The following is a 246,815-nucleotide window of genomic DNA, read 5'->3' as shown; positions in this document are numbered from 1 at the left end:
TTCTTTTAATTTTTCTTATCTTCCTTCTTGAATAGAGGCCTTACCTGGGCCATTATTAGTTTTTTAAGTTTTTCTGAAAAAACACCACTACTCAATGAAGATAAGTTAGGGGCTTAGTCAATACTGTTATACATCATTTTAGTGTGTAATAAGGAACATTGTTTATGTGTGAAGAAAATTTTGGTTTTAATTCCTTGAAAATGTTCAGTATTTCTATTTCATCTCTTTGATACAAAGAGACTGTTCTTTCATTTAAATAGATTATTTGCTTCTCTATGTTTGCAGAAGTTCTTTTTTGCTTTTTTCCTATCAAATTATTTGCTATTTTTCTGAAATATTCATTCAATACATCAGCTACTCTCTGTGGGTCTGTAATTTTGTCTCCATTTTCAACCAGATTAATGTTAAATGTTTTTCTAGTGCTTTCCCGGTTCCTCTCCTGACGATGACCACATTGCTTTCATTCTATTTGCAGTTTTTTCCATTCAGTTGTCATTTGTTAGTTTCTTTGACCTTCTGGTAACTTTATTTAAGATCTGATGGTATGATTTAAAATAAGCATCAAATTCTGGAGATGTTGTGGTTCGCTTGGCTATGGAATAGAGAAATCATTTTTTATTCAGTGACTCTTTTAAATCTTGATTGATCCAACTACTTTTTATATTTTTTTCTTCATGATTTTCCTTTTTCTGAGTGGGAAGCATAGCTCAAAACAATACTGGAAGGGCTTAAGAATTTATCATATTCTTGGAGTTCTTGGAGGTATGTACCATCCATCTATGCAACCAATTGAATGCAGTTTGTTTGTTGCCATACACATTTTGCTTCATTTATTTGGGAAGCATTGTCAGTGGCCTGTAATACATGTTTCCTCTTTTACATACAATAAACATGTTATGTAGTAGATATAATATGCTGCCACATTACATTTTGTCATGTCTTTCTCTTGTTTTTTATCATATGTTTTGTTTGTGTCCCTGCAGTTATTGTGCATTTGCCAGTTATTACTTTCTTAAACATGAAAAAGATAAGGCTTTATATACATGCTTGAGAGAATGCCATTTGTGACTTTTTTGGTAATTACTAGCAGTTTGTTTTGAACTATTTACTCAAGTTGATAAGAGTTCCTGATAAACTGTTGATAATTCTCAGGGTAATAACCCAATGATTCCATGAAATTTTGGACAAAGAGCCAGATGTTGGTAACTTGCTGCCACTAAGTTACCAACACATGACAGTTCATCCAAAATTTCGTGCAGAATCCCCATGACAAGAAAGTTTAAGATCTCACAACACTTAATACTTCTGACTTGACTTACCTTTCAGGATTTATAACCAACAGGGAGCAAAGTCTTCACCTATATCACTTTTTTTTCCCACACCCATTGTGTGTTTTGACATTCAAACTGTTGTCTTTCATCCACAGTCAGGGGTTGCAATGATGAGTTCTCCTCTGTGCAGTATACAAAGTGATGTCAAACAACTATTTTGGTAATCAAGATAATCACTATGAAGATTTTTGTAGTCTGTGCCAGCTCAAGTGGTATTTATTTCAATGGAGGTCGTGAAGAAGTTGAAGATGACAAAGACTCCAAGGTCCAACAGAAACCCCATCAGGTCACATACTGAACTGTTAGCTGAGTTAGACACTCTTTTATCTATAACCTGTCATAGAGCCCTCAAACAAAAACAATGCCCCATAGTTAGAAAAAAGCACAGAACACAACCATTTAGAAGAAAAATAGTAGAAGTGATCCACAGAATTACCATCAGGTACCCTTAACATTGATTTGTAGCAGAATTTTTGGACATATTCTGAGCTGAAACATAATAAAGCATCTTGAACAAAAGGATCTCCTCCATGCCAACCAGCATGGATTCTGAAAACATAGATCATGTGAAACCCAACTTATACTGTCTCACATGGCATACTGAACACTTTGGATCAAGCACTCGGGTAGTTGCAGTATTTCTTAATTTCCAAAAAGCATTAAGCATCTGACTCCTTACTACATCTACACTTATTGTCGAAAGTGTGATCATATGGGATATCTACTGAAATTTGTGAGTGGATTAATGATTTTTTGGTAGTGAGGAGGCAACATGTTATCTTGGATTAAGAGACATTGTCAGATATAAAAGTGACTTTGGTTGTGCCTTAGGGAATTGTGTTGTGACCTTTGCTGTCCATATTGTCTGTTAATAATCTTGTGGACAATATTAATTATAACCTCAGACTTTTTGCATATGACACAGTTATCTATATTGAAGTACTCTCTGAAAGAAGCTGCATAAATGTTCAGTCAGATCTTAATAAGACTTCAAAATTGAAAACTTGCTCTCAGTGTTCAGAAATGTAAAATTGTACATGTCACAAAATGAAAAGAAAACTTAGTATCTTACTACTATAAATCAATGAGTCACAGTTGGAATTGGACAACTCATACAAGTACCTGGGTGTAACACTTTGTAGGGATGTGAAATGGAATGATCAAATAGATTTAGTCATGGGTAAAGCATGTGGCAGACTTCAGCTTATTGGTACAATACTAGGGAAATGCAATTAGTTTACAAGGGAGATTGCTTACAACAAATCACTCATACGACCCGTTCTAGAATATTGCGCAAGTAAGTGGGATGCATACCAAATAGAACTAACAAGGGATGTTGAATGTGTACAGAGAAAGGCAACACGAATGGTCGCAGGTTTATTTGACCTGTGGGAGTGTCTCATAGAGATATTGAAGAAACTGAAATGGTAGACTGTTGAAAATAAATTATCCTGAGAAAATCTTCTTACAAAGTTTCAACAGCCAGCTTTAAATATGACTGTAGGAATATACCCTAGCCCATTCAAAATCACCCAAAATCTTATTCAGGCAGTATTTCACTAGATTTCATTATTCACAGTATAGCTTATCAACTGCTGATAACAGTACTATATTTACATAATATGAAAACGTTTTATTTCAAGAAATACACATATTTTGCAATACCTGTAATTCATGTGCATGTCAAAATTCAACCCACTACAAACTGTTGGTTTTAAGATTGACATAGCTTGTTCAATGGCCTTCATTTTCCACTTCCAAACAAACATTTTACTTTCTCCATAAACTTGTTATTTCAAAAGTTGTTCATATGAAACACATTGTGCTCTGGAATGTTCTTATCTTAATATTTAATTCTTTCCAAAATCCAGTGTTAGTTTTGTATGCCTCATTTTTATGTTTCCAAAACTGTATACGTTCATAAAAATAAAATGTTAGCTTGTTAATTATTAAAATTAGAAATTTTCACTTTTGAGAAAATTCTTGTCACTTTGGAAGTCCTTGTGCACATTAAAACTTCTGCTTCATAAGATAGTACTGTACCTATCATTTTGTCATTTTCTAATTATACATTAAATGAATTTACTTCACTGCCTATTGTATTTTTGTATCTTTCATAATTTTAAATATTTTATGTTAATATCTAAAATGTAGCATTCCTGTAATTCTGTAATATGTGCATCTGTAAATTGGTATCATACAAAAACAGCAGGCAGTCACTCTCTGGTGATGATCTTGTGAGGTAACATATCACTCACCATTGTTGCTGAGAATTGTTATCAGACAGCAGTCAAAATTTATACTTCCTTAATGAGTGTGCACAGTATTATCAAGTCTGCATTCAGAAAGCACAATGTGCTGTTCTAAGTCAGTCATTGCTGCTTGTGAACTTTGTGAAACCCCTCCTAGTTTGTGTAGCATACCAATCAGTGTTATGATATTGACATTAATACAGTTCAAGAAAGCTGAGAATAATGTGGCATTAATAAATATGTACAAAAAGTAATGTAATATGTTTAATAACAATATTTGTTCTGAAGTGTTGAATCTAACGTTAGGGTGTTGAACCACACATTACAACATGTAAAATGTAAAAGTCAACATTTAAAAGTAAATATGAATGAAAAATAAATTCTACAGTGTTGTTGATATTTATTCAAATAGCTATTCACCACATGCTATAATCACAGGAGAAAAATTAAAGATGAATATCCAGGAAACTTACAAGAAACACAAAAACAGTTTGGTACAGCTTCAAAGTGTGGCCAAATGCAAAGGTTATGCTTTCTGCCTTCATCAATTTTAGGGTCAGCTGAAATGTAGAACACTAATCATCTGCTGTGACTCATGACTAATGTGTCACGTAATGTTTCATCATGAGTGGCATATTTAAATCTGATCATGTTAGAAAGAGGGAATTTATTAGTATGTTGTGACAGTCTCTAGTGTTGAATGTTGATGTTTTGAAGTTGTTAATGAGAGATGTTAGTCAGTCATCAAACTAGAGGACTGTTATATGTCAGCCTTTTTATGTTTGGTAGTCATTGGATATAAATTTGGTTTTGGAATTGTAATTGTTAGTTCATAATAGTTGGACATTTAATTTTTAATTTTTGTTTGTCATTTATTATAGATACGATGAGGAAATTTACCAACAGGTCATCACATGCTGCAGTGGGTGACAATATGGCCATTGCTGTGAAGTTTTTGTAGTTGTATGGGATGCTGGCTGAATATATCAAGTCTCTCATGTGTGGCAAATTTATGTGATTAACCAAAGTTGCTGTGTCTCAGACCAGGGAAGAGCATATGTGGTAGAGTTGTCATGATAATGTTTGGTGATCTATTTGGAAGAATTCCTGTTATGAGAAGTCTTGGCTGAGTATTCATGATATTGTGTTGTTAAGGTGCTATTGTTGCTATTGCTTGTCAATTAGGTATTGTGTTCTTGTTACAGGAATTAGCACTCATACAGCATTGGATTGGTTTTCTTATTTTATGGAGGTTCTCTCCAGGTTTATTAAGTATACATGATGGTTGGGGTGGGATGGGGTGGGGGTGGGGGGTTGGAACCTGATGAAGTGGCATTTGGGAAGGTGAGGTATGGGAGGGGTAGTGGCATTGTGGGAACCTGGGTGTGGGGGACTATTGTTTCAGGGGCTGGATGTTCTGAGGTTCATTGTAGGGTGGTGGGTTGACTGATGAAATATATATTGGTTGGGTTAATTGAGGAATATTCTAAGGAGAGGTCTATGATTGTTTCAGATTCATTTTCAGCTTATAGGGATTTAGAGCTATGAAGTTTCAGCATTTAGTAGTGAATAAAGTATGTAATCTAAAAATTATAAGGTGGGGACTTGCACAAATACAGCATATTAGTATAGGGGATGGTTAAATCTGTGGTAGGGAGGGGGAAGAAGCACTCTCCCACTTTGCTGAGTGTTCACTTTTTCTATTTACATTTATTGAGATTGGCACTACCAATTCGGTGGATTTCATTTGCTGATTTTTGTGTAAGTTTTGGTATGCATTTAATATTATGAATGTTGCTTATTAGCTTGTACCTTTCCAACACTCCCTAATTCCTGTGGTTGTCCTGTTAGTTCCATGTTCTTTGAATTATTCTGATTATATTTAGTATAAACTTTTTGCATCTTGTGTGTGTGATGTCACGGTTGCCATATTGTAAAAGGGCAAAATGGTGGCTGATGGCTGGTACTGGATATTTTGGTATTTCCCAATTTTAACAGCATAGTGTACCATGTATTCTTGCCACAAGGTCAAACAGTCAATAAGGAGTACTACTTACTAGTTCAATGTCATTTGCATAGAGCAATTGGAAAAAAATGACCAGTTTTGTGGCAAAACAATTCATGCCTTTTGCACTACAATAATACACCTGATCACACTTCATTGCTTGTTCATAAGTTTTTGGGCAACAGCAATATTTTAATGATGCCCCAACCTCCATATTTGCCAGATATGGCCCCATGTAACCTTTTTTTTGTTCCCAAAAATAAAGAAATCCTTAAAAGGCTGTGATTTTACAAGCACGGTTGAGATAAAAAACACATTGCAGAGTGAAAAGCTATCTCCAACATCAAGTTCCAGAACAGTGTAAGAAAATGAAAAAAGTGCTGGCATAAGCATATAATATCTAATGTGATTATTGTGAAGGAGATAGCATTGATATAGATGAAAAAATACAAGAACAAAAATTCCCATTATCTTTAACATACATTGTATTGCCATTTAATTATTTCTGTATTGAAATATGATACTCTAATGTTGTCTTTTTATTGTGGTCACTTAAGGTTTTTGTGATTTGAGAGATTGGAGGTTACAAAAAATACAGGAGATTTTCCAGGGATTTTTCAGAAAGGAAATGAGCATGATGGATATTTTTTCATTTATATTTTATTTGCATGAATATGACTGTGTAGGAATAAAGTCTTAATCTAAATATTATACATTAATCTGTAAAAAATACATGACAAATTCTCAACGTTTGTTAAAGCATCAGGCTACTCCTTTTGCCTGCATATGAGATCATGTTTACTAATATTCTACTTTTGTAATATTTCAATCACATGTTTTTGTATTCAGTGTTATAACTTTCACTGACATGGGACTGTGATTTCATAATAAAACAATACTGAAGAAACATTAAATAATAATAGATCTCATTCTTATTTGGTTCTGTAAAACTGACTCATGCACACAGTTTCTGAAGATATTTCAGTCATTAGTTTAATTTATCATCTGCAGCAGTTCTTTCCCATGTCTAAGGAAAACCATAGCATTGCCTCCTCTAAATTAGTTATCCAACATACAGTGTGGACTTCCCACTGACGATGAGGAGGTTATTCAATTTCATGAGTAATTACACAGACTTCAGTTTGAGTAAGCTTTCATAAAATTGAATGCTGCAGCTTTCTTTAGAGAAACTATACATATACAAAACTGAAAATTACATATTTAAGACATAAAACAGTTTTTTCAGATTTTTTTCAGTACAGCTGCATTAAAATCATAATCAGACCCACTTTGATTGATTCAGATACAGTTAACAATAAGACAAAATTACAGTTCCTAAAACTATATTTACAATATAACACAAGAACTAACTCATTAAGGTATATATGAACTAAATACAGTTTTTTTCTGGTACTGCATAACTTTACGAGTCATGTAATTGCCCAAGTGGTTCTCAACAAGCTGGTTTATGAAGTATATGCAGTTCTATGTTACAAATAAATTTCTGTAATTCATGACATCCAATAATGGAGATCCATGAAGGTATGATTTCTCTTTGAAAAAAGAAAAATCACTGCTATAGGACTTCGGGATCTCTAGACTCTAATCGTTTTACAACCACCAACATCAGAGGTGTCTTACCCTATCTGTCTTGTTCCAATGTATAAGAATTATCACACTTAAATAATCGAGTTGCTTGTTATGGTAGCTGTAATGTCCACTTTTGCTTCTGATTCAAATGCTGGTTATTGCATGTATTTTCCTCTTAAACACAAGCTGTACAACTGGAATACAAATAAAGTATCACAATCCTTTGAGTCAATTTGACCAGTTGCATTCTTTCTGAATGTGACATTAATTATACATGTTTTATAAAGTCTACCATAATTTTAATAATATATTGCTTGCTTTATCCACCCATTAATCAATACCAGTAGCAGAAGCAATCAGAATATTGCTGTATTTGGCATTGTCTCAAACTTTTATGAAACATCTTATTTGGCTCTTATTATTTGTGGTGTATATTTATTTTCATCCATATTTACACCTGTCTTTGTTAATTTTCAGTTTAACTATTTCCAGTGCCTGGACTAAAAAAAAATACAGTATGTCTTTTGCAAATAATCACATCAAACTTGTACATCAGTGCCTGATAGGATATTGCACAACACTATGGCTCTCTTGAATAATTTCTGGTATACTGTGATGTGATTCACATTTCAAATTTTGTCAAAGTGCCAGGTATGGAGAAATTGCAGTATCTGCAGAGGAGATGCTGAAAACTTGTGCTATGTGAAGTACCAAAGAATTTAATTACACATTAATTCAAATTTGGTTGATAGATTATGCGATTCTGAAATTTTTGTGTCTTTGGTTTTGGAGACTTTTTTTAAACATTTCAGACAGTTAAGATTTATAAGGAATCAAGTAAACTATGGACCTTATAAAGTAAACCATGTTGTTAGCACATATAATTTGTCTAGTCCTTTCATTGTCTTCTGGAAGTTATTTGAACAAAAGATCTACAGTTTTATTATAAGCATTAACTAACTAAGGAAATTTTTGCATGATACTGGTCATATGGTCAAACACTGTGGTTACATTCAGGCCCCTCATGCCATGTCAGCAACAGATCAATAAGGTTACACAAAACTTTGTGTGACCCTATCAGCATGCCATGGGGGCTACTACCTGAGATCCCTTCTCACCTCTCTCACCATTACTCTTCTTTCTGAGCTGTCTGTATGCACTTAAATGTCTTGAAATACATATCTTGCAACACACAACTACTCAAAAGAGCTCTGTAACACATATACTGTTACCACTTCATAATAGCATGAAGATAAATATTCTAATACAACATTAACTATAAACAATACATTTGCATAATATATAGAAATTATGTACAGCAATACATACATGGGTTAATTATGTTACTCTATGAGTCATTCTATAAATACATTTACAATACTCCTGTACTGTGTGATAATTTTAGTTCAAACACCATAAATACATTATTCCCATGAACTGTTAATGGGAGACACAGATGACTGCAAATATCTATAAAACTGAACAGAATGGGGTGTTGGATCTGAAGTGAAGAGTGACCTACAGTCTATAAGAATGGGCTAAATTTCACATCACAGGCAGCAGGCTGCATGAGCCTAAACTTTCTACAATGAAGTCATCGTCCTCATAAGTACCTGTTTGCTGTGGTGTCGCTATCTAGTACAGTGTTGGCAACAGCAGCTGAAACAAACAAAGAAAAGTATTTTTTTATTCCCCTTGTAACCTGTTATCGCAAGATATCATGCTTGCTACCAATTCTTTTCTTTACTGTTCTGTGCTAACTTACAACTTAAATTACACTTATTTATAATGCCAAAGTGTAATGTTCATACAATTTATTCTCTATGATTGGAGCCCATATTTTTTTAAAAAATATTTAATTATAAAATAATTTTTTGAAAGTACAGGGGTTGAAATATATAGGTCCTGATGAAAGTGCTTCACATGGTGACTGGTTCTTGATGGATAGTGCTCACCTTAAATGCTGAGTCGTATACAACTGGTGACAGAGATGCAAAGCTTGTTATTCTCATTGTTTGTTTCAAAGAATTTGTTTAGAGTTACTTACATATTAGCTGATGAACAACAATTGGAGAATCACATATTTTATTATGGATACTGATGTCTTTTTCTACCTTGTGCCAATACAGTGAGTCATGGAAATGCTGCTGAAGTGATACTATCTAATTGCAAAATTTTGTTCTTTATATTCATCCTTTTGTTGAAAATGTCATTATCAAATTATGGGCATGATCATAAGAAGAACTTTTAAGATGGTATGGAAGTTTTATATTGAAAGAAACTCTCAGTAATATAGTTATGTTCATTTATCAGTTGCTTCTTATGCTAGCCAATGTATTACATATTGTGTGCCACATCATTCTTAATAACTTATTTTGTCATAGCAACAGCTATCTAATGATTAATGGTATGTTATCAAATTTATGTGAATTTCGATTTATTTGTTTCTTATTGTGTATTTACTAATCATATGATTGGGGGCAGGAGAGTAATAAATATGTCTAATATAATTTCAATTATGCAAAACTAGTGTCATTGAGAGGCAGCAATTTTTAATACAGCCCCCCCCCCCCAGCTGATAGTATTAAAATCATAGAAGTTAGTTAATTGCTGAAGCATTTGCAGCAAAATGCCAGAGTCTGATGTGCTCCTGAAAAGCAGCGAATGTCACATAACACTAGTTACAGAAAGATGTGTGAAACCTGAAACTGATAGCAGTGAGATTTTTGGGGATAACTGAAGTGTATATCAAAATGATAAGCTAATGCCAAATGGAGGTGTTGTATTTGTCAAAGTACACAAGAAATTCAAATCTACCAAGGTAGAAAGAAGCAGAAGCTGTGTAATGAGACAGGAACTGAAGTTGAGGGTAGAAACACAAAAGCTGAAATGCTTAACTCCATTTTCAAATGTTCATTTACAAAGGAAAACCCAGAAGAACTGCTCCAATTTAATCCTCATACCTCTAAAAAATAAGTGAAATAAGTGTTGGTGCCAGTGGTGTTCACAAACAGCTGAAATCATTACAGTTGAACAAGGCTCTAAGGTCCAATGGAATCCCAAACAGGTTATATACTGAATTTTCAGCTGAGTGAGACACTCTTCCAACTATAACCTGTCTTAGATCCCCAAACAAAAACAGTGTCCAGTAGTTGAAAAAAAAACCACAGGCTACATTCGTTTACAAGAAAAGTAGCTGAAGTGATCCACAAAACTACCACCAGTTATCCTTGACATCAGTTTGTTGCAGAATCTTAGGACATATTCAGAGCTCGAACATAATAAGGTACCTCGAACAATCTGACCTTCTCCATTTTCTGAAAACATTGATCATGTGAAACCCAATGTACACTTTTCTCACATAACATGCTGAAAACTTTGCATCAAGGCAGTCAGGCAGATGTAGCATTTCTTGATTTCCAGAAATCATAAAGCATATGACTCAGTACCACATCTACACTTATTGTCAAAAGTATGAACATATGGGGTACTAAGAAATATTTGTGACTGAGGACTTTTTGGTAGAGAGCAGGCAGCATGTTATCTTGGATTAAGAATCTTTGTCAGATGTAGACGTAACTTGGGTGTGCCCCGAGAATTGTATTGGGACCCTTGCTGTTCATGTTGTATATTAATGACCTTGCAGGCAATATTAATAGTAATTTCCACCTTTTTGCAGATGATGCAGTTATCTTTAATGAAGTATTGTCTGAAAAAAGTTGTGTAAAAATTCAATTAGATCTTGATAAGATTTCAAAGTGGTGCCAATATTGGAAACTTGCTTTAAATGTTCAGAAATATAAAACTGCACATTTCCCAAAATGAAAAAAATGTAATATCCTATGACTATAATATCAATGAGTGACAACTGGAATTGACCAACTCGTACAAATACTTGGATGTAGCACTTTGCAGGGATATGAAATGGAATGACCATGTTGGCTCAACTGTGGGTAAAGCAGGTAGTAGCTTTGATTTATTGGTAGAATACGGAGGAAATGCAATCAGTCTACAAGGGAGATTGCTTACAAATCACTTGTGCAACCCAGTCTAGAATATTCTTCAAGTGTATGGGATCCTACCAAATAGGTATAACGGGGGATATTTAATGTATACAGTGAAGTGCAGGACGAATGGTCACAGGTTTGTCTGACTTGTGGGAAAGAGTCACAGAGATGCTGAAGAATCTGAACTAGTGGACTCTTGAAGATAGTTATAAATGATCCCAAGAAAGCTGAGCTACAAGGTTTCAATATATGACACTAGGAATATACTGCAACCCTCTATGTACTGCTTCCATAGTCACCATGAGAACAAGAATAGTTACAGCATGCACATAGGCATTTAGACAGTCATTCTTCCCATGCTCCATGTGTGATTTGATTGGGAAGAAACCCTAATAAGTGGTACAATGTGACACACACTGTCTTGTATTTCACAGTGGTTTGGGTTTGCAGAGTATAGATGTTGCCGTAGATATAGAGAAACTGCAATCTATATAAATTACCAGTCTGTCCTTCATGAACTCTTCCACTGAGTAGATGTTCCAGATTTACAAGACTGATGTAATCCCAGAAGTTAGTGCCACACTTCCTCTAGAGAGTGGATGAACACAATCCATTTGAGTGCCTCTGTTTGAACAATGTGGCACTGTGATCAGTGGTAGTTTTGTCCTTAAAATTTATTACATATCTCACCTTTGTTTGTAAATAACTTAATTACAAACCACTGCATGTGTCACGTCATTATACTTTTCTGTTGAATAGCTCTGTAATGCTTCTACTGAGAGAGGTGCCCCAGTGGGCAGTGGAGAACAATGGTTTAAACTGCTTCTCCACCACCATTATTTCACTAAATCATTTAAGACACATGGTGAAATGATTCATACGTAATTGACACAGCCAATTTGCTTCTCCATCTGTTTCTCTGAGTTTGTGCTCTACGTCTAATGGTTGCTGGACACTGTAGAGCACAAAGTTCTTACAGCGTAGGTTTCATGGCCATTGTGTATGCCCTTGCTGATACATGGTTTCTGGTACTTAGGCTACCATGTTAAGTATAACTTTCAGTGTAAAATTTCATCTTCTGTTACATGAGATATTATCAGAGGCTATCCTGATAAGTTTTTAACTCTCTACTTTTAAGTGCTTTGAAAAACTGTAACTCAGAACAGTGTTAGAAACAATGGTTCAATCTGCTCATCTATAACATTCAAGTCACTCAGTTACTGAGGATGAGACACCTGTGCACACCTTCATGCAATGAATGAGACAGAAAACAATGCAATTTGACCCTACAAGTGAAAAAAGACAAACTCAGTTTCATTTATTGGAATGATTGTGACCAGTATGCTATGGGATGCAAGAGAAAATAATCTTATCAGTTTCCTAGTAAATGATATAACAAGAACTTAAGTCTCCATGACCAAATGTATGATGAAATAAATAGAGTAGGTCTGTATTATAAAAGAAATAAACCAACCCACGTCAGAACAATGCATCATCTCACAGAAGTGTTTTGGCAAAGAGAAAACTGGTGAATTTGAAATATTATTTGTTGGAACATCCATCCTTTTCACAAAATTTGATACTGTCTGACTTTCACCTATCTAAAGAAATTTATGGTCGTGCTTTGAGTACATTATGATGGGTATTTTGCAGACTTTTCAGAATCACACTTCAGAGATGGAGTCATACAGTTAATCAGGGAAACTTTTTACCAGTCAGGATATCTTAGTACCGCTTAACCACTATTGTTTTAAATGGCTGCTGCCCTGCCTAATTGCATTATTTCTTCCATGATTTCTAGCTAATATTTCATTTGTCTTTCCAACTTCCTGCCACCTCTGAGGTTTGTGATTATCCTTTAATTGCATTGTCTATGAAGAGAGTTTCTGATGACAGTGATTTGAGTTGAACAATGCCAGGTTGATACAAATATCTTGATATTTCAGTACTGAATTAATGCTGTTTGTTTTTACTTCTTACTAACACATTATTTCCTTCTGGAATGATCTAAATTTAGCTAGAGCGTTGGATACAGGAAAAATTCTTTGTTTTTAAAGACTGCTCTAATGTCTACCTGAATGACACTGTAGCTTTGTACCAGCTTTAAAATTGGAGCTTTAGTCTAATAGGGCATAGTTAATATACATTTTCACTTTGCCAAGTACTCAGTAACTATAGATGTAAAATGTTCCACTGTCTGCTGCAATGTGTAATTTATTTTGTGTCCAGTATAAAAAAAAATGGTAAAAAGTGGTGCCAAGGTGCCCCAACTGACTGTAGTTACTGGGAAAATGTTAGACAAAGTGCACTGTACTAAAAGGAAGTGTTGTTGTTGTTGTTGTGGTCTTCAGACAAAGGGCTGCAGCTCTCCATGCTAGTCTAACTTGTGTAAGCCTCTTTATATCTGCATAATTGCTGCAACCTGCATCCATTTGTAGCATACTTCCATGAGACTGATGATCCCTTGATGTCTCAGGATGTTCACTATCAACCAATTCCTTCTTTGGTCAAGCTACATTTAACACATGATACTTTCCAATTGCTAGCCAGAGTGCCTGCCTACGTGTGTGGGTAGCCTGACTGCTACCACTCTCGACAGGTTTGGGAGCACATTCAGAGGCTGACTACACCTGCTGGCAACAACAAAACTGATGTGGTTCATGATCCCAGAGGTGGAATCACCAAATCACAGAAAGTAGAGTAAGGTACAGCAGATAGGGAAAGAACCTCAACTAAGAAAGGCAAAATAACAGAAAGGCTGACTTCCTGATCATGGGCAGAAACAGTGGAAAGAGACAGTGTTCTCATAATGGTTTTCATAATCATAGTGCTTAGTATACTGAATGAATCACCTTAAACTTAAACCACAAATATTCTGGTAATGGAAAGTGCTATTGATGTGTGGTTTTCAAAGAATGGATTGGTAATCAGGGGTTCATATTGTTAGCCAATAAACAGATTGTAATAATACTTAGAAAGTGTATTTTTGTGTAAATAATACTTAGAAAGTATATTTTTTGTGTAAACATACACTGACACCAACAAACTGAACGTAGTCTAAATTAGAATGTCTGTGGTGTTTGTTGGAGGATTCTAGTGTGAGTCATTTATGAGATATCATATTTTGAAAAGTTTCAACACCAACACTTCTTTGTGCCATTCAGCTTGCGTAGTTGCTAGGTACTATGTTGTTTGCTTACAGTGTGCTTGAGTGTTCCTTGGTGCATTGAGACCTGCTAGTCAGTTAATGTGTGCAGTAGGTCGTGAGTAGACAATGGGATTTACCAGTGAAGAAAAAGCCAACATGCTCTTGGCATGGTAGGTGGAGAATGTAGGAAGAATGCAGTCCATTTTTGTATGGTGTGTGTGGCAAGACAGACCAACAGATGTCAACTATCTCAGCAGTTATTTATCAACCTCTTCAACCAGTTACATGAAAATGATACTATAACACCTAGACAACATAACAGAAGGAAACAGAAGAGGGGGGGGGGGTGGGGGGGGGGGAATAAAATGTTCTTGTTGCTGTTGCTTGCAATTGATCTGCACATAAGCTCCCACACAATCGCACAAGGATGTGACATGAGTCTGGCAAGTGTCCTAGACATTCTCCATTGACATAAGATCCATCCCTGGTGGGGGAGACAATGCTTCACTGTTTGAATCACCTCCTTATCATCCTCAAAATGTATTCCATGAATGGCATCCTTTAATGCATGTGTCTTCATGAATGACATTATCAGCTTGCTGCAACATGTCATGTGAGGGCTGTGGATGGTCTCCCCAAATGCTGCAGATCATGGAGCTTTGCCGAATCACCTTCTGATGACCTCACCCTTTGTGCCCAGGGACTAACTGTACTTCTGTCGATAGCAGATGCTCCACAGACTTCGCACAAGCGTTTCTGAATATTCCCCACAGTTTCTTCCCTGTAGTGAGAAATTCAAACTATGATCTTCCATAAATGACTTGCACTAGAATTCTGCAACAAAGACCACTGACATTCTCATTTACCCTAGTTTTAGTTTGTTGGTGTCAATAGGCATTGTTTCATTAAAATGTGTATGTTTACACAAAAAAATACATTCTCGAAGTATTTTTACAATCTCTTGATTGGCTGATGACACGAGCCCTTGACTACCAATCCATTAAGTGAAAACTGCACACCAGTAACACTTTCCATTTCTGCAATAGCTGTTTATTGTGTTTTCACTGTATGACGACCAGTTTCATATCCTCAAAGTATATCCTTAGGTCATATCTGCATATAGAATGAAACAACATAATAAGTAAAAGCAGTAATAGTCAACATAACCTATCGAAAAAACTAGACAGTAAAGCGATGTATGCAAAAAACTAAGACTTCTTGTGCCATGATTTCCAAGATGCAAGTTTGCATAAAAACATGTCACTCCTTGGGAAAACCGTGGAAGAAATGGCAGATGGGCATCTGATCTGAACGATGCATGATCAGTAATAAATCTCTAAATCACTGTCAAAAGATGAGCCTGGACAGCAAATGACAATCCACGTATGATAGGACGTAACCTATGACCACAAAACATTATAGATTGAAGGTAATGTAAATTAAAACACAGCTCACAGTGTCAGGAGAGTATAAAAGAGGAGAAACTACCTTTGTCAAAATCTGCTGGGGAAACAAAAAAGTAAAAGATAAACAATCCTTGGGAGTCATCAACAGACTAAAATATATTGGGAGGTATCAAATAGAACTGCATGTTACAGCATTAGCTACACACTGAATATCGTGAAGCCAAGCGTGCACCACCCCATCATGGGTTGAAGATTGTAATGTCTAACAGTAGGAACCAAATTAAAAGGTCATGCAGACTGGACCCTGGAAATCACAGTAAACATGGATTGTCATGTGCTGTCTGGGCTTGTCATTTGACAGCATTTTGGAGATGTACTAATGATCATGCATGGTTTGCGTCGGATGCCCATCTGCTGTTTCATCCAAGATTTTACCAAGGAGTGATATGCTTTTACGTACACTTACCCTTTGGAAGTCGTGTCACATAAAGTAATAGTTTTGAGAGTACATAGCTTTACTGACTACTTTGTTCCATAGTTTTTATTGTTTATTACCATTTTACTTATGTAGTTTCAGGGTAACCTGCAGGGTATGAAACCAATCATGATATAGTGAAAATACAATAAACAGCTACTGCGGATTTGGACTTTTACTCAGTTTAATATAGACTATTTTACCATCTCTGATTTTAAATTGTTTGATTGATGTACAAGTTTTTTAGCTGTTGTTGTCCAACCTATAATGTTATTCGTGCCTTCCATTTCCACAATATTTGCACTGCAAGTTTTAGGTGGTTCACCCTGTATACTCAAAGCAGTGAGTGTACGCTTTGATTTTATGTTGTGAAAATTATGATGTCAAATTTGTGAGAGTTTGTAGCTATTGCATGACGTATGGCACAGTGATATTAGCAGTGACACATAAAAAATAAACTCGTTTGTAGGAAATTTAGTTTGAAGATTTCAGTAGTCGTTAAGTTTTCTGATAAGATAAAAAATTTAAAAAAAAATTAAAAAAATCATGGTTGCTATGTGCACTTTAAGTATTTATCTAAACCTTTGCAGAGAATACAATCATTTTAAACTATACTTATGTGTAATTCTTATTAATGATCAAAACAATTTGCAGGTATCACATTGCTCTGTTAGCTCCTATGAACCTGGTTTTAACTTGTAGCTTTTTGTACTTGTTAAGCAGTGAAGTATGTATATAAAAATAAATCACGTTTCTGAATGTAATTATATAGTACAAGTACCCGTCTGTGCATCATATGACCATAACTGCGATTTCATTTATAATAATTATCTAAAGTCAAAAATTTTAGAGGTTTTAACTGTCAACTACCAATGAAATTGATATACTCGGCAGAATGAAACTTTGAAACTTTCTAACCTATAATTATTTCAGTAAGATTTTTTATGATGGTGTAAAAGCTATAAGTGTTCTAACATGTGATTTTCCTAACTGACAAAAATACAGTTTCAAACAATTCTTGTTATTTTTCTGGCTACCATTGTGTTGTGAAAATAATTTGGTATCTTGATACCTTTACAACATTAAAATAGTAATGAATCATGAAAGAGGGCATCCAGGATTTCCAGAATGAGTGTCTAATGTAGTGAAATACCTGTTTGTTCTAAAATAAAAAAATAAAAAACAAAGAAAATCACGAATGTGACAGTAGCATTGATTAATTTTGTCAATGTGTCATGTGACAACAACAAGTAAATATAGTGAGAGTTGTTCAAAATTTATATTTATATAAAAGATATAGAAATTTTGTCAAATTTAAATAAGAAAAGACAGCATCACAATAAATATGTAAAACAAGAATGTTTGAAATACAAAAATTAGGTTTTTGGCCTGAGCAACCAGAGAAAGCAATCATGTATGTGTGAGGTCTGCTTGCTTGTGTGAAAGTGTATGTGCTTTTCTTTTCTAATGAAGGCTCTGGCCAAAAGCTTAACACACAACAGTCCTTTCATTGTGCATGTCAAAGGCTTTGAATGCTTGGTATATTTTTTTGATTTAACTAAGGCATTTGAATGTGTTGATCACAAAATATTGCTCCAGAAGTTGGACCATTATGGAATATGGGGAGTAGCTCAAAATTGGTTCACCTCTTACTTTAGCAACAGGCAGTAAAAGGTCATTATTCACAATGTTGATAACGGCTGTGATATGGAGTCTGAGTGGGGTACCGTCAAGTGAGGGGTACCCCAGGGATCAGTGTTGGGCCCACTGCTGTTCCTTATTTATATAAATGATATGCCCTCTAGTATTACGGGTAACTCTAAAATATTTCGTTTTGCTGATGACACTTGCTTGGTAGTAAAGGATGTTGTGTGCAACATTGGCTCGGTTTCAAATAGTGCAGTACATGACCTAAGTCCATGACTTGTAGAAAATAAACTAATGCTAAATCACAGTAAGACTCAGTTTTTACAGTTTCTAACACACAATTCAACAAAACCTGACATTTTAATTTCACAGAATGGGCATATGATTAGTGAATATGAACAGTTCAAATTTCTAGGTGTTCAGATAGATAGTAAGCTGTCGTGGAAAGCCCACATTCAGGATCTTGTTCAAAGACTTAATACAGCCATTTTTACTATTTGAACAATATCAGAAGTGAGTGATCATTTGACATGAAAATTAGTCTACTTTGCTTATTTTCATTCGCTTATGTCATATGGTATTATACTTTGGGGTAACTCTTCCCATTCTAAAAGGATATTTTTGGCTCAGAAACAGGCGGTTTGGGCAATAAGTGATGTAAGTTCACAAACCTCTTGTCAACCCCTGTTCACAAGTCTAGGTATTTTGACATTGGCCTCTCAATATATACAGGGTGTCCCAGGTATCTTGTCCACCCAAAATATCTCTGGAACAATAAAAGCTATTGGAAAATGACTTTCACCGGTATCAATGTAGGGCTGGGGCCCATGAATGTACATATTTGGAAACATTCTAAAATGAAAGCATATGAGTTTTTTAACACAAACTTATGTTTTTTTAAATGGACCTCCTATATTTTTTCTTCGGCAATCAATAGCATGACAAAGCACATACACAATGGCGTTGATTGCATCGCAATATTCCCATTACATCCCGAGATATTAAGACGCGAAGTTGACGCTTGAAACACCCGACATGCGCTGCTAGCGCACGTCCTGAGGCTCAGGCGTGAACCCCACGCTGCCCTTAATCGCGATGTGATTGACATGCGTAAGCACACTTCCATACTTATCAAGAGGTCCGAAACGAATAATACGCATGTCAATCACATCGCGATTACGGGCAGTGCTTTTTTCCTTCGCCAATACAGACTTTACTTCAAATGTTTCCTCTGCTTCATAACTCACACTTTAAGGTGTTTAGTAGAGCAACCTAAAGAGGTCTTTTTGAAAAATCAATACATTTCCAATAGAAAAGCATTTAAGGTTTGTGTTCACCATTAAATGTGTGCCTAGTTTATTCAAAATATCTTTGAAATCAATGAAATCGTTGTATGACAATTCAAAGTCATCATAAAATTGTGGCTTTTTCTTAACACTTCTAATGACCTGAACACATTGAAGTGCAATATATACTAGGCCTCACTTATTTGCTCTCCTTATCTCTTTTTCAATCATCAAATGTGTTCTATCACCTTCATTCTGTGTCTTCCCTTTTGTGAAGTATTTATGGGTAATTTACTTAGTTTTCTGGAATTTGTGAAAGATGTACATGTACATGACAATTGTATATCTATTTTTGTTGTTGTTGAGGGCAGCAATTGTCTTCCTTGTTTCGTTTTGTAGTCAAATATTGTCAGATTGTAAGTAGACAGTTTACCTTCTCCATAAAAATTGATGTGTCCTTCATAGGTATAGGAAACCACATAAAAAAAGAAACTGAATTCAGAGCTGAATATTTTTGAAGACATAAAGAGAGTACCATTAGGCTTGCCATTCTTTTTGTGATCCTCTATGCAGTCTCTGTATAAACTCACAATAGTTCTTCCTCCTTCTATAATCTTGTGGATGCTGGTAGGTAATGACTCTCAGTGCAAGGGATTGATTTAATGTGTGTATGCATGTTATTTGTAATGTTGTTACCAACTGAGGCATGATAACCTTGTTTGCCCCAAAGATCCTCTAGTACAACTTCACCTTTAATTCATTCAGATCTAGTTGACACTGTTCATCTGATAATATCCAAAGTAGACAAAAAATATTAACCGACTCTCAACCATTGTCCATCCTTTACAGAATGGAACACATGCTTCATATCCTTCTTGGGATATCTATATTCTAGCTTTATTTCAGTGGTATGATGTACAATATGTTCCCATTGCTTAGACAAATCCCCTATCTTCTAGTAGTTTGAAAAAATCACTCTCCTGTCATCTTCAGTGAACTTTGAGGTACAAGTTTGAGAACAGTTTTGACATGGTAGCTTAGTACTCCTAAATGCTATGTATTTTAAAGAAGTTACAAAGGGCTTGTGCTTTTCTGTGCTTCCATTTGGTAGTATGTGATTTTCTTCTTTCCTTTGGAGTTTATTTTATTTTTGGTAGCCTGGTTTTCTTCATTGCTAGTACTAGAATGAGAGAGAAGTTGATTGCAATCTAAGTGATTGTTCTTTTTCACTTGTTGATCCTCAGAAGTAAATGACTTCATGCTTTTGGTATTCTCATTGACATTTTCATAGGAGCTCAGCCTTTTTTCTGCTGTGTGTCCACTTGTTGTCAATGTGACCTTTAGATAACCATATACTTCTTCTGATGTCAAAGTAGTGTTACATTCAAAGTCAAACTCAGGATTTTCTATGCTGACATCACTGTTAAGAAGGTGTTCGTAGTTATCATTTTTTGGTTGGAACCACATTCTTCTGTGAGCATTTGACTGGAGGAGGAGATGGCGAAAACTCTCTTCTAAAAGGAATCAAGTCCTGCTCACTTTAAGACTGCAAGTATTGAGCACATTCATAGCCACACAGCACCCAAACATTCCCACTATTAATCTGCTCCTTAAAATTAAAGCAAGTGTGCTTACTACAAATTTCCTTCATGGTTTCATCTAGTTCTTTCATCTTAAGCAATCATTCTGGCTCTGGATTATCCTCAGTGTTTTGTGCCTTGGTGGTTAAAACATTCTGGAAAAATCAAGAAACATGCAAGGCAATACTGACTCTGCAGCTTATCTCAGCAGATAGGTTGGAGAAAGGAAAACCTATGTTTATAGCATTTGTAGATATAGATGAAGCTTTTGACAATACTGATTGGAATACACCATTTTAAATCCTGAATGTAGCAAGGATAAAATACAGGGAGCAAAATATTATCTACTACATGTGCAGAAACCAGTCTGTAGTCATAAGAGCCAAAGGACCCCATACGGACACAATAATTGAGGAGGAAATGAGGCAGGGTCAGGTGCAGCTACAGGTTCAGTTCTTGAACAGAAGGGTAGGGCATTATCACAATGTGAAATGTGATTTGTTCGTCTCATTAAATACAATTTTCAAATCATTTCATTTGATGAGTAGGAGACGTGACAATATTTACAACAAGAACCAAGCTACATATTAAATATATTACTCCTTTTATTTAAATTTAAATTTTTAACTCCTTATAATATTCTGGTGGTTGGGCGTAGAGTTTTAAACACTACATCAGAAGTTTAAATTCTCTCTGTGGTGAGTGCTGCAGGTGTGGTGAAAATGGAAATTGTCAAGTCTGTGTTGATTTTTTTTTATAAGAATAGCAGATCCTCATAAACGTGTTGTTGTTGTTATGGTCTTCAGTCCAAAGACTGGGTTTGATGCAGCTTTCCATACTACTCTATACTGTGCAAGCCTCTTCATCTCTAACTACTACAACTTGCATCCTTTTGAATCTACTCACTGTATTCATGTTTGTCTCCCTCCCTTGTCTCAATACTAAATTTGTGATCTCTTGATGTCTCAGAATGTGTCCTATCAACTGGTCCCTTCCTATAGCCAAGTTGTGGCACAAATTTCTTTTCTCCCCAGTTCTGTTCAGTACCTCCTCATTAGTTATGTGATCTACCCATCTAATCTTCAGCAGTCTTCTGTAATATTACTTTTCAAAAGTTTCTATTCTCTTCCTACCTAAACATCTTATTGTTCCTGTTTTGCTACCCACATGGCTTCAATCCATATAAATACTTCCAGAAAAGCATTCCTAACACTTAAATCTACATTTGATGTTAACGGAACAGAGAGGAAACCTTTATGTCTTCTCCCTGTACGTTAATTCCTACTCCAAATTCTTCTTTGGGGTCATTCACTGCTTGCTCATTGTACAGTTTGAAAAACATAGGGATGGACTGCAACTCTGTTTCACTCCCTTCTCAGTCACTGCTTCCCATTCATGTTCCTTGGGTTTCTGTACAAGATGTAAAGAGCCTTTCATTCCCTCTATTTTATCCCTGCTGCTGTCAGAATTTCAAAGAGAGTGTTCCAGACAACATTGTGAAAAGCTTTCTCTAAGTCTATAAATGCTATACATATAGGTTTGCCTTTCCTTAATCTATCTTCTAAGATAAGTCGTAGAGCCAGTATTGCCTCGCGTGTTTCTACATTTCTCCGAAATCCAAACTTATCTTCCCGGAGGTCAGGCTCTACCAGTTTCACAATTCTTCTGTAAAGAATTAGTGTTAGTATTTTGCAATCTTGTCTTATTAACTGATAGTTCAGTAATATTCACATCTTTCAACACCTGCTTTCTTTGTAATTGGAATTATTGCATTCTTGTTGAAGTCTGTGGGTATGTTGCTTGTTGTGTCTAGACAAGACAGCCTAGACACAATGAGAGGAAGCCGAAAGGCACGCGCTATGCTCACGCAGATGGGCGTGAGGTCTGAAGCAGGATACGTAATGAATGCTATAAAGAAAAGTACGTAGCTTCGGGAATACTTAACTTTAATCCATCCTTTTGGTACATCTGGAGATTGTGGCGATACAAGAGAGACTCTTTAGATACATGCAATGTTACTAATGGCGCCTTGCTAGGTCGTAGCCATTGACTTAGCTGAAGGCTATTCTAACTATCTGCTCTGCAAATGAGCGAGGCTTCGTCAGTGTGCATCGCTAGCTACGTCGTCCGTACAACTGGGCGAGTGCTAGTCCGTATCTCGAGACCTGCCTTGTGGTGGTGCTCGGTCTGCAATCACACAGTGGCGACACGCGGGTCCGACATGTACTAATGGACCGCGGCCGATTTAAAACTACCACCTAGCAAGTGTGGTGTCTGGTGGTGACACCACATTGCTTGTCTTGTACATCTTGCTCATCAAATGGAAAAGTTTTTGTCATGGCTGGCTCTCTGAAGGCTCAGTAGATCTGACAGGATATTGTCTACTCCCAGGGCCTTGTTTCAGCTGAGGTCTTTCAGTGATGTGTCAAGTTCTTCGCACAATATCATATCTCATCTTCATCTGTGCCCAATTCCATTTCTATACTACTCCATTCAAGTTCATCTCGCTCCTATAGAACGCCTTCCACCTTTCAGCTTTCCCTTCTTTGCTTAAGACTTGATATTTGTACAGCTGTTCTCCTCTCCAAAGGCCTTGCTTGTAACTTTGTGTGATATGAACAGCAACTTGTCCATTTGCTGAAGTTAACAGTAAACAAATGGAAACATAAGAAAAATGCACACCAACCATTTAGTCAACAATCTTCAGTTGGTGGTTTGTGTGAGTTGAATGTACACTAAAGAAGAAAAAATAGAAGTGCTACTCATCTATGGAGAACGTGTGTCAGCAGAACAGCAATTGCAGTTATCTTTTCTTGTTTATAATATCGGTAGATGTAGCATAGTACTGTAGTAACTTTTTAAACAATATCTTGTCTACAGTAAAGGCAATAATGATGATGCAGCTTTTAATCGGTGATTGACTTTACTATACACAACATATCATGTAAAAGTAGAGTACAACATGTACCAATATTGTAAATAATTCCATTCAAGTTCACCTCGCTCCTATAGAACACCTTCCACCTTTCAGCTTTCCCTTCTTTGCTTAAGACTTGATATTCGTACAGCTGTTCTCCTCTCCAAAGGCCTTGCTTGTAACTTTGTGTGATATGAACAGCAATAAGTCTTTTTTAAAAAGCAGCCTAATTTTTTTTTATTTTGTCATCCACTTCCTCTTCTCAAGACCAATTCAAATACATATTACAGTGAACAATTCATCTAAACATGCCATTCTTAAAAACATAGCACAAACCTGAGTTTGAGACTCCTGTACTAGCACACAGTGGATGTACCTAGGAAAACAACTTGTCCACTTGCTGAAGTTAACAGTAAACAAATGGAAACGTAAGGAAAATGCACACCAGCCATTTAGTCAACAATCTTCAGTTGGTGGTTTGTGTGAGTTGAATGTACACCAAAGAAGAAAAAATAGAAGTGCTACTCATCTATGGAGAACATGTGTCAGCAGAACAGCAATTGCAGTTATGTTTTCTTGTTTATAATATCGGTAGATGTAGCATAGTACTGTAGTAACTTTTTAAACAATATCTTGTCTATAGTAAAGGCAATAATGGTGATGCAGCTTTTAATCAGTGATTGACTTTACTATACACAACATATCATGTAAAAGTAGAGTACAACATGTACCAATATTGTAAATAAAAAAAAAACATTATTGCAGTTACTGTTCTGCTACCTTATGTTCTCCATAGATGAGTAGCATTGCTACCTTTTCTTCATTGGTGTACTTTGTACTTTAGCTATTAGATTGTTTTACAACATGTACAGTGTGAGTCCGTGATGATGTTACATACTTTCATGATGGTGGAGAAGGATAAATGTATCAATTTGAGGTAAATGACCCTATCCAAAATCATTTGAGTCAAAAGGTATAAGTAAAAACCTACACAAGTTTCACCTTAGCCTCACACAGTGCTCAAACCATGGGCCTTAACTTTGGAACCCTGATCATGATGTGCAGTTTCCGCTGAATACTCTACAGTGCACTTTGATAATTTCTCCGGTTGATGGATTAGTAATGGTGAATTTAAGTTGATGTCAGGGAGGGAGGGGGAGAGAGAGATAGAGAGAGAGAGACTAAAAACAATAAAAAAAGTCAATACTCAATAACCATTTAAATTATCATAAAAATATAATTTGAATGGTTACTGAGTCTTTTTTGTTGTTATTCACAATGTCACTGAGCCATGGTTGCCCTTTCCAGACAGCTGTTCATAGAAACTGAAAAAACCTAAGCCTATGGTTCAGTAATAATAAGTTTCATTTACCTGCACATGTTTCACAAGCTGCTGCATTTACAACAGTTGTTCAAAATGGGGTCCTCCAGCATCAATGCAGTCTTGGCATCATGACACAAAATTCTGTCATACCAATTCTAATATCCCCAATGTCATTTGAACAATGTTGCAGACAGTGAGAACTCTTGCCAGGAGATGCTCTTCAGTCTCAACAGGCTTTCCACAAGCCCCACAAGAAGAAATTAGGTTGGGTGAGATCAGGTGAATATGCTGGCCACAAAACAGGACTTCCTCTGTCTATCCACTTTTCACAGATTGTCTGGTCCACATTTTCTTGAATCCTCAGTCCAAAATGAGGTGTGTCTCTATCATGTTGGAATCGATCTATTGATGGATAATAGACTATGTTCCCAGAACCAAGGTATCATACCTCTGATAAACACTGTGTACACTGGAGCATTTCAGTGGTGAGGAAGAAGAAAAGGGCCTACTATGTAGTTACTGCCTATGCCTTTCACTACATTGATAGATAATCTGTGTTGATGGGTCTTCACAACTGTAGTGCGGGGATTCTCATCGCCCAAAACATCATTGCTGCAACTATTTGGCATTTCGTCTCTTGCGATACAGGCTTCATCCATGAATAGTACCTATGCAGGAAAGTGGGGAATGACCGTAAGGCTTTGCAAGAACTATTTACTGAACACAACATGAGGTCCAAAGTCAGCAGGAGTTAAAGCATGCACTTTCTATGGATGGTAGGGGTGTAGCTGCGTCTTCTGTAATGGTCACCACACAGTACTCCATGAAACATTCATTTCACCTACGTGTGATCAATTACTGACTGCAGATGTCTCATCCACTGGAGCGAACACTGCATCTCCTAAGTCGAGAATCTATGTAGTTCATTGTCTCCCTCTGTTGTTGTACTGAGGTACTAACTGCTCTGCTCACTTAATCATTAGAACAGTTTTGGAAACATGGTATGAGCCAGATGTCTTCTACACAGATATTTAATCCTGCAGAACCTTTCCACTTCTCTGGTGCTTCCATATGCTTGCCTGCAAGTTCCATTACCAGGTACAACCCCATTTGGTTAGGGCTGATCGACATTAGTACTTCACTACCCTACATAACCTGCAGTACAGACATTGCACACCAGGACTGCACATGTCACTACACAATACACCATCTGCATTGGATTAGTTGAGTCATTTTCCAAAGCTCTATGCCTTAGCACTTGTTGGTATTGCCTACCATACAGTCTTGGCAACAACAGTACTAGTACATGTACTCCAATGTCAGAAGTATAAAAAAGATTTTCGCATATAAATTTCAACTCGGTCCCTTACCTCAAATTGATACATTTTGGCCATATTATCCAACTCTCCACCTTCCACATTGTTTCGTGTGTGTACACGTCATGCTTCCCCACGAACACACACACGATGTTTGGACTTAAAGTTGTCGAATGTTTCTTTCGTTTATTTTTATTGGGCTGGTGCATAACTTCGTTGTGTTTTTCCATAAGTTTAAAAAAAACACAATAGATACATACAACAGGGACTTTGGTCATCAATAATATTTCCTTCTTCACTGTTTACAACAGTCTGTCAATCCTGGGGTAAATTTAGATTCCACGTCTGAAGAAATCATGTCGTTTTGAGGTGAAGAACTTGTTGAGCCATGTTCGAAGCGCATTTTCACCCAGAAAGGAAGTTCCTTGAGTGTTGTTCGACAGAGAGCGGAAAAGTTGAAAATCTGAGGGTGCAAGATCAGGTGAATAAGGTGGGTGTGAAATGACTTCCCAATTTAACTCCTGTATAGCGTTTTTTGTCTTTCTAGCAAAATGTGGGAGGGCATTATCGAGGAGTAGCAGTGCTTCATACAATCTTCCTTGTCGTTGTTCTTGGACTGTGTCTACAAGGCCCGTTGACAATAAATGTCAGCAGTGATGGTTAAACCTTGGGGAAGAAATTCGTAATACACCATACCGTCGCTGTCCCACCAAATTCGCAACATTATCTTTTTTGGATGAAGGTCTTTGCAAGTGAAACTGCTTTGTTTAGAGTCAACCATTTCTTTCTTTTGCTTACGTTAGCACAAAGACATCATTTCTCGTCACCAATAACGATACAGAGTATGAATGGTTGGTGTTGTTCACGAACCAGTCGATAACCAGCAAGCGGAGATGCTCATTTAGGCATCCGCAGATTTTTGTGATTTGGTACTCGTACACCCGATTTCTGAACCTCCCTCATTGCATACAAATGGTGGAATGATCACAGTTCATCACATTTGCCAGTTCTCCAGTTACAATGACTTGGATCAATGCATTTAAATGATCTTCATAAAATCCCAAAGGTCTTCCTGAGTGAGGATAGTCACTAATATCAAAACGACCTTCCTTTGTCATGCTCTGTCCAATGGTATTATCCCCATACATGGCCCACATGTTTCAGGCTCCCTCTGCAGCTGTCACCCCTCTGTTGAACTCAAAAAGAAGAATATGTCGAGTAGCCGAGTGGTTCTAGGCGCTACAGTCTGAATCCTGCCTTGGGCATGGATGTGTGTGATGTCCTTAGGTTAGTTAGGTTTAAGTAGTTCTAAGCTCTAGGGGACTGATGACCTCAGAAGTTAAGTCCTATAGTGCTCAGAGCCATTTGAACCGGTTTTTTTTAAGAATATGTCGGAAATGTTCCGATTTCTCCGCTTGGCACTCCATGTTCCAGCGTCAACAGCTCCACTCACTACCTCTAAATGACAAAACGACAATATGTACAATACAGTAACAGTACAGTAAGAGTGAACTGAACCCACAGCATCCGGAATACCAACATGAAAACCATAAACGCTTCGGATTTATGCACTAAGCTAATATTTAATATTTTAGAAAGCCAGAAAAGGAAATGAATGAATACTTCAGAACATCTATAACTTAATGTTTTTCGCGTACGACTGTGAAGTCGTTCGCTCACGCAGTGGCAGAAGTATCACATAGGACAGTGCTAGGGCACGGCTGGCGGGGCTCACCTCCGCTGGCTGCCTTGCAGTGCCCTGCGAACTGGGTCTCAATGACGAAGCCCGTGGCGCAGGCGTCCTTGAGCATGTGGCACCAGGTCTCGTACGTGTGGTTGTTGGTGCCACAGATGGGGCCGAAGGGCGCGGCGTCGGCGTGTCCGTGAGCCCTGCGGTGGCCGCCTCCCGCGCCCGCCGCCGCCGCCGCCCCCGCTGCCCCCGCGCCTGCCCGGCCGGAACCTCGGGGGCGGGGGCGGGAGCGCGCTCGGGGGCAGCGGTAGCTGCACGTCACACAGCGGGGGGCGCCAGTGTCCGGCTCCGTGAGGCACGTCTGCCGGTCCCCGCAGCGCACGCTGCTGCAGCTAGCGCCCTCTGTAACAGCACACCAGCCGCTTGGGACGCCCGCCTCCACAGCATGCACAGCCAGAACAAAACACATGGGGCGGCTACAGGGACTGCACAGAGCTATAGGAACACCGTACAAAAAAATTAGTCACCCAGGAGACATCACGCTACTACCCACAGCCTCGATAATGGTCTTACGGTTCCTCCAGTATGCCATATTTTTGATGATTACATCATGTAGTGCCACCAAACTATGGGGATGTTCATTGTTTCGTTTCATTCGCTGTTCCAATCCTAGACATCGTCAGTGGGAGTAAGATCGATTGAGACCTGAGTTTCTCCTGGCGTATACAACTTTCAAATAACTTCCGGGAATTCAGCCAGGTAACACTTTCAGCGACCGCCGATATTTCGGCGGGAGAACACCCCGCCATTTTCAAGGCAAACTGCAACGGACAGGCGGCGTACATGCAAATTTAAAACCTCGGTTCTCGGACTGAAGCAGGAAAGATAACACACAGACTGAACACTAGTGCCACCAAAGATGACCAATGTCAGAGCTATCGATAGTAAGACTTGGATTCCCAGGTGAGGTAGCATTGACTCTGTCCCTCTGTTTTTTGACAAGAGAGAGAGCCGGATTCCAAACAGAGTTTAAACAGAAACCTCCATCCCTGTTAACGAGGTTGCTCGCTAATTTAATCTCAACTGCCTCCCTAATAACACTGTCCCAATAGCTGGACGTGCATGATATTATCTCGGTGTTATTATATAACATGGGGTGGCCAGTATCCAAGCAATGTTCGGCAATAGCAGATCTGCTTGGCTGCTGTAATCGTGTGTGCCGTTTATTCTCAGTACATCGGTCCTCCACGGTCCTGATAGTTTGACCAATATATGCCATGCCGCAGTTACAAGGAGTACGATATACACCCGCCTCGCGTAGTCCAAGATCATCCTTAATGGAATTCAAAAGTGCTCTAATTTTAGATGGAGGTCGGAAAACACATTTCACATCGTATTTCCGTAAAAAACGACCGATCTTGTTGGACGTGTTTCCTACTTACTTACTTACTCATTGGTCATACCGGACTGGAGAGTCCATTACCGCAGCAATGTATTTTCGCCATCTGTCCCTGTCTTGGGCTATTTCCTTCCATTCACCTTCAATACCTAGGCTCCTCAAATCGGCCTTCACATTGTCCTCCCATCTACGCCTCGGTCTCCTCACAGGACGTTTTCCCTCTAGGTGCCCTACCAGTACTCTGCACGCTGCCCTGCCCTCATCCATTCGAGCTACGTGACCCGCCCATCGCAGCCTACGTGATTTAATAATACTGATTATGTCAGGGCTTGAATAGAGTTCGTGAACCTCTTCATTATGCAGTTTTCGCCACTCTCCGCTAATGTCATCCTAATTTTCCTCAAAATTTTGTTTTCAAATACTCTAAACGGCTTTTTATTTTGCACAGTGAGGGACCAAGTCTCACACCCACACAGCATAACTGGTAGAATAATAGTTTTGTATATTCTAATGTTTAAATTTCTAGACAATATCCGTGATGAAAGTAATCTATTTAGTGAGAAGTAGCACGCATTTCCCTCCCGTAATCTCTTCCTCAGTTCGGATTCAATCTCATTTCTCGAAGTGATGTCCACTCGTAGATGCTTAAATGTGTTCACTTTTTCAAACTGCATGTCTCCAACTCTTAACATTTCCTCATCTACTGCTGCTGGAATTCTAGTAGTAACCAGGTATTTAGTTTTGTCTTCACTTATCCTTAGACCTACATCTTCACTAGCCTTGATTAACGCATTCGCATTTGCTGTTACAGATTCTTTCCTATCGCTAATGATGTTTAGATCATCCGCATACCCTAATATCTTAATATTTCCATTTAATTCTACACCCTCTGAATTATCTGCTGCCATTCGTACAATATATTCTAGGACTAAATTAAAAAGTAGCGGAGACAGGGCATCTCCCTGCTTAAGTCCGTTCTTTATTACAAATTCTTCTGACTCCAATTTCCCCACGCGTACTCTACCTTTTGTGTTTTTCAAACTCACTTCTATAAGTCTAACATACTTCTTTGGTATTCCAAGTTTCAAAAGAATTCTGTACAATTTTGATTGCAATACTGAATCATATGCTTTTGTAAAATCTATGAAAAGATTATGAACTGTTTTATTGTATTCCCATTTCTTTTCCAAAATTTGACGCAGGGTGAATATTTGGTCTATTTATGTACAGCATAAATATTAAGATCTGTTCCTCCGAAAGCCGGCTTGGTAATCCCCCACAATTTCATCTGCATATGGTGTAAGCCTGCTTAGCCGAATATTCGAGCAAATTTTGGAAAATACTGGTAATAGCGATATGCCTCTATAATTACTACAATCCATTTTGTCACCTTTCTTAAAAATTGGGTTCAGAATCGACTCCTGCCACTCTTCAGGTATCATCTCTGAGTTCCATACTTTCGTAAGGCAAAAAGGTGTGAACATCATATCTGGAACTCAGCTGATTTTTTACGTCGTTTGGAGGGACTGCAGTTGAATGACTGATATTTTAGTGAGTTTCGATGTGGTCTCTCTCTTCACTCGTGTTCCTCTGTCTGATTCGTTGCTGTTAACTGACGCCAGGTTTGGTGCTGAATTAACTAATCTCTTTCGGCACGTGTTGTCATCCACTTACTTTTTATTTAATGACCAGTATTACGAGCAGACAGATGGAGTTGCGATGGGTAGTCCGTTGTCTCCTATGATCGCAAATTTGTTTATGGAAGGCTTCGAGGAACGTGCATTGGAGTCGGCGCCTTTGAAACCCGCCTGTTTCTTTAGATACGTTGATGATACCTTTGTTGTTTGGCCTCATGGTAGGGAGAAATTGAATGTCTTTCTAGAACATCTGAACTCGATCCACCCGAACATTCGTTTTACGATGGAGGTGGAAGAGGATGGTTGCCTTCCCTTTCTTGACGTGTAGGTTAGGAGGAAGGATGATGGATCATTGGGACATGCAGACTACAGGTAACGTACTCACACCAACTTGTACTTACAGGCTAATAGTTGTCACCATCCGGCTCAGCGTGAAGGGGTACTTCGTACCTTGGTACACAGGACACATGTCGTTTCTGACGCTGAGACTTTGCCAGCTGAGCTGTCCCATCTTGAAGTTACATTTTGTCAAAATGGTTATAGTGATAGACAGATTGAAAGTGCGTTGCGCTATCGACCAACTGTACATCGGGTGGTTGATGATAATTCTGAGTCAACACCTAAGTCTACTGCCTTCTTGCCTTACGTAGGAAACGCGTCCAACAAGATCGGTCGTTTTTTACGGAAATACGATGTGAAATGTGTTTTCCGACCTTCATCTAAAATTAGAGCACTTTTGAGTTCCGTTAAGGATGATCTTGGACTGCGTAAAGCGGGTGTATATCGTATTCCTTGTAGCTGCGGCATGGCATATATTGGTCAAACTATCAGGACCATGGAGGACCGATGTACAGCATAAACGGCACACACGATTACAGCAGCCAAGTAGATCTGCTATTGCCGAACATTGCTTGGATACTGGTCACCCCATGTGACATAATAACACCGAGATATTGGCATGTACGTCCAGCTATTGGGACAGTGTTATTAGGGAGGCAGTTGAGATTAAATTAGCGGGCAACCTCGTTAACAGGGATGGAGGTTTCTGTTTAAACTCTATTTGGAATCCGGCTCTCTCCCTTGTCAAAAAAACAGAGGGACAGAGTCATTGCTACCTCACCTACGAATTCATAGTCTCACTATCGATAGCTCTGAATTTGGTCATCTTTGGTGGCACCAGTGTTCAGTGTGTGTGTTATCTTTCCTGCTTCAGTCCGAGAACCGAGGTTTTAAATTTGCATGTACGCCGCCTGTCCGTTGCAGTTTGCCTTGAAAATGGCGGGGTGTTCTCCCGCTGAAAGTGTTACCTGGCTGAATTCCCGGAAGTTATTTGTAAGATCGATTGATTTAACAGGCCAGTTGAGGTGCACTAGGACACCTGAGGGTTTGCTCAACCAGGAACATATGCTTGCTGGCCTCGACCACGCTTTTCATCATCTTGGAAGACGGTAGTGTTCACAACAAATTCATCGTGAAGATTTAGGGGCAACACTTTTTCATCGAGAATGTTGAATAAACATTCTGCTTCATGGTTCAGTGGTTCACGAACGATGCGTCGGATAATGTTGTGAAAACTGCACAGTGTTTCAACGAGACCGATGCTCGTCATCTACAGGTGCTTGCTGACGTGTTGCTGCAGTGGCTCGTCGTCAATAAATGCGCTGGCTCGCTAGAAGAGCGCAGTCACTGCAGGATGTAGCTATAACGTCATCGTAAACGAATCACAAAGGACGATGACAGCAGGGGGGCACAGCACGTCATCGTCCTCTATGATTTGTTTACGATGATGTTATAGCCCCATCCCTTGGTAACTGCGCTTTTCTAGCAAGCCAGCGCGTATAATGATGAGCCACTGCAGCTACACGTCAGCAAGCGCCCGAAGATGATGAGCAGCTGTCTCGTTGAAATACTGTGCAGTTTCCACAATATTATGCGATGCGACGCCCATGAACCACTGAAGCAGTTACTACGCCATACCCAACCATGGTATGAAAAACACTCGCAAGGACAAAACCATCTCCAGCCTGAACTACAGCCTCCACGTACTGCTGGTTAAACGTATTTGGCCGTAGTGAATTCGACGCCTTGCATCGTTTGAAAAATTCGCGACTTGTCGAACCACAGTACAGACTACAGTCAGCTAATGGCCGAATTTTCTGTGTTGATTCGGCCAGCGAAGGGGTGCAGTTTTATCTGCCGCCGTGGGCAAAGGTCTTTTGTGAGGCATGTGACTAAATGTCCATTATATGTCACTTCACAATGTTTGCTCAAAAAGTGGTTGTCCTTTGCTAGGTATGTGACTAAATGTCCATTACACGTCACTTCACAATGTTCGCTCAAAGAGTGGTTCAGATGGACCTACATTCACGTAAAGTAGCAATTCCTGTCGTGTGTGAAACTGACTGTCATTGACAACGCTGACGCTCGTCTGCAGTCCCTGTTGGTTATTATCTTTTTATGACCACTGCACTTACACCGCATTGTACTGTTACGAATGGTACATCACTCCGTCCAGACGAGTTGGACAGTCCGTGTTGGTACATCAACAAATCGGGCGACTTCATTCATCGTGTGGTAATGGTACGACCAAACACGAAAGCTCCTTTCTACCATCGTCTCGCATCTCCACATCGACCCACCTAACTTTGCTAATTCCATACAAGCGACTGGCATATATAACGGGCAGTCGCTGCAGTGTATAAACACCGACATGTAGGCGAGGGCTAGCGTGGCATTCGTGTCTTTCGACATACGTGTGATAAATGTGGAAACGTGAACTATGGGGATGTTATTGCCAAATGCGTCCAAACAGGGCCAATGTGCTGTTATTATTTTCTTGAATGCCGAAGGAAAAATATTGATAGACATTCATCAAAGAATGAAGCTTCTATAAGGGGCAGTATGTGTATCGAAAAGCACCGTTGTGGAATGGTATACCAAGTTCGGTGCTGGTCGCATTTCGACACCGGACACTGCGACCTGTGAGGCCAGCCTCATCAATTACAGACAACAATGAGGGGGCAGTTGATGATGCGATTAGGGTGGACTGGCGCACAACCATTTGTGCACTAGCAAAGGATCACGACACCTGCTTCGGTAGCGTGCAACACATCATCTGGTAAGAGTTAAGCACTGTAAGGTCTGCAGCCAGTGGATACCCCGAGGGTTGAACGCCGAATGAAAAGTAAACCGGATGGCTTTCTGCCTGAAGCACATGAGTTGTTTCAATGCTGAAGGCAATACGTTCCCTGGGCGCATTGTTGCAGGCGATAAAAGCTGGTGCCACCACTGGGAGCCGGAGTCGACCATGCAGTAGCGTCATCCATCGTCCATTCGTTCCAAGAAGCTCAAGACCAAGCCATCTGGTGCAAACGTGATGTTCTTTGATTACTGGGGCCTATTGCTTATTGATTTCAATGAACCTGGCGTCTCCATCGTTGGGGAATGGTGCTGTAGAATGCGAGCAATTAAGGTTAACGTCAGAGAAAATTGCAACAAGAGGTACTGGTGCTTTGTGATAACTCACGTCCCCATATCGCAAATGTCGTAATGCAGAACTTACACCAACTCAAGTGGGAGAGACTTAAGCATCATCCCTGTGGTCCTGATCTCTCCGCATGCACTTGTCACGCTTTCGGTCCCTTAAAAAGGGTTTGAAGGGTCGATAATTCCTGTCGGACGAGGGTGTATAGCACTCAGCTTCGGACTTCTTCGTGCTGCAGGACACGGTGTTTTACCAAACGGGTATCTTCAAACTGATGCGTCGGTAGTATGACGGCCTCAATGGTTATGACGATTCACTGCCATGACAAGCAGCAGTGTAGGGTCATATGACCAGGTACCAGTCATACACCATCTACAGTGCTCCAAAGTGAATACTGTGCTCTGTTAAGAGGTGACTAATAATTTTTTTCTGGTGGGGTTATCATAACGCACAAAATGGCTTCTATTGTTCTCAAAGGTATTGCATGCGCAGAAGTAACTGTCGCGACATGCAGCAAGACTTAGTTTGCTTATGTGTCCTACGCAAGTTGTGAAATATATTTGTACAAGATGTTAAACGTAAACTTGTACAATCGCTCTTTATGCCGAACGTCCGTTATCTCCGTGTAATACAGCTTGAAACAAGTAGTGAAATCTCGTGACTATTAGAACCAACCAAGAATTCTTGCGTGCAGTAGATCTGCAACACATAGTTGGCGTTGTCAGTGCTTCGTACACCCATTTAGAATGCTTGTTGCCAACCAAGTTAAGTTACCGTGTAACGTATCTTTCACGACAGCACTCGTCTGCTCGTCCTCTGGCTATTACGAATGTCAGGGACGGCTTCTAGAGTATGAGGGAAAGGGGGTTGTCCAGCCAGGAGATGATGCCAGGGTCTTTCCGTAATTCTAATAGGGTTGTGGTCAGGCATAATACGCTGATTTCAAGGGAGAACGAGTTTCTCTAGAAAGCAAATGTTTTCCAGCACCTATTGAAAATAAACTTTGAAGAGACCTGTCAGGAAGTAGACCTTTTTCTAAGAGTGAGCAGGAAATGACCATTGAGAAAGCATGAATTCTTTTCTTGAAGCTGTTTGGCTGAAATAATAAATTTTAAAAATACTTTCGTGGCGCGGTTTGAAGCTAGCGAAATGGAAAGGAAAGCAGCTGTCACTCCTTTTGGGGTGGTGGAAGTAAGCGTGCACCCTGTGGGGCGGAGGTGGTCTGTGATGTAGGAGGGCGTACTGAAAAGTAATTCCTCCAAAGTTTGCCTGAGATAACTCTTAAAGCTTTTTAAGTAAAACAAACTTTCTACAGCTTTATTCGTCATGTCCACGCATTTGGAATCCTCTGCCGCTAGAAGGCTGCAAATTATAGCGTGTAACATGGCGTTGCATAACGTAACTATGTCGGTCCCTGAGAAACAGCGTGCTGTGGTCGAGTTTCGAATTCGAAGAGTTCATCCACATGCGGAGCATCTTCCGCTTCAGCATGACAATGCTAGACCACCTAACAGCACTGCGACATCCATAACAATGCTACGCTTCGGGTTCAGTGTAATTGATCATCCTCCATACAGTGCCGACTTGGCCCCATCCGATTTTCGTCTATTTACAGAACTTAAAGAATACATTCGAGGGCTTAACTTCGATAGTGGCGAAGTGGTGCAAGCAGAGGTAAGGTTGTGGCTCCGTCAGCAAAATCAAACATTCTACTCTGATGGTATCTACAAACTGGTCTCTCGTTAGGAGTAATGTGTAATGTGTTCGCCGCCAGGGTGACTAAGCTGGGAAATAAATATGTAGACACGAGTATAAGGAAGTAGAATGTTAATAAAGTTCATTTTATTTAAAAAGCGTAAAGAGTTTTCACGTAAAAAATTCGGAGGCATTACTTTTCAACACGCCCTCGTATTTTCGAAGTCGGGAGTAGGCGATCATTCGCCAACTACCAAGTATTTCTTCCATCAGGGAAAACAGAAAGAATACGGAACTACATTCCCATGTGATGGAGTGAATTTCGGATCTTTTTGGTTTTATAGGTCAGTGTTGTCGTTTCGTGACGGTGCAAACGCTCAGTGGATAGAGACCTCGAATTTAGTTCTGGAACCGAATAGCTAGCTAGGCGATGGTGTTTAGTGAACGAAATAGACTTGAAGCCAATAAATTATATTTGTTTACATGGAGGCCTGAAGTGTAATGTTTTGGTGTGACTTTCTTTACCTACTGACTCTGAGCCGGCCGGGGTGGCCGAGCGGTTAAAGGCGCTACAGTCTGGAACCGCACGACCGCTACGGTCGCAGGTTCGAATCCTGCCTCGGGCATGGCTGTGTGTGATGTCCTTAGGTTAGTTAGGTTTAAGTAGTTCTAAGTTCTAGGGGACTTATGACCACAGCAGTTGAGTCCCATAGTGCTCAGAGCCATTTGAACCATTTTTGAACTGACTCTGACCTGTTTTCGTTTTATCTTTGCTGAAGATTATCAGCGAGGGTTGCCAGAACCAGCTGGAGGCGGTCTATGTATTGTTGGCAGTGCTTGTTTTCCATTCTAGTCGTCGGATCGCGGAATGTTCTGAAAGTACTTGGATTGCTATAGGCCAGTTACTGTTGGCATGCGAGTAGTGAGAATTTTAATCCCATCTCGCTGGTCAGAGCGGGGCTGGCGACCCTTTGTCAGACTCGCTTAACAGTGTAGCAATGCTGAATATTAATCCGGGTCCGCGGTCTGGTCACACGTGTCCTGACCGTGCCCGTGCCCAGACACGTCCGAGTATCGGCCGTGACCCGGAGGACGAAATGTACCATCAGAATACACTACTGGCCATTAAAATTGCTACACCACCAAGATGACCTGCTACAGACGCGAAATTTAACCGACAGGAAGAAGATGCTGTGATATGCAAATGATTAGCTTTCCAGAGCATTCACACAAGGTTGGCGCCGGTGGCGACAACCACAACGTGCTGACATGAGGAAAGTTTCCAACCGATTTCTCATACACAAACAGTAGTTGACCGGCGTTGCCTGGTGAAACGTTGTTGTGATGCTTCGTGTAAGGAGGAGAAATGCGTACCATAACGTTTCCGACTTTGATAAAGGTCGGATTGTAGCCTATCGCGATTGCGGTTTATCGTATCGCGACATTGCTGCTCGCGTTGGTCGAGATCCAATGACTGTAAGCAGAATATGGAATCGGTGGGTTCAGGAGGGTAATGCGGAACGCCGTGCTGGATCCCAACGGCCTCGTATCACTAGCAGTCGAGATGACAGTCATCCGCATGGCTGTAACGGACCGTGCAGCCACGTCTCGATCCCTGAGTCAACAGATGGGGACATTTGCAAGACAACAACCATCTGCACGAACAGTTCGACGACGTTTGTAGCGGCATGGACTACCAGCTTGGAGAGCATGGCTGCGGTTACCCTTGACGCTGCATCACAAAAAATGGTTCAAGTGGCGCTGAGCACTATGGGACTTAACTACTGAGGTCATCAGTCCCCTAGAACTTAGAACTACTTAAACCTAACTAACCTAAGGACATCACACACATCCATGCCCGAGGCAGGATTCGAACCTGCGACCGTAGCGGTCACGCTGTTCCAAACTGAAGCGCTTAGAACCGCACGGCCACACCGGCCGGCGCTGCATCACAGACAGGAGCGCCTGTGATGGTGTACTCAGCGTCGAACCTGGGTGCACGAATGGCAAAACGTAATTTTTTCGGATGAATCCAGGTTCTGTTTACAGCATCATGATGGTCGCATCCGTGTTTGGCGACATCGCGGTGAATGCACATTGGAAGCGTGTATTCGTCATCGCCATACTGGCGTATCACTCGGCGTGATGGTATGCGGCGCCATTGGTTACACGTGTCGGTCACATCTTGTTCGCATTGACGGCACTTTGATCGGTGGACGTTACATTTCAGATGTGTTACGACCCGTGGCTCTACCCTTCATTCGATCCCTGCGAAACCCTACATTTCAGCAGAATAATGCACTACCGCATGTTGCAGGTCCTGTACGGGCCTTTTTGGATACAGAAAATGTTCGATTGCTGCCCTGGCCAGCACATTCTCCACATCTCTCACCAACTGAAAACGTCTGGTCAATGGTGGCCGAGCAACTGGCTCGTCACAATACGCCAGTCACTACTCATGATGAACTGTGGTATCGTGTTGAAGCTGCATGGGCAGCTGTACCTGTACACGCCATCCAAGTTTTGTTTGACTCAATGCCCAGGCGTATCAAGGCCGTTATTATGGCCAGAGGTGGTTGTTCTGGGTACTGATTTCTCACGATCTATTCACGAAAATTGCGTGAAAATGTAATCACCTGTCAGTTCTAGTATAATATATTTGTCCAATGAATACCCGTTTATCATCTGCATTTCTTCTTGGTGTAGCGGTTTTAATGGCCAGTAGTGTAAATGTAGCCCTCTAGACATGACCGGTGTGTGCTCGAAGAATGTCAATGTGCCGAGAGAGTGCCGGGCGGTAATTGTTCTGTCTAATTTTTCACGTGACGGACGACGCGACGGTAGAATTGTTTCGATGCTGTACAACTATGCATGACTGTTTTGTGTACAAAATATGGATGTGGAAAACTTAAAAGAGAATATGTTCGTAATTTTTTTTGTGCTTTAGGACCAGACAAATGAAAAATACTGGATTTCCGAGTAGAAAGATAGAGTCTGGGAGAAAACCACAATAGATTTTCAAGCCAAAGGTAAGATAAAAATTATACAAATTTTAATACAGAAAGATATTTATTTCCTTTCTATTTTGCAGATGGATAGAAGGTTCTGCTTTATTTCATTACTATATCGCCAAACGACGTGTTCTTATCATTTCGCACTCCCTTGTGAAGAATTCGGGAAGTTTTTTAATTGATCTCGTACAGAAAATGTAGCATCTGCTGATCTGCCACGAATTCGAGGTAGGTTTCGAACATTTCGGATCCTTCAGCAGTTACCTTTTGATCCATTCTCTGTTCGCCATCCTGTAACCTTCCATTTTTCGAATAAAGTTGTACAATATACATGCCGCCGTTGTAACCATTGTAAGGTTTTTAGGACCTCCGTGAAAGATTCTTGCAAATATTCGAAATTATTGTTGCAAGATCCCGAATGCGTTGCGGATATCCTTCTTACCCGACTCAAACGAAACAAAAGTTGACAGAAGACGTGCTGCATCGTCTTAAAACATTCATAAAATTTTGTCTTTTCGTCCACGAGATGAAGAAATAATATTAGAAATTCTCCCTGTATTGGTTTTGTTTTCCGAGCACTGCATGTCTTCTTTTTTGCCTTTGTTCTTTTTCTTCTTCCTCTAAAGCAAGTGCTATAAGTCCCAATTCACTATTACGAAAATTAGCGAACGTGTTTAAAACTTTCACAAACGAAAAACACAGACCACCACTTTCGAGTCACAGAAGCGCGGACGAGTTTCGGTTACGTGTGGTTACTAGAGGAATTACCCGGAGCATGGGCGTCGCTCGTCCGACGCAGTGTGCTGACACGGCCACGACAGGTGCGACCGCACCTTGCAAGGACCGTTTCAAGGTGACTGCCGTCCTCTGCGTCTACTTCATCGGTACTGTGTGTGCATGCAGCCAAGTGCCTCGCATCACAAGTGTATGTCATTTCATCACAAAGTCTTACTGTCTGATCGTAAGTGTGTGGACACGCTTATGTAATGCCACCACAAACGGACCCGCCGACATGAAAGGAGGCGGGGAGTATTGTGTTGTCAGTAGAAAAGCAGAAACAGCAGAATGGGTCGGTTGGGAAAGCTCAGTGACTTCGAACCTGTACTGGTCACTGGATGTCACCTGGGAAACGAATCCACCAAAGTCACTTTATCCTGCTAAACACGCCCCTAGTCGATTTTTGGTGACGTGATTATGAATTGGAAACTCGAAGCTAAACCTAGGCCAAACAGGCCGACAGAAAGTGTCGAGGATTGGGGATGGTGGTTGTGAAACATAGCATGAAATCAGTGAGTTTCAAAGTGCTTCAAGCAGACTGTCTAGTGCAATGATCGTGCATAGGGAGTTAAAAAGAATGTGGTACAACAGTCGAGGAGCTCTTCACAAGCCACATGTTTCCGTAGGCAATACTAATCGACGCTTGAGGTGGGGTAAAGAGTGATGCCACTGGACAGTGGTTCACTGGGGTGACCTACTTTGAGGTGACGTCATCGCCACCATCTTGGATAACGGTACTTTGGGGCCATGTCCTTGTCTGGGGTGACCTACTTTGGGGCGACGTCCTGGTCTGGGGTGACCTACTTTGGGATGACGTCATCACCGCCATCTTGGATAACGGTACTTTGGGGCGACGTCCTTGTCCTGGGTGGCCTACTTTGGGGCGATGTCCTGGTCTGGAGTCACGTCCTGGGCTGGGGTGACCTACTTTGGGGCAATGTCCTGGTCTGGGGTGACCTACTTTGGGGTGATGTCATCGCCGCCATCTTGGATAACGGTACTTTGGGGCGACGTCCTTGTCTGGGGTGACCTACTTTGGGGCGACGTCCTGGTCTGGGGTGACCTACTTTGGGGCGACGTCCTGGTCTGGGGAGACCTACTTTGGGGCGATGTCCTGGTGTGGTGTGACCTACTTTGGGGTGACGTCATCGCCGCCATCTTGGATAATGGTACTTTGGAGCGACATCCTTGTCTGGGGTGACCTACTTTGGGGTGGCGTCCTGGTCTGGGGTGACCTACTTTGGGGCGATGTCCTTGTCTGGGGTACCTGCTTTGGGGCGACGTCCTGGTGGGGGGTGACCTACTTTTGGACGACGTTCTGGTCTGGGGTGACCTACTTTGGGGCGATGTCCTCATTGGGGCGATGACCCCCTTGTGCCCCTACTTAAGCCATCATAAAAGCGAAAGTTTGACACATCCCATATCAATGTCCACTAACAGGTGTCTGGACATTTTTGACCAGATTGTATATCAAGTATTCTAGCTGTGCCCGTCCACAAAACAAAAACATTCACAGACATATTTTCCACTGCTGCTGTCCCCTTATGGAGCAAGTTACTCAGTAGGGCTACTCTGTGCGCAATTTGGTGTCCTGTTGCATTCGAGAAAAAACTGAATTACTTCCGTTTGTTGGTCTCACAACTTTACGCTAAGAAATTAACAAGTATGGTCGTTTCTCTCTTTGGTTACGGTTAGTCACACTCAACATATAGTCTAAACTTCCCAATTACTATTATCTATTGATTTGCTTCTTTTTTCGAGCGAGATGGCATAGTGGTTAAGTCTCTGGATTAATATTCGATTCGGAAGGCGCAGGTATCAAATCGACGTCTGTCCGTCCACATTCATGATTCTGGTCACTTCCCTAAAGATCACTTTGAAGCAGTCGCTGAGATGGTTAAAGTCACGACCTTTTACTTGCAGCATCGTTCCCAAACCTGAGTTTGTGTACTGTCTTTAAAAATTTAGTGCTCGATGGGACATTAAACGAAAACCTCCTGCTTCCTTTTGTGGTTTTTCCTGCATTTGTGAAATCCAGTAAACTTAACTCGTAACGAAGCTAGCGGAGAAGAGCGAAGTCGCTATCGTTTACTGCAGAGAGAAGTTAAATGGAACAGAATGTCAAACTTCGTTGCCGCTGTATTACCGCATCCTCTTATTTTGAATTACTATTCACTGAAGACAGAACGCTGTATTCAATTTGAACTGCTATGCAGAAAATCTACGGAATAACTAGGTGTGTTAAAATCTGGATTACATTCTTCCATTGTGTAACGGCCTTAAAAACATCCTTTTTTAATGCATTCTCTTTGTATGCCTTCTTTTCTTCATCTAATTGCTACGAGGCAGCACTCCATTTTTCCTCTGAAATCTCTGTGATTTACTAATTTCCTTTGTCAATGTGTAATTTCTTCGTCGATCTTCCATTGTATTATGCAAGACTTGAAAAGCTATAAAACATTTGTAATCCAGACGTTTGAAGGTATCCTCTGACAGAAAATAGTACAAACATAAATTTTCACATTAAAAGAAATATACTCCTTACGAGAGCAGCAGCAAGTTAAGTACTACATACAAAGGTCTGCAAAGATATCATCTGAAATGGAACAAAAAGAAAAGAAAGCGCTTTATGCTGGCTGCATAACATTAAGCTCATTTTTCCAGAGACGATTAAACATTCCATACAAGAATTTATTAGAGAAGGAAGGGAAGTAAAGAATGATTGTGCACAGCTAATCACAACTACTTTGCTCTTGAAATAAAAATCGACAAACAGAGGCTATGGAGTTCAACGCATACCAACTGCAAAACACAGAATATACGAATGCAGCATATTAGCTCATGCAAAGCCGTCGCCGTAAATGTGCAAGAAACCAGGTGCTCACCCAGAACCAAGAGACTTGAACCTCAAAGAAGGACAAAGAGTGAGCAGCCCTTAACGCTCTTTGCTGGTTGAAAGGCAGCTCATACAGATATCTGGATCTTTGAAATTTGATGACAGCAATGAGGTTTCCAGCAGGTGTAATAAGATTCCATGCTGCGCTGTACCCATAAGAAACTGACTTTATGGCCAGTTAACGGCTAATTGAAGAAAAGAATCATCTGAATTCTTGTTAAATATCCTATTCTGCATAAAAATACTCATATTCGGTGAAGTGTTGGTGTCAAATGAGCGAGGTTGCGCTTGCAGGAGGAGCGAAATTCAAATCCGCATCCGTCCATGCAGACTTAGGTCTCCCTTGGTTCCCTTCGTGTGTTAAAACGAAGGCTGGAATGGTTTGTCAAATAGGATCTTGTGTTTCGTTTCTAGTTGCCTTCTCTATGTTTTTTAGGGAGGAATGACTGGAATTTATGTATAAATCATATCGTTATTTTCGTTGTGAAGTCGGCTGCATTTTCAGTATGATAAAAGCACGAACAATAATTGATAAAAGCGGAAAGTAACACAAATATTGCTTTTGGAGATGGAGGCTTCGAGAAATTAATGTATTAATAGGCAATCAAAATTATCAGCCGCGAAAAGGAAATTATAAATTGACTGAAAGAAGATATCAATTTCCGGGTATATTCTCCGAAAACGGCAGGTTTTAGTTATACCAGTGAGAGTAATTACACCAACATGTGAGTAAGATTCGAAATTAAGAAGAAAGAGCGTTTACTTATTTGAAACTACAACTATTGCAAAGGTTTTCGCAGACAATACCACACAGAATTAGCCCTTTAGGCACTGAACAGTAATCCCCGATTCCTTAAAGACTCAAACTTCTAATTACTTCACAAATGAGTTATTGTGTTAAATATTCGTCTTTAAGCGCGTAAGCGAGAAGAAGTTTGGAAAAATTTTGAAATTATGTTAAAAGTTTGTTGGAATTCGCTAAGTGCTGTCATTATGATGAGTGGAGTTTGGGTAGTATGCGCTCCGTTCTAGGCAAAAGCTGGATTTCTTACGTATCTCAGTGTTTATGACGTCATATCTCCTGAAGTACGTGTCGTACAACGATATAATTTTGCACGCACTTTCAGTGGTACATGTGGATACTGTCTGCAAAATATGTTACGAGTAGAGTTAACTGTAAAGAACTAATACATGGAAACGCCATTTTACAATAAAGAAGTAATACATGGAAACGCTATGCCTAATGCTGAAGTCTGCAAGAACAGCGAAAACATAGTAAGCTATAAATTTCTTTCCTTTCATTATTTTGTGGGTGGTGTCAGCGAGTAACAGTTTCAGAATGGTGTGAAATTATATATTAAGTGTATTGGAAGGCGCTAATTGCTGTCATCCTCAAATGCTGGAGAAATAGAGTTCTACTATTTTAGCGCGGCCTCAAGACATCTACACTGTTTCTAATTGGAATTCTTTTCTTATTGTGTTAAACCTGTAACTTAAGATTACACCTCCTAATCAGTAGATTGTGACAGTATTCAAAAATTTTAAATTCGGTCAATAATCATACGAAATATTGAAAATAAAATATTTATTGGCCCTGGAAGTCATTAGATAGAAAACTTTCTACTGTGACTGGTTACTTTGTCCCAGGTTATTCGCTGAGCAATATATTAGGTTGGTGCATAAGTTCTTAGAGTTTCTGTTTTTCATATTGGTATTCCGGTTACTACGGGTTTATTTATCGATTGTCATTTTTTATTTGCAGTTCACTGTTGCTATTTGAGTTTACACATTGTCATTTTGTCATTTGGAGACAAGTGAGTGGAGCTGTGGGCACTAGAAAAGGAAGTTTCAAGTGGAGGAATCAGAACTTTCAGGCATAGTCTCCTGTTTGAATTAAGTGTAGGGGTGGCAGCTGCGGAGCAGCTAGAAACATTTGCACCATGTATGGGGATAATGTTATTGGACAGAGCACGGAAAGAAAATGATTTTCTCATTGTAAGGAGGATTTTCGCATTAGTGACTCTCCGCGGTCAGGAAGGCCTTAGGGGGTTTGATGATGATCGTTTAAAATCACGAATCCGTACAGATCCACGTAGATTACTCGGTAACTAACAAATGTGACGAATTGTGATTATTCCACCATCGTGCGACATTTGGATGCAGAGGGAAATGTTCAAATATTGAGTGTGGGGGAGCTGCGTGCTCTAAGCCAAAATTACACGAGAAATGGTGTCTTTATGTTGACATGAAGAAAACAAAGGATTTTTTGGGCCAAAACAAAACATCAACTCCCCGTTCAGAGATCTGCACACATCCACAAAAGATAATGTTATGCATCTGGTGGAAATGTGACGTCGTGGCGTGTTACTATCAACAACTGAGACACCTTGCAGAAGCAAACCAAGAACAACAACCAAGAAGACTGCATGTAGTGATACTACGCCACGATAACGCCCGCCCGCATTCTGATAACCTGGCAGAAAATACTATACATGAGTTGGTTTAAGAAATAGTACTGCACACCCCTTATTCACCTGATCTTATGCCCTCAGCTTTTCGCCTTTGCGGCTCTTTATCGAACACAACCTTTAAGGAATTTCCTTTCCGGATGAAAATGCGCTCCGAACAGACTCGACGAGTTCTTCGCCTCGAAACCACGTGATTTCTACAGTCACAGAGTCGAAAAGTTACCCTACGGTTGGCAGTAGTAGTGAAGGAGAGTATATTATTGATGACTAAAGTCTTTGTTATGTTTATCTGTTGTGTTTATTTAAGTTATGAAAAAACGCTACGAAATTATGCACCAACCTAATAGATATTTCAGGCGCATTATGTGCTACATATACTTTAATGTTAGCTAAAATACAACACATGTCAAGTCAACATGTGATGATCACATTAACTGATGCAATGTTGCAACATGCCTATATCTATTCTTCTCTGCACTACTGTATCTCCCAGATAAATACAATTCGTACACATACACAGTTTTTGAATTCTGGAACCATTTTCTTTCCTCGCTGTATAACACAACCTACTCACCAGACTACCAAACAGGAGTTCTCAGTTCATGACTTGCTTTTCATGCCTTCTCGTTAAACTGTTTCTCAGAACTTACTTAAATACAAATAATCTCCCAGAACTGGTTATCTCCAGTAGGAGTTCTTTATATATTTTTTTCACGCATGACGCATTGTTGTTTAAAAAGCTTTACTAATATCGTTAGTAATTTTTAATGTTATCGATAAAAATCTGGTTTCAGAGTGACACTAAACTTGTTAAATCTTATATTTGATGATGTTTATATAACAACTGTCATAATATATCTGTTATCGATTCAGTTAGTTTGTTACTGCCTATCTAATAATTCTCACCATATTTTTTCTGGGAGATTTCGCAGTATAATGACTGCAATCAAGAGCTAGGGATAGAATACATAATTTCTGCATATCAGTGTACCAGAAAATTTTGCTAGCATTATTTGCGTGTTTCAGTCATAATTAGCGAATGGCGTTGTCAGAACATACAACGTTAATCAGCCACAGTATTTAGTAGAAACTGATCTGCAACTATAGTCGTGAAAATGTTCGTAGCAAAATTATGTCATCGTGCTAAACTTTCAAATTAAGAATTAAGTTCATGTGACTATCATGCAACCAAAGAGAGCACAGAAAGTTTAAGGAGGTCGCAGCAGTTTGTCGCTAAAATTTGCGTAATGGTTACCTGAAAATCGAGGTTTATACTTCAGAGATAGAGCAAACTGTCAAAAATGAAAGGAGTCATTCTTTACTGTCAGGACACGTAACGCTGCCTACATGGTTATAAAGAGTCAAATTCTAGAGCTGTTTTCCGGTTCCTCTGTTTACCTCACAGCATAGAAAAAGTCTTTCAGACCGTAGGGCTTAGATGTTTATGTTTACTTCAGTATTGGGAGATCGTTATTCCATTGAAGAAGTGAAAACTTTGGAGCATGTGTGTGTGTGTGTGTGTGTGTGTGTGTGTGATACGTAAATCGGAGTAAAAGTCATTGTCGTATAAACAAACTGTATGTAATTTTCACTTTTTCATTTCCCAACCAAAACTGGCAGGACGAGTGTTGTAGAGGTGTGCTGTTTCCAGCTGAGCTCAGGGTTCTGAGATGAGAGCATCTGCAGTCCTACATGGGAATAGTTGTAATCGAGAGTGTGCGCCAGCAGAGCGTTTCGGGCTGTCACTTTCAGTAGGAAGAGGAAAGGAAGCGGACGCCACACAGAACAAAACAGAAGAACGGCTGCTAACCTGAGATGTGCCTCGTTCGATTCTCGTCTGCTTCGACCGTCGGCCCGTGGCTTCCTGGTGCCGAAAAGGAGGAATTAAAATTATACAGGTTCGCATGGTCACAGGTACGAATGCAAAGCTCTCATACATGCGCACAATACAGATACATATTATATTGCTCGTTGCCCTTTCTCCTACCCTCCCTGCTTCTCAATCTCTCTCTCTCTCTCTCTCTCTCTCACTCGCAAACATATGTACAGATTCACATCCCCAGACATACTGACACGTACATATATTTTATGTATGTTTGCAGCTACGCTTCGTTAAGTGCCAGTGTATATACAGTATATATCAAAGCAATGTAGCGGCAGGTAGCAGGAAAGTTAATACTTGACTCAACAGTTGATTATAGTGTTTCCAGCGGCATCGGTCAGTTCAGTGTAGGAGTTCCTGACACAGGGTTTCGGGCAGTTCAGTATTGTTGTCGGAAAGTCAGGTATCGGTCTCTACACTGTTTTTGTGACGTGCGGTATCGGTTTTTTTATGCTTTTCGTGAGGCGAAGTGTCGTATATTTCTTATATCAGTGTAATTTTGTTAGTTCAAGTCAGTTTTGTAATAATGTGGGTCTATTTGTGTTAAGAACTTCGTAAACTGTAACGTTTACCATTATTATACTGAAGTTGAAAAAGTATTTTATATATTAGTTTTGTTTTCCTGCCTATTCTAGCAAATGTATGCTTGTCAGAACTTTGCGTGAAAACTCATAGTGAGCGGACGTATTCTGGCGAAGGGTCACTCTACAATGTGCACTTAGGTGACAAAGGTCATGGGATAGCGATATGCACATATGCAGATAGCGGTGGTACCACATACGTAAGGTATAAGAGGGCAGTGCATCGGCAGTGCTGTCGTTTGTACTCATTCGATCGACGTGAAAAGATTGCCGATGTGATTATGGCAGTACGAAGGGAATAAACAGACTTTGAACACGGAATGCTAGTTGGAAGTAGCCACATGGGATGGTTCCATTTCGGATATCGATACTGGATTCAGTATTCCAAGATCCACTGTGTCAAGAGTGTGTCGAGAATACCAAATTTCAGGCATTTCCACTCACCACGAATAACGCAATGGCTGACGGATTTCACTTAACGACCGAGAGCAGCGGCGTTTGCGTAGAGTTGTCAGTGCTTACAGACAAGAAACACTACCTGAAATAATCACAGAAATCAATATGGGACGTACGACGAACGTATCCGTTACGACAGTGCGGCGAAATTTGGCGTTAGTGGGCTATGGTAGCAGACGACCGATGTGAGTGCCTTTGCTAACAACGTGACATTGCCTGCAGCACCTCTCGTGGGCTCGTGACCATATTGGTTGGAACCTAGACGACTGGAAGACCGTGGACTGCTCAGATGAGTCCCAATTTCAGTTGGCAAAACTGATGGTGGGGTTCGAGTGTGGCGAAGACCCCACGAAGTCATGGACTCAGGTTGTCAACAAGGCAACTGTGCAAGCTGTTGGCTCCATTATGGTGTGGGCTTTGTTTGGATGCAATGGACTGGGTCCTCTGGTCCAACTTAACCGATCATTGACTGGAAATGGTTATGTTCGGCTACTTGAAGACCATTTGCAGACATTCATGGATTTCATGTTCGCAAACAACGATGCACTATGTCGCCGGGCCACAATTGTTCATGATTGGTTTGGAGAACTTTCTGGACTATTCGAGTGAATGATTCGGCCACCTAGATCGTTCGGCATGAATACAATCGAACATTTATGGGACATAATCGAGAGCTCAGTTGGTGCACAAAAATCGTGCACCGGCAACGCCTCTGCACCTGTGGGCGGCTATGGAGGCATCATAGCTCAATATTTCTGCAGGGCACTTCCAACAACTTGTTGAATCCATGACACGTCAACCTGCTGCACTAAGCCGGGCAAAAGTAGGTCCAGCACTATGTTAGGAGGTATTCCACGACTCTTGTCACTTCGATGTATATGATGATCGGTTTTCATAAACAAAACAATAAAAGAGTCATTTGTGATAACGATGTTAATGAAAATTATTTTTTGAAATACCAATGACCATATAACGAATCTTTAAATTATCTGTCAAGGATCTGGAAGCGAATTATAGTGGCATTTAAACAATCGACATCGTGCTGGATAACTACAAAGGATGATTAATTTTTGTGCTGAGCAAATAGAAGTTGAGTGCTAGGAAACAGGACAACTCTGGAAATTGTTGAGTGAGGGCAGTTACGCCTTAGGATGCGTCCAGAATAAGCAGATTCAGCTGTTGACAAACAGCCGAGGAGCTCGCTTGATACGACCACAAGTTCGACTGTTGTTCATTTCCTTTGCCGTACAATCTAGTTCCTACTACACTAGTGTCAAAAATGGTTCAAATGGCTCTGAGCACTATGGGACTTAACTTCTAAGGTCGTCAGTCCCATAGAACTTAGAACTACTTAAACCTAACTAACCTAAGGACATCACACACATCCATGCCCGAGGCAGGATTCGAACCTGCGACCGTAGCGGTCACGCGGTTCCAGAGTGTAGCGCCTAGAACCGCTCGGCCACCCATGCCGGCACACTAGTGTCGAGAAGTTGCGCACAGTCAGGAAAAGAAACACATGGGAAGAGCAAAAATGGATAAACGTGGTGAATTGCTGTCAAGGTTTTCCCACAAATCAGGGTTGTCCGTACGAAAAGAACATTCCCTGCTACAAACAGGCACATGGTTGAATAATTTCCGAAAGTGAATTTGACACATAATATGTGAAGTTTGTTTGCATTCTCTTTTCAAATAAGGTTGGCACTTTGGTGAAGTTTTTAACGTAACGACACAAAGCCGCCATTGGACACTTTTGTGCAAGGTTGAATTCTCGAATGTAGCACAGAAAAATCAGGCACTGGCTGCTTCCTCAGTACTGTTGAATGTACCAAAAATGTAATTTGAAGGCCTTTACAAACGTTCCGAGACACAGGAAGTGTTTGGATCAATACAAAGTAACCAGTACAGAGCAATCACCACAACATGACTGATACGCGTTTCACTGTATGATGAAGTCAGTGATGCCTGCAAAAACTTATAACTGTCTCGGAAGTTCTGATTTCTCCACAACCTGTTTTAGGTGTTGGGAAAAGCTGATCTGCACGGTACGGGTTCGGCAAAAAAGACGCATTCGAAAGATTGTGAACATAGTTCTCTAGAATTGAAATTGAATTATCGTAATTTGTAACCTAGCGAAGGGTAAAAGAATAAGTGGCGAATATTACAAAAGTCCTCCGAACCAACAGAACGACAAAAGGGGTACAACAGACAGATTGATACAGAGACAAAAACTCCATCAGGACAATGTACATACGTATCTCAGAGCTTTGTTAGCTGTGGGAAAACAGAGAGACGTGAAATATAAATTATTTTAAAATGCTCTTCATTCATGAGATTTGGTACAGTCTGACTTCTGACTATTCACACGTCTAAAGCCGGCCGGTGTGGCCGAGCGGTTCTAGGTGCTTCAGTTTGGAACCGCGCGACCGCTATGGTCGCAGATTCGAATCCTGCCTCGGGCATGGATGTGTGTGATGTCCTTAGGTTAGTTTTAAGTAGTTCTAAGTTCTAGGGGGACTGATAACCTCAGATGTTAAGTCCCATAGTGCTCAGAGTCAGCCACACGTCTAATCCGAATTTTGGGTGGAAACAGTTTTCAGTTCAGTGAAGAGTTTATAACAGTCGTAGATACGGATTTACAGATCTTCCAGCGTCGCGCTTCAGAGATAGAATCTAGTCATTGGAGAATCGTTGGACATAGTACGCTGACCTAAAAAGGGGTCGCATCAAAAAATTTGTGCTTCTTTTAGTTAAAAGATACAGCCCTTCACTGCCAGACCGAAATATTTTGACCTGATTCTAATAAATTGAAGACATTGATACCTAAATATGCCAGTGGCGATGGCAATTTCTGCGATGAGACCTTCTTTCGATTCAACGATATTCTCCCAAACAACTAAATGAAGAAATTGACGCCATATGGGTTCGGTGTCGAGGCTAGCTTGGTCGATCCATTGGCCGTGGAACACAGCTGTCAGAGGCAGTTCCCCTCACAAGCTGCTGAGGCAAAACCCTGCCCCTCTCTCCCCCCCTCCAGCTTCTCAAGAATATTTCACTTAACATCGAAAGATATATCTATAAGAGTTTGGCTGCACAATTTGAGGGAATATGTGATATGTCCTTCCATTAAGGCAGGCAAAGTGATTTTGTCGTCCATTTGCTCCCTCATGGACGAACAAGTGTATGAACAGACATGCTGTCTTGAACAGCTTAAGTCAGTAGCCATGTGTTTCTATTACAGTTATGTATGTCTTGCAGTAATCTATCTCCTGTATAAATTTAGATGAATAGTCTGCAACACACTACATAGAGAGTGACTCTCCTAAGAGTCGTCAGACGCATTTACTCTGATATTTCGGCAAATATTGTTAATTTTGTTTTTGAAACTTGAAGCTGGATGCTGCTCATCAACGTTTTTCATGCGACGCCCAGCGACGATGGAAAGCATAAGTTTGTGTCCCGTTACAAGCAAAATTATTTTTAAAGCGGAATTTTGCGTATCCATTCGATTAAGTGGCCCAAAATTAGTCTAGTGCGGTATTCGTTTTACCGATATGTACTCGTATTAACAGGGACAGTAAAACATAGGGAACAACGAGTACTCCAGCAACGACGTCACTGTCGTGGCCCGCTCTCACTGCTACCGCCATGCTGAAGCGTGCTGCTCAGTCGCTGTTGGAACACTGGTTATTCTTCATATTTTACTGTTTCTGTTAACACATATCGGTAAAACGAATATCGCATTCGACTAATATGGTAGGGCTCAGTCGAATGGGCACGTAAAATATCGATTTAAAAAACATTATGTTTCACACGGGAAACAAACCAATACATTCCGTCGACCCTGGGGTCCCATGAAAGTCATGACGAGCAGAATTTGTTTGGGCTGACACCAGCTACACGCTGTAAAAACGAAATTGCAAATAACTGCCGAAATGGTTCAAATGGCTCTGAGCACTATGGGACTTAACATCTATGGTCATCAGTCCCCTAGAACTTAGAACTACTTAAACCTAACGAACCTAAGGACATCACACAACACCCAGTCATCACGAGGCAGAGAAAATCCCTGACCCCGCCGGAAATCGAACTCGGGCGCGGGAAGCGAGAACGCTACCGCACGACCACGAGCTGCGGACTAACTGCCGAAATACCAGAGAAAATGCGCCTGGCTACCCACGGGAGAGACAAGCAGTAAAGAAATAGGAATATACAGGATATCTCAAAACTTTAGGGTCAAAATTATGCAGATGGCAAAGGAAGCTATAATGACTACTATGATATAAGAAACTATTGGTCGGGAATGAATATATATGTTCTTCTTGCTGTGCCTAATAGACTGATAGACGCACTGACATGGTGCGGTTAGAATCCCCGGCTGTTTAAAAAGAGATTTACATTGAGCTCAGTTACTATTTTAGTTATTATTCGAACAGCCCTTTTCTGTTGTACTGGCACTTCAAACAACAGAAAAAGGCTGCTCGAATAATAACTAAAATAGTAACTGAGCTCAATGTAAATCTCTTTTTAAACAGCCGGGGATTCTAACCGCACCATGTCAGTGCGTCTATCAATCTATTAGGCACAGCAAGAAGGACATAGCAACTGTTTCACAAACAGGAGCATTCATGACTAGGGAGCAAGAGCCAGACTAAACTTACATTTACCAAGACTGAACAAACAAAACACACAAAACAGCATTTTCTACAACGAAATAAATTGTATGATTAAGAGCTGGCCGCTGTAGCCGAGCGGTTCTAGGCGCTTCAGTCCGGAACCGCGCTGTTGCTACGGTCTGGGTTCGAATCCTGCCTCGGGCATGGATGTATGTGATGTCCTTAGGTTAGTTAGGTTTAAGTAGTTCTAAGTCCAGGGGACTGATGACCTCAGGTGTTAAGTCCCACAGTGCTTAGAGCCATTTTAACCATTTGGAAGATTAAGAACCAAAAAAAAAGCAAAGATTTAAATCTATAGTTAAAGCATACCTCTTAAATAACTCATGCTACAAAATCAAGGATTATTTACGAAACTTAGAACAAGAAGTGGCAAATACGACAGTTATTCCGAAAGTCATAACAACTATGGTATATCTTGTGATAAAGCGACAGCATGAAAATTTCACGATGTGAACTGAATTGGTGCGGCAGTGTGTATATGAATGCCAACTTAAAATAGGGTTCCAGTAAAGGAGATCACGGTAAAGGTTGAAATGAAGCACATGCATTGGAACTCTGTGTAAATTTATTGTCAAAGAGTAAAAATGGAACAAAAATGAACAATAATACTATTGTGCTTCAAGATAGTCCTCCAGTGCATACAGACGGCGTTGCCAACAATGGGGAGTGCACTGAATGCCATTGGCATTGCCATCAATGTGTGCCACCTATCGCCAAAATGCCCCGAGGACATTCACTCTACTGAAAAAGTGCCTCCCATGCAATGGTTTTCTCAGTTGTGGAATGAGATCGAAATCGCATGAACTGAGGTCTGGTGAATAGAGTGGCTGGGGGAAGGTCCATCTTTAAAACGGCCGACCACACACTGAACCTTTCAGGCGCTGGTGCCGAGCCATACTCGCATGCGGCCGCAATGTCTCGGTTGATTTTGGTAATGTTTGCCAAGGGCTTTCGAATGTATTTACTGCGATTACGATTATGCCACATGTTCGCACGATATACTGTAGTCGTCATGAATTATGGGATGACTGTCATATTAAAATTATTTAGTAATAAATAACACTCATTATCCAGTAAACTGCCATATTTTAATGAATATTACGGTAAAATCCTACGGCCAGGATCTCTTTCCATTTTCTTGAGCTTAAAATCTCATTCATTACGAAAGGGTGCTTCCTCATTTTTTTTCAGCAGGCCAAAGATACAACATGAAGAAATGAAAAGAATGGCTGAAGTATCTTGTAAAATTTCTGACACAATTTTGCAAATGCCTTATAGTAACTACCAAAGCTTGTGCAAGTCTTTTAAAAAAATGGGACCTTAGCATCAAAGATAAATGGCCCTTGTTTTGAAAGGTCGCCCACTGGCGAAATGTAAGAGATGATACGCTATCAACTAGGTGGTATACCTCGAATGACTGTGTCTCAGTTCATGCACTACAACGGCGCATAAAATATTGCCATCCGCAAGTATCCCTGTTGTCTGTTTTACATTGAGACAGGCAGGTAAGACCTTAAGAACCAATCCGTCTTCAGTTTGGTTTCAAACATCAACGACTTCAAGTAGCACCTTAGGGGAAAAATCATTAGGGAGAGATCTGGCGATCTCGCTGCCCAATGGGGCAGGATGTTCCCTTTCAATTTATGTATATGTATATGTATTTATATCAGGTAGATGTCTCGAATGAACATCCGGCAACGTTCATCAGTCAAATAGAGTTGTACCAAATAAGATCGGAATAGTTCACGTAACGTAATTTTAAACCAGAAGTTGCAGAGAATCGTTTTTGGAGATCTGAGAGAGGCTGGTTTATTAATGTTTATTACTTCAGACACGGCTGTTTCGGTAGTTGGAAACAGCATCACAGTTAAAAGAGAACTTATCTATAAACTATACGTGCTATAGGAAGTTCGGCACCGCATTACAACACTGGATAATTCATTGACAAAAGTGTACACCTGGTTGAGAATCATTTGACCCAATTGCTTTCACATGTTTTGTATGACAGGGCTGTTTTTGCCGCTCCACCAACACTCTTCACACCACATTCTTCGAATTTCACTGTGAAGCTGAAGGTGCCTTCATGAATTGTATCCTACACGATATAGATCTCCATCTGCTCAAATTCTCTCTTTGTAGAGAGTCTCGATCAGAACTCTGTCGTCTGAACGACGTGGTTCCTCCTAAGTTTTCATCCCTGATGATAAATTTCTTCCAATTATGGTGTTGCGTAACTTTTCCCTACACATTAGTTTGGACCTTCGGTCACCATCCTGCAGTACCATCCAGTAAACGCTTGTCCGTTAGTTCCTGCAACGAGTAATTCTCCGTCTTTGACCAACTAATCGTGAACTGTGAACAGTAGTACACTTCATCGTATCCATATCAAACAACTGTATATCGTTTTTCAAGGGAGCGTCACGAGCGTTAATGCACCGAAAACTTGTTTGTTACATAAACTGTAACTTTGCACATTCAGGAGCTCGTATGATTCTTTACCTCAAAATACTCATCTTAGGGTCGTGTAGCGTCTGTATCATTTTCACTCTAATGGTTCGCGACAACGTGCTCAAACAGTAGAGGCGAGCGACGAAGAGGGACAAAAAGATGGTTATAATACACTTTGATTATGAAATATACACTGATAGAAAATAAAAGTTTTACACTATGAACACCTTGGCATAATCTTACGAAAAACTGATACGCAGCACTTTCGTATCTGTGGGAAATGTTTACTAAAATTTCATCGTCAAAAAAAATGCTGTCCTACAGATGAAGAATGCTGTAAGCACAGCATGGCTGTTGGTTGTGTCTAACTCTTCTGGAAGTTTCCAGGTAGAGACCACAACACAGCGTACCCCAAAGGACGTACACTTGCAGCTTATCGCCATCTTTATCATTTTCAGGGTCTATATCCGAGAGTCTATATCTACAGCTACATGAATACTCTGCAATTCACGCTTAAGTGCCTGGTAGAGGATTCTTCGAACCACCTTCGGACTATTTCTCTACCGTTCCACTCACCAACAGCGCTTGGGAAAATTGAACACTTAAATCTTTCTGTACGAGCTCTGATTTCTGTTATTTTATCGCGATGATCTACGTAAGCTGGTTAGCGACTGTAAAATATTTTCACATACGGAGGAGAAAGATGGTGATTGAAATTTCGTGAAGGGATCTCGCCGCAACGAAAAACGACTTTGGTTCAAATGGTTCAAATGGTTCTGAGCACTATGGGACTTAACATCTGAGGTCATCAGTCCCCTAGAACTTAGAACTACTTAAACCTAACTAACCTAAGGACATCACACACATCCATACCCGAGGCAGGATTCGAACTTGCGACCGTAGCGGTCGCGCGGTTCCAGACTGAAGCGCCTAGAACCGTTCGACCACACCGGCCGGTCGAAAAACGCCTTTGTTTTAATGATTTCCACCCCAATTCACTCATCACATCCGTGAAACCCTCTGCCCTATTTCGCGATAGTACAAAACGAGCTGCGCTTCTTCGCACTCCTCCGTCAATTCTACCTCGCAAGGATCACGTCCCATACAGCAGTACTCAAGAGGACGAACAAGCATAGTGTAGGCAATCTTTATAATAGAGCTGTTGCATCTTCTAAATGTTCCGCCAATAAAATACAGTCTTCGCTTTGCCTTCCCCACAATATTATCTATGTGATCGCTCCAGTTTAAGTTCTTCGTAATTGTAATTCCTAGATATTTAGTTGAAATGACAGCCTTTATTCGTGCGATTCATCATGTAACCAAAATTTAACGGATTTCTTTTTATACTCACATGGATTATCTGACACTTTTCGTTATTCAGAAACATGTGCCACGTCTTGCACCTCACAGATATTTTGTCTAAATCATTTTGCAATTGGTTTTGATCTTCCGACGACTTTATTATACGTTAAATGACAGCATCATCTGCAGACAATCAAAGAGGGCTGCTCAGAGTGTCTCCTAAATAGTGTGTGTAGACTGAGAACAACAGAGGGAGTATAACACTTCTGTGGGGAACGCCAGATATCATACTACTACGTACTGTTACCTATCTGACAAGGAATCACGAATCCAGTCGCACAACTGAAGTGATACTGGATAAGGATGCAATTTGATTAGAAGTGTCTTGCGAGGAACGGTGTCAAAAGCCTTCTGAAAATCTAGAGATATGGAATCAATTTGAGAGCCCCCGTCGATAGCACACATTACTTCATGCGAATAAAGAGCTAGTTGTGTTTCACAAGAACGATACTTTCTGAACCCGTGCTATGTGACAACAGACCGTTTTCTCCAAGGTAAATCGTAATCTTCGAAGACAATAAATGTTCCAAAATTCTACTGCAAATGGACGCCAGCGATATGGGTCTGTAATGCATCGGATTACTCCTAATTCCTTCCTTCAGTCTTAGCGCTACCTCTGCAACTTTACAGTCTTTTACTACCGATCTTCTTTCGAGCGAGCGGTTGTATATGATTGCTAATACGGAGCTATTGTACCAGGATACTCCGAAAGCAACCTAATTGGTCTACTATTTGAACGGAAGAGTTGCCTTTATTAAGAGATTTAAACTGCTTCGCTACACCGAGGATATCTACTCATAAGTTGCTCATGTTGGCAGCCGGTTCTTGATTCGAATTCTGGAATATTTATTTCGTCCTCTTTGGTGACGAACTTTTGGAAAACTAAGTTTAATAACTCCGCTCTAGTGACGCTGTCGCCGACAATATTACCATTACTATCGCACAGTAAGAGTACTGATTGTGTCTTCTTGCTGGTGTCTTAATCATTGGCATGAGTGACATAGAAGCAACATACCGAATGATGGCACATAAAGTTGTCTCTAATACAATCATTGTAGAGCAAATGACGAGGTGCTCTCAGGATAATAGCGTGGCAAGGAGAGCAGGCAAGAGTCCTTCCAGAAGGGCTACACCGCCAGAAGATCGTAGAACTGATCATTTGGCTATGACGAATAGACAGATGACAACAGCTGAAATCCGAGAACAGTCTGCAAACATAGTGATAGCACAAACAGCCGACAACAGGACTACTGGAAGCTGGGTTGAGACCCTCATTTGCTACATTCGTCGTTTATTGCAAACACCATACGATAGACAACGATTACTTGCGTGGTTTGGAGGCAAAGTCAACTGGGGCATTGAGAGGCACTCTGTTGTGTTCAGTGACGAGTTTTAGTTCTGTAAGTGGCAGTCAGATCGACGCTGACGTGTCCGTAGATGACCTGGAAACAGGTCTGAATAAACAGTGATCCTAGAGACCCATACCTCTCCATTTCCTGGAATCATATTGCGGGGAGTTATTGGACGTGACAACATGACTGATTTGGTAATTGTTAAATGGAGGCTGAATGGTCGCCAGCGTGTGGCAAGAATGTTAAACCCTGTTGTTACATCTCTCATGAGTATGATCTCACTTGCCATATTCCAGGAGGATAATGCAAGATCCCCACTGCAATTCACACAATAAACGCCTTGAGGAATGAACATATCCATGTTTGGCCTTTCCAGTCCCATGATTTGTCACACAAAGAGATGTCTGCGATGCGATGGGAAGACGGCTACCATTGTTCATGAACTAGCAGCAATTGTTTCAGGCATGGAAAGAAATCAAATGAAACTATACGGTTCCAGAGGTCTCAAACAGCTTTTTTGTATATATACAGACTGCAGCGACGAATGAAAATTTGTACCAAGTTCAGGGTTCGAATGTGGTCTCCTGTTCACTAGGTAGATGCGCTAGCCACTATGCCACCCTGCACAGTGACTTAGCACAGTTGATCAAATCCCGGCCTTGGCACAAATTTTCATTCGTCGCTTCAGTCTATATACATACATCGTACATCGTTGAGACGTGAAAAGGTCTCTGGTACCATACAGTTTCGTTTGATTAAAGCACCTATGTCTGGGTACCAGGCAGGATCTCCCGTTTCTTTCGATGCTGAGGTACTATTCCAGTACAATTGGAGAGCTTCTGCAATGTTGTTCGAGTTAGGGGGAACACTGTGGGCTGAGGCGTGCCGGCCGCGGTGGCCAAGCGGTTCTAGGCGATTCAGTCTGGAACCGCGCGACTGCTACGGTCGCAGGTTCGAATCCTGCCTCGGGCATGGATATGTGTGATGTCCTTAGGTTAGTTAGGTTTAAGTAGTTCTAAGTTCCAGGGGACTGATGACCTCAGCAGTGAAGTCCCATAGTGCTCAGAGTCATTTGAACCATTTTTTGGCTGAGGCGTGATTGGGAATTTGAATTGTGGAGGGAAGCGTTCTAGGGTAGTCTGTGCAGTTGCGCTAAGCCCCCGCGCCAGGGTGGCGTAGTGGTTAGCGCATCTACCTCGTGAGCAGGAGAACCAAGTTCGAATCCCGGCGTTAGTGCAAATTTTCATTCGTCGCTTTAGTCTGCACATATATATAGCAAGAAATGCTTCAGTATGACATTCGGATGGTATTTGCTTCCACTGCACGATGAATGCAGAAGTATATTCGTGCCTGTAGCGGTCATACCTCATGTTGATATTGATGATGGACGTCAGTTCCGAATCGACTGAAGAGTTTAACATTGAATATCCGTTACGTCATGAACGTATGCACAAAGTGATTAGTATTGGACCGATATTTCATGATGTGTCACTTTCCTTTCTTCTTAGCCCGCATCTCGTGGTCGTGCGGTAGCGTTCTCGCTTCCCACGCCCGGGTTCCCGGGTTCGATTCCCGGCGGGGTCAGGGATTTTTTCTGCCTCGTGATGGCTGGGTGTTGTGTGCTGTCCTTAGGTTAGTTAGGTTTAAGTAGTTCTAAGTTCTAGGGGACTGATGACCATAGCTGTTAAGTCCCATAGTGCTCAGAGCCATTTGAACCATTTTTTGAACCTTTCTTCTTAACAGGTGGTGGCGTAAAGTTTCTCATCATCAGTCTTTGCGTCAATGTCCGGGCTATATTCCAAAACATCTCCGCAGTGTCTCGCGAACTGAGGGGATGTGTCACTGTCAATGGTGATTCGTTCGTCGGGTAGTGATGTTAATCTCAGCGGACCCCTTAGCGCTTTTCGAAAGGAGTTGGCTATGAGCCGGCACTGCTTCCCTTCATCCACAACATAAACGCAACACTGCACTGCAAAAGCACTTATCCCAGTCATCCACACGACACAGATACACACTGGACACTTCGTAGCAGGTCGGAGGAAGGTAACGGCAAACAACCTCCAGTAGGACCTTGCCACGAGCAGCCATACAGAATTACTGCACCTGCTCGCTCTACGCTCATTCCCTGAGTATGGGACTATTTATATATCTGGTTAACATGACAAAAAAAGGGTCAGGGGTATTTGTGAAATTGCTTTCCTCGTAGATACACTCCTGCATGTATTTTATTTTTATTATCTGACTCGGTCGCTAGCAACAGATGTATGAGTGTGAAAAAAACGCTGCCGTTTTATTACTCAGGGGATTTAGCTTACAGGAAGCTTCTGGCGGGCAGCCTTTGCTAACGGCCTAATGGACGCGAAAAGACAGAGAGGAGTGGGCAGGAGAAGGGAAACAGTAAAAAGGAAAGCGACCGGACAGGCCTCTCGGTACATCAGTTTATTACGTTTTACGTGCAGTTAAAAGCGGTCGTCAATGTCGTCGTGATGTGTCCTCCTCAGATGTTTGTCGCTTTAATTTACGGAACAGAGGGGGAGGAGGATTAGCGGGGGGTGGGGGAGGGGGTGCAAGAAGACTTTCTGCAGTGGTAATCTACAAGTTAAGCTAAAGCTCGGGGCAATTTCGGAAAGGTTGTATTTTGTCGGTAAGCCATAATATCGCCGTAGCACGGGGACTTAGGTAGTTAAATGGACTACATTAACAGCGTCTCTACATTTCTCCCTTGCCATTCGAGATACGTGAGCCAGCGGATTGTGTTCAATCAAACTTTACGAGAGACAAGTGAAAGCTTACTGCCGGGGCAGAGAGAACTTGCCCCTTTGCAGTGCAGCGACCCTCGAGGGAGGGGAAGGGTGGAGCGTTCTCGGTGGCCTTTCGCTACCTGTGATGCAATATTGGTCAAAAGTCTCTGGACAAGCCTCATCTGAGATGTATAAGTGGATGCACCATTTGTCAGCATCACTGACGTGCTTTCCATCAACATGAGTGGACAGAGGGGACTAATTCATCTCGAACAGGATATGTTTGAAGTGCCGCACAAGTTCAGACATTCTATCAGCAAGAGTCCCAGAACCATTGTTAAAGAAGCTAATGTGAAGTAACAACGTCAAGGAAGTACTAAACTAATAACACAGGACTGCAATGAAAAAAAATTGTTTCAAATTTTTATAGTGATTCTTATAGTATTTGTTGTGCTGAATACATCTACATCTACATGGATACTCTGCAAATCACATTTAAGTACCTGGCAGAGGGTTCATCGAACCACCTTCACAATTCTCTATTATTCCAATCTCGTATAGCACGCGGAAAGAATGAACACCTGTATCTTTCCGTACGAGCTCTGATTTCCCATATTTTATCTTGGTGATCGTTCCTCCCTATGTAGGTCGGCGCCAAGAAAATATTTTCGCATTCGGAGGAGAAAGTTGGTGATTGGAATTTCGTGAGAAGATCCTGTCGCAACTAAAAACGCCTTTCTTTTAATGATGTCCAGCCCAAATCCTGTATCATTTCAGTGACACTCTCTCCCATATTTCGCGATAATACAAAACGTGCTACCTTTGTTTGAACTTTTTCGATGTACTCCGCCAGTCCTATCTGGTAAGAATCCCACACCGCGCGGCAATATTCTAAAAGAGGACGGGCAAGCGTAGTGTAGGCAGTCTCCTTAGTAGGTATGTTACATTTTCTAAGTGTCCTGCCAATAAAACGCAATCTTTGGTTAGCCTTCCCCATAACATTTTCTATGTGTTTCTTCCAATTTAAGTTGTTTGTAATTGTAATACCTAGGTATTTAATTGTATTTACGGCTTTTAGATTAGACTGATTTATCGTGTAAACGAAGTTTAAAGAGTTCAAAAATGTTCAAATGTGTGTGAAATCTTATGGGACTTAACTGATAAGGTCATTAGTCCCTAAGCTTACACACTACTTAACCTAAATTATCCTAAGGACAAACACACACACACCCATGCCCGAGGGAGGACTCGAACCTCCGCCGGGACCAGCCGCACAGTCCATGACTGCAGCGCCCCAGACCGCTCGGCTAATCCCGCGCGGCGAAGTTTAAAGAGTTCCTTTTAGCACTCATATGGATGACCTCAAACTTTTCGTTATTTAAGGTCAACTGTCACTTTTCGCACCATTCCGATATTTCTTCTAAATCGTTTTGCAGTTTGTTTGGATCTTCTGATGACTTTATTAGTCGATCAACGATAGCGTCATCTGCAAACAACTGAAGACGGCTACTCATATTGTATCCCAAATCGTTTATATAGATAAGAAACAGCAAAGGGCCTATAACACTACCTTGGGGAATGCCAGAAATCACTTATGTTTTACTCGATTGCTTTCCGTCAATCACTATGAACTGTGACCTCTCTGACAGGAAATCACAAATCCAGTCACATCACTGAGACGATATTCCATAAGCACGCAATTTCACTACGAGTCGCTTGTGTGGTACAGTGTCAAAAGCCTTCCGGATATCCAAAAATACGGAATCGATCTGAAATCCCTTGTCAATAGCACTCAACACTTCATGTGCATGAAGAGCTAGTTGTGTTTCACAGGAACGATGTTGTCTGAACCCATGTTGGCTGTGTGTCAATAGACCGTTTTCTTCGAGGTAATTCATAATGTTCGAATACAATATACGTTCCAAAATCCTGCTGCAAATCGACGTTAACGATATGGCCTGTAATTTAGTGGATTGCTCCTACTACCTTTCTTGAATATTGGTTTGACTTGTGCAACTTTCCAGTCTTTGGGTACGGATGTTTCGTCGAGAAATAACAGGTGAAAAAATTCCATTACCCTTTGTTTACCCACAAATCACAGATTGGATTTTTACTTTTAAGATGTTTTTAATATACGTACAAACCAAAACCTTTAGGTGAAATCTAAATAATAATCTTAAAATATTACGAGTTTAGCCTAATAAATTAGCTTGCAATTGTAATCAGTCCAAATTTAAGTTGCAATCATGAGACAGCCTCTCTTTTCTTAAAAAATTGTATGGTAAAACTGGTAGAATCCGATTCATACTAGATTTGCTGCCAGTATGGTGTCTGTGTCAGTACCTCTTCCACTCTTCCTTCTTCCCCCTCCACCCACTGTCTGCTCTCCACTGCAAGGTCAAGCTACTGTCAGTGTGGATGTAGTCACTCTGCTGACCACATTCCCATTATTTCTTCGCTGAAGTGAAATTTAGTTTTATGTTTATAATGAATTTTAGAGGTTGTGTGAACTCTACTGATTATTTCTGCCATATTTGTGGGTGTTATATTGTTGAAAAGCAACAGAGAAACATAAATGATTTTGTTAAACAGGTATATTTTGCCTACTTTGGTATGAAACCGGGCGATCAAGACAAATCATGTGCTCCTTACAAAGTGTGTTCTGTGTGTGTAGAAGAACTGAGACAATTGTTTCCAGGTAAGAAGATATAATTTCGTTTCGTAATGTCTATGATTTTAAGAGAACCGAAAAATCACAGTAAAGACTGTTTTTTTGGTCTTGCTGTGTGCAACATTTTCATTTCAAAAATAAAAAGAATATTTGTATCCAAACATTGTTTCAGCTATGCGCCTTGTTCCTCATGGGCTCCATTTACCTGTACCTTTTGTGCAGCTACAACTGAAAACAGTTTAGATGATGTTGATCAGTTGTCCCAAGGCAGTGATGGCGATGACAATGTGATAGTTATGAGTCCCTCAACAATGAGCCAAAACTCTTCACACAGTAGGAACTAAATTATTTACTTAGAGAATAACGCCTTCCAAAGGATTCAGCTGAGGTTTCAGGATTGAGGTTGAAACAAAAGGGTTTGTTGGCTCCTGGAACATCCTTTTCTTGGTAAAGAAGTAGAGAAAAAGAGTTTGTGCCTTTTTTCTCTCGAGTGGGTGACCCCATTTTTTGTACTAATGTTCCTCAGTTGGTGGAGATATTCAGTATCAAATACGAACCTGATGAATGCAGAATTTTCAGTAAGTCCTCCAAAACAAGTCTAAAAACTGTTCTTCTGCACAACAGCGACCAATATCCATCTGTACTAGTAGGACATTCAGTTCATTTGAAAGAATGTTATGAGAACCTTAAATTGGTCCTTAACAAGCTTAAGAACTCTGATTATAAGTGGACCATTTGTCCTCGCAAATGGTCCACTTATGAGCAGAGAATTCTCCATGCTACTAGGCCAACAGAGTGGCTACAAAATGTTCCCCTGCTTCCTCTGTGAATGAGATAGCTGTGATCATGAACAACATTATGTTAAAACAGAATGGTCAGTAAGAAAAAGTTTGGTTCCTGGAGTTAAGAACGTTGAGAAGGAGAGTCTATTGGATTCTAAAAATGTTTTACTTCCACCACTTCACATCAAGTTGGGACTGATGAAACAATTTGTTAAGCATTTCCTAAGAAGTAGAGTGTTTTAGATATCTTTGTGAGCAATTCCCTGACCTCTCTGAGGCAAAACTTAAAGAAGGGGTATTTGTTGGGCCTGACATAAGAAAGCTTATGAAGGATGAAAACTTCATGTTGAAAAGGGGAGATCGGGAAAGGAAACCATGGAAGTCTTTTAAAGAAGTGGTAACCGGATTTCTAGGAAATACGAGGTTTCTTTGAAAAGTTCTCGGAATCACCACGAGAGGTCTGCGATAGAGAAACAAGATGTTCACGCGATATTCATTGGACTGTTGCCTGTAAACACTTGCCATGTCAGTGCTCATGGAAGAGAGCAATGGCGGCGACGTGGTTCTCTTGTTGTTCCCGGGTAGTAATTTGCGAAAATGGAAAAAATCGAGACTCGAGCAGTGATTAAGTACTTCGTAAAGAAAGGTATGAAAGCAAAGGAATTCGTGCCGATTTCCAGACTACACTGGGTTATTCTGCTCCTTCATATACATCTGTTTTCCAGTGGACAAATGAATTTAAATTTGGTCGGGAGAGCTTAGATGATGATCAGTGCAGTGGTCAACGAAAATGTTCACTACTCCCGAAATCATTGCAAAAGCGCACAAAATGGTCATGGAGGATTGCCGATTGAAAGTGCGTGAAATTGCTCACGCTTGCCAGATGTCATTTCAAAGGGTATATCACACTTTAACTGAAGAATAATAAATGAAAAAATTATCTGCAAGATGGGTGCCGCGACTCTTGACGCGCGCTCGCACACATGTGCCGTCGCCGTGGCAAAATTACACGAACTAAGGTATGAATTGTTGCCACACCCGCCTTATTCATCTGATATGACTCCGACAGACTTCTATCTCTTCCCAAAACTGAAAATTTTTTTTGGTGGACGAAAATTAATTTCAAACGAAAAATTGATAGCCAGAGATGATAACTATTTTGCAGGACTGGAGGAGACTCATTTTCGAGATGGGATCAAGGCACTGGAACATCGTTGGACCACGTGCATTAATCTACAAGGAGATTAAACTGAAAAATAAAAAAAAAAGTTTCAATGATGTAAGTACTTTTTTTCTATTCCGTTCGAGAACTTTTCAAATCACCCTCGTAGAAAAGACCCAAATGAAAGATAAATGTTAGCGATCTGGTAACTAACTAGAAATTGTTGGGCTGCGACATGAGCGTTAAATTTCATTTCCTTCATTCTCATCTGAACTATTTTCCGGAAAATCTTGGAGCTATCAATGATGAACAAGGAGAACGATTCTATGAAGACATAAAAGAAATGGAACGAAGATATCAAGGGCGTTGTCACGTGAACATGATGGCTGACTACCGTTGGATGTTAAAAAGAGAAAATCCTCAACTCTATAGCGGGAAAAGTACAAAAAGAAGTTTGGAAGAAACAAGGAAACGTTACTACAAAGACAAGTAATAGTGTTTTAGTAAAGCCTTATCAACTAATCTTGTATCAAAATGGTTCAAATGGCTCTGAGCACTATGGGACTTAACATCTGAGGTCATCAGTCCACTAGAACGTTTTTTTTTTTGGGTCATCAGTCTACTGACTGGTTTGATGCGGCCCGCCACGAATTCCTTTCCTGTGCTAACCTCTTCATCTCAGTGTAGCACTTGCAACCTACGTCCTCAATTATTTGCTTGACGTATTCCAATCTCTGTCTTCCTCTTCAGTTTTTGCCCTCTACAGCTCCCTCTAGTACCATGGAAGTCATTCCCTCACGTCTTAGCAGATGTCCTATCATCCTGTCCCTTCTCCTTATCAGTGTTTTCCACATATTCCTTTCCTCTCCGATTCTGCTTAGAACCTCCTCATTCCTTACTTTATCAGTCCACCTAATTTTCAACATTCGTCTATAGCACCACATCTCAAATGCTTCGATTCTCTTCTGTTCCGGTTTTCCCACAGTCCATGTTTCACTACCATACAATGCTGTACTCCAGACGTACATCCTCAGAAATTTCTTCCTCAAATTAAGGCCGGTATTTGATATTAGTAGACTTCTCTTGGCCAGAAATGCCTTTTTTGCCATAGCGAGTCTGCTTTTGATGTCCTCCTTGCTCCGTCCGTCATTGGTTATTTTACTGCCTAGGTAGCAGAATTCCTTAACTTCATTGACTTCGTGACCATCAATCCTGATGTTAAGTTTCTCGCTGTTCTCATTTCTACTAGAACTTAGAACTACTTAAACCTGACTAACCTAAGAACATCACACACATCCATGCCCGAGGCAGGATTCGAACCTGCGACCATAGCCGTCGCGCAGTTCCAGACGGAAGCGCCTAGAACCACTCGGCCACTTCATTCAGACAATCTTGTATTGTGTTGTTTGTTAACCGGGGGCCTAGAAACGACGGAGAGGCTCCGTTCCCGCCGCAGCCGCAGTGGTCCACAACCCCATGACGACGAACGCAGTCCACGTCACTCCTCGGCCGCCCCACACCGAACCACGCTTTCAGGGATATTGTGCGGTTCGGCCCCCAGATGGTGGTGTACGCGTACGTGGAGTTAACTGAGGCGGAATAAGGGAACCAGCCCACATTCGCCGAGGCATATGGAAAACCGCCTAAAAACCATCCACAGGCTGGGCGGCTCACTGGACCTCGACACAAGTCCGCTGGGAGGATTCGTGCCGGGGACCAGGCTCTCCTTCCCAATCTGGAATCTAACCGGGCGGAATATCAACTAATCTTACTCAATGTTTATGATTAACCTGCGTTTAATGTGGTTTAATAACATTGTATATAAATAACACTAATATAAAAAATGGCCTTTTCAGGAATTGTGGTAAAAGTTTTACCTCTGTTTGTAGACAAACCTTACACTATAGAAATCAGCGCCAAAAACTACATTAAAATCAGCTATCAAAACTAAAAAAAAAAATTCAGTTTTTTTTTTCTTTTTTTTTTCGGACGTGTGTACTTATTCTGATTGGTCTAAGAAACTGTCTAATAAGGACCTCCAAACACTGAAGCATGCAGTACGATCCAGTTTAGACCATATCTGCATCTATATCTATATTGCACAAGCCTACCAATCTTACGGTGTGGGGCAGAAAGTATTTTGCATTCCACTCCCATTCATCTCCCTTCCCCTTCTGCTCTGGATCTCATCCCACTCACGAACAGTGCTCGGGAAAAGAAGGACAGTTAGCAAACCGCCGTATGAAGCTTACTCTTTCTAATTCTAGTTTCATAACTTTTTATAGTTATGTATGTAGGAGGAAGCAGTAAGTTGGTTAACTTTTCTAGGAAAGCGCGCTCCCTGTACTTAAACAATAGAACACACTGTGCACAGTCTTGCAAAATCTGCTGATGGATTTGTATGAGCATCTTCATAGTAGTTACTGATGCGAGTCACTGTGGGCCCAAAACATTTAACAGAAGGATTGTTGTTGTTGTGGTCTTCAGTCATGAGACTGGTTTGATGCAGCTTTCCATGCTACTCTATCCTGTGCAAGCTGCTTCATCTTCCAGTACATACTGCAGGCTACATCCTTTTGAATCTGCTTAGTGTATTCGTCTCTTGGTCTCCCTCTACGATTTTTACCCTCCACGCTGCCCTCCAATACTAAATTGGTGATCCCTTAATGCCTCAGAACATGTCCTACCAACCGATTCCTTCTTCTAGTCAAGTTGTGCCACAAACTCCTCCCCAATTCTATTCAATACTTCCTCATTAGTTATGTGATCTACCCATCTAATCTTCAGCATTCTTCTGTAGCACCACATTTCGAAAGCTTCTATTCTCTTCTTGTCCGAACTATTTATCGTCCATGTTTCACTTCCATACATGGCTACACTCCATACAAATACTCTAAGAAACGACTTCCTGACACTTAAATCTATACTCGATATTAACAAATTTCTCTTCTCCAGAAATGCTTTCCTTGCCATTGCCAGTCTACATTTTATATCCTCTCTACTTCGACCATCATCAGTTGTTTTGCTCCCCAAATAGCAAAACTCCTTTACTAATTTAAGTGTCTTATTCCCTAATCTAATTCCCACAGCATCACCCGAGTTAACTCGACTACATTCCATTATCCTCGTTTTGCTTTTGTTGATGTTCATCTTATATCCTCCTTTCAAGATACTGTCCATTCCGTTCAACTGCTCTTCCATGTCCTTTGCTGTCTCTGACAGAATTACAATGTCATCGGCGAACCTTAAAGTTTTTATTTCTTCTCCACGGATTTTAATACCTACTCCGAATATTTCTTTTGTTTCTTTTACTGCTTGCTCAATATACAGATTGAATAACATCGGGGATAAGCTACAACCCTGTGTCACTCCCTTCCCAACCACTGCTTCCCTTTCATGTCCCTCCACTCTTATAACTGCCATCTGGTTTCTGGACAAATTGTAAATAGCCTTTCGCTCCCTGTATTTTACCCCTGCCGCCTTCAGAATTTCAAAGAGCGTATTCCAGTCAACATTGTCAAAAGCTTTCTCTAAATCTACAAATGCTAGAAACGTAGGTTTGACTTTTCTTAATCTAGCTTTTAAGATAAGTCGTACGGTCAGTATTGCCTCACTTGTTCCAATATTTCTACGGAATCCAAAATGATCTTCCCCGAAGTCGGCTTCTACCAGTTTTCCCATTCGTCTGTAAAGAATTCGCGTTAGCATTTTGCAGCCGTGACTTTTTAAACTGATAGTTCGGTAATTTTCACATGTTTCAGAAGGATATCTGAATGTAAATAAAACTATCTCGCTCCATAACATAGACAACGTCCAGCTATAGTCAAAAACAGTATTTATAAATGGCAAGCTTGTGGTTTCCATAATGTTAGCACATGAACATTAAAATTTTGATTGGTAAGTCCTTGCTCGTGGCCAACTGTGACACATAACCAGTGATTTTGTATGTCTCAATAGTAAATTCGGACAGGTGATATAGCTGTCTTTTTTGGCCAAAACATGGTACATAATGTTACCTGTTAACAGATACTGTGTTGAATTGGAGTAAGGTTCCAATATACTTTGCAGCAGTATGTTTCACAGAACGGTTAGCTGAGGTGGCGCGTCTGGTATTGAACAGCAGGAGAAGCGGGTAGTCTGACGAGTAATGAGGCTTCTATTCGACTATTTTCTGCGCTAGTCGACGGTAGCACAGTGCTCTAGGCGCGGTCGATGAGCATGAAGGGGAAAAAAGAAGCCGACAGGCAGGGACTGAATGCCTCCTATATAAGACTCCTCCACCTCCGAGATCCAGGTCTGCAAAACGACGTCTGTACGGCGTAACGGTGCTGTCTGCCGATACACCGAGTCTCGCTGCTGGGAGAGTATATCCTCAGGGAGACGTGCATTCGTGTATTGAAGCAGGTAACCGCAACCAATCTGACGTAGAGCTTCCCCGTTTTCTATCGTTTCCAGATAGATTCCACCTTCTCGTTGCTTGAAGCTACAATTTCCAATACAGGGGTCCAGAGAAAATGTATTCTCTGTTGTTAGGGCACATCTGATTCATAGGTTTCTTGGCGATGGGTATCTTGCTAGTTTCTGTAGTCCTCCTACACAGGGTCAGATGCAATGTTTGCAAAATTGAGACCACGCAACAAGATAAATGTTAATGGAATGGCTGTTGTAATATCGCAGAGACACTTTTGAACACAGCTTAAGAAACACCGGCCGGCCGGTGTGGCCGAGCGGTTCTAGGCGCTTCAGTATGGGACCGCGCGACCGCTACGGTCGCCGGTTCGAATCCTGCCTCGGGCATGGATGTGTGTGATGTCCTTAGGTTAGTTAGGTTTAAGTAGTTCTAAGTTCTAGGGTAATGATGACCTCAGATGTTAAGTCCCATAGTGCTCAGAGCCATTTGAACCATTTTAAGAAACGCCTACCACGTCGGAACTGTACATTGCAGCCACTAAAACGAAACGAAATTTTGCTTGTTGTTTGTATGTTGAAAAGTAGGAAGTATACACGATTAAATATGCAGGTGACTTGGAGGTATGCCGGCCGGAGTGGCCGAGCGGTTCTAGGCGCTTCAGTCTGGAACCGCGCGACTGCTACGTTCGCAGGTTCGAATCCTGCCTCGGGCATGGATGTGTGTGATGTCTTTAGGTTAGTTAGGTTTAAGTAGTTCTAAGTTCTAGGGGACTGATGACCTCAGATGTTAAGTCCCGTAGTGCTCAGAGCCATTTGAACCATTTTGATTTGGAGGTATACAGGATGCGAAATTTATTGCACACAGTTGCCACCTTCGATAGCGACAAAGGCTCTATCTCTCGGATTACTGTTCCCGCCGAAGCAACCAGTCCTTGGAAACAACGCTAACATACATGGCTCGTGCCTCGCCCGAATCGCCCTCAAAATGTTACTTTCTTCTACACACTTTGCCATCTGGAACTGCCCGTTCTGTACTTCGATTTCCGGCCAAGTCCTGTGTGTACCATAAATTTGGACGGAGTCGGTGATGACGAGTAGTGGCGGTCCCCTTGTGACCGGATGAGGATCCCCGGAGTCGCTTCTCAGAATGAACAGTCAAGCTCTTCCAGCGCAAGTCTACATACTAACTGGTGGCCGCTGGAGAAGGTCTTTGGAAGGCCAACGTCTAGGTAAGCATAACGCACAGGTTTTCTGGAGCAGATCTCAAACCAACGTTCTTTCAAGAAAACGACAGTAACGCTGCACGGAAGAACTCTTTAGCAATCTGAATAAGATGGATCATTATTCCACTGGAATATCGCCCCAAGGCACTGCTGAAGAAGTGGTAGTAATAACTACTGCTAAGAGGAGGGCACTGTCTAAGAAGGAACAGTAATACCTGTTGCTATGATCGCTCCTAATCTCGATCCAAAAGTTTCCGTTCGAAAACTGTAGAGTGCAGAATCGGTATGCCAATCAGGCAAAATTGCCGGGAGTACCTACACACCACGTTGAAGATGTCCGTTTGGCAGAACACGATGTCCTGCTGCACCTCGTTCGACTGGTATCGTCGACCTTTCAGTGCCTTTTTAAGGCAGAGCAAGCGTGATTATCCGTTGGGAAGAGGTCAGGACTGTAGGGCGGGCGGCTGAGTGTCTCCCACTTGAGTTGGGGTAGCATTTGCCACGTGAGGGCGTGCGTCATCATGAAGCAGCAGCACCCCTTGTTGCACCATTCCACAACGGGGCTTTTCGACAGACATTATGTTCTTCGGAAACCAAAAACCAATAACAGCACGTTGGTCCTGTTTGGACGCATTTGGTAATAACGCCGCCATAGTTCCCGTCTTCTAGAGGCACACACATCGGAAAGACACGAATACCGCGCTCACCCCTTGCCTACATGTTGGTCCTTAAGTAGCCACATCGGAGTCACGGTACATTGCATATACGCTACAGCAACGCCCTCAAACGGAAACTTTTTTATCGCTCTTCCACCTTTGTGCTACGTGTTGCGTAATAAGCTGATTCCCTATACTAATTATGAAGATGTAAGGTGATGAAATAACAAGTTTTTCTTGGGTAATTCTATATAACCATCTGCTGTTGGGAACTACAGTATGCTGGACATATGCACAGAAAGATGCATAGGAACCTAAGCATTGTGAGCCAATATGGCCGACTTCATGGCATTCCTCTCTTGGAGAGCGCACATGGCAGTGGTTAAAGGAATAAGGAGCCTCCGGATACAGTTTAGGTTGCTTTATGTCACGGCGTAGTTTCTCTGAGAGGTCACCCCTTCGCTAGAAGAAATGGGACCGCCCATTTACCAGAGCAGGGGAAGACTTAGCGCGCAAGTTTTTTATATTTTTTAAACACTCTGCTAGCAGTTGCAGAAGGTATGACAAAATACCTGAACGTTCACAATCGTGGGCTGATGAACACTTAGAATCTAGAAATTAGTGGTAATTTTGAGTAACTGTGTTCTGCAGGAGGGTTATTTTGTAATCATTTGGTTAATCTGCTTATATTAGCTCTGAATATAACTGTTCGATTTGTAACCTGTGTGTATGGGCGCCATCAGTTGTTTTAGTGAGAAGGCACTACGACGGAACACTCGACATGAGTTTCTGAGCTGAAACGACTGACAGTCGAGCATGTTCTGGGGCTTATGCTACCAAGGACTCCAGAGAAGCTTCGCTATTACCGTTTTCTTTTGCCACGATGTATTCAGCCGAGGGCCACTCAAGCGTCGTCGAAGAAATCCATATAGTGGAGTTGAAGATGGATGTGCACTACAAAAACCTGCCGCACTTCTTAGATAAGTCTCCAATGCGCTAGCACTTCTCGTGTGTCTTGACGATATTAACAAAAGGCTAATGGCTACATGGTCGCGATTAGTAACTTTTTCCTGTAAGTGCTCAGGTCTGTAGCGAGATTTTTCGATTCGTGAGTTACAATGAGTTGTAGGTAAGAAAATATTGTTTTTTGGTGTGTGTTAATGTGTAAGACCCGCGTAGCAGAGCACGGGATACCATCAGTAGTACTAATTTATCAATTGTTCAGAAAGGCGAGAAATCTATCCTAAAATAGTGGTAATAGAAGCGTGTCTCGGTAGGTACATGCTCGAGAGTATTGAGGTCGGTTTTACCCTTACTATGGCCAGGCAGAAGTGTATTTGGGGAAGAGCTATCTCGTGCATGTATAGTTTTATGGGCCAAAGGCCTTGTCGCAGTGCTAACACCGGTTCCCGTCATAGCGCCGAAGTTAAGCGCTGCCGGGCTTGGCTAGCACTTTGGTGGCTGACAGTCCGGTCTGCCGAGAGCAGCTGGCAAGCGAGATGCACTCAGCCCTTGTGGGGCAAATTGAGAAGCTACTTGAGTGAGAAGTAGCGGCTCCAGTCTCATAAACTGAGGTACGGCCGTGAGAGTGGTGTGCTGACCACAAGCCCCTCCATATCCGCATCCAGTGACGCCTGTAGACTGCGATGACATGGCGTTCGGTCAGTACCGTTAGGGTCTTCAGAGACCTATTCCAACGGAGATTATTTCTGCTTCAAACTACACTACTGGCCATTAAAATTGCTACACCAAGAAGAAATGCAGATGATAAACGGGTATTCATTGGACAAATATATTATACTAGAACTGGCATGTGATTACATTTTCACGCAATTTGGGTGCGTAGATCCTGAGAAACCAGTACCCAGAACAACCACCTCTGGCCGTAGTAACGGCCTTGATACGACTGAGCATTGAGTCAAACAGAGCTTGGATGGCGTGTGCAGGTACAGCTGCCCATACAGCTTCAACACGATATCACAGTTCATCAAGAGTAGTGACTGGTGTATTGTGACGGGCCAGTTGCTCAGCCACCATTGACCAGACGTTTCCAATTGCTGAGAGATGTAGAGAATGTGCTGGCCAGGGCAACAGTCGAACATTTTCTGTATCCATGCAGTCGTGCATTATCCTGCTGAAATGTAGCGCCTCGCAGGGATCGAATGAAGGGTAGAGCCACGGGTCGTAATAAATCTGAAATGTAGCTTCCACTGTTCAAAGTGCCGTCAATACGAACAAGAGGTGACCGAGACGTGTAACCAATGGCACCCCATACCATCACGCCAGGTGATACGCCAGTATGGCGATGACGAATACACACTTTCAATGTGCTTTCACCGCGATGTCGCCAAACACGTATCCGACAATCATGATGCTGTAAACAAAACCTGGATTCATCCGAAAAAATGACGTTTTGCCATTCACGCACCCAGGTTCACCGTCGAGTACACCATCGCAGGCGCTCCTGTCTGTGATGCAGCGTCAAGGGTAACCGCAGCCACGGTCTCCGAGCTGATAGTCCATGCTGCTGCAAAAGTCGTCGAACTGTTCGTGCAGATGGTTGTTGTCTTGCTAACGTCCCCATCAGTTGACTCAGGGATCGAGACGTGGCTGCACGGTCCGTTACAGCCATGCGGATAAGATGCCTGTCATCTCGACTGTTGGTGATACGAGGCCGTTGGGATCCAGCGCGGCGTTCCGTATTACTCTCCTGAACCCACAAATTCCATATTCTGCTAACAGTCATTGGATCTCGACCAACGCGAGCAGCAATGTCGCGATACGATAAACCGCAATCGCGATAGGCTACAATCCGACCGTTATCAAAGTCGGAAACGTGGTGGTACGCATTTCTCCTCCTTACACGAGGCATCACAACAACGTTTCACCAGGCAACGCCGGTCAACTGCTGTTTGTGGAAACTTTCATCATGTCAGCACGTTGTAGGTGTCACCACCGGCGCTAACCTTGTGAGAATGCTCTGGAGAGCTAATCATTTGCATATCACAACATCATCTTCCTGTCGGTTAAATTTCGCGTCTGTAGCACGTCGTCTTCGTGGTGTAGCAATTTTAATGGCCAGTAGTGTAAATTCAGTTTCTTTTCAAATGGTATTTCTGATTTAATTGGTCGAAGGCAATATACCATTTCTCTATGGAACCACTCGTTACCCCTTAATCGTGTGTTTAATCAGCGGAGCTCGTTTAATGCGCATTTTGCTGTGACCCACAAGTAGGTAAGTGTTGCAGAGCGCCAACAATATTGAGGCCATTAGCAAAAATGTGAGCGGAGGTGTCTTCCTCAATCGGTCCTAATTAAAAAGCCAGTAGTACGCCACGCCGCAAGTTCGTAGAAGTAAGTCACTGGTAGAGCAGCTGTCAACAGTTTCGGTCATCCTACGAGCACTGACCCACAGACACAGCAGTATCGCTGTGAGACTTGCGTGGGACACGTGGCGGTGCTCACTCTACTAGGAGCGGTGTGGCACAAAGCGAGTGCTCTCCTCTGTCCTCAGCTGTCCACCGTTGCTATGCGGTGATCATTTACTGAAGGGCTGTTCCGTAGCAGCTTTCCAACAGAGCTATCGCGCGATCAAACCTTTTCTATTGTTCGCACTGCGTCCTACGTTTGTCGCCGCTGGGACATAGCATGGCAGGAGAAACACTGTATCAGTCCGGACAATCGACTTTCACTGCTTGTAGTTTTCCCAATGCCCCATTAATCGTACTCTAGAGTGGATAGCTGAGCCAGTGTCGACGCACAGTAACTCTAAGCATGAGGGTGTGTGCGCAGCTATTCGGAGATAATAGCGTCACAGGTAAACGCTGTTGCGCGCAGCAAGGATCAGCTCAGGCCTTTCCACTGTTTAAAGTTTTCTTTAATGGCAGCGTATTTATTTAAAAAAAACTGAATAGCTGTTAATTTATTCACTTGCCGTCTCTTAGGGTTTTATGCAGGGCATCCAGAAGCAAAATAAAAGCAAATATTTCTTACAAGAGCAATCGGATTTTTGTAACTTTGTATATTTATGGTACGTGAAATTCACAACTCAAATATTAATTCCCCAAAACAGGTCGATGCAACTCAAAAAAATTCACGAGAAAATCGACTTTGAAATTTTTCAACCGTCTTTTATATGCCAAAGCAAGGTCAATTTTTCTCGAAATATCGTATGGCTATGTGGTGGATAATTGTCTGCCACATAGGAGCTTTCTGTTCGATTCCTGACTGATGCAAATTTTTGAACAAAGGTACATGTTCTACAGGCAATTCCGTGAAGTTTAAATTACATAATGACGGAAAAAAGCAGACTGGTAAAGGCTCGTTCGAGTCTTGTTTCGTTCATTATCTTTTTTGTTTTTCCCGTTGAGTTCGACTCCCTATGTCATTTAAATATAAAACTCGTCTACTGTATCCCAATTAACAGACATCTAATTGCTATTTTTACGAAAATGCACATATTTTTATTCCTAATCATATAATGCACACAAAACTCCAATTCTCGTTGCGAATGTAAATTCTTCTTTACTGATCGTCTATAAAAGAGTATTTAAATTAAAAGAAAAAATTTACAAATGTATTTCTTTTCGTCCTTATGAATTTTACGCTTCATGGGAATGTTCATGCAACGTGCATCTTTATTTAAAATTTTACCAGTGCTTGGACTCGAACTGGGCCACACCCATGATTGGTAAACGTTCTACCACACACCAACACAACCTGTCGACAAAAATCGACTTTACTTAGCATCTTACACACAGTCCAAAACATGCAACTCGATTTTCTCGAGAATTTTTGAAGTTGCATCGAATTGCTTTTGATGATTAATATCTGAGTTCTTAGTTTCACGTACCATAAATACAAAAAGATACAAAAGTCTGATTGCCATGTAGTAATCTTGTTAGCTCAGAAGCGAACGCATTATATCGTTTAAAGCCAGTATTGTACTGTACTGTATGTATCTTTGCAATTACTGCTCTGCTAACCTGCATTCTTCGTAGATGAATAGCATTTTTGTCTTCGCTCTGTTGATTTACAAAGTACTCACACAAACCTTTAACTGAAGATGCTTGAACGAATAAGTGGTGCTCACTTTGCCTGTGTTTACAGTTTTTCCTGTCAGCTCCAGCAAGTGGACGTATTACGTACCCTAGCTACCTGCGCCGTGCGGTAGTGCTTAAGAGTCAAACTCAGTTTTGTGTAACATTTCTAATAACGTCATGTTTACATCAGTGGGTACGGTGCGGCATGTTTTTCAGTAGGTTCAAAAAAATGGTTCAAATGGCTCTGAGCACTATGGGACTTAACTTCTGAGGTCATTAGTCCCCTAGATCTTAGAACTACTTAAACCTAACTAACCTAAGGACATCACACACACCCATGCCCGAGGCAGGATTCGAACCTGCGACCGTAGGGGTCACGCAGTTCCAGACTGTAGCGCCTAGAACCGCTCGGCCACCCCGGCCGGCTTTTCAGTAGGTCTCGAGGAGAGGAACTGGATTACCGAATAAAAAAATATAGGGTTCTGTTTAAAAGAAGACATACTGGTGTTCATATCTTCGTAAACTTACAAGAAAGCCAATCATGCTCCCAACATGATAGCTGGTAGCTAAGCAATATTTACTTCATCCATTTCTTATTTTCCTTCTGAGCAAAAAGTTATTTGAGGTGGTCAAGATAAACCACTTACAACAGCGCCAAAAGAGACTGGGACTGGTTCCAGTTATACGGCAGGGCAAGGAATGTGGCACAACCTTGCATTAGGAACTGTCCCAGCTTTCGCCTCTAATCATCTGTAAAAGCAGAGAATACTTAAATGAAGATGCTCTGACTTGGATTTGAACTGAGGTCGTAACACTAATTTCGTGTTTCATCATTGCATCATCTCTAAAAACAATCGACAGTACGTAGACAGTTTTTAATGTTTTAGTTTCTTTCTCGTACTTCACTGGACAGAATGATAGAGAATAATTTATATACAAGTTCCTATTTCTATCGCTCATATTTCGGCATGATATTTTCGACTACATCGTACAGGCAACATAATATTCGCTTTTCATTGAAAGTTTTCGCTTTTCGCAAAAAAAAGAAAAAAAACTCGAGTGGACGATGGAATAGGTGGGGGGGGGGGGGGGGGGGAGGGGAGGGGAACTGAGGTTTAAACTCAGATTATGTACGTCTGTATGTTCGGAAGTCAATCATGAGTTGTGGAGAAACCGGAAAAGAAAAGAATCGAGGCGTTTTAGATGTGGTGCTACAGAAGGATGTTGAAAAGTAGGGGGACTGATGAAATAAGAAATGAGAAGATTCTTCGCAGATTTGGTGAGGAGAGGAACATGCGAAAAACATTGACAAGAAGAAGGGACAGAATGGTGGGACATGTGTTAAGACATCGAGAAATAGCTTTCATGCTACTTGGGGGAACTGTACTGTAGGGAAAGACAGAGATTGTAATACACCCAGCAAATAATAGAGTACGTAGGTTGCAAATGCTGCTCTCGGATGAAGCGGTTGGTACGGCGGAGGAATTCGTAGTGGTCCGCATCAATAGCTGGAGTTGTTGTTGTTCTGGTCTTCAATCCCGAGATTGGTTTGATGCAGCTCTCCACGCTACTCTATCCAGTGCAAGCTGCTTCATCTCCCAGTACCTACTGCAACCTACATCCTTCTGAATCCGCTTAGTGTATTCATCTCTTGGTCTCCCTCTACAATTTTTACCCTCCACGATGCCCTCCAGTACTAAATTGGTGATCCTTTGATGCCTCAGAACATGTCCTACCAACCGATCCCTTCTTCTAGTCAAGTTGTGCCACAAACTTCTCTTCTTCCCAATCCTATTCAACACCTCCTCATTATTTATGTGATCTACCCATCTAATCTTTAGCATTCTTCTGTAGCACCACATAGCTGGAGTAATGATAAAAAAAGAAGGTTCCACTTCGCTGCTAGTCACTATATTCTACATTACCCTGGTAACCTGAAACTCAGACGAATGTTGCATGTTTCCTCACAGAACGACTCCAGTTAAATTTTTGCAAGTTCATTTCACAAAGCAATTGCGCTACAGGAGAAAAATTGTACCTAAACAAAAAGAACAACATTTAGTGACAAGATAGCTCCCTAACTGGTAACCCACTTCCATTTATATATTCGCAGTTGGAAAACCTTCCCCGGGTCCCCGGGTTCGATTCCCGGCGGGGGCAGGGATTTTCTCTGCCTCGTGATGACTGGGTGTTGTGTGGTGTCCTTAGGTTAGTTAGGTTTCAGTAGTTCTAAGTTCTAGGGGACTGATGACCATAGATGTTAAGTCCCATAGTGCTCAGAGCCATTTGAACCATTTTGAAAACCCTCTGAAAACAGACGAAATATTATACAAGTACTTCATATGTCATCAGATTGATGTTCACTGCGTTCGGAAACATCTTTCGCACTGTGTGGTTTACTCACGTTTACAACATTACTTCTAGTAATAAGTTTTATTTTAAACCGAAACTCTAACGCAGAAAATTTCTCTTATAGATCTCACATTGTCAGATACATTTGTTCGTAGAGAAATTTCGCAGAATAACTAGAAATCAACGATCCCAGTTAAGCAAATGAGTTATTTAGTTATGGTGGCCTTCACACGTGACGTGTACGTGGCGTGGGCTGCGCAAGAATCCACGCATCTTGCGTTGGCGCAACAGTGGCAGATCGCTATCAGGGAGTTGAGAAGACCTGCGGTCTGGTACGTAGCAACGTTATATGATGACAACACTGATCACCACTGTGCCGCCACAACGCTGTTTTGCAGCACATATTTAACACTATGGCAGATACTCAGAAGCCTTCGACAATGGAAGGTGGAACAAGGTGTGTGAGTTACTGTGACGAATGGGGAACTGTCGATGTTAGTAGCTGTCGATGTGGACTTTCTTCTTTACAAAAACTATTTGTACATAGTTATTACTGCAAAAAACTTTTATGTACTATGGTGGGCTCAAAAGAGCAAATTACTTTTGTTCAAATTATGGTGTAACTTTCCTGCCGCGAATTGTGTAAAATAAAGGACAGCCGTAGGTTTCACCATGAGTTTTAACAATTATTTGGCGGCTGAATATCCCCACATGCAAACATACACAACCATCGTTATTTGACGCTACAGAGATATCGTTTAATTTAGATGGATTCAAGGTAAACGTATCACTGATAGTTACGACGACAGATTTCACAGTGTACGCTGGTAACAAGGAAAGAATGAAATGACACCGATTTCATTTATTACACTCCAGATAGATTTTTAATTCTATTGGCTGCAGAACTATATAAAAGATGGAAAAAGAAATATCGACTTAGTTATAATTACGAGAACACATGACAATGTATAGGGTAGCGTACAACGAGGGAATACCTACAACAGGTCGTGCCTCCCTCCCCCCCCCCCCCCCCCCTTCTGCCCCCCCCCCCCACTCCACCATCCCTCTCCAACAGCTACAGTTCCGTCCCTATCGTGGTCGCCATCTGCGAGAAGTGAAATTCTGAACCTTTCTTCCTAAATTACCCTGACGTGATTCAGAAGAAAACAAGCCGATGTTAAAGTTCAAAATACCCCATCGAAATTAAGAATACATCATTCACCGCTGTACACTGTGGGAACAATCGATCATTCAAAAGGCAAGAATCTTAGTTATATCTTTGACACTGGTGTCAATTTTAGCTAATAATCTGGTTCTGCATGTAATAAGGATTCCTACGCGCACAAATTCTTGATATGCCTTGAGGGTAATAGATGGATATGTCCCGTATTTTTTAAAGTGTGTATACGCAAATTCTTTGCAGATTCACGCACGAATTTTAAGCGTAAGTTGTGTGCTCCGTAAAAGAAACTCATCTGTAATTTGAGACGAGACAGAAGATGTCAAGAAAGGGTAATTAGAATGATTCTGTATTTCCGCGGCGAGTGTTACTGCATGGGCGACCTATTGGTAGGAAGAATTTACTGCCGGGTCGTCGACCACTGAAAGTAGCCCCCAGCTTCCGAAGGTATCAACTAGAGCCGGGCTGAGACGTCTAGACTCATCGATCGCCGTCCACACTGATGGCTGGATGAATGCGGCTGCAACGGAACTAAGAATTTTAAGTCGCTCTCGGACAAGGAAAACGTCCGAAATGTTGCCGGCTGATGCTAATGAGCACACTACAGGCAGTCATAAATAAAATTATGCACATATCTGAGCACGTGGAGCTGTACTGTCCTCGGGCGAAAAGTCCCGTAGTAATTGCCATGCAGTGCGGATAACGGTTGCTGAATGGCTTAAGCAATCAGAACAGATGTTCCGATTCGCAGGATGAAAACGGTCACTGTAATAAATCAGCGCAATAATTTTGGTAATCAATCCCCAAGTTTCGTTACGCAGCGTACAAGAAGCTTTCTACCTCAAGTGTAAAGAAACTGATTTTGTAAATATTGGAAGATTGAATTATTCCTCGGTGTTGATGAAAATAGGGAAGTAGTTACACCAGTGCAGCGTAGTGGACAGCGACGCTAGACCTATTTTACAGTAGAAATATTAGGTTTTCAGAGCTGTGTGTGAATTCCGAGCGGTGCGGAAAGAACATACTTGTTTATGCCTTGAACATGTCGGCTTTTCTACCGTACTTACAAAAGAGCGTTTGCGGTTAGTGTTACTCTTCTGTTTTCGTCAACGAAATCTGCTGCTGAAAGTCATCGTCTGTGGAAGCGTATGGAGCACATGCTCTGTCGGAAAGAACATCCAGAGATTGAGTTGGACGATTCCAGGACAGCGTGTTTGAGGTACGTGAGTAAATGCGTCCTGGTCGGTGTGGCCTACCGTGAACTGTTGCAACTTCGTCAGACGGCTTATGACGGACGCTAAGAAGCACAATCACACAATTTTAATCGCGGGTTTCAAGAGAAATTCCCGAAATATGCTCAAGGAGATGACAAAGTCATTCTGCTTCATGCCAATTCCAAGTCACATGTTGAAAACCGAGTGAAGAAAACCTTAAGGGACTTACAGCGGATGTTTCACCCCACCCGCCGTATTCACCAGACATCGTGCCTTCTCATTTCCATTTGTTTCGTTTCATACAGCATGGCCTTTCTGAAAAACACATCGTGGCCGTGCGGTTAAAGGCGCTGCAGTCTGGAACCGCAAGACCGCTACGGTCGCAGGTTCGAATCCTGCCTCGGGCATGGATGTTTGTGATGTCCTTAGGTTAGTTAGGTTTAACTAGTTCTAAGTTCTAGGGGACTAATGACCTCAGCAGTTGAGTCCCATAGTGCTCAGAGCCATTTTTTGAAAAACACATCCTTTAACGCTCTCGGAAACTGGCTCTATTAGCAGATCACCTCAAAAGAACCTGATTATTTTGTATCGCGGAATCCATTTGCCATCCGAAAAGTGGGAAAAGGTTGTAGCTGCCGAAGGAAACTGCTTTCAACAAGTCGTCCATACCACTGTTCTAAATTAAACATGTGTTTTCTGTCCAACAAAAGGCGCGAATTGATATAAATACCCAGTGACTCCAGATTAATTCTGCCCTAATTTCTCATTCACTCCGTCTGTAACAACCTGTCGGAATCATCGTTTTCCAATGTGTCACACGTCTTCTACTGCTCATCGACTTTCTTTCGACATACAAAAAAGGATGAATTTACATGCGAGGGACACAACGTGCGCACGTTGTCGATGGGTGTAGAATACACTAACGGCTTTAAATATCCTCTCAGTCAGAAACCTGACTAATTAACGTCAGCTAAATGGGGAAGCCTTGCTATTGGATCGCGGCGACCATTCTACCTCTCATCAAACGCGCCTGTTTGGTGATATAGTTCGTGTTTGCCTGTTGCATCACTGTGCATAAACCATATCGGATGTTTCCAGGAAAGGTTACTTCATTCCGTGCATTGTAACACGCTTTTCCCAAACATGGCATGGTCTTCACACTGCCGGCGAGACACTGTTACCCAATCGGGTCCCATTCTTGTACGGCGGTTGTCCTGAAGGCAAGCATTGTGCGATGGGAGTTCAGCGACCAGAAGTTCAGCGCACCACAATTTTCTACTGAACCCTAGCATATGCAGTCGGGCTAACATCAGCAAATACTTAAGGATCTTCCATTCGGCTGGTTCCTGCCTCCTGCACACAGGGTGGACGCGATATGCCAGAACATTATCGTTTCGAGAGGTGACCCCGTCATTGAGAACTATAGACAGGAGGATCCTGTCTATAGTCTGTACAGTTCTCAAATTGCCGCCATTCCCTCGATAGCGATGAGCGGAGATTGACACCCGACCTTCTTCTGCTTCTTCTTCTTATCTTATCGTTCGAGTCATTAGTCTTCTGACTAGTCTGATGCAGCCCACTATGAATTCCTCTCCTGGCTAACCTCTTCGTCTCAGAGGGCACTTGCAGCCTGCGTCCTCAGTTGTTAGTTAGACGCATTCCAATCTCTGTCTTCCCCTACAGTTTTTACCCACTTAACTTCCCTTAAGCTCCCCTTAGTATCTAGGTGATTACTCCGTGATGTCTTTACACGTATCCTATCATCCTGTCCCTTCCTCTTCTCAGTGTTCTCCATGTTTCCCTTCCCTCGTCGATTCTGTGGAGAACCTCCTCATTCTTAATCTTATCAATCCACCTAATTCTCAACATTCTTCTGTAGCACCACATTTCAAACGCTTCGATTCTCTTTCGTTCTAGATTTTACTCTGTCCATGATTCACTACCATATAATATTGTGCTGCAAAAGTACATTGTCAGAAATTTCTTTGTGAAGTTAAGGCCTATGTTTGATACAAATAGATTTCTATGGCCAAAAATGCCCTCTTTGCTTATGCTAGTCTGCATTCTATGTCCTCCTTACTTCATCAGTCATGAGTTAATTTGCTTCCAAGCTAGCATAATTCCTTAACTTTGTCTACTTCGTGATCACCATTTTGTAGTTAAGTTTCTCACGATTCTCACTTGTGCTACTTCTCATTACTGTCGTGTTTCTTAGGCTTACTCTCTCACTCCATATTTTGTACTTATTAGACTGTTCATTCCATTCAACAGATCCGATAATACTTTCGCTTTCACTGAGAATAGCAATATCATCAGCGAATCTTATCACTGATATACTTTCACTTCGAGTTTTAATCCCACTCTTGAACCTTTCATTTCCTTCTTCGATGTATAGTACTTATTTTCCTTCTTTCCCTATACGTTACCCCTATTTTTCACAAAATATAGAACATCTTGAACTATTTTACATTGTCTAACGGTTTTTCTGGGTCGACAAGTACCTTCAGTAAAGCCAAACTGAGCGTCATCCAATCGATTCTCAATTTTCTTTCGCAATCATCTTGCTTCTTTTATTGCAATTCGGTAATGATCCTTGCAGTCTCTGGACAACGAGTAAGGTCCCGCTTCATCAAGTCCCGTGAAGGTTCATAGTTATTCTTTCAAAACTGCTTCACAGAGGAAGATTGCACTATAATTCCTCCTTTAAATGGTCGCAACAACGACAAAATTACAGAAAAGCAACTGAAATCGTTAAACGAAGGGTATCTTGAACAGCGAAGCGGTCCTAATGATTAAAAAAACAGCAAAGGTCACTCCTGTTTTCAAGAAAAGTCGTTGAACAGACGCACATAACTGTAAGCCCATATCTCCGACATCACTCTGTTGTAGAATTTTGGAGTATGTTGCTTATTATGACATTTATGAAGACCGTGAATCTCCTCTGTAAGAAGCAACATGGGTTCCGAAAACAACGATCCTGTGAAACCCAGCTCGCTCAGGTCATCCTCGAGAGACAGGAAGCTTTGGTAGACACTGCGTCCCTTGACTTCCGAAAGGCAATCAGCACAGTTTCACGATGCTACCTAACGAACAAAATACGAGCGTCGGAATATCAGAACAACTGTGTGATTTGATTGAAGAGTTTCTAGCAAACAGAACATAGTTTGTCTTTTTGAACCGAGAGATGTCTTAGATGTAAAAATTCACTACTGGCCATTAAAACTGCTACACCAAGAAGAAATGCAAATGATAAACGGGTATTCATTGGACAAATATATTATACTAGAACTGACATATGATTACATTTCCACGCAAGACCCTGAGAAATCAGTACCCAGAACAACCACCTCTGACTGTAATAACGGCCTTCATACGCCTGGGCATTGAGTCGGACAGAGCTTGGATGGCGTGTACAGGTACAGTTGCCCATGCAGCTTCAACACGATACCACAGTTCATCAAGAGTAGTGACTGGCGTATTGCGACGAGCCAGTTGCTCGGTCAGCATTAATCAGACGATTTCGATTGGTGAGAGATCTGGAGAATGTGCTGGCCAGGGCAGCAGTCGAACATTTTCTGTGTCCAGAAAGGCCCGTACAGGACCTGCAACATGCGGTCGTGCATTATCTTGCTGAAATGTAGGGTTTCGCAGGGATCGAATGAAGGGTAGAGCCACAGGTCGTAACACATCTGAAATGTAACGTCCACTGTTCAAAGTGCCGTCAATGCGAACAAGAGGTGACCGAGATGTGTAACCAATGGCACCTTATACCATCACGCCGGGTGATACACCAGCATGGTGATGACGAATACACGCTTCCAATGTGCGTTCACCGCGATGTCGCCAAACACGGATGCGACCATCATGATGCTGTAAACAGAACCTGGTTTCATCCGAAAAAATGACGTTTTGCTACCCATGCACTCAGGTTCGTCATTGAGTACACCATCGCAGGCGCTCCTGTCTGTGATGCAGCGTCAAGGGTAACCGCAGTCACGGTCTCGGAGCTGATAGTCCATGCTGCTGCAAACGTCGTCGAACTGTTCGTGCAGATGGTTGTTGTCTTGCAAACGTTCCCATCTGCTGACTCAGGGATCGAGACGTGGCTGCACGATCCGTTACAGCCATGCGGATAAGATGCCTGTCATCTCGACTGCTAGTGAAATGAGGCCGTTGGGATCCAGCACGGCGTTCCGTATTACCCTCCTGAACCCACAGATTCCATATTCTGTTAACAGTCATTGGATCTCGACCAACGCGAGCAGCATTGTCGCGATACGATAAAACCGCAATCGCGATAGGCTACAATCCGACCTTTCTCAAAGTCGGAAACGTGATGGTACGTGTTGTGGTTCGCAGGAGAGCCAACACCGTGTTACTAGAGGAAGCCGAAAGGCACGCGTTTTAGCTCACGCAGGCTGGCGTGAGGTATGGAACAGGACAAGGAAATTAGAATTTAGAAAAAACGGACGTAGCTGGTGGAATACTTAACTTTAATCCATTAATGGTGAACGTCGCTCTTGACGGTACATGATTCAGTATCAATAGTAACTGGTAATGGCGCCTTGCTAGGTCGCAGCAAATGACGTAGCTGAAGGCAATGCTAACTATCGTCTCGGCAAATGAGAGCGTATTTTGTCAGTGAACCATCGCTAGCAAAGTCGGTTGTACAACTGGGCGAGTGCTAGGAAGTCTCTTTAGACCTGCCGTGTGGCGGCGCTCGGTCTCCAATCACTGATAGTGGCGATGCGCGGGTCCGACGTATACTAACGGACCGCGGCCGATTTAGAGGCTACCACCTAGCAAGTGTGGTGTCTGGCGGTGACACCACAGTACGCATTCCTCCTTCTTACACGAGGCATCACAACAACGTTTCACCAGGCAACGCCGGTCAACTGCTATTTGTGTGTAAGAAATCGGTTGGAAACTTTCCTCATGTCAGCATGTTGTAGGTGTCGCCACCGGCACCAACCTTGTGTGAATGCTCTGAAAAGCTAATCATTTGCATATAACAGCATCTTCTTCCTGTCGGTTAAATTTCTCGTCTGTAGCAAGTCATCTTCATGGTGTAGCAATTTTAATGGCCAGTAGTGTAATTTAGGGCGTGCCCCAGCGGAAAGTTACTGGACTATTACTTTTCACAATATAACGTCGGAAATTCCATGAGGCTTTTAGCCGCTGGTGCTGTTGTATGCAGAGAAGTCGCAACGCTAGAAAATTGCAGCGAAATGCAGGAAGCCTGCAGATGATCGACACGTGGCGCAGGGAGTGGCAGCTGACACTCATTAGAAACGAATGTAACGTATTGAGGACACGTAGACAGAAAGACGCATTACAGTGTGATTACAAAACTGCAGAACGATCACTGGAAACATATAGCCTACTCCATAAAATATCTAGGAATGTGCGTACGGAGCGATTTTAAGTGGAATGAACACATAAATTTAATCGTGAGTAAGGCAGATGCAAGACTCATATTCACTGGAAGAGACCTCAGAAAATATAGTCCACAAATGATGGATGTAGCTTACAAAACACTTGTTCGAATTGCTCCTCATTATGGGATCTGTATCAGATACCACTGATAGAGGAAACAGAGAAGAAAGATACAAAGAAGAGCAGCACGTTACTTTATAGGTTCATTTAGTAAGCGTGAAAGTGTCACACACAGCCAATCCTAGTGGCAGACGCTGCAGGAGAGGCGTTCTACATCACGTTACGATATAGTGTTAAAGTTCCGAAGGAGCACATTCCTATATGAATCAACGAATATATTGCTTCCTCCTGCGTATATCTCATGAAAAGACAATGAAAATTAAACTAGGGAGTGCGAGCCCGCACGAACACTTACCAACAATCCTTCTTCCCGGCTGACATAGGAAAAGGGGGGCAGTGACACAGTAGACAAAGTACTCTGCGCCACACGTCGTACGGTCCCATGCGGAGTACATATCTAGATGAAGATGTAAATTCGTGAGAGATCAAGCATCTTGCTGGTCAGAGTAGTTGTTTCCGCATGTGGGCTTGCATAAACGCTAGGAAAGAGACTGAATAAATCAGCAGCTGGTAGTCGTCGGTTATAGAGTCATAAAAAAAAAAAAAAAAAAAAAAATGTAGCCACTGCGGTCCCAAGTTCAAACAAAATTGTGCACTATTTTGTTGTTAACTGTCAGGCCGGAAGTGTAAAGAAGGCTGACTGCATAGGTTCGCCGAAAGGGATCCTGGGGACTGTGCACGTGGACGGGAAGAAACTAGCATAGCCTTGAGGCGACCAAAAGAGCGGAGAGAAATGAAGGTCAGTGTGGCGGCGTTCCATTAATCACACCACATCGCAGTCACGGTGACTGGCAGATAATTGAGCTCACGCATACCACCGCCCACCTGACCTCGAAACGCCCGCCGGCTTGGACGGCTAGCATCCTAGCAGCCGCGAGCGTCTTTTCGCGGATACGGCCGCCGTGCAGGATCCACGTGCGCCGATCGGCAATTGCGAAGCAACAGTGAGATTTCCACGGCGGTCGATTACGCTGTGAGCGTGTATCCTCAAGTAGCTACTGGTAGGCGATGCCTACTTACAGTTTTTGTCCATCTAGAACAGCTCTATTGGAACTCTCTTATCACAATTTCCTGCAGCCATTCCGAGAATCCAAGAGATTCTCGAAAGCGGAAGCAACTAACCGCTGACTGATGTACACTGATGTAACAGAAGTCATGGGGCAGCGATGTGCACGTATACAGATGCTGTAGTAGCGCGTACACAACCTATAAAAGGGCAGCGCATTGGTGGAGCTGTCATTTGTAAACAGATTATTCTTGTGGAAAGGTTTCTGACGTGATTATGGAGCACCATCTCCATCAGCAAGACAATGCCAATCCACTCACGAGCGCTGAGATATCTACAACAATCCGAAACCTTGGATTCACTGTCATCGATCATCCTCCGTACAGTCCCGATTTGGCCCCATCTGATTTTCATCTGTTTTCAGAACTTAATGAAAACCTTCGACAACTTCATTTTCGTAGTGATGAAACGGTGGAAGCAGAGGTGAGGTTGTGGCACCGTCAACCAATTCAAACATGCTACAGTGACAGTACCAACAAAATGCTCTTTCGATGGGAGAAATCGCTTCGTCGCCGGGGTGACTACGATGAGAAATAATTATATAGATATGAAGAATATACAAGTAGAATGTAATACTGAATGTATTATTTAAAAAGCTTCAAGAATTTGAATGATTTACTTTTCAGCACGCTCTCGTATTTTGAGATGTGATGAAGCACAATTTTCGTAATATTTTACTTCATAACAACATAGGACCGAAATGGCAACACTAGATTTTATGAAAATAATTTTTACAGTCAAATACGACTACGAAGTCGATTAAAAAATTTTACACAACTGGAAATCCAGCCATGAGGAGTTAATGAGATGAGCGTAACTATAAGGCCCTCTTCGCTGACATCAGTCGGTTGCAGAATTACGAAACCCATGTCACGCTCAAGTGTTACGATCTTTTCAGAGAACGAAAAATCTCCTCTGTGGTAATTAACAAGGACTGCATGGTTGGCTTATCTTGGCAAAACCTAAAGAACGAAACGGATGGAAAACTTAAAAATAAAATCCATCTACTGGCTTTTCAGCAGCGTTTTTTCTTCGCCATTGCTCATTTCTAAGCACAGCTTCATCATCAGGACTTCGTCTGTTATCGGAGGACCTTCGCAGACACGGGTTTCTGGCCGTTGACATTGCAGTGAAAGTCATCTGGTAACAACTGGAGCACTGATGACGAAGCTAAACTGCGAAATGTGCAATGGCGAAGTAGAAATGGTTCAAATGGCTCTGAGAACTATGGGACTTAACTACTGATGTCATCAGTCCCCTACTTAAACCTAACTAACCTAAGGACATCACACACTTCCATGCCTGAGGCAGGATTCGAACCTGCGACCGTAGAGGTCGCGCGGTTCCAGACTGTAGCGCCTAGAACCGCTCGGCCACTCCGGCCGGCCGCGAAGTAGAAACACTCTTTAAAAGACTGTAGAGAGGTTCTATTATAATGTTTGCGAGCAAAAATTTTTCAAATAGCCATCTTATAAAACTCAGCACGCAGTGAGAGATACAGGTCGATGCCGTGACTCTTGGCTTCGTGAAGCTTTGGTAGAGTTCTTCTCTATCGCGTTGTGAACAAAATGAGAACTCACTTCGCCGTGCATTGTATAGTGGTTCGTGGATTTGTAAGGTGACCAGAGGACTTGGCGGTAGATAAAATTCATCATGTCAGTCTGATCAGGGACTAATCACCAGGTACAAATGTGACTTCAGACGTACCTAACGGGTGTGTCGTAGGCCGTCACTGTTGACGACGTGTTTATGATCTCGTTGATAACATCGGAAGCTCTGTGAGGCATTTCGTCGATGACAGTATTGTACACAGGATATTCGACACAAAGGAATTGTAGACCTTTGTCGTGAATCGGTACTAATTGAAATCAACGGGGAAAGTTGAAAATTTGTGCCGGCCTGGGATCAGAAACCGAGCCCCCTGCTTATTAGGCAGATGTTATGACCACTGCGCCATCAGGACACAGTGGTGATCGCAATTGCACGAACTATCCAAGCACGCCTCCCGTCACACTCAAATTCTCAACTTACCCACACATTACTGAAATAGTGCCCCTTGCCGATTATCCTTGCAGCATTTAACCGATTCCCGTAAGAATTCAAGCCTGTTGTGCGTCTGCACTGAAGAGATCACTGGCCGTCTCGCCTTAATTAGCACATATATAGACAGTGAAAGTGCAAAGAAACTGGTATAGGCATGTGTATTCAAATACAGAGATATGTAAATAGGCAGAATATGGCGCTGCGGCCGGCAACGCCTGTATCTGACAACAAGTGTCTGGCGCAGTTGTTAGTTGGTTACTGCTGCTGCAATGGCAGGTTATCAAGATCTGAGCTAGGTGTTATAGTCGGCGCACGAGCGATGGGACCCAGCATCTCCGAGATAGCGATGAAGTGGAGATTTTCCCTTACGGCGTTTTCACGAGTGTACCGCGAATATCAGGAATCCGGTAAAACATCAGATCTTCGACATCGCTGCGGCCGGAGAAAGATCTTGCAAGAACGGTACCAACGAAGACTGAAGAGAACCATTCGACGTGACAGAAGTGCAACCCTTCCTGAAATTGCTACAGATTTCAATGCTGGGCCATCAACAAGTGTCAGCGTGCGAACCATTCAACGAAGCATCATCGATATGGGTTTTCGGAGCCGAACGCCCAATAGTGTACCCATGATGACTGCACGACACAAACTTTACGCCTCGTCTGGGCCCATCAACACCGACATTGGACTTTTGATGACTGGAAACATGTTGCCTGGTCGGACGAGTCTCGTTTCAAATTGTATCGAGCGAATGGACGTGTACGGGTATGGAGACAACCTCATGTATCCATGGACCCTGCATGTCAGCAGGGGACTGTTCAAGCTGGAGGAGACTCTTTAATGGTGTGGGGCGTATGCAGTTGCAGTTATATGGGCCCCAGATACGCCTAAATAGGACTCTGACAGGTGACACGTACGTAAGCATCCTGTCTGATCACCTGCATCCATTCATGTTCACTGTGCATTCCGACGGAGTTAGGAAATCCTGCAGGATTATGCGACATCCCACACGTCCATAATTGCTACAGAGTGGCTCCAGGATTAATCTTCTGAGTTTAAACACTTCCGCTGGCCACCAAACTCCCCAGAAACGAACATTATTGAACATATCTGGGAAGCCTTGCAACGTGCTGTTCAGAAGAGATTTCCATCACCTCGTACTCTTACGGATTTATGGACAGTCCTGCAGGATTCATGGTGTGAATTCCCTCCAGTACTACTTCAGACATTAGTCGAATCCACGTCACGTAGTGTTGCGGCATATCTACGTGCCCGCTGAGGCCCTACACGATATGAGGCAGGTATACCAGTTTCTGTGGCTCTTCAGTGCAAAGAAAAGGCTCCATTATTGATCCAGCATCCATTATGAATTAAAACACAAAGGAATTGAAGAAAATTTTGCAGAACTGCTTCGAATCCGGCTCTCCCGCTTACTGTGTGGATAAGTTGAGAATATGAGCCTGATAGAACGGGAGCTACGGTAGTCCGTGCAGTTGCAATGATCAATGCGTGGTTTAGTGATCAGAGAGACTGCCTAGTAAGCAGGAGACCAGGGTTCGAATCGTGGTCCGGCACATATTTTTAACTTTCCGCAGTGATTTCAATCAACGGACAATGTCGGAAAGAACAGACACCACATACATACAGTATATTCGCAATATCTATAAATTTTAAGGAATTCCCGGAAGATCTGAAGAGAATCGACTCTGAGTGCAGGGACTGCTGGTTGACCCTCAACACGAAGAAATGTACTGCACTGCGCATAAATCGTAGGAAAGACGCATTATTGTTCTATTACGCGATTGACGATAAATCACTGGAGACACTGAGAGACGTAAAATGTCAATGTGTACACGACCTCAGAATCTAGCGAGAAACAACCACGGCTACTTACCATAAAATATCTGGGAGTATCCATCCCGTGACCTAAAACGTAATGGCCCGAATGACCATACAAAGGAAAAGCAGATGCTAGACTGAGATTCATAAAGAGAACGTTAAGGGCGTGTAATTCACTCACGAAAGATGTATGTTTTAAAACACTTTTTCGCTCCTTATACTTAAGGACGGGGCTCTTAAGAAATAGTACTAACAGAACCGATTGAGAAGATCCGATGAAGAGCGGCACATTTCAACGCAGGATCATTTAGCAGGCGAGAGAACGTTACCGAGATGTTCAACAAACTCAAGTGACCGGTGCCACAAGAGAGACGTTGTTTCACAGAGAGGATTAAGGTTGAAATTCCGAGATTGTATGTTACAAGTAGAGTCTCGGGCAGCATATTACTTCAGCACATATTCCCGAAATGATCACGAGGAAAAAGAGAACTTAGATCTCATACGGAAGCTTAGCGACAGCCTTTCTTCCCAAGCGGCATTTGCGAATGGAACACAGAAATGGCAAAGTGACAGTACTGACGGAAGGACCCTAAGTCACAAGCCGTAAAGTGGCTTGCGAAGTATAGATGTAAACATTGATAACGTCGCACATTGTGTGATGCTCTTCGCGGATCATGCTGTATACAGACAAATTGCAACGACAGAAAATTGTACTGAAATGCCAAAACACCTACAAGGGTCGACCCCTGACGCAGAGACTGGTAGTTGAACCTCAACATAAACAAATGCAGCATATTGCTCATAAATAAGAGGACGGAACCAGTATTGTATGATTAAAAGACTGCAGCACAGTTACCAGAAGCAGTCATTTAATTACCTCGGTGTTCACGTATGGACGTGTGGACAGAACTAATCGCAGGAAAGGTAGATGTCAAATTGAGATTGGCTGTAAGTATCCTCAGCAAGCACCACTCTTCCGACAGATACTTAAGTAGCACAGCCTCGGATCCGTACAAGATACAATTGATACAGAAAACAGAGAAGATCCTAAGAAGAGCGGTACGTCCCGACGTAGCTTCGTTTATTAAGCACGAAAACATCAAAGAGGCGCCCGTCCAGAAGCTGGCGCTACAAGAGAGGCATTTTACAATTCAGGATGCAGTTTACAATTCAGATTCCGAGAGCGTCGATTCCATAATATATTGCTCTCTTCTACGTTTATAAGATGCAATCAAATGAAAAGGAGACAGATGGAAAAAAGTGAACTGTTCATTATTTAAAAAGTAATCGCCACATTTGTCCCACTGTGAGGCAGGGTAGACAATGCGTTCATGGAAAAAATGTTTGTGGATGCCAACGGAATCATGACTGCACCCAGGCGAGACTCTCTTCGTCCTAAGCAAATCGAGGCCCACGAAACGTCCTTAGTAACATCCTTGGTAACAGGCACGCGGGCTTTTTTGTGCCAGATTGTTTCGAGTTTGTTACAGGAGTTCTGTTGGGAAGCACTTATACATACCCCTTACAGTTCCGACCTCTCCCCATGAGATTTACATATTTTTGGAGCACTGAAGAAAGATTCGTGGCCGTTGGTTTGCTTCGGAAGAAGAGATGCACGCCTGAGTACAATTAACAGCAAATTGTTTCTCACGCAGACGCTGACCGTCACGTCTCACGTAAGATAAATGTATTAACAGTTATGGCGATTACCTTTGAAATAACAAAGAATTAACTTACTACTTTTCCATCTTTCCCGTTTTCATTTGACTGTGCCTTCCATTTCGCGGGAAAACTAAGAGGATGAATTAAGAGACAGGCATGTCCACACGAAAGCTTATCAAAAATTAATCTTCCCGCCCTTCATCCCCACTGGAACAGGAAAGGGAGGAAGTGTAAATGGTACAAAAACTTCTCTCCGCCAAACTCCCTAAGATGGCTTGCAAAGGACAGAGGTAGGCGTGCGTAATATAGATATTGGCTACAGTTACTTGAGAAAGGAAGTCCAAAAATTCCTTCAGCTGTTCCATACCAATTGAAGTCACTTATTGATGATTAGTTTCCTTTGAACTAGGAACTTTCGTTGTGTTTACTGCTACAATTTACTCGCTGTTCCAGTCAGCTCGAGAATTTTTTGTGGGATTAATATCGGACGATTTAGCGGCCACTGGAGACCTGTACCTGGGTGGTGATCAAACCAGGAGCATAAACGTGCTACCCTGCGAGCACTGGTGTTGTCACCTTGGAAGAGGGAGGGTCCACGTCATACTCACCGTGAAAATGTAGACGTAAGGGGAGCACTTGGTCACGGCGATTACTGAAAACCCTGGTTGATGTTCTCTGTAACCTAAGTGAGTAAGCTCAAGTCGTGCTACAAACAAAACCTGCAGGATGTCTTTCCATTAATGATTTCAATCAACGGACAATGTCGGAAAGAACAGACACCACATACATACAGTATATTCGCAATATCTATAAATTTTAAGGAATTCCCGGAAGATCTGAAGAGAATCGACTCTGAGTGCAGGGACTGCTGGTTGACCCTCAACACGAAGAAATGTACTGCACTGCGCATAAATCGTAGGAAAGACGCATTATTGTTCTATTACGCGATTGACGATAAATCACTGGAGACACTGAGAGACGTAAAATGTCAATGTGTACACGACCTCAGAATCTAGCGAGAAACAACCACGGCTACTTACCATAAAATATCTGGGAGTATCCATCCCGTGACCTAAAACGTAATGGCCCGAATGACCATACAAAGGAAAAGCAGATGCTAGACTGAGATTCATAAAGAGAACGTTAAGGGCGTGTAATTCACTCACGAAAGATGTATGTTTTAAAACACTTTTTCGCTCCTTATACTTAAGGACGGGGCTCTTAAGAAATAGTACTAACAGAACCGATTGAGAAGATCCGATGAAGAGCGGCACATTTCAACGCAGGATCATTTAGCAGGCGAGAGAACGTTACCGAGATGTTCAACAAACTCAAGTGACCGGTGCCACAAGAGAGACGTTGTTTCACAGAGAGGATTAAGGTTGAAATTCCGAGATTGTATGTTACAAGTAGAGTCTCGGGCAGCATATTACTTCAGCACATATTCCCGAAATGATCACGAGGAAAAAGAGAACTTAGATCTCATACGGAAGCTTAGCGACAGCCTTTCTTCCCAAGCGGCATTTGCGAATGGAACACAGAAATGGCAAAGTGACAGTACTGACGGAAGGACCCTAAGTCACAAGCCGTAAAGTGGCTTGCGAAGTATAGATGTAAACATTGATAACGTCGCACATTGTGTGATGCTCTTCGCGGATCATGCTGTATACAGACAAATTGCAACGACAGAAAATTGTACTGAAATGCCAAAACACCTACAAGGGTCGACCCCTGACGCAGAGACTGGTAGTTGAACCTCAAAATAAACAAATGCAGCATATTGCTCATAAATAAGAGGACGGAACCAGTATTGTATGATTAAAAGACTGCAGCACAGTTACCAGAAGCAGTCATTTAATTACCTCGGTGTTCACGTATGGACGTGTGGACAGAACTAATCGCAGGAAAGGTAGATGTCAAATTGAGATTGGCTGTAAGTATCCTCAGCAAGCACCACTCTTCCGACAGATACTTAAGTAGCACAGCCTCGGATCCGTACAAGATACAATTGATACAGAAAACAGAGAAGATCCTAAGAAGAGCGGTACGTCCCGACGTAGCTTCGTTTATTAAGCACGAAAACATCAAAGAGGCGCCCGTCCAGAAGCTGGCGCTACAAGAGAGGCATTTTACAATTCAGGATGCAGTTTACAATTCAGATTCCGAGAGCGTCGATTCCATAATATATTGCTCTCTTCTACGTTTATAAGATGCAATCAAATGAAAAGGAGACAGATGGAAAAAAGTGAACTGTTCATTATTTAAAAAGTAATCGCCACATTTGTCCCACTGTGAGGCAGGGTAGACAATGCGTTCATGGAAAAAATGTTTGTGGATGCCAACGGAATCATGACTGCACCCAGGCGAGACTCTCTTCGTCCTAAGCAAATCGAGGCCCACGAAACGTCCTTAGTAACATCCTTGGTAACAGGCACGCGGGCTTTTTTGTGCCAGATTGTTTCGAGTTTGTTACAGGAGTTCTGTTGGGAAGCACTTATACATACCCCTTACAGTTCCGACCTCTCCCCATGAGATTTACATATTTTTGGAGCACTGAAGAAAGATTCGTGGCCGTTGGTTTGCTTCGGAAGAAGAGATGCACGCCTGAGTACAATTAACAGCAAATTGTTTCTCACGCAGACGCTGACCGTCACGTCTCACGTAAGATAAATGTATTAACAGTTATGGCGATTACCTTTGAAATAACAAAGAATTAACTTACTACTTTTCCATCTTTCCCGTTTTCATTTGACTGTGCCTTCCATTTCGCGGGAAAACTAAGAGGATGAATTAAGAGACAGGCATGTCCACACGAAAGCTTATCAAAAATTAATCTTCCCGCCCTTCATCCCCACTGGAACAGGAAAGGGAGGAAGTGTAAATGGTACAAAAACTTCTCTCCGCCAAACTCCCTAAGATGGCTTGCAAAGGACAGAGGTAGGCGTGCGTAATATAGATATTGGCTACAGTTACTTGAGAAAGGAAGTCCAAAAATTCCTTCAGCTGTTCCATACCAGTTGAAGTCACTTATTGATGATTAGTTTCCTTTGAACTAGGAACTTTCGTTGTGTTTACTGCTACAATTTACTCGCTGTTCCAGTCAGCTCGAGAATTTTTTGTGGGATTAATATCGGACGATTTAGCGGCCACTGGAGACCTGTACCTGGGTGGTGATCAAACCAGGAGCATAAACGTGCTACCCTGCGAGCACTGGTGTTGTCACCTTGGAAGAGGGAGGGTCCACGTCATACTCACCGTGAAAATGTAGACGTAAGGGGAGCACTTGGTCACGGCGATTACTGAAAACCCTGGTTGATGTTCTCTGTAACCTAAGTGAGTAAGCTCAAGTCGTGCTACAAACAAAACCTGCAGGATGTCTTTCCATTAAAAGTTTTCATCTCTCTTCAAAGGCGCTTGGATGAAGTTTAAAATATACACTGCTGGCCACCGTAAATGCAATACCAAGAAAGACAAGAGGTAGCACAACAAAATTTATTTTGTAGATAACATGTTGACCAAGTATCAAATGATTACGTTTACAGACGTCTGTGACATGTGGTTCCTGCCAGAATCAGTAGCCAGAGTAGCCGCCATTGTTGGAGATCACCGCTGCCACACGTCTCGGCATTGAGTCAAAGAGACGTTGGATGTGTTCCTGGGGTACAGCAGCCCAAGCAGCTTCCACACGTTGCCAAAGATCATCTGGTGTGGCAGCTGGGGATGTAATCTGGGTCACTCGTTGAGCAACCATGGACCGCATGTTTTCTATCGGCGAAAGATCCGGAGAGCGAGCCGGACAGGGAAGCACTTCAATCTGGTTATTGACGAAGAACCTTTGGACAATGCGTGCCACGTGTGGTCGCGCATTATCCTGTTGAAATATGGCTGTGGCCGAGCCCTGAAGGTAAGGAAGGACAACTGGCTCCAGCACCTCGGATATGTAGCGCCGGCTATTTACAGTACCGGCAATGCGTACTAGAGGCGTGCGAGAGTAATATCCAATACCGCCCCATACTATAATACATAATACCCGGTGCAAGACCAGTGTGGCGGTGCATAATGCAGCTGTCCAGCATCCTCTCTCCACTGTGTCTCCACACTCGAATCCGACCATCGTGGTGCTGCAGACAGAAACGTGCCTCGTCGGTAAAGACAACGTCTTCCATTCTGCCGTCCACATCCGTCTGTCATCACACCATTGGCGACGGAGACGTCTGTGGTTCTGCGTCAATGGTAGACGAAGCAATGGACGTCTTGCGGACAGACCACTCTGCTGTAAACGGCGTCGAATGGTACGCGCAGACACTGGATGATGCGTTACAGACGCAATGTGCTGTGCTATGGTTCGGGATGTCACTGAGCGATCCGTCACTGCCATGCGCACAATTTGCCTATCAGCACATGCAGTGGTGCACCGAGGTGAATGCGACCGACCACGTCGGTCCGTCGTACCCTCCTGCATCCAACGGTCACATATCCGCATTACAGTTGTTTGGTTTCGTCCAACACGACTAGCGATTTCTCTGTATGATAATCCACAATCTCGGTAAGCCACTATCCTACCTCTATCGAACTCGGATACTTGATCAAACGATGTTCGCTGTTGTCTACGAGGCATAACTGATCGTCTTGTGAAACAACCACAAGGTAAACACACGTGCTGAACGTACACTCGTCGAAATCGCCAAGCCTTAAATGGCGCCATGAGGTGGCGCCACAGGCACGCATGATGTGCGTCTGCGCTGAAATTCTAATCAGTTGCATATCTCATCGCTGCAAACCCATGGTGTAAATTTCACTTGATTCGGATGCTTCTTTCAGGGTGTTGCATTTACGGTGGCCAGCAGTGTATATCTGTTGTTTTGAAGACTTACGAACCTCAGTAGCTTGTCTGACAGTAACGTTAGTGGATTGACCACATATCAGGATTTGTGTTTCTTTGTTTTTCAACACTTTTCGATAGCCTTTTTCGATACGTTCGGTGGTTCTGTGAGCAATAGCGTAGAAGGTTAACTATGCATAACCAAAAATAGTAGTAAAATTGTGTAAGACTGTTTGCTACTTCGACAGCAATAGTAATATATAGTTATAGCTCTCCATAAATAAATTTAAAAACAACACGAAAAATTCTTAACTGATACACTATTGGCCATTAAAATTACTACACCACGAAGATGACGTGCTACAGACGCGAAATTTAATCGACAGGAAGAAGATGCTGTGATATGCAAATGATTAGCTCTCCAGAGCATTCGCACAAGGTTGGCGCCGGTGGCGACACCTACAACGTGCTGACATGATGAAAGTTTCCAACCGATTTCTCATACACAAAGAGCAGTTGACCGGCGCTGCCTGGTGAAACGTTGTTGTGATGCCTCGTGTAAGGAGTGTAAAGAGGAGAATTGCGTACCATCACGTTTACGACTTTGGTAAAGGTCGGATTGTAGCCTATTGCAATTGCAGTTTATCGTATCGCGACATTGCTACTCGCGTTGGTCGAGATCCAATGACTGTTAACAGAATATGGAATCGGTGGGTTCAGGAAGGTGATACGGAACGCCGTGGTGGATCCCAACGGCCTCGTATCACTAGCAGTCGACATGACAGGACTCATATCCCCATGGCTGTAACGGATCGTGCAGCCACGTCTCGATCCCTGAGTCAACAGATGGGGATGTTTACAAGACAACCATCATCTGCACGAACAGTTTGACGACGTTCGCAGCAGCATGGACTATCAGCTCGGAGACCATGGCTGTGGTTACCCTTGACGCTGCATCACAGACAGGAGCGCCTGCGATGGTGTACTCAACGACGCACCTGGGTGCACGAATGGCAAAACATTTTTTCTGTTTACAGCATCATGATGGTCGCATCCGTGTTTGGCGACATCGTGGTGAACGCACATTGGAAGCGTGTATTCGTCATCGCCATACTGGCGTATCACCCGGCGTGATGGTATGGGGTGACATTGGTTACACGTCTCGGTCACCTCTTGTTCGCATTGACGGCCCTTTGAACAGTGGACGTTACAAAAAAAGGCTCTGAGCACTATGGGACTTAACTTCTGAAGTCATCAGTCCCCTAGAACTTAGAACTACTTAAACCTAACCAACCGAAGGACATCACACACATCCTTGCCCGAGGCAGGATTCGAACCTGCGACCGGAGCGCCTAGAACCGCTCGGCAGTATACGTTTCATTTCAGATGTGTTACGACCCGTGGCTCTACCCTTCATTCGATCCCTGCGAAACCCTACATTTCAGCAGGATAATGCATGATGCAGGTCCTGTACGGGCCTTTCTGGATACAGAAAATGTTTGACTGCTGTCCTAGCCAGCACGTTCTCCAGATCTCTCACCAATTGAAAACGTCTGGTGAATGGTGTCTGAGCAACTGGCTCGTCACAATACGCCAGTTACTACTCTTGATGAGCTGTGGTATCGTGTTGAAGCTGCATGGGCAGCTTTACCTGTACACGCCATCAAAGCTCTGTTTGACCCAATGCCCAGGCCTATCAAGGCCATTACTACGACCAGAGGTGGTTGTTCTGGGTACTGATTTCTCAGGATCTATGCACCCAAATTGCGTGAAAATGTAATCACATGTCAGTTCTAGTATAATATGTTTGTCCAATGAATACCCGTTTATCATCTGCATTTCTTCTTGGTGTAGCAATTTTAATGGCCAGTAGTGTATGTCTACAGGTGTCGATGGGTCTCGTCAGGATAAGTAAATATGTGGGCATGTCTTTCAGGAATGAAAGAAGAATATAAACTTACGAGGGCGTGCTGACAAGTAATGCCTCCGAATTTTTGTGTGAAAAACCCTTGAAGCCCTTTACACAAAACAATCGTTATTAACATTCTGCATCTTTATTCTACACGTCTACATATCTGCAGTCTCTGCCACTAGAGGACTCGGAACTGTAGCATGTAACATGGCGATGTTAACAACTGCTACATGTCGGTGCGCGAGAAACAGCGTGCTGTAATTTAGTTTCGAATTCAAAGAGCTCGTCCACACATGGAGCACTCTCTCCTTCAGCCATACAGTGTCACAGCACATACGTGCACTTCGATACCTGCAACAATCCGGCACTTTGGTGTTTATTCTCATAGGTCATCTTCCATACGGTCCCTACTTGGCCTCATCGATTTTCATCTGCGTTCAGAACGTAAGAATACATTCGAGGAGTTCAGTTGTTAGTGACGAAGCAGTGCAAGCAGAGGTGAGCTTGTAGCCCTGTCAATCAAATCAGACATCTTACAGTGACAGTACTAAAATACTGGTAGATGTTTTGTAGAGACAGTTCCAATGTACTGGTCTCTCGTTGGGAGAAATGGGTTCGTCTCCAGTGTGATATTCCTGTGTATTGAAAATACGGAATACCATTAGGCGCGCCGGGTGCAGAATGATAGACCACTAGCCAATCAAGGCGGTCATGGAAGAAGTCGTTTTGTAAGAACGAAGTCCTAAACAGTCAGAAGAGACGAGAAAGTGCACGTCATGTCTAGATGGGAGCCGGGATCAGGGAGGGGGTCTTAATTTGGAAAGACGCTCTGGCTGCATCCTGTAGCCAACACGTGACTTCTTTCCTCCACTCCTTATTGGCTGTTCAAAACATTGGGAATACTGGCTCGCTGTTCAGCGCATTTTACAGAACCAACGTACTCTGCTGAGGTGACAATACTACTCGGTATGTAGGCTAGATTAGTTTGTTCTTGAATACAAAAAACAAAAAAATTCAGCGGGAAAGAATTTGAAGTTAACAACAAAAATTCATGTTATTCTGTAGGTTGGCTAGTCAACCTGCACATGTACCTTACACGGAACAGTCTGGGAAATTACACAGTCTGTAAATATTTCTTTTCCATTCACGTAACGCATCAATACGAAGCCACTCTGACGCGGGTTCAAACAATTGATCTCAAACATCACTATACCGCCATAACTGTCGTAAAACGTTAGGATTTACACTATGTGATCAAAAGTATCCGGACACCCGCTGAAAATGACTTAAAAGTTCGTGGCGCCCTCCATCGGTAATGCTGGAATTCAGTATGGTACTGGCCCACACTTAGCCTTGATGACAGTTTCCACTTTCACAGGCATACATTCAATCAGGTGCTGGAAGGATTTTTGGGGAATGGCAGCCCACTGAGGAGAGGTATCGACGTCGGGCGGTAAGGTCCGGCACGAAGTCGGCGTTTCAAAACATCCTAAAGGTGTTCTGTGGGATTAAGGTCAGGACTCTGTACAGGCCAGTCCATGACAGGGATGTTATTGTCGTGTAACCACTCCGCCACAGGCCGTGCATAATGAACGGGTGCTCGATCGTGTTGAATGATGCAGTTGCCATACCCGAATTGCTCTGCAACAGTGGGAAACAAGAAAGTGCTTAAAACATCAATGTAGGCCTGTTCTACGATAGTGCCACGCTAAACAAAAAGGGGTGCAAGCCCCCTCCATGAAAAACACGACCATATCATAACACCGGGCATTCGCCATACCTGCACCCTGCCATCGGATCGCCACATTGTGTATCGTGATTCGTCACTCCACACATCGTTTTTCCACTGTTCAATCGTCGAATGTTTACGCTCCTTACACCAAGCGAGGCGTCGTTTGGTATTTACCGGCATGATTTGTGGCTTATGAGCAGCCGCTCGACCATGAAATCCAAGTTTTCTCATCTCCCGCTTAACTGTTATAGTACTTGCGGTGGACCCTCACGCAGTTTGGAATTCCTGTGTGATGGTCTGGATAGATGTCTGCCTATTACACATTACGACCCTCTTCAACTGTCGGCGGTCCCTGTCAGTCAACAGACGAGGTCGGTCTGTACGCTTTTGTGCTGTACGTGTCCCTTCACGTTTCCAATTCACTACCACATCGGAAACAGTGGAACTAGGGATGTTTAGAAGTGTGGAAATCTCGCCTACAGCCGTATGACACAAATGACACCCAATCACCTGACCACACTCGAAGTCCGTGAATTCCACGGAGCGCTCCACGCTGCTCTGTCACGATGTCTAATGATAACTGAGGACTCTGATATGGAGTACCTGGCAGTAGGTGGCAGCACAATACACCTAATATGAAAGACGTATGTTTTTGGGGCTGTTCGGATACTTTTGATCACTTAGTGTATTTTGATTCCAAACTGTCCTTTCAAAGTTAGCCGGTTTACAGTTAAATCTACACTTTTGTTTTAGTTGTTACGGAAAACAAAGCTTAGAATTGCTAACTGGTTTGCTGTGATACATGTATTGGGAAAAATAAATTTCAAATGTTAAAATAGCTCCTACACTGCAGGGAACCGGTAAAAGATGCATGCACATTTCTATCCAGCTTCTAATACACACCGCGAAGCTAAACGCGGGAAAGCACATTAGTGTGTTGATTTGACTCAGTAACACTGACATTTCCCATTGAAAAACTTATACCTTAATTATTCCAACTAAGCTGTGAATCCATGTTCAAGTGTGAATGTCATTGTACTGTAGACAGAAAAACTGCGAACCTGTCACAAAAGTTCCTCTTCATTAACCTCGGATTCGTTAGGATTGCATCTAACACTAAATGGCAAAGTTTTAGGTGCCGACAAATGACCACCAACAGCTACCGAATTAGCTATAAGCTACGCCTATAGGTTATCACTATTTCAGCATTGTTATTAGTTTTCCATTGGTTTTCATCACAAAAGGAACAACAAGTTAGAAAAAAAGGATTCTGGGCACTCGTTCAGTGGAATAAATGTGTTTCACAGTAATGTAGATGAACAAGTGCTCAAAGCACTTAAGGTACGAATTTCAGAGCCTATGTTTGTCACACATTTTTTTCTTGTTTTGGTCCATACCTTCGCCTTTGAAAGTTGTCTACCCTACAATCCTAGCAAAATCAGTACCAGTACGTTTACCGTTCCCCATTATCGCTGAAATTCTGTAACATCAACACGGAACCAGCCTGTCCGAGTATATTGCATTCCGGTGTGCCAGCTACCAAAACACTTACACAGACTAGGTTACCGATGTAGCGAAACACAGTAACTTTCCCATACCCTTCCTTGTTATATGTTTCAGCCTCAGGTCGCAAAAAAGGTATCATTACAGATTTCGAGTTATTATCATGTGGTTATCTGTAAACAGACTGGTGAAAAAAAATTCTGATGACAACTTCGTAACAAGTCGGACCAGATGCTGATACCCAGTGTTTGACCTCAGGCTGAAATATACGGGGATGCTGACGAAACTCCTGCGGCAGACGCCCCCTCCCCCCCCCCCCCCCCCCCCCCCCGAGGACCTCTTGAGGACCTCTTGCTCCGGGATATTCTTCTTACTGTCACACGCCGTTACGTCTGCTCCTCTTTAATACTAGACTGCGATGGCTCGTGGGACGGAGTCGCCCGTGTTTACTGACTGCGTTAAATGCACTCCTTCTTCAGACGCTCTATCTGCCAGCGTACAGCTGCACGAATCCGCAAGTCGGTGATTCACTTTGTGGCGAGAGCGGAAATCCTGACCAGAGATATTCTGTGCACTGCATTCCTAGCGTACGTTGGTGCCTCTTTCTTTTCACAGTATGTTTTTCCTCGTCTACCGCGTGTCAGCGCGGGACGAGACCACTGGCCGGCGCCGTGTTACAGGGGATCTGTCAATAACAGTGGCTTGTTGCACACAGCATTAAATAACGACCCGCGGGCGGAGGAGGGCGGGGGCAGGTCGTCTGTTAAAGACGTTATCTCCCATCCAGATTTATCTCTGTTTTCGCCTCTCGTGGCGCGCTCCTCTAAATATATGCGGTAGGCGGTGCACGATTTATATCTGCTGCCCACAATCGGGGAATAAATCACCCACTGTTGTCGCTAGCGTCCTTTCCTTATCAGCATATGAACGACTCCGGTGGACCGCTGCAGAGAAAACGATCTTCCCTTTGTCTTACTTATCTGTTTTTTCTCTGTTGAATCACCGAGCAGAATTCTTCGTGGGAGATGGATTCCGCTAGTCTGCTTGCCAGTCTTGCGCCCTTACATTCACAGTAATGAAGATCCAATTGTCCCCGTCTCTCTGTATAGCATGCACCGGGCGGAATGAAGGAAGCAGTGGTTCAGTCGGTCGTCGTAAGATCGTGTGTATAACTTGAGTACTCTCAAGCAGCAAATAATCAAACCATCTCTCAGTTTTTCTTTGGTCATTGACATAACTCACTTGGGGCGTTACTACACTAAGGTGTAAAGATCAACGTGCAACGTGATTCCATACTAATCTGTCAGTTTACCATGTGACTGGTTATGAAAGCCGGTTCTTGTGTTGGGGAAAGGCAGAGCACTACCAGTACGCTCAATAGTCATCGGATAGCGATATGCACTTACACAGATGGCCGTAGTATTACGCACACAAAATATAAAAGGGCAGTTCATTGGCGGAGCTGTCATTTGTACTCAGGTGATTCATGTGAAAAGGTTTCCGACTTGATTATGACCGCATGACGGAAATTAACATACTTTTAACACGAATGGTAGTTGGAGCTAGATGCATGGGAGATACCATTTCGTAAACCGTTACGGAATGCCATATTCCGAGATTTACAGTGTCAGAAGTGTGGCGAGAATATCATCCGGTGGTCTTAACGACCGAGAGCAGCGAGGATTGCGTAGAGTTGTCAGTGCTGATAGATAAGCAACACTGGGTGAAATAACTGCAAAAATCAATGTGGGACGTACGACTAACCTATCTATTACAACAGTGCGGCGAAATTTGGCGTCAACTGTCTTTGATAACAGACGACCGACGCGAGTGCCTTTACTAACATCCGACGTTGCCTGCAGTGTCTCTCCTAGGCTCGTGACCATATCGGTTGGACCCTAGACGACTGGAAAATCGTAACCTGGTCAGATAGGTCCCGATTTTAGTTGGTAAGATCCGATCGTAGTGACGCAGACCTCACAAAGCAGCAAGGCGCTGTGCAAGCTGGTGGTGGCTCAATAATGGTACGGGCTGTGTTTATGTGGAATGGACTGCGTCCTCTGGTCCAACTGAACCGATCATTGACTGGAAACGATTATTTTCGGCTACTTGGAGACCATTCGCAGCCATTCATGGACTTCATGTTCCGAAACAACGATGCACCATGTCACTGGGTCACGATTGTTCGCGATTGGTTTGGAGAACGTTCTGGACAATTCGAGCGATTGACTTAGCCACCCCGATCGTCTGACATGAATCGAGAGGTAATTTCGTGCACAAAATCATACATCGCCAACACTTCGCGATTAAGGACGGTTATAGAGGCAGCATGCCTAAATATTTCTGAAAAGGACTTCCAACGACTTGTGTCCATGCCACGTCTAGTTGCTGCACTACGCTGGTCAAAAGGAGGTCCGACAGGATATTAAAAGGTATCCCATGACTTTTGTCATCTCAATGTACGTCTGCGCCTAGTAATGAACTGTGATGTTCAAGTCGACCTTTAGATAACTTTCCAATGTTACGAATGCGATACATGTTTTGTTCCACGAACAGCGCAAATCTCCTGGCAGTTCTCGCGCTTACTAAACGAACACGTGACAAAAGGCTCCGTTCTTCTTCTTTAGAGATTGTCTACTAATCATAATAAGTAATAGTCCCAAGCTAACGATCAGTACTCGAGAATGTCGAACGTCGGTTTTGTAAGCTACCCATTTAGTGTATGTCGTATCCTTGGAATTCTTCCAGTTTCTCTCAGTACGGCCTCTGCGTTTCCTACAGCTTGTATTAGGGGAGAGTTATCTGTATCGGAACGACTTCAGATTTGTTTCACCATTATGAAACTCATACTTTTTGTACTGTCCGACATTCAGTATGATCAGCGTGGACTACGTACTCCTTAGAAATGTTAGCTATAGATTCTGTGTGTTGAGGAACAGTTGAAGATAACACTAATTTTATGTATCTAGGTAAGAGAAATATTTTTACAAAGCGAGTGGCAACATAATGTTTAAAATGAAGTAGCGAATTCTGTAACGTGTTTTTATCCTAAGTCATTAATTAAATAATAATTTTGTGTTACAGTATGGTAACAAATAGGCATTACTCAAAATAGAGTACAAATGAACTGCTTTTAGCTGTAACAGCTTATCTAAATATAGATCACGGATCAGCAGTACTAAGGCACCCCCCGTGACGAGCATTACAAGGGGGCGGGGGGCTGAGGGGGGTGCTTTATGTCCACCCAAAAAAAGGAAAAAACAAAACTCGTTAGTTTTCTTAACTCGTACGCAACACAGTATTTACAGAGGTACTGACGTGGTAAACAGGGAACAGAAAGTGAAAATATTTGTTACCACATTATTTGCTATATCCGTGCATTATCAGTAACATAAGCTACCAAGCTTAGACTGGTTTATGACCACTACAAAAACAAAAAAAAGGAAATTTTGGTAACTGTTGTTGACTTTTACTCAGAGCATACTGTTTAAAGAGAGATTAATAAGCAAGTAAGGTATTAAACTTGACAATGTTGAATGTGACAATCATTGTAGAGTGCAACATCTAGGGGAGTTGCCGAAATCGTGCCAGCTCCAAATTTGTACAAATGGTATAAAATTTGTATCTCTTCCACTATCCGACATTCAATACAGTCAGCGTGATCTACGTGCTCCTTAGGAACATACTCTAAGCTTTGAGTTCTGTTTTTTGAGGAACTGATCGCCTGAAGACAACTTTCATTTTGCTGTTGTTTTCGTCTAACTTGTTGCGTACTTAGCGAAGAGATTTATGCGATAACATAATGTTTTATTTATATGTGAATGCACAAGAAACAACCTTAGTTTACAGACAGTCATGAATCTTAATTCATTGGGGGTACGTTCGTACGAAGCTGACAAACTGGAAATGGAAACGTTGCCTATAATGTACCCCTGTAAGTTTCCAATATTGTTTTTGTGCAATTTAAGACACTTGCCCGTATAATGACCTTTAAAAACATGCATTTGGTATAATTAATGCATCATAACGTCTGGAAGAGACGCGTTGAATTTTCTACTGCCTTGTTTATCCCAATTTAATAAATAAATAATTACTTTCTAATGCAGTGTGGCAACAGGAAGGTATTACGAGAAGTGGAACACGGATGAAATTCATTTAGCTATAACAGTATATCTAACTGGGTTCATGGATTGAATTAATGTGGACGTATATGTAACATTCGTAAGGCATCAATTAAGGGGAACAGTGAAAATAATAACAAAAATGTAAACAGGGATACAAAAACTTTTGGCCGTAATAAAGGGAGGTAATGATAGTGGCACGTAATGTGCCCTCCGCCACACACCGTTGGGTGGCTTGTGGAGTATAAATGTAGATGTAGATGTACGAGGGCAGTTCAATAGGTAATGCAACACATTTTTTTTCTCGGCCAATTTTGGTTGAAAAAACCGGAAATTTCTTGTGGAATATTTTCAAACATTCCCGCTTCGTCTCGTGTAGTTTCATTGCCTTCCGACAGGTGGCAGCGCTGTACGGAGCTGTTAAAATGGCGTCTGTAACGGATGTGCGTTGCAAACAATGGGCAGTGATCGAGTTTCTTTTGGCGGAAAACCAGGGCATCTCAGATATTCATAGGCGCTTGCAGAGTGTCTACGGTGATCTGGCAGTGGACAAAAGCACGGTGAGTCGTTGGGCAAAGCGTGTGTCATCATCGCCGCAAGGTCAAGCAAGACTGTCTGATCTCCCGCGTGCGGGCCGGCCGTGCACAGCTGTGACTCCTGCAATGGCGGAGCGTGCGAACACACTCGTTCGAGATGATCGACGGATCACCATCAAACAACTCAGTGCTCAACTTGACATCTCTGTTGGTAGTGCTGTCATAATTGTTCACCAGTTGGGATATTCAAAGGTTTGTTCCCGCTGGGTCCCTCGTTGTCTAACTGAACACCATAAAGAGCAAAGGAGAACCATCTGTGCGGAATTGCTTGCTCGTCATGTGGCTGAGGGTGACAATTTCTTGTCAAAGATTCTTACAGGCGATGAAACATGGGTTCATCACTTCGAACCTGAAACAAAACCGCAATCAATGGAGTGGCGCTACACCCACTCCCCTACCAAGAATAAGTTTAAAGCCATACCCTCAGCCGGTAAAGTCATGGTTACAGTCTTCTGGGACGCTGAAGGGGTTATTCTGTTCGATGTCCTTCCCCATGGTCAAACGATCAACTCTGAAGTGTATTGTGCTACTCTTCAGAAATTGAACAAACGACTTCAGCGTGTTCGTAGGCACAAAAATCTGAACGAACTTCTCCTTCTTCATGACAACACAAGACCTCACACAAGTCTTCGCACCCGAGAGGAGCTCACAAATCTGCAGTGGACTGTTCTTCCTCATGCACCCTACAGCCCCGATCTCGCACCGTCGGATTTCCATATGTTTGGCCCAATGAAGGACGCAATCCGTGGGAGGCACTACGCGGATGATGAAGAAGTTATTGATGCAGTACGACGTTGGCTCCGACATCGACCAGTGGAATGGTACCGTGCAGGCATACAGGCCCTCATTTCAAGGTGGCGTAAGGCCGTAGCATTGAATGGAGTTTACGTTGAAAAATAGTGTTGTGTAGCTAAAAGATTGGGGAATAACCTGGTGTATTTCAATGCTGAATAAAACAACCCCTGTTTCAGAAAAAAAATGTGTTGCATTACTTATTGAACTGCCCTCGTAGAACGTGTTCTTCAACGCAGCTGAAAACGAATTGGAAGAGCATATTCTTACAAGTGAAAGGATGAGATAGGTTTAAGCATGTCGGTCGTAATAAAACTTCGATATTGCAGAACGAAACGGACAGCAGAAGCAGCCATCGCAGGCAAAAAGTAGGTCGAAGGTGTCCATCCAACAAATATCACCCAACCGAGGGAAATTATGAAAGCTACAAGCAAACTTTTTTTTTTTAAAAAAAAAAGAAAGAGCTGACCGACGCAAGGGAAAAGAAATCCAGAGCTACAGCCCAGCCTGTGGAAATGAAGTGTTTTGGACAACTCATTAGTAAAACAGAGGAATGGTAGTGCGTATTGTACGAGGGAGAAATGATCAGATGCACGAAATGTAAAACGTGGATTCGTGCAAAGTTTGCACAGGTGGGGAAAGCAGTGAGAAAGTTATAGTTGCAATGCCTACAGATAGTGATTTAAGGACTAAAATAAGAAACATTCCCTTAAACGTAGACTAGTAAAGATCTTTAAGCTCAGGGATATCGTCTAAAAGGGTGGTAAATTTATTCACCCACTGGTAAAAATTAGGGAACCAGGTTTCTGACTTGTATTACTTGCAGACATTTAGGAAATTAAATGTCGTGTGTTTCTCAAAATTTCCATTGTTTCAATTAGAAACCAAGAACAACAGCCTCCAGTTGAAGATGGCATTGTTAAAATAGTCTTAAAATAACCAACTGTTTAGGTCAAAATAAATAAAATCTGAAATGTGGTACAATTTAGGCAACCACTCGTACTGTTTCCACTGATCTGTCGTCAATCGAACAGTTATGGATGTCTTCGATTGTTTATACGCAATTAGTTACATTAATTTACATTCAGAATTAAATTCCAGCCCCTCCACCAATGATCGATCTTCCTCAGATCTTCCTGCACTTAGCTGCAGTCCTCTGGCGTTGCAACTTTCATACAGACTACAGCAGCTTCTGCCGAGTACCTCAAAGGGTTACTGATGTTATCCACTAGATGATCTATGTATACGGTCCAGCCACATGACCAGGCCTATGTTCGATGTCAGCTTGTACTAATCACTCACAGATGACAGCGGGCAGCACGAGCAGTGGAGGATATACAGCATATTCGGAAATTCCCTTTTCAAACTTTTACGAGTTGTAGAGGGGAGTGAGTACATAATATTGTGAATGGGAACGTGCGCCCGGAAACGCCGTTTCCATGCTACCGCCTTTTGAACGCATGTTTGCTACGTAGGTATGCAACACGGTAGTCACCGTGGGCCAGTGCTTACGTCGGACTGGCTGATGCCGTTTGACATCTACTCTACCTCTCTGAACTGCTTCGAGCCTCATTCACGTGTCTGTTAGTATTAACGCAACATGGGTGAGTACGCATTTGCAGAATATACCGACATGATTGTTCTGTACGGCGATCGTTATACAGAACGTATGACTACATCCCATACGCTTTTCTCAACGATTACTCATTGGCTTCGAGAAAGGGTACTTTCAACGTCAGCAGGCGCGACTTTGGTGCTCTAAGGAGACGCAGCACACCCGGACTGGAAAACGCCGTATTGCATCACGTTGATGACAACCCGACAATGAGTAAACGAGCAATTCCTTTGGCTGTTAATGATCGGAATTGTAAAATAAGTGATGTACTGGATCACGCCTGATCAGTTACTTGTAAAAGTGGTCGCATTGTCAACATGTTTTCAAATGGTTGTAGCGCAGAAGCCGTACGTTTGCAGGCATGAGTTCCAGTTCAAAATATTATCTACTCATTCCACTCTACAAGTCCTGGAAGGCTGTAACGGGAATTTCCGAACACTCTGTAGAGTGCGTATCGGGGGGGAGGAGGGGGGGGGGGGCACCCCGGCTGGAGTGGCCGTGCGGTTCTAGGTGCTACAGTCTGGAGCCGAGCGACCGCTACGGTCGCAGGTTCGAATCCTGCCTCGGGCATGGATGTGTGTGATGTCCTTAGGTTAGTTAGGTTTAATTAGTTCTAAGTTCTAGGCGACTGATGACCTCAGAAGTTAAGTCGCATAGTGCTCAGAGCCATTTGGGGGGGGGGGGGAGGAAAACAATACAGTCGTCGACTCGTTGACGTAACGCAGAAACGGAGAGATTTATCCGACATTCAAAAGGGCGTGATCATTGGTTTTCGGGCTAGGGGTGAATGCACCTCTGAAACTGCGACGTTTGTAAACGGTTCGCATGCTGCCTTGTTAAAATATACCGTGCTGGACAAAGTGGCGCTGTCCAGAAGTGACGCGGAGGCAACTAGGATGCAGCAAGCGCCATACATGACAGGTGTTAACGACGGCTGCGGAGATGTGTATGGGCAGGGCAAAGTGGCGCTGTCAAGAACTGACGCGGAGGCAACTAGAATGCAGCAAGCGCCATAGATGACAGGTGTTAACGACGGCTGTGGAGATGTGTACGGGCGAATACACGTGTAACTGTTGGGCAAATGATCGTCCAGATGAACCAAAGGCCTACCAACAGTGTCTCCTGGATGATCGTTCAGCGAATGTTGCTGCATTTGGCCCTCCGCAGCAGATGCCTGGTTCATGCTGACTGCTGTTCATCGGTGACAAAGGCTGGAGTGTGAAAGCTCATACTGCAACTGGAAGTCCTCTGATTAGCTGCAGGTGACTGTTTCAGGTGATAGAGGGATAGATGGCCGTTGGCGTGTACAACGTAAAACATCTGAAATCAAACGCCTTGCTGTAATTGTCGGAAGGGTACAGCCCCGAAGTGGGAGCTTTGTGGTCTGGGGAAAGTTTTGTGAAATTCCTGTTATATTGTGATTCTGAAATACTAGTACGCGTCTACCCTTCGGGATGTAATGGTACTTGAACTACGTAACCATTACAGCACCTTAACTAAACCTCTCGATACCAGCAATGGCCGGAGTGGCCGTGCGGTTCTAGGCGCTTTAGTCCGGAAACGTGTGACCGCTACGGTCGTAGGTTCGAATCCTGTCTCGGGCATGGATGTGTGTGATGTCCTTAAGTTAGTTAGATTTAATTAGTTCTAGGGGACCTCAGCAGTTGAGTCTTATAGTGCTCCGAGCCATTTGAACCATACCAGCATTATTCTACTGTGTTTCTGTAAAGTAGTTGACATATTTCTGAGACAACATTCAGATTTGATTTCATTAATGTAGAGGTACTTTGATGCATCGATATGTTTGTATTGCAATGATATTATTCTTATGTGTATTCTTTCTTTTGTCACTATGATCTTTGTCGTACTTGTAACTCTGATTTTAGTTAGTTAGAGTGTCGGATCTTGAGAAGGTCAAGTCTTGGACGTCATGTTGGAAAGACGCATAACGTAGTCAGCTTATAAAATGTGAACTTTAACAGTGAGGAAGATGTTTTCAATTATGTTTTGTATTGTGAAGTGATGTTTTGTGTGTTACGCGATATTGCAAAAAAAAGCAATAAAAAGGAAGTGTAACTTAAATTCGGAGTGTTGATTATTTTTTACATCACCATTGTGCTAACTTTCAAAGGTTTATCTTCAAGAATGGTTTGTGAAACACATCTATAAAACTTTTGAATATAGCAGAATAAAACCTAGGCCTCTTTGCATCCGAGCTTGGAATCATCATCACCTAGATTTTCGACGAATGAGCCATGATTATACAAGACCATCGTGGGAAACACGAAAAGATGAGTGCCTAGTTTATTAATTATTACATGAAATGACTTTATTAACTATGCTCTAATGACACCTGCCACATAATAACTTTGTTGTTGCCTGAAAATGCAGTATTTAGCAGCGTGAGCAACACCACAATCATTATTAAATTTTGACCTTTGTTGTGGTAGGGTTGTTAGAGGGACCATGTCCAACCCCACATGCAGTTTGTTTTTCGTCGCCACAATGGCATCTACCAGCAGGAAAATGCAACATGTCACACAGCTCGTAGTGTACGTGCTTTGTTCGAAGAGCATCGGGATGAGTTTACAGTACTCGCCTGGCTACCAAACTCTCTTGATTTAAACCAATCGAGAATTTATGGAACCAAATCGATCGGGCTGCTTGCACCTGGGATTACGGACGGAGAAACCTAACCCACCTGCCCACCGCACTGGATGCAGCATGTCTCCGCATCCCTATTGGTACCTTCCAGAACCTCACTGACTCTCTTCCTGCACGTCTTGCAGCGACCTCCGTTGCAAAAGGTGGTTATTCAGGCTTTAGGTAGGTGGTCATATTAATGTGACTGGACAGCGTATTAGCAAGCAGTAACGGCCCTAAAACACAGTCTACAAGTACTCCAGAAGTTGCCTTTACGACGGCCGATTTCGTCTCTTTAAGGTGGGTAGGACGTCAAACTGGCCGACTTGGAGTAGGAGAGGCACCACAGGACATTTTAATTTCCACTGTCTATACTTCATCTTCATAAAACGTTGTCAGCATGACCAGGAAGGGTTCAGGATTCACGCTCATAGCAGTGAAAGTTCAATAATATAACAAAATAAATTTTCTTTTACCTGTGAAATGTCATCATTTTTTCACTTACTATTGGCTGCATTCGTTGCTACAGGTACACTTTTCTTCATAAGTAAAGGAGATTCTTCGATGAATTTTGCACAGCATACAAACCATACTTACAGGTGTATGAAACTCTAGAATTTTCCAAATAAAATAAAAACTGTGCTAAAATTTGAGATAATTAACCATAAAATTTGAGTTTTTTCTAAACATGAAGTTTAAAATGTAACAGCTCATTAATTTTTTTCATTAATTAAATATATTCTAGAGTTTCATTCACCTGTAAGTATGGTTTGTATGCTGTGCAAAATTCATCGAAGAATCTCTCTTACTTGTGAAGAAATGTGTAGCTATAGCAACAAATGCAGCCAATAGTAAGTGAAAAAAATGATGAAATTTTACACGTAAAAAAAATTTATTTTTTTATACTTTTGAACTTACATTGCTATGAGTTTGAATCCTAAATCCTTCCTGGTCGTGTTGACAAAGTTTTATGAATTTATTTGTAAAAGTATAGACAGTGGAAATTAAAATGTCGTGTGGTGCCTCTGCTGCTCCAAGTCGGCCCGTTTGACGTCCTACCCCCCTTAAGAATAAAGTATCGAGGTCTGTCTGCTAAAAATTCTTGACTCCAGTCATGACTTCAGATCTGATTCGATACCCCGTAAGCTCGAATTTTGTTCACTAAACAACGAGGCTGTAGCGATGTTAGCGCAATTTCTCCTGGATCTGACCGATTTTTTAACCGGTGCTTAATTTGGTTGCATTTCCGGTGCTTGCAGCCCCTACGAGTGCGAGAACACGGCGCACGGGCGCGCGGAGCGGGTTGCGGCGTCAGCAGGCGCCGGGGGCGGACGGCGGGCAGAAGCATATGGAGAGGCAGATGCAGGTTGTGCAAGCGCCGCCGACGCCCGCGGCTGCAGCGTGACCGGCGCTCTCCTTGAGCGGTCTAGACGGCCGCTAGACGCGTGGGACCGAGCGCTCCCCTAGAGCCGGTTCCATAATTGCGGCTAGCGTACTCCGTCAGCCGCCTGATTGCCCCTCTTGAATGTATATGAACCTGGACAAAATTCTGCCGTGCGGAGGCAGTAAACGCCACGCTTCTTAATTGATTCTCAGCTACTGGGACGAGTTGCAGGGCAGCCTCCAGCTCCGTTAACCTAGGCGCACTGTTATGAAAGAAAGATTCTTTCAGTCGCTTTTATTTACATCCCTTTTATTTACATCCTCTGTATTTGAAGACTAGTCGCAGTTACAATACAAAGCATCCGCTATTTTATCCACAGTCGCATGATCATGGGCATACATTGCTTCTAAGGTAACTTACGGTAGGGACAACACACACACCCATACCCGAGGGAGGATTCGAACCTCTGACGGCCGCGCGAACCATGACAAGACACCCGAGACCGCACGGCTACCCCGCGCGGCTGTTCAAGGAACAACAGGTGCATAGATGAATAAATCTCTTAGGAATGAAATGGAAAATGGAAATGCCGTGTGGCTAAGGTCTCCCGTCGGGTAGACCGTTCGCCTGGTGCAACTCTTTCAGGTTGACGCCACTTCGGCGACTTGCGTGTCGATGGGGATGAAATGATGATGATTAGGTCAACACAACAACCCAGCTGGGAGTCGAACCCGAGCCGTTATGTATGACATTCCGACGCGCTGACCACTCAGCTACCAAAGGGCGGATAGGAATGAAATAAACAGGTAGTCCAGGAAAGCCCAAGGTGAAATAGCTGCAGCAAATGTGTGAAGAAAATGAAATTAAAAAAAAAAGTCTGAAGGACTGATTCAGCATATAGAAACGTTAAAGCAACATTCGGTGAAATGAAAAGTGAGGGTGACAACATGAAGAGAGCATTGGGAAATCCACTGTTACACACAGACAGAGGAGAGAGCTGATAAGTGGAAAGAATGCACTGGAGGGATATATGAGAGGGCGAAATTGTTTGAGGACGTGATAGAAGAAGAAATGGAGTTGATATGGTAAAGATAAGAGGATCCAGTGTTTGTCAGAATCTGAAAGAGCTATGGAAGACTTAAAATCAAATAAGGCAGAACGGTCAGATAACATTCCATCGGATTTTCTAAAACTGAAGAAAGTGGCAACGAAATGACTATACAAGTTCGTGTGAATATGCGACAGGCGACACAGCGTTGGACTTCTGGAGAAATTTCATCCCCGCAGTGCCGAAGACAGCGAGAGCAGATAAGTAGGAGAACTATAGCACAGTCAGCTAAACAGCTCATGCATTAAAGCTGCTGACAAGGACAATATACAGAATAATGGAAAAGAAAACTGCGGATATCTTAGATGAAGATCAGTATGGCCTTAGGAAAAATATGTCCTAATGCTGTGTTTGCTAGTGGAAGCAAAAATGAAGAAAAATCAAAATATGTTCATGAGTTTTGTCGACTGGAAATAATGGAAAATTGGGCAGGATGTTCAAAATTCTCAGAAAAATAGGAGTGAGCTATAGAAAAGGCGGGTAATACACAATATGCATAAGAACAAAGAGGGGACAATAAGGCTGGAAGACCAAGAACGAAGTGCTCGATTTAAGAAGGGTGTAAAATAAGGATGCAATCTTTCGCACCTACTGTTCAATCTATGCATCGAAGAAGCAATTACGGAAATAGAAGGAAGTTTCAAGAGTGCGGCTGAAATTCAATGTGGAAGGATATCAATGATAAGATTCACTGATGACATTGCTATCCTCACTGAAGGTGAAGAAGAATTACAGACTCTGTTGAATGGATTGAACAGTCTAATGACTATAGAATATGAAATGAAAGTAAATCGAAGAAAGACAAAAGCAATTAGAAGTAGCAGACATGATAACAGCGAGAAACTTAACATTAGGACTGATGATCACGAACTAGACGAAGTTAAGGGGCTCTGCTAACTTGGAAGCAAAGTAACCCGTGGCGGGCAAAGCAAAGAGGGTATAAAATGGAGACCAATGTAGGCAAGGACAACGTTCCTGGCCAAAAGAAGACTATCAGTATCAAACATAGGCCTTAATTTGAGGAAGAGATTTCTGAGAATGTACATTTGAAGCATAGCAATGTATGGAGTGAATTATGGACTCTGCGAAAACAGAAGAGACTCGAAGCGTTTGAGAAATGGTGCTACAGACGAATTTTGAAAATTAGATGGACCGATAAAGTAAACAATGAGGAGCTTCTCCGCCGAACAACCGTAGAAAGGGACATATGTAGAAGACAATCAGAAGGGACAGTATGATAGGACATGAGTTAATACTTCAGGGAATAATTTCCGTGATACTGGAGGGAGCTGTAGAGGGTGAGAACTGTAGAGAAAGACAGAGATTGGAGTACATCCAGCAAATAGGCCTAACTGAGGACGTTGGGTTCAAGATCTTCTCTGAGATGAGGAGGTTGGGACAGGAGATAAATTCGTGGCGGGCAGCATCAAACCAGTCAGTAGAATAATGACTTTTAAAATAAACTTGCAGAAATTGTAGTATAAACGTATGAACGCTGTATTTAAGTTCGTGCCAAGATCCAAAGATTCCATTGTCACTGACACCAGCTAGAGCCTGACTGCTGGTTACTAAAAATTAAAATGTTTAGGTAGAACCGAGTGAATCATCGCCGTGGCGTAGGGCTTCCATAAAATTTTTGTTTCAGAGTTCGAGCAAATGAAGACTAGACGTTTCTGGTCGCTGTGGACTGTAATATTATCTGGCAGTTGGTTGAAAGAGATGGTTTTATGAAGATTTTCTCGAATCTCCCGCACTTTCCGTTTCCAACGTTATGACTTGCGCCATAAGACGTTTTCAATAACCTAACAGTGATTAGAAGAGGTATCAATTATTCCTTGAAAGTTAGCAGTCGCATTCCCTCTTGACATCGGTTTGCTTTGCGAATGTCTCATGGCCATCTCCACTCATAATGTGTGTGTGTGTGTGTGTGTGTGTGTGTGTGTGTGTGTGTGTGTGTGTGTGTGCGATGCATATAATAAGTGTTCATATTTACGCATTGAAAGAAAATTCTCGGATTTGTCTTTTCGTTGGGTATGAGCTATAGCGCAGAAATTGTAGTCCATCAGGAAGTACAAACTGGTGCGTTTTTACTATCCTTTAACGGGCACAACGCACTTGATTTGCGATTCTTGTGTCTCTGCAGCCATGGACTGCTTCTTAGTTATCCTAGTGCATGGTACGAGACGCAGCCGTTTTGTTCCCATTTATCTTCATCCGTCCTTACTTCAACCGCAAGACAACCAGACTGGAGGCGGCAAGGTCTTACTCGCGCCGGCACCTCTCGTAGAACTAACTGACTGTTAAGGATGCAAACGACATCCATTATCGATGGTGGTTTGTGGATAAAATATTCACTGACGTTTTTCTTTTCATTGCGTCTTAAGGCAGTATTGTTCTGCATACAGTTAAGGTGCACATCTTTTGGGAAAAGGGAAACCGTCGCAGCTTAAGTGGCACAAGGCCATTGCCTGTTTTCGACACTTTTTTTTTTTTTTTTTTTTTTTTTTTTTTTTTTTTTTTTTTAAGGGTTGCTACAAATCTTGTGAGCTATTCACTGTGTATTAGGTTTGTTTATAAATGACTACATGTCGAAAAGAGAAGACGCCAGCGTCTTACCGCCATTGCGAGTGTGCATTTATCTGGTGCAACATTTTGTAACTGACATGCACAAGGCTATTTTCCAGAGCCTAAATGACTTGCTTACATGGCATGGCTGGTCGACGTTCAGTGTATGCTGAGTAGTGCTGTGTATGAAACTGCACTCATAACTAGAAGATCTATGATGCGAGTACCCTCTGATCGTCCTCAGATAAGTTTTAATCATTTTCAGTAATCACCCTAAATAAATTCTACCGTAATTTGTTGCATAATGTCACACGAATCCTTCTAACTTGTGACGTTACCAATAATTCGCAGTCTTAAGTGATATGAAAGTTGATGAGGCGCTAAATAAAATTGACTTACAGTTGATTTTAAATGACATTGGTGTTGAGTTCCTATGCCTTTCAAAATTTGAAGCGATTCTTCGATATTTTTATTGGGCACTTGGCGCAAAATATATTTACAAATGATGCAAATAATGCGGTAATAACTAATTTTGCCATTTGAACTCATTATGTACTGCTGGGTAAGTAATTAAGTAAATAAATACTTACGGCATGTCAAACTGAATAGCTCATCGAGATACATTAAGTGTGTTGTTTAAACCGATTTTAATCCCTCATAATTACTCCCCAAAATATATGTGGCACACCATCGATTGGCCCCTGATATTTAAGCAACATTAGGCCAACATCCCAGCAAAAAAAAAAAAAAAAAAAAAAAAAAAACTTGGCTTAAAGTTGAATTTCCTGCAGAAGCTAGCAGGAAACGATGCAGGTATCCTGTACAGGGCACTGGCTAATATTGCGCTCTTAAGCAGGGAAAAAGTTACGTGCAACAAAGATTGACATCCAGTTGAATGAAGTGATGAGAACCAATAGCGGCATCTTCAGGTGTTACCAATGTTAGCAAAAACCTTGTAAGATGTCATGGTCTCCTGACCTTCATTGCTTGCATATTCCGCCCTCACAACCATATTCCGCACATCAAGACGCTTCATTCGAACCCAAACTCGATAAGATAAAGTCAATGTTGTATGAATTCATATAAACGATACGCAGATAACAAGTTCGCACCAGGGTTGAGATACTCGAGGCTGGCGTACACACACACACATTCAAGACACAACGGTCACAAGAGCTTTTAATTCGGGACAGGTGGACCGCACGCCAAGAGGCCAGTCCCTTCAGAGGACGATTCAGCCTATCTACGTCAGATGGCGATCGCCCGTGGAGCGGACAGTGTTTGCCCGAGTGAAAGGCGAGAAAGACCCCGTGTTCAGCTTAAAAGCAAATTCCGCTACATTGTGTGGGAGCGCCCAGCCTACACATTCTTTACAAACATAGCACACCGTTTTAGAGGTTTTCACAGGGAGACAGCAAACGCCAAACGCCGATGCTACAGATTTCCGGATTGGTCGCTATAAACGAAACGTCATTCTCCCGTTTTAGAAGAGCAGTGCTGATTGGCAGACGATGTTCCTGATGCCTTGAGCTGAAGGAGTAATGGAAGAGACTGAAAGATATACCACTTCACGTCTGGCGTGGAGAGGGGCTGTTCCGTTGTCGCTCTTGGAGCGAGAACATGTAACGAGAGCTTGTGCGCTCGTATATGTACTCAAAGAGTGAGGAACAAGTCTCTCCTCAGTACTTCACTGGGATAGCATCTCTGTCGAGAGCGAATCGGAGTGCGACTCTATATTGAGTCCTTGCGATTAATCGTTGTTCACTGTGTTGGCCGCCACACGTATTGTGTGGTATCAACGGACAGAGTTATAGGTAAACGCCTGCGAGCGAATTTTTGAGTGGCATCGCGGTGGACTGGTTATCTGACCAGTGTACCATGCCAATAGAGTAGGGGCGAATAGGAGTCCTTGACTTCATCAAGGAGTAGGGAGAGTTTAATTGGCAAAGGTCAATCCAGATAGAACGAGAGTTATCTTATTTGTCAGCAGCGAGTGGCGCAGACAGCAGTCATGGCAGCTTACGGTATTGGGCGCTACAGATCTTGCGAGCCCTATATTTCCTCCACAACAATATACTTCACTGCATTTCACATGCGACCGCCTCGACCGTACCTAGCAACATTCGAACGGATAATTATTCAAGTTGAGTAGGCGTGGCTCTCATCCATTCTTCCAAGTCAATAACAATCTTTACTTTGTATAGAAATTTCATTAGCGAATCCTATCCTTAAGAGGTAACTTCACATTCCGAAAAGAACCCGGAAATAACTTGTTCAGTTCATAACTAAAAGTGCCATTGTGATTTCTCAGAATTTTTGCAAAATAAATAATAGTTTTCGTTAGTTTCATGTGTTTCTTACACTAACTAGCACCACTCCAGTACCCAAGTATCCCACTAGTTGCGTAAGAAATTTTGTGAATTTTTGTGTCATTTCCTTAAAGCGGACGACTCCAGAAGATATTTATTGCTAAAAGTTTTTCAGGCATTTCTCTTTAGAACGTTAGGAGCGTCTGTCTCACTTCTGTAGTAGTGTGGGGATAGAAATTGCATCTTGCAGGAGCCACAGAGTAAAGGGTACATCTCAGATTAATCCGTTGCGCAGAATGACAGAATAGCACCCACACGCTCACAACCGCTTCTGAAGCTGTAAAAATGAAAACTGTCAAGAGACGAATGTTAGAGAAGAAAATATCCCATGCATAAAACACTGCAATACCTGTCAATATTCCACCTAAAATGTCTAACAACATTTGGCTGATTTAAACATCAATATTAGTATAATCAACAACAGATAGAATACAGAAAAAATATACGTTTGTTTGTGCCCACCTGATTTAGGAATCAACTGAGTAACTTAAATCTTTTATGCTTCCGTGTAGTATGTGATAGAGTCTCAACTCGATCCATACTCGTCTGCATTAAAGGAATCAATGGGGCTAAACATTGATCCACATTGTCCATGACTTTCACTCCATGCGATGAAGTGATTCAAATGATGTATGTGAAGGTAATATAAAAGCTATGACACAAGTATCAAGTTTATATAGTATTTTTTCATTATTATGTGACAGATTTGCAATATTATTCATAACACATTCTTGTATACTGAACCATCTCCAGTATCTATATCTCCGCTAACTATAAAACTGTAAAATCGTCATGTCTGTTTGGACACGCTGATCGCCAGAACTATTACATGACTTCTCAAGAGGCTCTCACAGGTAATTTGAGCGTAGCTTGTGACAACGTATTTCATAAAAACCTGAACATGGAAAAAAATATCGTAATTTAAAGTTTCATCTAAAATCGTCTGCTCGGCTTAGTAGTTCCTGTAGTTTATCATCATGGTTTAGTGTACCAAAGAGGCAATGGATAAACTGTTAGTTTTTTAATTCAGTGACAGAAGTATTTTTGGAAGTTTACGTCAGGTAGAGAATTAAGCGCCGCTATCTTATCTTTAAGAATATAAACTAACAGCGAATCTATTAGGCTAGATTTAGGAACTTACTGATTTCACTTTGCTTCTTACGATAGTTTTTATTTAGTTTGTTTTGCGATTTGGGTACCTACCATTACATTTTCATTTCGTTTTGATTAGAAGTGAAAATGCATAGGAAACGGTCGAGTCTTTCTGCATAAACAGAACGGCTAAGTAACTGAGGACTATGAGGTATTAAAAATCCAATGACAATGGCGAGGCGAGACTTGCTGCGGCTCGAGAACATCAAGCTTTAACTCGCTCTTTGGAAACTCCTTCCGTAAGCGAGGTGCAAAGTAACTCTGATCAAGAGCATCATGCATTATCTCGCTCCTCAGAACCCGTCACTAATAGAGACTTGAAGGTACTTCTCTCCAACGTTACATCATACAAGTGGACATTTTGACGGGCAGTCGCGCGAGATTTTATATCCCGAATCCCGTTTATTTCTAATAGTTTCCCCATTTCGCTTTAAGCGTATACAATTCCCTGTGAGCTTATGTTATGCGATGACCATAAACAAAGCACAAGGTTAGACGCTAAGTGCTGTGGGCGTAGACATTAATGGCAGCTGCTTTTCGCACAACCACCTCTATGTGGTCCTCTCTTCTGTTGGTGATGCAAACAAGTTCTTCGTTCATGTCCCCAATCATACTGCTTCAAACGTTGTGTACAAAGAAGGTTTAATAAGCGAAAAATAAATTCCACGTGAACGAAATCTCGCATACAGCTATAAGTAAATACCTGGGCAACACCAGTTTTCTCAGCTAGTACGACAATAATAATAAAAATGAAAGTAACAATAATAAAATTAATAATAAAATATTTCGTCTTAAGATGGGCACTTACGTTGGTGTGGTGACGTTATGGATTTGCACCCAATTTGTCTGAGTTCAACAGGAAAGAAATTAGACCACCCTATGTTGAACAAAAATTGGCCATTATTACAAGTAAAGTGATTTACTGTAACGGAATTTCCTTCCACAAAGTGCTGAGGCCATAGTTTTCTTATGTATGTAAGAGGTTCTCTGTGAAAGTGTTGTGATAGTGAGAGTAATCTGCTACGAACGGCTGCTATTTGTAAGTAAAGAACTGGTTTTTCATGATAAACGTCTCATAGTTATTGCTGCATACTGCGGTAACCGACGCTGGGATAATATGAAGTCCATTACGTTTTTTGTGTCTGGAGCGCGTCCGGAAGCTACCTAGTTTGATTTTTTCACTCGTGTTTCCATCTCTAAAACAGCTCCAGTACGAGACGGAAATCTCCTCAGCGTATACGTAATGAATGTAATTACACTTTTGAACAAACATTTTATCCTTCTCGCATCAGAGGGGTCGAAGCTAAGAAGCATTTCGGCAGGCGTGTAGTATTGCTCAAATTATAGCAATAACACTTCATTAAAATTTCATTGGCCGTAAATAATTTACCGAGTAGGTAGCAGATTAGATTCAAATTGCTGGCTGCTCGATCGTTTCCACGGTAATAGGGGTCACACACTTTCCAGTACGCGTCTTCCCGGACGCGTGAATCTCTGAAGCGAACCTTCTTCTGCGTCCTAAGTAGATATGACCTGCTCAGAACAGAGACCCTTCGTATCCCCTCGCGGCGAGGAACACTAATGCCTAAACACGTAACACATGTCGCGTAGACCTTGCAGTGTCCCAGAAATATGACGAGTGCATTTGTATCTACCCGTATTTCGGACTGCTGATAAAGTAATTTTTTATGTTATCGTATTAAACATGTAATACAATTTTACTACGCGAATCTGATACTTGATTCGTAGTTTAATACCTCATATACCGTCGTACGAGCGATGCTGTGGGACATAGGTGGAAACAGTTTCGCTGTGTAGGTCGCTGGAGGTCGTGGGAGGAAGGACATCCGGTGCGAGTACATCGCGAGGTGAGGCCGCAGATCTCTTCATCTACATCTACGTCCCGCAAACCGCCTTGTGGTATATGGCGGAAGATCCTTTGAAAATAATTTTAATTATATGGCACAATAGCATTTAATCCGCCTCCGCAGATGGGTGGTCAGCGCAGGTGAAGGATCGGGTTCGATTCCCAGTACTGCCAAGGATGTTTCCTTGCTGGGAGGAATGTTATAGGGGTGCAATCAGCCTCGTGATACTACTGACCGACTAGTAGCGGCTCCAAGGACGGGAAAATGTGCAAAACGGCCGGCAGTGGCTCAAATGGCTCTGAGCACTATGGGACTTAGCTTCTGAGGTCATCAGTCCCCTAGAACTGAGAACTACTTAAACCTAACTAACCTAAGGACAGCATCACACACATCCATGCCCGAGGCAGGATTCGAACCTGCGACCGTAACGGTCGCGCGGTTCCAGACTGTAGCGCCTAGAACCGCTCGGCCACTACGGCCGGCCGCCGTGAGTGTATGTCCTTCCATACCGCATCCACACGACGCCGCAAAGCAGAGGATGACACGGTGACCGGGGCTTTACTGCGTGGATGAATAGCTCCTTTTATACAGTAACATTTATTTTTAACGAGATGATTAGTTTCACCCATTAGCATAAACCCCTGTATTATAATGTACCTTGTAATATGTAAGAAGTATGTGTGGAGTAATGGATGGCCGGCTGGTGTGGCCGAGCGGTTCTAGGCCCTTCAGTCTGGAACCGCGCGACCGCTACGGTCGCAGGTTCGAATCCTGCCTCGGGCATGGATACGTGTGATGTCCTTAGGTTAGTTAGCTGTAAGTAGTTCTAAGTTCTAGGGGACTGATGACCTCAGATATTAAGTCCCATAGTGCTCAGAGCCATTTGAACCATGTTTTTTTGACTAATTGATTCTAGAAATTTATCTTGCGTTTGGTACTTCCGTGTTACTTGAATCTTTTGTAAACAGTGTTAAATTTCTAGGTGTTACCATCTCCTTCTGAACAAGGTAATTTTTAAACCATCGAATCCTAGGTAAATTTATAATTATCGAAACCTAGGTCAAGTGTTCTAATAAACCTGTCTTACGCAACTGGCTGACTGATTATTTCATCCTCTCTGAGTCTTCTGTGAAGGCATGCTCTCGGCACTTTAACAGTAGATCACCCCGTGATGCGCGGCCGTCTCTTGCAGCATATGCCACTGAAGTTGGGTTAGTAACCTCGTGACACTTTCGCGCTTTCTAAATGCAACTGTGACGAAACGCGCTGCACTTCTTTGGATCTTCTCTGTTTCCTCTACCAATCCCATCTGATAAAGGTCACGAACTGACGAGCAACCTCAAATATCTGTCGAGGGAGGGTTCTATAAGTCACGTCCTTTGACGGGACTGTACACCTGAGGATTTTTTCCAATAAATCTCATTTTGCCATCTGCCTATCTTATTGCTGGTCGTGTGAGGATTTTTCATTTTAAATCGCTCAGTACGTATACTTCTAGATGTTTAATGAATGTGAATGCGTCCAGTGATTGTTTGGCAATAGTATAATCATGTAATAACGGGCCTGTCCGCTTATTTAGAATAAGTCGCATCAGTTCAGGTCGAGGGTCAGCTTCCATAGCCTACGCCAAATGTCTGCACCCGCAGGTCTTAACGCACTTCACTAAATTTCTAGCGCTGCGAATTTTGTATGAACAACATCTCCTTGGAGCTCCGGACTTTATCGGAAAGCACATTTTCTATGATCAGTGACGAAGTCTGCTACGACGTTTGTATGTCAAAAAACTCTCAGAAGACGAAGTCGAGTTCCAGAAACCGTTTCTAGCTCTTGTCTTGACATGTTAAGCCAAAACCGATTTTGCTTTCCGTTCAAATATCGGTTTTCCGAACATTATATTTTTTTACACTAACGGTCTCTCTAAAACCGCAGTCCTAATTTTACTGGTACAATAAAGTGAGATTATCATTACTTCCATAATTTAATAAAGAGACAGCGTGAATTCCTTCTGCGAGGGCGTGCTGAAAAGAAATGACTCCGAATTTTTTATGCGGAAACTCTTAAAGCTATTTAAACACAAGATTAACATTCTTCCGCTAGAGGGATCTAAATTGTATCGTGTCACATGGCCGTGTGTAAAGTAACAATGTCGGCGCGTGAGAAACAGCATGCTGTAATCGAGTTTCGAATACGAAGAGTTTGGTCACACACGGAGCACCCTCTCTTTCAGCATAATGCGGGATCACGTATGAGCGCCGCGGCATCTGCAACAGTCCGACGCCTTGGGTTCACTTTCGTCTGTCGTCCTCCACGAAGCCCTGGCTTCGCTCCATCCCATTTTTATCTGTTTCGAATACTTAAAGAACATCTTTGAGGGCTTCACTCTGACAGTGATGAAGTGGTGCAGGCAGAGATGAGGTTGTGGCTCCGTCAACAAAATCAAACATTTTACAGTGTCGGTATCAACGAACTGGTTTCTCGTTGGAAGAAATGTATTCGTCGCTAGGGTGACTATGTTGAGAAATAAATATGGAGACTTGAAGAATAAAGATGTAGAATGTAAGTAACGCTCGTAATATTTTTTTTAAATTTTGAGTTTTTACATAAAAAAGTCAGAGGCATCGCTTTTCAGCAAGCTCTCGTTGATGTCAGTTAACTTCTAATGAGGAGGAAAAGGAGATTGTACAAAAAGAGATGTTTAAACTATCCACACCAATTAAGGGACTATAAACCGTTTCGTCATATCCATCTAAACCATGTATATTTTGGAAAAGAAGAATGAAGTGATCAATTTGCAGACTTGGATTGACTAGAAAACTTTCAGTTGACTAACAATGCAGCCCTATTCCTCGCGCAAAATTAGCAAATGGTTTGCCAGTCGGTTCGCTATTTCTAATTTGTTAAATATGTCATCATTTATACCTCTCAGTCTATCTAAGAAAGATAAAACGTGAGCCTGTCCAATTAAATAAAGGCAAAAAAACAACAATTATATAAGTAGTTATTATCGGAAATAAACATATCAAAAACTTTTTTTGCATCGCCTTGGTTCCTAGAGTTCCGGAACCTCTACAGAAAATTGGAATAGAGATCAACACAAACATCATTTCCGGCATTTTTATTGCTCATGAAAACCACACATTGCATGTTGCACCACCACACAGCCAGACCTTGAGAGGTGGTGATCCAGATGGCTGTACACAACGGTACCTCTAATATCCAGTAGCAGTCCTCTTGCACTGATGCATGCCTGCATTCGTCGTGGCATGCTATCCACAAGTTCATCAAGGCACTGTTGGTCCAGGTTGTCCCACTCCTCAAAGGCGATTCGGCGTAGATCCCTCAGACAGGTTGGTGGGTCACGTCGTCCGTAAACAGCCCTATTCAATCTATCCTAGGCATGTTCGATAGGGGTCTGGAGAACATGCTGGCTACTCTAGTCGAGCGATGTTGTTATTGTGGAGGAAATCATTCACAAGATGTGCACGAATGGGGGGCGAATTTTCGTCCATGAAGACGAATGCCTCGCCAATACGCTGCCGATATGGTGGCAGTATCGGTCGGAGGATGGCATTCGCGTATCGTACAGCCATTACGGAGCCTTCCATGGTCACCAGCGGCGTACGTCGGCCTCACATATTGCCACCCCATAACAGCAAGGAACCTCCACCTTTCTGCACTCGCTGGACAGTGTGTGTAAGGCGTTCAGCCTGACCGGGTTGCCTCCAAACACGTCTCCGACGATTGTGTTGTTGAAGGCATATGCGACATTCATCGGTGAAGAGAACATGATGCCAATCCTGAGCGGTCCATTCGGCATGTTGTTGGGTCCATCCATACAGCGCAGCATGGTGTCGTCGTTGCAAAGACGGACCTCGCCATAGACGCCGGGAGTGAAGTTGCGCATCATGCAGCCTATTGCGCACAGTTTGAGTCCTGAGGCTGCACGAAAAGAATTATTCAACATGGTGGCGTTGCTGTCAGGTTTCCTCCGAGCCATAATCCGTAGGTAGCGGTCATCCACTGCAGTAGTAGCCCTTGGGCGGCCTGAGCGAGGCATGTCATCGATAGTTGCTGTCTCTCTGAATCTCCTCCATGTCCGAACAACATCGTTTTGGTTCACTCCGAGACGCCTGGACACTTTCCTTATTGAGAGCCCTTCCTGGCACAAAGTAACAATACGGAGACTGTCGGGCCACGGTACTGACCGTCTAGGCATGGCTGTACTACAGACATAACGAGCCGTGTACCTCCTTCCTGGTGGAATGACTGGAACTGATCGGCTGTCGGACACCCTGCGTCTAATAGGCGCTGCTCATGCATGGGCAGGTTTAGTGACATCTCTGAACAGTCAAGGGGGCTGTGTCTGCAATACAATATACACAGTCAAAGTCTATATTCAGGAGTTGTGGGAACCAGGGTGATGCAAAACTTTTTTTGATGTGTGTATTATGACCATTGCCCAGCGGGAGACTGACGGATATCTGTTGGTGTTATGACCACATGGCACAGTAAGAAAGGTGTGTGGGGAATCATTCTACCCATGATACGTGTCGTAAGCGGGGAAATCCACTGACATAAACGACTTTGAAAAAGAGCAGATTGTTACGACTCAGCACCTGGAAACGGTTCGCGCTTCGATAGAAAGTGGTTGAAGGGCGGTGAAAACAGAAGTAGGCGACAAGGGGTTAGACACCCCTTGCCCCATTACAAAATGTGGAGGCCCGAGGTGTCTCCGCTCTGTAAAGCAGAACAGGTGTTGATCTGTGGCGGACCTGACGGGGGTACAGTGCTGGTACAGGTACAAATGTCCCGCAGAACACTGTTCAGCGAACAGTGTTGAACGTGGGGCTCCGCAGCAGACAAAGCTTACGTGAACATTATTGCTGACCAACACACGCATCCAGAAAAGGGGACGCATCTAGAATCTGGAGTACAGAGTTTTTTACTCGTTATAAAATTCACACACACTTCTAAGGTTCTCTGGGATGTACTACTTTTTCGTATCATCTATAAAAGTTGGTTCTGAGTAACACACACACACATACACACACACACACACACACACACACACACACACACAGACACACAGACACACACACACACACACACACACACACACACACACACACACACACACACACATCATCCAATTTTTTTTGAAAGTGCAATCATTTGTTTCTCTGAACATGTACGTACGTCACACCTACTGATTCCCATCCCATTCGGATAATTCATTCGTGGTGCCTAATTTTTTTTTGACTTGACGTGTACCTGTCATTCAGTTTAAGAGCATGTTCTGAGCACACTTGATCTTTCATTTAATTTTGGTTTACTGTATTATTTAGTTAATGTGTACCCGATAATAAATATAACTTCGTTTTCAGCTGATGTTCTCGTTTTGACTTGTATCCCAATGGCGTCCTTATAACAATCTACTACGTGCAGGGTGTTTCAAAAATGACCGGTATATTTGAAACGGCAATAAAAACTAAACGAGCAGCGATAGAAATACACCGTTTGTTGCAATATGCTTGGGACAACAGTACATTTTCAGGCAGACAAACTTTCGAAATTACAGTAGTTACAATTTTCAACAACAGATGGCGCTGCGGTCTGGGAAACTCTATAGTACGATATTTTCCACATATCCACCATGCGTAGCAATAATATGGCGTAGTCTCTGAATGAAATTACCCGAAACCTTTGACAACGTGTCTGGCGGAGTGGCTTCACATGCAGATGAGATGTACTGCTTCAGCTGTTCAATTGTTTCTGGATTCTGGCGGTACACCTGGTCTTTCAAGTGTCCCCACAGAAAGAAGTCACAGGGGTTCATGTCTGGCGAATAGGGAGGCCAATCCACGCCGCCTCCTGTATGTTTCGGATAGCCCAAAGCAATCACACGATCATCGAAATATTCATTCAGGAAATTAAAGACGTCGGCCGTGCGATGTGGCCGGGCACCATCTTGCATAAACCACGAGGTGTTCGCAGTGTCGTCTAAGGCAGTTTGTACCGCCACAAATTCACGAAGAATGTCCAGATAGCGTGATGCAGTAATCGTTTCGGATCTGAAAAATGGGCCAATGATTCCTTTGGAAGAAATGGCGGCCCAGACCAGTACTTTTTTAGGATGCAGGGACGATGGGACTGCAACATGGGGCTTTTCGGTTCCCCATATGCGCCAGTTCTGTTTATTGACGAAGCCGTCCAGGTAAAAATAAACTTCGTCAGTAAACCAAATGCTGCCCACATGCATATCGCCGTCATCAATCCTGTGCATTATATCGTTAGCGAATGTCTCTCGTGCAGCAATGGTAGCGGCGCTGAGGGGTTGCCGCGTTTGAATTTTGTATGGATAGAGGTGTAAACTCTGGCGCATGAGATGATACGTGGACGTTGGCGTCATTTGGACCGCAGCTGCAACACGGCGAACGGAAACCCGAGGTCGCTGTTGGATCACCTGCTGCACTAGCTGCGCGTTGCCCTCTGTGGTTGCCGTACGCGGTCGCCCCACCTTTCCAGCACGTTCATCCGTCACGTTCCCAGTCCGTTGAAATTTTTCAAACAGATCCTTTATTGTATCGCTTTTCGGTCCTTTGGTTACATTAAACCTCCGTTGAAAACTTCGTCTTGTTGCAACAACACTGTGTTCTAGGCGGTGGAATTCCAACACCAGAAAAATCCTCTGTTCTAAGGAATAAACCGTGTTGTCTACAGCACACTTGCACGTTGTGAACAGCACACGCTTACAGCAGAAAGACGACGTACAGAATGGCGCACCCACAGACGGCGTTGTCTTCTATATCTTTCACATCACTTGCAGCGCCATCTGTTGTTGAAAATTGTAACTATTGTAATTTCGAAAGTTTGTCCGCCTGAAAATGTACTGTTGTCCCAAGCATATTGCAACAAACGGTGTATTTCTATCGCTGCTCGTTTCGTTTTTATTGCCGTTTCAAATATACCGGTCATTTTTGAAACACCCTGTATATTTTCATTGTTCCAGCACCTTTCCCCACATGACAGCCCCACCTTACAGCTATCATACACTTTATATGGGGGAAGTTGCAGCAACGTAAGCGCATCCTTAAAGTCCGTAAATCACGATCTTGCAAGCCAGTCGGTTTTCAGACTGTGGTGCTGAAGGTCTCTGTTCCACTCTTTTTTCCACGTATTAATTGCCCTCACTTTTAGTTGGGTGGTCGGATGCACTGTAATCGGCGAGAAGCTAGTGAGAGTTGTGCTTTGCGCATTGCGGAGGACTCGTTTTATAGAACGCCTAGATACGCTAGCATCCAGGTGGTTAGACACATTTATGCGCTCCTACTAAGGGTGAAGTAGGCCTTCGCCTTCTGTTTACCTTCCGCTTCTCCGTCCTCAATTTGCTTATCTACCTCGTTACTCCCTTATTACTCCTTTCTTTCTATAACTGCTAAAGCTGAAGGAGCAAATAACAAATTCCAAGCCACGTAAAGCGAATTGCGTGGTACACAGCAGTTTTCAGGCATCATCTTCGAGATCATTAACTGAGGTTGGTTGTACTACGTCTCGCGTCGCCGATGAGTGCCTTAAGCAACTACACCAGATGTGAGGTGAGATAACGTAATGTTCAATTCTTTAACAAAGAAGTTTTTCCCCCGTGAGCAGCTCGTAATGGTCGGAGGAGGTTTCAAGAACGAGGATCGGCGGAAAATTGTAGCACAGCGGGCGCGCCATGGTGCAAAACTGTAATTTCGCGGCAAAGTGATTTATCAGCGCAGGCCATGCAACCGAGCTAGGGCTTCGAGCGGAAAATATGAGTATTGCGTGTTCAGCGGCCGGACACGGAAAACTGCACTCGAGAAAATTAAGTGCGTCTCACAACATCGTTACCGTTCATCATTTGTTGTTCACAGAAAAAAGGGTAATGCTGAAATGGAACATTCCTAGGAGCACATTCCTGAGCCTACACTTGACTGAGGCTGGGTGGTTCGAGAATTCCAGAGTCGACTAGGGGACAATGTCTTTTACTATCTCAACTGTTTAATTGCAGGCAAACTTTTAGAGATTTCAAACAATAAACAGCATTATTATTGATATTCGTCCTAGAGATTTCGTTGTAATATATTTCATAAGTCTAAAATAATTCTAAAATCAGTTCGTCATTAATACGATTGGCAATTGTGCAATTGTGCGATTGCTGTACATTGTGTAAGAAACATGCTTAATCGAAATTTACAGACAAGTTACTACAGCAGACTAAACACGACATGTCAAGTGAACATACGTTTCGAAATACATCGCTTTTCTAACTGTTATTGAAAGCACATTTCGTTTAATGTTTGCAGCACAAACATTAGAGTGCTATGAAACTCCCTGGAAGACCAAACCTGTGTGCTGCACCTGAATTCGGCTCCGGAACAAACAGATGAAGAAATTTCGATTAAATAGCCTTTTTAACAGTGAAAACGTCGCGCTATTGAAATGAAAAAGTACAGTTGTATTTGAAATTATTTAAGAAAAACACAATGGGTATGTTAAAAAGGCTCTATGTATTGCTTTGTAAATATTCTTCGATGTGTTTTATGTATATATTTTCTCTACCACACAAAATATAGATGTTCTGAAATATTTGGTCGATTTCACTTTTCCTTTGTCATGAATATGCGTTATGAATTTTGCTGTGCCCATTAACAAACATTATCCTTAAGTCTGATAGCATACAGGGTATGCATAAAAAGTAATGAGTCAAAATTCTGCAAAAAGATATTTAAGATATTGTTACTAACAAATGAAACTCTTCAATATAGGACCATTGGAGTCGACTCACATCTGCCAAAGGTGGCTGTCTTCGCTCAGGCAAATACAGTGGGTGACAAAAAGTCATGCGATAGTGATATGCATGTATACAGATGGCGATAGTATCGCGCACACAAGCTATAAAAGGGCAATCCGTTGGCATAGCTGTCATTTGCACGCAGGTGATTCAAGTGAATCTGTTTGCGACGCAACCGCGCGACTGCTACGGTCGCAGATTCGAATCCTGCCTCGGGCATGGATGTGTGTGCTGTCCTTAGGTTAGGTTTAAGTAGTTCTAAGTTCTAGGGGACTGGTGACCACAGCTGTTAAGTCCCATAGTGCTCAGAGCCATTTTTTGTTTACGACGTGATTATTTTCGCACCACGCGAATTAACAGACTTTGAATCCGTAATGGTAGTCGTGCTAGATGCGTTGGACGGTCCATTTCGGAAATCGTTAGGGAATCCAATTTTTCGAGATCCACAATGTCAAGAGTGTGCCTACAAACCAAATTTCAACAAGGACCACGCAGTGTCCGACCGCCTTCACTTAACGACAGAGAGCAGCGGCGTTTGGGTAGTGTGTTCAGTGCTAACAGATAAGCAACACTGCATGAAATAAACGCAGAAATCGCCGCGCTGAGTGGCCACTCGGTTTGAGGCGCCATGTCACGGACTGCGCGGCCCCTCCCGCCGGAGGTTCGAGTCCTCCCTCGGGCATTGGTGCGTGTGTTTGTCTTAGCATAAGTTAGTTTAAGTAGTGTGTAAGTCTCTGGACCGATGACCTCAGCAGTTTGGTCCCTTAAGAATTCACACACGTTTCAACGTTTTTTAAACGCAAAAATCAATGTGGGACGTAAGACGAACGTATCCGTTAGGACAGTGCAACGAAATTTAGCGTTATTGGGTATGACAGCAACGTCCGACGCGAGTGCCTTTGCTGACAGCACCACACCGCCTACAGCGCCTCTCCTAGGCTCGTGACCCTATCGGTTGGGCCCTAGACGACTGAAAAATCGAGGCCTGGTCAGATGAGTGCCGATTTCAGTTGCTGATGATGGGGTTCGAGTGCGGTGCAGACTCCACGACGTCTTTGACTCAGATTGTCAAGAAGGCGCTGTGTAGGATGGTGGTAGCTCCATAATGGTGTGAGCTGTGTTTACATCGAATGAACTGGGACCTATGGTCCAACTGAACCGGTCACTGACTGGAAACAGTTATGCTTGGCTACCTGGAGACCATTTGCAGCCATGAAACGATGGAATTTTTATGGATGACAGTGCGCCATATCCAGGTCACAATTATTCGAGATTGCTATGAAGAACAGTCTAGACAATTTCGAGCGAATGGTTTGGCCATCCAGATCTCCCGAAATGAATCCTATTGAACGTTTGTGTTACATAATAAAAAAGTCAGTTCGTGAACAAAATCCAGCACTGACAACACTTTCGGAATTATGCAGCCGGACAAAAGGAGCTCCGGGACGATATCAGAAGGTATCCCATGCATCCCATGCCTTCCTCCGAGAGGAGGGACTTTACTGGAGTTGGGGAAGCACTGCGATGATGTATCAGGCCAGGTAGTCTTTCTTCTTTGAATGTTATATTCACTCGGGGGAACAGGATGAAGTCCCTCGGGATCACATGAGAACGTAGATGAGCTGGGGAAGTGTTGCAATGCTGCTCGAGATCACGCAGTCATTGACCACGAAGCAGCTGCGGCTTCGTTCATTGTCATGACTCAGCTTCAAATTGGCGGCAGCGCCTGGCCCCACTCGACCGACGGTTGCGTGCAGTCTTTCCATCATTTTCACATCGATCGACAGTACAAACCACAAGGAAACTATAGACAAATGATACTAGGTGCATTTAGAAGATCCCTCCCTCCCCCCCCCCCCCCCCCCCTCCGTCAATACACGGATCCTGGCGAGTTGCTAGTTAACACTTAGCTGTACAGAACTGCATTGATCAATTTGTGGCGAGTGTAAAAATACACAACAGAGACGAAGGTGACTAGCCCATGGACAAGAAGTTGCACTTCATTGTATGGATAAAGAAGAATTGCGGAGGAACGCTGCTGCTGAATTTGGTGGTGGAGCTTCAGGCTGTCAGATTGGAAGAATAATCTACTGGGTAGTTATTTGCGTGTCTTCTGGGGCACTTTGTATGTTTTGCACCCGTCGTAGTTCGTTAAAGCATTCGTAATCATTCCAGGATCCTCAGACGTAGGAGTTGGTGACGTTAAAACTGACTGAGGAACGAGAATGACGCTAACTACAGTTTTTTGTTTCTTCATTTCTAGGCACGGCTAATGTGATGATGGATTAGCTGAAATTGTTATGACACATGCAGATACAACAAAATAGCTGGACAAAATAATGATTTATTTAGGACACAAGATAGAAATAGCTTCGGCCGAACTAATGCTGGTGATACGCATGTGTGACCGTGCAGCCCACAAACGAGGTAATAAAATGGCTCCAAAGAAACTTGTTGATTATTTTAATGTATAAAACTCGATTTTTCAATATGTGCTCAAATTTTGTGGGCAGATAATGTATAATTCACATGATTGCGTGTAAATAATCGTAAAGTATATGTTTATGGCATTCAACCGATGTCATTCTAATTTTTTTCTCAACTTCCGAGTTGTGACTTCCGGGTAATACAGATGGCCTGTGTTACCACCTGGTCTAGGAAAACGAGGTTCCACTGTATGTCGTAACCTCACTTTCACCGTTTAGTAGTAGGCTAAGTCAAGTGACATTGCATTGTCGCAGCTAGGTGACGTCTACCTTTTCTTTTGCCTCCAGCGTGTGTCGACGTCGATGGAACCATCTAATTCAGTGAAATGAGGTTCACTTTCACCATTCAGTATTGGACTAAGCAAAGTGTTGTTGTGCTGGAGCCGAAATTATGTGAAGGGCTTATTTCAATAGTGGTGCAAGTCCATTACCTCCACTCATCTGTGTATAATGCTTCTGAAATTAATGAGCCAAACAAAGAGAAAGAAAGGTTCATCTGTTGCAAGAAGTCATATGCTTGAATGTTTCTGGTATCCCAACACCAGATTTTTCAGTGCTCATTTAACTTTAGGAGTCTGTATCTCAATATGTACAAAAATGGACTTGTACCACCATAAGCCCTTCATGTGTTGTCTTCATTTCTGTTGGTATCCGATGTGTATCGACTGAGTGGAGCTGAACCGTATGAAAAGTGTGGAACAAGAGCAGTTTATGCGATTAGCCACAGCAATTCAGTACTCCAGTTAGGACCCCCAGAAACGGTGAGAAACACGAGCAGCTGACGTTACTACGTCGTGGGAATGCAGTGCTCCAGTTAGGATCCCCAGCAATGGTGAGGAATGAGAGCGGCTAATTCGACTACTCTGCGGGGATGCAGTGCTCCAGCTAGGACCCCCAGTAGCAGGCTGCAGCCTAGAGGGCTTGATTTTGCGAGGCAGCAGAGCAGAGCAAGGTGCTGGAGATACTCACGCTTGCAGCGGCCCTTGTAGGCCTCAGGGATGGCGCGGCCCTTGAGGCAGGCGGCCTCGCGCAGGTGGCAGGCGCTGGGGTAGGTGACGCCGTCGGCGCCGCACACCTGCCGGCTGGCGGGCTGCGCCGAGGCTGCGGCGGCGGCCGCGCTGGGGCACCGCTGCGCGCATCGCACGCAGTGCGGCCGCAGGTTCTGGTCGAGCAGGCAGTGCCGGCCGGCGCCGCACTGTACGCGCTCGCACGAGCCTGCGCACCAAAGCATACGCCCACTTGTACCGCAGTCGAGCTGTCGCGGCGATGGTGACCGCGTGGCAGTTGCAGCGACGCCAGCGCACCAAGTGGCGAGAAGCCAAACGTCTCTTAACATCAGACACGACTAGAAACAACAGTCATTGTATTAAAACATCAAAATGAATAAATAAGTAGGTGGCATAGAAAACACTCGTTTTACCTATACTTGAGTATTGGTCATCGGTGTGGGATCTGTACCAGGTCGGATTGACAGAGGAGATAGAGAAGATCCAAAGAAGAGCGGCGCATTTCGTCACACGGTTATTTGGTAAGCCTGATAGCGTTACGGAGATGTTCAGCAAACTCAAGTGGCAGACTCTGCAAGAGAGGCGCTCTGCATCGCGGTGTAGCTTGCTGTCCAGATTTCGAGAGGGTGCGTTTCTGGATGAGGTATCGAATATATTGCTTCCCCCTACTTATACCTCCCGAGGAGATCACGAATGTAAAATTAGAGAGATTCGATCGCGCACGGAGGCTTTCCGGCAGTCGTTCTTGCCGCGAACCATACGCGACTGGAACAGGAAAGGGAGGTAATGACAGTGGCACGTAAAGTGCCCTCCGCCACACACTGTTGGGTGGCTTGCGGAGTATAAATGTAGATGTATAATTCAACAATTGTTGCTACAATGAAGTCTTTCGCGACCTGTTGCCGTATTTGCTGAGGATGCTTCCAGGTGGTATGGTCGTGGACCATGACACTTTCGTGCATTCTGTTTCGCCCAGAGCTCTGAACGAGAGGTACTCCTGGTCAGTCGGCAAGTTTCAGCGTGACGAGGAAAACCTCTGAAGGTATCCAACATAGCTCTAGACGAGATGTATTCCTGAACAATCAAAAGTGGTTCAATTGGCTCTGAGCACTATGGGACTTAACATCTATGGTCATCAGTCCCCTAGAACTTAGAACTACTTAAACCTAACTAACCTAAGGACAGCACACAACACCCAGTCATCACGAGGCAGAGAAAATCCCTGACCCCGGCCCAGTGGTTAGCACACTGGACTCGCATTCGGGAGGACGACGGTTCAATCCCGACTCCGGCCATCCTGATTTAGGTTTTCCGTGATTTCCCTAAATCGCTTCAGGCAAATGCCGGTATGGTTCCTTTGAAAGGGCACGGCCGATTTCCTTCCCCATCCTTCCCTAACCCGAGCTTGCGCTCCGTCTCTAATGACCTCGTTGTCGACGGGACGTTAAACACTAATCTCCTCCTCCTCCTCCCCTGACCCCGCCGGGAATAGAACCCGGGAACCCGGGCATGGGAAGCGAGAACGCTACCGTACGACCACGAGCTGCGGACTCCTGAAAAATCGACAAGACTTAACGTTACCAGGAGCACCTCTGAAGTTGTCCAGCTATGGACGATAGGTGTTACTGACCAGACAGCAAGACTGAGTATGAAGTTATCTTCAAATGAAAATTAAATGAAGTAATTGCGAGGGCGTGCTGAAAAGTAATGCCTCCCAATTTCTCAAGTGAAAATTCTTAAAGCTCTTTAGCTCTTTAAATAAAAGAAACATTACTAACTTTCTACATCTCTATTCTTCATGTCTCTCTACCGCTAAAAGACTCCCAATGGTAGCGTGTAACATGGCGGTGTGTAATGTAACTATGTCGGTGCTTGAGAAACAGAGTGCTGTAATCGAATTTCCGATCCGAAGATTTTGTCCACACAGGGAGCACCCTCTCCTTCAGCATAACAATGCCAAACCACACACGAGCGCTCCGATATCTTGGGTTCATTCTGTCATCAATCATCCTCCATACAGACCCAACTTGGCCGAACCCGATTTTCATCAAACATAAAGTACACCTTCGAGGACTTCCCTTTGATAATGATGAAGCGGTGTAAGCCAAGGCAAGTTAGTGGTTCCCTCAACAAAATCAGACATTCGTCAGTGACGGGCCGGCCGGGGTGGCTGAGGATCCTAGGCGTTACAGCCTGCAAACGCGCGACCACTACCGTCACAGGTTCCTATCTTGCCTCGCTCATAGACGTGTGTGATGTCCTTAGGTTAGTTAGGTTTAAGTAGTTCTAAGTTCTAGAGGACTGATGACCTCAGACGTTATGTCCCATAGTGCTCAGAGCCATTTGAACCAATTTTTGACAGTGACGGTGTCAACAAACTGGTCTCTCGTGGGGAGAAACGTGTTCGTCGCCAGGTTGACTATGTTGAGAAATAAATTTGTAGACGTAGAGAATAAGGATGCAGAATGGTAATGACGTTTGTTTTATTTAAAAATCTTTAAGAGTTACCACACACAAAATTCGTAGGTATTACTTTTCAGCACGGCCACGTAGATTGAACAAAATTATTCATGTGTTAGAATATCGAGTGAAGCCTAAGAATGCGCAATTCATCAGGCTCCGTTATTATATGACAAGATAAGAGACTAACATAGCAAAAATAGTCAGGCACAGAAATTTCGCAGAAACCGAGGTATGAAAGTCAACCATATTTTTAATAAATACTCGATCCAGTGTCTTAAGAAAAAGGCCATCTTATATTATTCTTAAACCAGATCAGGAAGCCGGCAGGTGTGGCCGTGCGGTTCTAGGCGCTTCAGTCTGGAACCGTGTGACCGCTACGGTCGCAGGTTCGAATCCTGCCTCGGGCATGGATGTGTGTGATGTCCTTAGGTTAGTTAGGTTTAAGTAGTTCTAAGTTGTAGGGGACTGATGACCACAGATGTTAAGTCCCATAGTGCTCAGAGCCAGATCAGGACGCCGATGAAGTGAAAGTATCGGGCGAGATGGGAAGATACGTTTGAAAATATTTCCTTAGGAATATATAGTACATTATGTAATTTTACTATTGAGTTTTGACTTTGTTTGGATTTATTTTGCACTTGCTCATGTCTCTTAATATTTTACTGGTGCGGTAATATAAATACTCTATGGTAAATCATCTGACATCGTTATTATGTGACGAGGAAAGTGACGGTCGTATTAAAAATAGACTGGCAGATAAGTACCATAGAAACCATGTGAAGAAAAGGAATCGTATTTTTAATAAATATTGGGTCCAGGTTCTTAAAAAAGACAGTCTTGAATTATTGTTAAGCCAGATCAGAATTCCACTGAAGAGAAAATATTGGGCATAATGGAAAGATCTGTTTGAAAATATTTCGTCAGGAACATACTGAGTGAGGCGGCGCAGTGGTTATCACACTGGACTCGCATTCGAAAGAGCGACTGTTCAAATCTCCGTTCGGCCATCCCGATTCCGGTTTTCCGTGATCTACCAAATTTGCTCCAGGAAAATGCCGAGATGGTTCCACTGAAAAGGGCACGAATGATTTCCTTCCCCATTCTTTTCTAATCAGAGCTTGTGCCCCATCTCTAATGACTACACTGTCGACAGAACATTAAACTCTAATCTTCCGCCGGCCGCTGTGACTAAGCGGAGGAGTGGTTCCAGGCGCTTCAGTCCGGAACCGCACTGTTGCTACGGTCGCAGGTTCGAATCCTGCCTCGGTCATGGATGTGTGTGATGTCCTTAGGTTAGTAAGGTTTAAGTAGTTCTCAGTCTAGGGGACTGATGACCTCAGATGTTAAGTCCCATAGTGCTTAGAGCCATTGGAAACATTTTTCTAACCTTCCCTCCTTATTTCCTTCAGAAATTCGATGTAGCTTATGTCATTTCATTTATGAGTTTATTTATTTTATTATTCTGTATTGTGTTGTGTATTGAATCGGTGACCCAGCACCGACAGAGAGGCTTCGTCCCGCCGTAGCCCTCATTGATTCACAACCCCACAACAGGCCTCAGCAGTCCACCCACCCCACCTCCGCCCCACACCAAACCCAGGGATAATGTGCGGTTCAGCCCTCAGTGGATAACCCCCCCCCCCCCCCTCCCCCTTCCGGGAACGTCTCATACCAGACGAGTGTATCCCCAAATGTTTGCGTGGTAGGGTAATTATGGCGTACGCATATGTGGAGACAGTGATTGCACAGAAATCGCCGAATAGTATTTTATCATTATTCATGTCTCTTAATATTTTATTAATATTTCAGATGCAATAATATAAAAACACATACACTACTGTTTGCAAAAAGTGAAACAATGGTCTGCAACACGCCACGATAAGAAGACGTGTAGAACAGCTGAACAATAATAAGCGATTTAAACGACAGAGAGTTGGCGTGCACGTGGGCTCAACGGTACCCTCTTTTGTGTGACCGGACAGCTCAGTGTTACGCAAAGTTCAGCCGGTGCGGAGCCGTCATACGAAGTGTTCCACTATGCCTCGCCGACATCACAATGTGGAATATCAGCATGTGAGTGCATTCGAACGGGGCAGAATGACTGGTCTCCAGGAGGCGGCTCTCTCGTTCCGTGACACCGCGGCTCGTACAGGACATGCTGATTCAACAGTGAGGCGTACTTGTAACCAGGTAGAGGGTCGTATACAGTGCCGACAAGATACTGGACGATACAATGTGATCACAGTGCGAGATGATCGCCATCTTGTCAGCTTGGCCCTAATGTACAGAACAGCTTCGTCCACAGTGTTGGGACGAATGGGATGCACTGAAACAGTTGTGGACATCTCTGCGTCGACGGTTCTACGTTGTCTTCTGCCGGCTGGACTGGCGGCATCCATGCCATTGCGTCGGCATCCATTGACTAGAACCCACCAACGCTGCAGACTACAATGGGGACGTGAACCCCAGCACTGGCGTGCCGAGAGGCAAAATTTAGTGGTTTCGGACGGGGCCCACTTCAAATTGTCCTACAGTGATGGCCGCATATGCATTTGACGCCACCATGGTGAACGCAATCATGCAGACTATATTGTTAAACGGAATAACGCTCAAATGCCAAGTTTGATGGTTTGGGATGCCGTAGCGTATAACACGCAGTCTCGCTTCCTACCTCTTGAAGGCTATCTGAACACTCTCGAACGGCACGCGGGAAAAACGAGCATTTAAAGTTTTCTGTGCGAGCCCTTATTTTATCGTGATGATCATTTCTCCCTATGTAGGTGGGTGCCAAGAGAATATTTTCGCAATTGGATGAGAAAACTGGTGATTGAAATTTCGTGATAAGATCCCGTCGCAACGAAAAACGCCTTTGTTTTAATGATTGCCACTCCAAATCACGTATCATGTCTGTGACACTATCTCCCCTATTTCACGATAATACAATATGAGCTGCCGTTCTTTGTACTTTTTCGATTTCATTCGTCAGTCCCATCTGATACGGATCCCACACCGCACAGCAATACTCCAGAATAGGGCGGACAAGCGTGGTGCAAGCAGTCTCTTTAGTAGACGTGTTGCACCTTCTAAGTGTTCTGCCAATGAATCGCGGTCATTGGTTTGCTCTACCCAAAATATTAATCCATGTGATCGTTCCAATTTAGGTTATTTGTATTTGTAATCCCTAAGAATTTAGTTGAATTTTGAATTCAGATTTGTGTGACTTATCGTGTAATCGAAATTTATCTGATTTCTTTTAGTACTCATGTGAATAACTTCACACTTTTCCTTATTCATTTCCATATGAAGTAATATTTAGCCAGCCAGATGGTATTCAGGGAGGAGGAATGTCACATAATTTGTGAGATGATTCCACATGTGAAAATAAGCCGAAGAAGTCCGATGAACATGTTTCCGATTTTAGATCGTTAGGGGACTGAATACAGTGTTGACTGGTGTGGTGTCACCGCCAGACACCACACTTGCTAGGTGGTAGCCTTTAAATCGGCCGCGGTCCGTTAGTATACGTCGGACCCGCGTGTCGCCACTATCAGAGATTGCAGACCGAGCGCCACCACACGGCGGGTCTAGAGGGACTTTCTAGCACTCGCCCCAGTTGTACAGCCGACTTTGCTAGCGATGGTTCACTGACAAAATACGCTCTCATTTGCCGAGACGATAGCATAGCCTTCAGCTACGTCATTTGCTACGACCTAGCAAGGCGCCTTTACCAGTTACTATTGATGCTGTAAAACATGTACCGTCAAGAGTGACGTTCACCAATTATGGATTAAAGTTAAGTATTCCAGCAGCTACCTACGTTTTTTGTTAGTCTCATTTCCTTGACCTGTTCCAGACCTCACGCCAGCCTGTGTGAGCTAAAACGCGGGCCTTTCGGCTTCTTCTCATAGTGGGTTGGCTGTCTTGCCAATCCACAACAACTGGAATACTCTCTTTCAAATTCTGAAGGTGGCAGGGGTAAAATACAGGGAGCGAAAGGCTATTTACAATGTGTACAGTAACCAGATGGCAGTTAAAAGAGTCGAGGGGCATGAGAGGGAAGCAGTGGTTGGGAAGAGAGTGAAACAGGGTTGTAGCCTATCCCCGATGTTATTCAATGTGTATATTGAGTAAGCAGTAAGGGAAACAAACGAAAAATTCAGAGTAGGAATTAAAACGCATGGAGAAGAAATAAAAACTTTGAGGTTCGCCGGTGACATTGTAATTCTGTCAAAGACAGCAAAGGAGCTGAAAGAGCAGCTGAACGGAATGGACAGTGTCTTGAAAGGAGGATATAAGATGAACATCAGCAAAAGCAAAACGAGAATAATGGAATGTTGTCGAATTAAATCGGGTGATGCTGCGGGAATTAGATTAGGAAATGAGACGCTTAAAGTAGTAAATGAGTTTTGCTACTTGGGGAGCAAAACAACTGAAGATGGTCGAAGCAGAGAGGATATAAAATGTAGACTGGCAATGGCAAGGAAAGCATTTCTGATGAACAGAAATTTGTTAACATCGAGTATAGATTTAAGTGTCAGGAAATCGTTTCTGAAAGCATTTGTATGGAGTGTAGCCATGTATGGAAGTGAAACATGGAGGATAAATAGTTTGGCCAAGAGGAGAATAGAAGCTTTCGAAATGTGGTGCTACAGAAGAATGCTGAGAATTAGATGGGTAGATCACATAACTAATGAGGAGTTTGTTGTTGTTGTTTTTGTTGTGGTCTTCAGCCCTGAGACTGGTTTGATGCAGCTCTCCATGCTACTCTATCCTCTGCAAGCTTCTTCATCTCCCAGTACCTACTGCAGCCTACATCCTTCTGAATCTGCTTAGTGTATTCATCTCTTGGTCTCCCTCTACAACTTTTACCCTCCACGCTGTCCTCCAATACTAAATTGCTGATGCCTCAGAATACGCCCTACCAAGCGATCCCTTCTTCTAGTCAAGTTGTGCCACGAACTCCTCTTCTCACCAATTCTATTCAATACCTCCTCATTAGTTATGTGATCTACCCATCTAATCTTCAGCATTCTTCTGTATCACCACATTTCGAAAGCTTGTATTCTCTTCTTGTCTAAACTATTTATCGTCCACGTTTCACTTCCATACATGGCCACACTCCATACAAATACTTTCAGAAATGACTTCCTGACACTTAGAAAACATAGTAGGTAAATATGGATTAGAGCTAAGAAATGAAAGAGGAAGCTGCCTGGTAGAATTTTGCACAGAGCATAACTTAATCATAGCTAACACTTGGTTCAAGAATCATGAAAGAAGGCTGTATACATGGAAGAACCCTGGAGATACTAGAAGGTTTCAGATAGATTATATAATGGTAGGAGAGAGATTTAGGAACCAGGTTTTAAATTGTAAGACATTTCCAGGGGCAGATGTGGACTCTGACCACAGTCTATTGGTTATGAACTGTAGATTAAAACTGAAGACACTACAAAAAGGTGGGAATTTAAGGAGACGGGAGCTGGATAAACTGAAAGAACCAGAGGTTGTATAGAGTTTCAGGGAGAGCATAAGGGAACAATTGACAGGAATCGGGGAAAGAAATACAGTAGAAGAAGAATGGGCAGCTTTGAGGGATGAAATAGTGAAGGCAGCAGAGGATCAAGTAGGTAAAAAGACGAGGGCTAGTAGAAATCCTTGGGTAACAGAAGAGATGCTGAATTTAATTGCTGAAAGGAGAAAATACAAAAATGCAGTAAATGGAGCAGGCAAAAAGGAATACAAACGTCTCAAAAATGAGATCGACAGGAAGTGCAAAAAGGCAAAGCAGGGATGGCTAGAGGACAAATGTAAGGATGTAGAGGCTTATCTCACGAGGGGTATTATAGATACTGCCTACAGGAAAATTAAAGAGACCTTTGGAGAAAAGAGAATCACTTGCATGAATATCAAGAGCTCAGATGGAAACCCAGCTCTAGGCAAAGAAGGGAAAGCAGAAAGGAGGAAGGAGAATAGAGGATCTATACAGGGGCGATGTTCTTGAGGACAATATTTTGGAAATGGAAGAGGATGTAGATGAAGATGAAATGGGAGATATGATGCTGCGTGGAGGCATTGAATAGAATTGGGGAGAAGAGAAATTTTTGGCAAAACTTGACTAGAAGATGGGATCGGTTGGTAGGACATATTCTGAGGCATCAAGGGATCACCAATTTAGTATTGGAGGGCAGCGTGGAGGGTAAAAATCGTAGAGGGAGACCAAGAGATGAATACACTAAACAGATTCAGAAGGATGTAGGTTGCAGTAAGTACTGGGAGATGAAGAAGCTTGCCTAGGATAGAGTAGCATGGAGAGCTGCATCAAACCAGTTTCTGGATTGAAGACCACAACAACAACAACGGAACTGAAATGTGTTGAAAACTACACGTAGTGAAGTTTGGATATTACTTACAGAAATGCTGTATAGGCGTTATGTTGGCAGAATAATGCTCGAACAGACGACAGATTCATCCTATAAGAGGTGTTCAAAAAGTTTCCCCATCCATCTGAGTGCGTCGGAGGGCTTGTTGTGTGTGTTGCACATCATCTTGGGGGGCTTTAATGCGGACTGGGATATCACAAAGGGGCGCCCGCGAGGTGATTGAGAGATCAAAGTTGGTGACGTAACAGAAGAAGGTGAAGGTCAGAGTGGCAGGAGTGGCCGCGGCAGGGGCGCGAGCCGGGAGTTGGGAGGCCGGCAGTGGGCGGAGCGGCTCGCGGCAGAGCGAGGAGGCCGGCCGGCTCGCGCACGCGCAGGCGGGCCAGGATTGCCCGAGGTTCAAGGCCGGCGCTGCCGCGTCACAGGCAGCGTCACCGCCACCGCCGGCGTCATTCCCGCAGGCCTGCCCGGTGCCCAGCGCTGTCCCTGAGGGACCCCCCCCCCCCCCCCCTCTCGTCTCTACCATGTCGACCCAGTCAGCGCCAGCGCCGAGTTCCGCTTACTCGGCCTCGCCCTCACAGGAAGTAATCGTTACAGTGGAATGTACCTTGAACTGATGCTCGGGGCTCTCACCCTGTCCGTTGTCCGTTCTCTGCGATCTACCTCCGAGGCTACAATGGTCTGGAGATTTTGCCTTTTCTTCTTTGCAGGTTCGAATCCTGCCTCGGGCATGGATGTTTGTGATGTCCTTAGGCTAGTTAGGTTTAAGTAGTTCTAAGTCTAGGGGACTGATGACCTCAGATGTTAAGTCCCATAGTGCTCAGAGCCATCTGAACCATCAAGCGTTTCACAACTGTATACCATACGGCAGCGCCACACGTCGCTAAGGCGCATACTGCGTTCGAGTCGAGTCTTTTTTCCCCAGTTCTCAACCAAACAGTTTTATCGCTCCAGCGAATCATCTTTCTTTGGAAAGGAACAATAATAATAATGATAGGCATTCTGGCGAGATACGAGGGTTATTCGTAAAGTAAAGAACGATCGGTCGCGAAATGGAAACCACAGCGAAAATCCGATGAAGTTTGGCACATGCGTATTGGGCAGTGTCTCTAGTATGCCCGTCGATCATGTTACGTCGTTCTTTTTAGTTCTGAGCACACAGGGGGCACATAAAGATACCTAGAACAATAGTGTCTCACGCCAAGAACAAGGGCCTGGTGAGAAATTTCGCCTGAAGCTATGTAGCCAACATTACATAACTGCCGTGCGGTTTCTTCTTCAAGAGAATTCTCAGCCACATTCTGCAGCGGCAATGCAGATGCTCCTGCGTCGTTTTCAATTGGAAATGTTTGATTACCAACAATACAGCCCGTAATTGTCTCCCTCTGAGTTTCATCTCTGCTCACATGAACGGCTGACTATGAAAACAACATTTTGGCGCAGACAACGACCGGTAGGCCAGCGTAGAGAACTGGCGGAAAGCACTGGCGTCTGCCTTCTATAATGAGGGTATTGGAAAGTTGGTACACAGCTACGACAAACGTCTAAGTCGAATCGGCGACTATGGAGATAAGTAGCTGGAAGTTGTAGCTAACTGTTGCAAATAAAAGAGTTTGAATTTTCACTGTGGTTTCCATTTCGCGACCTATCGTTCGTTACTTTCCGAATAGCCCTCGTATAATATGAAATCGTGATGAAATGAAGCTTTTAAAAATTTAAACAAACATTCATTTAAATTTTTAATATGTCAGTATTTCTCCAAATGCCGACGGCATATTCCATAAACGAACATTTATTTATCCTCATTCATGAACGTATCTCAAGTACTGTGTACATTATTCAGAGCAGGTATATCCCTCTGCAATACGTGCATGAATGTGTCCATAATCAAATGTTCACTTTTAGTATACACGGCCGGAAATAAATTAGTACACCTGGAAAGACGTCGTCGATTTTGCCACCTCGTGACTAGTAGATGACATATACTGATAATGCTTTCCACATCGTCCGCTAAGAACAGCGTAGGGGCATAGCCAAAAGAGCCCCGTCTGTGACTACCCTTTAATGTAGAATATTTACAGCCGGAAGACTCAGTGTGATGCAGACATATGAAGCAAGCAGGCAACAACGCACTCGTGCTTCTACAGCGTACTAAGCGAGTTTGAGAAAGAGTCAAATTTTGGCCTTCCGATTGGCCGATCGGTTCTCTTTGGGAACTGTCACACAAGCTGAACGTGCTACGACAGTTGTGCTACGATTCTGGTATCAGTGCTCACGGGATCACTCTCACAAAGGTAGGCGAGGTTCTGGACGTCCACGCAGCACAGAAGCCCGACAGGATCGTCTTATTGTAAGGGCAACAGTGGCAGATCGTACAGCTACCACAGCACAGATAAGAGGGCTTGTGAGGCACGATGTGTCAACATGGACTGTTGCGAACCAGTTATTAGCAATGGGACTGCCGGCATGCACACCTCCAGACCGCCTTCCACTCACGTCACAGAGTCGTGCTCGGCTTGACTGGCACCGTCAGAGCATCACTTGGAGAGGGAATGGAGCACCGTGGTCTCCAGTGATGAAAGCAGATTCTGCCCGCACGGAAGTGATGGTGAGTGCTGCCTCGTACAGTGCATTCGTCCTAGACACGCTGTCCCCATCCCACGCTTTATGATCTGGGTTGCAATAAGCTAAAATTCTGTTTCTCCTTTGGCTTTTCTGGACGGGACGCTAACCAGCACTCGCTACACGCAAAATGTTGTTGCTCCTTTTTTTTTGCCGTTCTTGCAACAGGAAGTTGATTTGTTGCTCCAACAGGATAATGCTCACCCAAACACTGCCCATGAAAACGTGTCATGCAAAACGTGCAGCTTCCTTGGGCAGTATGATCTCCGGACTTTTCTCCTATCGAGAAAGTGGGATATGATGGCCCGAGAAGTGACTCGTGCGAGTCGTCAACCAACAACTCTTACAGAACTACGTGAAAAGGTCGAGTAGGCTATCTCTGAACAGGATTCGCTATCTCTACAATAGACTGTACGCCAGAGTCAGCACCAGCATTACCACCCATGAAAGCTACACCACGTGTCAATAGAGGTGCTTAAGCACGAGTCGAAACCTCAGAACCGCTTGATCTGTAAATGTGATCATTTCATGTACTCCATATGCACAACTGGAAATCTCTAAAGTGGTGTAGTATTTTTTTCCTGGAGTGCATTTTTATTACAGTATATTGTCGCAACTTGTCTTTTTAATGATTACCGGCTTCGTTCAAATTTTGAAGATCTGTTGAAACAAGTAAAAGACAGGCCAAGTTTGACCTTAGTAATCTCAAACACACACATGATAAAAATAAAAATGTATACGATTATATATTATTATGTAAGAGAAACCTACCAGTTTTATGTGCTATGTGCAGCCTCCGTGAGTTATTAATCTGCAGACACTACAAGTGCTTTGGTATCTCTGTCGGTAGAGCACTTGCCCACGAAAGGCGAGGTCCCGAGTTCGAGTCTCGGTCCGGCACACAGTTTTAATATTCCAGGAAGTTTCATATAAGCGCACACTCCGCTGCAGAGTGAAAATTTTATTCATGAATGCTACGAAATTTACTTCGCCTTTCTCAGATCTCTGCTTTCAGAAAACTATACATGGAGGTGATCAGGGCTATTGCCTACATGACAGACGAGAATATTACTTCATTCGTGGAAAAACAGTGGAATGCAGCGGAAACCTCCCATTCTTAGTGTACAGAAAGCACTTTAACGAACACGAGGTTGTAACTGGGCTAAAGCAGTGTCTCCTCGATTGTCTTGCCTCTTTGGGCCAAGCGCGGTGGCCGGACAACTCACTTCGATTGAATAACCAAAAGCCGACCGGGGTGGCCGAGCGGTTCTAGCCGCTTCAGTCTGGAACCGCGCGACCGCTACGGTCGCAGGTTCGAATCCTGCCTCGGGCATGGATGTGTGTGATGTCCTTAGGTTAGTTAGGTTTAAGTAGTTCTAAGTTCTAGGGGACTGATGACCTCAGATGTTAAGTCCCATAGTGCTCAGAGCCAATTGAACCATTTGAATATCCAAAACTTCTGAAGTGAAAGTAACCGTCTTTCTCACGATGGCCGGGTGGTGCCGCAACGTCTCGCCTTTGATATTCGTGCAAAAACGTCAAATACAATTATTCTTCGGGGACGGCAGTGACAGCACAGTATCCCCTGCCCTCAGCTAGGCCAGGCACTGGCTGTGATCGCAAAAGCAACAAGCAGGCTGCCTTTCCTAATGAGATACATTGACTGCCTTCTCCCGACATGAGGACTGTTAATCATAACGGCTGTTAATCATGTTCGATATTCCATCATCGACGTACTGGTGAAATTGATTTGCGACGCCCCACATTCCAGAGTGAAATGTTACTCCCTTACACTCAGCCACAACAAATATTCACACATTCACACATCCGCTTTGTCTCAAACTTCACGGCGAAAAACCTTGAAAGAAAGAGTGGCACCAGCATAGTCTAGCACAACTTGTGGCTTTCGACACTCATGTAGCGGCTAATGCTTGGAGAGTCACAACTGCCACTAAGACGAGGACTGTCGGTCTTTTTGAGACGAAAAGTTAGAGATACAATTCGAGTGTAACTTGCCTAACTGTTTGTACTCTTTACTGTAAACAGTATCTGGTGTGTGAACTGCCCAGCAAGCTGTCAGTGACCAGTAAGCACTCAATGTCAGCTGCAACTGCGAGCTTCTTGGCTAGTTAACACGGCGTGTAAGGTATGCAACAACGAAGTCTCATGACTGAAGTGCTTGTCCGTTCGTTATCTGTATTTCGGACTCCCATGTAATAAAACTTATAGCCGAGCGGTCTAAGGCGCTGCAGTCATGGACTGTGCGGCTGGTCCCGGTGGAGGTTCGAGTCCTCCCTCGGGCATGGGTGTGTGTGTTTGTCCTTAGGATACTTTAGGTTAAGTAGTGTGTAAGCTTAGGGACTGATGACCTTAGCAGTTAAGTCCCATAAGATTTCACACACATTTGAACATATTGAACAAAACTTAGACTATTTACTGCAAGGATTCTGTAGCACCGTCTCAATTGGTTCATTGCAGTACCACTGACCAATTATTATTATTATTATTATTATTATTATTATTACACTGAGTAGCCAAAAGTCAGGGGATGAGTCATTGCTTTCGACTGTGTGCCGTGTTTGACGCCCTAATGTTGTGGTTGGACGTAGTGGTTGTGTAGTTTGACAAGCAGTACAAAATGTCGCGAGTTAAGCGATTTTGAACTTGGGACGATAATCGGTGTCAAGGCATGGGACAGTGACGGACAGCCTTTGGCCCTCCTATGGTATCCTGATGACATTGCTTTTAGGAAGCAATGTACATTTATGCACATTTTTCTTTGAACTTTATCAATTCATTTGGTGATCTTATGTATGAAAATGTAACGAAAAATTGTTATGGAAATTTATGTTGGTATTTGCGTTGCAATATTATTTCAGTGTGGTTTTTCTATTTTCCCTTTGCGCTTCTGGAAGCTCGGCCCGGTAGGGTGTAGTCTACGTAGTAATTTTGTACAAACTAAAAGGAGAGACAAGTGATGAGCGGTAGAGGGTATGATTCGACGTGATCTCGGATGATTGGAGACGCTCGGTCGCAGATGCGATAAAAATCGGGAAAAGTTTCATTAAACTGTGAAGAAAAGAATAGTTTTTCAGTTTCAGAAGGAGACAGAAGCAGAACTTTCGAGACTAAAAACGTCATTATTTACGAGGAAATGCAAGCCGAATGTGGAAAGTTCTAGAAGGCGATTGTCACATTTCTATTACTACTATTTGTTATAATCTAAAGCGAAAAACTGGTCTGTAAATCTACGCAGAAGAGGAAGCCCAAGAGTAGAAGACAACAGGAGAAGAGAGTCAAGCAAGAAGATTTTAGAATATTCATCACATACAACTATGGGAGGAAAAAGAAACCGGACAGTCGTCGAACATTGTAGAATCCGCAGCAATCAGGTTACGAGAGCACTACCTCGTAACAGCTCACTCATGCAGCGAAACGACCAATTAACGTTATCAAATGGTTCAAATGGCTCTGAGCACTATGGGACTTAACACCTGAGGTGATCAGTCCTCTAGAACTTAGAACTACTTAAACCTAACTAACCTAAGGACATCACACACATCCATGTCCGAGGCAGGATTCGAACCTGCGACCGTAGCGGTCACGCGGTTCCAGACTGAAGCGCCTAGAACCGCACGGCCACACCGGCCGGCTTAACGTCATCATCTTGGGTCGGAAGCGACAAAGTGAATATTATGGTTCTAAACTATTTCGACTGGAAGTGGACTGACTGAGTTCTGCGCACTGAACTGTGAACTGTTTTGTTTCAAACTGTGTTTATTAGTGTGGGGGTAAAGCCGTTGATCATTAACATTGAGAATAGTAATAAATGGACGGCTTCCTAGTTAAACAGATATTAAAGCAGTCCTCCAGCGCTGAATGTGAAAATTCCGTTTTCGTAACATTAATACAATATACCCTGTCCCGTGCCTTCCGAAACAGCTTTAAGTACTATTTACGATGTGTTTTGCTACGGAACAGAACTCCGGAGCCGCGGTAATGTTTTATTTCATATTGGTGAGTATTCTGTAAATCGATGAAACCGCCTTCGCCACTTTGGCAGGTCAGCGGTATTTCCGGAACAGCAAAGCGTCGACTCCAGAGACTGCTGTGCTGTCATCACGAAGTAGGAAGTATCTGAGGCGACATCTCTGAATTTAGCTATCAACAGTTCTCCGCCATTTGTGTTACTGGGCCAAACAAAAACAAATCTATTTAGCTAACATCTTACTAAACAGTACTGTACAGTGAAACAGTGTTCGTATTCCTTAAGGTGACTATTAACGATATTACTTTACTGGAATTCCCGAGCTTATAACATAGTTGTTGTCAGACATATACTTTTGCGGTCAGCTGTCAGCTACTTCAAATTAAATTTGCTTAATGAGGTAGTTTATTCCTTATTTTATACAAGTACTAGTCAGTTTTACAAATCATTTAATTGTTGTCACAGTTTATATTGCTTCATACTTTATGCCCAAGCAGCAATTAACATTTGTTACTACGGTCGGCCTGATTTCTTACGACATAAACCTGTTAATGCACGTGATACAATTACACATTCTTCTCACTTATTCTGTGGATAGCATTTACATAAAGCGTATAAATCCGGTTTCGAGTCCCTGTCCAACACAAATTTTCAACTTTACCCTTTGACGTATTTCAGTGCCCAATAGCAGCTAATGTTTTTATTTCCTTTGGATCATAATAAAGCATATTTATATTACTTGTCCGCACATGGACTTTCGTAGCTAACAGTCACACATTAGCGAACACCACTACAATTTCATTGCGTGCATTGGTTTTAAGAGTGACCATGGGAATGTCAGTGTGTCGCATGGGTCAGTTCAGTCAGGTGTAAAGAGAAAAGTAAGCTGCCAAATACTTGCATATGTGCATTCCCTCAGGTTGGAAACATTTAATTGATTTTACGGAAGGGGCATGGCATATGAAGTAATATTTAGCGGGCCAGGTGTAGTGTATACAAAGGGACGAGGAATGTCACAGAATTTGTGAGGTGATTCTACATGTGAAATAAACCGAAAAAGTCCAATGAATATGTTACCGATTTTCGATATTTACGAAACTGAAGCTTGTTGAAGACTAGACGCATCCATGAAAGAACATGAAGACAAGTGTGAACATTGCTTACAGACATGCTGCGTATGCGCTGTGTTGACAGAATAATAGTGGGACAGAAGACAGATTCATCCTACCAGAGGTGTTCAAAAAGTTCCACGCCCATCTCAAAGCGTTGGAGGGAGAGTTGTGTTGCACATCGAACATCATCTCGGGGAAATTTAACGCGGGAAACAGCGTCAGTGAGGCAGCGACAAGTTCTTCACGTGTATCCACCTTCACAACGTACACAGCCCTCTTAGACTAGCCCCATAAACCGAAGTCTAATGGAGTTAGGTCGGGTGATCTGGAAGGCCAATTAATGGGTCCGCCTCACCCCACCCACCGTCGAGGAACTGTGTTATTCATATACTGGGATACATCTCTGGTACAATGGATCGGTGATTCATCAGGTTACTGGTATATTTGCGTCGTTGCTCTACTGTTACGTCTTCCAAAGGTGCAGGTAGGTCTTCTATCAGCAAATGAGCATATGCTGCGGCTGTCATGCGATCTGGCAGGAACACAGGCGGATCACCAGGTCCACACCACACCAGACGTTCACTCAGAAACTAACTTGGAATCTTGTTTCCCTAGTGTTATGTGGTTCTCCATCGCCCACGTATGAGAACTGTGGGTGTTCATTGCACCACTGCGTGTAAATGTAGTCTCATCTGTGAGTACAGTGTATTGCACGATGTCTCTATGTACAGCCAACCGTTCACAGAATTCTTGTCTGCTTACTGAGTCTCCAGGATGCAGATGTTGCAGGGGCTGCACACGGAATGGTTAAAACCCTCGAGATGAAACATACGACATACTCACATTTTTAGCTGACGGCTGATACGTTGTGTACTGGTGGTAAGATTTCGTTGCACCATTGCAATAATGCCTTCCTTTATTCAACCGACTGGACAGCCGCACGTTTACATTGGGTAATATTCCGAATTCACGCAGTGTTTGAGAAACCCTGGGAAATACCCTGCCACAGAGGGTTTGTCGATCAGGAAATGTCTGGTACTCTGTCGCAGCCGCATGGCTTGCCATTACAGTACCCCACACACAAACAACATGTCTGCGTACTCTGCACGGCTGCTCGTCTGCGGCATGTTGGTATTCACGGACATAATGGAGTTACTCAATTAAACAACACGCAAGCACGACAAGCATACAGCATCACGACTACTCCCTGATCCAACCCACGATTACACAGCGGGTCTCCTGGCAGCTGTTACCTCGGTGTAACGTCATAGTGCTGCCATCTGTTGGAGAACCCCCCACAGATCTTGTAGGACGGATCAGTAATCTGTTCCACCATTATTTTGTCCACCATAGCACCTCCACCAGCATTTCGGTAAGTAATATTCACACTTTTCTTCATTCATGGATGCGTGTGGTCCTCAACCTGCTCAAGTTCTGAATCGATCGAAAATCGGACACATGTTCATAGGCTTTTAAGTTTCCTTCTGTATGTAGAATCAGCTCACAAATTATGTGACATTTCTCCTGAATGACCCTGCATATGCTGTGTTGAGCTATTATACATTCCTGGAAATGGAAAAAAGAACACATTGACACCGGTGTGTCAGACCCACCATACTTGCTCCGGACACTGCGAGAGGGCTGTACAAGCAATGATCACACGCACGGCACAGCGGACACACCAGGAACCGCGGTGTTGGCCGTCGAATGGCGCTAGCTGCGCAGCATTTGTGCACCGCCGCCGTCAGTGTCAGCCAGTTTGCCGTGGCATACGGAGCTCCATCGCAGTCTTTAACACTGGTAGCATGCCGCGACAGCGTGGACGTGAACCGTATGTGCAGTTGACGGACTTTGAGCGAGGTCGTATAGTGGGCATGCGGGAGGCCGGGTGGACGTACCGCCGAATTGCTCAACACGTGGGGCGTGAGGTCTCCACAGTACATCGATGTTGTCGCCAGTGGTCGGCGGAAGGTGCACGTGCCCGTCGACCTGGGACCGGACCGCAGCGACGCACGGATGCACGCCAAGACCGTAGGATCCTACGCAGTGCCGTAGGGGACCGCACCGCCACTTCCCAGCAAATTAGGGACACTGTTGCTCCTGGGGTATCGGCGAGGACCATTCGCAACCGTCTCCATGAAGCTGGGCTACGGTCCCGCACACCGTTAGGCCGTCTTCCGCTCACGCCCCAACATCGTGCAGCCCGCCTCCAGTGGTGTCGCGACAGGCGTGAATGGAGGGACGAATGGAGACGTGTCGTCTTCAGCGATGAGAGTCGCTTCTGCCTTGGTGCCAATGATGGTCGTATGCGTGTTTGGCGCCGTGCAGGTGAGCGCCACAATCAGGACTGCATACGACCGAGGCACACAGGGCCAACACCCGGCATCATGGTGTGGGGAGCGATCTCCTACACTGGCCGTACACCACTGGTGATCGTCGAGGGGACACTGAATAGTGCACGGTACATCCAAACTGTCATCGAACCCATCGTTCTACCATTCCTAGACCGGCAAGGGAACTTGCTGTTCCAACAGGACAATGCACGTCCGCATGTATCCCGTGCCACCCAACGTGCTCTAGAAGGTGTAAGTCAACTACCCTGGCCAGCAAGATCTCCGGATCTGTTCCCCATTGAGCATGTTTGGGACTGGATGAAGCGTCGTCTCACGCGGTCTGCACGTCCAGCACGAACGCTGGTCCAACTGAGGCGCCAGGTAGAAATGGCATGGCAAGCCGTTCCACAGGACTACATCCAGCATCTCTACGATCGTCTCCATGGGAGAATAGCAGCCTGCATTGCTGCGAAAGGTGGATATACACTGTACTAGTGCCGACATTGTGCATGGTCTGTTGCCTGTGTCTATGTGCCTGTGGTTCTGTCAGTGTGATCATGTGATGTATCTGACCCCACGAATGTGTCAATAAAGTTTCCCCTTCCTGGGACAATGAATTCACGGTGTTCTTATTTCAATTTCCAGGAGTGTATGTTTGTGACAGTAAAGTCTACTCTGGGAATCCATATTTATGTTCGTTGTGGTAAGAGTACAGGCAACATACATATTCTCTGATTATAGTTGGAGCATACTGTAAGACGAGTGAACTGTTTACAAGTTCAGTTGATGTAATACATTTGTTTTAACCCGACTAATAGTAGTTAACCAGTCAGCAGTCAGGGAAGTAAGAGACAAAAAGGATCGTTTTAGAACAAAGAACACGTAAGAATTCAGGCTTCAGTTTGTAGGGAGGGCAAATGACCGTCACAAAGTGTGCACTGTAGAAATAGTGCAGAAGGGAATTAAGCCACCATGAACAACTCATTGAAGGAGTACGGATTCCTCATCTCACTAATAGCAGAGATTGTCTTAAAAAGTCGACAGGCCAGACTCGGTTCGGTACATAAGCTGTTCTGGCAATGTACCTAGCTGGACAGCACATTCTCAGTAGCTTCCCAGCCGGCCGGGGTGGCCGAGCGACTGTGGGCACTACAGTCTGGAACAGAGCGACCGCTACGGTCGCAGGTTCGAATTCTGCCTCGGGCATGGTTGTGTGTGATGTTCTTAGGTTATTTAGGTTTAAGTAGTTCTAAGTTCTAGGGGACTGATGACCTCAGCAGTTAAGTCCCATAGTGCTCAGAGCCATTTGAACCATTTGAAGTAGCTTCCCTGGAATACAATCGAGGGACTTGGGTAATTTTAAGAGAGTGAAATTCATTCTACTTACAGAAAATTATTCATTTCTATCACGAGGCGGTACTAGAAGCCACAGTGAGTTATGGTGTGAGCATATGGCGGCTTAGGCCAAGGCCTGTAACAGAGAAACTATCTGTGGTGCAGGCACAGCGTGCAGTGCTATTGAGTTGCTCGGGTGGGTTTGCTACAACTTCAGTTGAAGCATCGCAAGTTTTATTTGAGGTCCTGCGTGTCAGATGCAGTGCGGCCATCCATTGGACGAAGAAAAGCAAGCTACATAAAGTAAATGAAATACTTGGGGTACGAGAGGATAATTTCATCTTAATCAGAGAGTTAGTATAGATTTATGGCATGAGAGAGCGGACTCCCCCGTGAGTGGATCTCGAACGTATTACTTCTTCCCAAAAGCCAGAGAGTGAGGCCAAATGGTTCACAACGACCATCAGATATTGTTGTACACTATCTGACCGGAAATAGCTCATTCCCTGAATATTTAAATAGAGCCAAAAATAGCCCAGCTGCGATGTGAGAACTATTGGTACACCTAACCACGTTCTATCAGAATATTCTGTTTATGAGTTATTGTTGGTAGAAGGGAGACAGCAGCCTCAGGCAATTGCTGCTTATGAAGCACTGAGCACGAGGCGAAATTTAGACTTTTGACCGCAACAGTTCGAATCTTCTCGCAGACAGTCAAAGGAGATCGAACTAACTAATGCGTAGCCAGGGCAGAGAGGAATGATCTGTTGAGGAGAAGGGTAACGGCTTCTCCAAAGCCGAGTTTTCTTCGCCATCGATGTCGAGTTCTAAAGGGGTACTGCATATACAGCGTCTAACCCAGTACGCAGGCGGTGAAACTGGAAATGTTTCGGGTACACCGTCGACTTGCTTCCGGAGCCAAGAGCCCCGTAGCTATTGCGAGAAGGAAACCGATTGAAGAATACTCTAGCCCCTGAGGTAAGATTACCAAAAGCTTCAACAGCCTTGATTCCATACGGAAGAGTTGTGCGCAGCGACTGTATATTTTTACGAGGAAGGATTGGAATACAGCAACCAGTCGCAATCCCGTTGGTACATATGTACCGTGTATTTGTAAAGAAAAATTTATGGGGTCTTGCCGCTGTAGGAGGTAATTTTAGGCTTTGACTATGCCTATTTAGGCAAGATGTTTTATATTTGTTCTGAAGAGGGCGTGGTTAGCCACGCTGATCGTAGGTAAACACCAGGTAGTATTTTTATCGGTCTTGCGTATCTAGATTTCAGCCATAAATAGTCATTTTAAGTGCTAAATTACAAGAAAATTACAGAATCAGAACTGATTTGCATAGAAAAATAAATAAAACGCCACGTTATCCAATAAAAATTATCTATTTTAGTCAGCATACCATTTGAGTGAGCTATAACTTCTAGTAGTACATGTCACCATATGACATTATTGGTGTAGAGGCAGAAGGTACCTGCAGTTATTGTTGTTTACAACAAGTTGTTGCACAAAGCTAAGAAGGGCAGATTCATGGACCTCCTGCAATAGAGGAAGATATACTGCCATCCGAGGTCACGTAGCGTTCACCTGCTCGACGCGCAAATGCCAGTGAAAACGACCCGGTTTCGGGAGCTTCTCAATGGTCTCTCTCTTTAGGACAGGAGACGTCACGACCCAGAAGGGCATTAATATTGGAAGGCTGGCCTGTCTTAAATATGACAACACTAAGCATGGTAGAATGTGTGAACAGAACTTATTATTATGTGTGGATCGGCTTGTCTTCCTTTTTATTGGTACTATCCTATGCTGTATCGGTTTTATTACCAAACAAGTAAAACATCATTCAACTATTAGCCTTAGGGGCTAAGCATAAGGCAATGTGTTACAGCGTTCTTTGCAAGCAGCGCTCCGTAATTGGAGCTAAATCGTATGTTATGTAAGAAAATTGCATCAGTAGAGGGCGTTAGTAGGTTTTTATTAATTTTACCAGTTTAAAGTAGACCTGTCGTGTTGATCTTCAGTATTTTATTATGATGTTAACAGATCTTTAAAAAAACGATTTGTATGAACTTTTATATATTTTTCAAATTACTTATTTAGTGAATCACTTAACCACGATGACACTAGCGACTACCCTAGGTTTTGGCTGTTGACGAATTCGAATTGGTATGTAATTATACTGTATTTTATCAAGGCAATCTTCAAAGAATTTGTAATTTTTAGGTCGAATGTGATGTAATATTTTGTAGGGGACTGCTGTATGAACTAACGATTTGGTAGATAGTTTACTGCTAACATATGAATAAATACATTGTAAATCGGCTTTTCCTGATGCATTTTAAAGGTGATATGCAAATAAGCTTACTGATTTTATTTAATGAAATTGGTTTTTAACTAATATGTCAGAAAGAAAATGGGTTAGCTAGTTTTTGGAATACAGAGGGCCTTCCTTACACTACGTGACGCAGACTGAGTCTGCTGCACTTGTTGTAAAGGACAACCTCAGTTTCCTTCTGACAGTACACTAGTTAACTGCTGGGAGTTATAATTCACTCAAATGGTGTATTGACTGAAATGGGTCGTTTTTATTGGATAATATAATGTTTTATTATTGTTCTGTGCAAATTAATTCTGATTATGTAATTCTCTTGTATTTTAGCACTGAAGATCATTATTTATAGCTGAAAGCTAGATACGAAGGAATAATAAAGGAAATCCAGTGGAATTGCGACTGAATGCTGTTTTCCTATCCTTCCATATATTACCAAAAATTGTCACAGTAATAGTCGCTTGAAGTTAACATCCATAAATTAGAATTCTGATGGTTTAAACTAATTTAGAGATAGATTTAAAAAATCACAACCCCAAAGACTTTTGAGTGAAACAAATCTGACTGCGATATTTCAGCCCACAAAACATCTGCTGGTTGGAGGACGGGTACTTTATTTAGAGGCAAATGCGATAAACCATGCACTTACCTGTTCATTCTCAGCGAAAGACAAATGCGTATTACGGTAGGGGCAAAGTTAGTTCTTTTAGAGCATTCTCTGGGGACAGCAAATAGTTCCTGACAATGAAATCGTACCGTTCCTATCTACCGCTATGTGGTCGAAAGGAAATAGGGTGTGCCCGTGAAGTGGGAAAGGCCGCAGGAACATGGGCAGGGTGGGCAAATTACTATTTCCTACTGGTCTATTTGCAGGGCGCTGCGGCCGCGACAGGAGATTGGTCCGCTGATTGGCACGTGCGGACGAGCCAGGAGCGCGGCGAGCGGCTCGCTCATTAGCGCTCTTCAATTGTCCGCGTCCACACGTGGCGCGAGCCGCGCCAGACATTTGGACACGACCGCCGGCCGCAGACGGAATCCATTTGCTCGTGCCTGTCTGGCGCAATCGCATCACTGTCGGTGCTGTCCTTTTGAAACCATTTTTGCACCTACGGGGCCAAGGTCGGCTGCATTGTTCATCGGTCTACCTGTACTCTCAAAAAGGACCGTATACCATTTAATTATTGGATTTTTTCCCTTTCGTTTAAGTCCCGTAGTGTTCAGAACCATTTCGAGCCTGATCACAATCCAGGAACTCTCTGGACGAGTACACCCTGCTCATTATACCACGGTAACTACTGACTGCAGAGCGAATGACGGCGTTGATCCTACGCAGTTGCGCTGCCTGTTCAAAAATGGTTCAAATGGCCCTGAGCACTATGGGACTTAAAATCTTAGGTCATCAGTCCCCTAGAACTTAGAACTACTTAAACCTAACTAACCTAAGGACATCACACACATCCATGCCCGAGGCAGGACTCGAACTTGCGACCGTAGCAGTCCTGAGGTTCCGGACTGCAGCGCCAGAACCGCACGGCTACCGCGGCCGGCTGCGCTGCCTGTCTTGGCGTCACTGGTGCCTAACTGTAATTCTGGATAACCTCGAAGTAGAGAGGTATACGACGCCGAAAGCTAGTACGACCTATGATAAGTACAGCGTTTCGCTAATTACTCACGACACCTCCCAGAGAGCCGACAAGATATCTGAGGCGCACAACAACAATGTTGCATTCCGAAGAGAACTATTTGGGCGGAGGCGGAGTCAAGAAATGTAATACTCATTTATTAAAAACAAATGAGTACAGAATAAATCGTTATAGACTAGAAATTGGAGTGACAATTGGAGGACAATGGTCTGCCGGTGTGATTGAGGCGCCGCCTACAGGTATGTGTATGCAGTGGGGCCGATGCCGATGTGGGTACATGCAGTTTACCACGAGGATAGTATTAGTACGGGTCATGGTCTTCCATTTGGAACGCATTTAAGCTGACCCACCACGACAAAGCCCCCAGGGACCAAACTTGCACTATGCTTATTTACGTGGGCCGTTTTTCTTTCAACCACCGATAGGCTATAAATAAAAGACAAGTTCATAGAAACCAATTATTTTACTACCAGAAGTTTTGTACATTTATGCTTACTTTTCAACATAATCACTGAAAAGATTGAGACATTTATCGTACTTGTGGCCAAGCTTTCCAATACCCTCTTCAAAAAATGTTGCCGTCAATGATTTCAAATGAGCATTGACGTTGGTTTGAAGATCTGCTTTGGTTTGAAAGTGCTGCCCTCCTAGCCACATCTTCAGTTCAGAGAAAAGGTGAAAGTCACTGGGTGACAGGTCAGCAACTGGAAGCAGTTAATTCCATAAATTATCTGGGAGTACACATTAGGAGTGATTTAAAATGGAATGATCATATAAAGTTGATCGTCGGTAAAGCAGATAACAGACTGAGATTCATTGGAAGAATCCTAAGGAAATGCAGTCCGAAAACAAAGGAAGTAGGATGCAGTACACTTTTTCACCCACTGCTTGAATACTGCTCAGCAGTGTGGGATCCGTACCAAATAGGGTTGATAGAAGAGATAGAGAAGATCCAACGGAGAGCAGCGCGCTTTGTTACAGGATCATTTAGTAATCGCGAAAGCGTTACGGAGATGATAGGTAAACTCTAGTGGAAGACTCTGCAGGAGAGATGGTCAGTAGCTCGGTACGGGCTTTTGTTGAAGTTTCGAGTACATACCTTCACCGAGGAGTCAAGCAGTACATTGCTCCCTCCTACGTATATCTCGCTAAGAGACCATGAGGATAAAATCAGAGAGATTAGAGCCAACACAGAGGCATACCGACAATCCTTCTTTCCACGAACAATACGAGACTGGAATAGAAGGGAGAACTGATAGAGGTACTCAAGGTACCCTCCGCCACACACCGTCAGGTGGCTTGCGGAGTATGGATGTAGATGTAGATGTAGATGAGAACATTTAACTGATTTTTGAAGCAGCAGGTCTTCCAACGCTCAAATATCGGGCAATTTTTGAGGCCAGTGAACGACGTGATACTCAGAACACCCAGTGCATTTACAGTGCCGTTCGAGTGAGCACTTTTGGATGGACAGCCAGGAATGAATTCTTATTTCAAGGAAAACCTCTGAGCTGCGTTAAAAACTTTTCGTTCGGATGGTTTGACGACTAGCCCATCTATATGAAAAAGAAAACAAATTTCTTATGTGTCTGGTACGGATTTTCGATACTCAAACAATACTGCAGGATTCATCCACGTCATGGACTTATAAGTAATGCATATACACGGTCCACTCACATGAATAATCCCGCATGTGTTCGACGTCAACGTGCAATGACCACTCATAGACGGCACGTGGCAACACTAGCAGTACAGAATATATAAAACGTGTCGCGGAAACGCGGAAAAACAGTATGTGTTGTCATAATGCGGAAACTGAGCGATTTATCTGCAATACAAAAGAGCATCCTCATTGAATTTCAGCTTAAGGATGGAAGCATTTCCGAAAAGGCTAAGTTTTAAACACTTCACATGTCGCCTTGGTTAAAGTCTACCGTACATGGCAAAATGGCGCAACCAAAAACCGGCGCCGAGTACCACGAGCCATTTACGAGATGCGACAATAAAGTAATGACACTGATTTTCTTTGCAAGATGTGGCAACCCTGCAGGCTTGCGCAGGCACAATATCTTTGACCTTGGTCTATAAGCTGCTTCTAGTCCAAGTGGCACATCGATGCAAATGCTCAGTATTGAGTTGTGCTGTAATAAGTTAACACGTGTTTGTGCCTCTCGTCACGGAAATGGATCCGCATAATATTGCGCAACGGTATGCCATTTCTTTTTGCGTTACATTGGGCGAAAACGCGACGCAAACTTACAGTAAGCTTCAAAAGGCTTTTGGAGAGGAGGTTATGTCAAGAGCTCAACTTTTTAGTTGGCATAAAATGCTTAGTGAAGACAGAACGAATTTTGAAGATAAACACCGCAGTGGACGACCATCAGCCTCATCGACGGATGTCAACTAGGCCAGGGTGCGTGAACTCGGACGGTCTGACCGAAGATTATCAGTGAAAATGATTGCAGAAGAACTGAACATCAATCGAGAAACGGTTCGTCTAATAATAACTGAAGATCTTGGTATGAGAAAGATTTGTGCAAAAATGGTTCCTAAAAGTCTCTCACCACAACAGTGAGAAACACGGAAAAATGTGGCAGCCGATCTGTTAGAGCGAACAGCAATCAATCCAGAATTGTTGAGCCGTGTTATCACTGGTGATGAAAGTTGGTTTTTTCAGTACGATCAAGAGACAAAACGCCCAAGTTCGCAGTGGTGTTCAAAGGGATCACCAAGACCAAAAAAAGCTCGCATGTCAAAGGCAAGAGTGAAATTCATGCTTGTGTGCTTCTTTGATTCCAAGGGAATTGTTCATAAAGAGTGGGTGCCTCCTGGACAAATAGTTTGTAAGAGGTCCATGACTAAGTAATTTATTGCTAGCGCACTCGAGCAGATGTAATGTCGATGGATTGCTCACACGCTGCCTGCGATATGTAAGCTATAAGAGAATCTCAGACCAGAGAGCAGTGTTGTATGCAGTAGGAACCGTGTGGCAGTAGTAGTAAGTAGTTGCTAGGAGTCTGGTGTATCGAGTTGGCTGGGCCGGTCGTGGGGAGCGATGGCGGTGCCTGAGCGATGTAGCATAAGGTAAAAGCAGCCTCGCCCATATGTACTATTGTTATATCAAGTCTCATGTAAATGTTTTTGAAAAAATCTCTTAATAATAATCTTCCTTGTGAAAATTAAGTTTTGACAATCATTCATCTCAATTTAAAGAATTTACTGATTTCTCCAATCCATGGTCATCTCGATTATTGTAAAGAAAAATCAGTTGTTTCTTTTTATACATGACAAATCTATCGGCCAGCATTGCACTGGGCTGTGCCAGAAAAATTTCTTATAGGAGCAGATATATACGCGTTATCCGGCGACCTTATTGAGGTAAGAATTTTCAATTTATTCAGAATGATCTTTCAGGGCCATGACGCAGCACTGCTGACGTCCAAATTTACCAGTTTAGATTCACAGTCAATTATTGAAAGGTTATAAGTGAGACACAATTTTATTGAGAGATAAGTCACATTTTTATTATTGGTAGGTCACGGAATTTATCTGTTTGTAGGTTATACTGAAAGTGAATGAATGATATAATTATATATTTTTAAATGTTGGGAGGTTACACTAAATGTGAATATACATAAATATTTTTTATGAAGGGAGGTTACAAGTTAACCAATATTACTACAAAGAAACTTTAGAAAGACTTCGTAAAAGAGTTCTTCGTGTCTGTGCCAACATTGCTGACAACTGGATTCTCACGATAATGCGCCGTCCCATACTTCTCTGTCAGTAAAGCAATTTTTAACCTCAAAACAAATTTCAGTACTACCACAGCCACCTTATTCATCAGATATAGCTCCGTGCGACTTTTTTCTATTTCCAAGAGTCAAAACGGCGGTCAAGGAACACTATTTTCAAACAACACAAGGTTTCCAAAAAGCTGTGGTGAGGGTCTTGGAGGATATTACAGAAGTTGAGTTCCAGAAATGTTACTATCAATGGCAGAAGCGCTGGAAAAAGTGCGTGCAATCAGAAGGGAACTACTTGGAAGGAGACAACACTAAACTTGACTAAAACGGTAAGCAACATTTTTTTTTCACATCAGTCTCATTGCTTTATTGTCGCACCTCGTATGACAGGGGTGACCGATGATTGTGGAGATGTGTGCGGGCGAATCAGTGTGCAACTGTTGAGCGTCTGACCACCCAATAAACCAAGGTACTACCAACGGTGTCTCCTCAAAGACCTTTCAGCGAACGTTGCTGTTTTTCGACCCTGCACCATTCGTCGCAAAGATTCAGGCCGGAGGAGGTAGCATTATGGTCGAATGTTTTCGTGTCATCCCCTGGGTGATCTCGTCATTCTGGAAGGCACAACGTATCAACACAAGTGAGTATCTTCCATTGGTGACTTGACCATGTCCACCTCTACGTACAATTCGGTTTTTCCTCGGTATGATGGCACCTAACAGCAGGATAGTGCGTAGTGCACATGGGGGTTCGAAGAGTACCAGAATGAGTTTACTGTATTCTCACGGCCACTAAAACCCCGGATTGAAACCCAAACGTTAATATGTCGGTCCACTTCGATCGGCCTGCTCCTGCAATGTATCCTCAACAGAGAAACCTAGCACAACTGGCAATGGCACTCGGGCGGCAAGGCTACACGTCTCTGTCGGTAGCTTTTTGGGAACCTCATAGACTCTCTTCCTGCACGTCCGCGCCGCAAAAGGTGGATATCCAGGCTTTTGAGAGGTGGTCACTTTAATGTGGCCGGACCGTTTACAATACACCTAGACGTAATATTATCGTAGTAGTAACAGCATGTTACAAATCAATTACAACCCAAACCTCGGTCTCCGTAAATATATCCTCCGATAGCCAGATCATGAATACATACCATGTAACTCGTAAACACTTAGCTAAGAGCTATTTATAAGCAATAACCAACTGAGGACCGGCTACCCGAACACTGCATGGAACCTAGTCTTCAAGAAGCTTAAGAGAGCAGAGTGGGCGACGAATGGAAACATTCTCTCGTACAACAATCGATCAGGTACTGGCCACGTACCGACCGATATCGCGTATATTTAGCGAAAACGCCATCAACTACACGACTGACAATGGGAAGGAGTAGTAATAATAAATCCCGTGGAGTCTGAAGCACAGGAAATTTTCTTTGTAAATGTAACGGTATGTGCCTGTAAGTCGCCCGAATGTTGCAGCTGAAGCGAACAATGTGTAGCGTGGATCTCCAATACCCCAGAGACTGTTGCCACACGCGTAAACTACTCTGCAGAACGACTAGAAGTGTTCGACAGACGAGCGTCATGTCGTTTTCGCAAAGCCATATCAGGCAACTGACGGTGTACAGTGAGATCGCCGCCGATTTGGATGAAGGGTGCCAGTAACCCGTTTCTACCGCGACTGTAAGGTAAGACTTCAGCAGACGACGATCAACGAGAGTCCCTTTGCTGAAACGTCGAAACAGACCTCGACGACTGGCGTGATACCGCAAACAACACCACTGCACCATGAGACAGTGGAGGCGTGTAGCTCGGTCCGATGAATCACGGTTCCAATTGTATTGAGCTGATGGGCGGGAAAGAGTGTGCCGTACGTCCCATGAGGATATGGATCGTGCGGGTCCAGGAGGTGGCTCAGTTATTCACATGTTCGCAATTATTCCCCATTGTCCACTGCAGGAACCAGTTGGATTTCTCCGTTATGTGCACACTCTTGCAGGTCTTCTGCAATAATTTCTAGCATCTGAGTACCCTGAAGTACATACTATATTCCAACAGGATAATGCAACCGTTCACCACTCTTCGTGTGCATGCAGGTTACTTGATGAAAACTCGAACGGATTCGAGACCTCAGGTCGATTTCGTCAAATCAACCAAGCAAACATTTGTGTAGCGCTGTCGATATGTGTTTTCGTTCGATGAACCCTGTGCCAAATTTTACGTAGCAATGCAAGATGCAGGGCTCAATACCTTTCCGGAACAATACCAACGTGACGTAAGTTCTACGCTTCTTAATGCAGTTTTGGGGGCTCGCGGAATAGCAGCTCGGTATGAATATGACACTCAGTGCCTAATCCATGACTTTTTCCCACACGTGGTACCTGTAGGGCGGTAATAATGATCGTAACAGCCATTTGAATCTGTGAGTCTATGTAGTGCTGCAGTTGTACGGCAACTGCGTAAAGGTGTTACTCGAAACGCCCTCGTTACGCATAGTCATCTGAAGGAGCCGCAGATTATTAAGTTGTCTAACAGTGAGATTTTGTATCGTTTTGTGACCATGTGATGTATGGTACATTCTCACTTCATGTAATTATTACAAATTTACGTAACACGTTAGGTTTTACCAGCATAGTAGTGTTGAAAGAGTGGTTACTTAGCGACAAATTACAATGTCAACGATTGCTTCATCGGAGGCCGTCGCCAACAACTTCTGTGGAATGGTTTCTAGACTGGTACATTGGCCAATATGACCGCCGCTTTCTTCCTTCCATTTTTACTGTTATTTGCGATAACAGTTATTGAATGTAACTACAATTAATTATAAATAATAATATATAATAATAATTTTAGTAATAAATAATAAATGTAATATTTACGCAACAATAATTATTACAAAATAATAAAAATAATTAATTGTTCCCATACAGCGATGACGTACACATACAAGCACAAAGTAAAACGTCAGTCATGCGACGTGGAGATATCAATAGTGAGTGAAGGATGACATTGCTTTCAAAACTATTGCAATTACTTATCGAGATCCAAGGAATAAGCTGAAGAGGAAAGGTATTGGGGGAATTTCAGTCCGTTTTTACTTCAAAACAAGAGAAGGAAATTTAGAACCATCTCCTGCTGTTGGAAAGATTTTTCGGAATGACAGTTAATGATATGTGATGTTCAGCAATTCAACTGGCCTAGGGGAATAACCTTCCTCATGGTTTTAGTAAGACGACCAGAGTGATCGGAAAGAGGTGGATTGGTGGTTTCAAGAAAAGGTCTCCATCGTTGAGGTTGAGGCCAAGTGCCCAGGATGTGCGATGTGAGCACACGAACATGAGCTGCTATTAGTGAAGACGAAAATGCCTCTATATACAAAAACTGTGCCTAAAATTTTTAGAACCACTATAGTTTTCCTTTATAGAGATAACGAATTTGTTTCTTTTAAAAAATGGCCATGACTCGGCACTGAGGGTTCTGTACAAAATTAATTATGTATATAGACAATTTATCCATTCCGGGAATTGAGGATATTTACGATTTTTACCTGTTACCGGCATTGATGCTAGTACGATATCAGTCCCAAGGATTCCAGAACTTCAGAGAATGTTTTAATTTCAGGTTTGATGTCGAATAACAAATGACAAGAGAAATATTTTTCGTATTATATAATTACAAATTAAGAATTTCCGAATTTTTTCCTTTACTTGTACTGCGATAAGTTGCTTCTTGTCAAATTTCATGATTCTAGGTCAACGGGACGTACCCTATAGGTTTTGCTGAGTGAGTTTTCGAGTATCAAAATATGGACGTATATAGTCGTATCTTTTGATTGAATTGGCTTAGAAGTTAAAACTTTTCACACCGCCAAGCGACCATCGGCCTTAATGTGCGATAGAAATTTACACTTGATACATCAACTCTTTCCTGCACAAAAGGGTTCTTAACAGTCGGGCAGACAGACTGGCGGCCAACATGGCGAACCTATATAAGTGGTCTGCTTTTACAGAATGAGGCAGGGGACCCTAAAAAACGAATTATAATTATAGTATGCAGTTAATATTTTACTATCAACATGTAATAAATAAGTTCCATTTTCTTTCAACACATATTTTCAAAATTAAAACCGGTTCTCTCAGTTTATTTAACTCTTTTTTAGCTGTGTGTCCACTATGCCCTACCCATCCGGGCACAATGGACATTTGGTTTATTTGTAGGATTATTGATTATTTAGGTGCTTTACTTTCTTCCAAATAGAATGCAAAAAATCAGGTCGATAGGAGTTTAGTCTAATATGTACACCCCGCGAATTTGGAATTACTAGATCGATTAAAAGTTAGTAGAAATATTACCAAACCTTAGGGTGGCTGTTATATCCGTCCTTCTCCTACATCTGTCCTCATTCCCTGCGATTGGGAATAAAGTTGCTATGAAAAATCTTCGTTACACTCTATTTTACATTTTCGCTAAGTTCCCTAATTACCCCCTGTCTAAGGCACACAATAACAACAGGGCGAGCCGCTGCACTCATTGCCAAGCAGCCACTTCTCTTGGCAGACCTGCGTAGGCAGCCTTTCCGCAGCGTTTGTAGTGATCAGTCGATATAAACAAATGAATGACACAGGCGTGCGTTACAGTCCGCACAAAGAAGCTATAATTCCACGTAAACACGGCTTGCTATGAGGTGTGTTGAATACGTCAGAGATATTAAATACGATCTTTACTCGGGCGAAGGCTGGGCAACCGACCGGAGGAACGATAGGAATGGGACCAGACATTTTATTGGGAGATTATTCGGAAAACAGTCAAACAGAGGGCCGCAGCGATTCGAGGAATTCCTGGGGAGCAAGCAGCCGGCGGCGGCGGCAGGAATGCCGTGTTTTTGTTGCCTACGTGTCTCAGGTCTATTTATACCGTCCCTATACATATCGCGCGGCGGTGCAAGCAGCGGCGATGATAAACAGCGAAAAATCTCAAAGCGGGAACCCACGTGCCCGGCGCGCAGGTCCACTGCATTGCTCTTCCCACCAATCGACACCACGCACCACCGCCTTGTCGTAACAGAAACAACTAATACGTAGTCCTGGTACTAGGGCATAAATGCATAAATTATCCGGCTTAAACAGGTTTTTATGATTAGAGTCGTAGTAACAATGACTCTTCTGTCCATGTGTAGGTTTGTTCTCGTAAACTGACGACCGTGATTCCTTTTGAAGTGAAATTACGTGGGCAGTACAGGATATAACGACGTACTGCGCAGTCCAGCTGCGCAGTGTGTTATAAGCATTCTCAATCCAACGTCGAAGGGAGCTCCTATTGATTTTGTTTCCATCTTGTCTGAGGGACAGTCGAAATGAGTTGTCAGCGAGCATTCCGTGAATGTTTAAATCAAACTGTGTTGAGTCATAGCGAATTGCCTCAGTGGGAGAGGGTGAGACGGTTTCTAAATTCCTGGGACACAAATATTAGTCTTCAGTCGTCTTTACGCGCGGTGTTGGCAGGTTTCGGGGTTGGGAACAAAGCTTGGCGTGAAACGTCAATTACATTTATATATATAATATACTTGATACTTGGTGACCGACCTAGAAATGAACCTACCATAATCCGTCCCAACAGACAGTGAATGAACGAATGAGCGAATGGCATTGTTGGCCGCGAGGTCCCATCCGGGGAAGTTCGGCCGCCGAGTGCAAGTCTTATTTCACTCGACACCTTATTGGGCCACATGCGTGTCGGTGATGAAGATGAGATGATGATGACAACACAACACCCAGTCCACGAGCGGAGAAAATCCCCAACTCGGACCGGAATAGAATCCGAGCTCGCTGCATAGGAGGCAAGCACGTAACCACCCAGCTAAGCAGACGGACCCAACAGACAGTGAATCGATTATATAGGGTGTAAGGGGTATAAGTGTAGATATTTCTGTACTGGACAATATTACACCAGTATTTACGTCATTTGCAGCTAATAATTATAGGTATTACGAGTCGTATGTTGTTAGGTTGGTTAGTATCTCGAAGTACAGACGGCAAGAACAAGCCGTTATCGCTTATTTTCCCCTGGGCAGCTGGTCTGGAGTGTGGACGAGTGGATGGCAAATAATTAGTCTGTACTGACAGGCGCAGTCCGTTGAGTGGTGCAGTTACGACCGTGGAGAAAACATCAGGAAGTAAATTACGTGATGTATTTGCTAGAAGATCGTTAGATATAGAGAAAAAAACAACTACCAGAGTGACGTGTGTAATGTATTAAGTCACTACATGCAAAAAATATCTGCACTTCTGTGCGATAAATCCTGTATATTTATACTTATTTTTATTCTTCAACAGTTGCCCTATTCTCCTATCCGCCCGCAGTCACGACCACTGCAGTCTTTCTCTTTCAGGTCTGTCTTCCTCATTATTCCAACTACTTCCGCTCTCTATGTTACTTTCGGCCCTCCGCGCTCCCTCCTTCCCGGCGGCGGCCATTCCAGATTGCTTTTGTCCATTTCCTTGCTCCATTCGGCATACCTGGCAATAATTGAAGAGACCTGTTCTCAACTCTTTGCACGACTGGTTGCTGCAATTTCCAATCTTTTCCGAATCTCCTCGTTTCTTCTTCCTTTGTCTTGGATATCGTGGTTGCCCTCCTTATTCCATCCGTCTCTACTGACTGTGCTCTACTTGTCTGCTGCTCCCCCTGGCTCCATTCTTCTGCACAGTATGTTAGTATACTTCCCATCACTTTTTGCAGGATTCTCTTCTTTGTTTCTTTCGACATTGTCCTGCTCCACAAAACGATTCTGTCACATCTCTAATTTCAGTTCTGACCTCGCAGTGAGCACGTAAAGATTCTTAGAAAATAATATTTCCCGCCAAGTAGGCCAGGGTGGTGAGAAAATTCGCCTGAAGCTATGCAGCACACATAACTGTCATGCGTTTCCTTCTTCATGACAATTCTCGGCTGCACTCTGTAGGAGCAATGAAGGTGCTGGTGCAGCTTTTTTGATAGGAACTGTTTGATCACCTGCCATACAGCCTGTAGTTGGCTCCCCCAGGTTTCATCAATGCTTACATGAACCACTGGCTATGAAGGCAGGATTTTGGCGCAGACAACGAGCTGTAGACCAGCGTAGAGAATTGTCGGAAAGCCTTCTGTGATGAGGCTGCTGGGAAGTTTGTACAACGCTACGACAGCTGCTTAAGCGAATATGTAGAGAGTAGGTGGAAGGTGTTGCTAACTGTTGTAAATAAAACAATTTTGATTTTCATAGTGGTTTCCATTTTGCGACCAATCGGACCTCACTTTCTGAATAGCCGTCGTAATAGGTGTACTCCCTGGCCATTAGGATACATCTTCTCATTTATTTGTATAAGGCTAATAATACGATTTTTACAAGATCGTCCAACCTCGAAACCTGCCTGATACTCTCGCAATTTTCTCTCAATTTCATTCTTCAACGAGTTTTTCAGTATAGCGCTAAAACCTCTGCTGACAGATGTCATAACACCATTCCCCCTATAATTGCTCAGGTGATTCTTGTATCCTTTTTTACAGGTAGCAAATATGTATGACGCACACCACTGTTGATATTTCTTCTCGCCTCACAAACCGGTTGAACAATTTACATGTTAAGTTCAAATGGCTCTGAGCACTATGGGACTTAACTTCTGAGGTCATCAGTCCCCTAGAACTTAGAACTACTTAAACCTAACTAACCTAAGGACATCATACACACCCACGCCCGAGGCAGGATTCGAACCTGAGACCGTAGCGGTCGCGCGATTCCAGACTGTAGCGCCTAGAACCGCTCGGCCACTCCAGCCGGCACATGTTAAGTACCACCCTTTGAGGGAGCCCCAATTTTCACAAGTCTATCACAGCTCTCCACGTCCCGCTTGCCTTTTTTGAGTATCTATTTTACTTCCTCTTCTAATGTTACATAATGTAATGCTTTTGTTGTAGACTTCTTTTTCTACAAGAGCTGCTTTAAAGTGCTTTTTCCGCTGCCCAATAGTTACAGATTGTCTTGTGGATGCAGAAGGAAAACTTAATGTTGATTGAGCAGTGCCCTTCCGAGAGAAGGCGAATTTCACGAACGCCGATTGGCTGCACTTCAAAACTGAGCTGTTACACATCGGCGGACATGAAATCTTACGGAGTATTTGTAATCCTAAGCTACTTCTAGAGGTGGTTCCGGTGAGGCAGGACGTGTCCTACGCACGAAGATACGAGGTGACGTATCGCTTGTGCGCCGACACATAAACACACACACACACACACACACACACACACACACACATAGCAGGAACAGTGCTGGACTCCATAAACTGGTGCTGTGTCTTGTGGTGGCTCATCAAGAGTAATGGTTAAGCCAATTAATTGTTAGTATTTACAGTGAGAGCAGCATAGTGCACACACACACACACACACACACACACACACACAAAGCAGGAACAGTGCTGGACTCCATAAACTGGTGCAGTGCCTTGTAGTGGCTCATCAAGAGTAATGGTTAAGCCAATTAATTGTTAGTATTTACAGTGAGAGCAGCATAGTGCACACACACACACACACACACACACACACACACACACACACACACACACATAGCAGGAACAGTGCTGGACTCCATAAACTGGTGCAGTGCCTTGTAGTGGCTCATCAAGAGTAATGGTTAAGCCAATTAATTGTTAGTATTTACAGTGAGAGCAGCATAGTGCACACACACACACACACACACACATAGCAGGAACAGTGCTGGACTCCATAAACTGGTGCAGTGCCTTGTAGTGGCTCATCAAGAGTAATGGTTAAGCCAATTAATTGTTAGTATTTACAGTGAGAGCAGCATAGTGCACACACACACACACACACACACACACACACACACACACACATAGAAGGAACAGTGCTGGACTCCATAAACTGGTGCAGTGCCTTGTAGTGGCTCATCAAGAGTAATGGTTAAGCCAATTAATTGTTAGTATTTACAGTGAGAGCAGCATAGTGCACACACACACACACACACACACACATATAGCAGGAACAGTGCTGGACTCCATAAACTGGTGCAGTGCCTTGTAGTGGCTCATCAAGAGTAATGGTTAAGCCAATTAATTGTTAGTATTTACAGTGAGAGCAGCATAGTGCACACACACACACACACACACACACACACACACACATAGCAGGAACAGTGCTGGACTCCATAAACTGGTGCAGTGCCTTGTAGTGGCTCATCAAGAGTAATGGTTAAGCCAATTAATTGTTAGTATTTACAGTGAGAGCAGCATAGTGCACACACACACACACACACACACACACACACACACACACACACACATAGCAGGAACAGTGCTGGACTCCATAAACTGGTGCAGTGCCTTGTAGTGGCTCATCAAGAGTAATGGTTAAGCCAATTAATTGTTAGTATTTACAGTGAGAGCAGTTGAAATAAATTATCGATATTATTTAACTTGCATCGTGAGTTTTAATGTGCCTCTAATATGCAGGCTTAATAAGTTCAGGCGCGGTATTGACTATTACGTTTAAGCAACAAGTTTTGTATTGAGATGTTGTGAGCATCTGATTCAACACGCAGTAAGTTTCTAGGTTTTACCGCCTAGCAGCGACCAGTTTGATTTATGAACGTGTTGGTGTGATACATTCCAGAGTCACTTCGCGGCCTTAGAATACCCCCCCCCCAAAAAAAAAAAGAGAAGACAGCATAAACAGATGCGGTAAAAGAACGGGGGTACAGCAGCAGCGACTATACACAGCGAGGAATAACCCGTGCTACGACAAGGTATGTACGCATGCGTTTGTGATTCTTTCAGGAACACTGAAAAATGTGTAGGACTGAGTGTTAACCACATTGAGGACTTTCTGTACTGTCAACAGTATGCTCAATGTGTTTGTATGATCCATGTGCCTACAAGTATTTGTTTCTGGACACACTTTTAAAGGAGCTTGACCAGAACTATGTCCTCTTAAAATACAAGACACTTCTTTTCAGTTACCCCGTATAGCTATCTGTGTCTCACCTGCTGCAAATAGTAATAATAAAAATAACAATAATTCTTCGTTCTACATCTACAGGGTAATTCAAAAAATCTGTACACACTTCGTGGTGTAATGTATGTTTCAAAACAAGAGTAAAACGTTAAATAAAGTTTTTCTGAATTTACTTTATTTCAGAGTTATACAGTAGAGTAGGGATCACAGATACAACATAAAATTAATACTTCTCCGAAAGCAACGACGCGAAGGTCATGGTTCAAACTTCTTACAGCTCTCGGAATGTTGGAGGCTCCGTTCATCTCATTCTCCACAACGACACAGCCATTTTCAGTTCGCTGCTGTAGTTGTACTACACTGTCTCAATTGCAACACCTTACACGAGCCCTATGAGACAGTACCAAAGGTAGAAATCCAGGGGTCGAGATCCGGAGATCTGGCCGAGTAAGGAACTGGTCTTGCACGAGCTGTCCACTTACCGCGATAAACAGCTCTGGGATACTCCCTTGCGTCCCCACTGAAACGTGCAGGGACTCCGTCGACAAAGCAACCCCAATCGGTATGCAGGCGAATACGGTACGCCAAAAGTCTGTACTGGCCCCTGATGTAAAGCCTAACTCAAATGATATTGTGCATCGTAACTCGGAAATAAAGCGTTTTCTGACAAAACTTTATTTAACATTTTACACTTATTTTGATCTACACATTACACCCACGAAGTGTGTACAATTACTTTTGAATTATCCTGTACATCTATGTCTACAAACATACACCACAAGCCATGGCGGGGGATAACTTATACTACTACTACTAACCGTTCTCTCTCCTATTAGTCACAATCAGAGCGAGGGAAAAACGACTGCCTATGTGCTTCCGTACTAGCCTGAATGTCTCTTATGGTTCAAATGGCTCTGAGCGCTATGGGACTTAACTCCTGAGGTCATCAGTCCCCTGGACTGAGAACTACTTAAACCTAACTAACCTAAGGACATCACACACATCCATGCCCGAGGCAGGATTCGAACCTGCGACCGTAGCGGAATGTCTCTTATCCTACATTCGTGACCCATGTGAAATGTACGTTGGCGGCAGTAGAATCATTCTGCAGTCAGCTTCTAATGCCGGTTCTCTAAATTTTCTTAATACTGCTTCGCGTAAAGAGCGTCGTCTTCCCTCCAAGGAATCCGATTTGAATGCATGAAACTTGTTGGTCGAACCTAAAAGTAACAAATCTCGCAAACCGCCTCTGAACTGCTTCTATATTTTGATCCCAAACACTCTAGTGGTACTCAGTAACGGGTCGCACTACTGTTCTATACGCTGTCTCCTTTATAGCTGAACTCCACGTCCCTAGAATTCTCCCAGTAAACGAGAGTCGACCGTTCGGCTTCCCTAACGGCGTTATGCAAAAAATGGTTCAAATGGCTCTAAGCACTATTGGACTTAACATCTGAGGTCATCAGTCCCCTAGACTCAGAACTACTTAAACCTAACTAACCTAACGACAGCACACACATCCACGCCCGAGGTAGGATTCGAACCTGCGACCGTAGCAGCAACGTGGTTCCGGACTGAAGCGCCTAGAACCGCTCGGCCATAGCGGCCGGCGTGGCGTTATGCGCTCGTTTCTTTACATATCGCATTGCAAGGTTACGTCTGCATACTTAATCGACGTGACTGCCAAGAAACACACCACTAATGCCGTATCTGAACAGGATTGTTTTTCCTACTCATCTGCGTTTTACTGCATTTGGGAAATCTGCCATTTGTCGCACCAGAAATTAGTCTAAATCATCCTGTATACTTTCACATTCTCGACAACAACACTTTCCCGTAGACTATAACGTTATCAGCGACAGTCGCAGATTATCACACAGATAGTTATGTGTACACTGTATTATATATTCAAACCCACATGCTGTTTACATTGAAATATGCAGCGACTATCTTTTACTCTGTATTTCCCCATACGGTTGAAACACACTACAGTAAGTGAAAGGCAATAACTATTATAACCACCGCTACTGTCGCAGGTTAGAATCCTGCCTCGGGTATGGATGTGTGTGATGTCCTTAGGTTAGTTAGGTTTAAGTAGTTCTAAGTTCTAGGGGACTGATGACCTCAGAAGTTAAGTCCCATAGCGCTCAGAGCTATTTTTGAACTATTATGAGGTGCATTCAAGTTCTAAGGCCTCCGATTTTTTTTCTCCAGACTGGAAAGAGACAGAAACATGCGCATTGTTTTAAAGTGAGGCCGTGTTCATTGTCAATACGTCCCAGGGATGGCAGCACCGTACGGCAGATGGAATTTTACCGCCAGCGGCGAGAATGAGAACTGTTTTAAATACTTAAAACGGCGACGTTTTCCATACTTGAACAGCGTGCAGTCATTCGTTTTCTGAATTTGCGTGGTGTGAAACCAATTGAAATTCATCGACAGTTGAAGGTGACATGTGGTGATGGAGTTATGGATGTGTCGAAAGTGCGTTCGTGGGTGCGACAGTTTAATGAGGGCAGAACATCGTGTGACAACAAACCGAAACAACCTCGGGCTTGCACAAGCCGGTCTGACGACATGATCGAGAAAGTGGAGAGAATTGTTTTGGGGGATCGCCAAATGACTGTTGAACAGATCGCCTCCAGAGTTGGCATTTCTGTGGGTTCTATGCACACAATCCTGCATGACGACCTGAAAATGCGATAAGTGTCATCCAGGTGGGTCCCACAAATGCTGACAGACGACCACATGGCTGCCCGTGTGGCATGTTGTCAAGCAATGTTGACGCGCAACGGCACCATGAATGGAACTTTCTTTTCGTCGGTTGTGACAATGGATGAGACGTGGATGCCATTTTTCAATCCAGAAACAAAGCGCCAGTCAGCTCAATGGAAGCACACAGATTCACCGCCACCAAAATAATTTCGGGTAACCGCCAGTGCTGAAAAAATGATGGTGTCCATGTTCTGGGACAGCGAGGGCATAATCCTTACCCATTGCATTCCAAAGGGCACTACGGTAACAGGAGCATCCTACGAAAATGTTTTGAAGAACAAATTCCTTCCTGCACTGCAACAAAAACGTCCGGGAAGGGCTGCGCGTGTGCTGTTTCACCAAGACAACGCACCTGCACATCGAGCTAACGTTACGCAACAGTTTCTTCGTGATAACAACTTTGAAGTGATTCCTCATGCTCCCTACTCGCCTGACCTGGCTCCTAGTGACTTTTGGCTTTTTCCAACGATGAAAGACACTCTCTGTGGCCGCACATTCAGCAGCCGTGCTGCTATTGCCTCAGCGATTTTCCAGTGGTCAAAACAGACTCCTAAAGAAGCCTTCGCCACTGCTATGGAATCATGGCGTCAGCGTTGTGAAAAATGTGTACGTCTGCAGGGCGATTACGTCGAGAAGTAACGCCAGTTTCATCGATTTCGGGTGAGTAGTTAATTAGAAAAAAAATCGGAGGCCTTAGAACTTGAATGCACCTCGTATAACCTGTTTGACGTACGGCAAGATTGATGAGCGCCCGATTTGACATATTCTTCACATTATTATAACCAAAGATTTTGTGCATTTGTTAGTACCTCTGATATTAAAGACTTGGTTCCTTGCACATGATTATATCTGTGAAAGCTATACCTGGTCGGAATAACAAAGTGATTGACAGCTAGTTTTTTACATGACAGGTGCCATAGCAATAACTAATCAGAAAATGAGCTTGGCCACGCCTTCCGTTGTGTTCCCGCTCTTATATTGTTCTACTACCTCAGGTACCAGTTGCCACAGTCAGTAAGAGACGACGTTTCCCTCCGGTAACGTGAGAATTGGGATCCGTTTTCTCTGTTTCGGCTGAACAATGTTACTATGCAACCCTCACAAAAAAATACAATTTCGAAAAAGCTTACGTGTCTGATACTACATGACCTTCCCCTATCACGTGAAACGTTTCCTATTCGTGTTTCTTCTGACGGAAAATTTATGGGAACCTCTACAAATATTCCTCGATATTCTGAGTTTCCATTATATAAATATGAACGTGCTTAAGGAATTAAACTAATCGGACAAAATATTAGTCAACCCCTCAAAAGAGCAGAATGGTTGCTCTGGAGAGATGCAGATACTAAAGAACTACTACCAGACCGTCATATGGCCCTCCATTTATGACGCACGTCCTGTGAGTGAAGTTATGTTTACGTAGCAGTCAACTGTGTGCATTCATGACAGTCAAATGGGTTGACGTGGAGACGCGACAGATTGAAAAAATAGTGCCGTGTAACACGGCTCAAGAAAAGTGGTCGCAAAAATATTTTAAATGACAGGGACCGCAAACGAGTATCACGCTTTGTCAACAGCAGTCGGTTTCAGACACAACAGGTATTGTTACTGCCAGCGAATGGCGGTTCCTCTCGACTAGTCAGCGAGCGAACACTGAGAACGGAACTTCACGGGACTGACATTTGGTGACGGGAACATCGTAGAATGTTGTAGCCCACATTGGCACACAAATCTGCATTTCTTCTATAGGCTAACCAATATAGAAATTGGACGGTGCCTGACTGGAAGCGTGTAGTGTTGTCCATTGAATTGCGATTTTGTGTCTTTTCAAATGATGCGACGTGTCGACGGCATCAACGTCTCAATGAGGCATTTAACCCGCAGTGCCTGGATGGTACAGTTCATTCTGCAGGTGGTTCTGTGTTGTTTCAGGGGTGTTTTTTCGCATTATGCGCCCACTCATTCAGGATACCGCGAACATGAACCAGGATGTATATTTCAGCATATTCGGTGACCCGCTGTTCCTCTTTCTTCTAGAACTTGCTATGGGAACTCCTGTGTTCTCAGATGACAAAACTGTTCACAGAGTTGCACACATGCTGCTCTGTAGAAGACTCAGGCACCCTACAGCAAATTGACAGACCTGTTAAAGAACGCGATCTTAACTCGATAGAATATGTCTGGGACCATTTGCAGCAGCGTGTGAATGTAGCAATCAGCATCTCGTGCTCCAAGAATTCTAATCATCAGTATCTAGACCTCACGGAAAATAACGTGGAAACCGCACAGAAAGCCATTCTCGTCGTGAACTTTGAGCAATTCCATCCCATTGTTCTGAATGTGTGGCCGCCTCCGTTGGCTGTGTTCTCGTTGCTGTATTTTCACTATATAGCCTGCCACTTCAGTCTTTGCGCATTACAGGTGCAGGGAAAGTTGATCATGATCAGATGCGTGTGACTATTTGTAAAGAGCATCATATTTTTGTTGGGAAGCAAACGGGTCTGACGTGACATGACTGTCGCCTGTCGCTAAACAATATTGTTTCATTTTTCTAGCACTACTGTGTGGTTGTTTCATTGTGAGTTCTGGGCTTGTTTTCTTGGGAGGAAAAATTTTCATTTTTCTCGCTGGGCAGGTGTGCTTCCGGTATAGTCACTAGTTTCTGTTTGACGGCAGAAGGCGGCCTGTGAGTTTCATTAGGGGGACCCAGGGAGTTCAGCAGTTTCGCAGAACTGGGGCCACAACCCACTCTATGTTTTTGTTGGCTACAGCCAGCGCCTGTCCGCCTGCCGTCCCAAGAGAGTAACTGAGCATGAGCATGACATTTTTGCCTTTCCTGGATTGACATCAAAGCGCTGGATGACGTAATGCTGCCCTAGGAGCATGAGAAATTCGGTTGCTTTCGGTCCAGATTTTTCGTATATCCCACCGAATTAGCCACCCCTGCCACTGTGCATGGTGTGGAGAGGTTAACCAACCCGTGAGACGCTGGTATAGGCCAGTACCAACCTCTTGTTTTGAGAATGAAAACATGGTCCAAGTACGACATATTTTTTTGGCCCAAGTAGGCTGTATCCTTTTTATTATCTGTGCAATAGCCAGTTTTAACTGTGGGTCATTTTCAAACACCTATTTTAAGCTTCACGCTTCATTTGATTCTCATACATCACCTGTGGACAGGTATACATCGTATTTCTGTGCGTATGTGGCACAAAAGCAATACAATAGCGTACATGATTACGTCTTGTTTCTTAAGGTGCTTTCCGTATGCAATGAGTGGGAAGTTTCTGCTGCGTTCTCCCGTTTTGTCGTTAAGTAAGTAATATGCTGGTTCTTCTCTTTGGCAATAGCACTGAGTCGTCCCCTATCTGTGGAGTTTTTTTACTGTTGAGAGTCGATAATGGACAAGGACGTCCTTGGGATATTCACCTCATGGCATCCGTCTGGTGCTGAATGGTGCATCCTAGCTGATTTTTAGGGAAATGTAAGTGCCGCAATTGCAGTAGGGCGATCTGTATTCTGAGAAACTCACAGCTTACCTGTACTGCCCTGCAACTTGTGTTGCATATTTGATTATAATTTTTGATCTCTTATGTTTTGTTAATTCTGAATTCGTGAGCTGCGCAGGTGAGGATATCTTACTGCAATTTCTCCACGCAGTCTTCCACACAGTTTAGTACTCTCCACAGTGCCAGTGACACTTTGTGTAGTTTCTATTGAGAATTTACAGAAATTTGCTCTCTCTCAGTTCCGTGTGAACTGTGTGCATCATAAAGAGAAAATAAAAATATGTTACACTCAAACTTGACCTAGATTTCAACATCCCTCGACTGTTCTCCACTTTTTCTATGGTTAGGCGCCGCACAAATTGGTATAAAGGAGTTGTTGTTCTCACAATGACGGTATTATCGTTCTGTACAATGGCCAAACACAAGCAACAGCTGTTTGAAGTTAAAGACAGACACCACCGAGATTCATAGACACAATATTTCCCTGTGGCGCATGCTCTTTATTCTACATTGCCAATAACGCAGTAAGTGGCATCGGCTGCTACACTACATTTTTCATTTTTTTGTTTTATGAAATTTTATTCTGGCGGGACGTGGTTGGTCTTGTTTTGCTTTCGTTGATTTTTATTTATACAACTACTTCGGACTGGTTCAAATGGCTCTGAGCACTATGGGACTTAACATCTGAGGTCATCAGTCCCCTAGAACTTAGAACTACTTAAACCTAACTAACCTAAGGACATCACACACATCCATCCTCGAGGCAGGATTCGAACCTGCGACCGTAGCGGTCGCGCGGTTCCAGCCCGAAGCGCCTAGAACCGCTCGGCCACAACGGCCGGCTACTTCGGACTCTAGTGAGAAAATATTGAATTTGAATGTCCATATTTGTCATATTATTGGACTTACATAACATACTAATATAGTAGTTTGCAGGCAGCATAGGTGCAGCTTACAAGCTACGCGAAAAATTCAGGTTTTCACTGACTGAAGCTATCGAACTGCACCTTCCCTACCGCGTCTTGGCCGTACTCGACAGAGCTCCACTCAGTATTGCTTTGTCTCTTCCTGTGCCGCACCTTTTGCGTGGGCACGGCCCGAGTCATATCGTGCGCACTCTACCTATGTGTGGGTAAGGCATGACTGAAGAAATCTGACTTCGTTACAAGGCCAGAGGCGGTGTTACATGGTATTAGTACGATATCTATTGTAGATTAGTATTCTGTTGTCGCACGTGCTCATTTAGGGAATTATTATTGGCTAACAGCCCGGGAAGCGAGGACCAGACCAGAGGGACAGAGAACATATGGAGATTCTGCGAAGGGTTGTTGAGCACCCCCTGCCGTTCCACGACGTACTATCAGCCGAAATATTTTATGTGGTCAATGTGCAGTTGTTCTGAAAGCAATAAAGTTTGGTTTTATATACGACAAGGTTTCTGGATTTGTGTCTGGAATCGACGCAGCGTAAAAAATGCACGCACTTACCTGGACATTGAATATAGGTACATATAAATTTTAGATACATTGTGTAACTACGCACAGCATTCCGTTCACATCAGTGTATTTGTTTACGTGTGTAATAAAGCTTACTTCATTCAAATTCTCCTTGTATACCGTACGCTGACACTGGACTCGCATTCGGGAGGACGACGGTTCAATCCCGTCTCCGGCCATCCTGATTTAGGTTTTCCGTGATTTCCCTAAATCGTTTCAGGCAAATGTCGGGATGGTTCCTTTGAAAGGGCACGGCCGATTTCCTTCCCAATCCTTCCCTAACCCGAGCTTGCGCTCCGTCTCTAATGACCTCGTTGTCGACGGGACGTTAAACACTAACCACCACCACCACCACCGTACGCTGTATGACACTGCCGAAAATTTATGACGCTAAGGAATCTTGATAAAAGCTTGTAGAATAGTTTGTAAGATTTCCAAAACATGAGACCATGCCCGTTTGTTGCGATTGAAAATTTCGTTGCTGGTGAACTAACTATTTTTTGTGCCAGAATTGTAAAGCAGCTGGTTCATTCTTTTGCCTTAGGCACCACACAGCTATTTTTTGCAGCTTTCTTCTAAATTTTGAATATTTTCGCATTAGAAACTACGAATATGGATGACAGTAAGGCAGGTAATTCATTGTGAATAGATGAGTATGAGTTTTAAACCATAACTTCAAATCTTAATGGAACCACTTTGTACATAAAGGAAAAACTGCAAAGTGTCAATTATTCTCTGAAACGTAATCTTGGTATCTATTTGTGCATAGGTAGTGTTTTGCAAAAGTTTCATACATATAACAAGCAAATGATCAACTGATTCAGGAGAGAGACGGTTTAGGTAGACGATATATTGACTATTAATGTCATTAACTTCCTATCTGACAACAAGTTCGTTGCATATTTAACTGAGTGCGTTAGATCGTATTGTAGCTTATGTGTGAGGCGATGTTTTTGTATTTTACCCGTGTAATTCAATTTCAAAGGGAAGTTAACCACATACTACATACAATTTATACAGAGTGTTGAAAAAGGATTCCATTCTTTGAGAAATGGTAGTACGGATCAAAACAAGACAAAAATGTTCAGAAACGTTGGCTCTAAAATGCATCCCTTAAGAGTTATGAGCAGTTGTTCATCTTCGCTACTATGAAACACATATCTTCTACTGGAAGGTCTTTGCTATGAAGAACAACCTACGCAAAGCAGTAAACAAATGTGGACATATTCGTCTGTTATTGTTCGTGATACAGCAAGCAGTAAACATCTGTTAGTGTTGTTATTGCAAACCGCGTTCATAGTTCTGCGTATGTGCAGTGCTTATATTAGTTCTAAAGGAACCAGTCTGTACTCTAATTAGTTAGAAACATGCTTACGTCGAACTTTTATCTTTGTGCATACCAGCCTCGTGGAAGACTTATTTCACATGGGAAACTGCAGACAGTATTGAGCACCTCCTTCAGCGGTGGCTCACAGTGTAGGTCTCGTGTGTAATAGCAAGCAGATGATGTTAGAAGCTCAGTTGTTTCACACTAACAGAATAGCGAGTTCTCGTTTGTTTAATTGTTTACTGCATTCCGTAGGTCGCTCATAATAGCAAAGAGCTTGCAGCAGAAGAAATGTGCTTCATAGTAGCGAAGATGCAGAAGTATTCACAGCTATTAAGGTATTCATTTTAGGGCCCACGTCTGTTGGACTCTCTTTTTTTCTTTTTTTTCGGGCCCTACTACCGCCTCTCAAAATAGGGAATACTTTTCTTTAACATCCTGTGTGATAGCAAACTTTTCTAGAACCTTTTGTATTTGTTACTCTCCGACAGTAGTGGGTTACACATATCTCCGACACATTTCGGTATTTTTCCGTATTAGCTTCACAGCATATATCGCGCAGAAAATGATGTGTGGAACAACACAAAGACCGAATAAAACAGATTTTCCAGACCGTCTTCTCATTGTATCATGCTACTGATCATCTGAGAGTACAGCATTAGTGTATACAGGGTATCCATAATTAAAGTTCCTGTTTCAAACCGCTGTAGAAAGAGAGTCACTGCTTAGATTGACGTCAAATTCGAACAGCATAATGTCGTCGCAGGGGTAAACGTCGTGAAACAAAAGAAAAGAAAAATGTAATGAAAATTTTACCAATAGATGGCATTGTAACCGTCTTGAAGTAAATGGGGTCGACTATAAATGACAGATGAATCGCAGTACGATAGCTATGGTCTGAGCTGCACATTGCAACAGCCGTATTGTTTAATGTGGATGTGTACTGTTTAATGTGCACAAGTTCCGTAGTCAATAGTTGTGGCACTGCTAGTTAGGTAAGCCCGTGTACCACGGCTAGGTGATATCACATCCGACCAGAAAAATCGAATCGTCCTGAGGCCAAAAGCCGCATAAAAAACTAAATGACATCGGTTTCTAATTGTCCTGAGGTGCAAAAACCGCATAGAAAGCAAAATGACATCAATTTTTAAATGTTCTGGGGCTTAAATTATACAAAAAGCAAAATGACATCAGTTTTTAATTGTTCTGTGGCCAAAAACCACAAAAAAAGGAAAATGACATCGGTTTCTGTCTGTCGTGAGACAGGAGCAAGACATGCTCAATATGCCACAAACTGAAATCGAGACAATGCACGTTCCGCAACAGAGAGAGTCTCGGGTGTCTCAATGCGTACCGTCTATGGATCTGTGTTCGTAATTGGACCACTGAACACGACGTAACGAAATGACGGTTTGTAATTCTAGAATTTTCGAAATGCCGAAATGACTCTGCAGCAGCCGCTCCATGGCTGTGCATTGTGATGCTGAGAGCCATCTTGCCTAAAAATGATCCTGCACACACATCCCCGCTCTTGAAGGGTCGGAATGGCGTTGATGCGCAAAAGACACTCGTAGCGTTTACCAATGATGGTACAGGTAATAGGACCCGCAGGACTCATCTTCTCGAAAACATACGGCCCTGCGATGAACGATGCCGTCAAACCGCACAACACAGTCACCGTTGCGAAATAAACTGGAACCGGTCGATGTGCGTGCGGATTTTCCGTTGCCCATATTCAGCAGTTCTGCATGTTGACATGTCCGTAGAGATGGAAATGGGCTTGGTCTGTCCACAGATCGTTCCATGCCCGTTCATTGTCCACTTCCTTCCACGTGAGCAAGAAATTCCAGAGCGATCGCTTGACTTGCAGGCAGCTCAACGGGAAGCAATTGCTGAACATGGCAATGCAAGGCGTTTCATAGGATTCGAGCAATGCACACCACCGCTGGAACCCTCGCGCAATGTTGTGGCCTCTCCTTTCCTCCTTCTGCCACAATGCCGTTCAAAAGAACTTTTCTTTTCGATTTTTGTAGTCCTTTTGTTCAGATTGTTATCAGAGATTGGACGAATGTCTTTTTTTCATATTCTTGAGTGTCCGGAACTTCTCCGGGCCAACTGGCGCACAATCACCATTCTTGCGCAAGAGCCTTACCAGCAGTTGACGTTTCCCCCTGCATCAGTAGTATTCTGTTCAAATTTGACTTCATTTTGGCTGGCGGTTCTCCTTCTACAGCATTTTCAAACAGAAGTCTTAACTATGGGCACCTGCTGGTAGTCGATGCACATCAGGGGTTCGTTCACGATAATCAAAGGTACACTACTGGCCATTAAAATTGCTACACCACGAAGATGACGTGCTACAGACGCGAAATTTAACCGACAGGAAGAAGATGCTGTGATATGCAAATGATTAGCTTTTCAGAGCATTCACACAAGGTTGGTGCCGGTGCTGACACCTACAACGTGCTGACATGAGGAAAGTCTGCAACCGATTTCTCACACACAAACAGCAGTTGACCGGCGTTGCCTGGTGAAGCGTTGTTGTGGTGTCTCTTGTGAGAAGGAGAAATGCGTACCATCACGTTTCCGACTTTGATACAGGTCGGATTGTAGCCTATCGCGATTTCGGTTTATCGTATCGCGACATTGCTGCTCAAGTTGGTCGAGACACAATGTTGTTGTTGTTGTGGTCTTCAGTCCTGAGACTGGTTTGATGCAGCTCTCCATGCTACTCTATCCTGTGCAAGCTTTTTCATCTCCCAGTACCTACTGCAGCCTACATCCTTCTGAATCTGCTTAGTGTATTCATCTCATGGTCTCCCTCTACGATTTTTACTCTCCACGCTGCCCTCCAATACTAAATTGGTGATCCCTTGATGCCTCAGAACATGTCCTACCAACCGATCCCTTCTTCTGGTCAAGTTGTGCCACAAACTTCTCTTCTCCCCAATCCTATTCAATACTTCCTCATTAGTTATGTGATCTACCCATCTAATCTTCAGCATTCTTCTGTAGCACCACATTTCGAAAGCTTCTATTCTCTTCTTGTCCAAACTATTTATCGTCCATGTTTCACTTCCATACATGGCTACACTCCATACAAATACTTTCAGAAATGACTTCCTGACACTTAAATCAATACTGGATGTTAACAAATTTCTCTTCTTCAGAAACGATTTCCTTGCCATTGCCAGCCTACATTTTATATCCTCTCTACTTCGACCATCATCAGTTATTTTGCTCCCCAAATAGCAAAACTCCTTTACTACTTTAAGTGCTTCATTTCCTAATCTAATTCCCTCAGCATCACCCGACTTAATTAGACTACATTCCATTATCCTTGTTTTGCTTTTGTTGATGTTCATCTTATATCCTCCTTTCAAGAGACTGTCTATTCCATTCGCCGGCCGCTGGTGGCCGAACGGTTCTGGCGCTACAGTCTGGAACCGCACAACCGCTACGGTCGCAGGTTCGAATCCTGCCTCGGGCATGGATGTGTGTGTTGTCCTTAGGTTAGTTAGGTTTAAGTAGTTCTAAGTTCTAGGGGACTTATGACCTCAGCAGTTGAGTCCCATAGTGCTCAGAGCCATTTGAACCAACCATTCCATTCAACTGCTCTTCCAAGTCCTTTGCTGTCTCTGACAGAATTACAATGTCATCGGCAAACCTCAAAGTTTTTATTTCTTCTCCATGAATTTTAATACCTACTCCGAATTTTTCTTTTGTTTCCTTTACTGCTTGCTCAATATACAGATTGAACAACATCGGGGAGAGGCTACAACCCTGTCTTACTCCCTTCGCAACCACTGCTTCCCTTTCATGTCCCTCGATTCTTATAACTGCCATCTGGTTTCTGTACAAATTGTAAATAGCCTTTCGCTCCCTGTATTTTACCCCTGCCACCTTTAGAATTTGAAAGAGAGTATTCCAGTCAACATTGTCAAATTTGACTGTTAGAGGAATATGCAATCGGTGGGTTCAGGAGGGTAATACGGAACGCCGTGCTCGATCCCAACGGCCTCGTATCACTAGCAGTCGAGATGACAGGCAGCTTGTCCGCTTGGCTGTAACGGATCGTGCAGCCACGTCTCGATCCCTGAGTCAACAGATGGGGACGTTTGCAAGACAACAACCATCTGGACGAACAGTTCGACGACGTTTGCAGCAGCACGGATTATCAGCTCGGAGACCATGGCAGCGGTTACCCTTGACGCTGCATTACAGACAGGAGCGCCTGCGATGGTGTACTCAACGACGAACCTGGGTGCACGAAAGGCAAATCGTCATTTTTTCGGATGAATCCAGGTTCTGTTTACAACATCATGATGGTCGCATCCGTGTTTGGCGACATCGCGGTGAACTCACATTGGAAGCGTGTATTCGTCATCGCCATAATGACGTATCACCGGGCGTGATGGTATAGGGTGCCATTGGTTACACCTCTCGGTCACCTCTCGTTCGCATTTACGGCACTTTGAACAGTGGACGTTACATTTCAGACGTGTTACGACCCGTGGCTCTATCCTTCATTCGATCACTGTGAAACCCTACATTTCAGCAGGATAATGCACGACCGCATGTTGCAGGTCCTGTACTGTATACAGAAAATATTCGACTGCTGCCCTGGCCAGCACATCCTCCAGATCTCTCACCAATTGAAAACGTCTGGTCAATGGTGGCTCGTCACAATACGCCAGTCACTACTCTTGATGATCTGTGGTATCGTGTTGAAGGTGCATGGGCAGCTGTACCTGTAAACGCCATCCATGCTCTGTTTGACTCAATGCCCAGGCGTATCAAGGCCGTTATTACGGCCAGAGGTGGCTGTTCTGGGTACTGTTTCTCAGGATCCTTGCACCCAAAATGCGTGAAAATGTAATCACATGTTAGTTGTAGTATGATATATTTGTCGAATGAATACCCGTTTATCATTTGTTCTTGGTGTAGCAATTTTAATGGCCAGTTGTGTAATTTCTTTCCTAGTTGTAGCTGCTGATTATTAACAGTTAGAAAATATTTCAGAGGTACTTGACGCGTTATCTAGTGCTACCGCACACAACGCCCGTTTGTTTTGACAACATGAAAGACGGTGGTGGTGCGAGAGAGGGTTCTGAATTCGCTTCAATGCCGCCGCGGTGGAGCTGCGGTGACACTGCAGTAGCGACAGCGGGGCGGGCTGGGTTGCCTGGGCGCAGGGGCGCGCGTACTCACTCTGACACTTGCCGGGGTAGTCGACGGCGAGCGCGGGCACCTTGCGGCGGCAGGCGCGCCGGCGCAGGCGGCACACGGAGGTGTAGGAGCGGCCGTCGGTGCCGCAGACCGGGCCCCGCAGGCGCGCGTGCGCCTTGCAGTCGGCGGCGCACACGCAGCGCGGCGCGCCCCGCCGCAGCACGCAGCGCCGGCCCTCGCCGCACTGCACGCCCGCGCACGACTCTGCAACACCGCACCGCCGCCCCGTCACTCGTCCGCTCCGCTCCCGACCTCCACCTGTTGCACCAGCCTACGGCTCAAACACTGCTCCCGTACGAGAGTCGGCTTCTCTCGAAGAATCGCCAGCGAGTCAGGAAAAACCACACGTGTCAAAGTTAGCTTGCTCTCATCTATACGATACTCTCCTGTCCACATAAAATTGTTCACAGAACGGCTTTCAATGAACGGATTGACAAAAATATGCAAACACCAAGAACTATTTACCATATCTAATAAGCAGGCGAAATACCCTCAGACTTCAAGAAGAATATAATAATTCCAATCCCAAAGAAAGCGGGTGTTGACAGATGTGAAAATTATCGAACTATTGGTTCAATAAGTCACAGCTGCAAAATACTAACGCGAATTATTTACAGACGAATGGAAAAACTGATACAAGCCGACGTCGGGGATGATCAGTTTGGATTCCGTAGAAATATTGGGACACGTGAGGCAATACTGACCCTACGACTTATCTTAGAAGAAAGATTAAGGAAAGGCAAACCTACGTTTCTAGCATTTGTAGACTTAGAGAAAACTTTTGACAATGTTGATTGGAATACTCTCTTTCAAACTCTGAAGGTGGCAGGGGTGAAATACAGGGAGCGGAAGGCTGTTTGCAATTTGTACAGAAACCAGATAGATGGCAGTTATAAGAGTCGAGGGGTATGAAAGGGAACCAGTGGATGGGAAGGGAGTGAGACAGGGTTGTAGCTTATCCCAGATGTTATTCAATCTGTATATTGAGCAAGCAGTAAAGGAAGCAAAAGAAAAATTCGGAGTGGGTATTAAAATCCAGGGAGAAGAAATAAAAACTTTGAGGTTCGCCGATGACATTGTAATTCTGCCAGAGACAGCAAAGGACCTGGAAGAACAGTTGAACGGAATGGACAAGGTCTTGAAAGGAGAATATGAAATGAACATCAACAAAAGCAAAACGAGGATAATGGAATGTAGTCGAATTAAGTCGGGTGATGCTGCGGGAATTAGATTAGGAAATGAGACGCTTAAAGTAGTAAATGAGTTTTGCTATTTGGGGAACAAAGTAACTGATGATGGTCGAAGTCGAGAGAATATAAAATGTAGATTAGCATGGCAAGGAAAGCGATTCTGAAGAAGAAAAATTTGTTAATACTGAGTATTGTTTTAAGTGTCAGGAAGTCGTTTCTGAAAGTATTTGTATGGAGTGTACCCTTGTATGGAAGTGAAACATGGACGATAAATAGTTTAGACAAGAAGAGAATACAAGCTTTCGAAATGTGGTGCTACAGAAGAATGCTGAAGATTAGATGGATAGATCACATAACTAATGAGGAGGTATTGAATAGAATTGGGGAGACGAGGAGCTTGTGGCACAACTTGACTAGAAGAAGGGATCGGTTGGTAGGACATGTTCTGAGACATCGAGGGATCACCAATTTAGTATTGGAGGGCAGCGTGGAGGGTACAAATCGTACAGGGAGACCAGAGATGAATACACTAAGCAGATTCAGAAGGATGTAGGCTGCAGTAGGAACAGGGAGATGAAGAAGCTTGCACAGGATAGAGTAGCATGGAGAGCTGCATCAAACCAGTCTCAGGACTGAAGACCACATCAACAATAAGCTGTAGCAAAAAATGTTTGCATTCAAAAGAGCTTCCTGGCGGCTGTTTCGGAACGGATAAATACCGGTCCCGTATGGTTTCCAAGAGAATCGTATACTATTTGAGCCGTGGCGTTCGTTACTGGCGCTCCAGTCTCTTGGATGTCTATTATCGATCCTTCGATGTTTCTTATCATTGCTTGTCTTGTTGTTTTTCGCATTCGCGGGGCGAGTGGAGTTGACGTTTGCTCGGGCTACCTGCTGAGACGTCTCGAGGTACGAGGTGGGAAGCAACCACGTATATGTGGAGTTGATTGTACGCGGTCTGCGGGTGCAGGATGGATGATATGTGTTGGCTGCCTGCCTGTCTGCTCTCCCGATTTTACTCGCCGTGCCTTGCGACCGTCTAGCTTGGGTTGCTGCCTGGTGTATCCTACACGAGCCAGCAGAAGTTAAGCAGCCTTGTGTTTCTTTTAAAGAAATGGAGCAAATGTATAAGACTTTTTGCAACCAATTTTGGTGGCCTCTTAAGTGTGGCCTTCGCCTTTACACTGCCTTCGGGGAGAACTGATTCTTTTAAATTTAAATAGTTTGGGTTCCCTGTCCTTTATAATATTTTGGGGGTTGTATTTGAATTTTCTCTTTGGGGGTTCCTTCCTTTTGCTTGGTTAAACGTTTACTTGTATAGCGGGAAGTGACTCCTAATTAAAACTCGGAGAAGGTGTTTGATGTTTCTGCCGCCTCCGGCATTCATCTTTTCAATTAAGTGTTGTCATCCCTTCGAGCGACCTGGTGTCACTCCTCGTTAATTAATGCTGGTTTATGTGTACTTAATTTTGAATTGGCCATTTGAATTAATATTTTGGAGCGCAGTATAGCACTAAGACAACCTCATTGTATACCACCTTGTGCCCCGGTCTACTACCTTAATTTTCAGTGGTACGAGTTAGCTCTACTACCGGTTTTACTGATGTGCTCCATTCAAAATCTTGTCTTGTATAAGTTTGCCCCATGTGGAACACAGAGATGAGCTTTAGTGTGACTTCAATGCTAGTCAGTTAATGAAATCTTCATTTTGGCTTGGCTTCCACTGAAGAGTTTGTGTGGAGCGTAGTGTGTTTGATTTGTTATTCATTTAATTACTGTAAGTTTGTTTATTTAATGGGGAGCAAGACATTTAAAGACTGTTGGTATTAACGCCCCTAGTTGCTGGGTGTTGCTAATTCGTTCCAGATGGCCTACTACTTATTCAATGGAAAGGCTGTTGATTAGTTGGTTACTGTGAGTACAAATTCACGCTATTTATTTGTTGCCGAAATTGTTAAAGTGTCTGTGTCGTGATTCAATCACTAGCTACGTGTCTGAGCTAAATTGATATAAACCTTACATTGCCTCAAAAAAAAAAAAAAAAAAAAAAAAAAAATGGTTCAAATGGCTCTGAGCACTATGGGACTTAACAGCTATGGTCATCAGTCCCCTAGAACTTAGAACTACTTAAATCTAACTAACCTAAGGACATCATACAACACCCAGTCATCACGAGGCAGAGAAAATCCCATACCCCGCCGGGAATCGAACCCGGGAACCCGGGCGTGGGAAGCGAGAACGCTACCGCACGACCACCAACTGCGTACTACATTGCCTCCTTAAAAGTTGTTGCCAGTAGAAACCCTTAAGAGAACCAAGTTTTGTTACTGCATATGTTAACCTTTGTTGGCAGCAATATTTCATGTATTTAATTTTGTCTTAAAATGTGTGTTTCTCTGATGTAATAAACGAGTGATAAAATAAAAAGGCAAAGGGGCCTGGTCCTTCCTATTGTGTCCGGTTTGTAACACGTATCGCCATTCTTCCTGCAAAACAGTGCCAAGTTTCGGTAACGAGGATGGTGATGGATAGCGAAAACGCTCCCTTCTCTCCAAAGCAGATCAAATGGCTCTAATGGCTCTGAGCACTATGTGACTTAACTTCTGAGGTCATCAGTCCCCTGGAACTTAGAACTACTTAAACCTAACTAACCTAAGGACATCACACACATCCATGGCCGAGGCAGGATTCGAATATGCGACCGTAGCGGTCGCGCGGCTCCAGACTGTAGCGCCTAGAACCGCTCGGCCACCCCGGCCGGCCTCCAAAGCAGCCCGCATCTCGTGGTCGTGCGGTAGCGTTCTCGCTTCCCACGCCCGGGTTCCCGGGTTCGATTCCCGGCGGGGTCAGGGATTTTCTCTGCCTCGTGATGGCTGGGTGTTGTGTGCTGTCCTTAGGTTAGTTAGGTTTAAGTAGTTCTAAGTTCTAGGGGACTGATGACCATAGAAGTTAAGTCCCATAGTGCTCAGAGCCATTTGAACCATTTGAGCCTCCAAAGCAGACCACAAAGGCTCAGTAGAACTGACATCTTGTCTCTAGGCCAGAGAAGATACGAAAATTCATCCTCGTGAAGACAAAACCAGTCCTGGACAATGCGAGGTGTGAGAACAACTGCTTTGTCCAGAATAGGATTTTCACTCTGCAGCGGAGTGTGCGCTGATATGAAACTTCCTGGCAGATTAAAACCGTGTGCCGGACCGAGACTCGAACTCGGGACCTTTGCCTTTCTCGAGCAAGTGCTCTACCATCTGAGCTAAATCTGGTACATCCCCCAGACTGTGGCTAAGCGATGTCTCCGCAATATCCTTTCCTTCGCAAGGTTCGGAGGAGAGCTTCTGTAAAGTTTGGAAGGTAGGAGACGAGATACTGGCAGAAGTAAAGCTGTGAGGACGGGTTGTGAGTCGTGCTTGGGTAGCTCAGATGGTAGAGCACTTGCCCGCGAAAAGCAAAGGTCCCGAGTTCGAGTCTCGGTCCGGCACACAGTTCTACTCTGCCAGGAAGTTTCAACTGCTTTGTCGTCTAGGAACACAACATCATTATTGGGAAAAAAATACCGTATCACGAGGTGGACTTGACTAGCCAAAATGGTCACTTAAATCTAGGCAGTAATACGATCTTTCAGAGTAACCGTGGGGTCCGCGGAATACCACGATATGGCTGTCCAAATAATAATCGAACCCTCTCCCTCTTTTCCACTCTTGGGATGTAAACTCGGCGAGAAGTTGGAGGCAGTAGCAAAAAGACTCATTCGACCAAATGACATTCTTCCGTTGCTACGGACCCGGTTTTATGGCTTGATTACCACGTTTCCCTGTTACGTGCATTTTCATCACCCATGAGTGGTTTTGGAATTACAGTTCACCCTGTAACACTCTACTTACAGAGCTTCCTTCGTGTTGTTTTGGTGCTGAAAGGGTTAGCGAGTGTGACATTCAGTTCTGCAGTGGCTTTTGCAACTGTCATTCCCTTGTTTTTCGTCACAATCCTCTTCAGTAACTCAACGCACACTTGCGGCCGCGTTGTGACTAAGTGGATGACGTTTTCTGCTTTCCCTGTATGCGGTATAAAGCTTCGATATGGTGCCTCTTGAAACACCAATCACTTCCTTCCTTAGTTACGGAAACACCCACCATACGAGCACCAACAATTTGTCAACACTCGAATTCACTTAGCTGCGACTCAGTGGAGTCACAACTACACACAACACTGTTCTGACCACGACTGAAACTCTCAACGTATTGATGACGTTTCACAAGTGCCAAACACAACAGCGCAATCTTCAGGCTTAACTAGTATTTGTATCTACGTTCAAGTATCAATTTCTCGCAGTGTTTACATATTTTTGTGCAACCTTTGTTTTTCTCGACCGTTCACTCTTGAGAGCTCTTATTTCTCTTTATTTTGTTACGATAGTCATTTCTCCGTATGTAGATGATAATTAACAAAATTTTGTAGCATATTACAGAGAAAGGGAATGATTGCAATGTTCTGAAAACATCTCGCCTTTGTTTTAATGATATCCACTACAACTCGCTTTCCTCGGCTTGTTTTGCTTACTGCTGAATGTGTTTTTTTTTCTGGTGTTAAAGTAGGATCATCCCCGTTGCGACTTGCCATGCACATTTGGAACAGGGTAGATAGGTTTTCATCGTTCTTTATTCATTTATTTACTCATTCGCAGGAAGGGACAGGCTTTGCGAGCCTCGAGGGCCCGTAGCCGACCTTCATGGGTGGCGAGTCAGCTTAGGCCTAGTCTGAGCTAGGTATCAACGTTTACACCAAGTTGGCGATGAGGCAGAGAGGGACTTTGAACCAGTGTGTTGGCTGTGGGTGCGTGATCGCCAATTCCCAGTGCTGCGGCAAAGTGTCTCGTAGCTGGTCGAATTTCCTAAAGAGGCTGACTCTTTCTTCAGGATGGCTTCCTGATCGTGTCCATTTGCGTAGCATTGTGCATGTCGCGAATTCGTTCCCAGGGGGCTGGGGAGATGGGGCGGGGGTGGGGGAGAGGGTGGAAGATTCAACGAAGAACCCATTTCTTATTTGTTGAGTTGCGTGTCTGATGCGCTTTACCAGGCAGTGCTGCCTTGGAGGAGGGCAGGTAGAATCGTTGCGTGGTGTAACCGTATCTTAGTGCGTTGACGCATATCAAGGCTAGTGAAGAAGGGAGTGAGGCCATGCGCCATTTGTAGTCATCTTCACTGGTTGCCCTAGATGTGTTTACTGAAGTATAGTTGGGATTCTAAAGTGACACCCACGTAATTAACGCTGGAGGACCAAGCTGAGTGAGAAAAACGTTATACTAGTGGAGGACGGTATTTCCGCAATCTCATAGGGTACTGAGGATGAGGAGGAGTGGTGTTAGATGTCCTTTGAAGGTGTTTGCTTTATTTCTTCTTATTGGTGGAAACAGATGACTTGATCGGTGTTTTGCTGTGGAAATAGGCGAGTGAGAAACGCGCGACAGTTGTGGCTAGTGCCGGCTGATGCGTGCCAGTACTCTGTGTCCTCAAGGCCAACGCCACTGTGGTCTCCAGTGCGCCATTGTGGGTTGCTTTCCGAGAGCTGTCGTATCTCTGTCACTGCTGGCAACCAAGACGCTTGAAGTCTGTACCCGTCTACTTGTTCATGTTCCCGAACCGTCGGAGAATTTTACAGACTGACAATGCTGTCACATACGGTGAAGGATTTTACCGCCAACCCTTAAATTTGTTTGATGTTTCATGTAACAGAAATTCAAAGAGTTTTTTTTAGATGTGGAGGACCTCACAAGTTTTATCTTTTAGGGCCATCTCTCACTTTTCGGAGCGTGGATGTCCTGCCTAAAACATTCTGGAATTCGTTTTGATCATCTGACGACATTACTAGACGGTAAATGACCGCATCAGCTGCAAACAATCTAAAAGGGCTGCTTATATTATGTGCTTAAGCGTTTACATTACTGAGGAGCCCCTGACATCAATGCGGTAAGGAATCCAGACATACAACTGAGACGATGTTGCACAGACACGCAATCTGATTACAATCTGCTTGTTAGGAACAAGGTCAAAAGCCTTCTGGAGATCTAGAAGTGTGAAATATACTTGATCACACAGCACAGGCTTTCACCATCGATATTTAAATCCTCGGAGACTGCTGACGTGTGGACATTAGTTGGTGGTCTTAGGCATGTTTCCGTGCGTATCATTTCGTCTGCTAATACTGGAGATAACATTCTGGGGCTATAATGATGTAGTCCACTAGGGCTATTTTTTTAACTTCCGATCTCTTGCTAAATTAAAACCACAGTGGAAATCCGGCGAAGCTTTGCGCAGATGTGTTGCACAGTGTCTCTAGCATGCCCGCCTATGGCATCACATCGCACATTTCAGTTCTAAGCGCTCAGTAGTACGTAAAGATGCCTAGACAGTGGTGTTTCAGGCCAAGGGTGAAGTGCTTGCTGAGATGTTCTGCCTGATTTCGTGCAGCTCACATAAAATTGTCAAGCATTTCGGTTTTCACGACAATATTTTCTCGGCTGTAGGTGCAGGTGCAGCGTCTGCGATGGGACGTGTTTGATCACCTACCATACAGCCCCTACTTGGCTACCTCTAATTTTCGTCTCTTCGCTCACAGGAACCGTTGACTACGAGGACAGCATTTTCGCGCACACAGCCAGCTGCAGACCAAAACAGAGAATTTTTGGAAATCACAGATGATTGCCTTCTGTCACGAGAGTATTGGAATTGGTACCACGCTACGACAAATGACGGAGCGGCGACAATTTAGGAAAGCAGCTGCAAGGTGTAGCTGAACGTTGCAAATAAAACATTTTTTATTTTCATTTTGATTTCCATTTTGCGAATGATCGGAGACTGAAAAAAAAAATTGCCCTTGTATTTTCGAACTTAAAGCAGCTCATCAAACTTAACCATCTGCACATATAAACAGTTCGGCTGAATATCGCCAAGACGATGTTTCCACGTGAGTTCAAATGGTTCAAATGGCTCTGAGCACTATGGGACTTAACTTCTAAGGTCATCAGTCCCCTAGAACTTAGAACTACTTAAACCTAACTAACCTAAGGACATCACACACATCCATGCCCGAGGCAGGATTCGAACCTGCGACCGTAGCGGTCGCGGGGTTCCAGACTGTAGCGCCTTTAACCGCTTGGCCACCCCGGCCGGCTCCACGTGAGTAAACCGCTGCACAGGATGGCCCAAAGGGTGACATCACTCCGGCTATAGAAGGTCTACTGTGAGATCGCTGCCGGTTTTATTGTGGTGCATCAGAGGTCCATTTCTACCAGGACTAAACAAACACAGGCTTCAGCAACCGGCAACTGACTTGTCTCCTAGTGCCTTCCCGTAACGTTTGGCCCCTCAGCGAAGATCCGCCCTTTATGGCAGCGACCAAACAAACAGGAGTACGTGTATAGTCTCCTGGAAGCGTCCAGAAGGCAAGAAGTGTCGCCTTCAACGTCGGGATTTTTGAAAGAAAATCAGGGCGTCATTTAGTCCTCAGTAGGGTGACATCTACCTTGCCCAACTGCCGTTGATTTACGAGCATTTTTAGTATTACCTTATTTTCCGCGATTACACACCAATTTCGAAACAACTTTGCTTAGTAGTGTTAAAGACAGCACGCAGTATCTTATGCTTAAGATGTAGCTATTGATATGTAGGATAGGATCCAATAGGAACATACAGCCGTATGAAGTCAAGACATTACGCTTCAAATCACGTATAGGTATCTAAAATCGAAGTCCAGGTTTGTTTCAAACAGTAGTGGTTGAAATAGTAATAAACAGTTAGAAAACTAGAGCTTTAAGAAACTAGTTGAAAGTCAGACAAAGAGGCCATTGAGCTCAGAAATTTTTATTGGTTAGAATGCAATGAAAAACGAGTTTAGAGCCTAATTAAAAAATACGATTGTGACGACATTTAACAACACTTAAAGTAGCTTATAACTATCAATATGGGTTCATAGAGAGTCACAGTGTGTCGTATTGTCCAGTCACAGCAGTGTTTAGGTGACTGAATGATACGAATCGTGCTATACAGTTTCTATCCAACAGTTTTTGGCACTGTAGTCAAGGAAACCTTTACTGAATGCGATGGAAAAGACTGTCGAGAATCTCGTACATGCGCGGACGGCCGAGGGCGTATCGCACCAGTATTATCCGTTTCCTCTCTGATTCAGTTCGTGTGTTAGTGAAGGAAATATGACTGTCTATATGCTTCCCTAATCCTCTTACTTTATTCTCATGGTACCGGATGGTTGCAGTTAGAGTGCAGCTACTCATACAGGTCCAAAGTGGGCTGTAATTATCGTACGGCAGCAAAACTTGTTAGATATTACAACGCATTAATGCGAAACCGATTTACGTTGGAAAAAAATTAGTTCCAGTTTGGCCAACAGGTCCAAATCTGGCGCTGTGACTGCACGAAAGGCTTATAGAAATGTTTCTATATGTAATTGATTAGAAATTGGACGTGGGTAGAAAAGGTCTAGCAAATGAGAAAGTAATAACATTGATTTTATTATTAACAGCCACTCACACAATTTGTTCAGTATGAGCACTGGATACGTCTAGGAGATTCTGCGTCCGTAAAACGACGTGATCGATAGTTGCTCGCAACAGTTCCGGTGGCGTCAGAGCAACGTGTGATTATATACTGGCCTTCAGATTAGGCAGAGAACCAACGTGTCACCGGTAAACGCGTTCTTTTAGATATTCCCAAAACCAGAAGTCACATGGATGCAGATCAGGTGATCTTGCAGGCCATGAATCCGGAAAACGTCTGGAGATAACACGTTCGTGGAATGTTGCATTAAGCAGATCTTTCACCGGGAGAGCGACATGAGATGTTGCCCCATCTTGCATGAAAGCAGTGGTTTCCATACAGTTTCGCTCTTCCAAAGCAGGAAGTACAAGCTGTACAAGGAGGTGTCGATAACGCGGAGACGTTGCGGTACGCCTGACAGTCCCTCTGGGTGTTTCCTCTTCAAAGAAAAACCAACCGGGAACAAAGGTGCTTGTGAATCCACACCACACAGACACATATGGCGACTACAATGGCTCTTAGTGCACAACACACGCTTTTAACAGCACCCGAAATTCGGCAGTTCTGTGAATTCACTGCACCTTCTAGTATAAAATGTGTCTCGTCAGTCCATAGAATATTGCCCAAACACATGTCATCAACTTCGATCCGTGCCAGAAACCGAAGAGCAAATCCAGAATGTTGCTGCAGATTGTGAAGTTTAAATTGCTGCACCGTCAGGATCTTCTAGGAATTCCAGTGTAATATACACTACCGGCCATTACAGTTGCTACACCAAGATGAAATGCAGATGATAAACGGGTATTCATTGGACAAATATATTATACTAGAATTGACATGTGATTACATTTTCACGCAATGTGGGTGCATAGATCCTGAGAAATCCGTACCGAGAACAACCACCTCTGGTCGTAATAACGGCCTTGACACGCCTGGGCATTGAGTCAAACAGAGCTTGGATGGCGCGTACAAGTACAGCTGCCTATGCAGCTTCAACACGATACCACAGTTCATCAAGCGTACTGACTGGCGTATTGTGACGAACCAGTTGCTCGGCCACCATTGACCAGACGTTTTCAATTGGTGAGAGATCTGGAGAATGTGCTGGCCAGGGCAGCAGTCGAATATTTTCTGTATCCAGAAAGGCCCGTATAGGACCTGCAACATGCGGTCGTGCATTATCCTGCAGAAATGTAGGGTTTCGCAGGGATAGAATGAAGGGTAGAGCCACGAGTCCTAACACATCTGAAATGTAATGTGCACTGTTCAAAGTGCCGTAAATGCGAACGACAGGTGACCGAGACGTGTAACCAATGGCACCTCATACCATCACGCCGGGTGATACGCCAGTATGGCGATGACGAATACACGCTTCCAATGTGCGTTCACCGCGATGTCGCCAAAGATAGGTGCGACCATCATGATGCTGTAAACAGAACCTGGATTAATTCGAAAAAATGAGGTTTTGCCATTCGTGCACCCAGGTTCGTCGTTGAGTACACCATCACAGGCGCTCCTGTATGTGATGCAGCGTCAAGGGTAACCGCAGCCATGGTCTCCAAGCTGATAGTCCATGCTGCTTCAAACGTCGTCGAACTGTTCGTGTAGATGGTTGTTGTCTTGCAAACGTCCCCATCTGTTGACTCAGGGATCGAGACGTGGCAACCCGATCCGTTACAGCCATGCGGATAAGATGCCTGTCATCTCGACTGCTAGTGATACGAGGCCGTCGAGATCCAGCACAGTGTTCCGTATTACCCTCCTGAACCCACAGATTCAGTATTCTGCTAACAGTTATTGGATCTCGACCAACGCGAGCAGTAATGTCGCGATACGATGAAACCACAATCGCGATAGGCTACAATCCGCCCTTTATCAAAGTCGGGAACGTAGTGGTACGCATTTCTCCTCCTTACACGAGGCATCACGACAACGTTTCACCAGGCAACGCCGGTCAACTGCTGTTTGTGTATGAGAAATCGGCTGGCAACTTTTCTCATGTCAGCACGTTATAGGTGTCGCCACCGGCGCCAACCTTGTGTGAATGCTCTGAAAAGCTAATCATTTGCATATCACAACATCTTCTTCCTGTCGGTTAAATTTCGCGCCTGTAGCACGTCATCTTCGTGGTGTAGCAATATTAATGGCCAGTAGTGTATATCGCAAAAATTTCAGTTCTGTTTACCATGCGATGGACAGTTCTCGTGACACTGCACTAGCACTAGCGCTACCCGGGGCACGTGCTGCATGGCCAGTTACAGCAACAGCAACGTCTTCAATAGCTGTCACTGGAATAAGAGGCTTCCTCTTCCAGGTGCCACACCAGGCTCACCCGTGTTTTAGAATTTCACTATCATCTTATTTAAAGCATTTAATGACATGGCGCCTCTCCGCAGACCTTTCAGTCGGCGATACTCTCTCCATGCATCACTATCATTGCTGCCATTCACATAAAACGGTTTCACTAACTGCGCGTGTATGGTCTCCTTTTCGCTATTGATACTGCTCACTCACGTTATCGCTTGTAAAATAGTGCGAATGTGATACCGTCATACAGTATACAGCGTCAGATTTGCATCTGGTGGCTGCAATTCGAAATAATTTATTTTCCAGCGTAAATCGGTTCCTCAAAAATAACGTATTAGCATGTCTATCAATTTTCTCTGCCACACGACAATCACAGCCCGAACTGGACCTCCGTGAGTAGATGCACTTTAATTGTAACTACCTGGTATCTACGCGAGAAGGTTGAAGCAGAACGGTCGCAGTCTCCTTGAATACAGATTTGCGAGAGCAAGCTATCTTTAAGCTCCCCGAGCATTTCTGTTACAGTGTCGATGGTGCCCGTTAGGATCCTAGCGAACACTGAAACTATACTCTAGCACTGGTCAAACTAGCATTGCGTATGCGATTTCGCTTATGCATGCTCTCACTTTGCCAATACGCTTCTAATATATACAAGCCATACATTCTACTTCCCTAACACTTCGTTTATGTGAACATTGCATTTCATATCACTTCTTGGCAATATCTCAGGATACTTATATGGCGTTACATGCTCAAGATGTTCACCTCTAATTGTTCAGTCGGATACTATACGGTTTCTCAATGTCATATGAGTTACGTCAACGATATTCACATTTTTAAGAGATTTGTCTTTCACTATATTAGCTGGAAATTGTCCAGATTTTTCTACACTTCCTTACAATGGTCCAGTGATGATCCTTTCTGTACCCAACAATGTCGTCAAGGAACAACCGTCGATGATGTGGTAAAACAGAATAGAGTGGTGGAGGGGGAAATAGCTGGTCAGAGCCAGACTGTGGTTACCGACCTTCGCAAACGCAAGACGGCAGAACTAGCAACTGCGCATCTCTCCGAACGCAGCGGCTTGAGAAACGACATTCATCGAATTAATTGTTCCCCACTAGTATCGTATCCGCTGTAGGAGCGAAGAAAAACGCGAACCTCTGAATAACCAACTCAAATAGTTACGCAAACGTATACAGCATGTCACCACAACAAGTTGTCACAGTGACGGTTGTGGGAATTGTGAGGAGCTGTATACTTTGTAGGCTGTAGCAAAAGGGAAGAGGCGCTCATCCAGAAATTTGCGTTAGTGAAATTCGGTGACTGGAAGCCAACGTAGCTAACGACAGCAGAGGACCATTTAAAATACACTGTCTGGCAAAAAACAAACAAACAAAAAAGCAAAGCGTCCAGAAGGGAGGATGAAACGAAACGAAATTTCACGGGTTCACATGGTATGTGATGTTATTTCAGTGATTACAATATCGAATTAAATTTTGAAACAACTGGGCGATATGAGCCCACTTATCAGCATGGCGTTGCACCCTCTCTGACTTGGATGCGTGCATTGATTCGGTAGGGAAGGAAGTCATAAAGCAGTTGCATGCACTCTTGAGGCGTGCTGGCCCACATCTATTGCAACTGGCCCTTGACACCCTTGGATACTGACAATGGGGCAGCGTTAACGTCCGAGATGGTGCCACACACGTTCCATGGCAGACGGATCTGGTGATCTTGCTTGCCATAGGAGTACCTCAACATCACGGAGACAGTTCATAGAGACACGAGGTGTGGAAGAGTGTCCTGTTGAAAAATGGTACCATGATATTGTTGCAACGAAGGTAATACACGAGGACGCAGAATGTACGTGACGTGTCAGAATTTCCTCGCTGTACCTCTATAAAACATTGGAAGATTGGGACCTCTCCCCAGTTCCCCACCATACTCGCCGACGATGGTCATCCTGGGGTAGTGCAGACCTGCGATTCATCGCTGATCACTACGAAACGCTATTCATCAGCAGTTAATGCTTCCCGGTCACGACCTCACTTCAAAGCAACCGTATCTGTTGTGGCGTTAAAGGCAGCCTCCGCATGCGAAGGTAATTTCCTAGCGGAGCTGCTGCTGGTCTCCGACCAATGATGCGGGATCACACACAGTGTTGCTGAAACTTCATTACTTGTTCTCGAATGGCAGGCGCTGATGTGAAGGATTTAGGATTTGCTTGTTGCACAATACGGCTACCCTCTCTTGTGGTAGTCAGACGTAGTTGATCGGCTCCTTGACGAGTATGACTGTCCCCACGTTTCCTTTCAGTCCAACAACGGGCCACTGCTCCACAAATGCGGATACTGCACGATTACACCAGCTGTCCAAATGGAGACCGTAAACAAGGCCCCTTTCAATCTCGGTGAGGTGTTGATAACGCTGTGTCACATGAGCACGTGGCATTTCTGTGTACTTAACATTGATCATGCCCGTCATATACCCTACTAGGCCTGGTAACAGAACCAAACGCGAAAAACTCTGATGCTATCTAGTGGCCGCGGCGCCAGTCACAGGGAATTGCAGCTTAATCTGTATATCATTGACACACGTGCCGATGGTGTGTGTCTGTACGAAGTTACATTGACATTCCCGTATGTCTTCTGGGTCCTTCACTATTTTTGTCAAGGAGTGTACACTGACGTGTCAGAAGTCATGGGTTACTTTCTAATACCATGCAACTCGACGTGGCATGGAAGACCACTGCATAAATATTGAGTCATGCTGCCTCTATAGCTGTCCTAATTGCCGAAGTGTTGCCGGTGCGGAATTTTGTGCACCAATAGACCTCTCAATTATGTCTAACAAATGTCCGCTGGGATTTATGTTGGGCGATACGGGAGGCCATATCATTCGCCTGAACTGTCCAGAATGTTCTTCAAACGAATTGTGTCCCTGTGACATTCCACATTGCCACCCATGTAAATTCCATCGTTGTCTGGGAACATGAAGTTTATGAAAGCACGCAAATGGTTTGCAACATAATTATTTCCAGTCAATGATGGGTGTAGCTGGTCCAGATGACCCAGGCCATTCCATCTAAACGCATCCCACACCATTATAGAGCCACCACCAGCTTGCACAGTAGCTTGTTGACAATTTGGGTCAAGGGCTTCGTGAGGTCTGCGCCAGACTCGAACCTTAACATCTGCTTTTACCAACTAAAATCTGGGCTCATCTGTCCAGGCCACGATTTTCCAGTCGTCTGGGGTCCAAACGATGTGGTCACAAGCCCAGGACAGGCGCTGCAGGCGACGCCGTGCTGTTAGCAGAGATACTCACATCGGTCCTCTGCTGCCATGGCCCTTTAGGGCCGGCCTTGGCTGCACTGTTGTAACGGTTACGTTCGTTCTGCGGTTATTCCACACAGTGTCTCTTGTCTTTTAGCGCTGACAACTCGACGCAAACGCCGATGGTCTCTGTCGTTAAGTGAAGGCCATCGGCCATTGCGTTGTCCATGGTGAGAAGTAATGCCGCACATCTCATATTCTCGACACACTCTTGACGCTGTGGGTCCTTGAATTCCCTAACGATTTCCGAAATGGAATTTTCCATGCGTCTAGCCTCAACGACGATTTCGCTCTCAAAGTCTGTTAATTCCCGTCGCGTGTCATTAATCACGCCGGACACTTTTCACATGAATACAAATTATACCTCCACCATTGCACTGCCCTTTGATATCTTGTGTTCGCGATACTACCGCTATCTGTAGATGTGCGCCGGCCTGAGTGGCCGTGCGGCTCTAGGCGCTACAGTCTGGAACCGAGCGACCGCTACGGTCGCAGGTTCGAATCCTGCCTCGGGCATGGATGTGTGTGATGTCCTTAGGTTAGTTAGGTTTAATTAGTTCTAAGTTATAGGCGACTGATGACCTCAGAAGTTAAGTCGCATAGTGCTCAGAGCCATTTGAACCATTTTTTTTTTTTTTTTTTTTGTATATGTGCATATCGTAATCCAGTGACTTTTGTCACCTCAGTGTAAAGAGATCTTGCACCATTAGACTTCCATCTGTCTGATCCACTCGAAGCTCGTCGAGAGCATCACTTTAATGATGTGGAGACGTTTAAAAATTCTGTGGATAAATCACGTGGACAAAGATGGTGATTATATCGAAAAGTGACAAACTGATCGTGAATGATGTAGCTGTTACTCTTGTGTATGTTATTTATTTTCTGGCTGACCCTCGTAATAAGGTGACCGGCAAGAGGGCAACGGCGAGGCGGCCGGCACGCCAAGCGCGTGCGCACCACCCTATAGGACCGGGGGCAACCACTGGGAATTCCTGGCGACGGCGATTTAAAGGTGGCCAGGAGTATAAGGTGGGCTCAAGAGCACACAGCAACAACTCGCAAAAGGGAGCGAGTCCGGTTAGAAAAAGAGAAAGCAACAATGTGAGAGGGACAAGCACGAGATACGTTTAGCTAGGTTGGTACCAACATTAACACTGACGTTTCAAAACCAGCCCCACAGGAAACAGTAACACTGTGAAGAAATTCTAAGTTCGCCAATGTTCTCACAAATCGTTTGTATATTGAGAACATTGGTCCTGTCATGATTCTCTGGGGCACATCAGTCATTACTTTCGCCGCCCAATATCACAGATTAATTACATACTCATCAATCCAGTCACACATTTGCGAAGATAATTAATGCGTGTGATCGTGCACAGGTGTCTAGAGCAACAAACGAAATTTTTGCAAGTTTACTTTTATTTTGCCACAACACAATGTAAACAGGTGGTAGTAAAGTAGAAACAAAGTAAAGAACACCGGACGTAAACAACTGCAATATGCATAACAGCAGACAAAAATGTTCTTCGTTTTCACCAGCTTAACGGATTTGTACATACATTCAGACAACTGGTTGATGTGCTCACTTTGGGGTGTGACCACCTCTGGCAGCAGTACAGGTCTGACAATGACGGGGCATGCTATGAATAATGTCACCACTTCCATGTTGGAGCAATAACGCCCATTCTTCCTGGAGAGCTCCTCGTAAGTCTTGGAGAGTGGTTGGTGGATGCTGACGTGATGCAACCTGTCTCCCTAGTGCATCCCACACATGCTCTATGGGATTCACATCGGGAGAGCGAGCAGGCCACACCATGAAGGCAATATCTTCCGTTTCCAATAAAACATCAACCACCTCTGCTCTATAGGTCGAGCATTATCGTCCATCAGTACAAAATGTGGGCCCACACTTCCTCTCATACGGTCGCCGGTTCGAATCCTGCCTCGGGCATGGATGTGTGTGATGTTAGTTAGTTTTAAGTAGTTTTAAGTTCTAGGGGACTGATGACCTCAGCAGTTAAGTCCCATACTGCTCAGAGCCATTTTTGAACTTCCTCTCAACAACTGCACATGAGGTCGCGAGATCTCGTCGCGATACCTGACAGCAGTTAAACCTTGACAATTCACCTGTACAGTTTCATGAAGAGGTGTTCGAGTGGTCAATATAATCCCTGCCCACATCATTAAGGATCCTCCTCGCTATAGGTCTCTTTCCACAATGTTTGGATTCCGAAATCATGTTCCACGAACCCTCCAGATGCGAATGCGTCGAGAATCGCTCTCCAGACCAAATCGGGACTCACCTGCAAAAAGAACGTTGGCACACTGCTCGACCGTTCAGGTGTCATGTTGACGACTCCATTCTAGACGTTCCCTTCTGTGGAGACGCATGAGACGTACACATACAGAAGACTTCCCACAATACAGGCTACTCTGCCGAAGCCTTATGTACACCGTTTGTCTCGATATGACACGTCCAGTGGATGCTACGAGGTCAGATGCCGTGCAGTACTAAGGCGGTACCATCGAGCCCTTGCGGCCAAATAACGTTTCTCTCTTTTTGATATCCCTAGTCTTCGTGATACTGTTTCGGTCTCTATAAATTGTTGCCACATCCGACAAACAACAGAAAGATTCACATCAAGCCTTCGGGTCACATCAGTTTGCAACTGTCCTACTTCCATTCTTCTTATGGCCCTCCATCGCAGAGAATCCGGTAGGCGTCTTCTTCGTGCCATACTGCACCGTTTGTGGCTGTATACACAGCGATTATGGACCTGGGACTGCGCGGCATACACTACCACGTCTGGCAAGTGCCCTGACGTCATTGTTGACGTGGTTTTTCATTGACCGGAATGTCATCTTCCATGCAGAGCACGACTGTACCGACATCTGTTGACATTATGTTTGATTATACCGCGAATTAGACACAACACGGGGAAAAAGTGGTTTGTTGCTGTAATTTTGGACATCGTATAAGGGGTGATCAAAAAGCTTCCATTCGAAAGCTGCGGGGTCCATAATCTGTATGAGATTCAGGCAAAATCCCCTTGAGCATTGGGGCGATCATTCCACAGATGCACGAGGCTGAAGACACTCGTTTACGAAATCACCATACCCTACTGCGTTAAGGAAGCTGTAACTGCCTGCTGTACATCCTCGTCCGAGAGGAAAATTTGACCATTCGAGGCCTTTTTTGAGGGATCGAAGGCGTGAAAATCGCACTGGGAGAGATAAGGATTGCAAGGCGGGTACTGAGGGTGTCCCACTTGAGTTGGAGTGTCGATACGGGGACGTGCGTTATCATGTTATCATGAAGCAGCAGCACACCTTGTTGCAGTTTTCCCGGTGTTTCGCTTTAATTGCAGCGTTATGCAGTTTCCCAGTGATGGAGACACCAGGCTCCTTGAAATCAATAAGGAATGGACCTCGTTAAGCAAAGATCTGTGCATTACCTTTCCAATGGACGGCTGGTTCAAAAATGGCTCCAAGCACTATGGGATATCTGAGCCCATCAGTCCCCTAGACTTACAACTACTTAAACCTAACTAACCTAAGGACATCACACATATCCATGACCGAGGCAGGATTCGAACCTGCGACCGTAGCAGCAGCGCGGAAGCGCCTAGAACCGCTCGGTCACAGCGGCCGGCCAGATGACTGGCTCTTGAACTTCTTAGGACGAGGGGACGATGAATGACCGGACTGTATCGTCGATGCTTTCGATCTGTTTCCGGTTCCCAATAGTGACACCAGCTTCTGTCGTTTGCAACAATGCGCTCAAGGAACGTGTTTGACTTCACTACTGAAACACAGCAGGTGCTTCAGATAAACAGCCATCCGCTTTGAATTTTGTTCATGATTTAACGCCCAGGGTATCCATTGACTGCAGAGCTTACGGTAGACTAACTACCGCTGCATGATGTGTTGCACGCTACCAAAGTTGATGTGGAGATCCTTTACTAGCATAAAAATGGCTACGCGCCGGTCCGTCCTAATCACATCAACCGCTCTCTTGTTCTTGCCACCGAGCTCGACCAGTATCTTGTGTCGAATCGTGACTAGCACGGAACCTGGCGCACTATTCCACAGTAGTGGTTTTCGACAGATATGCTGCCCCATACTCATTCATTGTTAGAAATAATTTCAACACTGGGGAAACCACAACTAAAACAGGTATACATGACTGATTGAGAATTCGTAGAGTAAAGAGTTTTTGTTAATAGAGGTGTTAAAATTATTAAATATGAAATTGAATGAACAGTCTAGTATCCGCTGTAGCTGTATTTATTCAAGTCAACTATAGACCCACGTAACGGTTTCGAAACTTTTGATTCTTCTGGTGTATATAACTGCTATGTCATATGGTGTGAGGAGTAGTTACAGAATGCTGCAAATAACTGTTGGCGTGACTAGAAAAAGTTCTCTGCCCTCCTAAATTGATAAAAAGAAACCATCATCTATCTCCAGTGGACGTCTACCGATGTTTGTCCTTCGGCATCCATGAAAAGTATAACAGCACGTTGACCCTGTTTGGACGCTTTTGGCAATAACGTTGCCGCAAGACTCATCCCTTGCTTACATGTCGGTGCTTACATGCGCGCATCGGAGTCGCGCTGGGTTGCATATATGAGCAGAAACGCCCACAAACTGAAACTTTTTGATCGCCCCTTATGTCTTGGTAAGTAGTCGCTGATGTGGTGCGGTGACGAAAGAGTTTCGAAAATGTAGGAACGTGGAGTCTATATGTTCAGCAGCATCTATTGTTTGCAAAATCTGATGTGTGAATAAGCTGTTTCACACGAGTAGTTTTTTTCTGCGAATCAAGAGCAGGAGTTTCATTTGATGACAGCCAGCTGCATTTGTTCTAGAAGGACAATTTTTTTTAAAAGGTAACTGAGCCGTGGTAAAATTTGCTGTTTTGAAGAGCGCGCCGCAGCGCGTAGTGTAAAGCGGTTGCCTTCCGTTTCTGGCGGTGGCGCCGCTGTAGCAGTCGCAGCTTTGGTGTCTCCCTCTGGTGCGAAAGGGGAAAAGTTGCCTGTCCACGTGCATTTAAGGGGCGCTATAAGCTCAGTCTGAGTTAGTCAGTCGGAGGCAGTTGGTCAGCCAGGGAGTCTCGGAGAGGCTGGTCAGTTGGTCAGTCTGGGTCTGTCTCTCGTCCGCATTGGTGAGGCGGTTAGTGTCTGTCTGTCGTCCGGAGTGCTAGTATGTGTTAGGCCGCCAGTCTGCTCGAGTTTGTTCAGGCAGTGGTCATTGTTGGTTGGATCGATCGGTTTGTCGGTCGCGCAGTGGGACACAAGATGACTTGTCCGCCTGGAGCGCCAGCGCATGTGAGGTCGCCACGTGAGTCCAGTGGCCGCGCCGTATAGCGAGGCGTTGTGGCTTCGCGGCCGACACGAGAGCAACAGGAGTCAACCCACGACATCGGTCTGGCCGGGGCGAGCTGCGACACCGTGAGACGGGAGATCCGCGCGCCTTCCTGCGTCCGTTGAAGAGGCTGGCAGCGGACGGTTCGGGAAAGCGTTTTGGGGGTGCTGCGCCCGGTCTTCGCCAGAAATCGCAGTTATTAAAAGTTAAGCGATTCATGATATGTTGTTTCAGTTACTTGTTAAATTCTTGGTTAGTCTCTCGTCCCCAGCTTGCTCGTCGGTCTCCCCTCCGCATTTGTAAGGTAGTTAGTGTCTGTCTGTCGGTCGGTCTGTCGTACGTTAATAGCTGCCTCTGTCATGTTTGTCGGATTCGGTGTTAACGAATTTATTGCTTAAAGGCCGACTTCTTGAAATATGTTTTTATCTTGCCTATCACCTTGCGAGGTGGTATATGTGTGATGTAGAGCATGTTGTACATTTTATGTAAGTCCGCATTTTATTGGTTTTATTTAAATAGTCATTTTAGGTTATAAGGTTGCCACCCTTCCACCGTAAGAGTCCTTTAAAAAAAAATTGCACTTTCGGTGGCAAATAATTTGAGTGTTGTACCATTTCCATCCCTCTTATGGGGTGCATAGTTTACGTGTTTGTGTGAATTGTTAAAAAAAAATTTAGTTTAAAGTAATCTGGTGTACTCTTTCAGAGGTTGTGAGCGGTCATGACTACGGACGTGTTGAAAGGGAGCAGGCAAGCTCCTCAGCCCGAAGGCTCATACTGTTAATATCGTTCCTTCAGCCTCTAAATAAAATTTTAACCTGATATTTCGGGGGTGCTTTTCTGCTTATAATTTTAAATCTTTTTTTGAGAAAGCTTTTAGGAATAAAATTCACATTTGTTAAAAGTAATTTCATTTTCCATCAGTTACTTCCTGGCAACTACTTCCACGCTCACCTAGTGTGATTAAATGTGTTAATGTTCTTGACGAATCGCTAGTAAAAAAGGTAAATTCCTTAAGAAAAGATTATGAAAGTAAATTTACGGTTCAGCAACTACAGGGTGGACAAAATCAAAGTAGCCCGGAAAATATTTCCCACACCTTTAGATAGGTAACCCCACTTATATTATCCGTACTGGGTGTGGCCGATGTAAGTTGGGTTGCCTGTCTAATGGCGCGGGAAATATTTTCCGGGCCAGTTTCATTTTGCTCACCTTGTAGTTGTCTCGGAAATACTTGCAGAGCAATAGCTGTGTGAGATTACCGACGCGCGGAAATAACACACGTCATGACTCTCAACGGCAATATCGCTGCAGGCGCCGCTCCTCGGAGTGTGCTTGTGATTGCCGTTAGGTGGTGGTTGACGGAGCCGTAGCAGAAGCAACAGGACGCCGTGCTCCGGCAGTGAAGCGGTCACGTACGGAATAACTAGAATTAGATTGGCCGTGCTGCGCTGCCTGCAACAGGATGCATCGCCACGGGCATCCCGCGCCGAGGAAACTTGTGCTGCAGCTGCGCAGCCCCTGATTGCTGCTGGGGCTTTCCGGAAACAGGGCGGAGGGCCACTTAACTTCATCAGCGCGTCGTGCGGTGCGGCTCCTGCTGGCGAGGTGCTCCGTTGCAGGTCTGCATCGTCTGTAGCTGCAGACGCCTTTCTGAGAATTTCGCACGGATATACGAAAACAATGTCCGGTGGAAAGCAGTGCTCACGGTCGCGGACTATCTGCACCCTGGGAGACTGTGAGATGAGGCCTTCACGCATCCCGAAAGTCCTCGTCCGTCCACAGTGGCTGAAACATCAGACAATCTCTCTCAGTAGGACTTTAGTAGTAGTAATTTCGTACGCCTTGGGTGTTTCTGTGCTTATAGGCTCGTGAGAAACAATAAGGCTTCCGGTAGTAAGAGGTTTACGTTGCTGGTCATTTTCTTGACGCCACTGGTGACCGACATTACGTTCTACAATATTTCCCTCTTACATATTCGTTGTTGTTGTTGTTGTTGTTGTGGTCTTCAGGCCTGAGACTGGTTTGATGCAGCTCTCCATGCTACTCTATCTTGTGCAAGCTTCTTCATCTCCCAGTACCTACTGCAACTTACATCCTTCTGAATCTGCTTAGTGTATTCATTTCTTGGTCTCCCTCTACGAGTTTTACCCTCTACGCTGCCCTCCAATACTAAATTGGTGATCCCTTGATGTCTCAGGTCCTACCAACCGATCCCTTCTTCTAGTCAAGTTGTGCCACAAACTCCTCTTCTTCTCAATTCTATTCCTCACTAATTCCCACTATAGCTAACTTTAACCTATCCATTTCCCTTTTTCAATTTTCTAACCTACCTGCCTGATTAAGGGATCTAACATTCCACGCTCCGACCTATGGAAAGCCAGTTTTCTTTCTCCTGATAACGAAGTCTTCTTGAGTAGTCCCCACCCGGAGATCCGAATGGGGGACTATTTTACCTCCGGAATATTTTACCCAAGAGAACGCCATCATCATTTAATCAAACAGTAAATCTGCATGCCCTCGGGAAAAATTACGGCTGTAGTTTCCCCTTGCTTTCAGCCGTTCGCAGTATCCGCACAGCAAGGCCGTTTTGGTTAGTGTTACAAGGCAAGATCAGTCAATCATCCAGACTGTTGCCCGTGCAACTACTGAAAAGGCTGCTGCCCCTCTCAACAGATACCCCTCCGTTGTGGGTATTCGTATTGCACTGATTTTAATTGTTTCAACAATTAAATCCTACTTTTCCTTCTTTTATGACGATTACTAGGTCCTAATATGACAAAACTATGTAATGCATTGCCACCTTAAATAATGTTTTCTTTTTTATTATAAAATTAGTTTTGGTGTGTAGTCTGTTCTTTAAACAAACGCGTGTCCGACAAATATTGTGGCAAACTTCGAGGGATTGTAGAGGGGTGTCTTGCGCAAAAAAATCGAGGATAGAAATTCTTATCCGGAAACGTAATGCAAAGACGCTACAGAACGTGAAAGTTACAAACTCCAGCACCTGCAATTAGGCCACCCCTTAGGTAAAAACATGACTTTGTATGCTGACAGACCACAGTCGAAACTTCTCGCAATGTTGTTTCTTATTCGGTGATCACCACTGATTGTCACGTTCGTTAGTGGAGATGTAACTAGCTGCTGCGTAGAAAGGCCTTGTCTCCTGTGAATGTGATGCTCTGTTGTCCTGGTGGATGAACACTGAAAAACAATGGATAAATTACATGGTTCCGAGAGAAAAATAAACTAAATAAACTGGCGATGGAAACCTGCCGAAAGTGCGAAAGTTTGGCCTAGTGGCAAGAGCTCTGTAGTGTTGTCGGGTGACGTTTCGAGACACGATTTCCTATCAATGAGCTGCAGTCCGGAACGTCGCTGTTGCTACGGTCGCAGGTTCGTATCCTGCCTCGGGTATGGATATGTGTGATGTTCTTAGTTTAGTTAGGTTTAAGTAGTTCTAAGTCTAGGGGACTGATGACTTCAGATGTTAAGTCCAATAGCGCTTAGAGCCATTTGAATCTATCAATGACTTGTTCCTCGCGACACCCACTACAACCCCTCAGACACCCTGTGTGTCTTACTTAATACGCAATTTTATAATGATCGTGTATCTGGCTTTTCGCAATCCTGACAATGATATGCAAAATCATAATTATTTAGAAAACTGTCCCCCTGTTTTGAAAACATGTAGCTCTATGAGTGGAAGGAGAACCTATGTGGGCCTACAGGTCATTTCACCCACAGATCTACATTAGTTTGTATGACAACGCATCTTATGTGCGTTACATGTGCCATAGTCTGATCTATTAGTTTGTACGACAGCGAATCTTATGTAAGTTACACGTGCCATGCTCTGATCTACGGGCGTGAAACATATTTTATCTTATATTTATTTTAAAGTATGCTTTGTCAAGCAGAAGACATGCGAATTAGAAATTCTATGTTTGAAATAGGTTTTTATGTTTACCATTGTCGTTTCTGAAAAAAAAAAAATCGTCAGACTGAAGAAAATTGTTATATCCGATTGTAAAAGTTTTGGCATTACATCTTGTTGAGCATCGCCAGTCGCCTGTCTCAGCACAGCACGTCAAGGGCCACCCAGGGCCATAAAAGCTGCACACTCCCGACAGTATAGGCCGGCAGTGCTGTCCAACAGTGTTGCGGCCGCACGGATTGCAGCCACATGTACGGCAAGATCGCCGGCCGCTGCTGACCCGAAATTTTTACGGTGAAACATTTCCGGCACAAGAGTGTTTACACGAGCCACAATATTACAATGGAAAACTGAGCTATTAAAGAGGAATCGGGCTTAGTGTGTAAGATTTTATTTATCTAGGCAAACTGCTTCCGAAATTTTAACTCACGTACCTCTCCCATAATGCTGAAAAATAGTTTGGAAGTAATTCGTCCGAGAACTGGTAAAACCATTACAAATATCAAATACTGTATATCAAGTGGAATCCGTTAGTTTTTGAGTAGTTGTGATTCATACAGAAGTTTTATGCACCTATTAAAGTGCACGTCTCCGAAATATGCTTCTTGGTACAATCCGGTTCCAATGCTTTGGTGGAAGAAATCGGCGAATTAAATAAAGCAGTCTGAAGTAACAATAAAATGTTTATGTTAATAGTTCTCTTACATAGTAAGAGAACTCTTAATTTAATAAAGCGATACATCTACGAATAAAGTGATATATACGAGAACTACAATTAAAAAAAAAAAAAGAACAGTTGGCGAATTGCTGCCCATGAAGCACGCGTACTGAAGCTTTAAAAGCATTCAGATGTCTTAATAACCTTGAAACAATTCGATTAGTTAGAATCTGTAGGTTAACTGACCGAGGGTTTTCGTATTGCGCTTCTTACGCTACCCTGCACGTGTTCCATGAGTAACCCCTTACAACACCCCATTTTCAGTGTTCAGATACATCTCTGTGAAGCAATGATTGAGCAATTTCAGTCGTTCATAAATTAAATTATCTCTCGCTCTCATGTTAGATATTCGCATGAACACGTCCCGTCTGTGTGGAGTCGCTTTCCCTCGTTTCAGCTCAGCCTTTTGTCGCCTATTCACAATGGTTACTCCTGCAAGGTAGGTGGGGTTGATCGTTTCGAAGTACAGCGGCTTTTGCTTCGTGTGTGGCGCATCGGTGCGACAAGGGCGCGGGACGCTACGGCGAGACGTGTCTTCACGTTTTATCTGCACGGGAAAGAGTCAGTTGCAACTATAGGACCTGTTTCTGTAGTACAGCCGGTGTGACGTGCTTGCTTGGTCGCGCGCTTGTCCGAAGAGTAGTAAACTGTCGACCTTAAGCGAAATACCTGTAATTTTATTTCACAGGACTCAGCGCAGCAGCGCTGTCGGCGTGAGAAAGAACAAGCAAGGCTGAGAGAGAGAGAGTGAAGCATTTACAGACCAGGACAGAGACTGATATGATCCGCCCATAAGAAATACTCTCCACTTTTGTAGACAATAAGGACAACACCTCGGCAGTGCGATGGCAACTACCTACAACAGCGTGTTCCATGCACGAGTATTGTTACGCATTGCAGCTGTTGTGAATTGGCATGAACCAATTCACGGGGTTTGGAGGAAGCCGAAAGGCACGCGTTTAAGCTCACGCAGGCTGGCGTGAGGTCTGGAACAGGTAAAGTAATTATACTATCAAGAAAAGTACGTAGCTTCAGGAATACTTAACTTTAATCCATAATTGGTGAACATCAGTCTGACTGTACATGTATCGCAAGATAAATAGGAATTGACAATGGCGCCTTGCTAGGTCGTAGCAAATGACGTAGCTGAAGGCTATGCTAACTATCGTCTCGGCTAATGAGAGCGTAATTGTCAGTGAACCATCACTAGCAAAGTCGGCTGTACAACTGGGACGAGTGCTAGGAAGTCTCTCTAGACCTGCCGTGTGGCGGCGCTCGGTCTGCAATCACTGACAGTGGCGACACACGGGTCCGACGTATACTAACGGACCGCGGCCGATTTAAAGGCTACCACCTAGCAAGTATGGTGTCTGGCGGTGACACCACAGCAGCAAAGACGTGAAAGGGAAACAGGAGTTCATATACTTCTAGATGGACGTTCGTTCGTCAAACAATTGCGATCGTCCTGTACGGTGGTATATGAGTGTGGAAACATCGTCTCTGCGATATTGAAGACCCACCCTCCACACTTTTGATTTCGGAAAACCGAATATTTTACAATCTCTGGTAGTGGCGTAGCGTGACATTTTTGTAGAGTAGCCCCAGAATTACGAATTTCGAAAAAAGAAGAAATCTTAAAATAAATCCTTTAAAACAGAAGCACTGCAAAAGTAACTTATAAACAAATGCAAAAAAATATTAAACAGCTACACATTCATAGAAATATAACACATAGTAATGCACCGTTACATCTTTTTTTTAAAAATTTGTTCTATCCTTCTGTCCTTCTTCTGGGCATAAACATCGCTGACATGAGTTATGAGATCCTGTAGATTGGTTGAAGATTTTCAGTTCCCCTCTCTACAGCCAAAATCGCCAGCTATGACAGTCTATCATTTGTCATTGTGGGCATTTACGCGTTTCCATTTACTCAGGCTTCTGCTGCAAGACGCAGTGGTTGCTGAAATAGCAAGAATCAACGACTGTAATTTCACACATTCAAGAGAACACATTTTTTAATCCATTGTTTTTTTAACCCATTGTTTATAATGGATTTCAGGAGGTCCTGAGGCTCTAGACGTTTATCCTCACTACTGTAAATAAACGTAAGTTCCCTTTTTTCGGTTTTTCTTTGTCATTAAACGATATATTTTAAGTATTTTTTCAACCTCACATATAGGGAAATTGTTGGGCCAGCTATAATGTAACAACTTCTTCTCAAATGTTTCAAATGGCTCTGAGCATTATGGGACTTCACTTCTGATTTCATCAGTCGCCTAGAACTTAGAACTACTTAAACCTAACTAACCTAAGGACATCACAGACATCCATGCCCGAGGCAGGATTCGAACCTGCGACCGTAGCAGTCGCGCAGTTCCGGACTAAAGCACCTACAACCGCACGGCCACCGCGGCCGGCTAACTTCTTCTCATTTACAAGTTCTGCAAAATCTGTTTCACGGAAGTCCTGGAATCTAGTTTCGATGTTTACTACTATTGTGTCAATTATTTCGAATACTAACCTTCTCAAGTTCCGAATACTTACTTCTGTTTCGTTAAAATTATTTGAGATACTCCTGCTGAATTTATAAGGCTCTTAACTTCCACTACGCATTTCAGAATAACTTCCTCACATCTTAGTCGCCGGCCGTAGTGGCCGAGCGGTTCTAGGCGCTTCAGTCTGGAAATGAGCGACCGCTACGGTCGCAGGTTCGGATCCTGCCTCGGGCATGGATGTGTGTGATGTCCTTAGGTTAGTTAGGTTTAAGTAGTTCTAAGTTCTAGGGGACTGATGACCTCAGAAGTTAAGTCCCATAGTGCTCAGAGCCATTTTTGGACATATTTGTCTTTCACCAGCCTTAATACAATTTTCAAATTCAAGCTCACAGCGTCTCAGGTTCATAGTTTTACTTTCCAAGATGTCAAACAAGATCTCTGCATGAAGCAAAATCGAATTGTACAGCAGCAGTAGAAAAAGAAAAGTCTGGTCATCCCATTTAGCCCAGTTACTTGATGTGAGGAATTATCATCTCACCCTTCATTGTATATCACATCATTAAATGCTGCTCTCAGGTCTGTATAGGGAATAATGATTTGTAAAGAGCCTGAATGAATAGTCCACCTCGTTTGACAAGGACCTGGTAGTTTAAATTCCCTTTCCCTCAGAAGTTCACTTCTTTTACTGAAACGACCAAAAAAAAAAAAAAAAATAGCGTGAAATCCAGGTATATTTGCCATAAAATTTTAAACTGCGTTATTTTTTTTACAAGCGTACAGGAGGACTAGTATCAACTGATGCGCATAGCAGTGGATAGAGGGAGCATGAGGATACGCTTGTTTCACAATAGAATGGCCACCATAGTTTTTCCGTGCCATTGCATTGGAGCCGTCGTATGTTTGCGATACTAATTTGTTTTTGTCAATATTCCAACTGCTTTGGACTGGCAACGAAACAGTGGCTACGCCTTGGCACTCCGGTCTTTAGATACGTCATAAAACTCTACGAATCACTCTTATATTTCTCCCGATTCGTTACGTTCAAAACGATAATTACACTCACTTCTAGTTGAGACATCCGTTGTTTCGTCGGCTGTAAAAGGACTATTTTTAACTTCACCTGAAATTTGTTCTTTATGAACTTCCGCAATAAAAGCTATTAAATCATTCTGTGCGTCAGAGGCAGTGCCTTTAAATACTCCATCGGATGCTAAACAATCTTTCATGCATTGTTCTTCTTCTGAGAAGAAATCCAAAAGTTCTAAATAATTTCCTTACCTCAGGTTCGTCATGACTTCAGACAGCTAACTGTTACGATACTAAAAAACAGTCTGTCCAAATAAGTCTCTTTATTACACTTCTGTTTCGGTCAACCTTCCCGTTGTGTTTCAAAACTTGCAAGAGTATTCCTTTTGAAAAGGCATGGTCAATTCTTATGTGCCTAGCTGATTGTATTTAACAAAAAAAATGGCTCTGAGCACTATGGGACTCAACATCTTAGGTCATAAGTCCCCTAGAACTTAGAACTACTTAATCCTAACTAACCTAAGGACATCACACACACCCATGCCCGAGGCAGGATTCGAACCTGCGACCGTAGCAGTCCTGCGGTTCCGGGCTGCAGCGCCAGAACCGCTAGACCACCGCGGCCGGCCTGTATTTAACAGTTGCTGTGGTATGTGAAGTGGAACATTCATGCTTTTTAGCTTTGGAAAGGAAATTTTGAAGATTCTCTTCGCCTACTCCCCACTTACCCTATTCAAAACTGTCATCACCCATGCCAAATACTACACAGTAAAAGCAAAAATATTTGTTCCTTACAACGCTGCCACTTAGCTACGTATTTGAATTGTACCATTGTGTTTGGAAACGTCGTAAAAATTATCCATAAGATTTAATAGACAGACTTGACTTCGGCTTTCGTTCTTTCAAAGGGAGTTTATCTTCCGAAGAAAGACGAGAGTAGAATGCAGGGTTTTCAATTAAAATATTCAGTGGGTCATGCGGTGAAAGAAACGCTGCCTTGGGAGTTTCGGACAGTCAGCAATACCATGCTTTACAACATAATGATTTAAATATTAGACAACTCACAGTTTTCCTTTCAACAACACACTATCAAGACAGATTGGCGATGACACCTCACACGTGACAGGGCATACCGAAATATACTTCACTGATCAGTTAATCACTACCACTAAGTACTACAATTTTGGTCGCAAATTCATGTTCAGGGTTTCACCAAAAGCACGTCTAGTACTGTTGATTTGAAAACCTACAGACACGCTACAGAACTGCCAACGTAGCTTTTTCCTGTCACCTTGCAACAACATCCAATGACGCATTCCCATTTATTTTCTGTGAATTATGAACGTCTTCTTGTTATTTGTGTTTTGAGTAAACACTTAAACGAAGAGTTAATGGTTTCTCATTCTGCCCGTCTTGCTACTGGCGTGCTAGACGATGCGAAATAGAGCTATCTGTTAGGAAACTGCTGAAAGACTTGTCATTACACTTAGGCGTTTATCCATCTGCTGGCGAGAAGTAGAAACAAATCAAACGCCAGCTTTTAAAAAACCCTATCCACGCTGTAGAAACCGCCGTCCGCCACGTGGGAAAAAAAAAAAAAAAAAAAAAAAAAAACCTGGCTTACTGCTGTAAGTAGGCTGTTTATGTGTTTGTATGTTGGCAGCGCTATGCAGTGCTCTGCATTAATAACTCTGGCAGCGCTGTGTGCACTCTGTAAGAGACTCTCTGTGGCTGGTCGGACGCAGTTGGAGGTGAACAGCCAGCAGTGATAGAAGTTGGGAGTGAGAAGTCAGCCGTGATGGATGTTAGAGGTTAGTAATTAGCAGTGTTGGAGGTTTGCAGCATTAGCGCGAGCAGACGGTTTAAATGTGTATCCGTCATGGACATTTATTACTGATGATTATATAATTTTTTTGAATTGGTTGTCACATGATTAAGGTAAATTCCGCTAAATACATTGTTTGCTCTGCAACAAAATCTTTCCTTTGCTAGCCACATGCCTATTAGTAGTTAGAGCCTACAGTAGTTAAAATCTTTTATTTAGCTGGCTTTATTAGTGTTTGCTGCATTGCAGTAGTCCGTGTAATGAAGATTTTCTGCGAGGTAAGTGACTTATGATATGTATGGATTATTGTTAGGATTTCTTCTAATTCAGGGCCATTCTTTTGTAAGTCAGGTTATCAATTTTTTGAGCAGTCAGATTGCATTACGCTAGAATATTGTGGGTCAGTGTTGGCATGATAAAGACAAGCAATGAGACAGTGCGTTCAGTTTCACACAGCAGTTTAAGCAGGTTCATTTGCATCCAATTTCACTCACCAGTTGAAGTAAAAATCTTTATTAAGAAGTTTCACTGCGCATGCTCGGAACAAGCACAGAATTCCGAGCTGGTATTGGTAACAGAGCCAGAGGAATGATGCATACTGTCGGGTGCACATACGAAGTTCAAAAGTAAAATACTTGAAAACATTTACTAGGGTACGTGATCAGATCGGATTAAATTCAGTGTGGACGAATAATTTTGAAATTTCTTGGGTAGGCTCGGCCTTAGAGCCTTAATGGACGCTTCGCCACTGATCTCCGGTTTGCTGTGACTGGAGACAGGTAAATTTCGTTTAAACTATAGATCGACGAACATTGAGAAAGCGACAGTTTTTAACGAAATATTGCGGAAAATACAGCGGTCTGCAAAACCCAAAGACGAAAGAAACTTTCGCATGATGTGACACTGCCAAGTGACATAGCTCGATGGAACTTGGACCGTACACAGAAATAACTGCTACAGTATGGTGCAGAAAGTGACTGAAAGAAATACGCAATTAGACGAACAGAAACGACAATTTTTTTTCAAAGATAATAATGGCACTCAAATCACCGCGATTTGTGATTATGCCCAGGAAATTAAAGAAGTCGGGACGTGGTTTTTAATAGGATATCTGATTACCACGGACGGCAACATGCTCCCGTACTAGCCACAAGGTTGATAAAGAAGTTCTTCACTGCGGCTGACAACTGCCGGGAGGTCGCTGGTGCGTGTGGACTACCTGCAATACTTTTCAATTCAATAAACTTTACCGACAGCCCTACACTTTAAGATATTTTATTCGAACGCAGCCAGTTTCGTCAATTCATTTTGCCATCTTCAGGCCCCATACGCTCTTTTCGAATCAACGAGCTTATTGTATAGCGCCATAAAACTAGATATCGTGAATCCCAATCGTTGCGCAGCTGTTTCACATGAAAGCGTGACAGCAGCTGCTGTATGGGGCCTGAAGATGCCAAAATAAATTGCCGAAACTGCTTGCGAATGTATTGAACGGGATGGCGGTTACGTGGTAAACAGTCTACAAGTGTGTCGACAATATCCTGTAATTTTTTTTCTAATACACTTTTTATAAAAAAAAGTATAAAAATCTAGTGCACACACTTTTTGAACATGTCTCGAGGGCAAAGTTTAAACTGACTTTAAAATGCGCTTTGGAGACGTATGTGCCAATAAATGGGTTAAAGATGAGAAAGACTCTCCGTGGTTTAGTAATCAGATTCAGAAAACGCCGAGGAAACATAGATTGTTGGACTCTCGGTTCAAGAAAGAGTGCGCAAATGTCGACTAGCAAAATTTAGTAGAAATTCACGCGTCCCTAAGAAGATGCACGAAGCATACACCAACTTCCACAGTCATACCTACGCGAAAGAACCCTAAAAAATTCGGGTCGTGCGAGAAGTCACCAAGCGGGTCGAAGCTTCTATCCGTACACTTTTTGACCAATCTGAGGTGTCAACAGAAGACTGCAAAAGGAGCTGATGGTTTAAATTTTACGTTTAAGAAACCATATATGCAGGAGAATCGTACAAACATTTCGTCGTTTGCCTGTAGCACAGACCCCCGCTTGGCGGACATAGAAGTAGCCACCTGCGGAGTAAAGAAGCAACTGAAAGAGCCGAAAACGAATATGTCGTCAGATCCAGATGGAATCCGTTCAATTTTACAGTGATTGCTCTGCGGCTTTAGCCCCTTAACTAGCTTTCATTTGTGGGCGAGCGGTTCTAGGCGCTTCAGTCCGGAACCGAGCTGCTGCTACGGTCGCAGGTTCGAATCCTGCCTCGGGCATGGATGTTGTGATCTCCTTAGGTTAGTAACGTTTAAGTACTTCTAGGTCTAGGGGACTGATGCCCTCAGATGTTAAGTCCCATAGTGCTTAGAGCCATTTGAACCATTTTGTACCTTTCATTTCTCCTAGCGCAGGTAACTTCTGTACGTATGTAAGGAAGGCAAAAGAGCCGACCCGCATTATTACAGACCAATATCGTTAACATCGGTTTGCTGCAGCGTTCTGGAACACAATCAAAGTTCAAATGTAAAAAATTTTCTCGAGACAGAACAGCCTCTGTCCACAGGCCAGAACGGGCTGAGAAAGCAGCGTTCGTGAGAAACACAACTTGTCCTTCTCTGACATGATATTCTTCAAACCGTGGATGGAGGCTAACAGGCAGATTCCGTATTCCTAGATTTCCAGGAAACAGTTGATGCGGTCTGAGCATACAATTTAGGCTCCAAGATATGTGAGTTACTCCAAGAATTGTTAAGTACCAGAACCCACTACTTTGTCATCTACAGGCAGTCTTCATGACAGTAGTGCCCCAGCGAAGTGTGATAGGACCCCTCTTAATCTCTACATACGTACATGATACGACAGACAGAGTGAATATCAATTTCCGGTTGTTTGCTGATGGCGCTGTAGCGTACGGGAAGGTGGCGTTATTGAATGGGTGTAGTAGTATACAAAATGATTTAGACAGAATTTATAGTTGTGTGATGAATGACAGCTTCCGCTAAATGTAGAAAAAATGTTAACGCGGATGAGTAGGAAAAAGAATCCTGTAAAGTTCGAATGCGGCATTAGTACGATGCTGATTGACGCAGTCACATCGATTAAATATCTAGGTGTAGCGTTGCAAAGCGATATGAAATGGAATGAGCACTTCAGATTGGTGATAGGGAAGGCAAATACTCGACTTCCTTTTATTGAGAGAATTTTGGGGAGCTGTAGCTCACCTATAAAGGAGACGGCACATAGAACGCTAGTGCGACCCGTTCTTGAGTGCTGTTAGAGAGTTTGGGATACCCACCTGTTCGGATTAAAGGAATATATTGAAGCAGTTCAGAGACATGCTGCTAGATTTGTTACTGGTAAGTTCGATCAGTACGAAAGTATTGCGGAGATGTTTTGTGAACCCAAATGGGAATCCGTGGAGGGAAGACGACGCTCTTTTCGCCACGCACTATTGCCAGAATTTAGAGAACTTGTATTTGAGGCTGGCTGCAGAAGGATTCTACTGCCCCAACATTTATTGCGCGTGCAGCTCATACGGAGGCTTTTAGAGAGTCGTTTCTCCCTAGCTCTATGTGCAAGTGGAACAGGAAAGGAAATGACCAGCAGTGCTATCTGCTACTCTCTGCCATGCAGAGAGCGGTGGCTTGCGAATACGTATGTACTTTGAGGTGACAGAAGTCGTGGGATATCTGCTAATATCATGTCAGACCTCCTATTGTCCGGCGTACTGCAGCAACTCGACGTGGCATGGACTCAGCAATTCGTTGGAAGCCCCTGCAGAAATATAGAGCCCTGCTCTCTCTCTCTAGCCGTCCATAATTGCCAAAATGTTATTGCCGGTGCAGAATTTTGTGCACGAACTGACCTCTCGACTACGTCCCACAAATGTTCAGTGGGATTCATATCGGGTGATCTGGATAGACAAATCATTCGCTCCAACTGTTCGGAATGTTCTCCAAACCAATGTGGAACAATTGTGGCCGGGTAGCACGACGCACTATCATCCATGCAAATTCCATTGTTGCTTGAGAACATGAAGTCCGAGAATGGCTGCAAAAGGTAAATGATAGGTTCGGTTGGACCAGAGGACCCAGTCCATCCCATGCAAACACAGTCCACACCACTGTGGAGCCACCGCCAGCTTGCACAGTGCCTTGTTAACAACTTGGGTCCATGGCTTTGAGGAGTCTGCGTCACACTCGAATGCTACCTCAGCTCTTAAGAACTGAAATCTGGACTCATCTGACAAGACCACGATTTGCCAGTCGTCTAAGTTCCGAACGATATCGTCGTGAGCCCAGAAGACGCCCTATAGGCGATATCGTACTCTTAGCAAAGGCACTCGCGTCGGTCGTCTGCTGCCAGAGCCCAATAACGCCAAATTTCGCCGCACTGTCCTAAGGAATGCGCTCGTTATACGTCCCACATTGGTTTTTGTTGTTGTTTCATGCAATGATACCGCTGCTCTCAGTCAAGTGAAGGCCTTCGGCCACTGCGTTGACCGTGGTGCGAAGTAATGACTGAAATTTGGAATTCTTGCACGCTCTTGACACCGTGGATCGCGGAATATTGAATTTGCTAGCGATTTCCGAAATAGAATGTCCCATGCTTCTAGTTCCATCTACCATTCTGTTCATTCCCGTCGCGCGGCCATAATCACGTGGAAAGCCTCATAGGAATCACCTGAGTACAAAAGACAGCTCCGTCAAGGCACTGCCCTTTTATACTTTGTGTACGAGATACTTTTTCCATCTGTATATGTGCATATCGCTATCCCATGACTCCTGTCATGCCAGTGCAGCTGCGGATATAGATACAGTAGAGATTCTCTGGAAAATGCTGCTTCCTGCAAGAAATTTCTTTGCAGTGCGTGCTGTAAAACTCCATCCAGTGAAAGTCACAAATACTTAAGTCAGCCTATCGGGCCTTGACCACAACGCATTTGGTTGGATTACTGAAAGACGTACTTACTACTTCCAAGCCGAACGAAAGCCCCCATCTCGCAGTGCACACTCCCCCCTCCCCCCCAGTAGTGAAGAGGACGAGGACATAGACGCAACAAGGAAGTCATTTATTCTGTGCTTGATGAAACAATGTTACCCACACTGGTTTAGTAAACGAGTCACTTGGCACTTGATTATATAAGTGGTCTAGTGCGAAACTGTCTAAGCGAAATCTAGAATAGGAAGAAAGGCAGATAATTATTGGAGGGGCGTTCAATAAGTAATGCAACACTTTTTTTTCTCTTGGCCAGTTTCTGTGCAAAAAATGCGGAGTTTGTTGTGGGACATCGTGGAATAATATCGCTTCAACTCCTATAGTTTCACAAAGTTCTAATAGGTGCCAGTGCTATACGCAGCCTTAAAAATAGAATCTACAAAGGAGGTGGGTTCCAGGCAGGGAGTCGCCGTTGAGTTTCTTTTGGCAGAAAACGAGAGCATCGCGTAAGTGCTTGCAGAGTGTCTGCGGAGACACGGCAGAGAAGAAGAGGATGGTGTGTTGTTGGGCTGTGCGCCTGGTCCCGGCGGAGGTTCGAGTCCTCCCTCGGGCATGCGTGCGTGTGTTTGACCTTAGGATAATTTAGGTTGCGTAGTGTGTAAGCTTAGGGACTGATGACCTTAGCAGTTAAGTCTCATAAGATTTCACACACATTTGAACATTTGAAGTTGTTGGGCGAGGTGTTTGTAGTCGTCGCAACATGGTCCCACAAACCTATTCAAATTACCCCGTGCCGGCCGGCCGGACTCAGCTGACTCCTGCAGTGTTGGAGCGGACGAATACTCTCATTCGGGGTGATCGACAGGCCACAATGAAACACCTCTCTGTAGAATTAGACGTCTCTGTGAGTAGTGCTGACACACTCGTCCACCAGTTGGGGTACTCAAATGTGTGTGCCGGCTGGGTTGCGCTCTGGCTAACAGAAGACTGTAAAGAGCAACGAAGGGCCATCTGCGCGAAATTTATTGCGCTTTACGAAGCTCATCGTGACAATTTTTTTTTTTAAATGTGGGTTCGTCATTTCGAGCCGGAAACAAAACGGCGATCCACGGAGTGGTGTCACACCGCCTCTCCTCCGAAGAAATCCACTGGGACTCTGAAGGGGTTGTTCTGTTTGATGTCTATCCTCACGGGGGAACCATGAGCTCTGAAGATACCCGCAGGAAATAAAAGAACTTCAGCGTATACGTCGCCACAAAAATGCCTTCTCCATGACAACGCTGGGCCTCACACAAGTCTGCGCACCCTAGAGGATCTCACAAAACTTCATTGGTTGTTCTTCCTGATCTACCCTACAGCCTGGATATCGCACCTTCCGATTTCCATCTGTTTGAACCACTCCGCGGGAAGCAGTACGTGGATAATGTGGAGATTATTGATGCAGCAAGACGCTGGCTCCGACATCGACCAGTAGAGCGGCACCGTGCGGCACCACCAGTGAGGTGGCGTAAGGCCGTCACATTGGACGGAGACATGATGAAATATAGGGCTTTGTAGCCAAAAGAGAGGGGAATAATATGGTGTATAGGAATCCTGAATAAAACGAATCTGCTTTCAGAAAAGAATGTGTTGCACTAGTTATTGAACGTTCCTCGTACAACTGCGCCAGGAGAATGAGTGGGCGACTGTATTCACGCCGAACGTTGCCTGGACAGAGCGCAGTCCGCGGGTCACCTCCCGCGTTTCAATGGAAAGACGGCAATAGCAGAGCGTCAGCGCGCTCAAGGTGACCTAGAGCGAGCCGAGACGCAGGTGTTTGGCGGATTTCGAAAGAGGCGGCGCGGCGGCTGTTTACGCTGAGGCGTTCCCACGCCCCGGCCACAGAATCCGACACCCCGCGGGCGCACCTGCGGCCGATCTCTTTGTGAGAGGCGGCGAGCACGTGGGAGCCGCAGACGCGGCAGTAACTGGGCCGCCGCCGCCGCGGGCCACCTGCTGGTGACGCGGCCCGCTCGCGACTGTCACGCGCAGCGAGCGCGCAGTGCCAGGCCTTTCCGAGAACGCCGCCTGACGCGGAAACGTGTGCGATTGGCACGTAGCACCTGTCCCACGCCAGCCGCCGCGCTGCAGTCGCTGCGCTGGCAAACGCAAACGCTCCACAGCAGACTCGGTGGTAGGTAGTGAAAACCTCGTAACTCCATCTGTCTCTGAAAAACCTCGTAATTGCAGTAACCAGTAACTCCATTATCAAAGAGACATTTGGAAGTGCGTAGTTTCTCTAATCGTAATTCCACTATACAGGGTGTTCGGAAACTACCATTTCAGACTTCTAGGACTTGTAGAGGGCAGTGATACACAAAAGTTTGAACAGGAATCTTTGTACGGAAACGTATGATTTCCGCGCTACACCCGTTCGTAAACAAATTTGCTAGATATGTATGCAACAGGGTGGTTATGGTGAGTGGGAGAGGGGTGGTTTTTCTGCTCGGCTGATGTCATTTGACGTATATCCTACCTCTCTGGCCTGGTTCGAGACTCATTCAAGCATCTGTGAGTGCTAGAGCAACATGGTTGACTACACGTTTGCAGAATACGCCGACAAAATCCTCCTGAATGGCGAAGCTCACGGTATCGGAAGAGCTGCTCGTCCCCTTTATCGAGCTCTCCACAACGTCCGACTTCATCGCATCCCCTTTTCACCACAGTTACGCAACGGCTTCGAGAAAGTGTAACTCTACCGTCAGCAAGCGTAACCGTGGTGCTCCAAGGAGACGCCGCACATCCGAACTGGAAAAGGCCGTACTGCATCACGTTAAAAAGAACCTGTGAACGAGTACACGAGCATTACCTGTAAAAACTGTCGCGTTACTAAGATACTTTCAAACGGTTGTACCACGGAAACAGTACGTTTCTGCACGTGGGTTTCTATTCAGTATCTTCTCTACTCACTCCCCTCTACAAGCCGGCCGCTGTGGCAGAGCGGTTCTATGCGCTTCAGTCCGGAACCGCGCTGCTGCTACGGTCGCAGGTTCGAATCCTGCCTCGGGCATGGATGTGTGTCATGTCCTTAGGTAAGTTAGGTTTAAGTAGTTCTAAGTCTACGGGACTGATGACCTCAGATGTTAAGTCCCATAGTGCTTAGAGCCATTTGAACCATTTGAACCCCTCTTCAGCTCCTAGAAATCTGTAACGGGAATTCCTGAATATCCTACATGCTTACACATGTAGCAACTTTATAAGTATCACTTAACATTATTTTTTATGAAACCGTTTTCGCTTCTCCCGTACAATTTAACAAAATGGAGTTACGCGGTTTCCTTCGCCTACCATCCCGATGTCGCCAAATGAATCGAATACAACATTGTGTCACTCGATGGCAACTTTGTAGAAAGAAAGGAGGAAGTGTATGTAGATAAGGTAGGTCAAGCGATACTGTCGGAAGAATCTGAGGAAGCACTGGAAGATCCAGATCGAAACAAGGCACCTGGAGTGTGGTGTCACCGCCAGACACCACACTGGCTTTAAATCGGCCGCGGTCCGTTAGTATACGTCGGACCCGCGTGTCGCCACTATCAGTGATTGCAGACCGAGCGCCGCCACACGGCAGGTCTAGAGAGACTTCCTAGCACTCGCTCCAGTTGTACAACCGACTTTGCTAGCGATGGTTCACTGACAAAGTACGCTCTCATTTGCCGAGACGACAGTTAGCATAGCCTTCGGCTACGTCATTTGCTACGACCTAGAAAGGCGCCATTACCAGTTACTATTGATACTGTGAATAATGTACCGTCAAGAGCGACGTTCACCATTAATGGATTAAAGTTAAGTATTCCACCAGCTACGTCCGATTTTTCTAAATTCTAATTTCCTTGTCCTGTTCCAGACCTCACGCCAGCCTGCGTGAGCTAAAACGCGTGCCTTTCGGCTTCCTCTAGTAACACGGTGTTGGCTTTCCTGCCAACCACAACATGGAGAAGACGACATTTCTCCAGAATCATTAACGTCTGGAAGAACCACTCAAGACAAAACAGTTTCGCCCAACATACAGGTTATATTGACAGACCACTAAAGCTGTATAAAAAGATATCACGTTCCTACAGGATGTAGTATTCATCAAAAATAGAAGCAAATTTCCCAAAAAAATGTGGTTTTGTGACGAAGCTTCCATGGCTATTTAATGTGATTGTACCATCTATACACAACGATATTATGTAGTATACTGTATTTACTCTGGTACGAAAGTGTTGTCTTATTTGCTTATAATGAATTCTGATTCTGTATTTTATGTAACTGGGAAACATTGTACTGGGGTTATTCGGAGAGTAAGGTACGATCGGTCGCGAAATGGAAACCACTGTGAAAATCAAAATTGTTTTATTTGCAACAGTTAGCTACACCTTCCAGCTACTTCTGTACAAAGTCTCCGCTCCGATTTAGGCACCTGTGGTAGCGCTGTACCTGCTTTCCAGTACCTTCGTCATAAAAGGCTGCCAGCTGTGCTTTCTGCGAATTCTCTACGCTGGTCTACAGCTCGTTGTCTGTGACAATATGTCTTCATAGCCAGCGGTTCTTCCGAGCAGAAATGAAACTGAGGGGGAGTCAGTTACGGGCTGTACTGTGGGTGATCAAACACTTGCCATCGTAAACGCTGCAGAAGCATCTTCATTGTCCCTGCAGAGTGCAGCCGACAATTGTCATGAAGAGGGAAACGCATGACAGTTACGTTATGTGGGCTGCATGACAGCAGGCGAAATCTCTGCCCCCCCCCCTCCCATATTTGGCAAAAGACACTACTTCCTAAACATATTTACGTTGTTGCTGCGCGCTGAGAACTGAAAAGAGCGACGTGATGCGATCGGCGGGCTGGAATCACTGCTCAACACATGTGTGCAAAACTTTGATGGATTTTCACTGTGGCTTCCATTTCGCTCCCGATCGGACATTGCTTTCTGAATAGCTCTCGTACATCAAGCTACCTTTGTACATTTATTATTTTTAGGTCTGAATATGGTCATCGTTGACCGAAATTAATTACCTGATCAATAAACTTGTGTAATCCGTGACTGTATCTATATCAAGTATTGTTTCAGAAACAAGTAATGTATCGGGGTTCACTACAGCAGGAGCCAGAATCTAGCAACAAACTTCCAGTGGTTGATTCCAGTTGTCTACTGAGTGCTTTCATACAAGAAGCGCTTCGCCTCCAGTTTCATTTCAAATCGTTTCGTTGCTTACCCCAGTTATCTTAGCAAGTGTGCAAATTCGTTTAACACAATACGAGAGGGCTCTGGTAAAAAACATGTTTTCATTTGCTCATGAAACTTTCTATTGCAACGCTGTTAAATGCCCACTTGGATTCATAACATTAAAGAACTCGTATTAACGTTCGTGTGGACTTACGATTTTCATGGGCGCGATTTGACACTAGTATTGCCACTAATCTAAGTTACGGTAAGAATGTCTGACCGTCAACGATTCTATGATGAACACCACACTGAATGGTCACAGTGCCAGCCTGAAAGGCATTCTGTTCTAACAGTTTACCAAGGCGGTAGCACCCAGGCCACGACTTATCAGTTGCAAAGATACGACCTTGACTCTCGCAAACAAATAAAAAAATTGAGGACATGATGTAGTTTTGGCGTGAGTGGTTAATGTAATAGTTCAGATGATTCGACGACCGAACCAGTCTTCTTCTCCAGGTGCTGGAACCGAGTTGTTGTGTGTTCTCGTTGCCTGGACTCCAACCAGACTGAAGTACTGTTACAGCTGAGTTCGGCTACTGGGGCCCGCTACGCTGTTTGATGCTCGTTTGTTTTGCAGAGCCCACAATGTTTTCCGTGAAATACAAACTCTCTTCGCGTTTTTCAGCTCTTACGAACGAAATAGCTGGCGAGATTTTAATAGATTTGGTGCCGGATCCCAAGCCTTTCTTAAATTGTAAATGTAAATGTCGTGTGACTAGGGCCTCCCATCTGGTAGACCGTTCGCCGGGTGCAAGTCTTTCGATTTGACGCTACTTCGGCGACTTGCGCGTCGATGGGGATGATATGATGATGATCAGGACAACACCACACCAAGTCCATGACTGGAGAAAATCTCCGACCCAGCCGGGAATCGAACCCGGGCCCTTAGGATTGACATTCTGTCGCGCTGACCACTCAGCTCCCGGGGGCAGACTTTCTTAAATTGAAAACTCTGTACTGGTTTGTTAGCTTTTCCAACAGCTCTATTTCAATAGCCAGCACTGTACGGCATATCAGCAGGTACGGCAAGAAATTGCCGTCGGAAGTTGTCTTTTAGCGTCTCTAATGAGGTCGAACAATCGCGGTAGACTTGCGACTTCAGGTAATCCCACAACCAATAATCGCACTGACTGAGGTCTGGGTACCTTGCAGGGCGTGGCGTCTCAGCACGCGATCCTCACCAAACGACGTTCGCGAGAGGTCTTTTACGATTGTAGCTATATGGGTGGATCGCCATCCTGCATAAATGTCATACCTTCCAGCTGGTCTTTTCCAGTAAGGCTAGGGTGATTTGACTTCCTCTCTCACTACATCTCATTTTATGCGTCATTCTGTCCAGTGCCATCTGCTGGCCAGTTTTTGCAGTCGTTTTTAGTTTCAATAAAACCTCATGTCATTTCAGACACATGTGTCTGTTTTTACCTCTCTACCAACATTATTCCACGAATCAGTGAATTTTCAAATGTTAACTGATTTTTGAACCACCCTGTACACTGGATGCCATGTTTCCGTAAGAGTCTACCGATCTTTCCGGAGATTAGACCAACAAAAAGCAGATAAGAAATTATTGACTTTTGTATTTCATTCTCAGTCTTAATCTACATCTTAGGAACAGAGCGAGGTCGCGCAGCGGTTAGCACACTGGACTCGCGTTCGGGAGGACGACGGTTCAACCCCGCCTCTGACCATCCTAATTTTGGTTTGAAACTTCCTGGCAGATTAAAACTGTGTGCCCGACCGAGACTCGAACTCGGGACCTTTGCCTTACGCGGGCAAGTGCTCTACCAACTGAGCTACCGAAGCACGACTCACGCCCGGTCCTCACAGCTTTACTTCTGCCAGTAACTCGTCTCCTACCTTCCAAACTTTACAGAAGCTCTCCTGCGAACCTTGCAGAACTAGCACTCCTGAAAGAAAGGATACTGCGGAGACATGGCTTAGCCACAGCCTGGGGGATGTTTCCTGAATGAGATTTTTCACTCTGCAGCGGAGTGTGCGCTGATATGAATCTTCCTGGAAGATTAAAACTGTGTGCCCGACCGAGACTCGAACTCGGGACCTTTGCCTTTCGCGGGCAAGTGCTAGTTCTGCATGGTTGGCAGTAGAGCTTCTGTAAAGTTTGGAAGGTAGGAGACGAGATACTGGCAGAAGTAAAGCTGTGAGTACCGGGCGTGAGTCATGCTTCGGTAGCTCAGATGGTAGAGCACTTGCCCGCGAAAGGCAAAGGTCCCGAGTTCGAGTCTCGGTCGGGCACACAGTTTTAATCTGCCAGGAAGTTTCATATCAGCGCACACTCCACTGCAGGGTGAAAAATCTCATTCTGGAAACATCCCCCAGGCTGTGGCTAAGCCATGTCTCCGCAGTATCCTTTCTTTCAGGAGTGCTAGTTCTGCAAGGTTCGCAGGAGAGCTTCTGTAAAGTTTGGAAGGTAGAAGACGAGATACTGGCAGAAGTAAAGCTGTGAGTACCGGCCGTGAGTCGTGCTTCGGTAGCTCAGATGGTGGAGCACTTGCCCGCGAAAGGCAATGGTCCCGAGTTCGAGTCTCGATCGGGCACACAGTTTTAATCTGCCAGGAAGTTTCATATTAGCGCACACTCCGCTGCAGAGTGAAAAATCTCATTCTGATTTAGGTTTTCCGTGATTTCCCTAAATCGCTTCAAGCAAATGCCGGGATGGTTCCTTTGTGAAAGGGCACGGCCGACTTCCTTCCCCATCCTTTCCTAATCCGATGAGACCGATGACCCGCAGTTTGGTCTCTTCCCCCAAATCAAATGGAACCAAACCTACATCTTAGATCCATTTTGAACTTGACAGCAACGCACGCTTAATTTGGCAATCTGAGTACCAATTCCTCCAGAACACTATTCGCAAGTATTTGGTGAGGCTCTCCCCATCTTGCTGCGTTAGAGAATTACGGGCTAGAGTCTTTAGCTGGGAATTTCTTTATGACGGCAGTCGAACTCGGCTATAAATAGCGGCGTAACAGCTCAGTCAAGTTGGAGTCCAGGCAGAGAGTACACATAATCGCATGCAACACTCGAAGAAGGCGACTGGGCTGGTCGCCAAAATATCGTGACAAGTGGAAACAAAAAGGTGAGAGAGCGCGAGTGGAGAGTGGCTCACCCTTGCAGGCGGTGCAGGGCACGCCCCCTCCGAGGACCCTCCAGAAGAAGAGCGTGCCGGCGTCCAGGTCCTCCTCGCTCCAGGCGGTCGCCACACTCGACGACGTGCAGCACTCCTCCTTGGACACTTTCTGACTCAGCAGGTCGGTGCAGCGGCCGTTGCGCACTCGCAGCGACCAGCAGTTCCCTCCTGAAACAACGCCGCGCCGTCCCGTCTGTCAGCCACCGATCTACCACCTCTTTTATGCTACTGCTAGCTGCTGCTGTTACTCACCTAAATGTGCATTCGATTGTGCAGGGCATCCAAAATCTAACTCTTAAGCATACCGCAGAAGCAAGCAAAGCGACGGTCCAGAAAACGTATCAGTTTCCCACATTCCTCCACGTGAGTGACGGTCTTATTCCCAATTTACGCCTCAGTTAAATAACAGGCGACCAATTAAAACGCGATGAGAAACAGAACTACATATACGTAATTCATAACTTTCGCTCTCGCCTAAAATTGCCGACTGCGAATAATCTTCTGAAAAGCGTTTGTCGGCCGCAGCGGTGATACCACAGGGTAGCGAAAATTGCAGAAGTTACGTCGAATACTTTCTTTCCTGTACATTTTACTGAAACTGTTTTCTGTTTTCAGTTTTCCACTGTTATGTTGCAACAAGTTTCCGACCTTACTCCCTAAAGAATATGAGTCGGCCAAAATTCGATTCTTCTCGTTAACAGGTCTCGGGGAACAGTGCAGAATATTTATAAGAATAGAATATTTAACACTGGGACGCAGAGGCTGATTTTCAGTAGACTGGTCAACAAGCGCAGTTGTTCTAAGAAATCTCCCAAGGAGGTCAGGACTAACGTCGCCGACAAGTGCGTAAGCGCGTCACAAAGTGGAGATCACTCTATCACGAATCTCGAGAGAACGACTGCTATGTCCGCGGACCTAACCGAATCACGCGCGCCCTGCCATCTCTCAGCCCGGCCGCACCTGCGCGGTGGTCGGCCTTAGCTCCACGTCGCGGCTGCCGGAGGTTCATGGCGTTATCTCCGGCTGAAGACGCCGCGCCATTCAATAGTTCTTGCCTGCAGCTCCCTCCCTCTATGGCCACAAGATATAACGGGAGCATAGACCTGAGACACCGCCACTCGCTCTTGCTCGCTAGCTGTGTTGACATCGAAGTGATATTGTGTATGGCTCTGAGCACTATGGGACTTAACTTCTGGGGTCATCAATCCCCTAGAACTTAGAACTACTTAAACCTAACTAACCTAAGGACACCACACACATCCATGCCCGAGGCAGGATTCGAACCTGCGACCAAAGCGGTCGCGCAATTCCAGACTGTAGCGCAGAAACCGCTCGGCCACTCCGGCCGGCGATATTGTATAGCTCTTGTATGACATCCTTGGGCTTGGAACTTACTTACGATTTGGATTGCACTGTGGATTTGTGAATTGTATTGTGAAATTAATTACGTAGCTACTTGCTATGAGGGCAATAGAGCCTGCTTCAGTGTGGAGAATAAAGATAAGTAATCTTCCTGATCGCTGGCGCCTTACTTTGAGACTAATCTTTTCTCGGCCAACAGATATTGCTTCACACCCCGGTCACGTCGTGCTACCACTTCCAACTTACGTTTGCCACTCCAAGCAGACATAAAAACTACGACGCGAGGTGTGTGGTGCAAAACCACACCGGAAAATCTGTGAGGACATGGAAAAACAACAAAATCGAAATCCAATTATACTTATTGATAGAGAAATAGTAGCAGCTACTAAAGACGACAGACGTACGACGTATGAAAACTGGATATTTATTAAAAGAACGCTAAGAAGGAAGCATAAAAAGCAAGCACAGAGCGGGAGGGTTGCCCTGCATCTGGGTGTCGATTTTCATCAGTATGCTATCCTGGCAGACCTCGTGTGCTCTGTCCGTGAGCACGTTCGAGGATATATGCTTTCTTCCTCTGGGATCAGATTGGTAGCGGACTAGCGAAGACAGGACTTGCTCCTAACCGCAATAATTAATCTTAATTTCTTTTCAGTATTACTTGTTAGATATGTTAGTTTTAGCTATTCGTGTAGTTGATATTATCAGCTAATATTTTAGCACAGTTTAATAAGTCTTGGTTACAAAATACTGACACAAATTATTAACAAACTAGTGGAAGAAAGTGGTAGAAGTCGATCTCAGGGAAGACCGTTTGAGTTCTGGAGAAACGTAGGTACACGTGTGCCCATACTGCCGTTACGTCTTATCTTAGAAGATAGACTGTAGAAAGCCAGACCTACGTTTATAGCATCTATAGACTTATAGAAAACTTTTTAAAATGTTGAAATGAGTATACTATTCAAGTTCTGGAGGTCGCAGGGATAAAATACAGGGAACGAAAGGTTACACGTAACTTGTACAGAAAGCATACGGCATTCACAAGAGTCGCAAGACATGAAAGGAAAGCAGAGGTGAACGGAGACAGGGTTATAACCTATCACCGATGTTGTTCAGTCTGTAAAGGAAACCAAGGGAAGAGAATTAAAGTACAAGGAGAAGAAATAAAACTTTGCGACTTGTCGACGACAATGTAATTCCGTTAGAGATGGCAAAGGACTTGGGGAAGGTTTGTTGAACGGGATGCATAATGCCTTAAAATAGGTTATCGTCATCAAGAAAGGTAAAAGAAGGTAATGGAATCTGCTGGGCAGCAAAATAACTGACGAAGACCGAAGTGGAAAGGATGTAAACTGTACACAGGAAGTACTCGTAGTAATAAAAGCGACAACAGAAGCTTTTGAAATGCGGTGCTGCAGAAGAATGCTACAGAATAGCAGGGTAGATCGTATAACTGATGGCCTACTGAATGGAGAGAAAAAAATTGTGGCACAATAGGGCGACCAAAGTTTGAGTATAGTAAACAGGAGAAGTGCACTTGCATCTTGCAGCAGTTATACAGAGATGAGAAGGCTTGCACAGGACAGACTAGCATGGAGAACTGGTTCGAACCCGTCTTCGGATTGAACGAGACAACAATAGTCTCTAGTCTGAAGGTTCACTTTTCAGTGTTCACGAACTGATCTGAAACGCCCTGCCTCATTAAAACTGCGTACCGGACTGGGCTCCGACGTGGGACATTTGCCTTTCACTGGCCCTACCAACTGAACTACCCAATCACGACTCACGTCCCGCCCTCACATCTTCACTCGTGGCAGCATCACTCCTCATCTATAAATTTCATAGGACCCAGGTTGGAGTGCCGGTCCGGCACACGGCTTTAATCTGCCAGGAAGTTTCAACAACAACACTGTATTACTGGAGTTTCTACGCTCTTGGCGAAACTTTATTTAGAATGTGTATGAGCAATGCAAAACAAAACTCCGTCCGCACAGGTATCAACCGATAACCGTGTCGCCCTCAGCCCGAAGCTGTTGCCGAATGCAGTTATGGAGGGGCATGTGATCGGCACAGCGCTCTCCCAGACATCGTTAGTTTTTGTGACCGGAGTATGGTTTGACGCAATGGCGTCCATATCCGGGACAAGACCCCACCGCCCCCCCCCTTCTTTCCCTAGCTCTCAGAGAAAGCAAAAGCCCCGTGGGATTAGCCGAATCGGACCTGCACTCAGCCGGCACGGTAACTCAGCGTGTTAGGTCAGAGGGTTAGCTGTCCTTTGTAAAAAAAATAAAAAAAACTGAGTTAATGGATCAACGACGAACTGAAACGGGTGTCTTGCGACGTCCGCACCGAGTAGATGAAACGAACAAAACCGAACAAAATGAGATAAAAAAAAAAGCTGGCTAAGGCGCTGCAGTCATGGACTGTGCGGCTGATCTCGGCAGAGGTTCGAGTCCTCCCTCGGGCATGGGTGTGTGTTAGGATAATTAAGGTTAAGTAGTGTGTAAGCTTAGGGACTGATGACCTTAGCAGCCCCATTAGATTTCACACAATTTTGAACATTTTTAGAAAGAAAAAAAAATAGTGTAGTCGGGTGTTTTTCTTTCTCTGAAATGATTTTATGGCTACTGACAAGATTTCATTTGTGTTGCGAAATATTAAAAATATTTCATACCCCCAGGTCCAACTCACCGCCTAAGGCTATTGTGGGGGCGCCACTGGCTTGACGTAATACTTCACGTATGCCGTACGTGGCCTGCATCTGCCGAGATTACCACAAACGCTGTTCCAGGGAGCCGTATACCGTCGGCTGCCTGTTGGTTGGCATCATTTCATTGTAGCTGCACCGCAGAGTGAGGCGCCCGCGGCAACGGATTTCCCCGAACGTCACCGACACGTCCTGCGGCGGGCGGGCGTTCCCACGCGCTGCGCTGCGCTGCGCTGCGCCGCGGCGTGCCGTCAGACAGTGGCTTTCCTTGAGTGGCGGACTCGTGTTTCGCCGGCGCGGCTTCGCGCGCGGTCTGCGCAGGCGCGGGGACAGGTCCCAGACTGCGCGGTCCCGGCCTTGTAGAGAGGCTGCCCCGTCAATGGGCAGGCGCCGGCACGCCTTACGACACCGGCCCGTCCTCGGGATGGCCGTGGGGCCGCTCACCCACTTACCGCTCAACATTTAAATACAGGACTGACCCTCAATTAACTTCGCCTGTACACACGTAAACGAAGAGAACGCGGAGCGTGCACCCTGACGCAGCGGCACCCTCAGCTCTGTTGTTCTCCGATGATGGTCTCTGGCGCGTAGTTGTTCGAAGTCCACAGGATCTGTAAGTATCAGTCCTAGCAGCTGCTCCTCTCGTTCTATAGGCAATTTCTAATGCCAGAGTTAGTATCCAGGTCAGCCGAGAGCGCTAATGCGCTGCTTCCTGGACTCGGGTAGGCGCGCCGGCCCTGGATCGAATTCGCCCGGCGGATTAACGACGACGGCCGGTGTGCCGCTCCACCTGGATGTGGTTTTCAGGCGGTTTTCCACATCCCCCTAGGTGAATACCGGGATGGTCCCCACATCACGCCTCAGCTACACGGCTCGCAGACATTTGAACACTTTCGCACTATTCCATGGATTACACTAGTCTCAGACAGTTGGGGTACACTAATTCAGTCCCGGGGGGCACGGGGTGGAGGCAGGAAGGGCATCCGGGCACCCTTTAAACTAACACTGCCAAATCCGACTAAGCATGCCGACCCTGCCTAACTGCTGGAAAAGGCGCAAGTGAAAGAAAGAAAGAAAACTTACTATCCGTATGCGGTGCAACTAGACTTTTTTCAGCTTTCTTTTTCAGCCTGGGTCTGTCTTTTCGTGATTTATCAAAATGGTTTGTGGTCTGAATTTACTAGGGTGGCTTAAGGAGGTGCGTATCCTAGGGGAGGAGTGGAGAGGGGGGTCATAAACACACAAACAGACGCTACGGTCGCAGGTTCGAATCCTGCCTCGGGCATGGATGTGTCTGATGTCCTTAGGTTAGGTTTAAGTAGTTCTAAGTTGTAGGGGAGTGATGACCTCAGAAGTTAAGTCCCACAGTGCTCAGAGCCATTTGAACCATTTTTGAACACAAACAAAAAACAAGCGTTTACCTTTACAGCGCGGGAGCGCTGTTCAAAATGGCTCTGAGCCATCTGGGCTCATCAGTCCCCTAAAACTTAGAACTACTTAAACCTAACTAACCTAAGGGCATCACACACATCCATGCCCGAGGCAGGATTCGAACCTGCGGCCGTAGCGGTCGCACGGTTCCAAACTGAAGCGCCTAGAACCGCTCGGCCTCAACGGCCGGCGGGAGCGCTGTAACCAATATGTCTGAGAAGACCACGCATGGAATCGCGGTTTGGGAGTGGGTGGTCTTGGTGCTCGGTAACTATTTCAGTTAGGAACATGGCATGAAAAGTTTGTGGTTCAGCCCGGGCCAGCAGCCATTTCTATAGCCATTCGAACATCAGTCTTACTGTACCTAAATCACAATATACTAAGCGAGGAGTGAACGACGAACCAGAGCTGGCACCAGAGGTAAATTCTACGAATCGATTAATTCCTTTTGCAAAAGATTTTAATTGAGCTGAAATCAGAGCTCAGCTAACGGCACTTGCAAAAGCGGTCTCCCTTACATAACTCCGGTTCAAATGGCTCTGAGCACTATGGGACTCAACTGCTGTGGTCATAAGTTCCCTAGAACTTAGAACTACTTAAACCTAACTAACCTAAGGACATCACACACATCCATGCCCGAGGCAGGATTCGAACCTGCGACCGTAGCGGTCGTGCGGTTCCGGACTGCATAACTCCGGACCGCAGCGAGATTGATGATTCAAATTTCGTGCGCAGGCGTATCGGTCTTCGCTCTAAGGCGTGCGCGCGCGCGCACACACACACACACACACACATACACACACACACACACACACACACACACACACATATTGCTTCGTTTGGATTTTACATGAAAAAAAAAACACATTTCACTGGTAGGTTTTCGAAGCACACCACTTCTATAGTTTAAGCTTGAACGAATAGGTTCAAATTTTGCCGAAGAGCCGGCCGAAGTGGCCGTGCGGTTAAAGGCGCTGCAGTCTGGAACCGCAAGACCGCTGCGGTCGCAGGTTCGAATCCTGCCTCGGGCATGGATGTTTGTGATGTCCTTAGGTTAGTTAGGTTTAACTAGTTCTAAGTTCTAGGGGACTAATGACCTCAGCAGTTGAGTCCCATAGTGCTCAGAGCCATTTGAACCATTTTGCCGAAGATACCTTAATGGATATTGTCAAAACGAATGTTATTTATCCAATAATCTCCATCCTTTGTCAAGATGCGATGATTTCAAGTCGAGCTAAATGTAACACGCAAGATTAGTTCTTACGTAAGCTGAATGCGCGGAAACTGTTTAAACTGAATAAAATAAATAAAAAATGCATTCTTTCGATGAAACTGAAAGCTCACATTCAAAAATTGAACTTCATTCAGATTTCACGTGCCAAAAACACATTTTCTGAGACTTTTGCGCACACCACTTCTATGTTTCAAAATTGCGTGAATCAGTTCAAATTTTGTAGTAAGGTACAGAAATAGGCTACGTGTAATTAATGGTCGTCGTCTTTTTCATGATAGCTATATCCGTTGCCACGATATGAGCAAAATGGTTCGAAAAACAATAAAAAATTCTATACCGGATCAGTCGTCATTTCAGTCAACAAAAATCTATATCGGTTGCCAAACTATGGCGGTCTAATGTCAAAATTATGGTAGAGTAAAAGTTGAGAACCAGAACGAAAGTTGCACCTATCGCAGCAAAAAAAAGGCGAATATGTCCTGGGCAGAGTTAGGGATGTAAAGGAAGGGAACTAGCTTTCCGACTTATCTGGCAGTTTCAAAGACATTTAAATGATAACATTTTGATATATTCGCAATTCGTTACGAGTTATGCGTAATTTTCAGAGCAGTGAGCTCTCTTAAAGCCACCCCCTGTTACACGTATGATGTTGACAGATAGGATGTATCTGCAATAGAAAGTATCTGAGAGTGGGTCTGCATATATAATAGGAAGTATTCCAAAGTGAGGATGCATGCGTCCTAAACTTTATTGACAAGTTGTGGCGTACTGCATGACGTGACAAATGCCAAGTTGGAAGACAATGTGGCCTCCGTCATGTTGTACGACATGACATCATACATTATGTTACTTTTCTTGACGCGATGCTTTATACTGCACAACATGGGTGCTAATACTAACGAGTTAAAAAGCGCGAATATATCAACATGTTTTGATTGAAATTCTTTAAAGTTCCCCAGGACATTGTCCTTTTTTTGTGTTACAATAGTAGCATTTTGTTCTTCTGGTAGTTTTAGGTATATCTGTTCCCAAATTTCTCGGGTAACTTACGGGGAATAAAGTACGAGGGCGTGATGAAAAATAATGCCTCCGAATATTTTATTCTGTTCTCAATATCTTTTAGGTATTACATGTCATGCGTATTACTCGATCGACTTCCGCTCTTCGCTGACGCAAGTGGCAACCCTCTCCAAATTCTAGCATGTGACATGGCGGTGTATAACGTATCTATGTCAGTGCACGATAAACCTTCAGAAAACTAAAAGCACGAATTCGAAACACACATGGAGCAAAGGCTCCTTCAGCATGAAAATTCGACACCACACACGAACGCTGGGACATCTGCAAGAATAGGACACCTTGGGTTCACTGTCATCGCTCATCCTGCATGCAGTCCCATCCGATTTTGGTCTGTTTCCAAAACTTGAAGAACCTTCGAAGGCCTCGCTTTGAAAGTGATGAAGCGGCGGAAACAGAGGTTAGCTTGTGGCTCCGTCAACAAAGTCAACATTCTACAATGACGGTACCAACAAACTGGTCTCTCGTTGGCAGAAATATATTCGTCCCTAAATAATGCAGAATAAAGATTTATAATGTTCATAAAGTTTGTCTTATTTAAAAAGATGTAAGAGTTTTCTCATAAAATATTCCGAGGCAGTACTTTCCAGCATGCCCTCGTAGAACGAAAACAGAGTTGCTAAACTCGAAATCCTACAAACCTAGAAGAATAGTGTGGTATCGTCCAGAGACCGCGGTGCCACACTAAAGTCGGCAACGCATATCAATACGACAGATGTTAGCCAGGATTCGCAGCAATCCGCAACGATGCGTTCGTGTAGAACACGCCATCCCCAGCACTGCAGGTGCCCCCACGCTGAGGCCAGTATAGAATCGAGAATGCAGCAGTTCTGTCCCGTTCGCTACACATCAGCTACAGCAGTCAGCATCATCATCTAGCACCAACGAGTACTTAAAGTTTCAGATGAACTTATACCGTTGTTAATGATGAATCTTATACCTCAAGAGAAAAGCTTTTTTCTAAAATTAGTGCATTAAGTGTTGCTTTGGTAGTTTATGACAGTTGCAAATCATCCAGTATTTCTGCGGCAAAGATGTATGTCAACGTCAAACAAATCTTTAATTCGTTAATACAATAAAGTGAACTAATATTTCATGTATTTTAGTTTGATGAGCCTTCTCCCTGATCGAGCAAAGAACCCACAGTTATGATCGGCCGAAAATACTTTCTTCTGGTCACAACAAATACTTTTCCATTCCTTGTTCACATGGATGGGCGTGTGGTAGAAAACATTCCGGTCAAGTAGGCAGCCATTCATCAGCTGATTGCACCTGCTGCCGATAACAAATCCGACACAGTTCAAGAACCTACAGGTTTATCCGGAAAACGAGAAGAAATTGAGCAAGTTATGAGAGAAAGGAAAAGTACATTCTCCCCGCTTACCGTCCCAATGAGAATAAAAATGATAAAAAGACGTGTTTCCCAGATGTAAGTGGAAATTATCGAAAGACACAGCTTTTCCCTCGTTTATTGCTCGCATAGCCATTGTGCACAGATCCCCGTTCACAGTCGCAGATCTAAGTTGAATACAGGTAATGGTGACTGCACAATTCAATTTCAAATTGTGTAAATTTTGATGTTCTCAAAGATGTGGGAATCTGTTGCTATAATCGTTCTGAACTCGAATTACATGACACACCAACTTCTCAGTTTTAAGGTGAATAATTTTCAGATACTGTAGGTTGTTTTTCTGAAATTCAGTTTCTTGGAAGTTACGCTGAAGTCATGTACGAAGCATTGACGTTAGCAAATTGTTATTACCGTTGTATTCCTCAAAAATATTTTATTTTATTTATTTTATTTTACGGCCTTCATTGGACCACTGTAGTCAAAAATACAAGGTTCTAAACAAGTTGTTACACATGGATACAATTTGGTTCGACAATTACTTAATATATTTAGGTAATATAATTATTAGAGGCTATTCTTATATGAAAGGTGTTTTGCTCTTCTGTCTGCCCAATATTTCTTCATTCTTTCAGATATTTTCTTTCTTTCTTCATCTGAAACAACTCTTCCTGTACTCCTTTTATTGATTTTCATTTGTAGTCTGGTTTGCGGGTCTTGCAAAAATGGTTCAAATGGCTCTGAGCACTATGCGACTTAACTTCTGAGGTCATTAGTCCCCTAGAACTTAGAACTAATTAAACCTAACTAACCTAAGGACATCACACACACCCATGCCCGAGGCAGGATTCGAACCTGCGACCTTACCGGTCTTTCGGTTCCAGACTGTAGCGCCTAGAACCGCACGGCCACTCCGGCCGGCAGCGGGTCTTGCAATATTCTGGTTTTCTCTGTCTTGTTTTTTAGGTCATCTACTGTAATTTGAAGTTCTTTTGTATCTTCGTTAATTTCTGTGATCCATTTAATGTCGCTCTTGCTATTCCACAATTTTTGTATTATTTTTTTACTAATTCTGTTTTCTGGAGTTCTCATCAGGTGTCCAAAGAATGAGATGCGTTTCTTCCTGATTGTGCTCATGACTGGTTCTATTGTCTTATATACTGTTTCATTTGATGCTATTCCCCAATGTCCATTTATTTTATACTGTTTATTTATACATGTCCTAATTATTCTTCTTTCTATTTTTAGTATTCTGTCAATTTCTGCTGTATTAGTTGTTTTGAAGATAGTTTCAGCTGCATATGTTATTTCTGGTTGTGTAACTGTTTTATAGTGTTTTAATTTTGCATCTACAGATTGGTTTTTTGTTGTTGTATGTAGTTTTGGTAATGTAATTTACATAGTTCAGTTTTTTTATTCTATTTTGCCATGATGGCTTCTCATTTAGATTGTATGTTATTATTTCGCCTAAATATTTAAATTTATCAACAATTTTGATTTCCTATTCTCCTATTGTAATTTTGTTTGCAAGTGGTGGATCAGTTAGCATAATCTCCGTTTTTTCAAATGATATTCTAAGGCCTACTTTCTCTGCTATTTCTTGTAGTGATTTCACTTGTTGCCTGGCTTCTTGAACGGTGTTGGCTAGGTGAGCAAGATCATCAGCGAATCCCAAGCAGTTTAAGCTAATATCATCTTTTGCACTTCCAATTCTTATCCTCTTTGGATTGTCCTTGTACCATTCTCTCATTATGTATTCCAGGGCACAGTTGAAAAGTAATGGTGATAGGCAGTCACCTTGTCTTAAGCCTGTTTTTATGAGGAATGGTTCCGAAATTTCTCCTCTAAACTTCACTTTTGATTTGGTGTTGGTTAGAGTGAGCTGTATTATTTTAATTAGTTTTGGATGGAGTCCTATATTTCTTAAAATTTTTAATACTGAAGGTCTGTGGAGACAGTCATATGCCTTCTTAAAATCTACAAATGTTATTGCCAGAGGTTTGTTCCGTTTCTTGTAGTACGCCATAATCAATTTTAAACTAATTATCTGCTCTGCACAGCTTCTCCATGGTCTGAAACCTCCCTGATATTCCCCTAACTCCCGTTCTAATTGCTCCTTGATTCTTTCATATAGGATCTTGGATAGAATTTTATATGTGCAATCTAGGAGAGAGATGCCTCTGTAGTTGTCTGGGTTGCTCTTATCTCCCTTTTTGTGTAGTGGGTGGATGATAGCTATGGTCCAATGTTCGGGAAATTGTTCTGTTACCCAAATTTTTGTTAGAGCCATGTGTAAGGAGGTCTTGACTGTGTCACTTGCATATTTCCACATTTCAACAAAAACCTGATCTTCTCCACATGCCTTATAATTTTTTTGTTCTTTAAGAATTTCTTCTACTTCTTGGAAAGTTGGAGGGTCTAGTTTGTTAGGTTTGGTTTTTATTGGCGTATTTATGTTGATTTGTAAGGGATCTTTGGGTTCCTCGCAATTATTATTATTATTATTATTACTATCGCACGGGTAAAGGACACTTTAAAAGTGGTGCTGAGAGAAAATTAGATTGGTTGGCTCTGAGCACTATGCGACTTAACTTCTGAGGTCATCAGTCGCCTAGAACTTAGAACTAATTAAACCTAACGAACCTAAGGACATCACACACATCCATGCCCGAGGCAGGATTCGAACCTGCGACCGTAGCGGTCACGCGGTTCCAGACTGAAGCGCCTTTAACCGCACGGCCACACCGGCCGGCTAAAATTAGATTGGTTAGATAGGTGTAGGGTGATAGAGATGAGGGGGAGGGTTAGGAGATAGAGGGGGGAGGGAGGGAAGACTGTGACAAATTGTGATCCCGAGCCCCAAAACCAAATTTTGGATTCGCACCATGACTTAAGAGCCAGTGAATTGCCCATATTGGCAGGCTTTTTCCAGCACCTACTGGTTTTAAACCTCTACCTGACCTTATAGCGTAACGCACACTGCACTTGCTTGTGTGACAGGAAGGTAGGTCATATCAGGATAAAATCCGCGCGGCTGATTAATGGTATACTTGCCAATCTGGGTGTGATTTTGTCAGTTTCCCACGTTCATTTATGTAAATGCTGGACTGGTCCTCAATTTCCGCCTCAAAAAACATGATTCGCAAAGAGTTACAATACGATCCAACACAGAACAAAGTCACATGCAATGTGACTGTGAGAGTGGACGGTTTACTCCTGTAACCGAAATTGCAGATCTGAAGATGGTTCTAGAGAAACCGAAACCGGTCATGTGAATAAATATTTTGCAATCAAGACGGATTATAAGTAACATTGCATAAAAAGTGATTGAGATATCCCTGCAGACATTATGTCTGTTTTTGCAAAATAATTATCTAGCATTTGGTAAGCCATAGGGCCCTGGTACGTAAAACGTATTTTCGTTCACACGGTTCCACAATTATTTTTTAACCACTGTTCCGCCTGAATCTTTTCCAGCGGGTCAATTTCAACATCAAATAATCTGTAATCTGAGTCGGCCACAGCTGAGAGAACAATCGAGAAGTACTGCTTATAATTGTAAAAGATCGACCCACTCGCCTTCGGCTTCATCAGCCGTATGTGTTTGCCATCGATTCCTCCTACGCAGTTTAGGTCTTTCGCATGGGTTCGGAATCCGTTTGCAATGCCCATTATCAAATTGCGATGTCAGACTATAAGAAGAGTAAAAAGTTTATTTTATTGAATAGTTTTCTAACAGTCGAATGAGAAAGATTGCATAGCGCAAAAGACAAGCAAATCCGAAAAGAGTGCGTTTTAACTTCTTACGCGAATGTAGCATTGCTTCTTTTTCAGGAAGCAATTTTTTTAGAGGCACAGCAGGTGACTCGATAATCGGCCCTCCGCATTTGTTCCGAAGCAGATAGCCGCATGGCTACCAGGACTCTTGAGTCTCTCCGCGCGTTGGCGGAAATACTCGACTCGTGTGTCTCCAGCCTAAAGGTGCGATTCCAGTGTGGCGGCTGTGGCCACACAAGTCGCGCGGCACTGAAGTTGCGAGACACCAAAGCGCCGCTCGACGGACTTGATCGGCCTAGCACATGGACAGAATCTTCCACACGCTGCACTGCGCTTACTAAACGAGGTGTTTGCTCTTAGTCATCTTGTACGACATTTGTAGCGTTCTTTCTCCTCCAACACGATCGTTGCTCGCTCTTCGATTTAGAAAGAGACTACAGTGTGTGCCACTTATAATGACCGCCCCATGTAACTTTTCGTCCAGAAGCAAAATGAAAAATGTATCCAGCAAATATTGTTTAACTACCACTTCGGCTGTTGCGCTTTGATGGTGATGAGATGCAATGACAACACAAACGCCCAGTCTCCGATCGGAGAAACTCCCCGACCGTGCCGGCAATCGGGCTCTAGACCCTGGGAAGTAGATGGTGGTGATGGTTAGTGTTTAACGTCCCGTCGACAACGAGGTCATTAGAGACGGAGCGCAAGCTCGGGTTAGGGAAGGATTGGGAAGGAAATCGGCCGTGCCCTTTCGAAGGAACCATCCCGGCATTTGCCTGAAACGATTTAGGGAAATCACAGAAAACCTAAATCAGGATGGCCGGAGACGGGATTGAACCGTCGTCCTCCCGAATGCGAGTCCAGTGTGCTAACCACTGCGGCACCTCGCTCGGTCTGGGAAGTAGAGAAAGCGACACTAACCATTAGACAGAGAGCTACGAACAACTTTTAACTGAATACCGCTGACTGAATGACTGGTGTCCTTTTTCCTTGTATTTCCATTTTTGTTTACTGTCAACTCCTGCCAAGTTGACGAGTTACGTACGTACACTGTGCGCTGCTACAGGCGTGACAAAGTCAGTTCTGTGCAACGTTGTTAATAACGTCAGGTTTATGTGTTTAGTACACTGTGATAAGTTTTCGAAAGATATTCAGCAGAGGAAGTTGATTATCAAATTAAAAAAGGTTCTATTTAAAAAAAAATACGTGCTGCTATTCATCACAACGAACAGATGTAGAGAAAGGCAATTATGCTGGTTACTTATGCTGAGTATTGTTCCCTTGGTAACTAAACAGCATTTGCTTGATAAATT

General features: G+C 43.6%; 1 protein-coding gene, 1 long non-coding RNA gene and 1 other non-coding gene across 3 annotated transcripts; all 3 read right to left on the bottom strand.

Moving 5' to 3' along the window:
- Positions 1-6,230: 6,230 nt before the first annotated feature.
- LOC124615972 lies at positions 6,231-28,199 on the bottom strand. The gene is made up of 2 exons (XR_006979832.1): positions 28,020-28,199; positions 6,231-8,837 (listed from the first exon to the last, which is right to left on the bottom strand). It is a non-coding gene; the product is annotated as an uncharacterized LOC124615972 (long non-coding RNA).
- Positions 28,200-28,218: 19 nt separating this feature from the next.
- Positions 28,219-237,097, bottom strand: LOC124616477 (follistatin-A; the record flags this gene model as incomplete). The annotated part of the gene is made up of 7 exons (XM_047144787.1): positions 236,732-237,097; positions 236,620-236,689; positions 232,546-232,734; positions 188,462-188,683; positions 136,153-136,398; positions 47,152-47,205; positions 28,219-28,376 (listed from the first exon to the last, which is right to left on the bottom strand). Coding segments are annotated over exons 1-7 (1,305 nt in total), but the record flags the coding sequence as incomplete, so codon positions are not given.
- Trnat-cgu lies at positions 231,151-231,225 on the bottom strand. The gene has a single exon. It is a non-coding gene; the product is annotated as a tRNA-Thr (tRNA).
- Positions 237,098-246,815: the final 9,718 nt, after the last annotated feature.

The sequence above is a fragment of the Schistocerca americana genome, chromosome 5 (assembly GCF_021461395.2).
Source record: "Schistocerca americana isolate TAMUIC-IGC-003095 chromosome 5, iqSchAmer2.1, whole genome shotgun sequence".
Classification (NCBI taxonomy): domain Eukaryota; kingdom Metazoa; phylum Arthropoda; class Insecta; order Orthoptera; family Acrididae; genus Schistocerca; species Schistocerca americana.
Note: the sequence above shows the minus strand (reverse complement) of the source record. Positions and strands in the feature narration are given on the sequence as shown.